At 38.9% G+C, this 261,972-nt stretch overlaps 12 protein-coding genes and 1 pseudogene across 17 annotated transcripts; 7 read left to right on the top strand and 6 right to left on the bottom strand.

The window, feature by feature from the left end:
* The first annotated feature begins 6,956 nt into the window (after positions 1-6,956).
* odc1 (ornithine decarboxylase 1) lies at positions 6,957-11,376 on the top strand. Its single transcript, XM_014992742.2, has 11 exons — positions 6,957-7,093; positions 7,742-7,890; positions 8,043-8,177; positions 8,393-8,566; positions 8,678-8,850; positions 8,930-9,146; positions 9,233-9,316; positions 9,407-9,569; positions 9,660-9,775; positions 9,878-10,092; positions 10,188-11,376. The coding sequence occupies exons 3-11, from the start codon at positions 8,076-8,078 to the stop codon at positions 10,324-10,326; spliced, it is 1,383 nt and encodes a 460-aa protein (XP_014848228.2). The 5' UTR covers positions 6,957-7,093; positions 7,742-7,890; positions 8,043-8,075; the 3' UTR covers positions 10,327-11,376.
* A 1,984-nt stretch (positions 11,377-13,360) lies between these two features.
* Positions 13,361-20,313, bottom strand: LOC148152811 (G protein-coupled receptor family C group 6 member A-like). Of its 2 annotated transcripts, XM_088002421.1 has the most exons (6): positions 20,066-20,313; positions 19,678-19,990; positions 17,624-18,385; positions 17,012-17,224; positions 16,820-16,937; positions 13,361-16,590 (listed from the first exon to the last, which is right to left on the bottom strand). In XM_088002421.1, the coding sequence occupies exons 1-6, from the start codon at positions 20,230-20,232 to the stop codon at positions 15,659-15,661; spliced, it is 2,505 nt and encodes an 834-aa protein (XP_087858547.1). In that variant the 5' UTR covers positions 20,233-20,313; the 3' UTR covers positions 13,361-15,658. The 2 variants fall into 2 exon arrangements, with proteins under 2 accessions (XP_087858547.1, XP_087858548.1); XM_088002422.1 differs by having other exon boundaries at positions 16,502-16,937.
* A 2,700-nt stretch (positions 20,314-23,013) lies between these two features.
* Positions 23,014-28,008, bottom strand: LOC106921220 (G protein-coupled receptor family C group 6 member A-like; annotated as a pseudogene). The gene is made up of 5 exons (XR_015761999.1): positions 27,730-28,008; positions 25,684-26,444; positions 25,145-25,357; positions 24,953-25,070; positions 23,014-24,358 (listed from the first exon to the last, which is right to left on the bottom strand). The product of XR_015761999.1 is annotated as a G protein-coupled receptor family C group 6 member A-like (transcript).
* A 1,469-nt stretch (positions 28,009-29,477) lies between these two features.
* LOC106929505 (uncharacterized) lies at positions 29,478-39,306 on the top strand. The gene is made up of 11 exons (XM_088002683.1): positions 29,478-29,867; positions 30,696-31,271; positions 32,510-32,629; positions 33,290-33,409; positions 34,658-34,777; positions 34,937-35,056; positions 35,138-35,257; positions 35,413-35,532; positions 36,471-36,590; positions 38,030-38,131; positions 38,290-39,306. Exons 1-11 carry the CDS (start codon positions 29,606-29,608, stop codon positions 38,340-38,342), a joined length of 1,833 nt encoding a protein of 610 aa, XP_087858809.1. The 5' UTR covers positions 29,478-29,605; the 3' UTR covers positions 38,343-39,306.
* A 1,607-nt stretch (positions 39,307-40,913) lies between these two features.
* wdr35 (WD repeat domain 35) lies at positions 40,914-53,593 on the top strand. The gene is made up of 28 exons (XM_014992763.2): positions 40,914-41,322; positions 41,397-41,514; positions 43,070-43,141; positions 43,600-43,692; positions 43,777-43,905; positions 44,072-44,205; positions 44,456-44,621; positions 44,709-44,854; positions 45,062-45,187; positions 45,458-45,643; positions 45,772-45,807; positions 45,897-45,957; positions 46,729-46,873; positions 47,256-47,325; positions 47,557-47,610; positions 47,841-47,950; positions 48,065-48,284; positions 48,375-48,455; positions 48,672-48,808; positions 49,358-49,561; positions 49,639-49,785; positions 50,079-50,211; positions 50,319-50,429; positions 50,767-50,931; positions 51,396-51,536; positions 51,684-51,840; positions 52,652-52,892; positions 53,156-53,593. The coding sequence occupies exons 1-28, from the start codon at positions 41,299-41,301 to the stop codon at positions 53,304-53,306; spliced, it is 3,558 nt and encodes a 1,185-aa protein (XP_014848249.2). The 5' UTR covers positions 40,914-41,298; the 3' UTR covers positions 53,307-53,593.
* Positions 53,594-54,321: 728 nt separating this feature from the next.
* On the top strand, positions 54,322-57,990 carry LOC106921223 (delayed-rectifier potassium channel regulatory subunit KCNS3-like). Its single transcript, XM_014992764.2, has one exon. It carries the CDS (start codon positions 54,363-54,365, stop codon positions 55,716-55,718), a length of 1,356 nt encoding a protein of 451 aa, XP_014848250.2. The 5' UTR covers positions 54,322-54,362; the 3' UTR covers positions 55,719-57,990.
* A 1,192-nt stretch (positions 57,991-59,182) lies between these two features.
* Positions 59,183-67,349, bottom strand: fosl2 (FOS like 2, AP-1 transcription factor subunit). 3 transcript variants are annotated; one of them, XM_088002893.1, is made up of 5 exons: positions 67,229-67,349; positions 66,705-66,932; positions 64,167-64,418; positions 63,966-64,073; positions 59,183-61,900 (listed from the first exon to the last, which is right to left on the bottom strand). In XM_088002893.1, the coding sequence occupies exons 2-5, from the start codon at positions 66,831-66,833 to the stop codon at positions 61,337-61,339; spliced, it is 1,053 nt and encodes a 350-aa protein (XP_087859019.1). In that variant the 5' UTR covers positions 66,834-66,932; positions 67,229-67,349; the 3' UTR covers positions 59,183-61,336. The 3 variants fall into 3 exon arrangements, with proteins under 3 accessions (XP_087859019.1, XP_087859020.1, XP_014861968.2); XM_088002894.1 differs by having other exon boundaries at positions 66,705-66,824; XM_015006482.2 differs by having other exon boundaries at positions 66,705-67,349.
* A 16,681-nt stretch (positions 67,350-84,030) lies between these two features.
* babam2 (BRISC and BRCA1 A complex member 2) lies at positions 84,031-163,756 on the bottom strand. The gene is made up of 12 exons (XM_015006488.2): positions 163,656-163,756; positions 162,131-162,286; positions 161,606-161,682; positions 156,288-156,382; positions 139,019-139,213; positions 136,817-136,891; positions 106,654-106,763; positions 90,978-91,077; positions 85,145-85,215; positions 84,986-85,068; positions 84,742-84,895; positions 84,031-84,644 (listed from the first exon to the last, which is right to left on the bottom strand). Exons 2-12 carry the CDS (start codon positions 162,265-162,267, stop codon positions 84,581-84,583), a joined length of 1,161 nt encoding a protein of 386 aa, XP_014861974.1. The 5' UTR covers positions 162,268-162,286; positions 163,656-163,756; the 3' UTR covers positions 84,031-84,580.
* Positions 163,757-163,928: 172 nt separating this feature from the next.
* On the top strand, positions 163,929-199,355 carry rbks (ribokinase). 2 transcript variants are annotated; one of them, XM_088002321.1, is made up of 10 exons: positions 163,961-164,016; positions 167,106-167,167; positions 170,821-170,893; positions 175,557-175,689; positions 176,705-176,768; positions 177,147-177,209; positions 179,060-179,224; positions 183,564-183,655; positions 187,998-188,186; positions 198,855-199,355. In XM_088002321.1, exons 4-10 carry the CDS (start codon positions 175,678-175,680, stop codon positions 199,026-199,028), a joined length of 759 nt encoding a protein of 252 aa, XP_087858447.1. In that variant the 5' UTR covers positions 163,961-164,016; positions 167,106-167,167; positions 170,821-170,893; positions 175,557-175,677; the 3' UTR covers positions 199,029-199,355. The 2 variants fall into 2 exon arrangements, with proteins under 2 accessions (XP_014861971.1, XP_087858447.1); XM_015006485.2 differs by lacking the exon at positions 170,821-170,893 and having other exon boundaries at positions 163,929-164,016.
* On the bottom strand, positions 199,110-201,538 carry mrpl33 (mitochondrial ribosomal protein L33). Its single transcript, XM_015006486.2, has 4 exons — positions 201,399-201,538; positions 201,086-201,104; positions 199,986-200,092; positions 199,110-199,419 (listed from the first exon to the last, which is right to left on the bottom strand). The coding sequence occupies exons 1-4, from the start codon at positions 201,418-201,420 to the stop codon at positions 199,370-199,372; spliced, it is 198 nt and encodes a 65-aa protein (XP_014861972.1). The 5' UTR covers positions 201,421-201,538; the 3' UTR covers positions 199,110-199,369.
* An 18,423-nt stretch (positions 201,539-219,961) lies between these two features.
* Positions 219,962-237,869, top strand: LOC106928088 (uncharacterized). The gene is made up of 5 exons (XM_015004139.2): positions 219,962-220,510; positions 227,888-227,969; positions 228,127-228,644; positions 232,408-232,461; positions 236,788-237,869. The coding sequence occupies exons 1-5, from the start codon at positions 220,442-220,444 to the stop codon at positions 236,911-236,913; spliced, it is 849 nt and encodes a 282-aa protein (XP_014859625.2). The 5' UTR covers positions 219,962-220,441; the 3' UTR covers positions 236,914-237,869.
* Positions 237,870-239,458: 1,589 nt separating this feature from the next.
* Positions 239,459-245,471, bottom strand: slc4a1ap (solute carrier family 4 member 1 adaptor protein). The gene is made up of 14 exons (XM_015004138.2): positions 244,723-245,471; positions 244,055-244,253; positions 243,846-243,974; positions 243,707-243,767; positions 243,491-243,630; positions 243,264-243,424; positions 242,488-242,557; positions 242,184-242,373; positions 242,010-242,106; positions 241,696-241,930; positions 241,168-241,239; positions 240,808-240,893; positions 240,660-240,729; positions 239,459-240,344 (listed from the first exon to the last, which is right to left on the bottom strand). The coding sequence occupies exons 1-14, from the start codon at positions 245,419-245,421 to the stop codon at positions 240,295-240,297; spliced, it is 2,259 nt and encodes a 752-aa protein (XP_014859624.2). The 5' UTR covers positions 245,422-245,471; the 3' UTR covers positions 239,459-240,294.
* Positions 245,472-246,544: 1,073 nt separating this feature from the next.
* On the top strand, positions 246,545-250,142 carry supt7l (SPT7 like, STAGA complex subunit gamma). The gene is made up of 5 exons (XM_015004140.2): positions 246,545-246,660; positions 247,799-248,259; positions 248,720-249,044; positions 249,141-249,378; positions 249,675-250,142. The coding sequence occupies exons 2-5, from the start codon at positions 247,823-247,825 to the stop codon at positions 249,965-249,967; spliced, it is 1,293 nt and encodes a 430-aa protein (XP_014859626.2). The 5' UTR covers positions 246,545-246,660; positions 247,799-247,822; the 3' UTR covers positions 249,968-250,142.
* The last annotated feature ends 11,830 nt before the right edge of the window (positions 250,143-261,972 follow it).

Below are 261,972 nucleotides of genomic sequence, written 5' to 3'. Positions count from 1 at the left end.
TTTAATTCATTGTAATTTGATGACCATGTCGATGGGGGATATTTTTTTCTAAATGTGACATTTCCTACCTTTAATCCTTCCCTTCCCTCTCTAGTTTAAGGACATGTCCATCCAATCACCTGCTTTGTAAATAGAGAAAGAGAGAGGTTACGTAAAAATCGTGTTGTCATCAGCACAGAGCGTAAATGAGGCTTGATGACTAACCTGCAGCCTCGTTTCCTCCTTTTTGTTGGCACATCAGTCACGTTGTTTCCCTGTGTAACACATCAACATCATTGTCCTTGCAAGCGTCTTGTCCCCTTTTTCTTCCACAAAGTTATGGCTTCACCGTGGCAACCAACAAAGAGGAGAGAAGAAGTAGGTCACTCAAAAGCTGAAATAAAACAGGATCTGAAGAAAATAACACAATGTACCATTTAGGGCCGCCGAGGCTGTGTCTCTTTCAAAAATATCACATCAACCTAAGGATGATGCGTCATAGGTCTTGTTTCAGGTCATTGCTGGATCTTTTTCCTATTTCTTATAAACATAGCTTCCAGATACTGTTATATATGATGTCTGTACCTGCTTATTGTGACTCAGAGACAGTTTTTTTTTTTTATTTCTAAAAATGTTTGCATGCAAATGAAATCCGCACTAAAAAACTGACAGGACAATTGTCAACAGATCCCCCCGCTTGCAATCAGCCTCCACAAATCTGCCCTTTTTGAATAAGTGGTCAGAAAAAAAAAAAAAAAACATCAACATCGGGAAAGATGTCCTGTATAGAGGTGGCTACTACCCATGTAGGAGACACTAAAAACTTATGGAAGAAGGTGGTCTGGTCAGAGACAAAAACTAAGTCCAGCATACAACATGCTATGTTTGGAGGAAAACTCACTCTGAAGATCATTCTCATGGCGAAGCACGGTGGTGGCAGCTGCATGTCGCAAGGTTCTTCTCTAAAGCAGGGAGACTGAAGCTGGTCAGAATTTAGTGGAAGACGGTTTGACAATGTTTTAAGAAAACCAGTTAAGAGGTTAAAAAGTCTTAAGTGTGGCACAGAGTTTCACCCCACAACAGCGATCCTAAACATACAGAACTACAAATGAACCAACATTTTCTATAGAAGTCAAAAAGGCTGGTGACATTTTGAAATAAATAAAAACAGCTTTGGCATGTAAAACATGCTCGCTTTTATGGCAAAACTTAAGAACCAAAATTTTAAAGCTATTTTCAGGTTTCAAAGCGTAGACAATACATCACACTTCTGGTTCAGCGTGAAAACTAATAATATTAGCTGGCAGCAGCGTCAGCTAGCGAACCAACGCAGCCTTGAAACAAGCATAAAGTGTCTGTTTGCTTGGCAGGGCTCACATTGTGTTCTCAAATATTTCAGTGTTTTACACGTCGACCCGCCGCAACTTTGTATGTGCGCAGCAGACCTCCGACACTTGAACACGTAAACCTGTGAGTTTGTCCTTCTGTCTGTGTCTTTTTTTTCCTGCACGGGGATCAAACGAGTAAAATATGCTGATGCAGCCTTTTCGCTGAGCTCCAGGCCAACACCCAGACTCACAAAAGATATTCCAGTGAAAATGTGGTCACTTTTGTCCTCATCTCCACACAGCCTGGAGCATAACGTGTTGGAACTCTGTGCTGAAAGAAGGATATGATGAGTCAGCAGAGAGTCAGATTAAACAATGGGGACAGAAATGAGCTGAAAGTTGCAGGAATGAACCTTGGGCTACATTCAACCTTCTCAACTGACTGTTGGTAAAATTTTTATTAGACACATGATACAGAACTTCTTTATCATCATAACATTTTGGTGTTTGGGATTCTTTCTACTTTGTATTCATGCACAAATTTGCGTTTGTCACAGAAATTCACAATATTATTTGTTGAAATTTCACAAGCTTTTGATGCGTTCCTTGAAAACAAATTTAAAAAAAACAAAATAGTTTTTGTTGTACCGTCAATATTCCACGGGTGAAAAATTGTAAACATTACATGTATAGCATCTGCAGGACAAACATATGAGTTTGTTCTGCAAATCGTGAGGACAGAAAATTGCATAAGTAATCAGTATCAGTCTGACGCCATCAGCCTGGTGAAGAAACCAGCCTTGGATGAGTCAACGACAAAAACGAACCTTTAAACTGAGTCTTTAATAAGAGTATTGTGGTAACATGCCTGACTTCACAGCCAAACCTAAATTGCAAGTGACTGCCTTCAGATTCAGTGAAAATGTGGAACATTGTGTTTCCCTGAAATATCTCATTGTTGCAGCTCACAATTTTTTTCTTTTTTTTTTTTTTCCCTGAAGCAAGGCGAGAAGAACAGAAACAATATGGTCTAATATGTTAATTTAGGTACAATGTTGTGAAAGAGTGTTTACGCCTTGCATAACTTTTTGTTTCTTTCGTCAGACGTAACAATCTGACTGAATATGATCATGCCATAGCATGTTTATCAGATTTAAGTCCAGATATTGAGTGCGCTACTCCAAAGACATTCATAAGTAGACTTGCTTTAGATCACTGTCCTGCTGCGCAACTCAAGCAAGCTTGATCTGAGCTTAATTAATAGTAGGGTTGAGTTTAAGAACTGATTACTTTCTCCCACAGAACTCAACTCACGCTTTTCATCAATTTCAGCAAGTCCTCAAAGTTGTCAAGCAGTTAAGCAGCACCGGACCATCACATTACCACCGCTATGTTAGTTTTAGGCCAGATAATACCAGGTTGACTTCAAAAAAAGTTCCACAAACAAAATATTCTTCTCAAATTTTCTTATGAATATATTGGGGAAATGTGAGACAGGGACTGTGGGTTCTCACACAGTCATCCATGGGAGTCCCAAACCAACCATGGTCTCAACATATATGACTCTGTAATACTGAAGTCAGTGACTTTATTTAATCTGTTCTTGATTTGAATGATTGATCTTATATGATGTGTTGTTGTCAATTTCTTTTGATGCGATTTTTTTTTTTTTGTGAAACATGTAAATGTGACAAAAAAAAACACAAGGAGAAGAACTCTGGAAGCAAGTAAAAACCTTTGTGCAAAGCTCTGCATAAAATTATTTCACAGTTTGAAGCCACATGTCTAACCGGTCAGAGTGATGGGTAATAGAGGTTTTACCTACATCCTACCAGACTGTTGATCTCCTGCACCATCTGTTCACTTGATAAGCCAAATGTAGAGACACCATCGTCAGCCTCTGTCTGGGTCAGCCAGAAATGTTAATCTAATGGAGGTCAAGCCCTCATGGATTTTGCTTGCTTACCTCCTAACACCTGTGATTCCCAATCTCTGACCTAACACCTACCTATTGGTTTCACAGAGTGAATCAGCTTAAATGAATGGATGAATCAGATCCTGATGCAGGGTTACCAATAGAAACCAGCTTGTTATGTGAGATGACTGCTGCTGGAAGACCGTTAGAGGATATTTTAAACTCTACTTCACCACCATTCAGCCTCTCACTTTACATGTAGATCACTATCCCCCACCATTGTCCTGTGTCCCACCAACCCCCTGCTTATCCACCTTGATTGAAACTACAGAGCTTTGCTGTTGTCTTTCTCATTTTCTTCTTCCAGTTCAATATCATTTTATCTAGTTTTAAATTTGTGAGATAACCTAAAAGTTGTAGGTATAAAAAAATAATAATGTAAGAATATTTGTTCTCCATCACTGTATCTAAGGCAGGTTAGATACATTAAAGAGAAACTCATTTTTATTTTAGGCAATATCAATGTCATGAATATCCTTAAAGTGCCGGATGCTCCAGAATGCATTGCTTAAACCCATTGATAAACTGTCAAAATATTAATATATAGGTGTGAGTATCAAACACCTTTTCATGCTGATGTATCGACAGTATATCTAATTGCTTTTTGAAGATTCTTTTCTATGTAGAGTCTAGAAAGGGCCACATAAAAAGCGATAGTGGGCCGGATTTGGCCCCCCCAACTCTTGAGCTTGACACATGTGCTACCTTATATTAAAAAAAACCACTACCTCTTTAACTTATTGTTATTAACTTGTTCTACACTCTTCAGTGTCAAACTTATTCATCAGCTCTTTCTTTCTGTTGTTGCCACATCTGTGAGCGTCACTCACATTGTTGAGAAATTGTGCCAGTGCATTTGTTCTGCATTTCGCAGATATCTTCTCCCTCTTGATAAAGGCACACGTGGACCAACCACTTCTCTCTCCACTCTTCATCCCCCTTCATGTCTCCCTTCGCCAATCCCTCATGCACTCTATTCTTTCATTCACTGAAGTCAGTTACTGGTTCGGAAAAGACCTCGGGTATTCTAAAAGCGGTTGAGGGAAATAACAGTGACATTCAGCACCGCAAGTCAAGGCCTCAAATCCTGTACTGTATCTTGTGGGCGCCCACTAACAATCATCATCCTTGTCTGATGGTGGGACCTTGCGACTGTGGGCGCTGGGCCACAATAGTCCACAGTTACGATAACAGACTCTGCACACAGAGACAGAGCTAGACATTACAAGAGGAAGAGAAGGAGAGGGGTGTAGGAGAGGATAGCATATTAGCTGCATAAAGGCAACAAGCAGAACAGAACAGAAAATAAAAGACTGGAATGATGTGGAACAGTTCATTGTGACATTTGTTTTAGTGTTTCCTGATCTTGTGATTTTTTAAATAAGTCAATATCTGTAGAAAATGAATTAGCCCTGAAGTATTTGTCTAGTTCCTGGATGCTTTACATAAGAAATGAGAGCTTCAAGGGTTTGTGCTTAAAATAACTGCAGATTATGTCAGTGTTAAAATTTCCCTGTCAACCTCATTTAAACTTTTACCAGCACAGAAACAGACAGTATCTTAGTTTTAAAGAATGACATCTCCTGGTAAAAATGACTTCACTTAAAAACCCTGCAGAATGGAAACCCTGAAGTGTGCTGAGGACAATCTAGATTGTGGTTTGAAGACCTGGAAAAAACATCAGGGCCACAGATATGTGGTCTGTGAGAAGCCCCAAAACTTCCTCCGATCTGATCCCTGTGCAGCATTTCCATATGTGCTGGGTCTCAATAACCAAAAACCTTAATTTTCCTCCATTTGGTAATGTCTGCGTGTAAACCAAATGGCTATGAAAACGATCTTCGTGCTGATCAGAGTGTGCTGTCAGGGTGAAATGTCTGCCTGGTTTGAAAATTATAGCACTTAGAAGAGGAGTCATGAAAACAACCTTGGTACAAACCAAGTTATTGTGTCATAAAATGTCCCACATCAAAGAAAAAAAAACATACATATATAAACATATGAAACAGTTATTATAGCTATGTATATATATAATTACTGACGACTTAAAAAATTGTTTTTAAATGCAAAATGTTTGATTTTTTTTTTTGGAGTCTGCAGAGTAAAATGAGGTGAAGCATCAAGAAAAAAAAAATTGCTGCAGCTGTATAAAACTTGCTATGGAAAACTAAATCAGCTTGTATTTTAGGGATCCAAATAATTGGTTGATGTAACACAGTAGTAATCTATAAACACACGTGACTTCGTAGGAGTGTTGTGATTCAGTGTGAGTCTGCCATGTCAGTTGTCCTTTAAACCTTCTCTAATCTCATCATGCAGATCACAAGCTCACATTGGAGACCAAACAGACTGCCGTCGAGCCAGGTGACATCACTGAGACTTTTCTGTCACTCAGAGCTGACAAATCATTGCAAGCAGCCAAGTATGATTGAGCTTCTCTGTTAGCCACACAAACATAATGCAGGTTTGTTAAAGAGCCGCCGGCTACATTTCATCATTCATACTGACAGGTTAGACTCTATTGACCTCCTGTAATCTTTAATTGGTTTTTAAAAAGTTAGGTTTATAAGTGTTTTAGTAAAGACTTATTTAAACATTGATTGTCTATTAAAAATAATATCCAAGAACCCAACTGTGTCTAATACATGTTGCCATAGTGTTTTCCTATTTAGGCACTTGGTGATTTAAATTATTTACTTACCGGTATTTATTAGTTTTCTTACAAGATTTTCTGACACCCTTTGCACAAACTGACAGATTTGCACATTGTCAGTTTGTGCGAAGGAGCAGAGACACACCTTATTTCTTCATAATTTCTTGCTACATAGGAAGTTCTCTTTATGATCATCCACCACCATTCCATTTTGTCCCTTTCTATCTTCACTTTGTTTGCGGAAACAAATCACTTGTACACAAACCATTGTGTTTTTGTGTATTTTTGTTGGTAGCCTATATTGTTAATAACAGAGATACAAAATGCCCCAACCCTACATATCATTTCATTGTATTCTTTAAAGATGAATAAATCATATTTCAAGTTATTATGGTTCTTATTTGGACTCTTTGACACTTTGACACATGGAGGATTATAAATCCGAACCAAGCTAAAAATAACTATTATTTATTACAGCAATATAACAATATTTTCTTTCAGTAGAAAGAACAACCTTAATTTTCCTTCAAAATGAATGTATTGAACGGAATGCTTTTCAAGCATTCAGTTTGTTATAAGTTCCTCATAAGTAGTTGATGTTAAACAAAAAATTTTTTAAGTAATAAAGGAAGTATGAGAGTAACCATTGTCATTCTCGCTACAGTTTGTCAACTTCTTCATAATGACAAAACTATCTTGAAAATGACAAACTAGTTTGTCTAAACATATCAGAAAAGTTACCAGAGACAAGTCTTGAATGGTAATAAACTAAAATATGTGAATGAGATGCGGTATTTTTTTTCTGTTATGTATTAATCTCAGTCTAGAGACAAAATTAGGCTCCTCGAAGAAATAAATTTGGTTTGAGGGTTCTGCTGCACCTCCATAAACCCGGTGTGTGGTCCCTTCAGCGGAGGTCCCTCTATCCACCATGTGGATGAGTTGACAAGCCTAAACCGGTTCCTACGTGGATGGGAGGCCGGTTTCAGCTGGCTGCGTTGCCCTGGAAACGGCCGCTCTATAAATACTCCAGTGCTCACTCGGCTCGGCTCAGTCAAGCTACACCTCAAGCAGTGCGCTTCACAGGAAGGGACCTGCTTTATTTTAAACCCCAGCTCTCTGGTCTAATGGACAAACTCTTTGTAAATGCTTTTTAAGGTAAGAATTTGTCATTTGGTGAGTCTCTGTAATTAATTGGTCGGTTTAGTTTAGTGTTATGTTGCTTTTGAAAGCTACGACGTGGCCGGTGTGACAGTCTGTTAAGCTAGCAAGCCGTTTTCTTTGTTACGGTTACAGCGAAGCCATGAAAGACTTATTCTCTATAACTGGTTTTGGTGTTATGACAAACGGGATGTTTTTGTCTTTTCTATTTTGTGATAAACTTTAACGATTAACGTTTTTTTAAAAAAATCTTTTGATGAATGAATTTCGTAATAAATTGAAAACGTAACATCGCCTCATGGCGTTCGGCGCTCCAGCGGAACCGGCATGTGAACGTCATTCTTCGCTGATTGGTTAGTTTTTACTCCATCGTTTGAAGTGGAAGAATGTTCTTCATCTCTGATTGGCTAAAGCGTTTGGCTGGGTGTGACTTAAAAGGATCTTGTCTTTCAACGATTTTTTTCAACTCTAGTGTCAAGTTATAAGTTATAAAATCAGAAAGCCACGTGAATGTATCGATCAGGGCGCTAGTTTTAGACTGAGTAACAAAACTTGAAGTTATTAATTCACGCTGCTGTATGAGTACATATGTATTGTTTGTGCTATAGATTCGCTAGAATGCTAAATAAAAGTTCCTCCTTTCAGAATCTTCACTCTAGGAAGGCACACTCCAGCTGCTCAACAGGCCCAGGCCTTGAGTTGTATCTTAAGGGGTTTAACTTCACTGGTGAACCACCTTGGCTTCTCTGCACCTGAGTAACAGCAGTTCTGTATTCCAACTCTTTCATATCCAAGTAAGTATCCTGTTTTACCCAAATGCTTTTGGAGTTCCTTACATTTTTCACAGTGATCATTCATGTCAGGTCCACAGAGTCTAATCAAGTGGAGTAATCAATAAGGGGAAAGGATGCTGTCTTCTGAGTATTCTTTGTTTTGATTCTTTCAGTTTACGTGTGACGAACTGAAAGTACTGATCAAGATGAACACCACCACACTCAACAAATTTGAATTTTCCTTTCTTGAAGAGGGCTTCTCTGCTCGGGACATTGTTGAGCAGAAAATCAATGAGTCATCCTTGACAGTAAGTATCCGGTTGGGCTTGTGTAATGGACGGATGGCCTGATTTGCTTTGTCAGCAGGGTATACTCTGAAAATCTACACCTTTGATTAAACCGGATAGCTTTGTCCAAGTGATTCGCTTTTAGAATTTTTTTTTGCCTGTAATAAGCAGGTCTAATTCACTATTCATGTTTGTTAAAGGTAATCTATAACATTATTTTTGCTTTTCTATTTCAGGATGACAGGGATGCATTCTATGTCTGTGACTTGGGAGATGTTTTACGAAAACACCTCCGTTGGGCAAGAGCTCTGCCTCGCATCACTCCTTTCTACGCCGTTAAGTGCAACGACAGCCAGGCTGTAGTTATGACTCTGGCATCGTTGGGAACTGGCTTCGACTGTGCAAGCAAGGTAGGCTTTGGGAGCTTTCCATCAATGCTGTTGGCACAATTTATTTATTAGCTGAAAGTGCACTGGTGCCTCCTGCGTTTTTTGCTGACTGTTGGAATTGTCCTCCCACAGACTGAGATCCAGCTTGTTCAGTCCCTGGGAGTGGACCCAAGCAGAATAATCTACGCTAACCCCTGCAAGCAGGTCTCACAAATAAAGTATGCATCTGCACACGGAGTCCAAATGATGACCTTTGATAGTGAAGTGGAACTTATGAAAGTGGCCCGTTGTCACGACAATGCCAAGTAAGAGTTTTGCTTTTTAAACGCAACGATTGACTTTGATTTTTGGCCTTTGTTAAAGCCGTTTCTGTTCTCCATTCAGGTTGGTGTTGCGCATCGCCACAGATGACTCGAAGGCCGTGTGTCGCCTCAGTGTGAAGTTTGGTGCTCCCCTCAAAGCTTGTCGCGGTCTCTTGGAGCGGGCGAAGGAACTGGGGCTGGATGTGATCGGTGTCAGTTTTCATGTTGGGAGCGGCTGCACTGATGCAGAGACCTACACCAAAGCTATTGCAGATGCTCGCTGTGTCTTTGATATGGGGGTGAGTTGCTCGTAAAGAGCGCAGTCAGCTGTAATTTATGTTTTCTGCTCTGCAAAGAAGCCTAAACTTAATGTCTGGACATGCAGGAAGAGCTTGGCTACAACATGGATCTCCTGGACATTGGAGGAGGTTTTCCTGGTTCGGATGACACTGAACTGAAGTTTGAAGAGGTAGATTGAAATGTTTTTGTTTAACCAGGATCTTCTGTTCTTTAAGTGAAATTTTACTTGACTTACGTGTGGACTCATTTCCGTTTCTAGATTACAGTAGTAATCAACACGGCCCTCGACAAGTACTTTCCTGTCGACTCTGGGGTCAGGGTCATCGCTGAGCCGGGACGCTTCTACGTGGCATCTGCTTACACGTTAGTGGTGAACATCATTGCTAAGAAGGTCATCATGGATGACGAATCATCTTCAGATGGTAAGGGCTTCATCTGAACAGACAACTTGAGATGTTGCACTTGCCAATTAATTATGACCATGAAACTAATTGCTCATCTTTTTCTTGCAGAGGAAGACGAAGGGACCAGTGACAGAACTCTGATGTACTATGTCAACGATGGGGTGTATGGCTCCTTTAACTGCATCCTTTATGACCACGCTCACTGTTTGCCAACATTGCATAAGGTCAGTCAGATTCAAAGTTTATCTCTGCGGTGGGATCAAAGGGTAAAAAAAAAAAAATGCTGGCCAGATTTTTATAAACTTTCTTCTGATTGTTTCTTATAGAAACCAAAACCAGATGAGGCGGTGTACCCCTGCAGCATATGGGGCCCTACATGTGATGGTCTAGATCGGATCGTGGAACTGTGTACCCTGCCTGACCTCCAGGTGGGGGACTGGCTGGTTTTTGAGAACATGGGTGCCTACACTGTAGCTGCTTCCTCCACCTTTAATGGCTTCCAAAGACCCGACATTTACTATGTCATGTCCCGTCCTGCCTGGTGAGTTTTTGTCTTAAAAATTAACTCATGAGGAAATTCTACAGTTTTTAAAGTTCCTTTTTTAAAATTATAACTTGTGCCCATTTCACCTTTAGGCAATATGTGCAGCAAGTCTGCTCCCAGGGCCTTCCAGCTCCGGTAGAGGAGGAGTCCTTGTTCGACCTTCCAGCATGCTGTGGCCGAGAGAGCAGCTTGGACATGTCCACTAAGCCTTGCCATGCCCATGTGGTTTAAGACCAGCTATAGAAACGAGCTGTTTTCCTTAGATTTATTCTTTTTAATTTTATTGTTTTATTATTATTATTATTATTATTTTTTTTTATTAAACTAAGCAGATAGTTCTCAAGCTAATTTTTGAGGCCAGTTACTTGACAGGAGAGAAGTGGGGATGTTGTTGCACATATTTCAGTGTTCTGTACAGAAGCTGGGAGTCAACCTTTGACTGAGGCTGAGTCACACCTTGGACCATCTCTGTGGGTATTAGATAAGGTGTAACAAGCAGCTCTGTGTTAACATAATTTGCTGCTGACCTCTAGTATTTGTATGAGGTACTTAATCATGTGCCTATTTTCAGAACTGGAAAAAAGTAAAACAAAACAACAAAGTTCTAAATTGAAGAACTGACATCACATGTCAGAAGGACTCAGCTATGAAAGTATTTAGAGATGGAGGTGGCTGTTGGTTTTTGGGAACATAAACAAAATTCCAGACCTTATTTATGCTAACTGACCTGCACCATGTTATTAGGTCAGGGTATTTCACCACTAGGAACTAGTCACATCTGATGCCCACAAAGCAATGGTCAGAGGTGGGATAAAGATCCTCAAATGGCTGCTATAATTATCTTTTCCATGAGCTTCTGAACAGAACCTTGCAAGTGTTAGTCTTCAAGATCTTAAGCATCTTATGTTTTTATTTCAATGTTTGTAACTGTAACTTAGGTCTAACAATTTTAAGTTTTTCAGAAAGTGTTTATATAAATTTTGTGTTAGTATTCAAAAATGGATTCTCAAAGTAGAATAAAATCTTGAAGATTAACACTTAAACACAGGGACTCAAACGGCAAATAACACCCTCCTCTCCTCTTTATTTTTGTCTTTATGTTGTGGTAACTCTTCGATAATATTAATATGTATCGCCATGATATTAACAAGACTCTGACAAAATTTGACCATGCATGTAAACTGGATATGAAAGAGATGGGATAGCACATTCATATCGCTTTCCTATGGAAACTTTTTGAAGTTTTGTATTTTTTTAATAAATATTAGGTGCAGAACCAAATCTTGGCTTTTTTTTAAGAGTGAATAAGTCAACATTTATTGTTACAGAATCACCAACTCTGGTGCCCTCTAGTGTTCACATTTTGAATCTTTTTAAGACTACATGTAGACAAATCATGATAAATGGTATGAGGCAGTAATAAGGTTAATGAACTGAAGGGACTATTTTTCTAGGATAAAACAATAATTTCAAAGAAAGTTACATTTTCACCTCAATATCTGCATAATACTGCCACTGACAAATTAATTATTTCAGTTTAAAGACCCTTCTCGTGGTGCCATGTAATTATTAACTATAATCATAAGGTGGAGTTCACAATTTGTGACGTTTTATTTTGTCAGTCTTGAGATTATCTTAATGTAATGTGTGTTCTTATGTGTGAAGGGAATCAAGGGAATTGAAGACACTGTTTTATATAATTAGGTGTAGTTTAAGTATTAATATGCTAATATAAATCAGTGATTCTTCAGAATAGGGACAAAACAGGTCCTATGGATAAAGCACAAAATTTGAATAAATTATACACAAAATATAATTTTTTGAAATATCTGACTAAACTAACCTGGGTCATGTGAGCACAACAATGTATATTTTCCTGGTGTTTGCTGAATATTTTTTTTATTTTAAACATTGTAGTTGGTGGATGATGCCTGTAAAAGCCCTTGTCCAGGAGCAGAACTCAATACATTATAATAGTTTAAAATAATTAAAGAAATACTAAAATGATATATTGTGACAATTAAGTATAAGTAGTCATATAAATAATTATAGAGGTATCAATAAATTGAATTAAAAGTCATTTTTATATATTTTCCAACTCCTTTGAAATTTGTCCCTAGTTTTTGTCAACACCGTCAGAAATGAAAATAATGTGAAAAAAAAAAAAAATCAGGCATTATTGGGGGGCACCAGAACTTCTGAGGACCCCATGACCTCTTCCTTTCTCTTCCTTTGCTTAGAGGGCTAGTTAGCTCTGGTTAGCTTAAGTTATTCTTTAGTTTCTTCTTCTGTTTTATTCCTAAGTTGCTTGTCACAACCATGATGTGTCAACTCCATAACTGACAATTTACAAAACTTTGATGAAATTTTGTGAAATAAAAGCTTAATTTTGGTATAATGTAAAGATTTCATGGACCTGATGAGCTACAATATGGCCCCTTCTGAATAACGTCATATAAATTGAGGTAGTTTGGCTTTTTTTCAACTCCATCAGAGTTTTTGTGACTCTTTCAGTGAAATTGTTGACAAATCTCACTTAAATGTGCAAATAATTCATTTTAATGTATTTTACATGAATTGCATTACTTCATATGTACCAAGTTTGTCATTTTATTCACTAGTTTGTCAGTTCTGTGTCAACTCCGTCATGCACTGTCAACTCCATCAGATGGCCTTTTTGTTGTTTTTGGTTTTAAATAATATTTCTTTTGTTTCTTGAGAAGCATTTGTCTGCAAAATGAGTAAAAATATCACTAATAGTGTCAATAAAAATTATTTTTTATTTATTTTTGTCAGATGGTGATGACAACGTTCTAGGTCAGGTCGATTAAAAATTTAATTTTTTTTAAAAAATGTTGCAACTGGAAGCCTGTACCTTAGCATCTTTACATTTCCTAAACATTATTGGTCATATTTGCATACATAAGGTGGAGAAATGACAAAAAAAGGGGAAAATTAAAACCCATTTTGTCCCTATTCTCAAGAATCACTGAAATGATATCTAATAATTTACACATTTAAAATTATTTTCAAATATTTTTCTATATTTAAGATTAAAATAATTTATCTTAAATTGTTTGGGAAGGAACATTCTTTTGCTATCTAAATTATTTTTTACTCTAGCATCCTCCTGCTGGTGCTTTAATTGTTGAGAAAATTAGACATGCAGCAAATGGTGTATTTTGGAGAGTCATTAGAGTCTGGTAATGTTGCAGATGAATGAATATGGAATAAAAAATAATTAAAAACCCAGCCTACTCACAAAAACAGTGTCATGTAAAAGCTTTAATTCATCCTTTTGAACAAGAAGCCTTCTTATTCCATACTTATTGACATGTTACAGAAAAAATAGGTATACCAATGCCCTTATTCCCAATAGCAAAAATATTTGAAAGCACAAGGAATAACAGTACAGATGAAAGTGTGAAATTAGTCCAACTTCATATTATTCAGGGTAAATATAACATTTATCTGTCATTTGCAGCAGAAGATATTTACAATACCTATGAAACAGATCCCTGAGATTCCCAACAGCAGCATAAATAAACACATTTTGACCTAAATCCTTTCAGGCATGAATACTTCCCAGGAGAGGAGAATGTTTTGGCTTTGTTTTTCGAGTGAAAATGTGAGCTAGATTTGATAGTCAAATACAAGCTTTCTGCACACGGTATTATATAGAAAGAGGAAGCATGCTTCCACAATTACATTTACTCTGCCCACGTGTTTTGCATTTTATATTTTTTCCCATGTAGTTAGCGTGCCATGAAATCACAAAAACAGTTTTGGAGAGTTTGTTTGCTCAACAAAATATATACAACTTTAAAGGTGCAAACATATTTTTTGCTTCTTCACCAGGCAAAGAATGCTCCATCTCCTTCAGTTTGGATTAGTTACTTAAGTTTTTAGTAAGTAAGAAAAGTTTATTTATAAAGTGCTTTTCATAGACATAAAATCACAAAACTCTGTACAAGAGAAATCTGTGTTAAAATATACAAAAAATAATAGGTTCTGCTAAGGAAAAGCAGTGTTTTAGCTTGGCCACCATTTGCTCTGATTAAGAATTTATTTCACTGGCCTTGGGCTTTTCCTTTACACATTTCATGCAAATTCTTGTAAATAATAGCTAAAAATGAAGTGTGATTAGATGAGTAAACTGTGATACAGCGTAATCACAGGTGGTCTAATTTTGTCAAAACCAGGTTATTTATGATTAAATTAAAATTAAACTAATCTATTTGTCAAAGTTAACTTTTTTTTTGTACATGTCTGTAAACTTTTAGGTTTTGCTTTCATTATTTGAGGTGCTAAATAGATTTTATAACACAACAGATTTAAATTTACACCATATGAGTGAAACTGTGTCATAATATCAAAAATTGACATTTGTCAGCAGTTTTAAACTAGATTTTAAAAACTGTGAGTTTCTCTCATTAGGATATTTTATTTGCTGATGGAAAGGAAAGATGACTGCAGTCACAGAGTTGGCAAATGAGAAGAAATAATGTAAATGGCATGAAATATTCTAAGCTATATTTATATGCATGTACATTGCATTTAAACCAAAGTGTACTCATTACATTTGTTGGTAATTTATCTGTTACCATTTGTTTGAAGGTTATTTTTGTGATTACTCAGTCTTCTGTTCAGGCTTTCAATTTCTCACTTAAAGTTGAAAAAAACTTATAGAACAATCAGCTATAAATGCATGGATCAAAATAAAATAGTCCTCTACAACATTTTCCACATATTTATGGCAACCAAGTTTTTTTTATATAATTTGTTCCTACTTTTCAAACTCAGTTCCTGTCTTCTGGCACCTGGAATTTTACCAAAGGCAACTGCCAAATTTAAATAGGGGTAAGAGAAGGACTTTCTTTTTTATTTCCAATTGATTATTTTAACAGTACAATAGCGTTCATGAAAATTTCCTATCCCAAAAGTTGTCACCTTTGTTTCTCACTGTCTGTTATGTCAGACTAAACTTCTGTCACTTTAGGTCAGTCAGGTTTACCGAATAACTTTCTGCAAACTATTTACAATGAACAACAATTTTCTTTGTACTTTCTTGACATCAAGAAGTTTACATACATATTTTCAGTATATGGGTCTTTAAGCCATTTTGTAACTAATTTAGTGGGAAGATTAGGTCATTTCTCCATTTGAATAATCAATTTATGTCACAATCTTAAACTTTCTGGCTACTTCTTTGAGATGTTGGTTCACTATTTCCACATAACTTTCATTCCTTGTGATTCCATCTATTTTGTGAAATGCACCAATTCTGCCTGCAATAGAACACCCAACAACATGATGTGATGGATTTTTACTCTTTGAATGGCATTTTAGTCCATATCGATAGAGTACCTCCTTCCATCTTTCACTTTAGATATTTAGTAAAGTTCTCTACTTAGCTTGCCTAACCTTTGGTCTGATTTAATGTCAAACAATGAGAAGAAAAGTCTGACTTTGTCTTTGCATACAGTGCATGTTTGGATTCAAATATATTATTTTGCAACTCATCTATAACAAAGGCAAGACCAAATTGGGAAAGCATGGATAATCAAGAGGATATCACGGACAAGTCCTTCCTCTCATAATGTTTCCTAATATATTCACTGATAGCATTCTGATTATTAATCTCTTTCCTGAACAACATAATGTAACACTTGGGGGCCAAGTGACAGCCAAGGATGCTGATGCAAGAGATCAGAATGGCTGCACTGCTTATAGCCGGTTTGTACTTTCCATCCAAAGTGAGATAAATTGGGAGGAAAACGATCCATATGATTAAAAACAGCACCATGCTCACTGTGATCAATGAGGCATTTTTGTAAATGTCGGGTAGCTGTCTACCTTTGAATGCAAAGACAAAACACACAAGGCCCCAGAAAGAGTTGTAGACTATTGTGGCAGCAAAGAACTTTTTGGACTCTTCGCACATGTTACATTGGTACAATATTGTGGACTCTTTCTGTTCTATTGAAGGAAGACGTGGGAGAACGATTAACCAAGCCAAGGATACACCCAACTGTACACCAGAGATGATGACAACCACAGCAACTGGATGATTAAGTTTCTTAATCTTAGAGCCAACCCTTGGGTCAAAGCTAAAACCTAACAGGATCTGAATTAAGTTGGCCAGAATGCAGGAGATACAGATAGAGAAACTTATACCAAAGATAGGAATGCCTACACAGGAATTTTGTGTGGGTTTTCCTATAAAGGTGAAGGTTGTGCAAAAGCCGAGGAGCAAGGAGGCCATCTCCACATAACACAGGCAGCCTCCAATTGCCTTAACAATGGGAGTCCCACAGTTGAGGCCAATGACGATAGCAATCACTGCAGTAGCAATTATTGCAAAAGCAGCTGTCGTGATCAGAATGATGGAGAAGGGGTCTGACCACTCGAGAAACTCATCAGTTTTATTCACACAAGTATTTCTATGGTCTGCTGGTGAGAACTGGTACTTTTCACATTGTCTGCAAAAAGTATCTGCAGAAGAAGACAAAGACAAAGAATATAAAAAGCAAAGAAAATTATTCGCTGTATTTTCCTGTGAGACTGGGAAAAAGAAGGGGTACTATTGTACGCTTTGGATCATTATCTTGATACAAACCAAGTGCTTCTGAGCGAATGGCCTCAAACTGATGGCAAATAAAGTAAGAGAGGATAAAATTGTATTTTAGGCAAAAACAAAACAGATAGCAAATATAACACTGACCATTTCCATTTGAATACTCTTGAGGTGAACAGTCAACACATCCATGGCAGCATTTTCCATTTTGTAATTCCATTCTTTGCCCTGGTTGACATGTTCTGGAGCAGTTAAAAACAGACACCTGTGAAAGAGACAATAGGATTAGCACAGGATGATGAGTTCTTTATTTCACTGACTAATATATCTTCATCTTACATTTCCAGTGGTTCTCCATTGTGACACATCTTTGTTAAATGAAATGTTTTTATTTGGCCAGTATTCTCCGATTTTTATTTTCTCAACGCCTTCTTTGGACTCAGATGTGTTCCAAAACAATATGTCGTATCCCAGACTGGGATCTCCGTTTTCATCGAAGTAGATATTTGTGTCATTCACAGTGATGTTGATATTCCTGATTACATAAAAAAGCTGTGGAGACAATTTTTAGGTTGATTTACTTGTTATGAAGTTGCAGTTTAAATATACTTACAGACAAAAACAGACCCCATAGACTGGTCCAATATCATTATTAATTTACTATAATACAGTTTAGTTATGGGTATCAAATTAATTCAAATTATGCAAGGACTTGGCAGCAGAGATTATACATAAAGGAACATTTATATACTCCGTGTCAGAACATTGCATAATTTGACTGTCTTGAGGACAAATGTGCAAAACTACCTGTACAGGCAATATAAGTAATAAAAAGATGTTTGCTGCAAAACAAAAGGTACGTTTTAAACTTTGTTCGGCTAATAATCACAACCAAACATATAAAAAGTAATTTGTAAAGAATGACTCAACACAGAAACTTGTTTACTTTACCTCAATAGCAGTAAACTTGGTCCGTTCGCAGCTTTGATTGTTACATTTTAGTAGGATTCTGAGGCCCTCAGCAATGACCTGGACAGCCATGTAGATGTTGTAGGATTCGTCATGGTCAATGTAGTCGTACAAACAGCTTGGGTCGGATGTCTTATTCTTGCAGTTACATTTCATGTCATCTTTGGAGCCGTTTGTGAAAACTTGATAATAACTCAAAATGTTGTTTGTAGTTCCATTAAACATTGAGGTGACGTAATCTTTAAAGCCCGGCACCTCCTTCTGTCTAAAAATAAAACCAAAAACTGGACCAATGCTTTTGATTCCTTTTTTCTCAGAGATTGTAGAAGAAGTGGACCAGGTGTCACTTGCTATCCAGGTTCTGTTGAGATTTTTTTCAATAACTGCTTCAAGGATTATTTGAACATTGATCTCTTTGGTGAACATGATGATGGCCTCAGCGGTAGAATTTTCTATTTTTTCCAGCAGATGTCTTGCCGTTGAACAGTTTTTGTCAAAGGTATCAGGGAGAATCTCCACAAAGTCAACACAGATATTATTGTCACTGAAGAGCTGCATGAGACTATCGGTTCCAAACTTCCCATATCCATCAATGCTTCCCACAATGGCCACTGATTGCCATGAAAAATTCTTCACCAGCTCATAAATGGCTTGCGTCTGATGTTTGTCACTGGAAACAGTCCGCAGGAAGGTGGGGAACTTATATTTTAAACTGAGCTGCTCACTGGTTGAAGCATAGCTAATCTGTGGAGAGCAGCAATGCAATGAAAAAAGATGTAAAAAGTCTGCACATCCATGTAAAAATTCATGCATTTCCCAAAAATGATTGACATTTTCTTTTCACCTTTAATATGACAGGTATCCTTTACAGTTCAACCAAAAAAAAACAAGGAAATCTGTCTGAGGGAAAAATGTAAAGAAGAAAAAAGCAATAATAACCTGGTTGTGTAAGTGTGCGCAGCCTTAATTTTTTTTTTTTTTTTTTTTTTTTTTTGCTGAATCACTGTTTGAGTTCTCATGGGTAAAACACCTGCCCTCGGCTACCTGAAGCCTGAAAGGTATGTTTGGCATGAAAACAACAAAGGACAGCAAAAAAGACTCTGAGGGTGATATAAAAAACAGTCACTTGTTCTACACTATTTGTTTTGTACAATATCTGGATGCCTGACCAACATGGATTGACCAATGTAACAATGTAGTCTGGAATTGATAAAACTACTGACAGACTACAATTCTAAAACAGCACAAAAAATTTACGCCATCGTTCACAACTTCTCCTTCTGTTCGCTGATTGTCCCAATAAAAAAATCTACCAGAGACAATCCGAGTCAAGAGGAGAACGCTCAGACTGAACAGAGTTACACAGGAAGGCAATGGCCAGGATGAAAGAATATCTTCCAAACTATGAAACACAATGGGGGCTTTATTTCATATAGCTGTTTTTATAAAGAGAATGAAATCATGAACAGCAAAGATTTGGAGGTAAAGTCAGTTTTACCCCCAAATCTTTAGATGAGTGCTAGAAAGCTGACCAATATTGTTTTTTCAGTACCACAAGCAGACATTCAACTAAAAATAATAATAATAATGAATTCACAAGAACAAACTTTATAGTCTTGGAATGACCAAGTCAGAGTTCAGAGGTAAATCTTACAGAAAATGTGTGGGGTCACAATAAAAACGTTTTTCCAAAATGTGAAATATTTTTGATAATATTCATAGGTCCAAATGTGGGATGCTGACAGACTCAAACCAAAGAAAACCTGGAGTCAAAACTGAATCATGTTTTGGCTTACAGGTATGCATACCTTTGCAACTACAATATTGCAAGTTGTTATAAGTCATATTTTTCTTTCAGATTTGTTTATTCATGTCTGACGAGATACGTGAAACATTAAAAGTGGAAACAGTTATTTGAAGAATTATCACAATCTTATTTGATTGAATTTCAGTGTCATGATCTGGTATGTATCAAATTGATATATTTACATTTAAATGGATGTTGTATAGCATATAAAACTTAGCAAGAGACAAACCTGTGTGACTGATGGTAGAGCAAGTACCCTTGCAACTGCTACGGATACCTCAGAGAATGCCTCTCCAATAACCACCTTCGTCTCAGGTTCGGGCAAGGAGGAATTGATGGATGCAGGTATGAGACACCTCTGAGGATCTGATTGGTCCTTCAGCAGCTGCAGAGTTGCTCTGATGGCGAGGCTGACATCTCCACAAGTATCATAAATGTCATATCCAAGGGTGAGGTTGGGCAGCAGTCTCGGCGTTCGTTGGTTTATTTCTTGGATAGAGTAGATCATCACTTGGGTACGTAGGAATGTTTGGATGTTAAACCTGCAAAAAGAGGCATGAAATAAACAGTACATTTTCTAGCTTTGCAATTGGATTCTTTGCCAAGGACATACTTACGCTGTACAGTTTATTGGACCAGGATCTGTTGTTCTGTTGGTTTTTGCGTGAACGGGAAAAAGGCCTCCAATAATAACGTCCCCATCAAGGTACGCATGCAGATCAGTATTTTCAGAGCTGAAGTGAAACACACTCATGAAAGTTACAAGTAGCTTCAACAGAAACATGGTTGAATCAGACGTGCAGGCTGTGCTTTCAACTCCTGCAGTGTGAGCTTTCTCCTGGAAAGCCCTTCACATATAGGGTTTGCCTACTGATCTGGGTCATTTGCATCGTCAGACACATTTCCACTGATATCATTAGAATAAGATACAGACACGAAAGTAGAGAGGTGATTTGAATCACTCACAAAGACGAATTCATTTGCAGATTATTCTTACTGCAAGTCATCATGACAGTTGTTTATCACATGAACAGTAAAGGCATTCATCTTTGCACTTTACATTGAAGGCCTCTGATACATCCCTGCTGTAGTTTGCACTAATCCCCATGAGAGGGCAGCATGCTTCATACAATGCTCTTTTGATTTAACAGGTCAATGTTTTTATTCTTCTGGAAAATAAATCCATCTCAAGCCTATCAAATCCTAAAACACATTTTGTCCAGGACTGCTTTGCATTTCCCTCCATCCATCTTACTATCAACTCCCAGTAGCCAGAGTAAAAAAGACATCCAGACAGCAGGATGCTGCCACCACCATTACACTGACTTGCAGTTGTTACTTTACTGCCACACATAGTTTTGTAACCAGTGCAACAGTACTACCAACTGCACAGTGTTGCAGTTGGTAGCACTGTTGTCTTGCAGCAAGAAGGGCTTCTGGGTTCGATTCCCGGGGTCTTTCTGCATGGAGTCTGCATGTTCTCCCAGAGCATGAGTGATTTCTCTCTGGGCACTCTGTCCTCTGTTGGATTGGTCTCGGTGGGTGAGTACATGCATGATTGTTTGTCCTGTCTGTCTCTGTGTTGCACAGTGATGGCCTGGCAACCTGTCCAGAATGTATCCCTTTTGACTTCCCCTTACAGCCACTAGCATTTGCCTAAATGTTTGCTTTCACAAAAGCACTGTCCATTTCCACAGCAGTCACCAAGCCGAGCTTCCTCCTCACAAACCATGCCTCCTAATCTTTTACACTCAGCTACACCAGACTAGTGACGGCAGCAATTTGCAAACACCTGGTGTAAACTGCACGTCTGCTGAGTCCATCAGAGGAACTGCTTCTCAGTCCAACAATTGTTAACAACATAAGAAGTATTGTTGTGACGACTTGCTGAAGGCAGAGTGCTGGAAAATGCACGCATCACGGATGCCAGGAATAAGATGCTAATTTCAACACATCAGGTTTTGAAATCAAATTTCTTTTAGGTTATGTTTGGTACAGCAATTATATAACAACAGGAGGTAACAAAGTTAGTTAATTGTGCTATAAAATGGCACCATCTGCTAGGAAAATACATAATACCGCCCCTTTCAAAAATAATAAAACTCAACTATTTTTGGATGCTACATAGGCCTGTTTCACTAGTTTATTTTTCCTTCAATAGGCTTCATATGGTGTACTCATACTCCCTGTTCTTCATTTGAAAAGCTGGTAGCAATACTTTCCTGTTTCATGGCTCTAAGCACAAAGCTACACAATCCAGCTCCTTGCAGCCTCCTGGAGATTCTACAACAACCATTAGAAGCATCGCAGGGACTGAACCTCTCTTAACATGAGTAAAACTAGGAAATGTGTTAGAATTGAATTTTGCACCTTATATTTAGATTATAATATAGATTATACAAATAAAATAGATCAGGGTTTGCAACCTTTACAATGCAAAGAGCCATTTCCCCCTCAGCCTAGCTAAATAAAACATGTTTTGAGCCACTAAGAGGTCATCAGCCGATTGCTCATGACCTCTGGTTCCATAAACCAGATTGTCAATACCAAATGAGCTACTTTACGGTGCTTGACTGTTTCATGTAAGATCTCTGCTGAGGAAGAAATCACACATCAGAGTTCATGCCAGCAAAATTTCTCATTTATTTACAGGAAGCACAGCACATTCATAGTGGCATTTATAATGGCACAAACATGATCTACTACAGCAAATTTCCCATCATTTTGAAAGAACCACCATTTTATTTTTATTTTCAGGTTTCAAAAATCAAGAAACATCACTGTTAGGATAATTGGTCTCTAAATTGTCTTTAGACATGAGTATGTGCAATGTTGTTTGTCCTGTGTGTCCATGTTGCCCTGCTTTGGACTGGTGACCTAGCCTGGATGGACCAATGACCACTGTCTATTTCATGACATTTGATCCTGATTTGGAACAACAAAAGCAACTTTTCAACCAAGGTGTTCTACAGCTTATGAAAGAAGATGGTAGCTTTTTATGTTATGATGATTTTATCAAAACATAGACATCAACATGTAGTGAAATTGAATTAAATGAAAATTGTCAAAATGTTAATCCTGCTATAATTCATCTGATTGAAGGCATGATAACATATCCAGCTGTTACTCCAAAAGAAACACCTTTGATTATAAATGGCTGTGATTTTATAGATAGAAATAGTAAATGCATAAGAATCTGTTTCCCATTACCCACAAGTTCAATGTTTATTTTTCAAAGTCAACCTTTATGTACATCTTTGCAAATGTTTAGGTCATTCGATATTTATTTCAGGTGCTAAGTAGGGTTTAAAACACAAAACATATTTTTCAAATGATATAGGTGACACTGTTATAACATTTTAACTTCTAATGAAAAAAAAACATTTATAAGCAGATTTAAAACAACCTCATTTTAAAAAGCGACTACTTCCTTAAAGCAAAGACTTTTCATTTGCCATTTCACTGCACTCAACTTTAGCAAATGAAATTAAATTATAGCAGTGGTATGAAATATTCTATGTTAAAATAAATGTTCATGTTAAAACAGCAGTTTTATGCATACAAATTACATTACAAACCAGCTGTTTATTGATTATGTTTGCCAATGTATTTACAATAAAACATACTTATTGCCATTTTGTTGGGGGTAATAACAAAATAGTATTACCCCATCTGGAACAGAATATGAAGTCTCTTCCAGATTTCAATTTGTCAATGTTTGAAAATCAACAATACAACAATAAGCTGTACATGTATGAATTGGTTAGTTTCAGTGCCTTAGAATCCAATATTTATGGCAACCAAAGGGTCCTGCTTCTTTTTTCTGCATTTACTAGATACAAATAATTAAATTTTTCCGCCCTAAAATTGGCATAAATTGGACTGATTTAATGTTGTTGTTTTTTTGCATACATAGTATCCCACTATCTGATTCCAATTGTATTATTTTGCAATTAATCTACAACCAAGCATGGATAATCATGACGATATCACGGACAAGTCCTTCCTCTCATAATGTTTCCTAATATATTCACTGATAGCATTCTGATTATTAATCTCTTTCCTGAACAACATAATGTAACACTTGGGGGCCAAGTGACAGCCAAGGATGCTGATGCAAGAGATCAGAATGGCTGCGCTTTTTATAGCTGGTTTGTACTTTCCCTCCAAAGTGAGATAAATTGGGAGGAAAACAATCCATATGATTAAAAACAGCACCATGCTCACTGTGATCAATGAGGCATTTTTGTAAATGTCGGGTAGCTGTCTACCTTTGAATGCAAAGACAAAACACACAAGGCCCCAGAAAGAGTTGTAGACTATTGTGGCTACAAAAAACTTTTTGGACTCTTCGGACATGTTACATTGGTACAATATTGTGAATTCTTTTGGCACTTCCACAGGACTATGTGGGAGAACGATTAACCAAGCCAGCGACACACCAAACTGCACACCAGAGATGATGACAACCACAGCAACTGGATGATTAAGTTTCTTAATTGTGGATGAAACTGTTGGGTCAAAGCTAAAACCCACTAAGATCTGAATTAAGTTGGCCAGGATGCAGGAGATACAGATAGAGAAACTTATACCAAAGACAGGAATTCCTACACAGGAATTTGGTGTGGGTTTTCCTATAAAGGTGAAGATTACGCAGAAGCCGAGGAGCAACGAGACCACCTCCAGGAAACACAAGCAGCCTCCAATTGCCTTAACAATGGGAGTCCCACGGTTGATCCTGATGATGACAGCAATAGCTACCGTAGCAATTATTGCAATGACAGCCACAGTGATCAGAATGACGGAGAAGGGGTCTGACCACTCAAGAAACTCATCATTTTTATTCACACAAGTATTTCTATGGTCTGCTGGTGAGAACTGGTGATTGGCACATGATTTGCAGGAAGTGTCTACAAAGGGAGACAAAGGCAGAAAGAAAATAAAAACAAAATATAAGTGAAAAAGAGACTGATCAAAACAGAAAACTTAAGCTCCAAGGTCAAACATCTAAGGATCACGACATCCTTGTATTTGACCATACATATTCACACTACACTACTAAACATCATTCAAAGAGTTATTTCATGTTTTATTCATTACAAACGTTTTGGTGTTGCTGTGTGAGGAACACACAACATATTTCAGTGTAAACTAATCTGAATTAGTGAAAACTAACATCCTCTAAATTCCTGTATGTGTTTGATTCTTCATTAAATAACTACGAATGTCAAATGACATGAAACTACTGAATGATTATTGCAACGTCGTTGTTCACAGAGGAGGCTGCCTGCAGAAAGGTGTGGTGCTCTTTCCGTGACCATGTTGTTAAAGCAAAATAGCGTCATTTTTAAGTGTATTTAGTCAAAGGACTACATACACTGATATAAAATAACACAGGAGCTTCTCACACAAGTAAAGTGGGTACAGAGGAAACTATATGTTGTTTCTGTTTCCTACCTTTAGGCAGAAATGGTAAGCATAGATAGTAAAAAGATAACACTGACCATTTCCATATGAATACTCTTGAGATGAACAGTTAACACATTTATAGCAGCATTTTCCATTTTGCGATTTCATTCTTTGCCCTGGTTGACATGTTCTGGAGCAGTTAAAAACAGACACCTGTAAAAGAGACAATAGGATTAGCATATGATCACAAGCTGTTTTTTTTACTAACTAATATATCTTCATCTTACATTTCCAGTGGTTCTCCATTGTGACACATCTTTGTTAAATGAAATGTTTTTATTTGGCCAGTATTCTCCGATTTTTATTTTCTCAACGCCTTCTTTGGACTCAGATGTGTTCCAAAACAATATGTCGTATCCCAGACTGGGATCTCCGTTTTCATCGAAGTAGATATTTGTGTCATTCACAGTAATGTTGATATTGCTGATTACATGAAAAAGCTGTGGAGACAATTTTTAGACCAATATTTATTTATGAAATAGGGGTTCAAATATATGCAATATTATAATTTATTTATTCTAATTCAGATCAGATATGGCTATCAAAATGACTCAGTTTGCAAGGACCTGGCACCAGATACATTCATACAGGGATATTTATATACTCCATGTCAGAAATTATGCAATTTGACTGTCTGTCTCGAGGATGAATGTGCAAAATGTGATTGTTGAAATTACAGTCCTCTGTGTCTATTCTAGGACACAAATGAAGTAATCCTGAAATCATATGTAAAGAATGACTCAACACAGAAACTTGTTTACTTTACCTCAACAGCAGAAAACTTGGTCCGTTCGCAGCTTTGATTGTTACATTTTAGTAGGATTCTGAGGCCCTCAGCAATGACCTGGACAGCCATGTAGATGTTATAGGATTCGTCATGGTCAATGTAGCAGTACAAACAGCTTGGGTCGGCGGTCTTATTCTTGCAGTTACATTTCATGTCATCTTTGGAGCCGTTTGTGAAAACTTGATAATAACTCAAAATGTTGTTTGTAGTTCCATTAAACATTGAGGTGACGTAATCTTTAAAGCCCGGCACCTCCTTCTGTCTAAAAATAAAACCAAAAACTGGACCAATGCTTTTGATTCCTTTTATCTCAGAGATTGTAGAAGAAGTGGACCAGGTGTCACTTGCTATCCAGGTTCTGTTGAGATTTTTTTCAATAACTGCTTCAAGGATGATTTGAACGTTGGTGTCTTTGGTGAACATGATGATGGCCTCAGCGGTAGAATTTTCTATTTTTTCCCTTGCCGTCTTGCCGTTGAACAGTTTTTGTCAAAGGTAGCAGGGAGAATCTCCTCAAAGTCAACACAGATATTACTGTCACTGAAGAGCTGATTGAGACAATCGGTTCCATACTTCCCATATTCATCAGTGCTTCCCACAATGGCCACTGATTGCCATGAAAAATTCTTCACCAGCTCATAAATGGCTTGCGTCTGATGTTTGTCACTGGAAACAGTCCGCAGGAAGGTGGGGAACTTAGATTTTAAACTGAGCTCCTCACTGGTTGAAGCATAGCTAATCTGTGGAGAGCAGCAATGCAATGAAAAAAGATTGAAAAGGTTCACACACACATGTAAAAATCCATACAATTTCATATCAATGATCGAACATTTTTTAAACATGTCCTGTAAAGTTGAACTAAAAAAAAAATGCAAATATGTCTGAGGGAAAAATTTAAAGAATAACATCTAAGTGTGTGTGCATCCTTAAAAGATAATTTGTTTAACCACCGTCTGAGTTTTCACTGGTAAAAAAAAAAAAAAAAACGTACTCATTTATCTCGGTCATCCTATAAAACAGTGTTTCCCAACCCTGGTCCTCAAGGAACACTGCCCTGCATGTTTTAGGTATTTCCTTGCTTCAGTCCAGCTGATTTCAATCGATGACTGATTAACAGGTGTTTGCTGAACTGCAATCAGCTGAAACAGGCACATTAAAGCAGGGAAACCTCTAAACCATGTAGGACAGTGTGCCTTGAGGACCAGGGTTGGGAAACACTGCTATAAAAGGTTAATTTTTACCTTATAAAATTTTTTATTCTTTGGCTACAAACATTGTTTGAGAAGAAGTTACTAAAAATATACAGCTTTGTATTTACCATCCAACACTGAGACAATCAAGCTTAAAGGATAAGTTCACAAAAGTATATTTGGGATAAAAAACAAACTCATCACCAAATGAATGCCATACCCACATGTGGTGTGGGCCTGGTTTTCTAACAGACACTGAAATTGTGAACAGCTTTATTTACCAATCTCTTCTACCCCAAAATCTTTAGGTGACTGTAAGAGAGCTGAAGATAAAAAAGGGTATTATTCTTCAGTTCTACAATGGGTCAATGCTTACTTACAAATCAACAAAGATAATTCACAAGCGCAAACTTATAATTTTGAAACAAACAAGCAAGAGTTCAGAGATAAACTGAACAGAAAGAATTGCAGGGTTGCCTAGGGAGGCATTTGAACATGACATAAATATCGTCACATAATTTTATAAATCTTTCTACTTTTCAGAACTTTTGCAAGGCATTGCAAATAATATTCATAGGTTAAAATCTGGGATGCTGATAGACTCCAACCAAAGATAACGAAGATAAGAAAAAGATAGGTTCATCAAAGTTCAGGGGTGTGCACAACTTTGCAACTAGAATGTTGCAGCTTTTTAAATTATGTTTTTCCTTCTGATAGACTTGTTGGTTTTTTAGTCTTACTTTACATAAATCCTAAATGAAATTCTAAGGACAGAAGAACTTATCTGAATAATTTTCATGGTCTAATTTTATTGCGTTGCAAGCAAGAGACAAACCTGTGTGACTGATGGTAGAGCAAGTACCCTTGCAACTGCTATGGATAGCTCAGAGTATCTCTCTCCAATAACCACCTTCGTCTCAGGTTCGGGCAAGGAGGAATTGATGGATGGAGGTATGAGACACCTCTGAGGATCTGATTGGTCCTTCAGCAGCTGCAGAGTCGCTCTAATGGCAAGGCTGACATCTCCACAAGTATCATAAATGTCATATCCAAGGGTGAGGTTGGGCAGCAGTCTGGGCGTTCGTTGGTTTATCTCTTGGATAGAGTGGATCATCACTTGGGTACGTAGGAATGTTTGGATGTTAAACCTGCAAAAGAAGGCATGAAATAAACAGTACATTTTCTAGCTATGTAAATTGAGTTTTTGTCGAGAGCATACTTACTTTTCACAAGATATTGGACCAGGAGCTTTTGTTCTGTTGGTATTGTCGTGAACGGGAAAAAGACCTCCAATAATAACGTCCCCATGAAGATACACATGCAGATCTGTGTTTTTAGTGCTAGAGTGAAACACACACATAAAAGTTACAAGTAGCTTCAACAGAAACATGGTGCTCACACAGTTTGATCAGATGTGTGTGCTGGGGTTTCGGTCCCCTTCCTTTTCAGCTGGTTCCTGGAAAATGTTTCTCTAATAAAGATCCAAAACAGCCTACTGCTGTTGTCGATCATTTGCATTCTCAGACTCTTTTCTGTTGATATTGTTAGTACAGGATACTGACATTAAAGTAGAAAGGTGATTCAAATCATCCGTCTATGGATTTATTACAGTTCACCCTCACTGCGTGTCATCATCACAGTGGTTCTGCACATAAACCAGTCTGAACAATAAATGTATCCCTGCTGCAGTTTACACTAATTTCCATGAGAGGGCATGCTTCATACAAATTCACGTTTTTGATCACTGTTCAAAATTGATTTTAACCTTAATTTAGGGCTAAAAACATCTTAATATTTAATCACTTTAAATATGAAAGCGCATTGAGTGTGTTGGGAGTCTTTTTGCAACATTACAGCACATTAGTATGATTTGATTTATACCATTTCATTTTAGTTTCAGTTCACTGGTTTTCTGAAAGGTGAACCTCCATCTGTCTCAAGGCCATTGAATCCTAAGACAACTTTTGTCCACTACTGGCGTGCATTTACCTCCCTGGCCTGCCACCCCCGTGCTTCAGTTTAGGTGGGGGGACAAGTCTTAGATTTCAATCTCACAGAGAGCTCTGTGAGATGTTGAAAGCTTGAGACATTGTTTCGAAACCTAATCCTGCATTAAACTTCTCCACAACTTCACAACTGGCCCATCTGGTATGCTTCACGTCTCTTTTTTCTCTATTTCTCTTACAGTCTGTTAACCATTGAGGTATTACATGAAGACCCTGGAAGTTTGCAGTGGATTTATTATGAAATTTACATTCACACAGAGCTTTTTATGTTAATTGGTTGCATTTGACTTAACTCTGGGGTATAAGAGTTTTTGCATAAATAATAGGCAAAAAACTGTTGGGTTTTTGCATATTATATATGCAAAAACCCAACAGTTTTTTGCATATAACCTGTTGCAGGTTATATGATATGTAGAATCACCTTTCTACATATCAGCTTCACTTTCTGAAGTTGATATGTTTTTGCATATTATTTATGCAAAAACATTTTTATAAAATCATCCCATATATCAACTTCAGAAAGTGAAAGTATTTAAGGAGCTTTAAACTCATAACGTCTTTAGTCTATGATAAATTGGATTGACCCTCATTTAACGACTTAAAGGGTCTGGATTGGATCCCCGACTCTCCACGCCTTATGGGTAGTGGTCGTGCAGGATATAAATAGGAGTGCACCCTGCTGTAAGCCAGTTGGACGAAGTCGAGATGGTTTCATTAGTGTGGAAGGTGGTGGTCGTTGGTATCCTGGCGGCGGGATCTCAGGGCTCTCTCCCACAGCCCCGGTCGCACCGTCGGGTGTCTACAGGGCGCTATGACCTATCAGCGGACTTAGAGTCTGTAGAGGCGCAGAGTGAGAAAGGCTTTCAGGAGGTCCGGCGGGGTGGCGAGAGAAGCGTCCAGCTGCAGCGGGGCGCGCGAAAAAATGCCGACATCTACCTGAGGCACGAGGGACTGAGAGATGACGCAGGTTGGGCGTTTTCTTTTTTTTTTTCCGTGATCATTTTAACTGCTAGCTAGACCATGCGGTTGTAGGGTTTATTTGACATCCCATTGCAGTAGAAATTGTTATTGGTTTATTAGCACTTAAAATAATAATACAACTCAAACTTGGATGCGGAAGAGAGCACTATTTAGCTCTCTTCCGACACACACACTTTTCTTAATTTGCTAAATTGATCGCAATAAGTCTTGGTTTCATGGGTCCAAGCCATCTCAGCGTAAAGCTGCACCATCTGGCTCCTTGCAGCCTGCTGGAGATTATCCAGCAACAATCAGTAGTAGTTTAAGTACTGAACATCTCAACATAAGAACTATGTACAGAAAAATGTGTGAAAAATATTTTTTTCCATATATATATATATATATATATATAATTTTATTTCTGTTTGTTCATTGTTTTGTGCTAAACTGAACATATTTTCAATATAATTTCTGGAAGAAAATTAACAAACCAGTAAAATCAAATATAATGTTAGAACGTTTGTCTTTTCTCTGTTATTGGGCTTATGCAATAAAACAAAAAAAAGAAAAATACATAAAAAAAGAAAAATACATGAATACATATGGATGCCAGTGATGGCAAATGCAGTGCATGTGTGCTGTCATGTTATAAAATAAGAAAATCAATCAAATAACGCATGAAACACATATATAGACATGATACACAAATGTCAAAATAAAAGTAGCTAATAAAACACCTAATTCACTTTTCCTTGTAAGAATATTTTTTCTCTCTGCTTACAAAAAAAAGAACATATAACGAATCTAATAAAACTGTGTTCTTTTTTCTTTACAGCAACAAGAACTAACTGCAAAAATCGCCCAATTGACCTGGTTTTCATCATAGACAGTTCCCGCAGTGTGCGCCCTGTTGAATTTAAAAAGGCCAAGGAGTTCCTGCAGGACATGGTGGACAGCCTGGTCATCGGCAGAGATGCCACTCGTGTCGGCCTCGTTAATTATGCGAGCACAGTCAAGATTGAGTTCCTCCTCAACACTTTTTTTGACAAATCATCTGTGAAGCAGGCACTCGGCCAAGTTGAGCCCTTAGCTTCAGGCACCATGACGGGAATGGCCATCAGGACCGCCATGGAAAAAGCCTTCACCAAGGAGGCCGGGGCCCGATCCGCTTCCATGAACATTGCTAAGGTGGCTATTATAGTGACCGATGGCAGACCTCAGGACAAGGTGGAGGAGGTGTCAGCCACAGCCAGAGCATCTGGGATTGAAATGTATGCAGTGGGAGTTGACAGAGCTGATATGGCTTCCCTGAAACTTATGGCCAGCCAGCCACACGATGACCATGTCTTCTATGTGGAGACCTATGGTGTGATCGAGAAGCTTACGTCTAAGTTTAGGGAAACTTTGTGTGGTAAGGATGATGATAATGGGAGTGCAGATATTGATGATAACGGACTAGGCCTAAATGACAGGAAAGACGATAATAAGCGTGTCAGTGAAGGGAACAACGGTATGTCAGATCGGTCCTCTTCTATTCACCTGTGAGCATATGGGCAGCACCATAGAGAGGATCTTCATTCTAAGGCTAGTGGTCCTCTTCTTTAATTTTAAGTGCAGCACAAAGACAACCACTAATTTATCACTAATTGGACATGCTACTGAAAAGACGTCCAGCAACTGAAAACACTGAGTGGTATTAATGCAGTAAGCATTAAGCATAAATAATAAGTTCCACACTAACCAACTTAAAGAAGAGATTATTCAGATTCTGACCACATTCTTTAAAATGTAGGAAACTTCATATGATGCTGTCTATTCTGTTCACAGAAATGTGCTGCTGCTGCTGTAATAAGTGCTGCAAGCCATTAAAAAGTTGTCTAAAGCAGGAACTCACTAAAGGCAACTGCTTTGCAATTAGAGCTTTAAAAAAAAGCATCAGAAAAGTCTTTTATTGGCATTATTTTTTAAGTAGGAAATTTCTTTTGTTCTCTTATATTTAGAAGAACTTGACTAAACACAGCCACTTTCCTAAAGAAGTTTTAAACCATACCTTGTGGTTTAAAACATTTCATTTGATTCTTTTTACAATATTTTAAAGAAAAATATGCTTTACACACATTTCTCAGCTAAGCAACCATACTCTATCAAAGCTAATGTACTTAGCTTGGACCTGTGCTGAAGACTAAATACTAAATACCTTTCTTATGATGACATTCACTAGCTCAAACATCGCAAATAACTGGTCCCTTGGAAAAAGCTTCCTGTTAAACATCCAGTTGAACCTAAAGAGTATTTGGGGGTTTTGGTGTGAACAACTTGTGTTTTACAGCAATGGTAAAATCCTTACTGAAGACAAGTTTTGTGATTGGATTCACTTTTTATTTAACTGCATGGTTCACATATGGATGGGGTGTAGTTGGAATTTATAGAAACTGAGCTACTTAAATACGTCTTACAAATACATAAAATTCAAATCACATAAGATAAATGTGACATCTCTTCAGCTGAATAACAAAGATCATACAACCTTACCTGCATGTGGCAGATTATCTCAATACTCACAGACTAACCAAATAATACAAGGAAAACTGATTTTATTGTGATTTTAGTAAGCATAAGCCAATCGGACAGTGAAGTGTTTCCTTTTAGGTTTGGATCCGTGTGATCAAGGACACAACTGTCAGCATATTTGTGTCAACAGTGGTGACTCGTACATCTGCAAGTGTCACCCTGGCTACATCCTGAATCCAGACAAGAAAACATGCTCACGTAAGAATAAAAATAAATCTTATTTCTCAGTATTCAGCATACCTTAAGATTAAATATTGTACAGACATGTCTTTTGTTAGTTAGCTATAAGATTATATCCAAATAATAAAAAAAAAAGTGCTCTATTAAATTACAGTTGCTGACAGCAATCTTGGTGTGCTTCAAGGTTCTATATTGAGTTCTCTTCTTTTAAGTTTGCATAACAATGACTTTCCTGATCTTTGTCCACCTCATGGTACTTGTCAGATATGTGCAGGGTGATATAGTTGTGAATTTGCATAAAGAAACAAACAGGCTACAGAAGACCTGCAACCTGTAATTACTAATATGTCTGACTGGTTGCATAAAGCTCAGTGTGAGTGTGCAGGTTCTCTTCAAGTTCTGTAAACAGAGCTCCAGATGCTGAAGCTCTAGTGACAGAGAAAAGACAGTCATTGGTACTTGGTTTAAAAATGTGACAGAGTTTAACAACTTACTTGACAACCATTTACATACTGGCTTACAAAACTAAGCAAGTCTCTGCTAGTTTGAGCCGTATTACTGCATATGAACGCCTAGCAGAGCACAGTTAAAACAGACTGTTAGGTGGTGGAACTTTATAAATCCGTATCATCATCTTCAACTATCTCACCCTGATGGGTGAATGACTTTTTTTTTCAGGTGCAGATGCTTGTACCCAGGGACATGACTGCCAGCACATTTGTGTCAACAGCCGTGACTCGTACGTGTGCCAGTGCAGAACTGGATACGTGTTGAACACAGACAAGAAAACATGTGCACGTAAGAACACTGGTTTCTTTCAATAGATCATAAGTTTTAGCTGTGGTGGTCAAAGGTCTCTTCACATTAGCCAGCTTGCAGATGCAAAACTGGAACTTGCTGTTGCAAATGCCTTAAAGTAATGGTTGACAATAGACGTTCATGTCTTTACTTTGTTGTGTTTGCACAGCAATATATCTAGTTATGTAGGTTAAATAGTACTGAGTACTTGACATTTTAATCAAATAAGAAAACATTGTTAGAGGTCACAAAAGACTTGAGATTATGGACTTTCACTTTGGTTTATGTTCATGACTATGAACATAAACCAAAGTTACTTTGGGCTTATGCTGTTTTACAAAGAAAAATCTAGAAATGTTTCTAGATGTGCAAAGCTGGTGTAAACGTCACAGTATATTCAACTACAGCAAAGCCTAGCTTTACAAAGTATTGACTCAGCACACCTTTTTTTTCTTGTTTAAATTTCTTTCCACTTACTTTGTCAGTCGTACAAAGTGACTCAGCAGTTTGGGCACGACATCACCTCTTTTCCGGTTTAGATAAATGACTGCCATTGTATGTGTTTCAGCAAAGGCGACTATCACGTATGCAAATGTTAAGAGGGATGTGTGTTAGATGCAGACTCAAAATATGTGTAAATTACACTTTTGTCTGTTTTCCTCCCTTTTCCTTCGAACTTAGGCAAAAGATTTCTAGGTATCATCGATTTACGTACAAAATTGTTTCTAAAACCGCATTCTAGCTTGGCTGTACAGAGGGGACTTTTGTTTGTGTGTCAATGTGGAAGTTTTTCTTTGCAGGTATGGATGCATGTTCTTCAGAACATAACAGCCAACATATTTGCATCAACCAACATATTTGCATCAACCAACATATTTGCATCAAAAGTGGAGATTCTTATGTTTGCATGTGTCGCAAAGGATATTTGTTGAATATAGACAACAAAACATCCTCGCGTAAGGAAACTCGCAGCCACGTTTAGTATGCTTTGCTGGTGGCCATGCTGAGGTTTCACAGGGATATAGAGAGAGAATTTTTGTGTGATAATGCTTAAAAAAAACAGAGTAAATCCCAAATATTGCAAAAAAAAAAAGTTATGCTCCTCTTATTAAATTGGAATACGCCTACTGTTCCTTTTGATTATTGTTGCATTAAAGCTTTGCATCGCTTGTTTTAATTTCTTTGTCTGTTAGGCTAGAATTAATTGCAGCACTAGATATTTTGTCATGCAAATTTGTGTCTTTCCAGGTTCTGATCCTTGTGCCCTTGGACACGATTGCCATCATATTTGTGAAAATAGTGATGCATCGTATGTCTGCAAGTGTCGGGCGGGATATGTGTTAAATACAGACCAGAAAACGTGCTCACGTAAGACAAAACTATGATATTTTTGTCTCAAAAAGTTATTTGTGAGATGGAATATTGATTCTTACATTTAGTGTCAGGTATATATCGAAAACTGTCCTCCCTCTCACTGCTTTTCTCACTGTGTTTGGAGATGTTGGATCACGTGTGATTTCTTTTCAGGTTCTGATCCATGTTCTCAAGGGCATGATTGTCAGCACATCTGTGTAAACAGTGACGCTTCATACATGTGCAAATGTGAAGTAGGATATGTGTTGAATCCAGATAAAAAAACATGCTCACGTAAGATTTTTCTTTTCTGGATAAGCAGTTGTTCAATGCATCTCATCTGAGGCACACAGATGTAATAGCTTCTCATTTCAGGTTCAGGTACATGTGCAGGAGAACATGGCTGCCAACACATTTGTGTCAAAGCCGATGACTCGTTTGTATGTAAATGTAAAACAGGATATGTTTTGAATCCCGACGGGAAAACGTGCATACGTAAGAATCCACATTCCACTCTGCATAAAAATATGAACAATTGAAAATCGTCACAGCAGGACTGCTTCATGTGCAGCTTTTTATGGCAACATAAAATGCTCTCCAAAAGAAAAGGATTTCTGATATCAGGCGTCTCTGATTCCTTTTCTTTTCAGGCTCAGACGCATGTTCTCAGGGACATGACTGCCAGCATATATGTGTCAACAGTGGAAGCTCATATGTCTGCAAGTGTCGGCTGGGATATTCGCTCAACATGGACAGAAAGACATGCTCACGTAAGCAAATTTATTTGTATTTTACTTAAAATCCAGCTTGATTTTTGTAGAACATTTCAGAAGTGTACATTTTCCAGGTTTCAAGGTGGAAAGGGATAAAAAAAAATGGTGGCACTTATATAGATAGTTAGGATGCATTAACCTCTTTTAATAAACATGTTGCTAAAATGTTTGCAAGGGCAGAGAAATTACACTGTTACTTTTTTGTAGTTACTGGCTCTGTTGCTTTTAACTTGGAAATTAAGACAACATGTATCCTACCACTAAAAGCAGACCTTGTGCCAGCAGATTCTTGTGTACCAGTTTGACAATCTGGGACCTAAATGACTTTGAAATTTGATTTCTTCTCTGTTTCCAAAATTTGTCTTTGAGGCAACTTGCGTCAACTCAATATTTACTCGTTTGCATGTTTAACGTATTATGAAACTCTTTCCGTGACTCTTTCACACAATGAGATGCCAGTGCGATTCTGTGAAATAATTTTCATGCTCCCAGCGTCATAACACAACAACAAAACTACCTTTCTGGAGGAGTAAAGTTACAAAGCAGTTGAGCACAAACCCTAAGCAGCAAAACATGCAGCGTGACCATGCCAGAATAAAAACTGGCATGGTCAACAGCTTCCTTAATTTATGGATCCTTATAAATGGGCTAAGAATAAGTAGAGCAGATGATTATTTTCCATCCACAGTTTAGATTTCCTGGCATTTATATCTATCTGCCTTTTTTCTACAATGGAAAAATGAATAAAACAACCACCAGAAAACAAAAAGTCTGAATGTCTGATGTTAAGAAATATGACATTCTGGGACTTTTCTTTCTTTTATCTCTTAAGTTACGTGATTCAAACATTCACAGGTTATGTCATAGACTAAACATTAATTTGATAAGCAAACCATGGAGGGGGCAGAGTAAACTCACTCAGTGTCTTCCTTCAGGTTTGGATGCATGTATTCAGGGACACGACTGCCAGCATATCTGCATCAACAATGGTGTTTCTTACAACTGCAAGTGTCGAGTAGGATACATACTAAATTCAGACCAGAAAACATGTTCACGTAAGTTTTTGTGTGTTCAAAGCACACCGTTCTCACACTTCAAGTTGTTTGGTTATAGATGATCTCTTGGAGTTACACTTTTCCTGAATAAACAGTCTGACTTGGTCTTCCCTACAACTGTTGGAGTGTCCATGGAAATTTACATGACTCTCAATATAGGGCTTTGTTAACACAATGCCAAGGCAGGAAAAAAAAATCTGCCCATTTATACAAGGAAGAGCTGCAAGGCCATGTCCAAACAATTTAATGACCATCATTCAACTGTGGGAAAGATTAACTCATTACAATCTACTAAGGAGTTTGTACCTTACTGAATTAACCCCTACTGTTGGTTTGCAATGTTCAAAGAAGTTACACAAAAGAGCTGAGCTTTATCTCAAATTCTATTTAGAATGATCATGTTAAAGGTGCAGTATGTAACTTTAAAAAAAAAGTAGTCAGTAGGCCCTTCCCTGAGGTCCGACTGACATCTGCAGAAATACACAACTGAGTCAGAAACGTATTGCTGTCAATTACTCACAGAAGCATTGTTGCAATGACCTGTTGAAGGTGGAATGTTGAAACGGGACAGAGGTCCAATATTAAGGTGTCAGATTACAAAGTCAAATTTAATGTTTGCATTTTTATAACCTCTGAAGGTAACATAGACACTTGATTGCACTATAAAATAGCAACATGTGCCCTTTTTAAGAGAGTTGTACTTAAACGAAGGTCTGCAAATCTAAAAAATCTGAAGAAATGTTGAAGAAAAGAAGAAATCCTTACTCAACAATCTAAGGGAAGTGATAAAACCTTACAGATAGTTACTGCTCAGGGTGGTTTTACAGAAAGACCTAACTTCAAACAGAAACTTTGCAGTTCATTGTAGTCTTAACATTTTTGCACCATGTACTTGATTTCAGTTATTATTAATCCATTAGTTGAAAATTTACTACTGGCTTTATTACAAAAAGGGTCAATAGCTGTGTTTTTTACCTGCAGGAATAGCTCCAAAACTATTTGTGTTTAACTCATTTCTGCACCTTTACATTAAAATGTGTGTTTTGTTTATAACTACATAAAGATCAGAAATTGATAAAACCATATGTTTAATTGTTCTGCACAGTTTATAGACAAGGGTTCTGTAGGAAAACGTTTAACTATTAAAATGTTTTTAGTAACATGTTGCTGGATGTCTTTTCATGTTGTGTGTTTTAAGGTGGACCTCATTAAGTAAGCATATTAAGGTTGTAATTGGTTACACTTTTTAACATTTTAGAAAAACTACTAATCTTTGTCTTAAACTACTGAGCCACCTTATATGAAATAACACTTTCAGTTTCATCTAACATTGATCTCTGATTCCAATATAACTTTTTTACCTGCTATGTCATATACCCAGCATACGACGATCAAAAATTTCTTCTGCCCCTGTCAGACATGTGTTTTTATTGTTTCAGAGGAAATGAGGAGTGAAATTTCAGAAGATGCCTGCATGTGCGAAGCTCAAATTGTATTCCAGAAAAAAGTGCAGTCAGCCATTCAGGAGCTCACCAGGAAAAATATCCTTTTCTGAGTCCATATATTTAGATTTCATTTTACAACTTAAATTGGTTTTAAAGACAACAATCTTTCAGATCAGTTTATATTATACAATATTTTACATTAAATTTGTACTTTTTTCCATGAAATATTTACATTTCCTTGACTGTTTGTTCACTTTCTGAACTTTCAGACAAAGTAAACGACATTGAAGGCGCATTCCAACATTGAGAACAAAGAGGAGCTAGAGGAAAAATCTCTGCACTTTTATTCCAGTGTTACAGAATATCATGTTCCGTAAAAATTTAAATTTCCTAATGTCTGAAAATCTGCAGTGTGTTTTTAATGTTACAACAAATTGCTCTGGTGCTGTGTTTTTGATAAACTTACATTGATGACAACTCTGGTGTAATTGCCCACATTTAAAAAAAGACAACTCAACAGGACTGTGTTTATGTCTTCTTGTATAAACCAATTAAACGTTATATAATTTGCTTTGATTCCTTAAAACAGGTCAAGTTTTTTTTTGTTTGTTTTAGCAAACAAAAAAATTGGTGAACTCCCTGGTGAAATAGTTCAGGGAGTTTAAATGTGACTCAGACTTGGCGCAGTTTTCTTGGCAACAATGCTTTTAATTAGAGATTATGTTAAGCTAACGGTTTTGAGAATGTATTTTCTATAAACAGTTATTTTATTTTCTGTCTTTGTGTGTCTACATTTGAATAATGCATTGTGGTGCTTTTTGAAATAGAAAACAGTTATTTGCATGTTTTCTGATGGGAACGGCTGCAGAAATGAATACATTTTATGAATCAATGTTTTCCACACAACTGTCTTGACTCTTTTAAAAGATAGTCTTTATATTACTGCTGATACTTATTGCTACTTTCCTATCTGATCAAAAGTGATGACATCATTAACAAAGTTAGGATATTTTTATGAATACATGTTTTATGTGACAGGTGTATTGTTATTTGAGAGCCACATTGCTTCAAATAAGCAATATTGTGCTGATTCAAACTATAAATTACATTGCATTTTATTGGGATTTTGTTTATTAGCCCAACACAAAACAGTGAAATGGAAAGATAGTAATACATGGCTTTTATTGTCTTACAGCTGGCAAGCTGAAAAGTGTAAAATGCACTGTGACCCTTTCCTCTGATAACCTAAAATAAAATCAGGTGCAATCAACTGCCTTTGGTTTTCACTTAACAGTAAATGGTGTGTAATTTCATATCAGAATAAATGTGTGAAGGCTCCAGAGGTTTGCTAGAGAAGTGATCAAACAGGATCAAGACAAAGTAACAGTGCAGTTTGACCAGAGATAATGAACTGTCATTGGAAGCATGATTGTTATAAAACAATATCTAAACATTTGAACATTGAAGGTTGTACTGTCCATCACCTGAAAACAGAGTATGATATGAGGGCAACCCTGACATGACATGATCACCTAGACTGACAAGGAAATAATCAGAAAAGCATCCAAGAACTCTGTGGTTGGTTTGGAGGAGCTCCAGAATTATAGGGCTCAAGTGGTGGAATCTGTTGATAGGACAAGAACTATCCATGCACTCTACAAATAACTATCATGGAGGAGTAGCAAGAAGAAATTCCTAATTATAAAAGAGCCCTAAAAATTATTATTTCCAGCTTTACGCGGCACAGAAGTTATGTGGCGCATGGAGCTCCAGACGGCCTTTGAGAAATGCAATGTTTGACAGACAACTCATGTGAAGACATGGTAGTGGCAGCCTCATACTACGGGAATGCCTTCATTAAGCAGCGACAAGCAAGCTGATCAGATCGGAAGGTACAGAGACACACAGGAAAATCCTAGAGAAAAAAAGTGTTGGAGCCTGAAGATGAGGCTTGGGTGAGGTTTATCTTCCAGCCGGAAAACAACTCCAAACATACAGCTTGAGAAATAATGAACTGGTTTCGACCAGTAAATTTTATGCGTTAGAATAACCTGGTCAAAGTCTAGACCTAAATGACAACTAAGTGAGAGACTGGTATGGTTTGAAAAGCGTTGTTCACAGACGTTCTCCATTAATTCTGAGTAAGCTTGAGCTATTTTTGCACAACATTTTAGATGCACAAAACTGGTAGAAGCATACAACAAAAGACTTGCACCTATTTCATAAAAAGGTGTTTAAAGAATTTCCATTTACTAAGAGGAACTTTGAAAAACATGTTTATTCTCCTCTTACTTATCTTATCAATGCACCACTTTGTGTTTGTGTAGCACATAAAATTCCCCAAAATTACATTGTAATTTGTAGTTGCACCTCACAAAGAAACAAAAAAAAATCAAAGTTGAGAATTTGGCTTTACAATGTAAATGAATGGAAATTTGGCACCACTTATTTTTTAGGATTTTTCTTACTCAGATAAAAACAACGAAGTAGTTTTATCAATAGGAAAAGTATGCTAAAGTTTGTGTAATGCCTTGTGCTCATGAAAAATTTAGGTTTGCTTAATTTATGTGCAACAGTGCGCTTTAGACAATTACAAACCTTGGCATGTTTAAATTCTTTCATGCAAAACTAGACGCAAAAAATAACTTGCAGCACAGTGATTTTACTGAATTTTAGTCAGACAAATTAACTTTAAAACAAGTCTTAATTATTTTGTTTTTCCTTTTTCGGGATGAATAGATGGAAATTTCATAATTAGTCAAGGTATTGCAAAGCCTAATCCCATTTAGAACAACAAGCAAACGAGCAAGACTTTTCGGCGATTAGGTCGAAAAGTTCCTACCGCAGCACTTTAAGGAGAAAAACTACACCTACCAGTAGCACGAAATTCTTGATGCTTCCGGTCTATGGTTACCATGGGAGACGTTTGGAATCTGAAGCCGCTGATGGTTCCAGTCTGTCAACATAAGCAGTAAAACTTCGTCTGTGAACCGTTTTGAAACGCTGTACCCATCGTTACTTCTTATAACAAAAGAGCGGCTTTACTATGTACAGTTAGAAAAAACAAAATGTGTTTCCTTTTGTTTTCGTAGGTATTTAAAGCTAACCTAGCTAAGCTAACGGTGTGGGCTACAGTAAAAACGACGCATTCAAACAGGCCACGCGACTAATTTTAGCTCGTTTTAAGAGTCACATTTCCTCACCGAGACATTTATTGTATATTCGTATGTTAAAGTCAGAGTTAATATTATCCAGCAACCACCATGTTCATTTACCTCAGCAAAAAGGTGAGCAGTTAAACCACTGACCAGTATGTGTCATATTGAAAACAACTTGCCTCTTACGTTCCTGTGTCCTGTAGATCGCTATTCCCAACAACATTCATCTGAAATGCCTGTCCTGGAACAAACACCAAGGGTTCATTGCATGTGGCGGAGAAGATGGTCTGCTCAGAGTGTTGAAGCTTGAAACACAGACAGGTAAGTTGAAAGTTTAAAACTGGAGTTCGGTTTCTTTACAGCTTTACTTGCTTTGTGCTGTGATAAAACAATAACAACAAAAACCTCCGTAATAAACAAAACATAGATACAAGCAAATCAGCTGTAAAACATTTCCTAGATGTTTTGGGGAGAGATTGAATAGCAATTCATCTCGGAAAATGTGAAGCAGTTATTAATAAAAAAAAAAGGGGATGGAAGTATTGCAGAAAATATGGGGAAAGTATCAGAAAAGAAGAACATTTCACAAAATATTAGAGGGTCAAGGAGTATAAGGAAAATATCAGAAGAGATGAAATTATTATAAAATACTATGAATTGATCATGTAGAACTTAAAGGTATGGTGACTGTTATGGGGAGAAAGAAGAACAACAACAACTGTAAATATCTTCTAATGCAATGCAACATGAAAGAGAAAGAATGACATGACATGGTACACAAGGCAATTAGAGAATAGTCATTGATGAAAACAGCTAAGGAGCAGTAAATACAACTAGAAACACTATTTTGTTATCAAGGGGGAAAATGGCTGTTATGGAGAATTTAGTTTGATGATAAGATAATGTTTCACACTGGTGTACTATACATGTTATGACACAAGACATGTCAGAGACACAGCAAACCCCTGAAAGGAGGTCCTTTGGTCTGATGAGAATAAAGATGTACCTTTTGGCCCAGAAGCAAAAAGCTGAAATCTACCTACTTGAACTCAACCTGATAGTACAAAATAAAATTATTTTTCTGCTTAAGAAAAATAGATGCTTTTCTTAAGCAGGGACAGGGAAGCTGGACAGGGAAAACATCTGGAGACCTTATAACAAAAACCTCACAAAAAACTGAAATATTTGGAAGTGTATAGTACATACAGAATTTCACTTTATACAAAAAGTAAAATAGTTGAAGAGGTATGAATATTTTTGAATATCACTTATAGAAAAAAATAAAGTAGAGCGAGTTTGTTTTATATCGACATCATTACCTAATAATGCACGAGTTTGTTTTGCTGAATCCGAAAACCTCAACCTTCAGTTAAATACCTGTTGTAATTGTAGTAAGGATTAATGTTCTGTATGTGTCAGGGTGTATTTATGAAATGTTACATAACATTTGTGTGACTGAGATTATGGGGGAAATAAAACAATAGCCATTACAGTTTAAAAGAAATCTGCTGAAACTTTAATAGGCTTACCACAGGTCTCCCAATGTTCAGTCACTATAAGCACAAGTGGTACCACTCTATCGGTGGGACAGGCCTTTGGTTGTTCTGTAAATGATAAACGTACTAGAAAATTGATCAAAACTGTTGCTTTTAAACATCCATAAAGCAAATAGCTAAATTGAGTGTACTTAATTGTAGGTAATTATATCCCCATTTTGTTCTGCATTCTCATAATAAATTGGGCAAGTATTAACTTCGCAGTCACATTAGATTTTTGAGTATTGTGATCACAAGAAGGCAGTAATAAATGTTTCCCTGATACTGTACAACTCACAATAAATAATAAATCATCTCATTAATGGTTTTACTGTTTTTAGACGACAATAGACTGAAAGGTCTTGCTGCCCCCAGCAACCTGTCCATGAATCAGACTTTGGAAGGACACGGTGGTGAGTATTGTGCTCAGCATTATATTGCATGATTGTTCCTGCATGAAGTGAAATTAATTTACACGCTAAAAGAAATGCTCCCTTACAATGTTTTTGTGGGGTGATATTTATACTTTTTGAGTACATCCAGCATCATAGTATAACAGAATAAGTTACGTCTGACTCAGTAGTAGCACATATTGCAAAGAAATATCGTTCTTCTTAAGATGTACGGCCAATAGGGTTTGATCCTTGCGTTTGTTTTAGTCCAGCACTCTATTCTAAAATATATTTTTGAAATGCATATGTAATTGCTTTATGTGTTTTCTTTTATATTTCTTTTCTTTTCTTTTTTTATTATTTGTTTTTATGTTGGTAGTTGGTATGTTTATGTTTTTATATTCATACCAATTGTAGTATCCAAGCAAAAATGAGTAAAATAAAAATGATCTCCCTTTTCATACTTGAAACACCTTCAGGTGCAGTGCAGGTAGTGACCTGGAATGAACGGAATGAAAAATTGACAACCAGTGACCAGAATGGACTCATTATTGTGTGGATGCTGTACAAAGGTGAGGACAGCAGCCAAAGTAAGATTTTGTTTGCTTTGTAGCGAATTTGTGTTGCTTAGTTGTCAGCCTTTGTTGTGTCCCAAGGTGCATGGTACGAGGAGATGATTAACAACAGGAACAAATCAGTAGTGAGGAGCATGAGCTGGAACGCTGACGGTCAGAAGATCTGCATTGTGTATGAAGACGGGGCTGTCATTGTTGGATCGGTGGATGGTACTGTTGCTTTAAGTGAAAACAATACGTAGCATTAAGGCAGTAAAAGTTCACATTTAGAAAGATGAAATTGTTTAATTTATTTTAACAAATTTATTCATTGCTTTATGAACACATGGATATAAACATCTTCAGTATGATTCTTGCATTTTGTATTCATTTGTAGGCAACCGGATCTGGGGAAAGGAGTTGAAAGGAAGTCAACTTGCTCATGTTGCTTGGTCTCCTGACAGTAAGATCCTGCTGTTCGGCATGGCCAACGGCGAAGTACATATTTATGACAATCAAGGAAACTTCATCGTGAGTGTGTGAACTTAAATGGAGTATATATTGTGAAACTCGGCCATGTTGAGCTGCACAACCTTCAGTCTTTCATGTTGTCATGGAAGAACATTATTAAGTTACACATTCTTTTGGTTATAAAAGATCTTGTGAGGATTGTGACAGTTCCACCTGAACCCACTGTTTTTCTGAATGCTTTCTCAATTTAAAAATGTATAACAGCTTCACAATCTACTTTTTGCTTACTCTGAATGTTGTTACTTTTCAGATGAAAATGAACATCAGCTGTCTCGCCGGGGCAACCGGAGCTGTCAGTTTAGCTGGAATCCACTGGTACGCAGGAGCTGGGGGTTACAGTGAGCCGGACAGTCCGTGCCTCGCCATCTGTTTCGACAATGGAAGGTGTCAGATCATGCGCTATGAGAATGATGAGAGTGAGCAACCGAAAACCTTTTCACTCCTTGATTTTGAATGTGAGAGAAATGTTTTCTAACAGCCACTTGACACTACTTTATTCTCAGACCCGGTATATATCGACGCTCTGATGAATGTTATCAGTATCCAGTGGAACCACTGTGGCAGTGTGCTGGCAGTGGCAGGTTCCCTCAGAGCCACAAACATGGACAAAGAATTTAATGTGGTGCAGTTCTACACACCGTTTGGAGAGGCAAGTCTGTATATCAAAAAAGTATAGTATAAAATATAATTTCTATACTTCACAAAGACTACGGTAGAATCAATAACGTTAGTAAATATGAAAAGTAATAGAACGATGATAACCACCAATATAGTAACAAGTGGGGGTTAAAAAATCTTATGAAATGGTTGAAAAATGTTTCTTTCAATGCTTTACCTGGTGATTGCTTGTGTGCAGCATCTGAGAACTCTGAAAGTATCCGGGAAGCACTTATCTGGGATCTCATGGGAGGGAGGAGGCCTGCGAATCGCCCTGGCTGTAGACTCTTACATCTACTTTGCCAACATAAGGCCAGATTACAAAGTAAATACTAACACTCTTTATTAATACTGGCAGATTGTTTGTGGTAGACACTGCTAAATTCAAGAGATCCTGATGGTCTCACTAATAAGCTTGTTTCAAGATTTCTAGGTAAGGTATACTTGGATTAATTGTTTCAGGGAAATACTTAACTTTAGGTCTGAATTACTCAGCAAGTCTTTGGTGTCAAGAGAAGTAAAGAGATTTGAGAACATAGAAATGACCGAGATGGTTTGGGTAATGCTTCTTACACTTTTCCTTGTGTTTCACCAGTGGGGCTACTGTTGCAGCACCGTGGTGTACGCCTACACAAAGCCAGAGCGCCAGGAGTACTGTGTAGTTTACTGGGACACCAAAAACAACGAGAAGTTTGTGAAATATGTCAAGAACTTAATTTCTATCACTACCTCGGGGGACTTCTGCATCCTGGCCAGCAAGGCCGATGAAAAACAACCTCAGGTAATAAAGAAACAAGACATTGGTTTTACTATGACTTTAAAAAGCTCCGTTTAGTCTCAGTGACTTGATTAATGTTAGAAAATAGAGATTGTTCTTTCATCTTGTTTTTCTAATTTGCTGATTTACAGGACGATGTTGGATCAGAAACCATGAATCTTGCGAGGGTAATGTTGGATTTTAAATCTCGCACTACAAAATAATGTGATCTGTCTTGGTATCTAGGTCATATAATAACCTTCTTTTTATTTTTCAGTACGTCCTGATCCTCTGCAATTCTATTGGTACTCCTCTGGACTCCAAATACATTGACATCGGTTAGTCTAATACTGATTTTTCAAATTATTATTGAGAGTATGGAATAAAGTGCTTTGTAAATGTTTTATTGCATTACAACCACAAGCTTCAAAAGTTCTTTTTGGGATTTTTTTTTCTTTTTTTTATTTATTTTTTATTTTTTTGCTCCACCGACACAAACTTGCTCATAATTATTAAGTGGAAGGAAAGGATCTCTGTTTTTTATTTATTTATTATTTATTTTTTTTATATTTTTCTTTTACAAGTTATCATATGTGTTCTGCCCTCCTGAGTGGACACAATTTCTTCTCTTTGGTTGCAGCTGCCTGTCTTTACCAGTTCAACAAATGTTTGGCCGCTCTTTTTTGTAAAGTAATTTTGGGTCACTCAGATTAGAGAACATCCTTCACAGACCAGCTGGGTCGATACAGAGATCAAATTTTGGAGGGAGTTGGTTGCAATTGTTTTCACTTGGGGTACCAGAGTAAAGGGAGCCTAATGCATATCCTTGGCATGCTTTCAAAAGGTTTATTTGTGAAGAGTTTGAAAACCCTGCCTCATTTTCTGTCTGTTTCACTGTTATGTGTTAACTGAATGCATAAAATCTCTGTTCAATATGTTGAATACAATTTGTGGTTCATGACAAAATATGGAAAAGGTCTGGAGGTATATGAGTGCTTTTCGCACATAATCTGTAAAATAACAGAGTAAAAGCTGGCACAAATTAATTTCATCCCAAGCTGCCAAAAGCTAAGCAGGTTGCATGTTGAATTTTTTCTCTTTCTGGTTAGAACCATTATTTGTTACCATGACGAGGACACATGTCATCACTGCTTCCAAAGAAGCTTTCTATCTGTGGCAATACAGAGTGGCAAAGAAACTGACCGCCTTGGAGATCAACCAAGTGACCAGAACCAAGAAAGGGGGCAGGGAGAGGTGAGTCCAGACATGTTTATTACATTTTCCCTTATTATCAGCTGTGAGAAGGTTTACACACATATTTAGGAAAGAAAACAACATGTTTTCATAAATCTCTGCGTTCTACACAACCCATCAGTCAACGCTTATAGTGGAGCACCACAGTGCTATTTTGTGCTTTACTGGCTCATCATTACAGTGCAAAGAGTTGGCCCTGAGAGCACAGTGAAAAGGATTCATTCATTCATGAAGTACCACTGAGGTTCCAGACAGTATGGTTGTGTTTTATTGCCCTGCCAAGACTAGCCTCGCACCCGGACCAAAGATCACACCCGAGGAACGGCAGCTCCTTGTCTGTGTGCTTTTTCTTGCTCATGCGCCCAGTTTCCGCTGTCTGCAGGTTCTATCACATCGACAGCAATCCATCTGGAGGCAACGATGATGATCCAGATATTTCAAATGCCTTTGCAGTAAGATATATTTGTTTTCCCTCTTTAGTATTTATGCATTCAAAAGTCCCAGTTTGGTAAAGTTTCCACTTTCGCTAAAAGCTTTTCAAAATAGCACCCTCCCTTCTATCTCAAGATAACAAAAGCACTTAAAGATGATTTTAATTATGTAATTAACATGGCTGTACGAGTTCACTATGAATCAAAAAGTATTACGTTTCTTATCAATTTGTTTTGCTTTATTTTCAACAGACAACTCGAGATCCCATCTGCTGCATTACAGCAACAGATAAAACCCTGATAGTGGTATGTACATTTCTGTTTAATAGAAGAAAGGAAGTCAATTCAGTGAGTCAAGGCAATAGTTCTGTACTGTCAGTCAGCTTGTTGTCTCGCTGATTTAAAGTTTTGAAATAAAAGTCACACGTGTGTAAAAACATATCTTTGTAAAATCAATCAATCAAATTTTATTTGTATAGCACATTTCAGCAGCAGGGCACTTCAAAGAAAAAAGAAATAAGTCTTTGTTGTTACAGGGGCGTGAGTCCGGTATCATCCAGAGATACACCCTTCCAAATGTAGCCCTCGTCCAGAAGTATTCCTCAAACAGCCGAGCTCATTATCTGTCTCTAAACTGCAACTCCAGGTAACCACTAACTGACATCTGCTGTGTTGCAGAATAAGCCAAGATAAGTTTTAACAATAATCTAAGAACATTATATTTCTGATTTTAAGTCTCATAATTTATCATCATCTTCAGTCGTCTGGCCATAATTGACATTTCGGGCTTGCTGACTTTGTTGGACTTGGAAGTTCGTCCTCCCGGAAGCGAAGGGACAGGAGACCAGGCCGCTGCAGGAGATCCGTCCAAGTTTGAGCGTAAAGATGTCTGGGACTTGAAGTGGGCAAATGACAATCCGGATTTGTTTGCGGTGATGGAGAAAACCAGGATGTATGTGTTCAGGAACCTTGACCCGGAAGTAAGCTTTTGAGTGTGATCAGAACAAGTGTACAGCTGTCTAATTTACAGTTAGAATATGTTAACACATCTCTAAATCTGTACTAAACAGGAGCCCATTCAAACCTCTGGATACATCTGCAACTTTGAGGATCTGGAAATCAAATCAGTTTTGCTTGATGAGATTATGAAGGTAAACTACAGTAATTAAGACAAGAAATAATCACAATGGTTATTAACTCAGTTTTTTAATTTTTTTATTTTAAACATTGTGAACTTAAAATTTGGTCACAAAATTATTTTAATGTAACATGTCAACATTTAACAGCTAAATGTACATTTCTTGAGATAACTACATAGTTTCAGTCCATGCACATTCATCAGATGATCATGGGTTGATTCTGTGCAGAATCCAGAGCGGCCAAACAAAGACAACCTCTTTAACTTTGAAATCCGCTCCCTGAGAGACAGCAGAGCACTGATTGAGAAAGTGGGCATTGAAGACGCTTCACAGTTCATTGAAGACAATCCTCACCCAAGACTCTGGTGAGTTTTTCTTAATGCGGTGCTGGAATTATTTTCCCAGATTTCTTTTGTTGATGTTTATAACTTACTCTTCTTTTTTGGAGCAGACATGTAGCTCGCACTGTAATGTTGACTTTTTGGAGTGAAAAGATTGTGAAAACCTTAAAGTAATAAAACAAATCCACTTTTAAAAGGTTCTTAATATTTGAACTTTTCTTTACCCTACCAACAGAAATGTCTAGCTCCCCTATGAGTACAAACAGCATTTTGTGTGAGTGTTTGCAATTGTGTGTTCTCTGGGTCAGGTGTCAGTTCTTGCAGGATCACTTAAAAACTGGCTGTAACAACAAAACCAGCCTTCCTTATGTATTAGTCATAATCTGTAATAGTAATCATATTTACCATCAACTCTAGGCTTTTCCACTGAAGAGTTATTTCATAAATCTTGAGATGTATGCATTTAAATAAACTGAACTGAACTGATTCTAAATGAATGCATGTCATGCTATGTAGCCCTAATATTTGTAACTTAACATAGTGTCTCTACATGTTTCATTGCTAACCTACCAGGCACCTCCTGGCCGAGGCAGCCCTACAAAAGCTGGATCTGAAGACAGCCGAGGAGGCGTTTGTCCGCTGCAAAGACTACCCGGGCATTCAGTTTGTCAAGCGCCTGGGCAACCTGCAGAGCGAGCCCATGAAACAAGCCGAAGTGGCTGCCTACTTCGGCAGATTTGAGGAAGCTGAGAGCATGTATCTGCATATGGATCGGAGGTAGATGGAGACACTTTATGCCAACTTCTCTTGAATTTCAATCCGTTATTTATATGTGACGGTGCCTGTCTCGGTAGGGATCTCGCCATCAACCTAAGGATCAAGCTGGGAGACTGGTTCAAGGTTCTGCAGCTTCTCGACACAGGCTCTGGATACTCAGATGACGCTCTGCTTGCCCAAGCCAATAATGGCATTGGAGATTACTTTGCTGACAGACAGAAGTGGTATTTAATTCTAGTTTTCATCTTCTAATTGTTGGGAGCATTTCTACATGTCAAGTAGAAACAATGACAACAACAAAAAAAGTTTTCTTTGTGGATTATTGTGTAATTATAGAATTATGACGTCTTAGTTTGGAGGAAAATGGGGAAAATTTTGATTCTGAAAAGAAACAATTGAAGAAGAGAGTAGCCAAAAAGATTGATCTCCACCACCCCGTTTTTCGTTCAATTCTTTTTCTTTAGGGTAAAAAAGGAGCTGAATCATTGTTCTCACTTTTAAACATCTTCCTTTAAAGGGTGAAGGCAGTCCCATACTACCTTAAGGGGCGTAACCAAGAGAGGCTGGCAGATTGTTACTACAAGTTGGAGGACTACAACGGCCTTGAGCAGCTAGCTGCAGACCTCCCTGAAAATCACAAACTATTACCGGTGCACCAAACTTAAATAAATTATGTTTTGTTCCCATGAGATTTGCGGGCATTTGGACAATTTGTAAATTTACATCCTATCCCATTTTATTGCCTATCTGTGTGTAGGAAATCGGAGAGATGTTTGCCACAGTGGGGATGTGTGAGCAGGCTGTGAAGGCCTACCTCAAGTCCAACCAGCCAAAAGCAGCGGTGGACACATGCGTCCATCTGAACCAGGTGAGAACCAGACGGATGAGCTGTGGCGCCGGAGTTTCCGAGTGACGCACGGATCCTCCAGGATCAGCCAACCTGGATCCTCCTGCCCACCCGCTCACAGATATTTGGCTCTTGAGTGTGAATCCTGCTCTAAAACTTTTATCTTTGCTGCAATAGCTCTTTGGTTTGACACAATGTAAAATGATGAACATTAGAGCTTTTGATTTTATTAAATTTTACATTTATAAGCGGCCCTTTATATATGGGCTGCTTATAAATAAATCACTGCAAAATGTTTTGCAGTGATTAATCAAAAAATGATTTGATGCTCTTTCTCTTTAAATTGCTTTTTCATCAGTGGAACAAAGCCGTGGAACTGGCAAGAGCTCACAACATGAAGGAGATCAAATCTCTCCTTTCCAAATATGCCTCTCATCTTCTGGAGGAAAATAAAACTCTGGAAGCAGTGGAACTTTATCGGAAAGCTCACCACTTTCTTGATGCAGCTAAACTCATGTTTAAGGTGGGCTTAAAGTTTTATTTTTATCATTACAAACAAGTTTTTTTTTGTTGTTGTTTTTTTTAAATGTTTTATTATATTCAGGTCAAAAAGTCTGTTCATGACTCCCTGGAATTAAACACCTTTCTTGGATAAAATCTCTCCTTGGCTGAGTGAGATTTGGCCAAAATTGACACTAACTTACTAAGCCACAAGTAAGATTTACGAGCTGCTGGAAGAACTCCAGGCTCAGGGTTTGCTGGGTGTTTTTGGCTGTTCAAGCAGGAAGTTTTTACATTTTGGATGGCATTCTTTTTTTTTATTTTAAAAGCAATGAATAAAACTAAGATTAACGTCTCTTACTGGTTCAGGCTCCTCCTCACAGCTCCAGTTTGTTAGTAGTAATCTACACTTACCAACCAAACAGTACTTTATTTGCAAATGTCGAACGGTGAATTGAGGAGTGTGATCGGGACTTCTGATTATAGGTAGCGGACAAGGAGGCAAAGAAAATGAGTCGACCTCTGCGGGTCAAGAAGCTTTACGTTCTGGCAGCTCAGCTTGTTGAGGACTACCATGAGCAGGTGAAGGCATCCCAGCAGATCAAAGCCAAAGGGAAGAAGTCAGAGGTAATTTAATGCACTTCATCTGTACCCTGTATTTAGTGTGTAGTTAGTTTCTTCAATAAAGCTTAACCACAAATATTGCTTTGGACCATTCACAAGCTTACTGAATCAACATTATGTACTGCTGTGTGTATCATTATTTGTCATTAGGCAACATTCGCACTTGCTGGCCTTCTGGAAGAAGATGCGACGTCGTCAGACAATCGCATCGTTGACAGCGCCTGGCGTGGAGCTGAAGCGTATCACTTCTTCCTGCTCGCTCAGAGGCAGCTCCATGCAGGCTACCCAGAGAACGCCACACGCACAGGTGCGGAATAATTCCCACTTACCTAAAATTATAAATATATCAATATAATTTTATATAAATGTGTATAAATGATTACGGTATTCCTTATGATGATTGATAAAAAACAGCTCATATTTGTGGAGTTTGAATAGATTCTGTTAATTACAAACCAGATTCATCAGATCGTTTTCTACAGTCTTTAAAAGATAAATACTACTAGATTATTATTTTTAGAAGTCTTCTGCCACCTGGTGTTCAAAAATTATCCTGAAATTATCCATTGAAATGTTTCATTGAGAAAATCTCCTCCCAAACCCCCACTGCGAATCATCTAGCTCCTCATGGTGTTACAGTAACAGTCAGAAACATGCAGATCAGATGTAAAACATGGACCTGTGCAAACATCAATATAATCAATAACTATATTTTCTAAAGTATCATATCTTTGTAAGTCTTAGGAATCACACTACAACAATCTGTGCTCATTCTTGCCTAAACCTAATGGGCGTATGAATTACTTATAATCACAATCACTCATAAATAAACTTTATAGACTCCATTAGGATTTCCAGAATAACTAAATGTCTCAGAAATCAGAATTGTAGTTTAAAGTCAAACCCATTTCTAAATCAGATGAGATGAAGATGATGTAACGATTGTTTTTACTCAACTGAGCTTTCTGTATGTACGACATGTTGTCTTGTGTTACTTCATTCGCCAGCTGTTGACAAAGCCAGTTAGTTTAAAGCTTAAATCTGCTGGGAAATCTTTCAGTGGAAATTTGTTGGTTTGTAGACCCACTAAACTTTGCCTCATGTTTTCCATCTTACAGCCCTTCATCTTCGTGAGTACGAGGACTTCATCCCCGCAGTTGAGATCTACTCCCTGTTGGCTCTGTGTTCTGCAGCGAACCGGTCCTTTGGCACCTGCTCAAAGGCCTTCATCAAGCTGGAATCTCTGGAGAGCCTCAGCTCTGAGCAGCGGCAGCTCTACGAGGATTTGGCCCTGCAGATTTTCACCAAATATCCCCCGAAGGACAGCCGCGTGGTGGAGGCCCAGCACTCTTCAGAGGGGTGAGAACGCCACAGTGTGAAGATCAAACCCTCATTATATCCATAGACATTTCCACTGTTAGAGTATTGACTCAAAACAATACACTATAAACAATAAGCCTTCTGCAAAGAACACCAAGACCATCCTTGGAAGTACGTATGATTATGTTAATGACATATCAGAGCATAGGGGGTCTTTATCTTCCTTGAAAAGTGAATTTTTAAAGTTGCCACAGCATTTCCTGGTATTCCTTCAACCTGTTCTGCTTTTCCTTTTTCATTAGAGCTGAGGGAAAACTGCCCACATGCATCGTGACCGGTCGTCCTATCCAGGAGTACCAGTTTTGGATGTGCAGTGTGTGTAAACACTGCGCATTGGAACAGGAGATCAGTAAATATAACTGTTGCCCGCTGTGCCACAGTGCACTAGTGTAAGGAACAAAAGTTGCCTGGCAGGACTCTGTTTCAGATAGAAAAGGGACGTTTTAAACATCTGCCTTTTATTTTGTGCTAAATGTTCAGATCTCCTAAAAAGGCAGACATGTGGTTATTAGAAACAAGCAGCTCAATGAATACATGCTGTTGACAGTTTCACAGCTTTGTTTCACTTTGTATATGTTTAAAAGTTAAATATATTTTGTCTTCAAATGTTTTAATTTCTTAAGCATAAGAAGTTTGTATCTGGTTTTACAATAAAGTCAAAAGTAAATACACTCACTAAATTCTCAGATTTTTTTTTTTTTTGAGAACTTAATTTGTTTAATAAATAATACAAGTTCTCAATTTTATATTAACAAGCAATTTTAATTTCATTTATTTTGTCTCTGTCTTTTGTTTCTCTGAGATTTGAAACAAGGGTTTTAGATCCAGGAGTGAAAACCCAGACTTTGCTCATGCCGATGACACCCTACAACACACAGTATTCTCAAAAATCCAGCTTTATCTGTGGTTTGTGAAATTTAGCTGGTATGGAAATTAACTCTAAACAATATTTCCTCAAAAAAAAAAAAAAAAAGACCAGAGCAGATTTGTTTATCCTTTTGCCGTTGCATAAATATCGTTTAAACATTTACGGTTCTGGAAGAATGTCAGTGCCCAGCATCAAAGCATATTAAAATCCTTGGAGATCTCACACGAGCTGCAGCGCCATGGCCTGTCCATGCATCACACATGAAAGTTTAAACATCTTAAGAGAGCTTGTCCCAGCCTGGGAGAAGCTGTGCAGAGTTTTCAGTCTGCTGTTCGCTCACATGCTCCTGCAGTCCGGACTGAGCAGAGCCACTCGACAACACAAGGTCAGGTAACTTTATGCTGCCTCTTTGTTACAGATGTTTGTTTATTCTTATAAGTGTTAGTGATACCACTAATCATTTTTTGTCTAGAATATCCTTTTAAAAAATGCTATCAGTCTCTGCCATTATTTCAGTAGAAATGACTGCTTTACCGGCTTTACATTTTGTCTTCTGTATTTTATTTAGACGTGGTGCATGAATGACGTTCAACATGACACCTGTGTTCTGGTCTGCAGGTGCTCTAAACAGGAAGGAGTCTGACAGCAGCAGGTGCTTCATCATGGTATACGGCAAAGTCCTTCACCAGGCTGATGGCTGCTTCATTAACATCAATGTCGGAGGATTCAGGCAGCGCATGGCTCACTCTGTCCTGAGGAGATTGCCACAGACCCGCCTCGCCCGCCTCCTGCGCTGCACCTCCAGAGCAGCCATTTTGGAGCTCTGTGACGACTTCAGCTCCTCTGAAAACGAGTTCTATTTCGACCGCAACCCAGTTTTTTTCTGCTCCCTCCATAACTTCTACCTCACAGGGAAGCTCCACTTGGTTGACGGGTTGTGTGTGGTCTCATTTTTCCAGGAGCTCGAGTACTGGGGAATCAAGGAGCACCACCTGGATTTGTGTTGCAGCAACAGATTTCAGGAGCTGATGCGGAAGATATGTTTGGATGAGAGGGATGATGATCAGCACCGCCAAAGCTCAGGCTCCTCAGCTGAGAATCTTTCCGCTTTAGAGGACGAGCTGGAAGAGTTTGAAGGCTCCTGGTGTGCAAATGTTCGCAGGAATATCTGGATTCGACTTGAGAATCCCAGCTACTCCACCTCAGCCAAAGTGTTGGCTGTGTTGTCTGTGAGTGCCGTGGTTGTTTCCATTGTTTCCATGTGCTTGAACAGCATGCCAGACTTTCATCAGGGGGACTCTGATGAAAAGCGCATAGAAAACCCACTGCTAGTCCTGCTGGAAAACATCTGCATCCTTCTGTTCTCGGCAGAGTTTATTCTTCGTTTGGTTGTTGCTCCTTCAGCCAAGAAGTTCTTGAGCAGCACTCTGAACATCATCGACTTTTTGTCCATCCTCCCTTTCTATGTTTCTTTAATCTGTGATAACACAAAGAAAGACGGGAGTAAAGAGCTGGAGAATGTTGGCAAAGTGGTGCAAATCTTGAGGCTGACCCGAGTGTTTCGTGTTTTGAAGTTGGCCCGTCACTCAGCTGGACTCCGCTCTCTCGGCTCCACACTGAGGCACAGCTCCAGGGAGATGGGGCAGCTGCTGCTCTTCTTATCTTTGGGGGTTTCTCTCTTTTCCGCTCTTATTTACTTTGTAGAGAGAGAGTCCAAAGAGTCACAGCTGCAGACCATCCCTGTCGGCTGGTGGTGGGCCACCATCAGCATGACCACTGTGGGCTACGGTGACACAATCCCAGTTACTGTAGCGGGGAGGCTGATAGGAACCCTGTGCATCGTTTGTGGGCTGCTTATTGTTGCTCTTCCTATTACTAACATCTTCAACAAGTTTTCCAAGCTTCATCAGAGGCAGAGACGGTATAGTTTGAGGTAGAACACCTTGAGTAAATGAATTCACATAAATATTTATTAGAATTTCAGAGCATTCGTTCACACAGTTCTTTCCCAACTTCACTGTTGGAGCGAGTGTACTGATCTGTATCCAAATCTGTTTCAGTGGCAGCTGAGAGCATTTAGTGCAGCTGTCAGTACTTAGTCTGAGGTTTCAGCTCAGATAAATATTTAAATCAGCACTTAGAGACATCTAGTTCATCCTCCTTTGACACGTCTTCACACTTTAAATCACACGGTGCCTCACTTTGATTTTATTTCACTGCTTTTCTGCATGAAAGTCACCGTCAGCAGGACAGCAGCCATCTCAGAATCGAGAAGGTCCTTACACAGACATTCTGCCTGTACAAAAACTGATTACATTCATCCTTTCTTGCTGAAGAATACATGCAGGGCAAATAAAAACAACAAAGAGCACATCCACCAATAGAGATGTGTGTAAAAATAGCTATAACAGGATCAAGTTTGCAAAATTGCAATTTTATTGCTGATTAAACCAGTTGAACATGTAAAAGGAATGGCATCCTCAAAGACACTGCCTTCCTTTTCACAGATGATACTCCACTTTCCTCCAGAGTCTAAGCCACGTATGGTAGGATTTTCTTTCATGACAAATAAACAAATGCAAATATATGTAATTATTCAGTTATGTGTGATGTGACGAACGCTCAATCTAAAAAGATGTTTTTGCCCTTCTTACATATTTAGAAGCATAAAACCTATGTACTGTGTAAATTATGTTTCAGTCTTAAATTAAAGAGCTACAAATTTATATCTAATCTTAGGTTTTAGAACAAACAAAAATGTCAAAATACTTTAAATTCACCTTATAATGGAGTAGGTAGTATGTGCATTTCATGATAGTTCAATGGAAGTTTTTGAAGGTTTTCTGTCCGTTCTTAGAACGTAAAGGAATCTGTAAGTTGTGGGAAAGAACCAAGTAAGTCCTGGAAATATTGTGAAGGTATAAGTAGTACAGTCAAATTCAAGAAACCACTTGTAAAAGTTTGAATTGACTATCTGACCCAACAGGACCACGCCTAAAAACTCAACTTTTTAAATTCCATCAGAATCGGGATACCTTAATTCTCGTGGTTAATCTGGGTTTCTGTTTACAAAGTAGCATTAAATCCCAGCTAACGTCATGAAACTCTGTCTGAAACAACCTTAATAGTCTCACTAATGTCATACCAAGCTCTCTTCAATTCTGTACAATAGAACATTTCTTTCGTGTTGCAGGTGAAAGATTTTCTGAATCATAGTGAAAACAAACATTATAAGCGTGCATGTCCGAGCAATGATGCAGCGCAGTGAACCTGTAGTTCAGGTTATTAAAGCCAAGCCTTCTTCTTTGTGTTGTAATTCCACAACAGTTCCACTTGAGGGCAGCAAACGCTAAAATGTTTGCCATTGCACCCAGAAGAAGAAGCCTCAGCCTTTTTACCAAAATTCTTATTAGCAGGAAACGGAATCAAAAACAAAGTTGAACCCTTTTGACAAAAGTCTTGTATGAAAAATGATCCTGCTCTCTCATGTGTGGTTACTTTTTATCCAAACGTTTAGTCTGAATAACCAGAAAATAATCAGAAATAGAAAGTTAGAAAGAATCCATGATCAGAAGAACATATCGTGGCTATTTTGTCTGAAAATCCAAACTTGCATGCCCTTGTAAAATTTAAAATATGCTTATTTGCCATCATTGACTTGATAAAAATACAAAAACTCGTCTTTATGCCAGAAATAACATGATAAAATGATCCATGATCAGAACTAGATAACCTATTGTTGCTATTTTACTAAAAATCCAAACTTAAATTCAATTCTAAAATGTAAAATGTGTGTCATCAGTAAATTTATGAAAAATACAAAAACTGATCTTTTCAGCCTAAATTGGTGTTGCATCCAAGGTCTTGAACTTCTAGTAATACACTCCACGCATAATAAACTTAGTTCTGCTGGTTAACATTTGTCGGCCCTGAAAAAAAAAAAACAGTTTGTGATCAACTTGACAACAGTGACTGAACTTTTTCTGATGCTCCTTTCATGTTTTTCTCCAAAACAGAATATCTTTAGTTGTGTCTAGTTGAACTAGATTTGCCACAGTTTAACAAAAAAGATCAAGGTTTTATGTGAAACGCTGTAGTTAGGCCTAACTAGTATTTTCATACTGAAACATTTTTGCATGGATATTTTTTATATTTCTTTGGAATAGTTTAAAGATATTCTTATCATTTTGAAAATTTGAAGATAATTTTGTCTTTATGTCAAAATCTGTATATGTCATTATTTCTTAGTCATGCTGATGCAATATAGTTCACAGCGAGATGTGGACAAATATTTCTCTTAATATGTACTCTCTTGGGGCAGATTTTCAGCTTTTTGTAGATACCTGATGTCTTCATCTAAGTCACACAACTGCAAGATAGATAATATATAAACATCTATGTTGATGATATTATGACATTGTATGTTATCTGTTTACTGAGAATCCTACAGCAGTTTGAGTCATGACTTAAAAATGTAATTTGAGTTCTTGAAAATGGTTTTCTGTGTTTTATCACACTTATGACAATATGAGTGTTTGAAAATGTCTGTATTTTAGAAATATAGAGGTGAAGTGGTGTGGGTTTTTTATTGTTCTTCAGGACATCATGACTTATTATCTTTCCTCACTCCTGGATTATTTTTGCATCATTTATTGCTGAGGCATCAGCCAAGTTACATCACCTTTTTCAGGAGAAATAGATATTCTTGGCTTAACACCGTTTAGCTCACAGCCACATGTGGACAAATGTTATTTCCAAATAAATTTACTGTATGAGCAAAATGACTGGGGCTTTTTTACTTTTTATTTTCATGCACATTTGTGCCAGCTGCTGTATCACGGTATATGCTGATGACATTCTGATATTTTCTGTTAAGTAGTTATTCATGAAAAAATGCTTTTTCTGTTCCCTTTTATTACTATAGACAATTTTATTACCTGAAGGTTTCTGTAATTTAAAAGGAGTAATGGAATTGCTAATGCTTATTCAGGATACAAGGACGTCTATTGTAACACTTCAGGATTATTTTGAGTCTTTTACCATGGAAAGCCTCTACACTGTTGTTTTGCACACATAAAACAAGTGCAAGCTGAAATATACCTTTTTCTACTACATGTAGAAAATAAGTTAATTCCTGTTTAATTGCAATTTTTTTATTGCATTTTATATTTTCGATTTCATGCATTTTATTTTTTGCTCAATATTAAAGTAAAAAATATATATAGTTTGTATTCCTCATAGATGGATAAAAAAGCAAAAATAGAAGTGCTGAGGAAAGCTTTGATTTTATTTTGTGCCTCATATGAAATGTATTTGTAATATTGCCATAATTAGCAAAAGTAATGGACCTAAATTAAAATCTCGACATTCGGCGACCCGAACGAAAGCATGAAAACAGACATTTTCCAAGATGAAAATTATTTTATTATTACTCTTTTAAATTAACAAACACTGCTATACATATTGCTGTTTTTATTCATTTTGAATCATTTTGAACAGTTAAAGCATTTGGGAAAACAAAAAAGAAGAAGAAGAAGAAGAAATTGTAGTTCAACAGGCGACAGACAGCAGATGACATGTACAGTAGAACATCTACAGTCGATGGCTTTCCTATGTGTGTGGAGAGGGGGGGGGGGCTCCAGAACGCTCCGACATAAAGACATTTAGACGGTTTTGGTTCTCAGATCTGTCCCTTTGTGCTGTCCAGCCAAATTAAAGATCCCCCCCCACCCCCCCGTTGATTGAAAACAGCCAGTCAAATTAAAATTACATCAAAAAACAGCTGACGAGTTCTTTCTAAACGAGTAGCAGCAGCTTGGATTGGCTTTAAAATGTAGTTTTCTGCATCCGGGAATCATCTCAAATTCTTGTCATTAGAAAAAGAAAAGGGCTGTTTGGGTTCAAACCCCGTCGCGTTAAATTCATATGGAATGTTTCAAGTAAACTAAATATATGGTAAATATCGCTGTTCTGTCAGTGCACGATAGCCCAAGCCCACTTCCCCTTTAACATATACAAATGATGAACAAGAAGTTCTTCAAAGTGTTAGCTCTTTCACATCAGGCCAGCTGTAGAGAGAGTCTTCTTCATCCTATTCCTCGTCATCTAAAAGTACCTCCTGCACCCAGAAACCAGCCCGTCTGAGTTGGGTTTAAACATCTTTGTTGTACTAAAAGTGACTGCTTTACAAACACCATATAGCCTATACATATTTATATATATAAACAGGGTTGACATCATTTGGCAGCTGGCGACAATCTGGACCACCGTGGCTTTTGTTCAAGTTTGACCAAAAAAATCCCTCCTTCAATTTTAGACGAGGACTGATGAAACACAGGATTTACACGTGCCAAGAAAAAGCGGATTTGGCTCTTTGAAACCCGAGCGGCCCCTGAGAAGGCAGCGGCGGAACAAAAGGATGTTTATTTAGAGAACGAAGCGGAGGAGGGTTTTGTTCAAACTTTGTTTTTTTTTTTAATGTCGGAGCAAAAGACGACTCACAACAATTAAATGAAACCATTTTTTTTTTATTTTTTTTTTTTTTGAAAGTACCACCTCTGCCACAGTCACTCGTCACGAACGACGGGGGTTCTACTAAAACACATGAGAGATATTCCCTGACATCAATGTAAATCACATACACATTGTCCAAAAAAAAAAAAAAAACAAACAAACAAACAAACAAAAAAAACAGGGTTCAGGTACAGAATCACCAAGGAAGAAAAAAAAGAAAAGCACACAATACTACTGCAAATTCAAGCCACTATGGCAAAAAAGAGAGAAAATATTGAGGAGCTGGATGGCTCAAATTCTCTGTAATGCTGAGGAGGTCACCCTCAGGTCACCTTGCAGATTTAAAGGAGAGGACAAGAAAATTCCACCAGCACAGGTCATAAATACACAGAGAGAGATGGAAATAACATGAGAAAGTGTGCACTCTGTCCTGAATTGAGTCATAAGAGTCTTAAAAAATAAAATAAAATGAGAGTCTTGGCCTCTCTGCAGAAATCCCAGCAGAAAGCTGACCTCGCTTGGTGATTTGTTACAGATTGATCGGCAGAGTGCAAGCGTCGACCGCATGGCTTTTTAGGTGTTTTCAGAAAAATATATTAACAAGTCGCTCTCTGGATGGTTGTGTTGTTTTCTTTTTTTTTTGTCGTAAATGTCAGTAAACAAATCAACACTCTGCAGTTGAAATGCTGAAGGGATGGCGGATGATTGCACACACGTTGATGGATACAAAAACGTTCAGGCTGAAGGAGAAAGAGAAGGAGAAGGAGAAGGAGAAGAAAAGAAGAAGAAGAAGAAGAAGAAGAAGAAGAAAAAGAAGAAGAAGAAACAACGCGGCGTAGCCCTTACGGATCTCTCCCTCCCCAACCTCCCTTGCCTCCCATCAGGAGGGGGAGCCGGCTCACACGGTCAGCTTGGTCTGGACTTTTTCAATGTGCTTTAGCGAGAGCCAGAGGGTCTCGGGATGGAGGGGCAGTCTGTCCTCGTTGTTTTCAACCACAGTGTTTGTTTCCCAGCTGGGCCTCGGCGCCCCGCCCCGGCTGACTCAGAGCGCCAGGAGCGTGGGTGAGTTGAGGGAGTCGGAGGATTGGTCGCCGCTGCTGCTGCTGCGCCGGTGGGCTTTGGAGCAGGACTCGGAAGAGGGCGAGGGGCTCTCGGGCTCCATCATGTTGGGATAGGTGAATATGAGGTTTTGGGCGTTTGGCGTGGCTGCCGGGGTGGACGCCACCACCACCGGCGTATTGAGGCTGTCTCCGTCCGGGCAGTACATCCCGCCGCTGATGCCGCCGCCTCCCAGGCAGATGGGCTTGATGACGGAGCGCTGGGGCTTGCCCACCTCCTCCTCTATGTCCTCGGGCTCCTGCTTCACCACCACCTGGTTCATCTGTGCACGCGGGTTCAGGCTGGGGCGCATGGTGAGCTGCAGCGGGTTGCACTGCTGCTGCTGCTGCTGCTGGTGGTGGCTGGACTGCTGATGGCGCTCGTCGACGGGCAGCTTGCACACGGGGTTGTGGGCGACCAGCATGAACTCTAGCTTGTCTTTCTCCTTCTGCAGGCTCTCGATCTCCTTCTGCAGGTCGGCCTTCTCCTCCTCCAGCTTCTCGGTCTCCTGTTCAGAGGAAGGACAACATCAGCTGGGATGTTAGGGCAGCGGCAAGAGCGCGACAGGTCTGAGAAACTATGGACAAACTTTGAAGGAAATACGAAATAAACGTCAGAAATAGATTTTTGGACAAACTGTTAACCTTTTAAATCCTTATGTGTTGAAAATCAAGTAATATCTCTTTACATCTTTATCATTATTACTAATATATGACATTACTATTATATTATAATATGCGAATATTACATTGTAATGATTTTAATAATAATATGTATAAATATATGATAATATATTCAAATAACATAACTACATTGGGGATTTTTATTGTGAAATTATTATTTTTCATTAAAAATTCCTAGTTGCAATTGTTTTCCATTGTAATATATTTTGTTCCTCTTCTGATCTATGTATTTGTTTTTTTTCCCATTATTTGTTTGTTATAATGTCGTTTATCTTTTTATTTAGTGATGTACATATTTTTAAAAAAAAATTGCTCTTTATATTTCTATGTGAATATATTTTGGTTTACATTTTCAAAATATTCCACCAAAATGATTTATTGTCATTTTCCAGTTTCCATTCTATTTATTTACTTATTTTTTCCTATATTTTTCCTAAATTGATATTTATTTATCAAATGATCAATTTAAATAATTATATTTTATGAAAACATAATTATTTATTGTTAATCAGTACATTTACTTCTGATTCTTCTCTTTGGTTAATATTTTTAATTTTTCTATATTATTTATTCTATTACTATGTTCTGTTTTTATTTTTAAAATATATTTTATTTGTGTGTTTTTTTCTTACATTTATTGTTCTTTCATTCAGCCATTTATTTATTAAGATACTAAAAACAATTAGTATTTGTTTCATTCTTTTAATTTACATTTTTATCACAAGACCTTTTTTATTTCGGTGGTATTCAGTTGTTTGACTTATCTATTTTCTCATATTTTTCTAGTGTTGTGTTTCTTTTGGGAATTTTATAGACCTGTCATATTTGTTCTCCCTTTTTTTTTATTTCATTTTTATTTTTGTATCTTCTTTTGCTTTGTTTCACTCGCTTCTTCAACGTGCCGCAGTCGATTTCTAAGCAGAATTCCTGCGGCTGTTTCTGTCTGAATCTGACAGTGATCATACAGAAATGCCTGAGAGCGAAGGGAGTAACACGCAGCACACGGCAGACTGTCTTTTGTTCAGAGATTTGGAAACAAAACGATCATTAATCTGTACCAAGTCTATTAATTCGTTCAGCAGAGCCTCCAGAAGGTTTCTGTCATTTCCTAAAACACCAAAAGAGGGCAGTGTTCATCCGCTTCTGTTTCTGTTGATTTATTGTCAGGAGACCTCGGGACCAACGCCATGCAACCTGTAAGCCGAGTGTCTGAATTTGAGCGTCGCCTAATGACTGTGTGTCGCTTGTGTCTCTAGGGGATGCCATCTCCTCTGGCCATTGTACACAGACGTGTCAAATCAAAAGAAAAAGAGAGGAGGAAATTACTGCAGGACGTCAGACCGGCAGCGATAAAGCCGACATGCTGTCTGAGAACTTTGACTCATGGGCAAAGGTATCAGGAAGTCATTCGTGAGGACTGACGTGAGTCTTCAAGTAAACATTGCGGTTTAATTTCACTGGAAAGTTTCTACTTATGGATCAGTAAAAAAAAAAAAAAAAAAAAAAAAAAAAGAAAAAATCCAGTGTGATGGTCTTTTTGATTTTTGGTGTGCGACGTTTAAAATTTTGCCTACGGCCAGATCCACTACTCCAGGTTGTCTTCCTCTTTAATGGTCTGACAAGCTCAGCCTCTCTTTAATTCCACTAATTAGTCCATTTAGATGCCGTTACTGTCTGCCTACGACACAGCCCAACCTCTGTCTGCAGCTGCCTGAGACAAAAAGCTTTTCAACGCCTGTCATTTCTTCAGTCAGAGCCAGCACTTAAAGAGTCAAACCAGTCCGGCGGGGTTGCAAAAGCAGGAGTGGAGTTCAGGCTCTCGCCAGAACGCCCGGATCGCACGTCTTCACAAATAAGCTGTGCACCGATCAGCTGGACGGTGATGCTCACCCCCTGCAGCATCTCCGTCAGCTCCCGCCTGCGGTTTCTACATTTGGCTGCGGCTAGCTTGTTCCTCTCCCGTCTCACCCTCCGCTTCTCCTCTTCCTCCGGGGTCAGCTGCGTGCAGAAGAGAAGAAGAAGACGCGTTAGACGAGCTGTTGGATCGATAGGCGGGGGTGACTGTGATGTAAAACTCTCAGACTAACACACCTGTTCCTCCCTCTTGCGCCGTCTGAGGTCGCCGGTGGAGCGGATGACCCCGGGCCGGGCCAGTGTGTTGTGCGGCAGCAGGCTCGGCCCGTTGGTCAGGTGATGTCCATACGGGTGGGAGCGGGAGTACGGGTTGGACATGGAGGTGATGACGGTCGGCTGCACCATCCACTGCAGGTCTTGGCTGGTTGTGATTGCATTGATTGTAGGGATGAAGGCACTGTTGGAGCCAGGCATGTCAACCCTGTACTTCTGGAAAAAAAAAACAACAAACAAAAGAGAAGAGAGAAAAAAAGAGCGATGAACGGGTTGAAAAACAGTCACCATGTTCGGCCAAAACTCGTCTTCGCCTCTTAATCCTCTGAGCATCTCAGTGCATAAATTTGCTGGAAGCACCAACACCGGGTGTTGCGTCCAACGCCTCCCACCATTATTAAATTCACACATCCCCCCCCCACCCCCCTGTTTAAAGGCTTATAGTAATGATTCAATCCACGTCGACTGTAACCCCCAGAGTGGAACGGTGACACATGCAGTGAATCATGTGGGGAAGCCCAAAAGTGTCCGGCACATCTCATTGTTCTACAAAAAGCAGAATGAGACCAACGGTGATGAAACATCTGCTCTGTGGAACGGGTCGGTTTGCTACCCATCTGGAAACTAAAGAAAGCATTAATTTGTGGAAAACTTTAAACCTAAAACAGGCGCCAGTTTCCGTTGGTTTTCTTTTATATATATATATATATATATCCACAGTTGCATCTCCAAGGGCATCCAGAGAAGGTAATGTCCACCCCAAACCAAACACTCCAAAGAATAGTTGTTTTTATGAACAGGAATTCAAGAAAGGAACAAGTCGTCTACTAGTTGAAAAGGTTTTCATTATTTGCTTATTTCTTTTTGACTTGTCATCGTCCTTTTAATATCCAACTTTTGAGCATCCTTCCAATATAGCATGGAACTGCAGCATACTAAAACCCACACTTTTTTTTCTTTCTGTGATGGTTCATTACACGAAGACAGTAATTTTAATCCTTTTTCAGAGTTTTCTGAGTTCGACCCTGTTTCACAATAAAAAAAAATCCAACTGGAGAAGCAGCAGGGGTTTCGTAGAGTGTCTGCATTGGATAAACACTTTTCTGAGCAGATCGCTGCTCCTCCACAGATGGAGGACCTGTCAGCTGCGCGTAATTTACGCACGTCCCGGGCTCCCCGCGCCTTCCCCCCTCCACTTATTCCCGACTTTCCGTCGGATATCCCGGCAGTCTATTGGAACTTTGTTTATCACAATGACTCACTGTGTATGGGATTTGTCCAGCACGTGTGAACCGAGCTCAGTTCCAGTAAGAAAGGGGGAAGCGGCCAGCTCGAACAAGCCGGGAATTCTTATCCAGAAATACGGCACGGAGAAAGAAAAAAAAAAATCCTGTTAAGTAATAAAACAAGCATGGATGGATAAACTCGCTGCAGCAGAGGCACGGACATTCCTTGGAGTCGTTATACGAAATGCTAGAGGCGTGATAAAATATTCTATTGCTCCAATAAACAGAGAAACAGGAGGTCATGTAATGGAAAACTGGCAGTGAGTGATTACAGGCTGATAGATGCGGGCCAAAAGTCATTTACTGTAAGGTTGCATGAGACTGACGCCACTTTTCCACAGAAGTGCAGCAGACGTAAGACCGGGGTGTGGGGAAATAACATGCCCGCTCCTGGATTTATTTTTATATTTATATAGATATATATTCCGAAGCATTCAAGCACGCTGCAGTCTGAGTTAATATTCAGATCCCGTTGTCTTTGTTTTCTAAACGGCTCAATGGATGGCATTTCCTCAGCAAGGAAGCGTTATGCAGGCGTTTGATCGCTCTATCCCTGCGAGCTGCTTCCCGCTGGAGGAAATGTGCCATGTGCGGCCGGAGAGCCCGTCGCGTCCAATCAGACGGTCCGGTACATAATAATAAAATATTTCCGCAATATTTGATGAGCCGCAATCACAATCAGCTGAAAAAAAGAGAAAAGAAAAGAAAAGAAAAGAAAAGAAAAGAAAAGAAAAGAAAAGAAGCGCTGCTTCTGAAGAGCGTGTTTGCGTGAATTTCACCTGGCTCCACACATGCCTGTTGCATCCAGAACACGCTTTATCTCCGATCAGCTCAGTCTGTCGGTTCTTCGGGGTTAAAATGCATAAAACAAAAAAATGTATCTCAAACCAGCTAGACGACACAAAGAAAGCCACAGATTTACAGATAGACAGGACTGCATGTCAGCTAGAAATCAGAGGCTTGAATCCATGGCAGTTTGAACTGAATAGTAATCGAATCATGTGAAACGCTCTGTGCTAAATAATAAATGCTTTGTCTGCGTGCGTAAAATCCAGATTTTTCGCTGGTAAACGTGCGCGTCGGTCACATTTTCCAACATTTTAAAAATCATATTCATTCGCTAATACGGCTATTTGTATTCTACAAACTCATAATGGGAGGGGGGGAAATGCATTCCTCGAGGTTTCTGCGCCTGCAGCTGGTCCGTGTGTCTCACCTGGTAGTTTGAGGTAGAGATCGGACTCCCGATCGTGCTGCTGCCGCTTGTGAAGGACTCTGGCTGGGCCGGAGAGGTGCTGCTGCCGCGGGACGAGGTGTCGTAGTTCCCGGAGTAGTCCTGGTACATGATCCGGGACAGAGGAAGATTTCAGGGGACTGTTAAAGCTCTGGAGCCTTTTTTTTCTTCTTATTTCTCCTCCCCTCTCTCACACACACAATTCCCCCGCTGTAAAAAAAAAAAGGCACCAGCAAGAAAAAAAAAATCCTCTTATTGGAGATGTTCAGGTATCCAAGAGCGAGTTATCAAAGTGCAGTTATGACACCTGATCTAAAACATCTTAAAGATATTTGCAGGTTGTGTCAGGTAGCCCTGTGAGGAAAGTATTTTCTATTGTGCTTTCAGGTAGACGAGGCTATCAGAGATCCTCTCAGGTGCGCAAACTTCAGCCTGAAGTCAACAGTCAGTGTGACTCAGGCAGGTTTTTAATCTTCTGAATATTTTCCGCCGCCTTGCCTACTTACTCTGCTCTGAGCTCTCTCTGTCGCTCACGGAACACCTCGAACTTTTTTTCTTTCTTTCCCTTTTCACCCCACTTCCTAGAGATGACTCACTTCAATGGCACTAAGAAGAAGCGCGACGGCTTTTCAACACCAACGAAACGTCCGACGTCACGGCGGGGCGTTGCAAACATCCAGCAGGGGGAGGGGTTCGCTCCTCTTGTCTTGTGGATCACAGCAAAGAGAGAGCAGAGCTCGTTTCTTCCCCGGTGGACACCAGAGACTAAAGATCCAAAACGTGGTTTACAGTTAAAGCGGGTTTTTTTTATTTTTTATATTATTTTATTTTTGGTATCGGCGGACGTCAGCGATCCGCTGTGGACTTCACCGGTTTTGTCTCACTTTCTTCGGCCCATTGACGCATGTTTCCTAAAATGGGCAGTTGCGTCAGCGAGAGCGTGTGGGTTTCCTTGGTAAAAAAGAAAGCGTCAGACACTGGAGGGATTCCCTCCCCTTCATCTGCAGCCCGCCGGACCCACAGCTCTGAGAAAGCGCTCCGGCCGCCGGGGGTCCGGTTTCGGTTACTAATCAGGGAAAACATTCAAACTGTGGGAAGTTTATAGAGGCACTCTGAGGTCCCAACAGTCTGGATGATCCGACACTGACAGGGGCGTCTCCAGAACGATTTGTGAGGGGCGAATCTTGGAGTCCATAAACATTAAATGCGATCATCTTGGATTGGTGTCGAGATATCTATGTTACAGTGTAAATACACCAAATATGTGCTTTATAAAGATTTTAAAAACTGATATTAGTTTGAATGTATGCTGTTTTACTCCACTCCAACTTGTAAAGTCATTGCTTGTTTCATATTTTCTATTTGTTAATCTTCTGAAGACTGTTTTGTGTGTGGGCGTGTACTGGTATAAACTGCATATAGAGGACCACTTTCACATAATTTATCCAACAAAGGGAGGTCATTTGTGGAAACAAGGACATTTTCCTTGTTCTCACTTTTTTTGCAGTTCTACTAGTTCTGCTAGTTAGGTTTAGAAGTGTGGAGTGAATTAAGTTTTTATTTAAGGGTACGGTTAGGAATAGACTAGTAATGGTTAGGTTTAGATAAAATGTCTGGGTTAGACATAAATGCACTTATTAAAATGAATGGATGTCAGTGCAAAGTCCTCAGTTTGCATTCAAGTACGTGTGTGTGTGTGTGTGTGAAGGTAATACCAAGTTCAGCCAGTTGGAAAAACAAATGTTATTAAACACAGATAGATCAGTAGAAAGATCAATAGAGTTTGAACCTTTCCAAAGAAATTAAACATTTACATTCAATATTGTAGGTTTATTTTTACCAGAGATAGAAGATCTGTACAAAATCCCCTCCAAATAAATGTTAAAATACTTTAACTAAGATTTCTAACTAGCTGATCCCCCTTCCAAACTATCCAAGCGCTCTGACCTGCACAGAGTGGTGGTGTACCCACAGGGCACAGAAATAAGATGTATCCCTTTAAGAGAGTACTCAGCTCATTATGTGTGAGAAAGGCACTTGTTACAGAATCAGCCTGTTTCATTCGAACCACTCCATTTCGTCACCTCAGGCAAGTCCGAAGACCTGTCAAAGGTTGCCAGGGATCCTTGTAAGACTAGACCATCATCATGAATCTTGGTGAGAGAAGAAAACACTTCTGGGGTGATATTTTTGAAGTAGAAGTAAAAGATAATGGTCACTCTTACTATGGAGTGCATGCAGAATCTCACCTCATGGAATAAAGGTGATTCTGAGAAAGTCAAACTAGAATTAAATGGAAGAAGATTATTAATGATATGAAGGGAGCTGTGGCCACTGCCACAGGAAAACCATTGGTAAAGCTTCTCAGAACAATTGAGAAGGAAGAAGCAGGTTTAATTGGCTGTTACTGTTTCAAGAGCTTTCTTGCTTCACTTTGGGCTGGCTCTGACTGAACGTACAATTTTACAGTCACAATTGTGTTTTTTGCCCAATGTCTCTAAGTCCCATTGTGTGTAATTAGGAGAGAGCGGTCAGATTCAACACGGCAGCACTGATTAGGTCAACACAACAAATGCTGGAGCTGAATCTCTGTGAAATGTGGGCTAATTGTAATTCGGACGCACCTCATGAACAAGGGCATGGCGCCCAGAATGTGACACGTTCCGCAATATAAAATGTCCTATTAAGTGTAATCCAATCTGCTACGGTTCCTATTTTAATCTGCATCACCACAGCTGGGTGTTCTGAGCTCCTAAAGCTCCTTCCAGCATGAATGTTTGCCAGAAACACTCGTCCTGGTGAATAAAAGTTTATTTACTTACTAATTTATTTTAAAACTAGTGGAGAGAGGGAGGGGCAGAGTGATGGTTGTGGCAAAGCTGACCAATGTTTAAATAACGGCCAGATTTTTATTTTTTTTGGTCCCTTTCTTACATGTACTGCTTGGTCATTGTTGAATTCAACACATCTGGTAACACAAAATGAAGTGAATTGACCGAAACAGTGCATTAGAACACTGACAAGTTGATTTATATCAATGCTTCAAATCATAAAGCTAATTTCATACAATTTGATAAATGTAATTTATTTTGTACATATGTACATTTAGCTTTGGTAATTATAATTTGTATTTGAAGAAAACTACTTCAAAATTCATCATCTCAGAAAGTTGGTGTGTTGCATAAGTCTGACAAATGATTTGATAACAAAATATGGCCAAAAGAATCACGAGAAAAAGACTGAAAATATCAGTCATTGTCCAGGAAATAGTCTCACGTAATGTCATTTTCTCAGAAACTGAATCTTGGGATTTTATAAGCTGCAACGCAGAAATGCAACACAAACTGTTACCTGTTGGATCCATTTTAGTTACACATTTGTGTTCAGAATCAATTAAATAGATGTACTTTTTCATCATATTGCAATTTACTGAGTTGCCTCTGAACCTCTGCTCAGAGTCAAATGACTAACTGTTCATGTTCTGAAATGTTCATGTTGAAAATATGAACATTTCAGCTGTAACACTGCAGTCCTGCAACATGTGAACCCTTGGCAGACTCACTGGAAGTCTTTTTTTTTTTTTTTTTGCTGCATTAGCTTTTGAGTTGCGCTGCCTGGATGTGCTGCTGTTCCCAGGAGCAGAAAGCGTGCAGATGTTTCATACATCTCTATTTGAGTGATATTAATTTATGATGAATGCTTAGCCTGTAATATGCCAGCGGCGCAGCTTTTTGAACGGGAGCAGTGTTGCTAAGCGACACAGTTTCTGCTAAATTGCTCGAGGGGAATCTAATCAGCCATAGTCCTATAATAATTAATGCCTTAAATATCATCTGAGCTGCTGCTGGCGGCAAAACACGGTCTGATGTGTTGACAGGTCCCGATAAGAGTCCAAATCTTTGGTTTAAGTGAACATAAAAAAGAAGCGAAAAGACATCAGACTCTAAAGGCCCTATCTAAGGGGTCACGGTCAGGTGAGAGTGAAGACGTGGGTCAGCGCGCGCGCATTGAGGTCAGCCGATGCGCAGTTTGCGCGCCACTGACGCGTCTATGTCCAGCCATCACACATCAGAAGGAATCAGGTGCGTAGAACATCTCCTCTAGGAACTATAACCAGCTGTAAGACTGCAGCACAAGAAGCTTACCTGGCCGCGCGACGGAGGCTCGTGACGCAAGATGGCTCGTGCCTAATGCTCCCTTCAGGGTATCACGTGATAAATCTGAACCTGAAAAGTAAAGGCTAGTCTGTGTCTTAGAAGCTAAAAGGCAGTAAAATCGGGCCATAAGTAACGAAAAATAAAGTTTTAAGAAGTTTTGGTCTGGATTGACAAGATGGAGCCAATTCCTTGTAGCTTATCTGGATGTGAAGAAAATATCTAGGACTATTCTCTCCAGACGATTAAAGGCTCTCAAAGAAGGTCAGTTACAGTAGGAAAAAAAGAGCTATTGTACGATTATGCAGTTGAAAAGAGCAAATAGTTAGTTTTGCTATTTCAAATTCCAATGAAATGCATACAATTTTGTGGTTGTAATGTAACAAAAAGCAAAACAGGTCAAGTTCAATACATTTCAAGGTGTTACGTCAGCAAGTCTTTTTTTTGTTTTAAAGAAAAATGTCTTTCATTTGTTCCAGGAGCTCATGTTTTTGTCTCATATGACATTTAAATTGATAAAAATCAGTTTTCTTCCACATTCTTTTCTAGCAGAAGCCAAATGCCTCACGGGAAGTGAGAGCAGCGGGTTCCTAGAAAACAAGAGTTGCTGCTGAATATTTAGTCCCATTTTCTTTACATTACAAACACTAATGTCACACTGATGCTCTGAAATAACGGCTATGCAGATTTTGACAATACATTGATTTGAATGCAGATGTAACTGAGATGAGCTTTCTGTGTTTGAGGAAGAATCCAAGCTGCTTCTGCAAAATTAGATGCATCCAGGATGGATTTCCGACCCCTGATTCTCTTTATTGCTAAACGTTATTGAAACAGGTGTTTACCTGAGATCAGTGTTTTAGTTTTTTTTTTTTTTTTTTTTTTTTGCCCTTGCATTCTTTTGGTCGCTTTCGCCTGTAGCGTCATTCACCTGTCATGCAGTAAAACCTTAGCCTGGATAATACTCAGCGCGATCAGCATGGCTTATCTCTCGGCTTAGGTGCTGTCAGTGGGACATATGTAGGCACCAAAGTGCTGACTCAGACTGAGGAGACTGGGTTAAAGAGCAATCAGCATGACTGACAGCTGGGTTTATTATCGTGTGAGTGGCCTGTTTACACACTCACTGCGCCGTTTTGTTATGCAATGCCACAAAGAAACGGTGAAACATGTCTGCAGCAAAAAGAGGGGTGAATCTAGAATCGAACAACAGATTTTGTTTTGTTTGTTTGTTTGCGTTAAACTCACATGTTCCATCTCATCTCGGTATTTTGTGCAGTTCTGACTTTAAAACAGAAATCCAATAACAGACCACCCGCTGTGCAGGAGCGTGGCTTTAAGAAGTGGCTGCTGTGAATTAAAGCAACCCTCCATCCGTGGTTTCATTTACCCGTTGCCTTGGTGACAGATGCAGTTCAGTCTACTTTAGCAAATCAAAAGGGATAATGTGAATGTCCATGACCTCCAGAGAGCACGACTGTAGAAAGAGGAATATGGATTTGTCGAATCTACTGCCCTGCAGTTTGGTCAGTCGCAGGAAAAAAAAAAAAAAAAAAAAAATTGGATCTTTGTGTACTGTAAGACTAATCAAGTTTTTCTAAATGTTGTACACTTCACCTACGATGTTGTTTGAGAACTTCCAGCTTTGATTGGATATTTACATTAGATATGCAAGTGCCCAGTAAAATGGAACAATCTGCTGTTTGTGGTATGCATATATTCAGAGCTATAGATTATGTAAGAGATTCCATTTCCATTAATATTAGTCAGGGTTAAAAGAAGGAGAAAGTCTTTCCTGTAGGGCTGAGATGTGTTGCGACCTGAAACCTGCCTACGCATCGCTCCATCTGGATGTAGAGATGACGCTCCCTTTACTGTAAACAAATGGTTAACTTCTTTTCATGAAACAAGTCATTGTCCCCTTTACCTGAATAATAAGAGCAGATCCGCAACCAGAAGGAGGATTTTTGGTTTTGCCTCTCCGCTGTCTGACTTCAGCTTTGTCTTCAAAGATTTAGTCTGTTATTTTAACCTACAGCCCTGTTTAATCAGGTGAACCACCTGCCCTGATGCCCAAAAGCTTCCAATCAGCACACTTGAGTGACTCTTGACAGTAATTTCAGCAGCTTTAAGGTATCAGTTCCTGATACAATGGAAGGAAGTGCGTCACAGCTCGAGACAAAGAAGAACGGAACACGACTCGGGGCACAAACAGCTCCGGGTAAGAAGGGGAAGTGTTGTTGAAGCATGTAGTGGAAGAAGTGAACGAATGGCAGGGTCTGAGAGAAGAAAGCGCATGAGTGGTCGGGGGACTTCAGCCACCTGCAGCTCGCAAACAAGCAGGACCCTGACGTTTCTTCCACCTTTACTGGGCGGCTTGTTTTTGACGGAGGAAAACAAATTTTCCCTCTCCGCTTCCACCTCGATGCAAGAAACAGAAGAGAGGAAAGTGTTGGCTGCCTGACAAAAGTGGGCTTATTATTATGTTTTGGTCCTCCTGCGAGTTGTTTTCCTCGTCGCTGGCCCAAAACAGTCAAATCAAATAACACTGGAGTGGCGCTCGGTGAGAGCAGCAACAGTTCTCTCACAATGGGCCAGTTTATCTCCGTCTGTCAACAAGGTTGTCAGTAATTTATGAGCTCACTGGTCTGAGAGCAGACTCTGGGTTGCGCAGTCTGGAATGTTAATGGATTTTTTTGTTGAGAAGTCCTGCTGTTGTTGACCTTAGCCAACAAATATACAGCTGAAAGCCAATTTATACATACAGTGGATAAAATACTGCCTGATAACCTTTTTTCTCACTGCCTGACATTGAATCTGACCAAACTGTACCTTTTTCAGCTCAGCTTTAGATCATCAAAATTGCTTGTACCTGCAACAAGCCAAAATTTTGGAACAGCCGAGATGATGAACAATGTCATGACTTTCTAAGCTCCTGATAGGTTTATTTACAACATTTGAGTGAAATGAAGGCACACCTGTGGACACATCGTAAGGAAACGCCTCAAAAGCAATCCTTCCTTGTATGACATAATGGAAAACAAAACAAAACAAAAATCAGCCAAGATATCAGGAAGAGAATTGTGAACTTCAACACTGTGTAGCCTCCATACATTATACAGTTATACAGGTGTGGACTGTATGAATGATCCCTCCACAGAGACCTTCATTTTTGGAAACTTGTCCTATCGGGGGACAAGTTTCCAAGGTTACAAGGTGGATGAAGTGTCTTACCCAAGGACACAACCACAGAAGTGAATGAAGTGGGGATTGAACCAGCAACCCGCCGATTGCAGTGCGAACTCCTACCACCATCGCCCATTTTAAAATTAAAAACACGGTTACAAAATGAGAAAAACAACTTAAGGGATATGAATACTTGTTTAGCTCCATTGAACAGGATGGGAAATAAGAAGGAAGAGAGAAGGGGGAAGACATGCAGCAAATAGCTCGGGAATTGAACCCAGGACAAAATCGTCGATGACAACAGCCTCTGCACATGGCGCATGCACTATACCAACCAAGCCGCCCGGCACGCCAAACATGAATAGTTTTGCTGGTTGCTGTACTTTTTGCTTCTCTAAAAACAGCTGTTTGTGATACAGCTGCGGCCCATTTTTGTAACTCACTACAATAAAGTATAGCCACTTACATCATAATTGTCATGCAATCTAAAATGGCTGTAATGATGATAGTGCTACTCCAGCTATTTTTCAGCTAAAACAACCTCAATCTCCTCAGATTTAGGTGCAGCTCCCTGTGCATCCTGCTGGTGTTTATTTATACAACACATAATTCAGAACATTCAGCACAATTATGAAGTGCTGTTGCTCTCAAGTCATGATTAAAATGCAAGACCAGCTTGCTGCCCCCATCTCCATCTGAGTCCTTCATACAGGACGCATTACGGTGAACACAACAGTCTATGTTTCGGTCTGAAGCTTTACATCTGAAATGGTTCAACTGTGCAGCTGCTCAGTCTTTGTTTATGATGCTATTTTGTTGTCTGTGAAAATACTTCCCAGAAGTCTCCTGTTGAACTAAAACTGTGGGTGGTAAAGAGACTGTTTGCTTTGGATTTTCACCTGAGGATGACTTAGTTTCAGAGCTTTTGATCCATTCTGCTAACTGTCTGCACATTTCTTCCTAAAGCCAGGAAATACTTACAAATCACTTCCTCTGCCTCTGAAAATTGTCCCAGGAAGTGGTAGCAGTGTTTGGAAACCTTTCCTGATCTGGTGCTGCTTACAGGAAGATTACTTGTGGCACGTTTTTACATGCAATCGTGCATGTAGTTACGGAAACATAAAAAGATGTTGTGTGCGAGCTCTAAGTGCATTCGTGTCACTTCCTGACACTTCTCTTCACTGCAGAATAGTCTTCATTGTTTTAACTGTTGAGTTGAGTAATTGTTCTGGAAGACTGGTAGTTTCTTTAATGTGCTCTTAAATCCTCTCACTGCTCGTTCTTGGAAATGTGCTCTTCCAAAACCAGAAACACGCAGCAGATACTTAGTATTTCACTGTTGTTATGCTCCTCCATAACACACCTTTAAAATCTGCTCATAAACACTAATTTTACTTAAAAAAAAAATAATTGGACTTGAATAAAAGTGTAAAGAGAATGAACAAAAACTACTTGATCTCTTCAGTACAACTCTTCAAACATTTCTCTATCATGATATCCTGAACAATTTTAACCATTTTTAATTAGCGATTTAATTTAATTTAATTTAATTTATAACCTTTGATATTTCCAGTCCTAATCTTTCTTTGGTGACTCTTCCTCATATGCTAGATAACTATTTTTGTCTTTTGCTACCTACTTAGTGTTTGAAGTTGACCAGGGTTTGGTTTCAGTTTGTTTATCCACCTGTTCTGCTGGTTCAAGGTCAGATTATGATCATGCTGGAAAACACAAGAACATGTGACTAGATTGTTGGAAGAAGTTGCTCTTGGAGGGAGTTTGCCCCTTCTCTCTCTTCATGGCAATGCTTTAAGGCAGAAACTGGTGGAAGCCAACATTGATGGGAAACAGCCACACACATGGATCATGTTTGAACCACTCTGGATGACTCTTACCATTTCTTCCTTTGCACATTTCTCTCCATTCATGAACATCCCGCAGATTTTCAGTCACAGTGTTGTCTTCTTGCTGCCCGTCTCATCCACAAGTCCATTGACCAAAAAAAAATCATTGCCTCACTGTGTTGCTAATGTTGAACAAGCTCTGTACTTGTGGCAACACATTTCTGCAGTCAGAATCTCACCCCAGAGCAGGAGCCTAACTGGGTGCTTTCTGGACTCGGTTCTTTCTGCAGCTGAACATCACTTGTTGAAGTTCTTTGTGATGCAGAAAACTATTATTTTAGCTGCAATTCTCACAGAAGACACTTCCTGCATCTGAGGCTTTTTGATAAAAAGCAATGGTGTCTGCAAACAGGTAACCAATGGTAACATAAGACAATAATGGTAATGAATACTCCTGCCCTTCCTTTATAACAACAGGGCTATTGAAACAGTAATTTCAGCTGGGCTTTCACCTGTACTAATGATACCGAAGACTAATTTGTGCAAAAATACAGTGACAATTGCTTTCCTATGTAGTTATTTTTAAAGATAACAAATCTCTTTAATTCTGCACAGTAATCGAAAATTAATGTGAGCGGGCAGCGGATGTTTTTCTTCAGCAGGGAAAAAGAAGCAGGTCCGAACGGACTGGGAGATCGACGGAGCTAAAACCAGAAATCCTGGGAGAAAAGATGGAATCATCAAGGTTGGGCCCAACTGCAAACCACTTTTCAGATTTTTATCTGTAAAATAATTTAAAACAATGTTTCGTTCCAACTTAAAATTATGCATTACTTTGTGTTGATGTGGGGCAAAGTCCCAATGAAATACACTGAAGTTTGAGGCTGTAAAATGTCGGAACCTGGAAATGTTTAGTTGTTATTTAACAGTACCGTAAAACATGGTGAATATGAACTTGTATAAGTGAACTTTGCTCATGTTTAACCTCTTAAACAAACAGCAGTCCAGGAACTGCTGGACCAGGAACTACTGGACTGAAGTCTCAGTTTTTTGGGGTTTTTATTGTGCTTCTTAAATTCTCCATGATTTTCTGAATGTGTTTGAAAATGCGGCGCAACCCTAACGCATGATTGTTTTGACAATATGACATGAAAAAAATGAATCCGTCTCATCATCATCACCAACAGCGAACTAAACCGTATAATGTGAACCAAGCATTAACGTTTTCTTACTGTTTGAGGTGAAGCTCAATGATCAGACCAAACCTAGAAAAGGAGCACAGTGGCTGATCTTCTTTCGGGGGGAGAGGGTTCTTCCTCCTCCGGTGCGTCCATTCCTTCCAGCTCAATGGAGGCTTAATGTGAGTGTTGAAAAGTGGAAAATTTAATTAGGCTGCCAAAGGGGGTTTATGTCACTTGGCACGAGCTGTCTCCATCGCCTCCCCTCCTCCCCCCGTTATCACTCCCCCTCCTCGGCTCTCGCCCTTTGCTCTTCCTCGTCAGCTGCAGCAACCTTCTTGTTTGCACTTCTTCTTGTACTTTTAGCCGATCCTCCGGGACATGACCCACCAGGCCAAAGAGGCAGACGGAGGTCAACAGTTTAGTGCAGAACAGAGTGGGTGTGAACTGATGTGTGGATACACTGAAGCAGCAAGGTTGCTTCTCGTGACATAATTACTGCCAAACTGTCACCCATTTAGGCGTAGATTGGTCCTTAGATCTGGCGTTGAACCTTGAAGCTAAACTAAGACGTGACGACGTTCTTCAAGACGCTGTCACGTGGTTGCAGCAGACTGTGGAGAAGTTTCACAGGTACTCTCATGGTTTTGGATTATAAAGAAGCATTTTTGACTTAAATACCTTTTTTTGTGTCTATGTTTACATCAGGTGTGGCTGGATCAGCGTCCCAGGAGCAAATACCTGCTCTCAGGCCTGTTTTTGTCCCCACCCATAACGCATGCACACGCAAACACACACACCAACTTTTGTCCACACTACTACACACTTCTCTGTTCTGAACATTGTGTTAAATCCTTAACACAAACCTGCCTCCTTCAGAGACGCTAGTTGTCTGAGGATAGTGCTGCCACTTATCAGAAAGTACCCGTGCTTCATTATAATAGAGTATTTCAATCCATCTGCTGCATAAACACATGGATATACATGGATGCCAAAATGGAGGGGATGACGACTTGCTCTGCTGTTTTTAGTTATAGAAGAGCACAGGCTGCACCTGTAACAATCTGATGGAAATTCATTCTGATTTAAAGTTTTAATTAAAAGTAGCCATGTTCAAAAAAAAAAAAAAAATAGTTGGATTCAAACAGAATGTTCCCAGTTAAATAATGTTTCTTTATTACATGCAGTTAAAACCAGATACTTGCACCACATACCGAGGCACACGATCGTTTTTACAGTCTCACATTAAAATTAGACTAAAATCTTGAAGTTATTCTTTTTAAAACCAAAACTTAATTCAAACATTTTGCTATCCTTCCACTAGGTTCGCATAATGATTGACAAAATATTTCCTTTGCATGTCAACCAGTAAAACACTCACCGTTGGGACGGTGGACTTAGGCTTGCAAGCTTCTTTTATTCTTCAAATGTACCAATGGTCCATGTGGCCAAATTGTTCATCTTTACTGTAGTTTCATCGTGACACAGCTCTGAGTGTATTTGCAATCTGTGGCATTTTATTTTGCTTCACATGTAACGCTGTCTTCCTCTCTGGCTGACCTTGCAGCTCATATCTGTAGACTCATTTCACTGTGGTTAATGACGCTCTCCATCCAGTCGTCTGCTTTTCTTCTTGGGCAGAAATCGCTTGAGAAAGGATATGACAAATGGGGTAATTTGTAGGCAAACACACAAAAAAATATATTTGAAAGAAAAAAGCCAACCATTATCAGCTGCCTAAGAGGTCAGTGCAACCTCTTGCCCACGTTTCGTCTCCAAGGTAACCAAAGGTTGTACTCACAGATAGTCTCCCTACATTACTACATAAGGTTTAAAACTGGAAGTGGCGACAGATAGATCCTTTCCTTTGTCATTTAGATGGAAGGATGGTCAGAAGGCAGCACTCCAGTACGTCCAGCTGGAATCGGAGGTGTTGCTATGGAGATAGTCATAAGACGAGACGGCAGTCTCTCACTTGCGGCTTTATGTGCTGCATAGTTGCAACTGTAAATAATCCATCCTGTTATACAAGGGATAAACATTAGAGGGACGAAGTGGTGGTTGTTTCCTGCAGGTCAGCTCAAAGCTGTGCTCTGTAAACGGCTCAGCTGCCCACCCTCCACCTTCAGGGACTCTGCATTTCATGCATCTTTTTTTATTTATTTTTTTATGTTTTTGACTAACATGGCTGCCTTCCAGTCACCCTCTTTCTTAACAAACTGTCCATCAACCGCCATGCGCAATGGAGGTCATCTTTATCCTCTGAAGAAAATCTCCATTCTAGGAATTTCCTGAAGCTTGAGAACATGCAACACCATTCTTGGAATAGATGAAAACAAGGTTTTTGCATGATTGCCTGAATCCTATCTGCACTAACTCAGAAGGTAATGCTGGGAACTTTGTTTGGAATCATCCCATCGAAACATGTAAAGATCACCCTCAGAAGTAAACAAGAATATTTCCACTTCAAATGGTAAAGGAGAGAAGCAGAGGGCAGTGCTGGAAAATTAAATAATAATAATTAAAAAAAACTAAATGTAAAGTCTGATGATGAAATATTTCTTCTTGGTGACACAATCTATCCGCTGAGTAAAGAGCAATAGCCCTCCAATAACTGAACTTGCTAACGACTCATTTTCGGATACTCACTTTGTGCAAATCAGCGATTCGTCACGTGGCGGCATCACATTTTGTCAGTCTCAAACTAAAAAAAAAACAACTTTCCCTTAACTCGTCAGGAAACATCCTCATCCTTTCTGCACTCTCCCAACTTATGGGTATTTATTTTTCCAAGGGAGGAGGTGGCTGGGGAGGAGGAAGGGAAGCGGGGAGTCTTGTCACATTACATGTACCTGTCTGCGCGCGTCTTCACTTGCAGCTGTCATCCCACCTGACAGGTCTATCAGTGTCCACGGCTGATCGGAACGCGTCCCTCAGCCTGACAGGCTGAACCGACAGCGCCGAGATCCAGACTGACAGCTCCCCAGGTAGGCGGGGGGGCTGAGGAAGGGAGAGATGGGAGAAGGAGGCCACAGAGTAGGGGGAGTAAAATGGTAAATGGCCTGAATTTGTACGCCGCTTTTCCAAGTCCGAGGACTCCAAAGCACGATACGCCACGGAAAGTGATTCACCCATCCATACACACATCCACATGATGTACAGTACCACCAGAATGCATCTATAAACACCTTTACTTGTTCCACTATTTGTAATGTTAAAGACCTTTTTGGAAACAGACTTGAGATCTATAAATATTATCTATAAATAAATGACAAAGAAAAAAGTGGTTCTTAGAAAAAGGTGCACTAAATGTTTTCACACCTTTGACGGAATTATCTTAAATCACCGTTTGTTGCTGTCAGTCTCAAGTCAAGTCTTGCTGACATTTTTACACGCTTGGAATATTTGTTTTGGAGTATTTTCTTCTTTTGCAGATCCTCAGAAAAAGCTCTGTCAAACTGGGCAGAGCCAGGATCGTTTAGGTCTGTTCAGAGAACGTCACATGGAAACCACATGCGCCTGAGAAACATTTGTGTGATAATAAAGGATGTGAATTCTCATGTATTATTTCATTTGCCTTTGTGCTCGATTTCGTTTAGATCTTCTTAAACAAAATAGTGCTCAAATTTGGATTCGCCATTACTCAAAATGTGGAACACGTCGATTGTTTCTGGCCCTGCAAATTAGAGCGTATAAATGCTTCAAGCTCATCAAAGATCTTAAACCTAATTTCACAAAATCATCTGCTTAGATGTGCATATCCAATCCAAATCTTCTAGCAAAGAAGTGTGTCTTGAGTAAGAGTCTGCAGAGGAAACACACTGTGCCGGTTTCCGTATTTTTCACTAAAATTGTCTTCTTCTGTGACACTTAAGCGAAGCCAAGCAGCTCGCTTGAGGAGCCGTATTCCAGAGAAAATCAAACACCTGCGGGAAGTGCTTTAGTTAAGGTTTAAACCAAGTGTCAATGATCGCACCCACAGGGGGTGGAATAAAGAGAGTCCCCTCCCCAGTTTGAAGAAAATCTCTCTTTATCTTGTCAGGGGCCATCGAAAACAAGCTCCTTCCAGTAAAACGAGACAAAACGGGAAAACCTAAAAGCTCCTGGGCGAAGACTCATCTGATCAGCTTAGCTATGCTCTCCTGGCGTCTGGTGTATGAGGAGTAATTAGCAATTAACAAGCAGGGTTTAACTGGATCCAGTTATTAACCAAAGGTTTGAGCAGGGAGAGGTGTTTGACACGGGACTGCAGCATTTCCTCAAGTTTGGTAAAAATAAATAAATAAATAAAAAAGTAGAGTGAGGAAGGAGTAATTCTTTTTTCTTTTTTTCCCCCTGAATTCCTAGATCAAACAGGCTGCAACAAAGGCCTCAAAATCCTCCCTCCACTCTCCTCCTCCTGCTCTCTTTCCAAAATTAGTTAAGCCTTTCAGCTCCATCATCCCCAACACGGCTTGCATCAACAACCCTACGCTGCTCTCTGCAAATGCCGCACACGGCTCCTGAAATCCACCCTTCCCTTTTCGAAACATGCTGGAGATCAGGAGCGAGCCGCGAGAAACGGGGGAAACTTTCAGCGCGCTGCTCTGAATTTGGAGATGCAAGGCACTCAGCAGTCTGTCTTTTCTACGGGTGGAAAGGTTGCAGAAAGGAAGAAAGACGCTGGGGAAGAACGACAGATCGACAAGAGTCGGCGCGCAGTGACACGAGAGGGGAAGTAAACTCCATTCGGGGGCACGTCCACCTTCGCTGACACATTCGGGGCCTTTTGGACGTTTCTCGTCTCCCTCAGATTAGCTCACTCTCGCGGCCGTTTGTCATCTCGCAGGGGGATGATTCAGGATTTTCAGTCACTTTCACAGTCACTCATGTTGTATGTTTGTGTTTCTCAAAAGTTTCCCGTGACTCCGCTGACTTGCTCGGATGAAGTGGGAAGGGTGAAGCTGAGAGTTGCTGGGCTTTTGAGTGATCCTGTTTTGCACACTTGTCATTCCCTTAAGGCTGGCAGGTCCTTAGCGCCTGCGAGCGTCATGCTTAGGGGTTTGTCACCACTTAGCCAACCTAATGTAAATATTCATGCTTCCAGGACACCTTTTTCTGAACAAAGGTGAAACTCCTTAAGGAAAATATGACAACTGAATTTACGTTTGGGAGTCCAGTCAGTTTCATGCAACAACAACAACAAAAAAACACCATCTCATCAGTTGGATCACCATGTGTCCGAAGATTCCCCACTAAAATTTCCAGTCTAATTATTCCATCTGACTGCAGCTGAAGACGGTCGGATTAGCGGATTTGGAGAATTAGCTGCGAGGGTTGGCAGACCTCTGAACTGTGATTCAGAGGGCTGAGAAATACATCTTCAAAAGGTACCTTCACAGGATCATTAACGCTGGATAAATCCACGTTAAGATGTCTAAAAGCGTGTTAAGGTGAGCCGCGTTTAGGTGCAGACGTGTCTTTAGGCGGGAGGCTAACTAGATGTGACTGTGCAACGCAGTTGAGGCCACTTTGGAGGGAATTGTTTGAGTTATTTAAAGGGCTTATGTCAGCTTGGGTCAACGTCAGCAACTGAAGGAAAACTTCAGGAGGGAATGCTTTCCCTAATTGACACTCTCGGGTTGGTGAACTTTACCTTCTGTGGTGTTGTAATCTCCATTTAAGCTCGTGAATCAGTGACTGCGCTTTTAAACACTCGGTCAAACTCTTAGCGGGAGAAAAAGGGAAAATAAAAAAATAAAAATCAATCGTTACCTTTTTTTTTTGAGCTGAGGGTCGTGACGCCTGGAGCCCGCTGTCATCTCCAACTATACTTTTCTTGAGCTTGTTAAATAAACTGACCCCCACCGCCCCTCCTCGCTCCCCTCAAAATGAAAGCATCTTATCCTGCGGCTGACAGACGAGATGTTTCGAAAGCAGGTCGGGAAAGGTTAGAGCGACAAATGCGGAGTGGGGTATTGAAAAATATTATTTGCTTTTTTTTTTTTTTTTAAATTACTTTATTTAGAGGGTTGATGCTATTAAATGCCCCAGATACATTCAGCCTATAGTTCTCAATTAGACCTGACAGTTGCTGCTTTACAGACAATAAATATAGCGACGGGCTGCGCCTCTGGCCAGGAAGGACCCCGAATATTTAATGATGCAAACAAGTGAGCATGCACACACACACCCCCACACACACATTCTTACCTTCCTGTCTCCAGATTACAGGAACGCTGTCGTCCTGATGCAGGCAAACTGCTTTCTGAGGTTATAGATTTTTTTTTTTGTTTCAAATACATTAGTTGGAAAAGTGTTTGCAAGAAAGGCGGATTATGATGAAACATCGCTTAGGTAATTTGTGCACATAACTCTTGTGTTACTGTGGCATTGTTTTTAACTCATTTGCATGAACTCCTTTTTCACTGCAGCTTTAACCAGAAGACATTCGCTAGCTATTTTTTTTCAGCTGACGTACAGCATCTACTTGTTCAATGTTTATGTATTTTTTTATTTTTTTTGCACAGTAAACGAGCTCAGAATTACAGCCGGGTTTAAGCTTTACACCTTGGTGTTAGGTTACATTTCTGTTGGCGTGTTTTCAGTGTGAGCCACCATGTGGAAACTATTTCTATCCGCATGTCCTTTACAATCATGCATCAGTTTATTCCTCCTGGTAAATGCGGTGCTATTTGACAAATTAACCAGATAATAAATCATATTTTAATTGTGCATGCTACATTTCATGTCATTCTGATTTCTGATTGGCCCACTTAATTCTCAGAACGGAAATATGATCAAACCAAAATAACTCTAGGCAGCATCCTGCTGACATATATTTATGGGAGCCACATTACTACATTAGCTTCTAGCAGATGATGAGCAGGTTCTAAAAAAATACTTTACACACACACACACAGACACAGACACACACACACACACACACACGAATAAACAATAGCAGTCAGGAGAAAAGTACTTTACTGAAAGAAAATTTTGGAGTAACATTTTTGGAAATAACTCAGTATTGTCGACATGTCAGTAAAAGTCTTCACCGATCATTTAAGACAGGAAACATTCAAGTGAATAAGAAAAGCTTTAAAGTATTTTAACATCAGCAGCTGTGCACAACTTGACAACAATATGATGAAAGCGAGTAAACAAAGCTTGTTCTTTCAGCTCCTTTTAAAGCAAATTTGTGCACGGAGTTTCCGGACGTCATACATAAAACAATATTCATTGTAAGAAATAGCGCAACACAAGCTGTCAAGTTAATTTTCTGTCAGAGCTTCAAGAATGATGGCGTTTTTACTCTGCTGTCAACCCTTATGATGAATCTTCATGACGCCTAGAAAACAAAGTTCTACAAAAAAAAAAAAGTGGCTTCTCCCATCAGCTTCAGTGAAAAATAAAAATGCAGGATTCAAAGTCTTTGCAGACAAAAAAAAAAAAAAAAAAGTACACCAGAGCACAAACAGTGACACACTCCAGCAAATGTCAAAGCGAGACGAGAGCTACAGTTTGCCATTGGCGAAGGCTCCCTCCTGGAACTGAGGGATGAAGCTCTTGAAGTAGGCTCTGAAAGAAAGATCAAGGTTGAAGTTTTAGGCTTGTTCTTTCAAATCACAATAAGTAGCACTTACAGTAGGACCTATACGCAGCAGGTGTTTCATACTTTGCCCTTTTGGCCATCTCGTTGCCATCCCAACGTGGGCTGTAGGGATACGACGTCTGCACCTGAGAATAGAGCTGACCGCTGTTGGTGAAGTGGTACACAGACTGGAAGGTGAGGGTGGGCTGATCCCTGGGGAAGTACAGCGGGAGATCCACTACAAGGTGCAGAGAAAAAAAAAAAATAGAGGAATCTTAGGGAAAATCTAGCAGAACACAATCATTCAGTTTGTGCTCGAGCCTCCTACCGTGAACTAGGAAGCAGAAGTCTTTCCACATGAGGAGTAGAGTGAGTTTAGTGAATCCCTCTGCGTCGTACTCCACCACCCCCCTGAAACACGCCACACTGTTTACATGGTTTTGTATTCATTACTGAGTTCTGATGCAGATGTGGAAAACCGACTCACATTCCGAAGTGGCTGAGAAAAGCAGCGATGTACTCCCTCCGTTTGTGGTAACCTTGTATGACATACTGTACCTGGACAGAACGAAGCAAAAGTATGAGCAGAAAAAAAACCCCCACAAGCACAGGCACTTCAACACGTAGGCTCCCACATTTTTAAAGACGAGGGAGGAAAACCTACATTTTTCATCAAAAAAGTTGACAAAATATGAACATAAATTAATCTCTTGGTAAATACAGTTAAGCCCGAAATTATTCAAACCCCAGACAGATTTAGCTTTAATGATCCTTTTAATTTAACTTTTTTTTTTTTTTTTTTTTGACTTGAAGTAAATGTGGATATTATACCGCAAATAGATCACCATTGTAATATCAGTGTGCACAACATTCTTCTCGCAAAGGACTGTTTGGTGTGCAATACTTTTTGGCTAATATATTCCAATGAACTTGTAGAATAAACTAAAATTTTAATCAAGGAGATCTTTAAATCTCAAAGGCTGCAGTTCATCACCAAGATAAATAATCAAAATAAAGTGGAAACAAGCAAAAAGCTGGTCAGCACTTACAAGGGTTCACAGGCTGTAAAGTAATATTATTTTTCCATAGATTATGGAGAACGTAATAAATAGTTTTCGGACTTTAAAAAGACAAACCATACTGCTTTCCCCCTTTATTTTTATAAACAGGACAGGACGTCTCTTAAAAAAACACACACAATTATTTTATGAAAACTTTATATCTGCTAGAGGTATAAATGATTTTGGACTGGTTACAACTATAAGATGTTTATTTCTAATGCTTTAAAACAAAATACTTATCTCAGTTTATTAGTCATGTATGTATATATCCACAATTATCCCCTCAATCTTAAAAGAAAACTTAAGCTGACAACGCACAATGCTTTTTTTTTTTAAATAACTTGATTGACATTTACACAGTGTGTATCGCATACTAGCCAAGACATTTCATCATTTTATGCAGAGTAAGCTGCATATTTTTGGGTTAGTCACCCTTCATGTATGAATGATACCGTTTTGTAATAGTAGTAATATGTGGCACATACACACCCAGACGCTTGCAGTTGTGTGTTTGATCGGTCTCATCTCTTGGAGAACTCTCAAACAAAGACGCCCATTGTGACTCAGGCTTTGGTTCAATTGTGATTACTCGAAACGGTGGAGGCGGCTGTGCAGCCTTCTGAAAAGCTGCAAGGCCACATAGTCAACGTGTGTTTATTTAATTACACTTTGAGCCTGTGTGTGCATCTTAAAGGAAGTGTGGATCACTGAACTTTTACACATAGTCTGAGAATGAACTTCCTGCTCTTCACCCTCCCCCTCCACCCCCAGCTCCAGTCAGTGTGCTGCCACCTCCTATTGGCTGCCTGGAGCTCCGGGTGATGCAACATAGTTGAGCTTGCTCGGCAGGTATTCAGACCTGCCCGCGCCCATGGCTGCTCGCCCGTGCATCCATTTATTGTGTTTGCTTGTGGCTGCAGGGAAGATGATGCAATAATCCAGGTAGTGTTTTACTGCTTTCAGTTACATTGTCACCCATTCCTGGCCCAATCTTTTATATGGTTTTATAAAGACGAAGGCTCTTTGGTTGTCTAAGTGTCCACTATGTACAGTATAGAGTGGGCAGAAAAAAAAAATATCCAAAAGAAAATATTTGATAGCATCATTTTCATGTGTGGAAGAGGTTATGTTACATGGAAATTGTACCTTCAAATCATGCTTGATTTAGTGCTTCGAAAGGTTGCATGTGCCGCCCAACAAGAGATAAATATGGGTTGAAAAAGCTCTCCATGTTGTGTGTAATCCAGCTCATCCAGGCTGTAATTTTATAATTTTCCAGAATCATTGGTTGAATTCTCTGTCTACTTTTAAATGGAATCACCATTTGATGATTCCAAACGTGAACATTTACTGCCGATACATCTATATGCAGAAACTAGGAAGAGGAAAAAGGAAGAAATTGAGGTTGGAAAAATGAAGATGGGAAAATGAATGAAGGAATAAAAGGTGGTAAATAAGGAAAGAAAGATGGAAGAAGGAAGAGTGGAGGTGAAGAAAGAAGGAAAAAAAACGGAAAGGACAAATCAAGCAAGGAAGACGTGGCCGAAGGGAAAAAGGAAAGAAAAAAGGCATGAAGGTCAGAAAGATAAGAACATAAATCAAAGAAGGAAACAAAAGAAGAAGCAAATATTTTCATAATTGTACCAGCAACATGCAGAAGATTGCTAGGTAGATTGGCGCTGCGTCTGCAGTGGTGAACAGAGACTTGAGCCAAAATGTGAGGCTCTCGATTTACCGGTCTGTCTACGTTCCTACCCTCATCTATGGTCATGAGCTTTGGGCAGTGATCAACAGAACAAAACTGTGGTTACATGACAAAGGAGCCTGTTCTCTCCCTCAGAGAAAGGGTGAGAAGCTCAGTCATCTAGGAGGGACTCAGAGTAGAGCCGCTGCTTCTCCAAATGGAGAAGAGCCGGTCGAGGTGGCTCGGACTTCTGGTTAGGACGCCATCCTAGTGAAATGTCCTGAGCATGTCCCACAGGAAGGAGACCCAGAGGAAGACCCTGCACAAGTTGGAGCGGACTATGTTGCTCAATTGGTCTGGAAACACCTTGGAATTCCCCTGGAGGAGCTGAGATGTGGCTGGGGAGAGGGAAGTCTGGGTCTCCCTGTTTAGGCTGCTGCCCCGGCAACCGCAGCTCGGATAAGCAGAAGAAAATGGACGGACTCTGTCTTTTTTCATAATTATCCAGACCAGAAATCCAAGAGCAACTCTGAGTGGCAACCCTGTGCAATATCAACATTCTCATTGTCGATTTTTAAGACCAGTAATAATAATAATAATAATAATAATAATAATAATAATAATAATAATAATAATAATAAAAAACGTGCTCATGTGAAGTTTAAGACTCACAGAAGTTAGCTGAGTCATAACAAACTAGATTGGTATCAGATTACTCTGTTTGTGTCAGCAGTGTGGTGGATGTCGAGAGTTAAAACATCCACCACTGGGACCAAACTGTCCCAGAGAAAAATGTGACACCTAGACACGAGGGAACTCTGACCTCAGTTTTCTGTCTGTATTCTTCCACCAAACACTCAGGAGTCTTTTCCAAATTAACAGAAGTTGCTTCTGCGCTTCTAAAGCAGCAACCAAAACTCAATTGAAGACATGAAATGATTTGTGCTGCAGATAAGATGCAAACAAAGGAGCATCTTTTGTCAGCAGGCTACGATAGCGTAACTCTGCATAGATTTGTTAACTTAAAAGAAAAAAAGGAATACTATTTTATCTTTACGGGTAAAACTTACCAACAGTCGTTCTGTGACAAGATGATTCATTTCAAGGATAAGATTCAAATATTAGAAATATTATGAGTCACAAATGAGTCATAATATTCGAAGATGAGTGCCAGCAATGCTTGTTGCTCTTTTCTTTGTGTACGGTTAGGAAGTGGCTATATGGATTAATCATCCTGACGATCCATATGTTGTGCCATGTTGCAGCACCGCCATTAACTTGGAGGGCAGAGATGACAGTCGGTCAAACCAAACATTTACTCAGCTTAATTCTGCTTCTGGTTCATTTTTAACAAGCAAATTGGAAGTTATTATAACTTTGAGTCACATCTCTTATTTTGGAAGTATCTCTGAGAAGTTGACACATTCCAGACATGCAAAGAAAACAATACAAATTGGTCCACAAATTAATTTGTGTAAAAGCAATGAAATAACACAATAAGTATTGAACAAATTTATGGAGTTGTTTTTCATGAGCTACGCATAATTTCATTTGCAAAGTAAATTGTTTAGATTTTTTTGTGGGAGGATTAAATTGACAGTTGCTCCAGTTAAATATAGTTAGCAAAGAAAAACGTTGATGTGTCCAATACTTATTTTTCCTCTGTACATGAATCTATTATTTTGTTTACAGAATGTAAGTGCGGTGGAGTAGTATGAACATTGTAAGTTTTTTTTTATTTTTTTTTATGAAAAATGGAATTTGTTTTTTCTTCAGGTTTTTTTTTAATTAAAACAACAAATAAATAAATATTTGTTTACAAACATGAAGATTATAATACTAATCTTGTGAAAATAATTGTGCAGGTCTTTCCACAGATCCTAAATTGAATTAAGGTCTAGACTTTGATTAGACCATTGAACATAATTTGATAGAAACCATTCCATTTTATCTCTGGCTGAATTCATCATTGGTCATTGTCCCGAAGAAGGTTAAAAAGTTAAACACTTTTTAAGCCTCTGACATATTTTATCCAAGTATTTCTAGTATTTACATTCAGGTTTTTTTTTAAATCAAATCTAAAGTGAGGTAAGATCAATTTTATTGTCCAGTGTTAATTTTTCAGGCCAACATGTTCAACTCAAGGTGCTCTGACCAAAGCACCTTCTTCCATACGTTTGCTGTGTCTCCTACAAGGCTTGCAGCAAACTCCAAACACGATTCATTGCATCAAACGACAGCTTTCTACCCGCTCCTTCTTAAAGGCTAGATTCGAGGAGTTCACCTCTGATAATTGCCTTTGCAGCTCCTCCAGAGTTACCATGGACTGATACATGTTACTGACATTATAGTACACACATCTGGTCACTATTTGGTAATTGGGTGAGTTTTTCTGGGTACACTGGATTCTAATTAGAGGTATCAAAGGAGCTGAATACACATGCATGCCACACTTTGAAGATTTTTATTTGTAAAAGATGTTGAAACCTTTGCATCAGTTGCTTTCCTTTTCACAATTAGGGAGTACTTTGAGTCAAGTTCATGGGAAATTGGAGTCTTGCATGATGCTTTACAGTCTTCTGAAATCCACATAAAAAAAAAAGAACATATTAATATTGTCAACTCGAAATGGTTTGAGCTACCCATCAGGACTACAGAGGCCTCGCTGAAGCAGAAACGGCACATATGTAGTTAACAAAACGCGAAGACGATAAACTTTGGCTGAATACCAGAAGAGGTGAAATCTGAAGTGTGTCGGATGACATACACGGTGCACATTTGAGAAGAAGCAAAACAGAAAACTGAGCCTGAAAACCTGCAATCAGAAATTCTTAAAAATGTTTGGTTTCTCAAAAAAAAAAGAAAAAAAAAAAGAGACAAATTGAATTTCCCATTCAAGCTTCATTATTTATTTTCCTGCTTTGTTTGGATGTTGTTAAATTTTCAGCGGTCTGGGAATTAAGATGTTCTCTGCTGAACTGTTCATTTGTAGGTTCAGAATGATCCAGCTAAACCACTTCAAGACAGCAGATCTGAAACCAATTGAGTCATGTCGTTAAGGTGTTTTGAACTGAACATTTTGTGCTTGTTCTTTTTAAATAGAGGCCGAGACGTTCTGAACAGAACTCGTCTTTTTTTTTTTTTCTTTAAAGGGAGCGGCTCTGACTTGAAAAACCAGAAGGCAGTCAGATGCATCTTTTTCCTCTTGCTCCTGCTGGTCAGACTGTAACATGAACAGGAAGAGATGGAGAATATGTGTGTGAGAGGGTTGGAGGGAGGGGGGGATGGGCATTTTGCCTCGAAGGAAATGGCATTACACCGCGTTCATGCTGCATATCTGCTTGTCAACCTGTGGAGGCCAAAGAGCACTCAGACAGCCTATGGAGGCTGGCCAGTACGCCCACGTTGCATCGGCCCGGCACACATGCATGAACGAACACACTCACACATGCACGCACACACCTTTCAGTAGATGTTGCACCACATATGCAATTACTGATTTATACACCTGAAAGCAGTCACATCAAGGGTCCCCGTGCCCGTGCAAAGGACATCAGCAGCAGCACATATTTTACCTTGTTGGTAAGTAACTGGCACACTTGAGGGACGTAATCAATTAGGCATCCTCCGCTGGGGAACGCTGGGATGTGAAGTGCCGAGGAGCCTCCCAGAGCACTGATGAAGGAGGAAACAGAAGCAACAGTTAGCAGTCGCTCTCATTTTTGCTTTATGTTAAATATCATGTATAATGCCGGGTCTATTTTTAGAGGTATTTGTGGCTCTAGGAGCAATTCGAGACCATGCGTGACTGTGCCTGACTTTATGCGAGTGAGCGTTCACTGCGCAGCACAACAAATCCCAAAATGAAGCACGTTAACATTTTCTGCAGTCTACCTGAAACTGAGGAATTACAATTTAAAAAAGAGCAAGTCAAGCCTGTGGCATTCTCTTCATTCTCCTTCAGTTATTATTTTGACGTCCCTCTGATTTAATCCTGGAGCACAGCTCCATTAGTGATTAGCGCATGCTTATTTAATCTGGAAATCTGCTGCTGCAGCTCTCCGGTGACTAACCCAGTGCCTAAGCGACTCCCTCGTTTCTTTCTGATCTGGGGCAAAAACTGAGGGAATACCCCGAGGACGAGTTAAAGGTCTCAGGAAACTGCTTTAAATGCTCATTTAAAGACAAATAGAGAGCGGTGGGAGGGGTTCTTCCACAGATTTCTATTTTTATTTCAGTCTTCATGACAGCAGGGAAGTCACAGAAGGATTAGAAATAGTTTCATCTGTTGAAACCATAGGGTGAAGCCTCTATTTATGTATAGACATATGCGGTGTAAGAGTTTTTTTGTCAGTTTATTAAAGTTTTTCTTTGGAATTTTGCTGCTTTTCCATAGGACTCTGGAGCATAAATATATAAACGTTACTGTAATTCATGAATAATGGAGGCAAAAAAATACACACAACATTACAGATTAATGGATGATATGGATGGATGAATTATTTATACAACGGAATATGAAATGAAGTTTGAATATACAACTCAACAGAATGTAATCTGCATTCTTTTCCATATCTTTCTAGACATGGAAAGCACTTCATATCTTATACTTTTCCAGCGTGTACAGAAACCTTGCTAACCCGAGGAGACGGGGAGACGTCTCAGGTTCAGCGTCTGGTCTCTTTGCAGTTTGAACTCTTTTTTTAAAGGCAAGATTGTAGATACTGCTCATCTGCTAGAAGCAGCTTTTAAAGCCAGAGGTTTCTTCTTTGGTCCTTCAGTTGTCCATTTAACATTTTCTATGCTGTCATACTTTAGAAACTGGCCTGAAAAGGATCTAAAAGTCAATATTAAAATAAAAATATTACAAGAAAGTCTGGTGGTTTAGAGAAATATGTTATACATAAAAATTTTTTCCTAAAGTTTATCATCGATCTCAAACTATTTATTTCAATTATCTACCATGCCATCTCCGTCTTACAAACTAATACTGCAAAAAAAAACAACTAATTTCAGTGTTAGCTATACACTACAGGAGAAACGGACCAAGAATGAAACAACCCATGTTTCTGAATGTCGTATCTATCTAGTATGTCATTTAAAAAGACAAATCCAACATAAACAATTCTGGGTTGTCATTCACCCTTCATTTCTGGCCATCTTCTGAGTTGATAAAAGGGAATAAAATCTGCATGAATTATGCAATATTCTTGCCAAAGTTTAGAGATGGCAAATGCAGAAGCACATAAAATGGTGACTGTAAAAAAAAAAAAAAGTTGCAACAGCCTGCTAATGCAATCACAGGACTAACCATGGTCATAAAATTCTTCCCAACATGTAGGAAAAAGTTTCTCGCTTCTACGGTGACAAATATACAAAAGTAGTTGCATAAGACGATTCCAAAGAAATGCAAGGGGAGTTATGAGAAAGGTGTTGCTCCTCCCACGTGCTCCACCTTGCTGCCATGAGTCAAATCCACGGCTGTTTACATGGAAAGGGGAAAAAAAAATGCCTTATTGATGTCAAACAAGGTCAACAGGAAGAAACTCAGCCCATCAGGTGGAATCAGAACAAAGAAATTAGTTTCAAGCGAAAGTCTGCAAATGGAAATAACAGCAACATAAAATAGTGCGCAGCTGAATATTAACAAGGCTCTCTATTCAAAGACAAGCAGGCCATGTCATGAAGATGTTTTCATTGTCAAAATCCTTTTCTCAAGAACTCCAAAGCTACCATTTACAGTAGGCTTTGTGCACATAATTAGCATTAGCCTGTGCACCAACAAATGGTCGATTGAAAATAGCTCAGAGCCACTAGGAGAAAAGCTTTTGAAAATGAAAACCTAAATGATGCCCATCTATCCTCCCACAGATCTAAGAATAGCTGCACATCATTCAGATGGAAATGCGGACAGAGCTACAGAATAGTTGGCTGTGCGTTCGTCATTCATTTGTGTCATTGGAAACTATCAGATCAAATGTGATGCACGCTGAAATTCATTGCTTTAACATTAGCAAATATGTGAAGGCGGAAGATTAGACGTTGGGTTTAACCTTCACTTCTCCAAAACTTCTGTATTTGTGTAGACCATTTCCATCCGATTAGTCAGACCCTTCATATTTAGCTTTAGTTCTAACTAACAAAAATAAAAAACAGATGGATAAATGGGGCTCAGATGCAAACCCGATCACTACTTCACACCATTTAACAAAAACAAAATCTGGAATCAGAAATTGTAACTTTTCAAGCCCAACTCAAGCTGAATTCCTTTTACCATGAGGTTTTGATTTAGTCTTTAACAGGTTTCATGTTTCTTAAAGTTTTATTAGTTGTTTTCAATGTGGTTTTCAGAATTAGGGTAAAATGCTGAGAGATTTATTGGTTTATAACAGACTTTTACAACAAGAGGGCCTTTTAGTCCATTAAATGTTCCAGACTGGCCCGCAGCCGTCACTAGCAAACCCAAATACATTTTATGGTGAAAATTCGACTTTTATTTTGAGAGTGACTGCACTTTCAAAATAAAAGTCCAATCACTTTTATTTTGACTGCATGAGCTTTTCTTTGTCAACTCATGGTAAAAAGTGACAAATATAGATTTTTTTTTTTTTTACACCACATAGACTTTTGAGTAAAAACTGCACAAATATATAATCTTTTTATCATCTATTTAAAACAGGTTTGTATGGGAAATAAGGCCTTGTGTTTCAGGGAGTTACTTGTGATACAAGATTAGACTCAAAACATAATCAATAGGTTTGATAACTTTTAAAATGACCAACATTTGAATTTTTCTCAGACATTTTTTTTTTACCTTATTTTGAATTCTTTTTTTCTATTTTTATTTTGTAAAAAAAGTTAAATATTTCTTGCGTTTGTTCTATGGATGCAGAAGTTGAGCATCAAGAAATGCACTCAATATTTTACATTTTTATCAAGAAAATATATAAACATTTCACCATATATGATTGAAAAAAAAACCATAAACCTGATAAGAACAGAATTGAATGATGTTTTTTGCCCATCTGTCCGTCAATCCATGCATCCATCCATCCTTTTTACCCGCTTGTGCTTGGTGGGGTCTCTGGTTCCTATCTCCAGAGGTCATTGGTCAAAATGTGGGGTTTCCCAGGCAAACAACCATGAACACACACACACACACGAACAATTTAGAGAAACCAATTAAACTAACAGTCGTCTCTTCAAGACTGTTGGAGGAAGCTGGGGTACCCAGTGAGAACCAACGCATGCATGGGAAGAACATGCTGCATGCAAAACAAGCCTTTTTGCTGCAAGCGACCATCAGAGCCACCACACAGCCAAAGCTCTTTGTCAGTTCTGTTTATTTCTTATTATTTTATTTCTCAATGTCACTTTGTAAGGTAAGGTAAGGTAATTTTATTTATATAGCACATTTTCAGCAACAAGGCAATTCAAAGTGTACCTGTCCACATGTCTCTGCTTTCATCCTCATTAATTCCTCTCAGTGTTTACAACATTTCTACAGCATAAAACAGTAGTACACATTCATCATTAGTCACAGATGCTGTACCTGGGCCTAATCACCGGAGCCAGCGCTTTGCAGGGGCTGTTCGGGTATGCATACCGTGGCACTCTGTCCATGCCACGTGGACATTGACCTTTTAGGTGCATCCTGGAAATAGGCAACATTTGGCCAAAAACACTTAAACCAATAGGCGTTACCTACCAAGTAAAACTAACTAGAGCAATCCCTGTATTTCCTTCCTGGTAGCAATTGCTGTCAGGTTTTACAAGCTTTCAGGGCACAGGCTAGTCCTTGTTAAACAATGAGTGTAATACATCAGGGTAAAGACCTGACAAACACCCGATTATCCCTGGTTTAGTTACCAAAACATGGGCAACAATGAGCATGCCGGTCATGAGAAAGCACTGTATTACTTACAAAGAGGTGTTCTCAGACTCAGTAAATGTTTTAAACTGAACCTCCTGTGGGTGGACTCAGAATCAAGACATAATGGTGTTTAACTCTCCCAAGTGGCACCCTGAAGTGTCTCCGCTGCCGTCTCCACTGGTGACACCACTCTCAGCACTACCCACACATGTTGGAGTCATCGTGCAGACATGCTGCCTGAGTCGAACCCTCTGAGCGATCCAACCCACTGCATGACATATTTACAGGAGACTGTGTACACGTAAACACGCAGAGTCTCATGCAGTACAGTGATGGGGCTGCCTGTGACTTCATCAAATGGAGAGATTATCCTGTGTGACTCAGGTGAATGGTGACGAAGCTCGGTTTGTTTGTTTATGTGTGTGTTTTGTGCGTGTTGTGAGCGAGAATTGGAGGAGTGTGTGTAGCAGCGTGGGAAAAAGATAAAGGCTCCAAAGGAAGGAGGGCAGCTGTGATTCATGATGAAAGTGAAAGATGAGGCCAAGATGAACTGTTTGGCGATTCAAATGTAGCTTCAAAAGCAGAACATTTCCATTTTGATTGCCTTCATTATTTCCAAAAGCCTGGAAGGCAAGACGAGTCTCGATGAAGACTCTCTGGACAAAATAGCATTGTGCGGTTCGTCTGAGAAGGGATGAAGAGACCTTTGGCCTTTGGCAACAGAACTCGGTGACCTCTCCTCTGACAGTAATGAAATTATGCAAATCTCCCTATATCAACCATTGGGACAGAATCAGATTATGAAATGCTTGAAGCACCACTTTTAGAGTGGAAGTAGAACCTTCTGAGACCTGGAGAAAGACAGAAGAACTCTAAACATGTAGTCTTTTTAGAAGTTTTATAATTGTAAGCAAATGTGAATGTGTAATTCTAAATATGTACATCCACCTATCGTATATCCATGCAGGGTTGCAGAAGGGCAGGTGCCTATCGCCATCGGTCATTGGACAAGAGGCAGAGTACACCCCGGAGTTATGTCTGATATATGTCTGATCTTGGAAAATTTCAAATCTAGACAAAGTTTTTTCATATTAACTTGAGAAAGCCATTCTAAGTATTAAACTAAAAGTTTATTTGATCAAAACCAATCTAAATTTGGAAGGATAGAAAAAAGTTTTTGATACAGAAAGATCAGTTTTACAATTGCTTCATAACGTATCCAAACTAATCTCTACAGACACCAAGTTCGTGCAAGATCTATGAGAAAGTACAAGAGCTTGGATCTTTTTTCACAATCAGCTGTGTGGCGCAAACATTTTACTTTCTCAAAGCAGGAAAAAACTCTGTCCATATTTAACGACTTAGGAAAGGTTCTGAGATGAAGAAACTCTGCTTTTCATAACAAAGCAACATCTGAAAGTTTCCTTCAGAGAAACATGCAAAGTAGGAATCTTCAAGGAGACAGGAAGGAGGCAGCAGCCTGTGCTGGAGTGGGGGAGAGCCAGCCGTCTGCACTGACATCTCAGACTGTCAAGAGTGCTTCCCCAGCTGGTGGAGAATTTATTTTATCAGACTGACAATTTCTGACTGTGACAAGATGTTCATAAAACCTTGAAAAAAAATAATCTGATTGAAATTCAGAGACTTTCAAAGTCAATAACACACCTCTACCAACCCTGGAGAGAGGACACGCGCAAACAAAGTGTACACCCACACAAGCCGACGTGCACGTACGCACGCTCAGGGTAAAGCATGTGTGGACACACAGAAACTGACACACACAGAAACACCTACAGGCAAATGCAGATACACAAACATTAGTCCACTGCAGCCTAAAACTGTCTCTCTGTGTTGATTTTTCTGGGCTCCTAAATCTGGTTTGGGGGCAGAGACGGTGCCCACTCGATTCTTTTATGCAATGCAGCAGGTTTTCTGGGGGAAGGAGAGATGTATCTGACTCGTCTCATGGGCTTGGGAAAATCAGGTAAACGAGATGTGAGTGTAAAACAAAAAATAATAAAAAATTAAATGAAAAGAGGTTCAAGTCCGGCCAAATAAAACAAAAACAAACAAAAAAAATGCTCAGAGAGGGAGGCTAAAAATTAGCCAGAAATCAATGTCTTAGAAGATAAGTGCTTCTTTATGAGGAGTCCAGAGCTGAAAATAACCAATGGGATTCTGATGGCAAGCTGTAGCGACACTAACTCATTACTTCCTCTAATCTTGCATTATCACAGGTGCAGCCTCAATGAGCCGTGCTAATGAGGACTTTTATTGCTGCAGGTATCTGCTCCAGGGGACATTCCCTTCACACAGATACATCACGAGTGGAACCAATTGTTGGAGAAATTTCTCAAAGCGGTTGCATTTATTTTTTTCATTAATTCTCTTGCCTTCACCAGAAATAGTTACCAAAGCTTAGTTTTGCTGTTTCTGTTGAACACTGTCCCAAAGTGAAGTTTAAAGTTTCCAAATTGAAAACTGGGCATTTTTATTCAAGATTTCATGGTTCCATCAACTACAGCACACTGTCCAACTCCTGACCGTCACACTAGTTAGTTCTGCACACAAAAAGATCCACTTTTGTACATAATTTCGAAGACTTCTTTAGATTGAGGTATGAAGTGTTGCTTTTCAACATCGTTTAACATAATTCAAGTTGTCAGACAGATTCTATTTAAGTCAGGCGTATCCAAAGTGTGTGACAGACTGGCGACCTGTCCAGGGTGTACCCCGCCTCTTGCCCAAAACATTCGCTGGAGACAGGCACCAGGACCCCTCCCAACCCCACTAGGGACAAGTGTGTACAGAAAACAAATGGATGGTGTCGAAAGTGTGGGTCAGGGGCCATTTGTGGCCCTCGAGATGATTTCTGCAAAACCCCTGACTGTAGTACAAAGATGATAAATATTTGATCAGCACAGGTAGTTCAAACGTTGCAGCGAAGATGTTTGAACTCAACTCTTGTTCTTGTTTCTGTAAATAGCCTAAAATAATTGAATCTAAAATTTCAGAAATTATATACCTGTTTGTTTTAACAAGGCAGAAGTATGAGAGCCTTTTTATTTTGATAAGCGTTGAGCATGTAAAAGTAAAAAAAAGAAAAGAAAAGAAATCACAGAGAAATAAATGAGTACATTTTCATGAATACCCTCACTTTTGTGCCCCACAAGTACATCTAACTTTGCGATGTTGGTCGGCGTGGCAAAAAGTTTGACGCCATTCATTTAAGTGATTTAACATGTCTTCGGATCAAAAAGTAATCAGTGTGTGGAAAATAAAATTGAACTCTACTTTCTGAAAAAAAAAAGGTTAATTGTTATTAACGGATAATTTAACATGGAGCGTAGGGTTACTTTTCCACATTAGGACAGTATGTTAACAGCAAATTAACCGAGAATGTCAAAGACTGTTTATGTTTTACACAAACTGCACAAAGATCCACTTTGGTGTGAAATACCTCGAATTATGTTAGCAGGTGTGATCTTCAAGAATTAAAAAAAATATATATTATGGGTTATCTGGCATTGGTAGCTAGGTGAAGATGGCTGGAGCCTGTTTAAAAATATGCAAGCAGTCAACTCAGTTTTTTTTTTTAATATTCTAAACATCATTCTTTTATATCATCATCAATAAACATGTAGTAAAAACAGAGGAAAACCAAGGCACGTCAATCTGCCCTGTCGCTTCATGTATGATGACTTACTTGCGTGTAAGTTTGATTCAGGACACTGGATCTGCTTATTGTTCGCATAAGAGACTCTTTAGACTGTGAATGTTAAAAAAATAAAATAAGTGCACATAACTACTCTACTAAATATACTTGGTTGTGTGAAACAGCAGTAAATAAAGCTTCGCTTAAAAAAATGTATATCACTGAAAATGTAAGACAAACGTGAAATGAAACAGGTGAACCTTGCTGGTACCGGCCTTTGATGTCTGTACCAAGATGGTTTGGTCCACGTGACACTTCATAGTCACTTTGTGAAACCAGAAAAGAAAGAATACCTTCATTTAAGCAAACAGTTGTTTCTCAGAAATAAAACTGAGCTTGCTTGCTGTTGCATATTTATATTGCAGTCATATCTACTGAAATATTGGCAAAAAATGATGAATACATATTTATGGAACTTTTTTTTTTGTCTGCAGTATTTGTTTAGCAGTGCATTTGAGATTGTTGACCAGACTGGTAAAAATGCAACACACTCCCACATGACCCGGCTGATCCTTTTGACAGCACTATTGCCCTTTCTGATTACTTTTTCATCCCACTGGGACGCATGAAGCCCATATTTTATACCACAACCTCCATCCCAACAAAATCTATTAAAGACCTGATTTAACCTGGCAACAACTTTGCATCAAAGCTTAAATTATTTATGCTCTCTAAATGTCTACATGAATTTAACAGCTACTTTAAATGAGTGTAACACCATCCGTTTCACAGTACATTTTCTTCCAGACGTCGCGTAAAATATTATATAACCAATGAACACTGAATCTTAAGCAGGTGCATTTTTTTAAACCCGTAAAATGACAGGTTGGGAGGTGTTGCACTTCAAATAATCAATGATTTCTACAGAAGGAGAAGCAAATAAATCAGAGGGCTGTGCAATGGTGCTCGTATGCTCAATGTTATCGGTGAAAACGTGGGTGTTTGTTGGGGTACTTCAACGTGTTTTTTTCCCCCTTGTCGCTCTGAAGGGGCTGAAAACATTAGAGTGATGTTGCGTTTGAAGACAGACGGAGGAAAAACAGCAGAAAAAACAGGAAAAAGAGAGGAAGAGGGAATAGGAAAGGAGGTATAACACTGTAGCTCAGGGGGCTTACTAGTGTGCGTTCAGCGCGCTTAGATCCAAGCCCCTGCTGAAAGACAGAAAAAGTGAGATATCAAACAACTCAGGAGTGATGGAAGGGAAAAAAAAAGTAGAGAGGTGTAAGTGAAGAGAAAATGAATGCTGTTTTTTTTTTCTCCGCGCTGCGTTTCAGTCGAGCGAGGGACGACCTTGCTGGTGAGAGCACAGCGCTTTCCTCTCTTTTAAGTCCCACTCACTCGCTCAGTTTCCCTTTGAGGATCAGCCAGAGGGATCAGCAGAGGAGAGAGAGAGAGAGAGAATGATGGAGGCATAGAGGAAGACGGAGGGAGAGGAGACGAGCGGCAATGCATGTGGAAAACAAGAGGGGCGCGGACGGGGGTGGAGAGACATACGACCGAGGAGACAGGAGTTAAAAACTTAAAAAGATCAAGCTAAGTGATGGATAACCATACAAGACTCGGACTGGATAGTATTTTATAGATCCTTAAAGAAAAATAATGTTGGAATATTTTCCATATATGTATATATATATATATATATATATATATATATATATATATATATATATAAGCTGTTTAATTCTCAAGTTTGAAGAATGAAAAAAGAAAACTTTTTAGAAAGAGAAACTTAAATACATTGGTAAAGACTGTCATCTATATTACACTTCACTTTCAGTCTCAAGTATTTTTATAAAGTAGATATTTCTGATCACACTTTGTTTTTTTGCATCATTGGTCTTCTTGATCAGCAAGTACATACAATGTTAGTCCAAATGCATTTCCTTGTGCATGCATAGCATGCTTGATTCTGTTTTAACAATCTCAGATAAAGTTTTAGTCTTTTGCAAAGGGAACAAAAGCTTGACCTGTTAAGAGCCACAAACGAGCATGATGTATGTAATGGATGTTTCCTTGAGTTTAGTTCAATAGCCAGACGCACTGAAATTATGGCTGGGTTGCCCAAAATGATATGGCTGAGGATCGGATCAGGCTTTCTGTGGCGTGTTTTTAACGTGTCTACAATACATACAGTACAGAGGGTAGGTGTGTTAACCTACTTATTCAAGTCTAAGTAAAGGAGTAGGTAGTAAAGCCCAACTTCAACAATACAACCATACAAACTATAGACTCGGGCAGGACTATATAGGAAAGCATGAGACACATTAGAATTTTTTTAATTCATAAAAAACATTTGTAAATCATGCACTATTATTAAGTGTTTGTCTATTCCCAAAAAAATACAACGCAGTTTGTGGTTGTAATGTCGCAAAATGTGGAAAGGTTCAAGGGACAAACACATCTGGGAGACTCTGTACACAAATACAGACTGACAGAAAAATTGCAAAAACGAAGCAGCTCCGAACATTTTAATGCCGAGTAGATGTAGCTGATATGACACCCTGCACAAACACCAAAGCTGAGACAGTCTGTGAATCTGTCACTTGTTACAGTCACAACTTGATGGAAATGCGGATTGATTTAAACATTTTCCAAATCTGTTTTGATGCAATTTTTTTTTCTTCCCTCTTGGCTTCATGAGATACTGCGAACATTTGTGATAACTGGAATCGACGCCGAGCCTCTTGAACGTCGATCAAATGCTTTGCTAGAAAAACACAGACGTGTGCAGGCGCGCTGCAGCAAATGAGTTTTCCTCTTCAGTGGAGCCAATGCAGAGATAATGGGCAGCTACACAGGAGCAAAGACTAACAAGGGTCAGCGGGGACGCGGAGGGAAGCTAACAGGGTTACACATCTGCATAAATACAAATATCTGTATGCTAAATAAAGAAGCGCCCTCAATGGATGCAACACTGATACCAAGACTCACAAATACGTTGCGGTCTTCAAACAACGGTGAATACGACTTCATATTTTTTATTTTTTTGCCCTGGGTCATGAATTAACACACTCCCACACAGCTGACAAAAAAGGTGCACAAAAACATGTAGCAGAGCATATTCATGGATGGCCTTGATATGCATATGTGCAAATATCACGAGACAAAGAGGCAACATTAAGCAGGAGGAGAGGGTTGGGAAAATGGGAGCTTGGCTCAATGAAGCGCTCTTAAGCCCCTGCATTTTGTGATGTTTCTGAGAGGGTTCGTTTCCTCTCCTCCTTTATCCAACCCCCCGCTGCTCCGCCGGCAACCACCCCTTATAGCTCCCCACTCTCTGCCGCCTTCAGCCTCCCTCGGTCTGCTCTCTGCATGATGCTGGCAGAGTACAGACTCCAACGCCGCTGAAACGGCGTCGGTCTGGTCACTAATGCCCATATGCATACGTTTTCTGTCATTTTAATACGGCTCTTCACGATAGCCTCATCAATCGACATGTCCATTCAACCTGTGTTACGCCTCTTAAAAGCAAGCAAATCAATTGGTCAAAAGATGGAGAAAAGGCAGACAGATATGTCTAAGACATCATAATGTGGCTTGGCTTTATTCCTGCATGTGCGCGACCTGAAATAATTGAGGATTATGTGGGACAGTCAGTAGGTAGGTGACCTTTTGTGCCGTGTAATTAGCTACTGCATGCGGATAAGGTCCTGTTCATGTCATCATAATGAAGAGGAGAATCAGCTTTGTGTGTGTGTGTGTGTGTGTGCGTGTGTGTGATTGGGAGTCATTTATGTTTTTCTCTTGTATTAAAGTGTAAATGTTACATTACCAAAAAAAAAAAAAAAAAAAAAAACACGCACACACATACTACATATTTTTAAGTTTAAGCACATGAGAAGATTTTGTAAAACCTTTTAAATTAAATTTATGAAGCAGGAATAGTGTCGAGATAACAAAGGTGATTTAGAAAAGCTGTACACCTAAACTACTGAATGCAGTTACGTTTTGGAAATGAAACACCTAAGTAATAACACTGGAAATGCAGGTGATTACTCTATTAAATAATAGAGTAACCAATGATACCACATCAGTGCCATGCATGAAATGTTACATAATGGGTCTTAATTAAAAGACCCATTACCTTTAAAAGGACATTTATTTAAATTTTGAAAATAAACTCAAAGATAAAGCACCGCCTGTTGACATCTTCTATAGTTATACATGCTGTAAGGTGAATATAAGGCTAGATTTAGTTTTTCATTGCCACTGTATTTTGCCAAGGACATTCATGTATCTAAAAACATGAATGGGTGAATGAGCTATTACAAGATTTGTTATTTAGACAATAGGTCAGATAGCTTTGTTTCCACTTCAATAATTCATTGTGCTCAGGTGGGTCAATCTTCATCAGTGCAGACAAAACATCTGCATAACATAGCATGGAAATAATATTATTAGTTTCACTGCAAAATAAATTCTGAATGCTACTGTATCAAATGTATATGGAGGTGATGCTGGACTATAATTTATTTAAACCTATTTTTAATGAGATCAGAACAAATGTCTCTTTTTAAGGTTAGTTAAAATTACCAAAAGTATTTTTGTTTGTTAAATGTCACAATAGATTATTCATTCATGTCTTCAAAATCAGAAGTTTTACATACAGAATGATTACTAGCTCTACAAAATATGAAGGCGAGCCTAGATGATGATGTCTTGGGTATAGAAACTTCTGATTGGTCAACTGACACATTTAGGTTAATTGAAAGCACACCTGTGTATGTGTCTTGGGTTCACACACTATCTTGTTAGACATGATTGGAAAGTCAAAAGAAACCAGCCAAGATATCAGGAAGAGAATTTATAGAGCTGCACAAGTCTGGTTCATCCTTGGGAAGAATTTCTAGATGCTTCAAGGAGCTGCATTCCTCTGTTCAAACAATTATACGCAAGTACAGACATGATGGGAATGTCCAATTATCGTACTGCTCAGGAAGGAGACACGTTTTCTGTCTCAGAGATGAATATATATTTTGGTCGAACATGTGTAAATTTACCCAGAGCAAAAGCCAAAGATCATTGAAGATGCTGGATGAAGTTGCTAAGATACTGACATCATCCACAGTGAAACGTCTCTCAGTGAGGAGGAAGCCATTACTTCAGAAGAAACAGGACAAAGATCTTCATCCTAAGGTCTGATGAAACCAAACTGGAACTTTTTGGCCATTCTACTGACTGTTACATTTAGAGGAAAAAGGGGGAAACTTGGAATAACTGGAGTAAGGGAGTGGCAGCTTCCTGATGGGAGGTTGTTTGTTATGGGTCTTCCAAATTAATAATGACCTTAGCAAACAGCCAAAGTGGTTACAAGGTGGTTTAAAGTTATGTACAGTGTACCATGATCTTATGTATATGTTACAGCATGACTGAAGTCAGTTTAGAAACTCTTCACTGGAATAAATACTTTATAAAAGAAAGAAAATTACTAATTCTTGGTATTTAAGAGAGTAAATATTTCACACAAACTGTTTGTTGCAAGTAATGTTGGTCTTTGAGAGTCAGATACTTTCTTCCCTCAGATTCATAAGTCTTTACTGGATTATGGACCGATTCTCCTCTACATGTTTGCAAAATACATAATTTAAAAGTGGGAAAGCTGTGTCAGTACAGTAAGAGATGATTTCACTCATGAATCAACCTGTCATCCTGGTTCTGCAGCCATTGATGTTGAGTCTGTGAACCCAAATTAATGAGTTTAATTCTGGCTTCTCTAGTTGTTGCTCTTCCCTCTGCACTTGAGCCCTTAACACTGTAAAGCCACTTCTTCTGTGTACTCTGCCTCCATTAAAAATAAAGAGCTGTTCAATTTTACAAGTGGAATATTAGCTAAATATCCAGTTCAGACTGCTGAATATTGAGCAAAAGAAAAAAAAAACAACACTTTTGGTCTTGATCAAAGCTTTAGAATCGTTGAATTTTTGAAAAATGGACAATGCCTGCTTTTTCTCTGTCATAACGTTTGCAAAGAAGACACATTTTTAAACATTCTTCCTGCAGAAACTTGTTGGTGAAACAGCATCTTGAAGATGCTATAATGATTATACCCACGTTTACATGGACCCATTTACTTGCATATAAATGTTCTTGTGGTGACAGTTAATGGGTAAAAAATTTCCACAAGAAATGAAAGTTTTGGCCTTTGTGCAAAAATACTATGCGAGGTCGAAACCAACCTCTGAACACACACACAATCACCATGGTGACACTTTCTAGTGGTAATATCATGCTGGGAGGATGCTTTTGTTCAGCAATGAAAATAAATTTGATCAGAGTTGATGGAAAGATGGATGGAGCAAAATATAGGACAAACCTGGAGAAAACCTTTAGAAACCTGGCAGGAAATGGCTCTAAATACAGATAGAATGACAGGGGAAGTCCATATGTCTATCATATAACACTCCAATAAATCCATTTAAGTTTGGGGTTTTAACTTGACAAAATATGAAAATGCTCAAGGAGTGTGAATAGTTTTGATAGAATTTGGATTACCCAAAAAATAGAAGACAACTTGGGCTGTTTGTGAAAAATGTAGATTAATCTTGCTCCAGACCAATTTGAACCTTTTTCATGCCTGTGTGTTGCACCTGTAGACTTAAGGCTGCAGAATGTAACTTTCATACAAAAAAAAAAATAAATAAAAAATAAAATTTTATTTTTACATATTTGGAAAGGTTCGACAATGTAAAAAAGATAAAAAAAGATCAAACAAGTGTGGAGAAATAAAAAGGAAGATTAGATGGAAAAGGGAAACTGTGGAGACAAGGATGTAGAAAAGAATGAAAGACAGGGTCAGACAGAGAGTAAGAAAAAGCAGTGGTGGTGGGAGAAGAAGCATCTTAACCTGGTGTGACGGGGCGTGTGCTTGTAAATAAACATCAGTCTGAGATTATTCCGAGCATGGACGGCCAGACCGCGAGGCCCTGAGGTAAGAGTGGGCCCATACCTGGCTCTCTCTATCAAACACACAAAACACATCTACCCATACAAGGACACTGTGCTGAGAGCAAAGCCAAACTGGAATACTGCTGCAAGCATGCAAACATGATAAAACCAGAAAATGGAGGCATATCCCTCATTTGGGACATTAAAACACTTGTTCATGCACGTATAGAAACGCAAATCTGTCTCGACTACCACACAAAAGCAATAAAACGAGAACAGACAAATGCATACACAACATGTAGCAAGAGAAAAAAAAATACTTTGGATACACCTGCAGCAGGCAAACAGCTTTTATAAAAGTATTAAACCACCACCTGCAAACACAGACATGTTTTACAACCCAGATGTGTGCAGACATCTAGTCATCCCTGGTTGACACAGACTCTGTGTCATCCATCCACTTTTTCCATTTTCACTTATAGTCTTTAGGAAAAGTGACTAATGAGTTCAGACGGGAGATTATCCTCAGCGACATAATATGATGCAAGATGTTCAACTTGCTCACCGTAGCTTTGATTCTAAAAACCAGAGGGACTGACGAGTGAGAAGCACAGAATGACTTCCTCTCTCTTTACCAGCTTTTGAAGTGAAGAAAACATGTAGCATGATAATCTTAAACCAACTAGATCAGATAGACAACTAAACTGTGATCACAGTTAACAGATAATTCTCGATAGAACTGTATGAAAATAAATGACGGATGGATGAATTTACTTACTGCTCGATGCTTGGCGAGAGGTAGAGTTTTGGGAAGACCTGGGTAGCTTCAGCATCCTCGAAGCTCACTGAGAGAAGAGCCACATCCTCTCCTGGGTCCAGTGCTGTGTCCTTAGGAAAACAAAGAGAGGTCAGTAATGTTATTTGGAGAATTGGAACCAGAACATTATATTTTGGGTTATGAAAACGAGGCCTGGTGAACACTAGTGCTGGGCAGCGTTTGACAACGTTGCAAATCAAATCATATCTATTTTGGATTTTGTCTGATTCAAAACGGTTGCACAGATTCATATATAGACATGCAACCCCACTAATTGGTTCAATGTCGAACCTAACCACATACTTTTCATAATCATCAACGAGCTTTTGGTCTAATTCTGCCCAGACATTTGAGAACCTGTCTTGGCAGGATTGGGGAAGCTCGTCCAAACTGGTTGGTTTATTGCCTTGACCGAGTTTTTAAGCACCACCTAGAAAATGTTTGGTTTGGGATGGTATTCCAGCAGTTTGGTCTGGTTTATCAGGCTAGATGTTGATTTGAGGTTAAGGTGAAGAATTTGAATGTAGTCGTTCTACTTCATTATCTCCCATCTACTTTCTGAACTGCACCAGGAACACAGGCAGAATAACAGCCCCACAGCAGGACACTATCATCACCATGCTGTAAAAATAGTACATTGTTATATTCTAAAGCCACAGTGGCCAAATAGCACAGCCTACATGAGGTCAAAAATTCAACCAGAGCAATAACAACGTATCAAAGAAATATGTCCATTGCTAAAGTGCAAAGTATCACCTGGATTTCGTAATTATTGTGTCAACAATAAGCGCATCACATTAGAATCATTACGTTTCCACCAATACTTCTATAAAAGCATGAAAGTATTACAGAACATCTGTATTCTCTCAGATGTGGAGCAAACAAGACTGAAAACGGCCCATTTCATTCCTTTATTAGGTGCCAAGAGTCCTGAGATCTGACAGCAGCTAAAATGCAGGTGACCTATACTTACAGCACCTGAATACATAATTTGCAGAAGCAAGGGGAGGACTGAGGCTGCCACTGTTGCTATGCTGCTTTTCAGCACCGTCACCACTTAGCCCAAAAGAAAGATACAGTAAACTGGATCCAGCAGTAAAAAACAGGAATACGATGACAAGTGTGCATAGAGTGTGTTCATATGGCCAAAACAAAAAAATGAACAGGAAAGACACCAGTGGAAACATCTGTTTTGCTTCATGCAGCATTAGCTTCAACAGCTGCACCATAAGCCTGAGTTTATGACTGCGAGTACCAATCAAATCGGCTGTAAGATGGATGCAGAAGCCACCCGGAGCTGCTCCCTGTGAACATCATCTGTCTCTCTGAGGTTGTAATTTCTACTTCTGTGATGTTTTTTTCCTGGAGCATGGCTACTGCTATTAGGGCAATTCCACATCAAGTACTATTCTGGCCTCCCTCTGCCATCAGAGGCTCTGCAGCGTTAATCAAATGTCTTACAGATGGTTTGAACTCATCCATTTGTTATAATCGTTGCTTGCCTTGGTGAGAGGAAATCTAACCACCATACACGATGGACGGAGCCACAATGCAACCAGTTTGCTGTGAAGACTATTAACTAATCACACGCTTTGGTCTGCTGATCCCAACATCTCCTCCTGAACTAGACTGGAAGTAATTTCGTAACAGTTAATTTGATGATTGTTTAATCAAAGAAAAGGATAATTAACCAGATGGGGATAAAATCAATAAGAATAGTTGGAGCCCCAAGTGAAAGAGATGTGGAATGAAAAAATGCATTAATTAGCAGAATGATTATTTGTAGAGGGAAAAAAATGGAGAAATATCCAGATATTTAAGCTCTGCTGAGTGCCATGCAGCCTGCCCCATCACAGCTGATACATTAGCGTCTACAGACAGAAGACGAGGGAGGCCGAGGAAGACGGCATCCAAAAGTGTTGCCTGATGAAATCAGCTCACATCAGTGCAGTGTGCATCAGTAAACAAGAACTGCTCTCTGCCTCACAGCAGCGCTGGGGGCTTCTCTCGCTGACAATATGGGACAGATAGGAACAGGCATGGTAAAGTGTGGCCGGGGTAGGGAGTGGGCTTTGGGAGAACATTGGTTTGCTCCAGTTTGTAGCTGTCATGTCCAGTTTCATCTTCAGAGGTGATTTAATGGATGCTTTCTTTGGACTTAAAGAAAGTAAACAGATGGATAAGAACCAACAGGAAGGTGAGAGGGCCAGGAAACGGGCACAGGACAACTCTGGACGGGAAGCGGCGGGGCTGCCCCTCGATTTGGTCAGACCGAAGGCGCTGATGAAGGGCGAGCCTCTTTGTGGAGTGATTCAGACTTATCTTGTTCCAGAAGACAGCGAAAAGCTGTCACAAGTCACATTGAATCAGCGAAACAAACAAACCAAATCCAAAGGCAGACCCTTAAACTTTAAGCTGATGCCATTCTAAATTAATGTGCTGTCCAGAAAGCTGAACTAAGCAGACAAAAATAGTTGTTCTTGTTCAGTGGAGTCTGACAATACAGAATAAGCTACTTTTACAACTTTTGCTTGTAGGTTTCTTTTTTTTTTGTACAGCACATACCTAAACAGAAAATGAGAAACAACAGCTGAATTTCAGTGGTATATTTTGTGTTTTTATTTAATATTCTGCATTTTTTTAAGCGTAAATACAAACTTTGGGCAAAAGATATGCCCTGTTGAATCCTTATCGACAGGTAAACATTACATGTCAATGTTAGTGATGAGGTCCCAAAGGGTTCTGGTTTTGGGACGGAACATTTCATCCAGAATAAAATCTCCATTGATAAGCAGATCACAGTCAATTATATGTCTCTATGAGCGTCAGTCATGTCAGACTCTGGTTTCTAATGGCGGAATAAAAACAGTTCAGTTCTTGTTTAGTGAAGTCCTAACAATGCAGGACACTTTATGTGACCCTTCAACTTTTGCTTGGAAATGCTGGGAAAGAGCCAGGGTTTATAAAAAACAAAAACCTTTTAGGATACATTTAATCCAGTTAAAATTAAAATTTATAATTAGATTGAAAAATAAATTGAAAAAGTGAGACATTTTGTTGTATAGAGTGGCTAATCTTTGTCAGCTTGTCTACCCGTTTCTTCAATATGTACTTCTGAATAAAGCTCCACTGATAAGCAAACGATTCTCAGCTACATTTATCTAAGAGAGATAAAAACAATCAGCTATCACAAACACGTCTAAGATCTAAAGATGGAATGGAGTGCCAGTTGTGACACTGCATTCAATCCAAATAAGAGACTTATCAAAAAGTAAGTCTCTTATCAGTATATTTCAGAAATTATGAAATCTTCTGGGCACTTGTCTCTCACAGGCCAGATAAATGAAATCCACATCCTCTAGGTAGCAACTGGTGACCTAAAAATCTGACTGAGAGTTTTACCTGGAACTTTATGAAGGAAGTCCATCTATTTTGTGCAATTCAACACAACTGCTGGTAGAGAAACAAACCCACAGCAAGATGTGGCCACTACCATACTTTATAGTTGGCACAGTGCTACACAGTGACACTTGGCCAAAAATCATCACCTTCACTGCTCCATACATGCTACTCACCTTGGTGACCCAACATTTAAATTTTTTAGGTGCCTTTGACATCTAGCATATGACAGAACCAATCAAGGACCCAACGGTACCTAAAAACCTTCTTGTATCACCAGTGCAGTCTTATTTGTTCATAAGTTTTTTGTTTTTTTTATCAGCCACTTTCTATGTAATATTTTGTTCATCTGATTTTTGAACTTGCAAGTTGTATGAGGAGATGTCAACTGCTTCCAATTGCTACAATCAGACAAGACAGTGCAGCTGTTCAGATGGTAATGCAGGAAACTGGATCCACATGTGTCTTAAAAGATTTTAAAAATCTGACATTACATGCTGTTTCAGGAATCGCTGAAGAATCACAAATAAAAATCACTGAAATATACAAGTTATTGTAGAAACTCAAATGTTTGTTTCTTGGGTTCTTTCTCTACACGTAATGACCCAAGACAGAAAGACTTAAATACCACTTTTAAAGTAAATTAAAGTGTAGGGAAGCAATTCAAATGATTTACTTGACAGTTGGTTTTGGTTACGGAATATACAAAGTGCTGAAAGGATGCTGTTAAATTTTGGTGGTTATTTAGATGTGTTTTAAAACTCTGATGCTTTTCTTCTCTCAAAGCTTAACGGACCCATATGAGAGACGTGTGGAAAAGTAATCCGGATGCTAATGTTGACCTTTCAACCTCCTTGCCTTGAAACCGCTACTCGAACTTGGAAAGAAAAACAGACTCTAATGAAAGGAAAGGACCCCAAATGCCCATTAACGTTTCTCCCCTCATAACAAATTCACTTGAGGATGATCGAGTCAAAAGGGGATGTTAAAAAAAGATTCTGCTGCAAAAGCTACAGGCTGGACTTTAATGAAGAGACTTTATTATTGGTAAGTAATGAGCACTGAAATGGAGGAGTGCATCCTGTACTGCTAATGTTTCGATGTCGAGGCAGTATTTACTACGTACCCTCAAGAAGATGACTCAAGTCTTCAAGGACCGTCTTCAAGGGAGGAATTGAGAAGGACGTACATGGACGCAGAAGACAGAGGAAGCCTCCCAGTCAACCCTCTTCACGTGTCCACCACCCAACATCCTCCTTTAATCTTTAAGCACATGAATGCGCGCACGCGCACGCACACACACAGACACACACACACACACACAGACACACACAGGCTCCCTTCCCTCTGCCTGTCCTTGTGCCTTCGATGTCCCGGCCTCTGGCATCTCCTCAGTGTCGTTGGTGACAGGTTGGAAATGTGACAGCTGTCCTTATGCCGGACCAAGTCTGGCCAAAGTCACAACAAACACACACATACAAACACGCTCATCAGCGATCGCTACACACGCAAGGCCTCCTTCTCCAGGGCTCAAACGGAGGAGGTGAGGGCACTTTGTCCGCCTTCTTCGCCCAACTTTAAATGTCATGCCTAGCGTAATGGGGCAGCTTGACTGACAGCAGGGCTGTTGTGTGAGGACATGTCCAGCTTCAAGGCGAGCAGCTTTGAGTGCTGCTGTACATATGCTGGACACTCTTATCCCCGCACAGCTGTCTCATGGCCACAAGAGAATTGTGAAATTACAATAACAGATCATCAACGATGACAAGGTAGAGATAACTACCTAAACAGATCTCTTGCCTTATCAAACAGGAGTAATCAATAAATTTGAAAGAATATTTATATTTTCTTTCTGCTGTTCAAACCTATCTTGTTTTATTGACAATGACAATTATTCTAATCTTAATAATTGTGGTTTAATGACAAATATTACTACAGTAGGCAATAGTAGATTTCACAGAAAGACGAGTTAGGAAATAATTTTACAATTCCTACTCCCACAGTGTCAAAATCAGAAAAAAACAATAAGTGAAGAAGAAAAACCGGTGAGGACAATTGTTCTGACGGGAGAAAAAAAAAAAAAAAACTTGGATATTCAACCACAACTTGAATGGAGAGCACGCATGTAGAGCCATGAATCAAATTTAATTTAATTACAAACCAAGCGCCTAGGACTGGTTCTACACAAAAAGTTTCATGTCAGTGAGAAACTAAAGGAGACAAGGTTGGTCATTAGTATTTTACTGACAGACACACTACATACTGATGGTATAAACTAATTGAGAAACATATTTATTACAGTTGTGGGTCCTTTGTTTGCAGGGAGGTGTACTCCGTGAATCCCATTAATCCTACTTTCTCCACCTCACTGTAGAGAGCTTGCATAAACATGTAAATGTGGCCTCAGTGTCTGAGGGAAACTAACGCCTTTGTCTGTCTCCAGCAGCCTATCAGCTCATAAACTCATGCTGGTAGATAATTAACCAGGGATCTCTGTGTTGCTGCATAGTTGAAGCCCGTGCCAGGGATACATTTTGACATGGGGACAAAAGACCAGAGATTAAGGAGCTCCACCTGGAATCAAATTGGTGGACCAGCACCCAAACACACCTTAACATTACCCAGTCGCTGCTGTCACGAAAGCTTAGTGAAAAGGGTGTGCAGAAAGCCTGAACAAGGTGCATGCGTGCTACTCTCTCTTTCTGGACAACATACGGTATTATACTACGTGATGTGGAGGCAGGATTGAGCTAATTCTGCAGGCTATGGCCACATTTAATGTGTTGATGAAGATGTAAAGATTTTTCTCCCTTTAAAAGCAAAATTAGAGTTACTAGACATGTTTTAGAGGTCAGTCTGAGCCTGAGCCTGGCCCTGCCCCTCCCCACACACTATGCTCCCCATGTCCCACTAGGTTGGCGCTGCCCCTTTCTCTTAGCATGTCAACTAAGTTAAAAATTTACAGGACAGTGTTTATTCCTTAAAGGTGTTGCCATTAATATGCATTTACCCTATGGGCAGTACAACTCATGCCCACTTCTCCCTGTATCCTGTTAGTTTGCCGTCACAGGTCCCTCCACGTGGTAACTGAGAGCTGGGACTCCTTTAAGTTACTTCTTACAGAGCATCTTTCAGGTCAAACACATTTTGAACTCTTTGTATTGTAACATATCTGAAATAGACATTTTGCAACAAAAATGGCTCAGCTTTTAAAATAAAAGGTGCTAATACTGCCCTGCTTACTGCTTTTCCTAAAAATACCTCCCCTAGCAGAACAGTCGGAAGTGACCAGAAGTGACATAACTGGAGTGGACCGTTCCGGACTGTGCAGATAAAAACATTGAACCAGGAGGAGGTGACAGATCGTGAATATCAAATCAACTACAGATTTATAATAGGATGAAATTAACAGAATCCTTATTGGCATTACAGCCATCAAATCATTGTAATTAAGAAACAGCTTTTTCCACGTTTCTTCTGATTTATCTTTGGTTATGAGCTCCAAACCTTTGAGGTTCTTGTCATCACCCTACTCTTTATTTCCCTTCACAGATTCAAGTCAGGACTGTATGGGACATTCCAGATTGTTAATATAACTTTCAATCTTAACTTCCATTTGTATTAAGTTATTTAATTATGGGCTTTTATTGTACTGTAAAATATGACAACATTTCAAATATTGTTAGCAGTAAAATCTTGGTTTGTACAGCCAAATAACACCAATAGTTCAACTTTAAAAACATAAAAAAACAAAAAACAACACACACAAAAAACAAACAAGCTCTCCAGTCCTTAGTATGTAAATTCAAAAAACAGGTATGAGGTATGAATAAACTATTTAAATAATGATCACAATCCTTATATTTTAAAGACACAATTTTACGTAATTTTCAACATAATTTCAGACCTGTGGTCATTTACATTCACTTTTTAAGTGTAAATAAGTGCCGATGCATGTCTTTCTGCAAATGCTCGTACTTATTATGACCTTTTTGGTGAGTCATTCTAATCTAATTTCAAAATTTTAGAAACCTGTAGTAGCAGGGAAGAGGTTAAAAGTGCATTCTGTTGCAAAAGCATTAACCAATGAGTTCTCCACCCTAAACGCTCACGAGTTTTGCATTCACTTCATGGAGATATGACTGACCTCTGTCACGAAGTCACAAGCACTCTCCTCCCTGTTGATTTCAAGCCATCTAATACATTAGGATCAAAATGGTATAGCTCATATCTGAGTAGAAATACTGTGTAATGTGATAACTGAACTGGAGGTCAGTCATGCAAAGAGTGCACGTAGGAAAATATGCTCCACTGTGCCATGTTTCTCATGTTTCACAGTCAAAATCGGCTTCATTTAAACTCCGGTACCGACACAATTAGGCGAGCTGGTGAAATTTTCCTGTAACACGCGTCATAAGTGTGACTGGGGCCAAGTGTAAATGATAGCGTGTCACTGCAATGATCTGGCCTGCGCTGCACAGCTTGTGCTAAGAGTGTGATAGTGGGGCTCAAAGCCACAAGGGTGACTCAAAGTATGTGACATTGCATGTGTAAAATTAACGAATGCATATGGTATGTTCATGCTGATGACATAATACAGAGTGAGCCATCAGTCGACTGCCTCCTGATTTATACATCATGGTTCCAAGATGATGCCAAACATCTTAAAATGTATTTTTCATACATTTGCTGTACTGTGGAGCAAATGATTCAACTATCACACTTGTTTCTTTGCTGCAGTATTTCTGAGGCTGATGTTAGAGACTACATTAGGTTCAAAAGTGCATGTTCAAAGCTGTTTTCATCCATCCCACTTACTAGTAATGAACTAATCCAAGCCTAACTGGGATGCAGTGTTGGTTTTAAACAACCAGGGTTTGAGCTACTGCAAAAATTGGAGCATTCAAAGTACAGTAGTTAGAGACAGATTATGACTCCATGGGTTAGGCTTTGGCTGGGCTCCTAGGATTTAGGTTACTTTTCCCCCACAGTTGGGTTCAAAATGGACTCACAAAAGGAGCCTTATGATGCAAGATTGTTTTTGCTCTCTGGGTGATGCATCTTATTAGTGCTTTGTAAAAACGTTTCCTCGACGTGAAAAAAAGCTGAGCAATCCCTCAAAACCGAAGGTGAATCTTGGTCTCAAGCAGTAGAGTTTGGGTTTTGAGTTGACGTCCTGTGTCAATTCTCATTTCGCTCTAATAAATGTGACTGACAGCAGACAAAATATGAAAAAATATAGTTACAGTAGAAAATTAAAACATAAGTCACAGTGGCATCTTTTTCTATTTTTTTTTTTGCATCCACATAGCCAGGAACTGTACATGTGTTGCTATTTTTTAATAAAAAAAGCTATCTATGTTGGGGATTGGAAATTCATGATTTATTTTCTTTTTTTTAATCATTAAAGAGAGGAAATAATGTATAAATCCATGAAGAATAAGAGTCCATTTATAGCCAGGCTAACATTAACTGAATTAAACACCATGTGTTTGCTGTTCTAGTGGGAGCAAAGATGTATAGAAAAATAACCTGACGTGTGCACACTGCAATCTTCATGCCCGTGTATTTATAAGTGTTATCGTGTTTATCATTTGCAAGTTAAGTCAACTTCTCCAGAGCAAGACCAGTGAGGCTAAAGGTATATATACTTTTTAAGTGCCTGGTTTGCCAGTAACCACTCAAGCCCAAAATCAGCCACCTGTTGGGTAATCGGTACATTCCCACTTCTGCAAAAAACATCATAACTGCTGTATTTTGCCTGAAAGACCTATTTTAAAATGGACTGCAATTATATTACCCAGAAACAATTTGATGTGCAGTCTGGATGACATACCATCTGCTGAAGCAGACACATTCAAAGGGTGTCTTCAAAAATGTCTCCTTTCAGGTGAAATTATGTAAACAACGACTCCATATAGTAAGCTTTCAGACAACATGAAGGTTGATCCAAAATCAGTTAACTGTTCAGTGCAATAAATCCATGTCAAAGTTGCTTGTAGCTTGAGTTTGGTCCACATGCAAAGATACTCATGCCGATATTTGACTTGATTTTCTTTCATATTGTTTTTTTATCCCATTGAAGACATCTCAATGACCACAAACTATTGCCATTGCTTCTTCTTCGTCAGCCACGTTATCTTACTCTGAGCTCATGTTTAATCTTGAGGTTTTGCGAGGTTTCCAATCTGACATCTAAATGTTTGTGAGTGAAATCTGTCCGTGCATGGTGTGTTGTCTTTGCCATGCAGCTGGATATTACAGGTTACAGTACCAGTATTTGTATTGTTTATTGTTATTTTATTGAACTACTAAATCTAAATTAGCAAGTTTTTTTTTTTTTGCATGAGACGACTGAAAGTATCACATGAAAAAAAAAAATTAGTACAATATGAAAATTCAAACCTGCATGGCCTGCACAACTAAGATTAAAACAGTCATTATCCACATATAGAAAATACATAAAACTGCCTCCCATAATTATTTCAAGAGTAGTTGGTACCTTTATCTGTGAAAATCAGTAGAATATCTTGTTGAGGCAGGACTTAAAAATTCTACAGATGCTCTCCCTACAATCGAACTGAGCTCGAGCTATTTTGCAAAAATATAAATGTCATAAATGGCATAAATGTCAGGGTCTTAATGAACTGAACTTAAAGAAAATGCTTTAATACTGTAAAGTCATTTTTGCAATATATTTAAACAGATTTGCAGATACAGGCCTTAGATGATCAAATAATACTGGTAAAGTTGCCAATTGTTAAATAAGCTCTTCAGTTTATGAAAAGGATTACCACAATTATGAGTCACTTCAGAAATTATGTTGATTTCTAGACATTTCTGCAAAGGGGCAAATACATGCATATTGCATCTAAACAACAACAACAACAACGATAACAACAACAACAACACCTTAATAGCTTAATGACTTTATCCCTGATTTTATTTTCCACTCATTGTAAACTGGTCAAACAATCAGAAGATAAACTGTAGAGGATCAGAAGGAATAAAACATACACTTATTAAAGGAAAAAAGAAACATATAGATAGCACACAACTTGTTCGAGAGCGCGGGCGGAAAGTAGGCCATATGGAAGTAATTCCACGGAGAAGTGTGCGGGGGGTGTGGGGTGGGCTGAGGTTTGGAGAAGGAGGTGGGGGTGTGCTTGGGCTATACTCCTGAGATGGTAAAGCAGGAAAGTTCTGATGCTCGGCTGGGGGTACAGGCAGGTGGGTGGGAATCTTCGTTTAGAGATGCAGTGTGGGTGGTTATGGGAAGCGGGGGTGGGCGTTGGGGTTGTGGGTTGAAGATATGCAGAGGGAGACGGGAGACGAACATGACCTTTGGTTTGCAGGAGTCAAACTGGGGTCACTGGAGCATCGGGGAATGGATTTGAGTTTGGTGATCTCTAATAACCCCTCCTAAGGCGGCGGTTTCTCTCTAACAGCCTCGCTCATATGAGGATGCTGAGGTGCTCTCCATCATCTCCCTAAAGGAGATTGTTCTCCCCTTTACTCAAAAAAAGAGGTAATGGAAGCTTTTAATGCTGCACATGTTGAAAGGCATGAGCGTTTGATCATTTCCTGATATAGAAAACAGGCACTTTATTTTTATCTGCGAACAGGGAGGTAAAGAACATCGATAATACGGTGGGTTTTTAACAAGCACACACTGAACTCTATAAAACACTTTCAAATTAAAACAGCCTCTTTATTGTGAGTCCTCAAAACCACCAAAAAAAAAAAAAAAAGAAAAAGAAAGGGAGAAAAAAAAGCTACGCAATCCAACCAACGTATCGCCTGCGGTGTCATCATCATCAAGGTGAGAGCAACTGAGAAAACATGTGCCCCGAATGCATGACATCATTGTGCAACATATGACTCAGATACAGTGAGGAAACTGTTCATCATGTGCAAACAATTATCAATTCATCACCGTCAGAGCTGTTCTGTGGTATTAGTCACCGCATATGCTCCCACACCTAGCTACGATATGATAGAGCAAGACTTCATAGGCCAAACGTGTCATCGGCGGGATGAGAGTGTGCCGAGGTAGTGAATGATGAATTCTCACTTCTGATGAGAAATCCGTAGTCAGGTTCAGGGATGCATAGCAAAAGGAAATTGGTAGCGCGCAATGGGGAAAGCAAAGCAAAAACGTTTCTGTTCTATTGAAGTACCTAATTTTTTGCTCAATGATTTTGCACATTATAAGGAAAACAAAACGCAGTCATTCACTATAAAACATCGCAATTGATGTACCTGCTCTGGCTTGAATTTTTGGGGGAATAAACTTCCCTAATGAAAAACATTCTTTTCAACATATCAGTTTTATATGGAGAAGCAATACTGTTAAAAAATAAGGTTAGAATCAGAAATAAATCTGTTAAGAATATATTTATTCTGTTGCACCATTAGGAGCAAAAATAAACGTCTGATCAAAATATGAAACATAAATTATTAACATTTTTTAGATGTTATAGTTTATCTCTGCCCCATTATTTTTTTCTTTATGAAGACCTCTCTGTTTTTACAAAAGTAAATTTATTATTTTCTGCAGCCCTTTTATTTTCATATTTTTCCCTCACTAATACATATATATTTACACATTTTTTACTAAACATATTTTTCTAGATACGTTTTCTTGTCCTTTTAGTCTAGATATTTTCCCCACCAGCAGAGTTCCTTGAGCCCATTTATTCCTATCTTTTCGTATCTTTACATCGATTTCTAAGACTATTCCTATATAGAGTGGCCGCTCTACATTTAGACTACACACCGCCCCTCATCTTTCTTTTTTTTACTTTCTAAATATATGCAGCTATATATTTGTAAAAAACAAAGTCTAAATAAATATGTCTAATAATATTCACCATAATAATATTTTTTAAAAAGTAAACTGTTATTCAAGGAAGGTTTTTGTCCTGATTAAGAATTAAGTCTCTATAACTGTCAGCCCGATATGTTGCTTTAATATTTCTCATAGCATTTTAAAATTAAATTAATTAATTTAAAATTAAAGCCCCATAAACAGGAAAGTTATCTAAATCAAAGGCTTATTTGATTTAGGTATGACCCTAAATAAAAAATAATCCTAAATCAAATAAACCTAGGAAAAATTTTCTTTTTTTTCAAGATGATTGTTGCATAAATTAAGAATAAACAATTCACACATATCACTTACATGTACTGTTGACATATTTGGTAAATATTTTAGACCCATCTTACCGGGCTCATCCTGCAATACTTGAGACACTTAATATTCCTGTGTCATATTTGTTTCAGATATGTAAATAACAGTTAATTTCATATTTCTCATCAGTAGAGTGAGACTCTATCTAATAATCTGAGTGGCCTGTAAAGCATAGATATAAGTCAGACAATTTTAGCCACTGACAGTGACAGAAGTTTGTCAATAGGCTCAAATATCAGACTGAAAAACTTTCCAGGGTTCAATCAGACTTGGGTAGGCCTTGGCCAACCTTTCAGCTCCACTGAAAAACAAAATCACTTAACTCTGAATGTGCTTTTGGTTTCTTTAGGCCTGTTTTTACAGGTCACCCTTGTTTTGACTTGACACAGCAAATCCCCTTTCTAGTCCCCAACCAACAGTTTTTGTTTTGACAAAAGAAACTGCTGGTAACAACCCTGCAGCCCTTTTATTTCCATATTTCTTCACTCGCTAACCTATTACACATTTATATGTCCCACTTCCTACTGATAAGGTTTTCTAAAAAAAAAAAAAAAAAAAATAAATAAATAAAACTGAAACTTTAGAAAGTTTAAGTTCAGTTGAAAAATAAAACCAAATATTTCTCTACTTGTAAGTTGTTTAGTGTTTTTCCTTTTTAAGTGGGAGATGACAACAGGTCTTCTTTCAAACAGTTCCAGCCCAGAGCTGCATTTCTGGGTAATGAGGCATCCTTTACGATTTTAAGGAAATCCAGACATGGTTTGTTTAGAGGAAACATAAGCTCAGGCAGTTTATGAACATAACCTTGCAGGAATATTTCATGTTGGACCTGATTTTCCTGCTTTTGCCCAACAGAACGCTGAAGGAGATGCATATCAAACCACATAACTTCACACCTCCCACTTCCTACTGATAAGGTTTTGTGAAAAAAGAAAACTGAAACCTTAGAAAGTTTAAGTTCAGCTGCAGAGAAACAAAACTAAATATTTCTCTACTTGTAGGTCGCTTAGTGTTTTTCCTGCATGTGGAAGTTGACAACTATCCATCCATTGAAAATCTAAAACTAAAACAGAGTGCTTAAGGAGTTTACCAGTAATAAATCTGTCATAACTTCAAATATTTACATTGGGCTCTGTGGGTGTTTCAGGGCGTGGGCACCATCAGCCACAAACTGATATTTACAGGAATGCGGATCATAAGCTTTCTGCTTTTCATTCACGGCTGTTTTTTTATTTTTTTATTTTTAAATTTTAGGTGCTGGTTGCAGCCCATTCAGCTGTCCTCATGCACAGTCACATCTATTCCAGGTAATACACAGTAATTCATGATGACCTCACTCTCCTCATGACCTCAGTACCCTGCTCTATTTATATAGCAATGAAGAATTATGAGAGTGTAAAAACGGTTTACTTATAGTGACTTATCTGAAATCTCAACCTGAAATCTCTTGTCAGTGTTACCAGCAGAGGACCGGAGGTTCTACACAAAGTTGCTCTCACTTTACGTTTTTGTCTTGGGTGCAGGTCCAGTGCTGCCAGTAATCACTAAACCCACACAGCCACGCTAAGTTTTAAACACCTACAAGTGGCAAAAACATGTTTGGAAGATTCAGGGGGAAAAAAAAAAAATCCTCTTTCCATCAAGAAAGCTGAATGAAAACAATGCACTGCAAATAAATCTCGCTCTGCAATTTGATGAGAATTATGAGTCAACGTTTCTCCACCAGTCTTAAAACACTTAAGATAGAAAAATGGAGAACACAAAAACCTGAATCAAACCATAATGTGTTCTTAAAATTGGAGGAAACACAAAATAACTGCGACTGACTTAAGACCTGTGAGACAGGATACCAGTGGATAATGGTTTTCAAAGCTGAAATCTAAAAAGTGCGGAGTGCACTTGAATTTAGCCCCATTACTCTGATACACCTAAACAACATTCAAAATTGAGTCCAATGAAACAAAATTTTCATTTTTGTTTTATTACTTATGAAACAAAAATTAGGTGACTAATTACTAATTAGTCACCCTGTTAGCAAATAGAAAACAAATACCATAAACAAACTTTTCCCAACTATGAGAAATGGATAAATAGTAGATAAGCACAAAGGGAAATCCTGGAAAAAAAACCTAGATGCCATGTACGATTTGAGACCAGAATGGAATTCCATCTTTCTGTAAGGCGGTGAACCTAACCGTGCCATCAGAGTTACAATTGGTTTAGATTAAAACATAATTCAGGTGTTCAAATGACCTTGACCTATATGTACTTGAAAATATGACTTTAAAATTGTTGTATATTCAAGAAAGAAAGGGTAGAAAATTAAGGCTCTAAAAGCTTAAAGACGGTGTAGACATATCCAAAAAATAAAAAAAATGCAGGCAGTGGGTTGAATATATATGCACATCCCACATTTTTCATACTTTTATTTCTAAAGGATTTTGAAAACTATCAATAATTTTCCTTCCACTTCACATTGATGAACTACTTTGTGTTGTTCTATCACTGAAAATCCCAATAAAATATGTTAAAGCTTGTGATTGTTAGGTTCCAAGTACGTTTGCAACGGGCTATTTATAAAAAGTGCTGTCTTCCAGAGCAACAGGTGCTTTTTCAAAGATGCCACAGTGTTTGCTCGCACGCACAAATGATTAAAAACATAATTCTGCCCTTGATGCTGAGCTGAAAACATCACTTTCTTACACGTGACTACACAGGTGCCCTTTGATTTCAGCTCTTTGGACACTGCATGGCTGCACTCTACTTTTCCTTTGTCACAGCCTGAAACAAAAGTAAGATGAAAGGATTTTATCATTAACAGAAGCAGTTTAATCCAGACTCCCTTTAGCGTTTTCATTGTGAGACAATTTCTCAAAGCAGAACAAAGCCAGATGTTACCGCACCTGGCAGTGATCACAGCAGGCTCCCCAGGTCTGCAGGGCTCGTGAAGGAGACAAGTCAGATGCAGAACTGGACCTCCAACAACGCTGGTTGGCAGATCAGTCAATTAAAAATAATAAACAATGACTTTAAGTAGTTTCAGTGTCCTTCTCTGTGATCATGGCATACAAACTTCAACATGTGTTCAGGTTTTATGATCCAAAAGTGGAGAGAATTCCTTAAAACAAAGAGTTTTAAAGCTTAAACACAGGACTTTCATGCAACTAGAAATATTCTCTACTTTTCTTTAAGTGACACGTAGAATGGATTTCTCTCTATTTACTTATTAGCTGAAGTTCATCTCTTAGTGGTGGGTTCTCTAAATAGCCTAACCGATACTGCACATGGATTTACACAAAGAAGCGATTCTTTCAGAATACCACTGCGGAGATCATAACACCGAGAATCTGCAGCAATTATTTCAAGCAAAATTGTTAAAAACCAACAAGGGAAGGTTAAAACATTCTGCAACAGAGCTGGAGCTGAGACAGCTGATGTGCAGAACTGCTGCATCACCTGCCAAGAATGTCTGCCAGAAAGAGACTTATGATCTACCAGTTAGCATCAATGTGCCTGCAGCTGTCTTCCAGCATAAACCATCACCATCATACCACTCAATTTAAGTCTCAAGAGGCAAATATATCCCTTCACCCTTTACCCACAAAGAGAGAAGCTGTCCGATTTACTGTTTCTATACATACATTAAAATAAAATATGCATGCACAACTACCATATAAGTCATATAATGCTAAAATTTAAAGCAATTATGTTGTCAGCTAAAACCGTGTAGATAGTGATTAAAGACCACAGCTAAACTTATTGTTGCATCATGTAACTGCTGCTTCATTATTTCCTGTACTGTCCTTTGGTTTTGTGGGTGTTTAAAGTGCTCCATAAATAAACTTGGTATAGTATAGCTGGATTTGCCATGTTGGCAAAAATCTTAAACTTACAGCAGATCCTGTGTGCTTGCAGTGCTGCTGTGTGAAAAGGTTTGCCCACTTTTTGAGATAAAAGATTAAAGCAACTCAGTTTGTAATGATGAGGGTATTTTTTTAGCATTACCATTAATGCAGCCCTAATAGCTACTTCTACTATGACTATAGAAGACATGTATTGGAGTTATTTTAAATAAACACAGACCGACATAGTATTATTTCTTAAACCTCAAAGAGTCAGAGGAACAACACTTTCCAAAAGGGGAAGTAAACGTTTAATGTGTTTCATGGTCCTCTAACGATGATGAATTTTAATAATGAAGAAAATTAAATAAATTGGAATTTATTAAAGCCAACCAGTTCTTGTGAGTACCGTCTTTCTTGGGAGTGTAGGTGTTCGTCATATAAATATGTTACACATATGATACACATATGGGTGACAGAAAGCAATAAGGTGTGTATTGCAGATAACTTGGTGTAAGGGTTTAGAAAGACAAACCAGCATAAAATGGGAAAATGTATAGGTAAATATTAGTAACTGTTACTTCTGACTGCCACTTTGATTTTGATTTTTTTAATGACAGTAGGACTCTAAAGTTTCAAGTGTTTAGGGGGTAGGAGTTTATAAGTTCTCACTTCTTCCTACCCCATTTTGAGCATGATATGTTAACTGAAACAAAAAAATCTGTATTTTCTCTTCTTTCTTATGCACTTCTTGTTACTGTGCACTATTTTATTTTTATATTTGTATCATGTTCGAATATCATGTTGCCAAGCGTTTCAGCCCAACCTGTTAACAGATCTGTGGCAAATATCAGAGTTTGGGAGGAATTTTGCAGGCTGGGATGTGAAGGTATACAAATTCATCTGGACAAATATTTTTAATTTGGATTTGAAACACCAAGAGAAGTCCTTCCTCTTCTCACTGACATCAGGGTGAGGAATGATGATCCTCCTGTTTTGCAACTGCACAAAGTCTCTTGCAACAGAGACTTTTCTGTTTGCTGTGTCAGCAATCTGCAGAGAGTAATGTGCATTTCCTGCCATCAGTTTGGACAAAAAGCTGCTAACCATATTTGGCGATATTTTGTAATAATTCCAATTGGAAACCAGCTATTTGACATTATCTCCAGGCAAAATTGTTAATCACAAATCTGCAATAAAGAAGTAATTTCTTGAGAAAAAAAAAAAAAAATATATATATATATATATCCATTTGACTTCTTCTGCACTTTCACATACGATTTGAGTTTCAGACCTTTTATGCCTGACATTTAAATTCATCTTCAAGAGCACACCAAGCTATAATACATCCACCGTTTAAAAGCCACATAATTGTTTATCTGCATGGAAGCATTGGCTGGCCTTTTCAGATTTCATTCGCACACTACATTAGTGAAGCCCAAACTGGCAATTACTTGCCGATGTCTTTTGGGCAACTTGCTTTCTGAATAAATGCCACATTCTCAGTGTTGCGCGGATATCCCATCAATCAACAACCTCTTTCCAAAAAAGTCCAAATGAGGATGTGGCTTGTTTAAAGAAAAACATTTCCAATATGAAAAATTGGAAATAGATTTGTATTTGGAGTTGATATCAGAAGTAGTCCAGAGGAAGCACAGCTCCAGTTTCTGGAAAAAGTGACATGCAAATTGACAAATTAAATGGCTTCTATGAGGTATAATAGTGCATCCCAATACAAAGAATCACTGTGTAAAAGTTAATCCCAGTAGTTCAATTCAAAACATTAGAAAAGAAATGGAATATTGTACACGACTAATTTAATGTAGATGTGCTGTATAGTATGCACACTCAATCCTAGGTTGGGGCTCCTTTTGGAGGCAATCCAGAAGGAGGTTCTGGTGACGCGTAATAGCAGATGAGTCTTCAGCAAAATCTAAATAATCATCTCTCTGAAGCTCGTCAGCAGAAGGATACATGAAATGTTCCAAAATGTCCTAGTTTACAACACTGCTGACTTTGCACTTGATGAAACACGAAGGACCAACACCAGCAGATGGCACGGCTTCCCAGATTTATGTATTAAAAATAATTATTTTTAATACCTTTTCCGCCCCCAGTTATTGATCTTTCATAATTTTCTTATTTTCAGAGGAACTGAACTTTAAGTTTTCTTCAGCTGTGAGCTATAATAATCAAAATTAACATAAATAAATGTTTGAAATCCATAATTATTTTGTATTAAATTTGTACTCTCTAAAATGTGTTAGTGAAATAACTAAACTTTTACTGATATTCTTAAACATTGTGATGCACCTGTACATAAGAAAAATTTAAAGCTTAAACAAGAGCTGACATCTACTTGGTCTCTGGAAAAAAAAATAGTCCTGTGAATTTTAGGTCCATTACAGACATAAACATAAACAATACTGACTCAAAAGGAGTTGAATTTCTAATCTCTTGCTTAAGGGAATCTTAAAAAAAAAAAAAAAATCTGAATTCAGATTTATTGTTAATTCTGCAAAACATAAGAGAATTAAAATTACATTTCTTCCTAACCCATGATCAGTGCTACATCATGAAAGACAATCACAACAACAACAAATACTAAAAATACGTTAGTAGTGAAAAAGTCTGAAGAGTCTAAAGCAGCATACTTATAAAGTGTGTAATGCTCTCTTTTTGAGAACATTCAGCATTCGCACTGCCTGGGGAATAAAGCTGTTTCTTAGTCTGGTTGTGCTGGTATGGATACTTTGAGTCGGTCCATGTGTGCATGATATGTTCACTTGTCCTTTAAAAAATGGATTTCTTAGCAGTAACATCTGTTCCTTCTGACTGGTCACAGCTGGTCAAGCTTAAAATTAGCTGATGCTCAATCCATCAATGTGCCCCTAAGCCTTTTGTCATTTGTTTTATTGCTCATAACAAAAACGTTATAATTTCAAATTATAATATTCTACGCTAACACTTTATTTGAAGGGGGGTGAATAAGACTGTCATGACACTTTCATAAACATGACATAACGCCTGTCAGGAACATGAATAAGTCTTCGTGAATATTTATGACTGTTGTCATAAATCGTCATTCGGTAAATTATGACTCTTTTAATACAAAGTTGACATTATTCAAAATGTCTGTTATGACAACTTGACATTAACCAATAAATCATTACTGTTTAAACTTTACCTTTAATAACATAAAGTTACCTAATTTTTAAAGTGAAATCAGTAATTATTTTTTAACAAATTTATATCAGTAATGATTTCTTGGTTAATGTCAAGTTGTCATAACAAAGACATTTTGAATAATGTCAACTTTGTATTAAAAGTGTCATAATTTACCGAATGACGCTTTATGACAACAGTCATAAATATTCATGACGGCTTATTCATGTCATGTCAGTCTTATTCACCCCCTTCAAATAAAGTGTTACCTATTCTACTCACCATTCTACATTTAATATTTTTTTTTTTTGAATTGTCTATAAAAATTGGAAAATTGTGCTGCTTTTATTCAGGCCCCATCAAATTTCTGCTGCCTGCGGCCAGCGTACCAGGACTAATGACTGTGTTTTATGTAGGGTAGCCATTATTGCGCCACCCCTTCCACCAGCATAATTGTAAGTTTTAAGGGCAATACTTTTACAGAAAAAATATATATTTGCTTAAAATTTTAATTTTCAGGCATGACAGAAAATGCGTCTTTTGTTATCAATTGTTTTCCCCATTACAATTTCATAACTCCAACTTTGTTGATAATAAAAAAAGAAACACATTTCCAGCTTATACGCTTTATTACAATTTATTTCCATCATTCATGCAAAGATTGACTAAAACATTTGTCTGCAGGTGTGTCACAAAACAGAAAGGGACAAAATTACAATGCAAAGGTGCAAAGTGGGGTTGTAAACTGACTTTGAGCCTTTATGGGTTTTGCTTCATTTTTGCTGTATGAGTCATTTTGTAATTTTGTACTATTGGGATCCTGTTAAGTTTAACCTTCTTTAGTGGTTCTTTGCTTTTGTTTTGCATCAGTACTAATTATCTTCTCAGCTAGTTACTCATTACCTCCCTCGTTGTATTTATAGATCCGGGTTTATAAATGTCTTTTGTTAGATCCTCCTCTCAGCCACCACTGTGTTGAAGTGTTTCTCATGCTATGTTTGTCCTGTGTTTTTATATTTAGATGTTGTGCCGTTTGGATTTCGTGACTTTTGGTGTTTTCTAAATAAAGGGGATTTAAAAATTCTTCTGCATGAGGTTTTTATCTACACTGGGTCTTTACCTGACTCTTTTGCATGTCACAGAGAGACAGGCATAAGCAAACTAAGCTGTCGCTTGGGGTCCCCAAACAAACAGGGGCCTCCCATAAATGAGTGCGTATGAACACACACCACTGGTCAAAGATTTTTATATTTGCTTTTTTATATTTGCTGGTTCACAATTTTAATTTAGGATTTAACTGAATTAGGAACTTTATTTTATAAAAGTGCTACAAATTACTTTGTTAGGTTAAAAGAGCTACAATCTGATGCTTTGAGAATAATCTGAGCGTTTGAGCTCAGTTTGTTCATAAATAGATCTCAGCAAATAATAATCAATTTTCCATAATTACTTTTAAGCTCAGCCAAGCAAACTCTGTCCACTCTCTCTGATTTCACTAGATCTATTTATTTCAAGGATTATCCAGTACCATCTCATTTTCAAGGGGATCCTTACAAAACGTAAATATAATCAACGATAATTCAAATTGTTGGTGAGGGTGATGTTCTTAACACATAGAGGGGCTTCAAATCTTATTCTGCTTAAGGCTCCATACAACCTTGGGCCGGCCCTGGTGACAAAAACAGCCCTCGAATAACATTTAATGAAATAATTTGTTTCTATTATGAGTAATAAAAGTAATGAGCAAACAGCAGCTGGCATTCAAATGGTAAATAATGGATATAGTGGCACCAAGAAAGGCTGAACAAAAAACAGAGAGGAGACAGAGCTGAGCCAGAGGAGCAGCACACATCATGGGAGTAACCTGCAATTATTTTATAGCTCTTAAGATTCCTGAGCTCTTAGTCAGTGTTTACCGTGCAGGGGCAAGGCAAGGCCACAAATTACAACCGCTGCTTTGGCACCAAATGCTCATAAGTCACGCACATGCATGGGCCGTCTTTCAAAGTGGCACACGGGCTGAAATAAAAAAAAAAAAATGCTAACGTGTAATGAAGTCAGGTCAACCCTTCTGTAATGTTCATCCTAATATTTGTCTCACATGACGTTCAAAATCTGTAGTCAATTTAAACTGCATCAGGCACACTATGCGATACAACGATTCTTCAGCAGAGCTCTGCTTTGTCACATTCACCTGCTTGCAAAGTGACAGTTATAAGCGAGTGGGTGTTCATGGATCTGCATGTGTCTGTAAAGCATCCACAGGGTTGTTTTTCCAGGTCTGTGGAGAGAATTGTGAAAGACCCGTCATGTGACGAAGTGGGCTATCTTCAGCCACGACTTCTCCAAAAGCTCAACTGCCACATGGAGAGGGACAGCAAACCGCAACAACGACAGCCTCATGGGAGGTTGAGAAAGGAGTAGCAATTATGTGGCAACCGCAGAGGTAAAGTGACCACGGCTGCTGCAGGCTGATGAGCCTTCTGGCTTATCTCTTAGGAAGCTGAAGTAGCCACCTAGCCCACATGGAGAGAAAATTGGGGATAAGATCAGGTGAGAATTTGGACAAATACGAAAATAAACACCAATGGCATTCGGGCATTCCCGTGTGAGGATACAGTGATGTTGGCTTCCACATATGTGACTTTGTGTCACTTAATCCAGGTTCCTGAAGGGGAGGTGTGAAGCTATTCCTTACAGAAATACTCAGCTGCTCAAACTAAAAAGTCCTGGTACTGTGGCATCACAAATCCAGCCCTGAAAGGCTCTAACAAGCTTACTTCTGCAGTTTTTAACGCTTAGTCAAGAAGACTTTATGTTAACGTGATAGAGCCAATCGAATGGTGGTACTTAGCAGCTTTAAGCAGTACACAGATCAAATTTTCCGTTAAAGTCAAAACTTAGATCTAAGAATGTAATCAAACCCAACTTCCTGTAAGTATCATTCACTTTCAGGTTTGGAAACTAATGGGGTTTGCTTATCTGCATCCTTTGTGACGAACCTAACTAGAAACATAAAATCTTGGAATCTTTACAATAAAGGATTCTGTATGCTACAGTTCATGTGGAAGACTTTACCAAGAGTGCATGACAGAAATCTGTTTTTACTGCAATTATCACTAGGACAGTCTCATCAGATTTTGAGGTGCGTGTTGTTGAAAAGTCAGACTTTCCTACATGAACTTCTAACTTCTGGGTCCCTATTGTACATTTTAATAACAAGCAACTTCCAGCTTTCCCCTTCTGAGTAAGATTAAATCAAATTACATTCTATAAAAGCAACATAAACATATAAAAGTAAACTTTTAAAATAATAAAAAAAACATACTGTCCCTATAAATCCAGTATGTAATGTTTTGAAACAATAATTTTGTTCTGTATTTTCCCAGCAAAGCCTGGAAAGTCAGAAGGAAAAAATGATGCATGACGTTCTCGGTAAGAGCCCTGACTCATGTTTTTGGTTTAACATTTCCCTTCCACGCAGTCAGACAGATAATCCTGGAAAGACAGAATTTTCCCTCAAATCAATCAAACTCCCATCAGATCTTGTCACGAATAAATAGCATCTTATGGTCAGCCGTTCAGTTGGTTTATCCGTTTTGCTGGTAATCATTTTGAAATTGAGATAAAATCAATCCATCTAAAAGCAAACTTTTCTGCTTTCACCACATAAGGTTACTGAACAGAGTTCCACTGAGTCTCTCCATTTATTGGTCCATATCTGTACGCTGTTTAAACTTCCCAATCAAAAAGTGTTTACTTGTGCTCTATATGGATGCACCAGAGTTGTATATGTGAACACCGCTTGAATGGGGGAGTAAACGGAGTCAAGCACATACGGTTGCACCATTTCCAACAGAAATGCTTCAACATCTGTCTCAAATTCTGTTTAAAGTCACTTGTCCACCACAATGTTTGGCTAATGTCGACTGATCAGCTTCATTCTTGTGGCTTGTGTGATGTCATGGACCCACGGAGCAGATTTAACTGTTGTTATTTTTCGGTGGGCTTTGGAAAATGTCAGTATGTTGTGAAATCCTGTGCAGGAAATCCACACTTTATTACTAAATTGTGTTCATTTTGTGAATGTGCATTTAGTTAGGAAGGAAAAAAAAATATTTATAGTATCTTAAAAATACCTTAATCAATAGTTTGGGCTTTAACCTTAATTTCATTAGCAGCAATAAAGTGGCTGTTTTTTGTTGTTGTTTTTTTTTATCGTAATGACAAAGTAAAAATGTCACAGTTAATCAAAGCTGTGACGGAGCACCATTAGACTGTCTTCATCTTGACTGTGGCTCTGGGTTGAGGGGAGGTCCCAACACAGTGCCACAGAGGTGGGAGGCTGTGTTAAACACGGCCCTGATGAACACCAGGAACATGTTCTGAGACGATTCCTGAAGCAAAATGTAATGCTCCTTTCCCAGTCTCACTTCATCTCATAAAAAAGCTTAATCTCATAAAAAAGCTTACCTTAAAAAGCATTCAGCATTAAAAAAAAAAAAATATATATATATATATATATATATATATTAAAATAAAAAATCAGGCACTTGGTTCTCACTTTGCTATAAATGGTGTGAAAAGGTCAAGATGGTAAATGGACTAATTAGTACAATTTTAAAAGTTTGGGGGTATAACGTTTGTTGAAGACTGATTTAAGTCTTGATTACATGGATTATATATATATATATATATATATATATATATATATATATATATATATATATATATATATATATATATATATATATTTATTTATTTATTTTTTAAATAGAGAGGAAATTAAAAGAGTTCAGTGATGGTGGCACAACCGATAAAAAGAAAGAATGAGAGCCCAAGGCTCTATTTCACCCGACCCTCCCCTTCGGCTCCTGCCTGCGGATCTCCGAAGGTTAAAGCGAGCACGTGCGGCGGGGGGAAGGGGTAACGAGGGTGTGCAACCGAAAATAATTAGAGTACAAATAATTAGATACAAGAGCTCTTGGTGAAGCATGCATAGCTTGTACAGACAAAAACAACCATGCAGGGATGCCAAGGGCTTGGTGCTACCATCCCGTGGGTCGTTTTTTTACCAGAGGGACAAATGGGGGGAAGTAATGCTTAGCAGGAGGGACAGAGAAAGGGTCCAAACTGAGCAGAAGCAAAATAAGTAGTGGGGAAACATGTTGAGGAACAGTCGCAGTTGGATAATTAAAACAACTCACTCTGGATAAAAATGAGAAGGTTAAAAAAAAAAAAAAAAACATTTTTGAGTAAAACATGAACTGAAGTCTAAAAATCTAATATAGGAGGCAGCCATTTTCACGGGAGGTCTGTAACATTTTTTTTTAAATGAAGTTTTAAGTTGCTCTATGAGCAAAACAACATGACTGTAACAAATAAATTCCATCATATCATGAATTTCAGACCAATCCCTTTTGGAAGAAGAAAGTAAAAGAAATAAAGAAAAACACTAAGTCATTGCACCTTTTACATTTAGCAGTTACATGTATTCTCAGTTCTATTTAGCCCAAGGAGAACAAATTCACAATGTCCTTGGGCATGTATATAAAAAAAAGAGACAGGACTGAAACCAGTGTTAACAAGTGGCACCATTGCATGAGTTGTTTTGGCAGCAATTTCAGTCACTGGATGTGCAGAGCTGGTACAGACATGCCCTAAAAGACTTGCAGCTGTAATTGCAGCTAAAGGTGGTTCCACGAAGTATTGCATCGGGGGGCTGTACTTTACATTTGAATGTCACCAAGTGACTGTGAAGCACTGAACAGATGCTTAAAACAATTCAATGCATGGATGTGCCATGACTTCAAGAGGAACGATGAAGAGTCAGCAGCATCAGATAAACTGCAAAGCTGCTGAAACACTGAGTTACTACGGCTAAGAACCTGATTGTGTAGCACTTCTTTTGATTCAAAAGTTCACATAAATTAATTCTAGTCTGTATTTCAACTTTTTATAATTTTAATTTATTTTGCCTCTGCAATATAATGTGTCTTTTTTTCTTTGTGTTATAGTTTTACCATTTTGCCCTGCCTTGTTGCTACACAAATAAACATCTACTAAAACAACAGCGACAAAGTTTATTGTAACACAAATTTTTCCTTCTAAATACAGTATCTTTCCAGTAATTTGTTCAGCCCCTGATATGTAGGGTAGAAACATGAAGGGTCAGATCCCCAGATAAAAGTTTCAGCAGCCAGGGAAACCTAAAACCAGTCATCCTGCATTCACATCCCAATGCAAACAAAAAGATAAGCAACAGCAAGTGCCCGGACAACCAACGACAGAGGCTCGAGGACCCGAGCGCATCAATCTTTCTCTGTCGCACACATAAACACACAAAATCTGCAGTCATTTCATAGCTGGTGACACGGGTCACTGCTTGTGGGGGAAACAAAGCTCAAGTGAAGCGAGAGCGGAGAGCTCAGTCACGAATGTGGCGTCGGCCCGCGCTCATGAGAGTGGACAAGAGACAAGCTGCAGCTGCTCTTGTACTTTACTGAGTACAAAACCAAGCATAGATATAGTGGTGATGGGGGCAGTCAAGGGGGAGGTAATTTATTTATTGTTATCATTTCATTTACCGTATTTTCCGCACTATAAGGCGCACCGGATTATAAGGCGCACCTTCAATGAATGGCCTATTTTAGGACTTTTTTCATACATTAGGCGCACCGCATTATAAGGCGCATAGACGCTTCATACTCTATTATTACACATCCACATTAATAAAGAAATGGTCCCCGAGTACTTTATATAGTAGGCTGGCCCAGTCGTTGTTTCACTCACGGTGTTGGTGTTGCGATATTATGCCCAACTGCTTTCTGGGTAACACAGACCAACCGACACGCTGCCGCTGCAGTCTCTGTCTCGCTTCCCCTGCCCCTCCCCCCCTTTAAATGTATTATCAAACTTTATTAACAAACCAGTGTTCTGACAACTATCCCAGCATGCACCGCGCACTACTTCTTCTACGGGGAAAAAGAAGTTGGCGGCTGCTTACCGTAGTGGACCAACTACATAAGCAGCCTACTGCATGTCTGTGTAAACATGACGTCTTTCATTTCGATCTGAGTTAATTAGCGTAGCATTTCTGCCGGATTTTCACAACATATCAGCCACGACAATGGACAGGGGAACCAACAAGTTCATGTCATCTTTTTTGGACGACATCAAGGTGTTTGAGCCACTGGATGCCTCCAACATTGTGCGCGTCACAGCTAAAAGCTACCGATAGATGAGGAAAACAGCAGATCCTCACACCCTCAGCATAAATATAGCTGTGGACAAGATCACTGATGCCTATTGTTCTTGCAAGGCTGAGTAAGTCGGCATTCATGGTTTTGATGGTCCACAATGTACATTAGCATATGTTTACTACTGTAGCTTGTGTTTGTGAGACGGTCACGCACGTGGTAGCTGCACTGTGACCTAAAATGGGCATTAGCCAATGAAACGCGGCCCCTGTGGTAAGGTCCGTTGCTGGACCTGTTGTGGCTCAATATTGGTCCATATATAAGGCGCACCGGATTATAAGGCGCACTGTCGGCTTTTGAGGAAATTGAAGGTTTTTAGGTGCGTCTTATAGTGCGGAAAATACGGTATTTGTTTTTGTTTTTATTTGTTCTTAAATTCATTTTTGTTTTATTAGATTTTGCCTCATATTTTTCCGTGTCTTTTTATTAGATTCTTCATAGTTATTTAAATTTACTAATACATTGTTTAACTTAGATTTTTTATGTTTATGTATTTTTCACCTGCGGTTACAGATTTAGTTTTTGTTTGCCTTTTGATGGGCACAGGTGATAGTTTTAGTTGTACTGACGTTGCTATAGGAAAAAAAAAAAAGAAAAATCTGAATTGTGAGAGGGGAAATGCCAAAGCTAATTGAAAAGGTGCAAGCTACTGCGAATCCAAAGGGATGACAAGCAAGAGATGAAGGTTCAACCAAAGCCTGAGACACTAAAATAGTGCTCAAGAGAACTGCATGGACTTTAAAGAAGAAGAAACTGCCAACATCCATCTGTGTGCATCTCACTTTCCTTCATGTCTGCTCTCTCTCAGCGTCCTTCCTTCTCTTTCACTCTGACCCACTCCCTCCCCTCCTACACCCTCCACCACCTTTGAAAATAACTAAATAAATAAACTAGCTCTCCTCCCTCCACCCCGAGGCCAGATGGTCCGTGCAGGAAGGTAAACATGTCCACTGTCGTGAGCTCAGACCATGCGGATGCTTCGCTTCAGGTAACGGTCGTCCTCCACGGCTCTGTGCCCACCAGCAACATCTCGGCGTTCGCTAGCGGAGCACGGTAGCTTGTGTCTAAACAGATTTCTGCTTCACTGCCAAACCGGCGTTCCTCAAGCAAGGACATCCATGGATTTGTTAGAAGGTTGATTAAAATCAGGGTCAACAGTCCAACCTCCATCTGAAGCACCTGGTTTATAGTTGATATTCTTGCTCCAAAGATACCTGGTTGCTTAAAAAGTAAAAATCTTACATTTAAATGGTGATGAACTACTATTTAAGGACAAAAATATATGAGCATATTAACAATCTGTGTGGAGCTGCAGTGTTTGCATAGACATTAGGCGGTTCACAGACAGTTTTATCATTTTTGATAATTCAATTTGAGCAACAGATCATTAAATGTTCAGCGGGATATACCAGTGTCTAATGATGCTCTGGGGCATAGAAGAGTAACAACAATTGGTTTAATTGTCAGATGTATTCATGTATTCAACTGAAGAAGCCAAGTTTTTAATTGGCCAACACAGAGATTATTTTGCAGGAAAAACTAAGCTGGATTCAGCTCTTCGTTCTGGTAATTATTAAACCAATGGAGGCAGATAAGATCATTGGATAAGATTGGTTTTGCAAGCAAGTATCAGCCAATCGCTGACCACCCAAAATGAAAGAACTTCTTGATATATATATATATATATATATATATATATATATATATATATATAATATATATTTCAGACATGTTCTTGCAGCCACTTGACACATCTTTTCAGTTTCTGCGCATATGGAAAAGAAAAAACAATTATGGTCATCACTAGAATCTTGCATGTTTCAGCATTGACCTAATAGAAGGCTTTAAGTTGAGTGGCTAAGAACATGCACATATTTCATACAAATGATGTGCACGAGGTATAACCCACTGAGTATTAAACTCGTAGTTCCACCGCTTCTTTGTGTGGGATTATATAGAGTTTTTTCATCTGCTCTGTCAGAAGCGATTGCAGGAATAAATTAATTACACTTCAGCTGCCCTGCAACACCACGAAGTTGCATGCAGAGCAGAAATGTGCAATGCATGGAAACAATTGACTCAAGAACACACACACACTGGCAGAAGCAATCGCATGACAACTGTCAAAATGAAAATTCAGGTCATCGGTTTTGGGATGCGGTCCAGTACTGCCTATATGCAGCACGGGCCCGTTCCCTTGGAATGCGTAGGTGGACAAGGTGTAGGCTGATGATGTTCATTACTTTTCTTTCTTCAAGTCTTCAAGCACTCCTTTACTGATACTATGTATACCCCCGGCTGCCAAATACGGCACAATACAGAGAGCATATATGAAAAAGATATGATAAGGGTGACAGGAATATTAATATATGTTCAAGATTTGGATTAGCACTCAAAAAAAGCTAAATATTTCAGTTACTTGACAATATTGTTTCACAGCTTTTAGGGCCACCACCACCCACTGGCCAAAGGTCAGCGAGTGTGTGCATCCTTTCTGCAAGTGACAGCCAGCGTGTCACCAATAAAGCTTCCCTCGGGGCTCGGCTTAAACCTTTTTCTTGGCTAAAATCTCACAGGGACAAAAATAAATGAAATCAAGTTCCCAGAATGAGGGGAAATGTGGCTGTGAAATGTGACTGACTTGATGAGTCCATTCACAGCCTGCTTAAAGAGAGAGACGAGTCTCGGGGCCTCAGGTCTGACGAGATAAAGCTGATGATGGTTGCTGTTTCCCGTATGTTCACCATCACGGGCACAGGCCAGGCTGGAAGAGGCCGGAGGATGGAAGCCTCCGGCCTCTAAAGATCATCAGCGAGGGAAGAGAAAGAGGGAGCAGAGACAGACATGGAAATATTTATAGATATATCCAGTGTGTGCGTGTGTGTGTGTGCGTACTGTATTCAAGCTAGGCTGCCTGCAGACACCACGCGGCTCAGAGCAGATTCACAGTGACAGTTGCTGATTAGTCAACTTACAGCCCCTCAACACTGAGGCCTGCACACACACACATACACACGCATGCACACGCACAACACACACACATACACAGCTGCACTGCAGTTCATTTGAATAAATCCCTCTGTTATCGACACAAACATTCAAAACACACTGACACATGTAAACAAATGCAGACTTGTAATAACCAAGAACAGCTCATGTAATGACTGATCCTGGAGTCTGCAGCCGCGCCTGCAGAGCATACAGGAAGTGTGTGATTTGACAGATGCTCATGGTTGATGTGGTTTCCAGGTTGGTGTGGTAACTACCTTGAGAAGATAAACTGGGATGTTGCTGAAGTCCACTGGGAGTTTAAGGAGGAAACGGGCTGAAAACTCTCCTGTCTGGAAACACACAAAACAGAAGTGGAGGCGCAATCAGAAAAATGAAATAAATTTCATTCTTACCGTATATAAACAAGTTTTATTTAAGTTTCTCATAAAGTGTCCCGCTGCTCCCAGAGTGTTGCTAAACATTTTCCAAATCAAAATCCCCCTACTGAACCGTACCACAATAAAAACACAACAATGCTTTTAATTTTCACGAATCAGGATTTACAGGAAGATCAGAGTTTTAACATAGTAGAAGCCTGGTTTAACCTTGGCATCCATCTTGGACTAAACTTCAGCAAGTAGTTTAGTCCAAGATGGAATAACAAATCTGGATTTATACAAGCTATAAACTATGCGAGTTATAAAAGGAGAGTACTGTTTTTAACAGACCTTGAAATTCTTAAAAATTCTTGAACTGTTTTAGTTTCCGATATAAAGAAACAAAGCATGATTGAACATTAAGAAATTAAAATTTATCATGGTCTGACCTCCTAACAGATTACCTTTAAGTAGATGGTGTTATATATTTTATGTTATAGCACAATCAAGTACTCATGTTACCTTCAGTTGTTATAAAATTTCTATATATATATCAGACATAACTTAAAAGAAATTTGACTTTGCAGTTTGACACATTGGAATTGGCTGCCAAGGAAGATTAAAGTATTTCTCAAACATCCATCAAAGGATCAAAGCTCCATGTAGGTTTGTGATGAAGGAATAATACAGTAACATGATATCAAGCTCAAAAAAGTGGATTTTACATAATCACCCTCTCTTAAAATTTTCTCAGAAGATTTTTTTTTTCCCATAAACGGGCCAGGCTATGGCCTCTTTCACCCAAACTGTATGGAAGTCATGCGGACACGAGAATCTGCCTGCTATCAATGCATTTCTTTTTTGCAACCAGTCCTCAAGTGTTGCAACCAGTACTTCTTTCCATTTGATTTGCCATTTCCAATAACGGATCAACATTACCATGGTGACACGGCAGCACACATCAAGGTCCAAGACCACCTGTCAACAGACACTGTGGCGGCCAAGCTCAGTTAGCAGACTCAGACGTCTGTCCATCCCACTCCGTAAGGGCCACTGCTATTTAACAAGCAGCACAGAAGGAGTTTAAGTCTTCAGCACCGTTAGAGGGAACAGGTTTTTCCTGATGTGAAAAGGAACAGGATATGTCTACCTAGCAATGAAAAATCAGCCTCAGAAAGGAATGAAGCACAAACTCAAACTTAATAAGAGAAATATAGAGTTTGCTAATGCAGGAAAAAATATTTCTACCAAAACACTGCATTAGTCTGGTGTTTAGAAGTTAAGTTTTTATCAAAAAACGTTTGTCAGAGTAAATGCTAAATAGTTCTTATTGATTTCTTTTGTCACGGAAATTAATTGTAGGTTAATTAAAAGATGACACATATTGTTTAGTTGATTTTTTTAAAATAAGTAAATGTCAATAAAGCAGCGTATGTTCATTCTTACTTGATTTCATATTTATTAAAATATAAGAAAAGATGAAAATAAAACTACAGGACACATATTTGACAGAGAAAGAAAAAAAAGTTAAAGAAATTCAGGAAATACAAATTAATATTAATCTGCTCTTTTTCTTTAACTCAAATTAAATGTGACCAATTCTTTCCAGTCTTCTTGGCTGGAAATTTCTGTCCCTATACAGCAAGACTCTTCTGAAAAACGCTGATAATCGTCATCTAATATCCTTAAACATATGTTCTCTGAAGCTTTTCCAACACAGAGCTTCACCAGTTGTCTTTTGTGGCTTCCTTTTCTCAGAGTTTTTTTTTGTTGTTGTTTTTTACAAATTTACACATAACGACACACAAGGCCGATGTCAGATAGCAGCGACTTAAAGCAGGAAACAAGAAGTCTTATGACTCAATTGTTCCTGTTGATTGTATCAGTTATTTCTTTTAGATTGCAATCATACAATATTACAAAACAAGAGTCATATGACGATTGCGACATTTTATTGTTCGAACACATTACCTTAGTTTAATTACATGTGGCTCATCTTTCTTTTATTTCAGCATCTTTTTTTCCATATATATATATATATATATATCTATATATCTATATCTATATCTATATATATATATATATAAAAAAGGTTCCTACCCAGCTGTTTTTCCGTCCAGCATAAATCTCCAGGTTCCGTCCGTAACTGGGATCTTCCAGCAGGCTGTCGTACTCAAACAGGAGCCGGGAGCTCTCACGCAGACGCTGGCACTGGTACTGATGGTACTGCTGGATGAGCTCCTTCACCAGCTGAAGCAAACTCTCTGGGTTTCCAGCATCCCAGTGGACCAAGTGCTGGAGAAGACATCAAAGATGGGAAAAACAACAGCAAAAAAAGGAATTGAAATTGGATTATAGCGTATAGTAAATGAACAGAGAGCACTGCCTGGGCCTTTTCATGATCGATTAGAGCAAAGCAGGCAAGAGATTTTTTTTTAAAACTGCATGTAGTGCAAATTAAACTCAACTGTGTGCACTTAAAATTCATTTTTATGCTGAACTACTTGTTTCAGATATTTCAACTCGTGGAAAAGGAACTTTAGTGTGTTATAACTATAAGGAGCAGAAAATAGTCTTGTTGTAGCATCCGGGAAAAATATGGTAACTAAAAACAAATGTGTCCCAGAAGGAGGAAGAAAAGTCTTATTCCTATTAAAAGAGCATAAAGGAAGCAGGCTGTGCTGAAGGATGTCCTGATTTAGGTTCATATGGAAAAGTACTGAACCATCTGACTACAGCTGTAAACAGCAGTGATATTTATACAGTGGAGAATTTAAAAAACTTACAAATTTATCTAGTTTTATTTATTTTTCCTAAAGATGAACAATCTATTCATGAATGACAGATTTAAAAAGTTTATTATATGTAAACAATAACACTGTGACAAAAAATATTGAATGACTTCGCTCTTGTGCCTGCAATATATAGGAATTATTTACAAATCAGGAGTAAAAACACACTGCTCATTTTTATATGTATATAACCCAGTTTGAGTCTTAACTCAATTTTAAACAAGAAAAACAAATCTAATTTTGTCATACACCAAAAATTTTTGAGGTTATTGTTGCATTTCTGCTGTGCTGGATTTTAAAAATCATAGACCTTTCTCTTCTTTCGGCTCCAAACATGTCCACAGTCCTGAGACAATGTCAAGTACTTGGGATGTAAAATTATAAAACAATGATAAAAAATTTAAAAAAAGAAACAAAAACATTTGTAATGAAAAGGGGGAAAACAAATAGCTTAATTTGGGAGGAACCTTTAAAAATAAGACATGTAAAATTAATTAAAAAAAGATTATGATTAACATAAGTAAAGTCATGTTGTCCTGGGCACATTTTCCTGATATTTGATTTGCATCCTTCAGCTAAAGCTACAATTAGCAGTGATGTTACGTTGGATTGAATGGACCACATTGTTCAAATGTATCAGTCAGAAGAAGTAGGATATACAATAAAAAGACAAGGGCACAAAGTATATCAACCGGCAAAAGAACCATAAAATAATCTCCAATAGTTTATGGTAAGTACTGGTTGTCATAAAGAAGTGTTCCAAGATAAAAGCCTCCTCTTTCAAAGAAAGCATCCAGACTTGTCGAAATTCTCCCAAAGCTTTGTGGATCTGATCTGATTAAACTAAATTTGAACCTCTGGTTATGCTATCAGGTCTATAAGGTTTGACCAATTCCAAAATGTTTGTTGGGCTCAACACAAAATGACACATTGTCAAAAGAACAGAGTTTGCAAAGAGGTCATTAAAGTTTTAGGTTTTCCAAGACAGAGTTCAGAACAAAATCTGTTAGAAAACATATAACCTTAGAAGAAGAGAGCAGATGTCAGAGTGGCAATCTATAATGAAAGTTAAAGATTGCTTCAGGATGTGTACGCTTATTGATAAAATGTATAGGTTAAGTGCCTCATTAAACTTTAGAAAAGTTTTGAAACTCTTTATTACAGACAACTAACATTTTACCAGAGGTGATCCAGATTCACTCTGTGTCGACAAATGACAGAAAGGAGAAACTGAATAAAATTTCTTGGAATTACAGATTTGCAATGAGACCTAAAAATGAAAGTGTCTCCTTCCCTCAATTCATTCTGAAAGTAAAGGAGTGCTTTCTCACTAAACAAGCCTTGTAAACCTGATAGCATAAGCATCTTGGCAAGGTAAATGTGTAACTTGACTGCACACAAGCATAAAACATGAAAACCGGTCTAAGCAAAAACCAGGAAATTTAAATACACATCCGTTAAGTGGGAGGATTATTTGGGGCTGGAATTAACTATTAATACCAGCTACATTTAGATGACAAAAGCAGGATGTTTCTGACTTGCAATAGCTTGTCTCCACAACTGTCTATCTGCAAGCCTGTATCAGCCCAAAGGAGAAAGCTCCTATTGTTTCAGGAGGGATTGGTGGCAGTGGCAAGGGCAGGCCAAAGAGAGTCGGTGACCTCATCATCCTGGTCCACCAGTGGTTACCAGCAATGCCTGGATTCCCGAAACGAAGGGGGAGAGACGCAAACAAAGATGGGCATTGTCCAAAAGAAGCAGTCAGAGCCCCCGGGCAGGAGCGAGCCGAGACCGAGGAAGTGCTGTGTCAGGATTGTGACAGAGAATATCAGTGAAACTCCTCTGAGGAGGACGAGAGCGAGGAGGGAGGGATCCGAGGAGGTAGAGGGAGCAGAAACAACACTGCAGAGTTCAGGCAAGTAGGCCAAGGCCAGACGGAAAGTGGGCCGAGTCTCTGCACGTTTGCTGTCTCTGACGGGTAAATTATGAAACCGTAGTTGAAAAGAAGTGGAAAATAATGTTTCAAGCTATAGCTGTGATGCACAGGGCTGATATGTTCCCAACTGGACAAGTGCTGTTGAGAAAAAAGAAGAGGAGCATGATTTGTGGGTGTGAGGACAGCACAGCAGTATAAACACTTCATGGGTAATTACAGCTAAAGTCTCCACACGGTTAGTGGTTAAAGTGAGCTGCTCCAGTGGCCAATGACAGAGAGCCTGGGCTTGTGTTGTGCTGCTCCCACATCAAGCAGATTGTTTTCCAGGAATAAATGAAGGCCACTAAAAATATGTTTCAAGCAAACTGAAACAGCAATTTATGGTGCCGATGGAGTAAGGACGAATCTGATGAAAAGTCCTCTCATAGCAACAGCAAAGGATGGAAGATCATTAATGATTAGTTTCCTTGTAAACGCATGACTGTATGATTCGCCTATTCATTTTCTTTGAAAGGAAAACTCCAAGGGCAAAAAGTAGAGATCATGTTCACTCCATGCATTTAAGTGATTTGCACAATAGATCAGGGGCTGCCCAAGGCCAGTCCTTGATAGCTACCACCTGCTAACATTTAGAGCCATACCTTCTCCAACACACCTGGATATAGTAGCTGAATTCCCTCAACAGCAGCAGTCATCTAACTCAGCAGAGGCCTGGTAACAAGCAGTCCGTTTGTTTCAGGTGTGTTGGAGCAGGGATGCATCGAAAAGTTGCAGGAAGGCAGCTGTCAAGGACTGGACTTGGACTTGGACACACCTATAATGCAAAGGTATAGTAAACCAGCTTCAATGTGGGTTATTCTCAGATGTAACCCAGCGAGGTAACATGTAATACTTTACCAAGTACCTGAGAAGAAATAAACAAGGGACTCCGAAAGCACACACAAACTGTCTGTTGAAATTGTTTTCACCTGGAAAGATATTTATTGTTCGGCAAATGATCCAAAGAGGGCATCACAAACTGCGGATGTGTCTCGAGGTCACAGAGATGAGGCGAGTTTGGAGTAAAGAGACATGTAAATCCTAGTTTTCTGTGTTGCTCCATTTCGTAGCAAACTAAGCTGAGTGTTACCAATATATCAAGGAGTGGCTATGACTTTAAAAGCTACTTACAGCTTTTACTCACATGACTAATTATTGTTGTTTGAGACATTAAAAAAACTCCTGAAAATTAGCTTACTTTCCCTTTCGTTGATGTGTTTATATGCTGAAAGTAGAGGACGTTATTTTATGAATACTATAGTAATTACAAATAAAAACCTTTTTTTTTGTATTAAACCTTATAATCACCAACTGGAGTTGATTGAAGGTAAAATGGCTCTTTTACTTTGATGCTACATGCAACAGTTGACAGTGGCTGAATCAAATGTTGGGACCAGAAAGATGTACATAGCTCCAAAAGCTATCTGTGCAAATTCAATCCTAACAAATTTTGCTGCATAAACCCAAACATTCAATGGGACTTTTCCTTCAGTGTAGCTTTGGAGGGAATCAAACTGACAAAACCCTACAGCTGTGACAAAAAGGGCACTGGAAAGGCCAACAACAGGAGAACGTTAACAGTTGTTTCTTTCATGCTGCTCTGAATGTTTGGATTTTCTGTTAACAAGGTAGAGCCTGAATGCCGAAGAAAACATTGGTCAAACATAAGAGGTAAAGAAAATAAGGAGCAGTGAGGAAAGAGAAGCAGCACTCATGCAGTGCGAGCGTGGCTGTTTGCAGACATGTGAGTCTGTACAGACTCTTCACTGAATTGATTTTGCACGCTCTGCTGAAGGCTGTGTATGCCAAAACAAATCTATGTGTTATTTTATCTTTTTTTTCCCTACATAAATAAAATAAGCCCTGCAGAAAATGTACAGATTTGATACATGAATATACACAAAAAGATGCTATAGTCACAATCTGAGCAGTTTGAAAGCTGAGATTTAACGTTTGATGAAAGGAAGTGAAAAGGAAAATCCATCTACATGGCCTTCGGATCCGTCAGTTTGGAAGAAACCGCTGTCTTAGGGCTTTAACCACAGGGGGTAAGTATCACAGGCCCCAACAATAGTCCCCAGTTCAATCTGGACCTTGTAATCCAATTATTTTGTCACAACGCACTAGCTAAACCTGTGTCAGATGTTTTAAGCACTACCTTGGCTGATGATAAAACACGTCACTTGAAAAAAATAAACCACTGATACCTTCTATTTCTTTGAAAAAGAGTGCACATCTTTAAGAGCAATTTCTAATCGTATTACCAGAAGATATTAGGATTTGATTCATTATCAATGTTAAAAACTGCATATTATAAATATAGTGGATTAGCATTAGCGGGATTTTGCATCTTGGGTATTCATAGAGCAGTGAGTCGAAGTTGTTGATAAACAACAGTCGCGAAGCCAACGTCGACATAAATATTACAAAACATCGTTCCTTTTGAAAAGGAAAATGCTCTTGTTGCCTATTGATTTATTCAGTTAAATTACAATCCTCCAGATTAGACAGACTTAATGTTTTGGGTCTTATGCTAATAAACAAAAAATACAAACGAACCATTTATGATGTATTTTCAAGCACTCAACGTTTATCTTTTTCTAACTTCACCCTGGGATTTTGATAAATAATTTGCATGGTTGGCATCTTGGCAAAAATTATTTGTAAAAAGTGGAAATGAACATTAGCCAGGATTTTTTTGAAAGAAAAAAAAATTGTTGCAAAATTAAGAACATCCACTTATAACTAGTCATATAACTATATATGACAGTTTTGTTTAAGACTGTAGAACTAAATGTACACTCTCTCAATGATATGGTCAAAACTGTAAGAATATAAAAAGCTATTCTAGAACATATAAACAGGAAATAACATTAAGCATGCTTTCCCAGGCCTTAGAATATACGATGTGCTGATATTTTGGTCATTTCTCTTAGCATCAGAGTGAATTTACTACATCATTTACTACAGCATTCAGTGGCAGCTGTCTTTATTAACATACATTATGGTTAGGGCTATTTATTTTTATTTTATTAACTTTTTTGGTAAATAAATACTAACATGGATAACATTTACTCTCACCTAAAGGTAAATAAATCATTTTTTTCCCAAATCAGTGCAATCTTTTCAGTGATTACTTATGGAAAATAGATGCTGATTGAATAATTTAATAAGAGCAGCGTCTTCCTTTAAGAACAAAATGTACTCCTAATTTGGGCACTGAATAGACCTAAGTTGACAGAATTATGTCTTCCTCTGCCATGTGTCTGTATCATCTTCGATCCAATATTTATCTTAGGCCAATGAGAGAGAGACTGGCATCTAAAATTGCCAGAAAATTATATAGGCCAAAAGAAGATATTTGTTTTTAACGTCTTTAATGTGATTTTTATAGATGCTGGCAACCTGATCCAATAAACCGCTGTAGACTTGAAAGTGCAAGGCATTAAAAACTCCCAAGTATTAAATTAATCTCTGTTAGTCTCTAATTCAAGTGTGGGCTCACACCCTGTTTTGCCCCCAGAGAGTGCCAAGTGTAAGATCACGCTAAATTGCTCTTGTCATGTGTTTAAGACACTTGGCATTCTCAGCCCAGCATTTTTCGCTGCGATCTGAGCGGCTTGTGTCCAACGCAGCAGAACTTGGTGACAGAAATAGCACTTTTCTGACTACTTTTACTCAGGTTCTGACACCTCCTCAGCCTGAGATCAATCCACTGTGAGGGGTTGACAGGAGGGTCCCATCTTTTTCCTGGCACTTGCATCCCTTATTTTTCCCTGTCCATCAGCTGGTGTTTCAGAATTACAAGACCCCCTTTCCATCACCCTTCTCTCGTGGCTAACAATACCCTGCCCATTAAAAGCATTCCCAGACCTGTCAGGGAGCCCTTCCAATAATAAACTCCAATAAAAGCTGGAACGCATTATTCCCTGAAGCAGGAAGGAAGCAGGAGCAACAGTTGGCACACTATGCCCACTATGACAATAATCTAGCTTTATGGGCCATCTGAGGCCCTTTGTTAGAACGGTAACAGGGGACGAGCCGGAGTTGTAGATAGGAAGCACTCACCAATGTTTGGCATTTAGAATCGCCAGGGGTAACGTGAAGCCGGGACAGTTTCCTTTTTCAATATGGAAGAGCGATTAAAATGCCTTAGTCTCCTTGTTCATTGTGGGAGTTATCCTGAAAGCTTGATTACAATGTCTCAATGTGCAAAAACACTTCTCCCACAAGTCTTTGCCAAGGTTTGCTGATTAGGTCTTAAATACTTGCAGGTTTTCCTGGTTAAATTTCGGTAACACAAGGTAGTGACCAATCACCAAAAATAATGGGCTTGAAACATGGGAGGTGATATCACGCCCTCTCCATTCATTTCATATGGATCTTGTACAAGGAGGTGACAATCGTTTGCCCTACTCCAGCCAAGAATTTCCAAGGTGAAATTCGTGCATGTGAAATTTGGAGTTTGTACACCTAAACATGCACACGTGGTCTAGCTACATGGCAAAAGGAAGTTGAAAAATCATTAAACTTTGATAGATGTCCCGTGTGCTGGGTTCATCATGAGTGGTGGAAAATTTTTGCCTTTCCCATTAATAATAGAAAACCAAATTTCACCTTTGGCTAGAAATGTCATGATTGAGCTGTCACTTAGAGACAGGTTGAAGCCTTTTTCATAACTTCAATGCACTATGGGAAGCTGCTGGAACAGTATTGTCTCTACTGTTTGCCAGAGACTTGAATAAGATTAGTGTAAAGCAGAGCTCTGCTTTATGGCAAGCCGACACAAGCACCATAGAGCTGTGCACCAAATCAGGAGGGTTAATTCCACAACTTTATACAATTGAACTCTCGTCATTAATCCACACGTAGACATGACATACTGCAGTGCACTGAAACCCAACAGATCAGTGGAGAGAAGGATTGCAAGGAACTAAGTCTGGATAGATTGTCTGCTGCTGGACCCCCTTGGATAATGGTTGTTATACTTTAGTGGAGCCATATTCTTTGACAGAAGTCACACACTACAGATGTGCTTTTTCTTTTTTTTTTTTTTTTACTTTTACCAAACTAAGACAGTGCGTCATGTTCACAACTTTTCCAAGGTTATTGTTACTGTTTGTACAGTAATGTTTATAAAAGTCTAAACAAGACCTGAAGAATGATGGATGCTAAGTAAATATCTTTTCAGTTAGGAATGCTAACGCATTAGGAGCGATAGTACACCAGTGAAAATGACAAACATGAAAGTTGCCATTGGGTTTTAGTACACAAGTATTCTAAAGAGCTATGTCACTGTTTTAACATCTGTGGATAACATTTGCTCAGCTTTAGTTGACCGTTTTAAATACCCAGACCAGTCAAACCTGCAATAAACGAAATAAGTTGTAAGTGATCTTCTAAAACTGTCTAAATCACAGTTTTTGATTTGTGAAATCATGGAGTATATGTACAAAGTGGAATTAACTAGTTTAACCTTAATCATTTGCATTTTTCAGGGTTGACCTGATCTGAGGTATAGCATCCAGTTCAAGTTTTTCTTCAAAACAAGCTCAGACCAAGTCTGAAATAAAAGTATCTTAAACTTTGTATAGTAACATGGTAAAGTTGAGGTGTAAAAATATAAAATGTGAAGACAAAATAAAAAAAAACAACCTCACAAAGTGTTAAAAATCTTGACAGATCAGTCAACTACCAAAATAATAATACCTTTCTGCGTCTACCCAAAATGGAAATACATTTTCAAACTCATCTGACATCTGCAAAATCTATAATATATTTTTCAGCCTCTGTCATCAGGTGATGATGTTCTAACTGCCTTAATAACTACTCCGATAATAAGCCTGCATCCTGCATGAAATCTACATGACATCCCATCACTCTCAAATCATGAACAAACAGCAAAATAGCTACACAAGGAAAGTGCAGCAACAAAGACATGGGTGGTGTTTCGTGTTTGTTTTCTTAAACCAAAAAAAGGAAAAATTAATGTACATAAAAAGTAAAAATAAAAATTTGACAAAATTAAGCAAGCTTGTGTATACGCAATCTCCAGACTGTTTCTCATCTCCCTAGTTCAGAATTGCAGGATGGATAAGTGGGAACACGTTTGTAGTCATGTAGTGAGGCCATCAGGGTTAATCTCGAGTATCAGGCGCAAGCTTATGCAGCCTGAGAGGCATGCTAAACGCTGGGAAACTCCCAAAACGTTAACTGCCTGCATGCATCGCTGGGCAAGTCTAGACCAGAGCAATGATATGCTGCACACAAAGAAAAGGGACAGACGAGCAGACAAATGGTAGGATTGGGCGAGTGGAATCTAAAAAAGAAAGGTGCAGTTAGAAATAACAGCTCTTATGTGCTGCACACTTAACTCCTTACTGATGATAGAAGAAAAATATTTTGAGGTGAGAATTGCAGTTTATTTGGTTTAATTTAGTCTCATTAACAAAACTAACAGAAAACTAGAGGAATACAATCCTTTAAAGACTGACGAGTAAAAATCTTAACACAGCTACGCCTTTAGACATTTTGCTCCACAGGCGGTCCGATGTTTGATATTTCTGTGGCTGACCAGAGTCCTACACATGCTTCCTACACATTTTCTATATTGAAATTCCATACTTTGCCATTTTCAGATGATTGACACAAATGTTTATAATAAGCTTCTACAAAGTAAACTTTATTCCTATGCTTCCAAAAGCCATGCATAGCCATGTAAAGAAGGTAAAATGTCAGGATTTTACAGATTGCAAATGCAAAATGTTGCATACTTGCTTTCATCTTTTTTTTACCTCATCAGTTCCTTACGTCACAAATACTTATACATTGAATTTCTCATCACTATGGTTCTGTTTCTAAAATTAGCATTTAATATTTCAACAAATGTAGTACAGACCAGAATGTAGAAACATCAGAAACACCAGGGTTCCAACCCATTTTTCATGTTACGCTTTGTAGTTTGAAATGTTCAGTTTTAATTGACTTTTTAGCCTTTTTTAAAGTACAAAAAGAAAAGTGTTTATTTCACAATGGCTAAAATTTAGATATGAAACATGCACAAACTGGTTAGTAGGTTGGAAAAATTCCCTTATATGTCACTGATCCACCTGGGAGGCATAGCACAGGTCTAAGAATTTCCTTTTGAGTGGTATGTGATGCATATCAATGTGTTTAAACTTATATTTAGACTGAGTAGGAATATAAGTGCGACATTGCTTTGCATTTACTATATAATTTACTGTTATAAAAATCTTCCTTCAACACCACTAAAGTACCACCAGTAACACTTGTATCGCAGTTTGAGCATCTTTGGGAATAAAGGGTGGAAATTCAAATATTTTTCCATATCCAAAATATCTATGTCCCATTCCATTTTTTCCCAGACTGTTTTGTATGCAAGAGCCCTGTTTTTACATGAATAGCTGTCAGAAAGCAACGACTCAATTAATTTACATGTACCGTGTAAAACCACAGAACGCCTGCGATAACCTTTTATGGCTTCATATGCATCCTGTGTTGTTATTGCATCACCTCTAACTCATCGAACACGTGGGTGTGTTTGGGAAGCTTGCAGCAAATTAAGTAAGGGAATGGGTGGTGAGAAGTCATGATTACATACCAGTGTATTACAATCACAAACTGGTTTTTGTTAATTAAAAGAAAATGAAGAGAAGCTCCATAATTACCATACCAAGACATGCTGTAGCATGTGTCCAAAGCGCAAAACTTCAACAACAAAACTGTTTTCCAGTCAGATTTGATCAAATGAGTTGCACTTTATGCAAATTCTTATACAGAACATTGCATCAGTGCTGTCATCATTTACTGACAATGGACTGCATGATGCAACATTATCTGCGTAGTAGATTAAAAGTAGCATTGCTCTCCACCTTTCCTCCCTTCCTGCCTCAAATGTCACTTCCTTCTTCTCTCTCTGGTCATTTTTTCCCTGTAACCCGTGGGCAGAGCCGTTCTTGTTCTTTCCTGTCATCGCTTTGGTTAACATATGTTGTTAAACCAACTCCTCTGCGTTGTGAGAGAAAGTTGGCTTGGGCCAATAGCTGATATATGGTGTGATGTGACTGACAACCAGAAGAGGAGAAACTGTTCTTAGGAAATATCTGACGAGAAAAAAAAATAAATAAAAGCTGAAGCAGGTCAAAAGAAATCTGTGTTGTAACACTGAGTCATTGGATTTTTATCCAAGTTTCTCACCAAAACCACATCTACTGAAGATGTAAAAAGCACAGATGCTCACCAGCTTTTAAAGTGCAGCCTCACACATATAAATGGGAACATTACATCAGGATAATCATTTAGTTTAAAGGCAAAATCCACAGCACAAAACCTTAGTCATTAAAGCATGTGCATCAACGACAGGAACAGTTTTAGAGTGTATCCCCAGCGTTTTCCCCTAACCTGTTGAATGTCTGCAGCAAACGTCCGGGACAAGCAAGGTGATGCTCTAAAAATAATTTCTTTCTTTACACAGTTTAAGATTAACAGCTGCTTTTCATTAAACTACGAGTTACCCACGGAGCTCTTTCAGCTTATAAACTCGCCCTTCTCTAACGACTCAATCAAAATTAATTTATTGCTGTTTTATTGTATACTAAGTAGTACGGGTGCAGCTAACGCCGTTTTCTGGCTGATGACTGATCTTTAAAAAGTCTGACCCACCAACTATGATTTTGGCCAATACCGATATGTTTGTGTTAAATATAGTGACAAATTTGTTAAGTTGGCAACAGACTGGTGTGCATTATTAACGGCACGCGTGCAGACATGACCTGGTGGGCAGCTGTGTCAGTCTTACTCTCTCACAGCAGAGCAAAATGGGGCAGTATTTCTGTGAAGGTAAATACAATCAGTGGATAGGATCTTCCACAAAAATATATTTGGAAGAAAAGATAGCAGAAAGATATGTCTAAGTTCACAGAGTGCATTCACTCTGTGTATAAAATATATATATATATATATATATATATATATATATATATATATATATATATATATATATATATATTGTGTTGTGTTTGTTCAATAGCCCCTGGGTATCGTCTCTTCAGACTCTAATGTGTAGCACTTGTGCCACTGTGTTGACAACAAACCTTTACAGACTTCAAACCTCCATTTATTCTTGCTTAATCTAAGTACTACTATACTTTAGATCACGTTTGCTTTTTAAAAAAGAACACTAATGTCTTTGCATAATTATTTTGAAAGTTTCAGACATTATTGACAATTTATAGCAGACCTCAAGAAATTAAGTGTGAACCAAGCAAAGCATGAAACAGATGAAACAGATTGTAAGTTTTATCTATTTTGAATCTTTTTTTTCACCACAAAGGCTGACTTTATCATATGATGTATTGATTACTTACATTTCCAGGGTAGATATGCTTTTTTCATTACTTTTTTAAAGAACATCTAGTAACTTTGCAAATCTGGGCTTCAGATTAAAAATACACAGAGGGCACTTGATAAATCAGTTTAATCCTGACATATGGGAGCCGTACAGCCTTAAGCAGGATGCTAACATGAAGAATAATGCTGGTAAAGTGGCATATGACTTTCACCAGGGACAACATATAATCAAAGCCATGCAGCGTGTGAGGCCTGACGTGAGTGACCATCTATAAACAAAAGAAACTCAGAGGTGGGCAGCGATGGTGGCCAATTACCCATAGTCCAATCTGCTGCTTCCAGTCAGCCTCTGCAGTGCAACAACTAACAGTCAACCTCTATAAATGTCTTACTCCTTTGCTCATGGAACCATTCTGCAGTAAACGGTTTATTTGTGGGACATGTGGCCTCTCATCATGCAGCTGGTGTATTTAGGTCTCTTTTATCCCACAATGCATTAAAGTTTGAGCCTTAAAAGGACTATTTTGACCCATAATTGTTATTTGCTGTCTAAGTAGTTTAAGTTAGAACAATGTGATGGTTGAAAACCGGAAAAGGAAAGATATTGGTCTGATAGCAGATTTAATCGCATCTGATATTGTTCTGCTGTATTAAAATGCTTTCATTATTTAATCATCGACATCAAAAGAAAGCTGCACAACAAAGCTTTAAACATCCAGATTGAAAATGTTGGAAGACACTTTTTTTTTTTGGACCATTTTTATTAATGATCTTAACAGGAACAGTGTGTAATAATTACTGGCAACTAAGCAGGACATAACAGCTGTCTGAAATGCTGTTTACCTTCTATCAAGCAAGAAGTTAGCTCATATGAGTTGGCTCAATATCACACTAAAGAAAAACAAGTAATGTTGACAAGAGCATATTCCGAACCTTGGTTCTTTATTCACAATTAAGATCCAAATTATTCGTATTTCTGTCAAAGTCAGATTTAAAATTGGTTTCTCGCAGTAGATGAGATCTCTTAAAAGAAAAAAAAAAAAAAAAAGAAAAACAACAACAACATAAAAAGGAATATCTATTTGGAATAAAAACCAAATGTTTTTAAATAAATGACTGATAATCTTTAAAGCAATCAAACCCTTCTTATAATTGCTGCCCAGCTTTTTGCATGTTTCCACTGGTATTTTGATGGATTTATTTTTGGTTATAAGCTCCAGAGCCTCCATGCCCTCAGCTAAATCTTTAGCTCCGCCCACAGATTCCCTATCAGATTTAAGTCAAGACTGGCTGGGGTGCTCAGACATGTTAATATCACTTCCAGTCAGATCAAAAACATGTTGTTAACAGATTAAAATATTGCTTTAAACTTAAATCTTCCCCACTTTCATAAATGTTGATAAACTGAATCAATTTAAATAGTCTGCTCAGTGTAAAAAATAAAAAATAAATAAATAAAATAATAATAAAGGCAGAAATTACTACAAGCCCCACTGTTATAATGAGTGGAATGATGGTCAGCTAGCACTTGGCAAAACAAAACTACAAACCTTAAAAGCACTGACTGGATTCCACCATCTTTTTGAAAAATAAAAAATAAGAAAATAGATATATACATATACTGTATACCCTTTCAGAGTGTCATGTGTTATATCCTGCCCCTCTCATGTACCAACAACTCATTTCTCTGTCCAAACAGAAACATGGATAACAAACCTAGTCGAGTCCTGGTGACAGCAGGGAAAAACACAGGCCTAAACAGAGGAGCTAATGATACCCTTGGCTGGCTGTAAACAAGAGCAATGTTCTCGCTGAGACATCAAGAATTCCAGCAGCCAGTGACAGAGGACCTAAAATTAGCCTAATGTTTACCCCCACTGGATGACAAAGGCCACAAACACACTCCCTGTGAGTCCTTCTTCATGTAGATTACTCTTCAGTCAATAGAAGACTGTATCTTTAAGTGCCGGTGCTTTAATTTTGATATAAACCACAAAGATCTGGAGTTTATCTGGTTTTAAAGTAAAACAGTCAGGGCTGGTGGTTAAAAAATTCCCAGTAGATAAGGAATTGCTTGGAATCCACAGGTTTTTATGCTGAAAAGGGGATGTCCTTACTGAAAATCTGCAGGAAAAAAAAGAGGGGGAGGAGTGAGGGAGGATGATTTCAGGCAGAAAAAGCCAGGAGAAGAAAGATTATGAAAGCGTGAAGTGCGAAACACAGCGAGAGTATAAGTGAGAAAATAAACAAGTGATGGGCTGCCAAGCACTGGCTCAGCAGAGGTACTTCCCCTTATGTGCACAGCTGGATTTATGAGACGGTGAGCAATTCTGCCCTAGTCTTCTCCCAGACTCTGACACAAGCTGGGGAATTTAGCTTCACCAAGTTTGTCTGCTGCAAAAATAGCTCCGGACAGCATGGCAGCAGCCTCCAAAGAAAACACAAGTCAAATTTCCTCTGAATACATACATAATTGTCTTCCTGCTAATATACTGGGTCTATAAAAGGTGAAAAGCATTAACAGCTAAAGCTACATATCCCACTTCTTTCTGAAGAAAAGCCAAACACTTATTAAAACAAACAAATTAAAGAAATTCTGTTTTGGTTGCAGTTAAAATTAAGTGAAAAGTTCAATAATAATGTGTAGTACCTACTGGCTCCTACAGAAACAACAGTGAAGACTCACTTCAGCTGAACCTTTTGCAATCAGTGAATGTACCAAACATAAGCTGAAGAAGATACCAACACTCTTCTAGTGAAAGTTGTTACTGAGTGAACAAGACTCAAATTTGACCGTGTTTAGCATAATGGACGTGCTTAAAAATGAGAAACCAGAAGGTTCTGGAAAGGAAAGAGTTTTTCTACAGAAGCATTCTAGAAGTTCATTGAGCCACAGAAGTTAGATGTCAGCAGATAACAGGAAGCTGAACATATAACAACGTACCGGACTGGGAACTTAGCCAGCACTTTTGAAATCTCAGTTAAATTACAGATATGCTAAACGCTGCCAGGAACACAGAGGGGCTGTTTCGAATTTCACTCATTGTCCTAATCACCTTAAATGCAAAGATAAGATGCAAAACACAGAATGAATCATAACTCGTTTTGTGCATTTCGAAGCATTATTAAAATCCTGCGTATCTGCAGAGCGTTGCAACAAAGATTGGGTTTTATCACAGAAAAGCATGATGTCGCCTGTTCTCCCAAACCAACAGATATATTTTTCCATCTCTAGAAACTCTTCTTAAAATCACAACATGTTTTCCAAGCATTACACCAGAACAAACCAAACACTCCTTAAGATAGAATTAAGATATGACTGAGAGGCCAATTGCAGCCAACACTCAGTGTGCAGATGCTTCTATAAAACAGAAGCAATTTTATTCTCAAATCCAGCACTTCCTGAACGCCCATAATTTTTCTCCACTTATAAAGTAAGGCAGCATTCACAAAACTGCTTGAATTTGGCTAGTTGTTAAAATTTAAAAGCCATGCATACACCCTGTCCATGCAAAATATATATATTTGGTCAACTGATGACTGCCATTGCTGGCCTCAAACAGTGTAATATAGATTTTAGTAAGCAAGATGCTAAAGAGAGAGAGTCATGGGATTGAGGAAAATTAGGGTTACTCATAGGATTTAACGGCAATATCACAATCCCATGTTTTCCCTACCATCGAACCCTAATCCAAGCTTAATCTTTACTTCACCAAGACGACCGGAACTTCTGCAAAAACATGATGATACATGCTCTCATTGTTGGCACTGTGAACCCTACAGTCATTCCTTATCTTATGATCATAGCCAGGTAAAAAAACCCAACAAAAAACAAAATAAAGAAAAACAACTAATTTTTGCCACTATGCAAATCTCTCCAAAATTGTCAAGACATGTTTTCGAGTATTACAATCCTATGTGCAATGTTGTGACATCTGATAGGCCTGTGAGATCACAGACCTTTTATTACAATCATTCAGATTCAGATTTTACGGCTGATCTGAAGCAGCACAAGTTAAAATGCAGCAGCTTTTATAATTAAATGCAGGCATGTTTTCCAGTCTATGTTTGGCGGATAAAACCAGAGTGTTGTTTGGAGATGTAATTGACACACTAAGAGTTATTTGGTAGATTCAAGCTGAACATTTTAACCCTATAAACATGTTTTGGATACAGCAGAATCAAACATCACAGTGGGAAAATATACCGACACTTATATGGGATTTTATACAAACAATAAACCAACACAAAGGATTTGTAGACACAATTCCAAGTGGTAAAGTTAAAAGTTTCTTTTCAACCATGAATTAGCAATTTAATATGCTTCCCAGACATATAAAACTTGTGATACTGGCAGTAAAAATATCTTTTGGGGTTTTAGGAAATCTTTCACAAACACACACCACTAAACACATTGCTTCAGCTAACATGTTGTTACCACTAAAAGCAGTCCCAGTACGACCAGTGGTATGTGAACCATAATTTGTGAACCATGGATGTAAACCTTTCCATTGCCGCTCTGAATCCCCACCACCGTATCAAGTCTGTTGCAGCCTCTAACCAGCACTTGGAAGATTATCCTGTACTTAGCTCCATCTATCAATTCTGACCAACTTTTCAAGCTCCGATTTAGCATGATGCTACCATCATGTGTCACAATGGATATGGTGTGTTCACGGTGATGTGATGCGTTAGATTCCCTCCAAACTTACCGTTTTGCTAGCAGCTCACCTATACCAAGATTAAATACAGAGGTGTGCTGTATGTAATAATTATATGGTCTTAAAAGCGAACTTTAATAAATATTGACACAGTCAGTCTCTGTTAATTCCTGCATGTGCACAAATTGCTCAAGGTGACATTTTCTGATTTAAAAAGCAAAAGGTTCTTGGAGACAAATTTCAGAAAACAGATAAGAAAAATAAAGACGATACAAATACCAACAACTTCAAGCATGTTTCCTGGAAGGCGTCCATTAACATCAGCATGAAAAGTGATTAAGACGCAAATTAGAGTTGAGCCTGTATTAGTAATCTGTGCTCTCTTTCTAGCAACAAATATCACAGTGAATCACAGCTTTGCAGAAAACAAACTTAAAGGAAGACCGGAAATCAAAACAAAGTTTATTGCGTTAAAAAAGAAAGAGAGTTTGTAGAAGCTGAAGGAAGCAAAAGCCAAATTGAGGAGCTAAAGGTGGACATTTTGTCAGCAAATAGTTGAAGATTTTACTCACTGGTAGCTCGGAGGGTTCAGGTAGAAACTCTGCATCTTCACCAAAAATGAAATCTGGAGGTAACTCGGGATACTGAGCGTTGAAAATGATATCCCCTGGAACAACAGAGAAAATATTAAACAATAACTACTTTCTGTTACATTTCATCTCCTTTAAGGACATTTTCAGTTAAAATAGTTACTGTATTTTTTTAGAGGAAGAATCTTATGAAATATGACACAGTGTTTGCAACATTTTGGCATTAGTTGAACAATGTTTACTTTGCCCTAATCTTCGCAATTTGTTATTCATTTATTTATGCCAATTTTAGTTTTGAATTACGGGCTGATATTTATTCGAGTCATAAATAAAGAAGGTATAATGCAAACAACTGGACTAATCGTTACTTTATTCAGCAAACCAGGTAACAGAGTCAGGCAAGACAAGGAATGTGAGCGTCTGTGTTAATGACTGTGCAAACAGAGTCATGTAGTCTACAGGTGAGGAGGAATAATTGTGGGTGTATGTGGGGGAGGGGAGATATTCTACTAGTGCCGCTCCTTAAAAGGTAAATAAAGGTTAAGCAAAACTGTAAACTGCAGAAAAACTCTTTTTTGTTCCTTGAAAAAAAAAAGTTATTGCAAAACATCTCTCTCTCTCTCTCTCTTAAAAACTTTGACAGGACTCTAAGGCCATTGTTTAATCTCCACGTAGGATAAAGGCAACAAAAAGTGGAGAGAAGTCAGGATGTCTGATCAGAGAGGGAGTCCTGCAAGATCCGTCAACAAGGAAGGAAAACTATGAGCAATCTGAAATATGGCTTACTGTAGAAATGGCATGATGAGCAAATATGTGTCCGAGTTGATATAACAATGCAACAAAAACGTTCAGATCACGTTACCAAAAAAAGTAAAAAGGAAACGATGAGTAAACAGCAAATCATCTAAAATTACATCCGAGAAACAGAACAATATTCAAGTGTTTATTTCTGTTAATTAAACAGGGTTAGCCATAAGAGTGTTGGATCTGTGCATATTATAGGAAAGCTAAGTCCAAGGAAAAAGTGTGATAGAGAAAGGTGCACAAGCAACATAGTCTTGAGAGGATTGTGAAGCCAAGCCCACCCAAGAATTGGGGTACAATTCAAAAGGTGTGGAACAAACAAGCAGATTTATCCAAGACATGGGCAACTAATGGTGCATTCACTCTCTTAAGCCAATCCTAGTTGAAAACTTTAAAGAAGTTTGTCAGCAAACTAGCAAAACATGAATCTAAGGAAATATTCAGTGATGCAACAGATCTAAAACAACAAAATAGTTGTCTGTTCCGAAGCCATCCACTGATTTCTGTTCATTACCGCTCAGGATGAGGAGGTAAACAGGGGAACCTAGTTGTTTTGCAGGAAGGCGTTCTGCTGCGCGGGTCTGCAGCTTCCCTCCAAGCTGCCCCTGACCATGGAGCTCTTCATCTCATGAACAACAGAACCCCAAGGCTTACAGAGGAATCTCATTATAGCTGATTGTGTTTGACCATGGACCACATTTCATGACTACTGGTGAGAGTTAGAATAAATATGAAACCTGAAGAAAAAAAAATGTTTAATTCTCTGACTGAGACTATGCACTTATTATGCAGACCAACCACAATCTGCTCCATTGTGTCAACACACGAGAACAAGAGCCTGTTTGTACCCCCTCTGGCATGAGGCAGGTAATTCACTCATATCAGAATATGGTAGAAATGTCAATAGGTTCAAGGGTCCCTTTACTTTTGCCAAGCTCCATAATAACTGATTCATCAGTGTACTCAATAAAAACCCAAAAATTACAACTGTTCTTGACAATGTGTTTCTGACAATGACGTCAACATGGATTAAGGTTAGACCACATCTTCTAATTATTCCCTTTTGAATGTCTGTTTTTTTGGACTTCTACAATCAATCTGAACATCAATCTAACAATAAAACCACAGTCTGAAGACAGCTGTTGCTCTGGAAAGAAAACCACCACATAACCACGAGTGCACTCTCCTTGGGCTGGTTCGCAGTGTTCTAACATTATGTTACACAATTCTATTTACGTGCTGCAAGACACTCCTCTTCTGCTTTTTTGTTCTTCCAGCAAACGCCTGATAAGCGTCAACATGTGGAAGCGTTTTTTTCCAGTGGGCAGAGTCAAACAAGGAAACAAGGGGATGTGTTTAAAATCTGTAACAAACTCCTGGCAGCCTTTGAGAAAACTCCTGGCTCAGCTCCAGAGGGGAAATGGAGGTCTTTAAGTGCAAACTTTACAGGTTATAACTCAGGCCTTTATATGCTGCTTTGTTTAAACAGACTACAATGAAGATGTCTGAGTGAGAAGCACTTCTTTTTTTTTTCTTTTTCTGTCAGAGATTTAAACACACTTTGTTTTAGACCAAAGTAACAAACAATAGTGAAGATGCGTTCAACGGCAGAATGGAAAAGATGATATTCTTGTAATTTTTTTCTCAAATTTAGGAATTTTGACAAGTCATGGGCTTGTATGAGCTTTCAACATTATGGTGACCTTGAGCAAAGTGCAGCATTTCCACAAAAAAAAAACTTCAAAATAAACAATAATAATAATAATAATAATAATAATAATAATAATAATAATAATCTAAGTGTTTTCCATTTGAAACAATATATCAAAAGTTGCTTAAAAAATGCTATTCTTATCCTAGCTACCGTTAAAGTGAATAAGTATTATACTGACATGTTTACAGCTGGGTTGTCTTCCTCCCTAAACGCTGCCCAATGTCAGCATTTCTGTTCATTTATTTTAATTCAAAGCCTGTACACTAGCTGCTAAGCTAGTACCAAGATTTCATACATAGGTAAAAATAAAAAATAAAAAAACACTGAAAAGACATGCAAAATTACAAGACAAGACCTTTGATCTCACACAGATCCTGAGCAAAGAGTAACAGTGCTCTATAAATTTGAAACAAGCAGACAATGTCAAACAGATCAGAGATATAGTAATACACAAAGTTTTTCTTAGTATCATAATTTTCAGGGGGTTTTGTACGTCATGTACAGATTCCTCAAGCGTAGCCACAACTTCCTGCCACAGGTCGGAGTCATTTCAGTCTAGGCCACATTTTGTGAAATTTAAGCAAAACCTTCCGCCTTCATTTCTGACACAATTTTCCTTTCTTCCTTTGCATATAAATGGATCTACAATGAAACACTCCTCTCATGAACCTGTGCAACTTAGATGCTTCTGTTTTCATTCTGAAAGAAACGGAAAGGTGTGGGCATCTGTTTACAGAGGTTATCTATATCAGATCAGCCACAAAAACCTGCCATACCGCTCTGACTCACAGTTCTGTCTTATAGTATGTAATGATTATACGGAGTATGTGAAGTAATGGGTTAGAGGCCCCGTTAAAGATGAGATCAAACACTAATATTGATGGCGTAAACATGCGTTGGTACAAGCTAAACTGAAACTTTATTCTGCGAAATGTTCTCATTCAAAAAGCAAAAGGCTAATCGCCAACGATGTTAGATGTGTGAGAACAAAGATCTGGCATCCTGTGAGTCATTATAATTCCAGTGACAGCAGGTCGAAATTGATTTAATTTGACTTATTTTCTCCATGAGGCTTGCTCACAGAGGAAAGTCTCAGATATGGACACTTGATGGAGAAGTCAGCGACCCTTCCAGTAAAAGCAACGAGGCACAAACAACTGGAAACTTACTGCTATTGTTCCATTCATTAAGATGCTAATTATTTGTCAAATTTTACTTGATTTCAGGAAGGATTTTATGCTGTTTAGTCTTCAATCTGCAGTTCTTTAAGCCGGCCAGCTGAGACATCCCTTCAGACTAATCAAAACCAGACTGACGCAACCAAAATTATTTCAGTCATTACATCCTTTTCTCAGGCAGCAGACCTGTTGCTTTACACAATAAATCAATTAACCTAAACTCCAGTGGAAATCACCAGACAAGCGTTCAGATTTCAGAGTAAAAAGAGCTGACAAATCAAAGTAAAAAGTGGAATCAAAATGCGCCACGCTGTGCAATCAGCATGATTAGACTGCAAGCGATTACCCTTAAATTTATGTTGCTCTGCTGGTGTTTAATTTAGGAATATATAGCTACATGCCGAATAACAAAGAAGCCTGATTTGAAGCCCTTAAAGAGGCTCAGCTGACCCCAACTTCCTGCCACTTTGAGACTTGATGCAGAAGAATTAAGTTCATGAAAGAAATGGCATGTCAGTATTTATATCCCTTTAATAGTTTCACATCGTGTCACATGACTACCATAAACTTGAAAATGTTTTTTTTAGATATATATATTTTATGTGATATATCAACATAACTGCATGTAAAGTGGAACAAAAAAGACAAATGACTCTTTATTTTGTGTCATGGAAACATTCATGAAAAGTAGTGCAGATTTTTATTCAGCCCCCTTCACTGTAGAACCCCAAAATAAAACCCAATGCAAATGAATGATTCCTTTTGGTAGTCAGTTTAAAAATGTTCATCTAGCATCCTCTCAGGTATGACCAGCTTTCTTGTCCCTGCTGAAAAAAAAAGTCCCCACACAATGATGCTGCCACCACCATGTAGCACAAATTGTTTGCATATTGGCCAAACATTTTAATGTGGTCTTATCTGACCAGAGTTCCTGCTGTATATACAGGATCTCATTAGCATTTCTACTAACAAATACTTTTTTTTTTTCTTCATCCATGAAAGTAACATTGTAGCAGTGTCTGATTAAAAATTACCTTCCAACCTGAGCTGTAGATCAGTACAGCTCCTCCAGAGTTTACATGGGCCTCTCGGCTGCTCCGCTTATATATGTCCCCGTATATGGCCATCTGATTTGTGTTTTATGTTCACAATGTCTTCTAACAAACCTCTGAGAGGACGGCTTTGTTCTTGTAGAGATTCATTTAAATTCAGCTTGAACTATTTAATGATATCTATTTATTGATTAGTATTTAAGTTGCTATATTGCGGGAGATTTTATTTGTTATACATCCTAATTAAGTTTAATTTTCCTTCCATTTCACAATTTTGCAACTACTGTTTCCAGCAGCCTATTGTTCAAATCCTGACAAAATACATTTCAGTTAGTTAAAGTAATGCGAAGTTCGGGTAATTTCAATGATTTATTTATCCAGCTATGTAACAAAATACAGAGACAATAAGGTTCGAAGCTAAACTCAAAGAGAGGTAAGACTAGAATGTTATGTTACAAAAAAAACTTTACAATTCATAAAGTGTTTTGGAAATCTAAGCTGAGACAAAAACAAAATAACAAAAAAACAAATTGAGTAAAGTTGCCAACTTACATTTAAGGGTTTCTCCAGCATAGGGGATGTGAAGTTTGAAGCGATCACAGCATGGACCAGGAGTTAGAGATGTGCATCTGGATGTTAGAATTAAATAAAACGACGCAGAAAAGTTCAGTGAAACACCACCACGGTACACACAAAAATCAATACAATTGACATTTACTAAAAATTATGAAAATGTGAAGGGAAAAACATTAAATGTTGCCAAGTCTTAATATTTATCCTTCCTATATGTAACATTAAACTGGTAAATGTTATTTTTAATATCCTTAGTTTAAACTCTTATTTTATAAATTTCATAAATCACTTCTTTTCTGAATATTAAGCATAAAAAACTAAAGGTCACAATATTTAAAGTGAAAAAATAAGGGAAAAAAAACTTCTGGTTTTCCAAATTCATGTCACAATCAAAATGCAATTCCCCTGTTAAGTTGAGGTTTTTATTTCTTGAAGAATTTAAGACAAAACTGTCAGATGCTGGGTCTTAGATCCTAAAGCTGTGACTGACAGACTCAGTCTTACCCTGTTTTGAGGTCCGTGACCCGGAGGCAGTTAGTGGAGTCCAGCCCCACACGGCCGTTCCTCACCACACTGCACAGCAAAGGCCGCAGCTCAGGTGAGATCCGGTGCAGTGCAACCTCAGGCGACATGTTGTTCATTGTATCAATGATCAGGAGTCTGCAGAAAAAAAAAACGCAGCAATCATCAATTTACCACCTTTACAGATTTACTTCAACAAAGAGCCACAGAGCTGCCACTGGTGAGGTTTTTAAAATAATGAACAAAAATACATTGTATTGTGTTTTTTGTTTTCTATTTGACATTTTAAGAACTGAAATGAATTATAGTTGTCTGTTTTGAAGTTAACTTGAGAGATCTTTGAAAAAAATGTAAGTACCCTAATCCTTTCATATTTTTCCACAATTTGTAATCTTGTTGCCAGAGGCAACAAGGTGGTTTAATTCATTAGGTTATGAAACAATATCTCAAGCTTTGGGTTTGGAAAATGCCATTGCAAACTGAGCAGTCATGGCATAACAGTAAGGCAAGTTATGGACACTTGCCTTACAGGCCTATAGCAGTAATCAGAGAAGCAACTAAGAAGTCCAGAGTAATTCTTTAGTCAGAGCTCCAGATATCCACAGCTCAAGTGGTATTATAGCAACAAGATAAAAAAAAAAAGCGCTCCATAAAGTTGGCTTTTATTGAAAAGATGAATGACAATAGTTGTTAAAAGTACCAAGAAGAGTCAGTAAATGTTGTTTTCAGTCCACATGCCAAACGTGTGGCGAAAAACTGACTTCCTGAACACGCTCTCCCGAAAAGAACAATGACAATAGAAGCATCATGCCATTGTAAGCATTTCTTAAGCACAAAGCTGGTTATGAGAAGACCGAATGATCTAAATGTATGAGAGTCCTGGAGAAAAGCTGTAGCACTCAACAATAATGTGAATGTTCAACTTCAATCAAAAGAAGTCCAAGTGTTGTAAAGCTGCAACACTTGCATTGAAAGTTTCAATGTAAAACGCTGTTTGTGGTGACACATTGTGATAACCTTCAAGCAAAAGCACAAGGATGAATAACAGAGGTTAAATGAACACCAGGAAAATATATTTTAACGAAAGATAATGTTTGAAACTTGGGATTTTATCTGCCATTTGTTAAACAACAGAAATATGGGAAACTATAACCAAGTCATTAACATCTTCAACGTTCTAATGAATTTAGATTTAATAAATTTAACGTCAAGTTTTTGCATTTGGGACTTTTCCTCACCCCTGCTTTCAGTTTAAATTTTTACTGAAATTATTTGTAAACATTTTCTTTACAAACATATTTAGCTTAGCAGAAGAGAACGCAATAACCCTCGTAGCTTTAGATTAGAATCAAAACATTTACAAGTGTTTAGAATGAACAACTTTAGCTTACATGGCTAACCGCTTCACCTCGCTATATTAACACAAAACTAAGCGTTCAGCAGACTTGAAGTGCTCCTTACTTTTCACTACCTATTTAAAAATATATAACGATGAGTGTTAAAGTACCTCAAAGAAACGAAGGTCTATATTTTGAGCGTTAACTCCAATGTTTACTTCATGCTTTGAAACTTTCCGGTATGCAATGTTTGGGTCCTGGTTATGGTCCCATGTTAGCTGTCTGTTGCTATGCCTGTCATAATAAAAATATTGTTTTTAAAATTAGAAAAAAAATATTTACATATTATATATGATTGTGTTGTATATTTCACTATAAATTCATATAAATGAGTAAAACAAAAATAAAAACATTCATGTTTGTGGATGCAATGACCAGAATTGAAACGGCAGTAGCTTCACCACACAGCTGTCATAGCGTACTTTGCCCGTCTTCAGATGTTCCCTCTACAGGAGCAAATTACAGTAGAAGGTAAATTTTATATCGAATTTCGTATAAAGAGTTGTGACCCTGTACATTGTAGTTTATGTTAGAAGCCCTCTAATTAAGAAGGGTTGTCTAACCTTTCAAATTTTGGTGTAGTTCTTTTTAAAACGCTCCAGACATGCAGAGTTCAGTCACTGTCCAGTTGATTTAACCTGAACAGGCTTGTGGATTCTAAATATTTATACAGAACTTTTTATCACTGCAACCTCTGGTTATTTCGTTCAAAAATACCGTAAACTCTATCATGTGCAACAAGATACATTCATACGCTCTTTTGTAGCTTTTAGTGCAAGACGGTTGTAAGATCAAATGCATGAGGTCACATGCACATGCCATGAGAGGAGTCAGAAAAAATTATTTATTGTCAACTGATGTCATCGCAATTAGGACTGTATGATAATTGCATAATTACTCTTATTATAATAAAGAACTACTTGGACAGCAATAAATATTAGTTAGTTGTGTACATCAGTTGCTCTCATGCCATGTAGGCAATTATTTGCTGCTGTTTTTGAATGGGCATTAGGATTTTATGGAAAAGTTATTAAAAAGTTCATTGGCATAAAATCAATTCTTATACATCACCTGAAAGCAGATCCAAATTATTAAATAAAATTATTTAATTGGAAAAGAAATATAGGTCTTTCTACTGTCTGGATAACTTACTCATTGTATGGGGTCTATATTTGTAATAAACCAAAAATAAAGAAACAAACAAACACAAAAAAAGGTATCTGTTTACAGTTATGTATTGGATTTATTCCTGATATTGTGTGTCACTGATCACAATATTTAACTAAACTTGCATCTGTACAAGATTCTTTTATGTTGACCTGTCCTAAACTGCAGCCTTTAATTTATTCTTCATTATTTGAAGTTTTCCAGTGTCTTTGAACTTTTACTAATTTGGAATCCACTACTCCCTGATTCCCTGGGCTTCCAATTTCTCCTATCCACTCTTCAAAACAGGAAAGGCAAAAGAACATGTCATTGAAGTAATTTAGATGTCACTTTGTCTTCATTAATTAGAGCATGACTGCTCATCTATTGCCTATATCTACATCAGGAGTGATAATAAAAAGCTGATAATAAATAAAGCCAAAAATAATAAAGACGTGAAAAAGTGGCAGACAAGGATGGCCTGGCACCGAGCTTATTTGTCCTCCACATATTTATGAACAGTATGGTAAGAAAGGTATGTAAATTAATTAAACCTAACATTAAAGCTCTCTTATGCAGAACTGCAACAAAGAGTGGCATTTTATGCTCATCAAGTCTCCAAAACAGCCATTAGATCCATCTAATGGCTAGATGTCAATTGCTTTCCAGAAAGCACTACAAGAAAAAGTTGTTGTTCTACCATTACAAATGTAAATTTTGTGAGAAATGTAATCTAATTGTGAGCATTGGTCAAATGAGGTTAGAATTTAACTTTCAAGCATTTCAAACATTCAAGGTGAGCAGCTCTTGGCCACCTTTAAACATAGCAGAGGATGTGTGATCATGTTAGATCTGCAATCCATGTTGCAGTGCATGATTTAGAGAGATTGTGTAGGGGAATGGTCAAAGTTCCCGCACTCTTTATGATACAAATCTAAAAGGTATCTTCCTAGCAAAAATTACTTTCATGAAACATTAGCATTAGTGCTAATGTATCTTCCATGAAGATCGTTTATTGTTGAAAAAAACATTTAATATTATTATTTTTTTATATATTAAACACTGAATAAATATGCTCCAATTCAAAGCTGTGTTGTGTAGCCAGATCTGAAACAAAGATTGCAAACAGGGGCTTAACTTGTGCCGTGAGAGCCCGACATGACTCATACGCCTGCAGCCAGACCCGACTAGTGTCATGGCACGTGTTGTACAGACCAGGTGTGGCCCAAAGGTCAACAGTGGTTTCACTTGAAGCCAGAAGAGGAAAAGAGTTTTTGTGGATCAAACATTCTTTGCTGTCTGGGTTTACAGCTTATCAAAACATATCCACATCCTAAATACTTATTTTGTTATGAATAAAAAATTATCTGAAATGTCAACCTGCAGCGTGGGTGGATATTTAGTCTTTGCTTTTTGATTATTTTTATACCAGCTGGAACAAGTGTGTAAGGAATTTTTGACCTATACAGGCAAAATCAAAGGAACTTTTGAAATAATATAAAAAAATTGAACACAGATGCTGGCGCACACAGTATTATCAGTTATGTCTGTGCATGGATATTATGGCTGATTCATGGCTGGGAAAGTCCGCCTTCACACTAGTGATTCAGGCTCAATCTGAAAGTATTCACCAAAAGAAAAACAAAAAAGCCCCCATGCAGGGCAATCGAGACTGGTTATCATGCACATATTACTGGTGGGATTCCTTTAGAGGCACAGGGAATTTCTCATTATACAGTCAGATTTTATCTTGCAAAGGATTTTAAGTGAAATTACTCAATTTGAGTAAGCATGAGAGAGTTGTGCAGAGTGCTGTCGTTCTTCATAAGGTCAGACTATATGGCTCTCATCATAATCACGGTTTTCATTGAGGGAGTTCTAAGTTTACTTCCTGCGGAGGGAAGACAATGCGCTGTGAGATGTGGGAGACAGAATCGAGCCATCCTACAGCCAGCGGCCAAGCTTTCCAAGTCTCCCACTGCCTATAGGAAGAGATTTAAGGAGATTAACACGCCGGCATTAGCTCCAATACAAGCAGGGGATTGAATTAATTACAGACTTTGCTTGGGCTGTGGTGCATTCACGGGACATAGCATCAAAATGCCCCCCCCCCCCCACCCCCACCTCCAATACCTCCGGTAAGGCTGGGATATGTCCAACTCAGCTCTGTGATGAATGCTCTATTTTTACCTTCTTCCTTGTTTCAGTCAAGCTCATGCTAATGTGGGAGATAAATGGGGCGAGTTTTGTGGCCCCGGAGAAACTAGTTTACATATTTTGCCTGAGATGCTCCCACTGCTTTTTAGTCTAATGGTGTCTTTTATGTTGCCCAAGCAATCAATAATCTCCAGTGTGATGAACATGTGATCAGATCTTTGAAATATAACTGATGTAATGTTGCTTCTGTTCTTCAGATCATGAGCGACAGGGCTTTTGATGTTGTTGTGGTCGGCTCCTGCATGACTGACTTGGTCAGGTGAGTCCATTTACATACTTACTTTTCTGTTGCCTGATATCACTTTAAAAAGCATAATTTTTTTATTGACAAATCTCAAATACGGTATAAAATCTCAGAAAACTCAATAACTTCCTCTGGTTGGCCCAGGAGGAAACAGGCCAGATTCTATTTACCATATAAGGAAATGAATTTGAAAAATGTAAAACTGAGCTCTCAGCATTTTCATCTGGATCCTGTGTGATGCTTCTCGGTTTGTGAATAAAATCTGACTATGCAATTTATCATCATGTTTGGGATTCTTTTATGCCAGTAAAGTTGAGAAGAAATCCTCACATGCAATGTTATATCAACAGCATAATCTCAAACTGAAAAAAATTCAAAAATCCAAATTAAATTGAGTACATTTTATTCAGTGGCAACAAAAAATCATATATATATATATATATATATATATATATATATATATATATATATATATATATATATATATATATATATATATATATATATATATATATATATATTTATAGGAATGAGCAATCCATGACTTCCTGTTCTGCTGGGGTGTAAAAATTACATGACACAAATCAATAATATTAGTGTTTTATAGTGTGTGCTGTCAACTTCTGCGTTGTGCGATTATTAATTATACAAATAATAATATAGGCCCAGTTATGCGTGCATTATTGAAAGACTTTTTGCTCTAAATGTGTTGTCACTTTGTTGAGGGCTTCCCCTTTAGCACATTTTGGTATACCTCTGCCTTATTCCAAATTTTATTAATGTAATTTCCGAACTAAATATTGTACTCACACTCAATATGACAGTGTCGAAAACATTTTTGAGTCCTTTGCGAATTTTATTAAAAATGGGAAGTCAAGAAATCACATTTATATAAATATCTGGCTTTGCTGGTCCACCATTGGCAGTGGTTACAGCCTCACGTCTTTTTAATATGATACCACAACCTTAACTCATCTATCTTTAGGCAGTTTGGCTCAATCTTTGCAATTCTTCTCAATCTCCACCTGGTTGGATGGGAGACGTCTGATGAGTCAGATCAACTCTGGACTCTAGCTTGGCCATTGCAGAACATTCACAGAGTGGTGCTGGCCATGTGCTCTGGGTTGTGGTGAGCAGGACGATGACCCAGGCTAAGGTCAAGAACGCTCTGGACTTGTCTGACAGTTCCTGCTACTGCACAACATTCCCATAGCATGAACCTGCCACCACCAGCTGTGCCTGATTTCCTCCAAACTGGACTACTGGTGACAATACTTTTTGGTATTGTCACCAGAGAGTTCAGTCTTTGTCTCATCAGACCAGAGAATTTTGTTTCTCATGAGCTGCCTTATCAGAAGCAGTTTTCATCTGGCCAATTCTACCTTAAAGGCCTGATCAGAAGATTGTTGCAGGGATGGCTGTGCTTCTGGAAGTTTACCCTCTATCCACAGAGGAATGCTGGATCTATGACCATTGGGTCTTTGGTCATCTCTCCAACTAAGGTCCTTCTCCTCAAATCACTCAGTTTAGATGGCCGACCAGCTCCTGGATGAGTCCTAGTGGTTCCAAACTTCTTACATTAATGACTGATGGAGGCCAGTGTACTCAGTGGGACTTCCAAAGCAGCAGAAATATTTCAGTATCCTTCCCCATTATCAGTATCCTTCAAGACAACCCTGCTTTGGAGGTCTCCAAACAATTCCTTTGATTTCATATTTGATGTCTGCGCTCTGACATCAATCAATCAATCAAATGTTATTTGTATAGCACATTTCAGCAGCAAGGCATTTCAAAGTGCTTTACATAATTAAAATAAAAACAGCATGTGACATTGAATAAACAGTGAGAAAGAGAAAGACATTTTGAAAAGGATTAAAACAACATTTGACAGAGAAATAAAAAGAAGTTAATAACTAGATGAAAAGTAAAGATAAAAACATTAAAAACATCAAAACCCGCAATTTAGCCATACGCGACTCTAAACAGGTGGGTTTTTAGTTGAGATTTAAAGGCACCCAGTGTTTCAGCTGTTTTACAGTTTTCTGGAAGTTTGTTCCAAATTTGACATGGCCTGAAGACAGGCGTGTGCCTTTCGAAATCAAGTTCATTCAACTGAATTTACCACAGGTGGATCCCACTGTGAGCTGTGAACAGCTTAATGTTAAATCACATGACTGTGAATTCTTACATAAATGTGATTTTTTTTTCTGTTTTATTTTTAACATTTGACTAACACTCGATTGTCACAATGGGATACTTGTGTGTAGAATTTTGAGGAAAGAAATTGATGTAATACAATTTAGAGTACGATTTTAACATGACCCGGAAATTGCCGGATGCACAGTCTTTTCCATCTGTCAAAGTGGGACTTTCTTGTATTGTCTTAATGTGGATCTTTAGGCCCTTTTTTGTTGCAACATATTGTTGAAGTTTGACCTGGATTGTTACTGGGGTGTAGATGATATGTCCTGCGGTTTGTGTCCCAGTAAAATGGGCCTGTTATTGTTTGCAAAGTTAGCTGGAGACAAGATTTTCAAGCAATTAATGGTGTGGATGTTGCTGGCCTGTAGCATTAGTTCTGGATTGTAAATGTGTTCTTTGAAAGAAGGACTCCGAAGCTATAAGTTTGCTACTAGCATTGGGAACGGAAATAGAGCTGCAGATCTCTAATTTTTATTAACACCCACCACAACCCCCTTTTTCCCTACAGGGATTATATTTTGACATGCACGCCTGTGGAAAATATGGCATGGAGACCGAAAGGGGTTTTCCATCACAGTTTGTTAAAGTGGACTCTGTCGGAGAAATAGAGGAAGTGGTCTAAAGTTAGACTGCTTTGCTGTTTTTCTGTGTTTTTCCTAAAGATGTTACAGAAAACCTGAGCAGCTTGACAGTGTATGTGTGACAATCTTTAGAGCAAGCTTACTCGAAATCTTAAAGGTTTTTTTCTAAATTGCGATCTCTCCCACATCTAAAGCAAATTCGCTGATCTAAGATGATGTGGATGTTAACTGTAAATCAGCTTGCAAAGATTTAAAGAGTGCAGATAGTCTTGTATAACTGCTGCTATTGAAAATGTCAGCGTTGCATCATCCTGATATGTGGTGAGATTTGTTGAGCCAAGTCGGATCCATTCCCACAACTGGTTAGTCATCGCCTGCACCACAGTGTGTTAGTTAAAAACAAATTCTCAGCCTCTTTGTGAGCAATGACACCTAAAGCAGCTTTAATGTCAGAGCTGAAGCCAACCGAACGTGGAAGAGTTTTGATTTATTTTTTAAAGGTGTTTATGTCATGTTTTAGTGAGTTCCTTAGTCATGAAAAACACATGCCCTCTCCTACTGAGGGGAGACGCTTTAATTTTGGCTCTCATTAGAAACTCAACCAGCGACTTTCTGCTTTGAAGGGCAGGAGTTGTCAATTAGAGCCTTAATAAGCTTACGGAAAACGGTCTGGTTCTGGGTGGGAAAGGCGGGGGGATTTTTGGATGGAGGTCAGAATCCGGATAGTGGAGTACAATTTCAGCTCTTCAAAGTGATGCATCTGGCTTTGAAGGTGGAAATCCAGTCAGGGTTTTTGGCACTGTGTTAGTCAAATACGGCCCACAGTCTTAATTATCTCTTTTCTCCTTTAGATGCTCAGCTGTTTCTCACTCTGTCTTTTTCCAGTTGTGACTTCTTCAAACCCTCGAGCAGCCAGGAGTTATTTCTACCCTCCGCAGCACACTGAAAGGAGGCGCAGGTCTGCTTCTCATACTTTTAAAGCTTCGTCAAAGAAATAACAGCGCCCCCTGCTGCCATAGCTTTCTGACCATTTAGAATAAACTTTTCCTTGAAATTGGGAGCAATAAAACAGGTGTTCTCATAAAATAATGACAATGTTATTACTACTTACATAAATTAACAATTGTAAAATAAATTTTAAAAAATTTGTATATAGTTTGTAGAATGCAGCATCGCAAAACGTTAACGCTGGAGGGAAGGATTAGTTTTTATGTATTGGAATGATTGCGGTATTGCCCACCTTTCTGGTAGATACCTTAATTTGGCACTCTATTTTTCTCTTTTACTTTCTCAGAAAAGGTTTTCATATAACGTCAACTAGATAACTAGATTTTGGTCAAACCTGTTTCATTCCCAGGTCTTAGAAAGTTATTTTCCTATTTTCAAAATTCCCATGAATTCATACTTTTTACTATTTTATTATTATTGTTTTTGTTAATAAGACAGGAAATTTAATAACTAGATCAGTTAATTTGAATATAATCAGAATATCAATCAAAAACAAAAAGATGATGTTTTAGTAGAAAGATGTTTATACTTAAATAATTATTTATACCACACATTTATAGGCTCTATAAACTGGTACAACTGGTCAAATTAAGTATTTTGTTCTTTCTGTTGATTTACTGTAAGGAATAACTACATTTGTTGGTTTCACTTTATAATAGGATTACACCTTAGAAATCATTAATTGATAATAAACAATTTATAGATTATTAATAAGCACATAATTATAAAGTTTCAAGAATTAAGATGTTTTCTGGAGAGTGGTAGGAAGTCACTTATTAGCAAGGTGTTGGTTGCTTTTACATCTTCTCTCTCCCTTTACGTATTACAGCAACGTATTGCTGTGTGACTTATAATTACTGATTTATGTACAGTCATTTTTTATTTAAAAGGTAGTTTATTAAATGTTTATAAATCAGTTATAAAAATCTTTATGTAAATAATCTTATGTATTTATGATAGAGTAAGATGTTTTAGAGGTCTGCCCGGAAATCCTTATTATTGTCTATAATTGATAGAATTAAATAAATTAAAGCAGTAATGCATCCATGGCTGTTCCAGACAATGAGAATACTGATAAGTGGCTTGTTATATGGCACTATAGGCTGCCTCTGGTCACTAACTGCATAATGGCAGCTTGCACGTGGCTCAGATAAATGGTGTGAACAGAGAATTAAACGCCCACATATGTGCCTATTGTTAGCAAAGCAGTTCACCAGTTGTCAATGTAAGGTGGCTTGAGCCCGTCCCCCTTTTCACCTTTTTCTGATTTCCTGGAACCTTAGCAACAGGATTCTTTTATGGACAAGGACGATTACACAACAAGGATCTAAACAGCCTCCTGGACTCAGAAAAATCACTTCTGTGACTCATAATTTGATCTAAAGGTCATTGCACTTGAATTAAATTAGTTATTATGCAATAATGTAGTATGCATCCTGTTCTAGAAAACTTCTTCTCAGGTAAAACCTTGATGTCCGTCTGGGTCTTATTTTTAAAGTTTCCGGTCCACATTAGAGCCTCTGAAAGAAAGTTCAGATTGTGGAAAAAATCTTTTGGGTTTCTTTTTGTCCTCGTTTACTTCCCTGTGATTCTTGCCAGCAGCTGAGGCGCAGACACAGGAGAGGGAAATGAGAGTCAGCCTCAAAGCAAACAATCCGCGTCATAGAACACCTGCTTTGGCCTCTTGGTTCCCTGGGAGAAAACACACTGAGGTCGCACTTTAGCACATAACTGTGCTGTTTGCCCGATGCACTCACCACAAACAACAATAGCCGAGTGTGTTTCTGCATTTTATGAGATGTGGGTGGTTTGAGTCAAGAATTTGGAAATCTGTTTGTCTTTACTGACACTTATATGTCTTCAGGTGGAAACAAGCCAAAGGTTTATTCATTATTTTAAAGCTCGAATGTCAGTCCTTTTAAGAGCTATAAATTTATGTAATAGTGCTGGGAAAACCTCATAAAAATTCAAATAGCCATGGAAAAAAATGTGAAGACCTGATTTTTATTTTTAACCTCATAATACTCAGTTTATCATTGCTTCAATTCAGACTTTTCAAGATTTTTCTAAAACTTGAAAGGCATTACTGACCTTCATTTAGAAGTAGCAATACAGATAGAAACACTGAGTGCTATTAATTAATTCTCTTAAACAATGTTCACTTCCTTCATGCCAACATCCCATCAAGAAAAAAACATCATGTTTTATTTAGTTGTTTCATTTTATCTTTATTCTTTTGTAATTTTCTGGAAAACCAATAGAAACTTTTTGATTTGATTCTCAGAAATATATGGGATGATATATAGCTTGAAGAAGAAAAAAACCCCTCCAACTAGCACTTTTTTATATTTTGTTGAATTACAGCTTCGGAAGAAATAAATCAGTTTTTTTTTTTTTTTGTTTTGTTTTGTCCAAAAAAGTATGCTATGTTGTTACTCTAAAATATGTCTTAAAAATGGAAAACAGAAGAGTAATTCATATTTTATTTCACCTAGATACACTTAACTCAGTGTATCTTAGCCTATCTTGTATTAGCTTAGCATAGCTTAACTTCGTTCAGCTTATTTTAGCAAAGTTTGTTCTGGCTGTGATTAGCTTAGCTGATCACAGCTAGTTGTCTTCAACTAGCTTAATGTAGCTTACCCTAGCTTTTTTGTTGTTTTATGTCACTGAGTTTAGCCTTGTTTACCTTTAACTAGTTTTCTTTGTTTAGCCTATTAGCTTTTTTATTTTAGCTAGTTTGGCATAGTTCAGTTTAGACTAAATGACTTTTTCCCTTGAAGAAACCAAACATAAAAGTCACAGGTTACTGACCTGGAACATTGTAGAATGACTATGATTCACATATTTTTTAAAGAGTTTTCCTGCTTAATTTAGTTTCTGTTCCAACAACTAAGCTATCTAATTTCTAACCATAGATCTTCACCCAGATATATAAAAAAAACTTTTTTCCCCTCTACATACACGTATACATGGTTGCTATTCTGTTTTAGAGATATGAAGAGTGTATTTTAGTCAGATATTGCAAAAATATGTTTCCAAGACTTAAGACGTTTGCTTGGGTTGGATTTTTGTGTCTTGTTTGGTCCATTCTTTATTATATTCAGTCCCCTTTTGAGAAAGTTTTATATAAAAGACTATTCAAAATAGTGTGATCTGGCAAGACAAAACTTCCTGAGGAAAATAAATATAAAAAAGTTGCAAAAAAGTAAAATTATTTGTAGCATTCAAATTATACAAAGGTAACAATGCGTTCAAAGGACAAGTTTGCTTTGAACACCTACGTGGGTGTTCACCTACCTTTACAATCTTTGTTCTTTTTTTCCTAGCAGATGAATTTCTGCCTCACTAGCCTAATATTCTGTTATCTTGAGATTTGTTTTCTTTTCCCTGTGTTTTAATACTCAGATGCAAAAACACCAGGATTAAAAAAGGGGGGGGAAAGCTGCTCAATTACTGGAAATCCTGTGTTTGAGTAAACTTACAGTAACAGCGCACCTGTCACAAATATGCTCACACACACGCTTAGAGAAATGAATCAGTGCTGTCAAAAACAAGTTTATGATACCAGTTTGCTACCCACAATCCTAGTGGCATCAAGCCAGTAGTGCCCAGGGCCAGACCACAAAGCCCTCAAATGTAGCCATAAGGCTCTATGTTATCTCACCCCTTCGTTACTCACCACCTATTCTGAATCTTTCAGAGGATTCAGGGGATATACATCTCCTTCCATATGCACCTGTGCAAGGTTGAACTTTACCAACCAATGAGTCAGGCATCAGGCAAGTTGAGACATCTTTGTTATTTGCTTGTTGCATCATTTTCCAATTTTGAAATGGTTGCACTGGATTATTCAGGTTTAAGTAGAATGGTGCTTTTTTGAGCGATGAAGCAATTTCCAAATCCACATGCTTACATTTTTTCCCCTGTGGTTTAGCCTGCCCATTGCATTCCTGTGCTATTCTGCTCGATTCTAATGTTGTTTACAGCACAGTCTGGGCTTTCTCCCATTCACTAGAATTCCCTCCATTTAGATTCTCTACCAGGCCAATCAGCGAACAGAAGAAGATGGGCACAATGACAATGATTTTCTGTGCTGTTTTAGATTTGTAGTTTGCCTGTGTAGTTTTAGCAATGGTAGCATAGAATGTGAACAAAGCCTTTCAGTCTGTGTTGGCCAAATATTGAATTCACAGTAACACCCATCTGGTTCTGCTCAGCACTTCACTCTTTGCGGTGGGAGATGGTTGTTTACAGTGTAGGCATTTTCATGTTTTATAACGTTGAACTGGTGATTACATACATCAAATACAAACGTTAGCGATTGGGTACATTTAAAACTACAACAGTCCTCGCCTTCAAGAAGCAATTGTTTCTTGACAGCCGAGAGCCCAGACCCTCTGTCCGAAATAAAGTGTTGGACAAGAGGCTGGTTTTTACCAGGATACATGTGGTTGTGTCATGTCCCATTTTTTCATCCATTAAAACATTCTTTACATCGTGTTGAATCTTGACTTGCAAGACCTTCAATCAATCAACAGATTCTACTGGAAATGTTTCTTACACATTTTTGTGATAATTGAATGCTGGAATGTTTTTTTTTTTCACCCCAGCCAGGCACCAAGGCTACCGAAAGCAGGAGAAACAATCCATGGTCACAAGTTCTTCATTGGCTTTGGAGGGAAAGGAGCCAACCAGTGCATTCAGGCAGCTAGACTGGGGGTGAAAACTGCCATGATCTGCAAGGTATGGAAGGGACATGAAGTTTTCAGCCAAAGCCAGGTGCTGGTAATTTGGTTGAATATGGGTTGAAGTTTGAATTTCTTGGGCATAATTCATCATCTCAATTGAAAGAAAAGTATTTTTACTCGTCTTGTCTCACTCACTGCAAATACCCAACCATCAGATACCATGGTCCGCCAACTTAACAACTCCAACAAATCTTTTAGCTTCGTTCCCACTTCACTATATCAACTGTCCATGTCTCATTTTTTCATGATCAATACCATAGCGCATGCATTTGCCCACCCACGCCTGCGCGCCTTCAAACAAGCGTATTCCCAAACCATACAACCTCGAGTCTCCAATCAGCAAGCTCAGCGCGGCCTTTCAACCTGCGCACTAAAGCGCCAAAGCCCCACCTCAGTCAGAACAAAGAGGCCCAATCGATATCAAACTAGTGCGGGAGGAGCTCTCCGGGCATGGGGAGAACCCAAAAATAGACACCCAGGCTTGTCAAAAAAACATCCAAGACGAAAGGCCGCTCTTCAAAGAGAACGGGGCCAAGCAGCCAATACCATTCCAACCCACTATCACAGGCAGCTAGATATGCTCGGATTGAAGCACGTTTTTTTAGAAAGCGTGGGTTCGAATTGGAAGCCTCAGGGCAAGGTGGGGACCCCTTTCACAACCCGAAGTAGCTACAGATGTGGACATCCCAAAGCGGATAAAGGAAAGAGGGGAAGGAGGGAATGGAAACGATAGCGAGGTGGGCATGAAGAGGCGTTAAGGCGGGGTTATCGTGTCTTCAAGGCTTGGCGCAGCTGGTCGTGTGTTTGCGGGTGTGTGCTTGTCTTGGCTTTTGTTTGTTCGTTTTTGCACAATTTCGGCAACGGCACCATGCCAGTATGCTGGCAGGGCGCACCAAAATCCAGCCCAACAGAGATTTGAGTATTTCACTTTTCAAAAGTTGCCGCTAACCAAGTCTGACCCTACTTGACACTCTCTTTGTTGGAATCGTTTTGCTCTCAATCTCCTCTAGGTTGGGAAAGACTTCTTTGGAGACAATTATATCCAGAATTTCAAGGACAATGATGTACACACAGGTAATATTTTTGCAGTATTTTTCTCCACACTCAAGCAAATTTGGTTGCCATTGTCATAGTGCACTACATAAGAGTCCCATTCAGATCCACATATTTCTGGCATTTTGGATTAATCATTTTGTTACATCAGCAACTTTAGCTCTATTGCTTTAGCTAAAAAATTTAAACAATTTCTAACTAAGCTGCTTTTCAAATATTGTCCAAAACCCCTTGTAACATGTTTCCAGCCAAATGCACACAAAGCAAGTGGTAGGTACTGCAATTCTGGCATTGTCTTCCATAAGTGTATAAAAAACATCTAGCACTGGAACAGATTTGCTTTGCCGCAAAGACAAACATTAAATGCGTTTAAACATTTTTTCTCCTTTTCTGTCTTAGACTTTGTTTGGCAGACTTCAGATGCAGCCACAGGAGCTGCTTCAATCACCGTCAACGATGCAGGTAAATGGTTGTGCCGCTAACCTGTACTGCCCTGCTGAGATCCAAAAAGCTCTTTGAGATGGAGAAATGATTTCATGCATGCACAGCCAAGAATACCTGTAGGCTATCAGCACTCTTTTTTTTCTTCTATAACACACGCATACACACAATACACCGGTGTATATCTCTACATTTAAGTAGTTCCAGGAGATTTACTGTGAGTTACTGAACAAAAGAGCTTATCTTTGGATCTCAGTCTTCAATCTTTATCGCCTTTTTTGTAAATGGGAGTTGAACTAAAGCAGAATCAGTTAAATATTGTTTTTTTTTCTATCCTTAACCCATAGAAATACTGAATTGTATTTTAACATGTCTCAGAAGGCTCCTGCAAATTAAAAGCTGCTTAAACACAGTTGCCTAAATTATTTGTGCTCATTGTCATATTTACATCTCAGCATGATTCAATTTTGAAATAAATAGATGAATTTCTATTTTATATGTTGGGCTTTGCTATCATGGTTCTGGGTTTTCTTTAAAGGAACCATTGGTGATGGATCTTTGAAACCAATTAGAAATTGCTCATTGCTCAAGATTGAAAAGGAAAAGAATGTCAAGCACTCAAAAAAGCAAAAAAAACACCAAAAAGAAAGATTTTTATTGGCTACAATTAGATAAGATGAGCATTTTAATTTACATCTGTATTCATGGCCATTGACATAAGGGATGATTAACATTAATTACTTCATTTCTCCACTTATTAATGGGTGAAATATATTAAACAGAATATTTTGACTTTAGAGTTGATGCATAAGGAGCATGACTAGAGTGAGTTTGACAAAGGCCAAGTTGTGGTGGCAGAGCATATTAAAAAGGAACTATGGTGAACTAGTGATGGGATCACGGATGGGCCAGTGCCCATTGATGCTGGCTTGTGTGATCCAATCCAAAAGATGAGCTGCTGTAGCTCAAGCTGCTGAGGATGTTAAAGTTTCTTACTGGCCACTGATGATTATGATCTCTTATGTGGATGGATTGGGCAGGTTCATGTGGATCTCTTAAGTGAGCAACGATTGGCACTACTAATGAAAAGGTGAGTTAGTGAAAGCAGGATGTTGGATTGGGAAATGATTTGAAAACCTTGCAATTCATGTTGATGTGAAAGTGACACGTAACGCTTCCCTAAGCACTGCTGAAGTTCATGTTAACACTTTAACAGGAACTGCATACCCTCTGGCTTCTCTCGGTAGCATAGTGCATCCTGCTACAAAATAAAAAGTAATAAAAAATTGTTTGAGTGGCACAAAAAATGTTTTGAGATGTTTACCTGGCTTCCAAATGATGCAGAGCTCCATCAATTTGAACATTTATGGAATGTTTTGTACAAACAATGGACTCACCAATTTACAAGACCTACAGGATTGGCTGCTAACATTCTGGTTCCAGATACCACGACACACCTTCAGGAGTCCAGCGGAGTCCATGACTTCACAGGTCTGGGCTTTAGCAAAAGATGAACCAACAAACTATCTGGCTGGTGCTCATGGTGTAATGCCTGGGTGGTGACAGAATACTGTCAAAACTAGGCTTTTATTGAGGTGGCTAAATTTGGCTAGCAGCACCTAGCTTATATTTTCTCTCTGAAATGCAACAAAAACACTAAGAGTGTGCTTATTTTTTTTATTCCATTTTGGAATAAGCGTTGTTGTGTAAATGACAATGTCTTAGAACCTGGCATATCTCCGGATACCTAAAATCTAAAGATGGTGTAATTCCTTTTTACCATGCATGTATGTATGGGTTTGAGAGTTTGCATTCAGTTTAAAATATGTCTGCTGCTATCCTTACACATGTTTTTGCATTTCCATGGGAAGGTGAAAATGCCATTGTAATTGTGGCCGGTGCCAACATGCGTTTGGGCGAAGAGGAGCTGCAGAAAGCTCTTACTGCAATCAGAAAAGCTAAAGTCTTGGTGTGTCAGCTGGAGATCAGTTCGCAGACTTCCCTCCGGGCTCTGCAAATGGCTCATGACAATAAAGGTCAGTGTAACTACTATCACATGCACTTGCAATGTGATAGTGATGCTTTTGCTAATAAAAATGTGCTTTTAAGTAACGAAACTGAAACTGCATGATATAACCACCAGATTTGATCAACTAGTCAGATCTTTACTGTATATTGTGTGATGTTGGCTGGGAGTGAGTGAGGACAAAGCTTTGGGTCATCAAGGATTCATGTTGGGACAGTGAAAAGAAATGTGTCCAGAACTCTTAGCCAAAAGGTCTGAAGGCACTTGCAATATAATCCACTTGTCTAGAAGGCCATCTGGGTTTTCAGATGTATGTGTAAACACTACTTTTGTCCAAATCTTCAGTGACGACCCGACTGAGCCATCTTCTCTGGCCCAAGAACAATTTTTTGAATTACGAAGAACCAAACTTGGACAAGAGGGTATAATGTTGAGCTTTCTATTTCCCAGTCTGTCCTTTGAGAAGATGTCATATTCATAAAGAGCTTCTTGCTTTCTTGCTGGTGGCCTGAAAACCCTTTCCACCTTTGTAGAGCCAACATTTTGTTTGGTCTTCGCAGATCTTTAATCTTAGTGACAGTGGTGGAGTCGTTGGGATGAAAAAAATGGATCCTAAGGACTTTAGTATTCATTATACCAAAGTTAGAGATACCTGGTTTATCTCTTTGTATGTTAGAGTCAGAGTACTTGTTTATTTGTACTTGTTTGTTTGTAGGAAATCAAACTTAAGCCATTTAGACCTGGCCAGGCTCCATTGCAATGTAGCAAAAAACTGGTGGAAAACGAGATTTGTATACTTGACATTTTCTATTTGAGTGACTTTGAACAGAATGAAAGTAACATGTAAAACTAAGAGTCATCCCAGAGTTACAGCTTTCTAATGTTATTTCACCGTAATAATTTATACCAAACGTAAAAGAAAGCAGCAAATAACACTGTCCGTAAGTCCATTTCTGGATGAGGATTCTTGACCGTCTTCACCTGAGAAGCTTCATTTTTCGTCCCCACCCTCTGTCTTGTCAAACTCAACCCTCCACTTTTCTTTTGTCACAAGGTTACTGAGTTAATAATCTATTATTAGCAGCCTTCCGCGTCACAGAAACGTCTCGGGAGACTGTCACCCCTGTCATCAGAGACTGTCGTCCATAATCGCTCGCTGCAGGCTGCCAGTAGCAAAGAGTCGCAGCCGTAACCGTGTTGCAGATGGGATACCCAGATGGCCTCTCCAAGTGCCCCTCCCCCCCCACCCACCCTCCGCTCCATGTCAGCTTGGCATGAAGCACCAGAAGAGATGCAAGGCGAGCGCAGACGTTTGGCAAAGATGCCACCTCGACGTTGCTGCACCAGAGCGTTGCGTAAATGGAGTTCTCTGGAGGGAACGGGTGTTAATGGGTTTAATAACGCGGGGGTGAAGCGACGCTCAATTTACGCAAATGTCACCAGCGAGCAACACTCGCTGCGGATGCCAGTTCCTAGAAAGTCTGGATAACCTGTGAAGAAAAAAAAGTTTGATTTATGCCATTATTTGAAAGGAAAATATGCAGAATTATTGCCACCAACCATTTAGTATAGAGAAGTTAATGGAAAAAACTCAGTTCTGCTTGTTCGTCTTCCGTTTTCACTCCTTTTTGTCTCTTCCACTTCCTTAACAAGATGCTGCTATTATATTTCTCACCAGATGCAATTAGAGCCTCTTTAAGCCCTTTCACATACTCACTGATGACTCATCCCTTTTCTGTGTGTATGCGTGTTCCTGTGTGTCTCACTGCTTTCTCGCTGGCCTTGTTTTCCATCCACCTTTCGTCCTAAACCAACCACGTCAACAATTTTTCTTTTTTTTTTTTTTTTCTTTTTGTGCTCCCTTAAAACTCCTCTGGCAGCTCTCTCAGCTCATGTGCAACCAGACTTTGAACCAGCCAACACTAAAAAGCCCAGAGTCATGAAACACAAACACACATGTGCCCGGCTGCCAGACGTGACTCAGTACCCACACATCCCAGAATTGCCACATCTGTCCCAGCAGCTGTGAGAGTCCGTGCGCTTGTGCTGGTTTGTGTGGTTTTATTAACACCTGGCTAGAAAACAAAGCAGTCTGAGACAGACAGACACGTCAGTCTGTGTAACGTGAAGACACTCCATGCATAAGTGCATGAGGAACTACATTCAAGCTGCTCTCGTGTGGAATATTGATCAGATTCCTTCCGTGGATGTTTTGCATATGTTCATCTTATGCATGCTCAACACCTGCACAATAAAGTGACTCACCCTTGTGCATAACAGCTGTTTTGTCTGCAGGAACAAAACATAATCTGATTATTGATGATAGCTTGAGTAACACAAGAACGTCAGGGTGTATCTTAACAACAGCGAGGTCAATTCAGACAGAGTATTAAAAGTGCACACCAAAATACAATGTTCTCAGAAGAAATTAAAGATAGATAACCCTAATAATAGTAAGCAATTTACTTATTCTAGTTTGTACTGTAGGAATCTTACAAAGAAAATAATTTATTGCCTTTTAATAAAACAACTCATTTAATACTTTCCCACCAAATTAATATTCAGATGTTTAAAATAATGTTTCATACTCTCTTGTAATCTATTAAAGAAGTTGTTCTCCAGAAGTTCTGAAGTTCTCTTAATAATTTCCTATGGACTTTGGTTGCTGTATCACAAAGTTTTTGGCACCAAAAATATTTAAATAACCTACGTAGAAAAATGTATTTATATTATATTTACGCCCTTTGTCAAATGGAATGTAGTGGGTCTCAAATGTGTGAGCTGCATGACAAGGTTGCTGTCTGATCACCTGCAAATGCCTTGGAGGTGGGAGGGGCTCAAGGCAGCACTCTCTGCTCACTGTAGCTGCGGTACTATTGGGGCTTTATGTGCTGTTGCCAAAGTCTCCAATAACAGAAAAAAATTACTCGATTTGTCTCTGTTTCTTTTATTATTTTTTAAAAAATTGCTAGAAGGGTCTCAAAAGATGGTAAATATAGCCACAAAGTTACTAAGTTGGCAACAATGCTGATGCTTAGACCTGCATGATAAGCAATTTCCAGTTTGCCAACATATATAGCAAGATGGGAAACAGTATTACTGCAGCTTTACACCATTATAAAGTTGGGGCTAAAGTTATTACCAAAACAAATGTTTTAATCTTTAATGTCAAGGCCTGTTGTCTTCATCAAAACTGCAGAATCCATGTTAATTTAACATCATAATGCAACTGAATAGCAACGTTAAGAAGGATAGACAGAGTAATGAACTGACCATTTCTAACAGCATTTGCTTCGGCAGACAGATTCACAAAGATCTTTTTGTTTTACATACTCAGAGGAATCACTTTCTCTGTGTTTCTTGTGTGCTTGTCTTGAAAACTAGTCAGTCCGAAGTTGAGATAGGAAGACTGAAAAGAGTTGGGTCTCCTTAGATCATGAGTGCAAATACAGTAGAAGTATTTCATGTCCGCTGAAACAGACATTATTTCCACTTTTACTCCCCATCAGCCGAGCATCCACCTCAAAGTGCCAGGTGGCCAAAGCCCTGTGCAAACCCACGCATCTGCTCTCTTCTGGGCCCACGCAAACACGCATGCACACACACTTCTGCACAACAGACTTTGATGTCACCAGCGTTGATATGTATATTTCCCTCCAACTCTCAGACTCGCGCAAGGCTTTATTTTGTACACAGAGATATCGGAATTAATCGCCTCGTCAGGCTGGGCTTATCCTCGCACATACACAGAAATCGTGGTATTAGACGCATTAATGCTCTCATGAATATGCATTAGACAGTGATTTGCAACACATACAGAGGATTACTTGTGACACACAAATTCACTCTCATATACATGCGGAGAGGGTCACAACTCGCGTAACACCCACACACAGACATACACACGCACATACACATGGTCATATGCACACCTCATGTTGAAGTTTGTCTCCTCACGCAAACCTGCTAAATGTTGCTAGATGCGAGATCTTTTCACCGTTTATTCTCTTTTTCTCACAGAGTGCTAATTTAATTGTTTAAAGGGTTTCTTTTTATAGCAGCTCTTCCACTTGAGCTTTGCTTTCCAGAGCAATCCCCAGCGGTCGCCTGCAAGCCTTTGTTCCAAGTGAAGGTTTAATTAAGATGTCTTGGCAGCGAGACTCAGAAAAGGAGAAGACAAAAGATCTCACCAAGTGAAACTGTTAAAATCCTTTCAAAAACAAGCTGACAGCTGTATAACCGGCTGGATTATTTTGAACATTTGCATTTTTCGAGCTCTGCTCAAGCTATCAGTTCTGACGTTTGATGCAGTAATCAATGAAACGGACCGTTTTTGTTTCTTATTGCAGTAAGGACGATCTTCAACCCAGCGCCAGCCATTCCTGACTTGGATTTCGGTTTCTACAGGGTCTCTGATGTGTTTTGCTGTAATGAGTCCGAGGTGAAGAATCACAAATAACACTCATGGATCATGCTACTGTTTACTTCCATGCACCATCACTCCATCTTTCTCAGACATGCATGCACAAAAATCTGAAATTGTCATACACAGCAATTCTGTTTAACTCTGCCTGGTCACCCCTTTGAACAATAGCAACACATAAACTGGCTGGGTGAACCCCGGGGATGGCTGTGTGTGAAAATCACAATAAATCAGCAAATTCAGAAGCACTCAGACCATATTTAGAATCAAGGACCATGTTAAAATCACTTTAATCCCCTTTTTTACTCATTCAGGATCGGTGACATGGGGCACTCTCGGTGGAGTCCAAACATAAACTTTGTGACAGCTCTTACTTTGGCAGCAATGGAAAATGAATTTGAAAAAGTCTGTAAATTTGGCAGAAAATTAAATTAGGACAGCTGATTCTGAATTATTTCTGGCTGGAAAATGGTGGGTTTTAAATGTCCACCTGATCGATGCACAAAAAAGCTCCAGCGCACAGTGATAATTTAAGAAATTAAACTCTTTTTTTCATTTATATTGCTTGAAATATTGCCTCTTACATTCCAAACAACATATATTTGAAGATCTCCAAATGGCAACATCAGACGTAAACTGAGATGTGAGTTGAAAATGAACCTCTGAACACAGATGCATATGTGCTTCCTGCTTCATGAACTCCTGTCAGCCCATCTATAAATCATCTATTGAGCCAAATAAACTCACAGCTTTCAGAAAGACAACAAGCACGTCTCCAGAAAACGTACGCCAAGACGCCCTGAACGCTAACTGTCAGGCGATAACAGACGAGCTGCAGGGGGCAGGGACTGATGGGAATGGTAGTAAAAACAACAGGGCAGATGTGCTCTTTGGCGGAGTTAGTCACCCCCCTCTGGGGATGAGGTGGATGTCAGTTTAACTGGGTTTCTTTATTTGATGTGGTGATGCGGGGCGTCGAGGTGCTGTCGCCAGGTGTGGGAACATGAAAGGGAGAGTTGACGAAAACGAAACATGTCTCCTCTCTTCCCCCCCCTCCGATTGTCAGGTCATGGAGGTACTGTCATATTATTTACTGTGTGGGGGGAAGAGGTTGAAAGAGCACTAAAACATCCCACCCGGGAGTAGGTGTTTGTCATGCAGTCAGATGATTTCAGATCATTTTTGATCTAGCTAGACAAGCTGCAATATATTCCAAGATAAAGATTTGATGCTTTACATAGAATTCCAAAGATTTATTATTTTTTGGTATAAAGTTAAATGGATAATTTCATAATTTGTTTAGTCTTTTATTGAATATGAGCCACATTTTTTGGTAACACTTTATTTGAAGGGGGTTGAATAAGACTGTCATGACACCGTCATAAACATGACATAACACCTGTCATGAACATGAATAAGCCTTCATGAATATTTATGACTGTTGTCATAAAGCGTCATTCGGTAAATTATGACACTTTTAATACAAAGTTGACATTATTCAAAATGTCTTTGTTATGACAACTTGACATTAACCAAGAAATCATTACTGACATAAATTTGTTATAAAAGAATTACTGATTGCACTTTAAAAATGAGGTATCTTTATGTTATTAAAGGTAAAGTTTAAACTAAATCTAATGAAGATTTTTAAAAGTTGTCTGATTCCAGAAATACTGCGAATGTTGCTGAGATTTAAGCTGGATATTATTTCTGGCATCCATGACCGCCATTTGCATCTCACCTGGATCAAGACCCAAAAGCTCAGCCATTGATCCTTCCAGATATTTTCCATCCAAGCTGACTATTTTGCAGAGGAATGGGGAAAAGTATCAATTACATGTGCAAAGAGATTTGAGTGGAAGAGATTTTAACACAAATGGCCATCACATGCAGTCTGAGAAAAAGTTCTGAAGTTCTTGTGGCATTTTCATTCCTCTTCACAACTACTTTATGTTTGTTCATCAAATTATGTAGAGCTAGTTGAGGTTTATGGCTGTGATGTATCAAATTCTGAAAATGAGCAAGGAATATGAATATCTTCTCAAGGCACTAGATTCAGTTTCGTTCTCGTGCGCTACTGTTTCTGGTCTTTACAAACTGATATGTCACCAGGCGCTCTAAATTATGGAGCTTGTCACTTGAAAGGTCTGAGTTTCCTTTTAGATCTATTAGCTTCAGAAGGATAATTTAATTAGGAAGTGATTTTAAAAATTGCCCTCATGAAATGTATTAAAGTGTACAACCCTTTCATGAAGGCACACTGATTTAAATCCCAACTAAATAGTCATTTTAGCATTTTTCTTTTACATTTGCAGTTTTTTAAGTGATTAAAAAACACACAAAAAATAATGGTATAAAAACCTGTAACAACAGCCTTGTTTTGTTTTTTTAATGCATAAACATGTACCTTCCTTTAAATACACCCACACTGTTAGCAGATTTTTAGTGCATATGCTTTAAAGAGAACAGGTCCTCTTGTGTTTGTGTGTGCACGCAAACACATGCACTAACACAAACACACACACACACACGCACACACACACACACACACACCGGTATGCCTGAACAGTGAGAGAGCTGTAATTCTGCTCATATTTCTGAACACAGAGGGAGGTAGATTGATTCCCTGCCCTGGTGTGAAGCCGATGACTAACAAAACGGTTCTTTTTCTCCTTTGGCATTCGAGTTGGCTGCGGGCTCTGAAAGCACCGGTTTATTTTTGAGCTGTCCCAGATCACCGCTTACTCTGACTCTCTGACAGATCTCAGTTTGGGTGAATCTAAGCGGGCAGATCCCCACGCGTGTCAGCCGCTGGTTGACCCTCCCGTCCGGACGCCGTAGCCGACACGCACCGTGCACAGACAGGCGCGTCTCACGGCGACGTGCCCCCTGCTCGGGGTACCGAGGAGAGAAAGAAAGGCTTTGGGATGACAAAGTGCAAGGCGCCCTTTGATCCTCAGCCAACATACCATGCTGACGGGTTTAATAGTCAGGGAAACCACCTTTGATCTCTACCTGAGGACCATCAGGTCTGACACAGATTCTCTCGCACACGCTTTAATACATAATAGTAAAGTGGTCACAAGCAGCACTTCACCAATCTTCACCTGCAACTCAGTGTCAAATTTATGTTGAATATTGATGCCATTTTTATAACATATTTTACTAGCTTAGCGATACGAAGTCTCTATCTTTGCTTTTAAAATTAAGATTGCTCAATAGCGCCTTTAAAAATATGAAAAATGTGCATTTGCTTCCAGCCTCCACTGAGCTAATTCTTTGTAAAGCCACTGCAGCTTCATTTTTCTCTGTGAAATAGTTTAAGTTCAGTCAGACTGGGTCCGATTTTCATTCGTCGAACCGCACTGCGCATTCTGTTTCTTCCACTTCACAGATATAATGTACTTTTTGTTGGTTTATTCCAGTAAATCACATTCAGATTTGTGGTTGAACTGTGGCAAAAATGAGAAAAGTAAATTCTGTGTTTGTCCTTCAGTGTAGCTTCAAAGAACCAAAACTGTCTGTAATTGCATTCCTCTGGCATCTTTTGATCTTTTTTTTTAAACCCAAAGAAGTTTTATCTTGATTCATAGTGTCGAAGTGATACAACTACAACTGAATTATGATTTAGCTTTCTTCTGTTTGATATCCAGTACCGTGGTAGAAATAATGAGTAATTATGTTGCAGTGCTGCTCCACTCACCAGGGAAATAATAGCAAACACATGCTGAACTCAGCATATGAGACTGTGCATGTCATTTAGCATCTTTTTTTTTTTTTCCACAAACACCAGTTTGTTGGGGAAACATAACAAACAGGAGCTCTGTCTGTGCAGAAATCAATACTAAAGATGGCTGCCGTGGTTCCAGCCTTCTTTGATTCCCATCAGGTCCTGCTTTATCACTGTTTTATCATTCTGGAGCTGGGTGACATCACAGGATCTTCTTCCCTGGGAGAATTTGAGGCACGCAGACTGTTGTCCAGCTCTGAAAGCCTTCCACAGAGGGTTTTATGGGTCTTTCTGACCACGACCACTGTGTAATTAAAAGGCTGACTCATAACAGTGAGCTGCTACTAATTAGAGACATGTTGACATAAATTACTGTAATATATTTTACTGTGTTTATTAAATGACAAAAGGCAGAAAACAAAGCTTTGCTAACTTGCACACTAAACACCACGCGCTGCTGCCTTGCTGTTTTATCTCGGGGAATTTCCCTAACCAAGGGTTTTACTCGTCCTCCCAGTATCCCCCACCAGTATGGGTTTTTTCTGACCTTTCATTTTAATTCCTAACGTGTGACTAACTTCTCTCCTTGACCTAAAAGCTGTCCAATTTCTCCCGGTTGCGTCCTTGCAGGCAGAGCTGCTGACCGGCTACTCGGTGAATAATGTGGAGGATGCTCATCACGCCGCTCAGGAGCTCCTGAGGCGAGGCTGCACGGCAGTCATCATCACTTTGGGACCCCAAGGCTGTGTGGTGCTTAAGGCACAGGATAAAACTTCGACACATGTGCCATCTACTGCGGTCAAAGCAGTGGACACAACAGTAAGGAAAAGACACATAGTTATATGACTTGTCATGTGAATGGATTTATACCTCTTGAAGTTTTTTTTTCTTTTATGTCATAATCTCATGGATATTTTATCGTTTTGCCACTTTGAAGGAAACTATACATCGATAAATACAGTTTTTGGTTTATATTTCTTTCTTATTATTCTCTAAAGATAAAATAAGATTATTTATCTTTAGAGAACTATTATTTACGCTCTTCTTGATAATCATAACTTCAAATGGGACATTTTCACTGCATTTCTTAAAATAACTTATTTAATTATTCAAAACTACAAACTAAGCCTTTTACAGTCAGTTTCAAAAAATGTGATCAGAAAAAAGAATCATATTAATGTTGAATAAATATTGAAGAGAACCTTTCCGAGTCAAACATCTCGTATAATAAACGTGATCCGAACACAACAGCTTCGCTGTTCAAATGGTTTTATAGGAAAATTATAGAAGTATTATTCAGAAATAGGACAAAATTAACCCTTTGACACAGCTCCTCTGTTTCTATTGGGGCAGTTTTAAGGTGTTATATTCAATCTGTAGAAATATCAGATTCCTGTATCAGTTGATAGATCAGTTTTAAAAGAATGTAGTCGTATTTAGTTTATTCTTTTAGTTTACATAACTGGCCTAGTCAGAATGGGGTCTATAGTATTCACTGTTCATGCCACTGAGTTGGAAATAAGAAGTTCAAAACTTTTTGCTCGGTGGAGAGAAACAGTATGAATCTGTAAATGATGGACCATCATACAAACCCAGTTGTCCAAGATGAAATGAGAAAATCTCCACCTTTACATTTCCCTATGAGATAAGGACTGCCATCTGAGCGGACAGCTCTGATGTCTCCTGTCAATCAGCTGCAGCAGCTCGTTGAGGTCTGCCAGGTCTCTTTAATTGCAAGCTTGTTCATGTAGAGTTGTGCAGGTGTATAGTTTAGAAATGCAAATTACAAAGTGAGTCTACTAAGTGTTTTTCCCACTAAAAAAGCTGTCTTTTGTAGTGTCAAATAAACAACCTGAAAAAAGTTTCTCCTTTGAGGTTAAGATCTTGTGGATCATCCATAATTGATTTTTCTTTGGGTTCCCAACTTCAAAGTTTGATGTGTTTTGTTGAGATTTTATGTGATTGACCAACACAAAATTATGTCAAAAATTATACATGACTTTGAAGATTTTTTATCCATTAAAAATCTGAAAAGATTTTCAGCCCCCATCAAAAAGTACTTTTTAGAAATGAATGCAACATGTTTTTCTCATGTGGAGACTGATTTTTTTTTCTTTGCAAGACAGCTCAACTTTGTCAGATAAGACACTGTCTTTGAACATCTATTTCCAACTTTTGCCACATATTCTCAATTGGATTTATGTCTGGACTTTGACTGGGCCGCTCTGGCTGGATGCTTGGGGTTGTCCTCAAATCTTTGTAGCCACAAACTTCACATTTCTCAGTTGCTCCATCCATCTTCCAATCAGCTCTGTTCATGGTCTCTGAACCTGCTGAAGAAAAGCATCTTCCCTGCATAATGCTGCCAACACCATATGTTGCATCACGGACTGCAATATTATAACCTAATCCTAACAATTTGTCACAACAAGTTATGACAACTTGACATTAACCAGGAAATCATTACTGTTTAAACTTTACCTTTAATAACATAAAGTTACCTATTTTTTAAAGTGCAATCAGTAATACTTTTATAACAAATTTATATTAGTAATGATTTCTTGGTTAATGTCAAGTGGTCATAACAAAGACATTTTGAATAATGTCAACTTTGTATTAAAAGTGTCATAATTTACCGAATGACGCTTTATGATAACAGTCATAAATATTCATGAAGGCTTATTCATGTTCTTGACAGGCGTTATGTCATGTTTATGAAAGTGTCATGTCAGTCTTATTCACCCCCCTTCAAATAAAGTGTTACCGAAATTTGTTCAATCAGTTTCGATGACACCCTCAGCAATAACTAAGAGCACATGAAAATTAAATAATCATTTTAGATGGCAACTTCCTTTTTAAATTACTTTAAGTATTGTCAGCTCTGAGCTCAGCTGTTTTTAATATTACCACAAGTATGTCAGCACCAGAGAGTACTGATGCTTTCCACCTAACTAAGAAAACTAAACAATTAAATGGAAGACTTTGTAGTTAAGTTTTGCGACTGTCATATGAAATCTGACAGGTTAGTTTATCCTCCTAAACAGGACATCTTCAGATTCACACTTGCTTTTTCTGCCTCTTCACCTCAGACGAACACTAATCCGTTGCTCTGGTAGATTTATGTGTGGATGTGGTGACCACCATCAGCTTCCTCTAATCTTTAAAAGAGTCGTTGAGTCATTTCACACCGGCCTCTGTGGCTTGTTTTCGTCACACAAGCCTGGGCTCGATGTTTCCTGCCACTGAGGGTTTTGTGAGGTCTGCGTTGCACAAGCCAAGCACGTCATCGCACAGCGGTGTTAATCACATCTTCAATCAGACCTGAGAGAAAGGGGATTATTGTTTGTGCAATGGTTCAGTGCATAATACTTTCCTTTGGGACTTTTACTTTGCAGTCATTTTCTTAAACTGGAGCTAAACTTTTTTTTTTTACAGCGTACCGAGATGTACACTTAAACCGCAGCAGATATTGTGACAGAGAGGAAAAAGCAGCAAATAAAAAGTGACAAGGCTTGCGTGTTCGCATCTGAAGTGTACAGCAGCATCTACTCGTCACTTTCCAAGAATTAACCCCCCCGATTTCGCTCAGTCTGTTACCACCACTAACCCTCATAATGGCCCTCGAACCCCCCTCAGCCTCTCTTCCATGACTCACCTCTCAGGCCTGCACCAGTCAGCAGAAAGCTGCGGTCGGGCCTGCTTGCATGCCCCCATTACCCATTTCTTCTGTTCTTTGATAGGCCCATAAATCTCATTGTGTTTAAGTCTTTTTGGACATCATAATCCCTCTTCCAGTAAGTCCTCTTTTGTTTTTGTTTTTGTTTTGCCTTTTTTCACCGAGGCAAAAAATTTAACAGGTTATCACTCACTTGTCCCGATGATGCAATCCGCTTGCTGATGATTATCTCTTGCAAGACTAAGACTTTTTAAAGAACTATTGTGAAGTATAAATTCAACTACGAACAACAACTCGCTGACTCAGCTGCGGTTTCTCGCAACTTTTAGCCAGGCTACTGTTCTGCTTTGCACCGGAGGTGGCACAACAAACTCTAATCAAAGGGAAAATTTGGTTATTTTAAAGAGTAAAAAAACATGGGGTAGGTTATGAACTGTCAGTATCTTCAGGGTAAGGGGAGTCAGAGCCGTCTCTGTTTGGAGAATTAGAGAAAACTCCTCATGAAAGAGTCGAGATAACAGCATAAGAGTGCCAAATCAAGCGTTATTTTCAACCATCCAAGCAGCTGTAGAAAACCACAGTATTATTGTTGCATTAGTTGTTAAAACACTTTTCCCCCCCAATCAAACAACTTCATTCTGTCGTGCTAAGTGGCTGGGTTATGGACAGATTGTAGGGTTCTGGGTTGTTTTATTGCAGAACTACTACATAATTGAAACACAGAATTATCCTTTCCTAAATCAGTCTGGAAGGGATTTTGATCCATGTTTTCAAGAGTCGGTGCAAATCCAGTTACAGATGAAAAACAGTACAGTTGAAAGAAGATTCACTCTGGCTGCTATCTACAGGAAATGCTGACTGCCTTTAAATACAACTCATAAACACACTTCATGACAAATCTTTGAGCCTAGCGATCTTATTTGGAGCACTTGAGTCCTTCCTGTCACTTTACTTTTCCAAGCATCTCTGGCTCTGTCTTTTTAAGTGCTTGATTAGAAAGTGTCTAGACTTCCTATGTCAATACTTGAAGTTGCTTTACCTCTTATTTTCGTGTTTTCAACGTTCCATTGTGGGTAATCGAGTATGAATGCATTTGCCGCCCTTCTCACACACACTGTTTCATCATCTTCCCCTTCTGCATCTGTCTGAATAACACTTTACACAGGAGGAGCAATTATGGTCTGAGTCAGGGCCATGAATCTGGATGAATAACAAAGCAAACCATCCAACTCTGGGGCTCCCCCGTCGCTTTTGTCTCAAATTGGGTTCAGGTTTCCCTCGCTGAGATCAGAGTCTGGCCAGTTTCGTGTGGATGGAGCACAAACACTCACACAGAGCTACTTTGCTCCTGCAGGACTTGGGTGGGCCTGGTTTCCACTGTCCTGGGAGGTCCAAAAGGTAGACAGTCCTGTCTAAGCCAGACATTACAGTAGTCCGGTGGGTCCGGTGAAGCCAATTGTTCCCAGTCTTCTCCAAGGAGAGCAGGATTGAAAGTACAGATTCCTTCCTGGAAGACTGAAGCAAGGGAATACCTCCTGGTTATGGTATTTTGCCACATCATCATGCATGGTGGGCTTTACGTGACCCACCATCTGCTGCTCAGTAATACAGATGTCAGACCATACCTCTGCCACTTCATAGCCACGTCAGTCATTCTGGGTTGTTCATGGAAGAGGGCTTAGATAAAGCACAAAGGGGGGATCAAACATGTGAGGGGCCTAATTGGTCTAATTAAATGTGTGTTTGATCTCTGAGTCCTCCTCCCTCGTTACTTCAGAGTCCTCGGCCAAGTGCCACAGGAAGCTTCCGGGCGCGAAAGCCGATGTGAGTCACTGCTGCCCCTCAGTTGGTCTCCGTTCTCCCCGGGGAGCCCTCCATTGACAGAGGCAGTAAGCTAGGAGTTAACTGAACACAGCTCCATCTGTCACCCAGGAACGGCAGGCAGAATCTCAGAGGGGAGCTGTGGAGGCTGGAAAGGTTCAGTTTTTTTTTTTTTTTCAAATCTGCATTTTCTATAAGTCCTCACTGGCGACTGCTGTGGCATCCAAGTGCTTCGTTTCTGCAAAGATCTCATGTCAGTCAAAACATGTGGGCGCATCCAGTTCTCTTCTGATTATAAAACTTCTCTCTCTGTGCTCGCCTTTGTCTGCAGCCAGAACAACAACTGCTGCTTGTGTGACATGTTCTGCTGTACTTCTTTATTGCAAGCACACTCTGTTGTGCTTCTGTAAGACGCTACAGACTTTTCGAACATCTCTGGGGATTTTCAGTAGCTGCATCTGCATCCCATTGTTGAGTAAATTGTACAGAAGCTTCTGGACCTAGAAATCCATATACATGTAAAAATGTTTGCACAACACTGTTAAAGAGACTTATAGATTTTTGCGACGTGGAAGTTAGACCATAATGTATGATTTCAAACTTTTCCACCTTTATTGTGACATTATGTTGTGCAGAGCTCAAGAGAAAATCAGTTAGTGGGGAATTGCATATACCTGCGTATTTTAAGAACCCGCTGATTTACTGTCAGCATTAATTTCTCTTTTGTTTTCCAGTGATGTGGTTGTATTAACTGTCATATAGTCCTGGAGTCCAGATAAAGGCAATCTGGAAACCTTTCAACTTTAACTACTCTCTAGAGAAGTTGTGATAAAAATCTGTAAGTCACCTGGAAGGTTTTGGTCAAAAACTGCTCTGAGTTTATAACAGTTTAGAATTTCATCTACCTTTTTTTGAAAACCTCACTTTCAAATCACAATGCTACCCACCACCATGTTTTGACATTAAAAAAAAAAAAACATTGATTAATGAATGACTCCCAGTATGTATGAATGCGACAACTTGGCTGGGATTCAGCTCCATGGGAAGTATTGAGAATTAACTGTGCTGCAGAAAAGTTCTCGAAGCACACTTTGTTAATCTCGTAAGCCTGCCATCATACATTTCTACTTCAGAGCAGAGAAGAGGCAGAGGAAAGGCAGCGGAGGTCAAGACACGACGGACGGGGCCGACCAATAAAAGCATCACGGCTCGTCCGCAGAAAGTGTTTGTGTCATTTGACTGACAGGACTCCAGATCTAACCTTCGCCAAAGTGTGTCGAGGGCATTGGTGGGGAGCTGAAGGGGGTAGCGCTTGTCATCCTCGTTGAGCTTCATTCAGCTGATCCAGGAGCGTCAGATGCCAGTCTCAGTGAAGGAAACTTCATTTTTAAGACAGAGGAAGGTTTAATGGTTCTCCTCAGTCATTTAGGCTGGATTCTGATTCTGACAAAGTCACTCTTCTTATTATTATTTTTTTTTCCAGTTCCTTAAAGTGGTGAATCAGTTTGTTTCAGTTTAGTCAGCAGCATTAATTCTGGTAATATATAACAGGCCTGTTTTTTTTTTTTTTTTCTTTCTTACAATGAGATATTCAGTCCACTCCAATCTCAGTTTGAATCTCTCTAATTTATTCCAGTACACTTCAGCAATCAGTCAGGAAATGTGCTAAGACAGAAGACATGCTCGAACCCCAGGCTGCACCACCTTGGACCAATAGCCAATAAATGTGCTGCCTGCTCTACCGCTATTGGGATTTAACAGTCGTGGTTTATCCATTTTATTCTCTGACTATTAAGTTGTACTAAACTGGCTAATGGCCTACTTCCTTCCAGCCTCTGTAAAGTGGCACTTAACAGCTTTAAAGGTTTTGAAACATACAAATACAGTCGTTTTTAAGTTCCCAATATATCGACGTCGACGAGTTTCACAAAACCTCCTTATTCCATTATTCTGTCCAACTCTTGTTATCTAGTGCTGTGCAAAAGTTTTAAACTAAGCCTTTAAGAATACCTGAAGAACTTTTGAACAAAACCACTTTAAAAGGTTACAAGAAAGTGTTACTTCCTTGACGGAAAGTGAAGGGATCACACTCAGATGGAATCTGTGGTGCAGCACTTTGTTATTATTCTAGTTTCCTGATCAAAATTTCCACTATAACGTAAGACAGCATGCACTGCCAATACGCCTCTGATAAGTATGTATCAATAGCACTATTTATTCGAGTTGGGTACTCCTGCCAGCTCTTTATCTTGAACTCAGTTACTGTGCTAATGTGATAATACTTTGTGTGTTTTCCTGTAATATCTTTACAAGGTTTATAGATATAGAGAGAACCCTTTGCACCATTGCCATGACCCAGAGTCCTGGTATCATGCTTAACAGTAGGTGGAAGGTGCAGTTTATTTAGCATATTCAAGCATTTTCATTACACTGAACACAACCTGTGATGTTTATTGCCTAAAAGTTCAGTCTTAGTCTCATACAGCCAAAGCACAAAGTCCCAGAGTTCAACAAACTCCATGTTTTTGCTTGCTGAAGTAGGACAGGACAGGCTTTTTATTGCATGCCTACTAAACATGATATATGGTATATAGATGGTGTCCAATAGTTGCTATGGAAACTTGGTAACTTCTTTGCTGCAGTTCTCTGACAGTGAGATTTTACCTCCCTCACCGTCCTGCTCACTGGGTGGTAAAGGAGGTGAGACAAACGTCGATCCTGTCCAGTTTCTAAAAAAAAAAAGGCCTCCAGTGGTGCCGTATTTATAACCCGGGGCAAACGTAAGCTAAAAATAAAAATGAAAATAATAATAATGTTTTAACATTAGACGTTAAAACTAAACCAATTTTATTTAACTTTTCAGCGTGGGATTAAGCGTCTGCAACAAATGGCGAATTTAGTTCACAGTGTTTTACACAACCTTGCCAAATATTTGTCCAAATCTCTATAATTAGTTGTCATACTTGTCCTAATAAATGTTAGTATAGTATTAAAATATAGATTCCTTTTTAAATACCAGAGATTTGTCTTTTAGCTAACAGAAACCTGTTCCAGCCCCACCTTGTCACAGTGTTAATAGACAAAGTCAGTTGTTTTAAAAGGGATTCGAAGGCAGATTACTGACACGACAACAGGTGTATTAGACTGTGAATCATAAACAGGGCTGAGGTTAAATAAATAACTCTGTCACGACGACAGAGATTAAGATCTTCGTGTTTCTGTGGTCGCATCGCCCAACCTGTCCTTTCCAATATGCTTTACAACAGAGAATTGCCCAATTCCACTCAAGTAGCATCCCAGTGTCAGCCATGACACATTTGCCTGGGAGAGGGTCCAGATCCGAAACACGGGGGCCGTCTCCTGCAGAGTCCAGCCTCCAAACACTGGCTGCAGAATGGCCTGGTTCCAGCTGAAAGACAGACATAAACACTCCGTGGGTTTAAACGTGGAAATCCAACGGGCCTGTGAAATGTTTCGTCTCTGATCTCACTCTTTCCAGCATCCCTGCACTCCACGCAGAGGGGGATGGGGGGCGGGGGGGAGCAGTAATAACGGCCTTTTAAATGTCAAATCAGCACCATTTGTGAATGCTGGGAACACAGGAGCTTGTCAGAACCTTCCTCCTCTCTGACCGGGTCACGATTGGTGGTTTTTACCCTGCCTCCTTGACTTATCCCCAGACAAAAGAGTTACTCTGAAGATTGAAGACGGAGTGCAGTGAACTCCTCAGAGCTGTGGTGATGAGTAATGGCATGGGCTTGTGAGAACCAGCGTCGGGGGGCCGTTTGCGGTTAAACATGAGCGTGTCCCTACATACCACTGCTCCTTTTCCCATCAGCGCACCCCCACCTCCCTTACACCAGACAACCCCCTCCAGGGCGTAGACAGCACATTCCATCTTTATCAATAGAGCAAGATGGAAAAAGGGACGATTTATGAGGTAATACCAAAACTGCTGCCTGTTACAGTGAAGCCACATGTTTCTGTAAACAGTTAATAAAGCACCCTTTTTATTTTTCAACTTTAAATTCATTCTTTTTACAAAGTTGTGCTGCCATATTTATTTTAATAATATATTATTATGAAATATTTCTGATATAATAACTTGACCATTTTTAGCAAAGTTGTCAGTAAAAAACAATCCATTATTAAACTAAATCAAAACTCATTTTTCAGTTTAATATTTAAAAATAAAGCATTAAATGACAAAGTTCTCAATGATTTTTAGTGCAGAAAAAGCTGACTGAGACATTCTCTCCCCTCCTTTTATTTATTTATTTTTTTTTATAACTGGTTGTAGGTTTATGGAGTGCAAACGAAGAAGCAGATAAATGCCACAGCACCCCCTACTGTTCAAGCCTCTCCGTTTTGTTTTCATGCTGTTAAATTTCAGCTTTTTCCATTTTCTCTCCTCTGAAAATAGCTGGTCTAAAACCGTTAAGTTGTTTTCTACTGCTGATAAAATGTTTACACCACAGGTTTGTGCAAATGTGATGACTGTTGAACAGACGCTCAAAGGCCATAGAGAGAAAAAAAAAATCCTGAAGGCATCCTTTGTGTGATTTTTAATGTAGAAACATTACATTTTTATGGGGGAAGTGGTGTGAAAAAGAGATTTTACAAAGTGTAGAAATCAAATTAATCAATTTTCCAATTTAAAATACACAATTAATCACTTTAGATGTGAAAAGCCCACATCGCCTCTTAGTAATTTACAGTTACTGTTGTGCAATGTCTTACTATATGTAAAGAATTAACCAAACTGAATCCTATATTGTTATTCACACCAGCTTCTCAACAGGTATCCTTTTTCTGATCTGTTATTCTGAAATTTTGAGGAGCCTGTGTGAATTGTAGCCTCTGTTTCCTGTTCTTAGCTGACTGGAGTTGTAACTGGTCTGGTTTTCTGCAACTGGGACCCATCAGCTTCAATGTTACGCGTTCAGAGATGGTGTTTTGCATCTCCTGGTTGTGAGGCTTGATTAATCGAGTTTGAGTTATTTTCATCTTACATATGATATCAGCAAGGCTGTTTTTTTTTGTGTTTTTTTTCACACAACTGCAGCTCAGTCTTTTGACACACTTAAGCAAACCTAAACCTTCTTTCTTCTCCATTCTGATGCTCATTTCCAACTTCAGCAAGTTGTCTTTATGAACTCTAGATGACTAAATACACTGAATTACTGCCATGCGATTGGCTGAGTTGCAATCTGTGACAACTAGCGATAAAACAGGTGTATCTAATAAAGTGGCTGCTGAGCATAGCTCTGCTAGTGATTTCTGGATCCGGAGCAGAGTTTCTTCCAATTGAATTTTTCCTGAAAAATCTGCAACGGAAAGCATCCAGAAAGCTTCCTGAAAGACACGTGTTGTTGTTGTTGTTGTTGTTGAAAGCTGCCTGCTTAAGAAAGCAGAGAAAACATCTACGGAGATTGTAGAGACTACTGAAATTAGGCTGAGAACTGTCCAGCGTATTATTTAAATATTAGAAAATATTCCAAGAAATCACTGCATTTCATACAATTTTTAAGGAATATGTTGGAACCCTTGTTTTCTGGTGCATTTGGTAAAATGGCATAATGGGAAACTTTTTGCAGAGAATTGGAGGCAAAAACAAATTATCTTTGAGGATTTCCCAAAAATGATTAGAAGTTGGAGGATAATGTGATGTTTACAATTTTGCTAATTGGATAGACTTTCAGCTGCTCCTTTCATTAAATAAAAATCAAATTAAAGCTAATTTGAAGGATATTAAATATCTGGAAAAAAAACTGAAGCAGTCTTATCCCTTAAACTGCACAATAAATATTAGTTTGGACCTTTTAGCCTTTATCACAATTATAAAAACAAATAGTACATATTAAACCATCACCTCTGATCACCAGTAAAACATTTAAGCATCACCAGTAGCTTGGCTCCACTTCATTTTGCACCCAGTGAAATAATTCTCACTGGTTTGATTGTTCATTTGTGTTTTTGTTCCTCTTCAGGGAGCTGGCGACAGTTTCATCGGAGCGCTGGCGTTTTACCTGGCTCACCACCCTGACATGCCTCTGGAGGAGATGGCACGCAGAGCCAATCAGGTGGCAGCGGTGAGCGTGCAGGCCGTCGGCACCCAGACGTCATTCCCGTTCAAACGGGACCTGCCGGCCGATCTGTTCTGAGACATTTCTCTAACTGAACCGTGTCTTAATTGACTGAAGCGTCTGAACTCACAGCTGCACTAAGAAACTCAAAACAATGTATTTAGTGGACATAATTTATTGAATTAACCCAAACTGACAAAATTTCACACGTATTCGAAAATAACAATTTGACATATTTGATACAACAGGAAGCTTGTTGCTGGTCCTTTCTTCTTCATGTTGAACTCTTCTGCAGATGTTTTGATCAATTCTTGAGCTCTTCCATTAAACAGCAGCCAATCAGAATCCTCTTCCAGCTAATGCTCTGTATAATCCGTGTAAATAAAACTGTTCATAACATGTCCATATTCATTGTTGCATTAAATCGATCTGATTTTCTTCTTCTCAAAGAATAAGACGTGCTTCTTCACTGCAGTGACAGAGAAACAGAATGAAACAGGATGAGAAATCAGGACTCAGCACTGGAAGTAAAAATAACACAAGCTCAGTAAATTAAGTTCTTCTGCTGGAATTTCGTGGTTGAAATGGAATCGCAGATTCACCAATCAATGTATTCTCTTTGATCAGCTGGTCCTTTTTTTATTCTTTGTATTCCTTAAATCCATCAAATGTAGTAACTCCCACAGTTTGAATCAATAAAAAATAAAATCAACCAACGGTATGTACTATGATGCTCTCTTATCAAGTTTATTAAATAAAATCCATAGGTACAGCGACAATAATGCAGACAAATCCAGCACAGACTCAGTGCGACGCATGCTGCATTTAGGACATTAATGTACTTTTTTGCGAGGAAAATTGGGAAACCACATTCTCTGCATAATCCAGTGGTACGGTTAAGGGAGAGGAGAATATGGATATTGGACTTCCTAAAGGTGCTTTTGAAGGAAGAACTCTTCCTCACCTTTGGTATTACACATGGAATTGTTTGTGAACCAAACCAGCAACCTAGTTCCAGGTTAGGTCTCAGCTTACCAAACGGGTCATGTTTTCGCAGCACCAGTTTCTCTCTGAGCCGATTCCTCTTCGTGTTAAAGAAGTATCCTGTCCCAGCAGCGCTTACCATCTGCACCAAGATGGTCCTGAGGGAAAAAGAAACGGGTGGATTCATTACCAATGTCTTTGAACACTGCAGATTTAACCCATATGTAACTTTGGTCAGAAGTTTACACACTCATCGTGGACATGAAGGACATTAATTTTCATCTTTTATTAATTAACTGAACTGTTCCTTTTTCCAAATTATTATACCAAAGGCAACAGCAAAAACAACCAGATGCGGTCATAAATCTGAATTATTTGTGATTTTATTATAACCTAGTTGAAAACTTCCTAAGCAGGGTCAACAAAATAAACATAATCAACAACATATTTTTTTTATTTGCTTTAATTTGACAAAATCACAAACAAGAGGCTTGACAACCACCAGTTGGTGATCATGATTGACCGAATTTGCTTGTTTCTCTTTCCTAGCATGAAAAAAAAACATTTCCTTGGCAAACCCAGGACAATGAATGTCTAAATTAATTAAATAATGATTTAACAAGAAGTTTAGCTAGATTTGTACACGTTGGGAAAGTAGCAACTGCCAAGCATGGTGGTGGCACCATCAACATGTGGGGTAGTGGTTCAGGGGTGCTGAAACATATCAACAAAAATAATTTGATGACTTGGAAGAAGGGATGCTTCTAAATGTTTCAACTTCGTCTCAAATTAGCAGCTTGAGAGCTAAAACGTGGACATATTTGTGTTTTCCAACAGAATAAAGAAACCACACATCCAATCTGGTGTTGATATTTGGCCAAGTCAGTGATCAAGAATGATCTGACCTGACAAAAATTGATGGGCTATGCTTAAAAAACAGTCGGTCTCAGGAAATCATGTCAGATGTTTAGTGGTGGCAACAAAAATGTGCGTTCGGAGTGCAGCCTGTAAATGTTAATAATTGCATGCATCATTTTTACCCTTCGTAGATCCGAAAAAAATAATTTACTCGTTACAAAATGGCATTCGTATCTATGATGAGTATGTGTCAACATCTCAACGCTTTAAATATAAACAATCGTTTCACTTACTTGGATTTTGCTTTAGCCACTGAAAAAAAGAACAGAACATGTTGACTTTAATAAGCTTTACTCAAGAAAAACAACGTGTTTATCCTATTTTTCAGTCTCCTTAGCTGTGAATAAATAGTTAGACCAGCCTATATATTTGTAGTGTAAGTAAAAGCTGCATTTAAAGAATCAGTGTGAATATCCATCAAGCTATATCTCAGAGATTATGCTAACTTTAACGCGTAAATGTGGTGTAAATGTTGCCGTAAACAATAAGTAAATTTCAGAGCTTAGACTAAAACCAGAAACTCTATATTATGTCTTTCATACTCACAGTTCACGCTGGTAAGAAACATTTTTCTTTTTAATTTACGAAGATAATGTGAACAAATAAGTTAGCATCAACAGGGGTCACATTGAAGTGTTGTACATCCAGTGCAAGAAAGGCACTTCCGGTATCTCTTAAAGGCGCAGTACAGCAGAGCATCATTGAGGGAGTACAGCAAGCATACTCGTCTTAAACGAGGATATATTCAGTGAGCTTAATGTTATGTGCGAGAACTTAACATTTGTAAAAATGTTTTACAACTCCATCACCATTAAGAGAAAACAGATCTAAAAACTAATGGAAATATTTCACCAACTGCTAAGAAGGGGATAAGAAAAAATAGCTGCAGGAAATCAAGTGCATGTTTTATAGGACAAGAAAATTTAAGAACTTTAGGAAAACAAACAAAAAAGACACTGGAATGTCCCAGACCTTCAGTAAAATCATGTCACTCCAGTGAAAATGAATGGGCCTGAAACTAATAATGTCACCATGGAAATCCCCTTGCTGTGTTGTAACTGAATATTGTCACCACAGTGAAACAGTGGTGCAACAAGTGTTTCAACCTACCCTCAAGGTTGATTGTATAACTCATAAGACCACTGTGGTGATATTTTAACAGGGTTCACTCATGCATTTTTACTTCTTTGTGAACTCATTGATCAACGCATCTACAAAAAACCTGAATATTTTAATACATGTTCTTGAAAAGCAATCAGAACATCAGTGTTTATGGAGGGCCATAGTATAAATTGTTGCTTAGGAAGACATTTTCAGGGAACTAAAACATACAGTTTTTATTGTTGTTGTTTTTATTTATTCGTTAATTTATTGCTTAAAGGTATGTTTGAGTAAATTTACTTCCCTATTGTACTTATTTATTTATTATTTATGTCAATTTTAAGTTCAAGACAGCAGTGGAAAAGTTCAACCAGATGCATGTGGAGGTTAAAAAAAAACTTCAGAAGGACAACATTCATCACAGCAGCTGGACAAAGGGTTCAAAACCATGAGAAAAATCTCAGCAATTCTAAACATATTTTTCACAAATTACTTTGAGAACATCTCCATTTAAAAAAAAAAAAGAAAACCTTTAGCATGTAATAAAAAGAGAGATTAACTGTATTATGGAAACCAAGAATTTGGGCTATTTTCAGAGAACATAGGAGCAGGTCAGCAAATTTCCAGGAACTGAACCAAAAATTACCTTGTACATTCCTTGTACACTCATTTGCGCTTACAGCAACATTGATAAGTGGTTGTACTTATTCTTTAAGACCCATGAAACCAAATGTAGTTTTTGTGATTTTCTTCAATGGTTCGCTAATTCACCCTCCGAGTACGTCATTCAGCTCTTTATATTTCAAATTGGTGTGTTCCTGGAAAGGGAATAATGTCTTTACTTTATTGGAAAAGCTTTAATGTTTAAGAACCCTTATAAAAATAGGGGTAAGTATGTCTGTTCAATCACAAAGGGCCCTTCAGCTACAATTCAAGTATTAATTTTATTACGTTCTCAGGATAAAAAAAAACAAAACCTTGCACTAATTGGCTATGTTCTCCAACGCTCGTGCTTATTAAAACGGAAGCTCCAGTGTGTGTGGTGTGTGTGACATTGTGGTCTCACAGGTACTGAGATTAGATAGAAACAAGAAGTACTAAGTAAACAGGTACAAATGAGGCAAAATGCAGCTGTAATAGTGAACCCAGGAGGGGGAGAAGCCAGGCATTAAAGCGGAAATGAACATGAATGTTATTGGACGGGGCCGAGCGGCGCTGTAACCAGGCAGGGAGCAGCTGTCAGGATGTGTGTGGAGGAGCCTGCGTCACTAAAGGATAATTCTGAGAAGGAGGCTGAGACCACAAGCTTCGTCTCTCCTTCTCATCCTCCTCTTCCTCTATCAACACCCCACCCACTCTGCACTCTCCACTCCGGACGTTCGCTCCTCTTTCCGTCTCCCACTTCAGCACATGGACGGATGCTCATCACTCTGTCTCACATGCTCTTCCTTTTCATTCATAACCCAGTTATGTCACAGTTTCCCTCTGCTTTATTTATTTATTTTTTTAAGTAACTCTAATCTAGAAGGGGCACAGCATGACAACAGGTAATTGGCTATTCATTTTCAAACCAGTTCTGGGAAATCAAAGTCTAAGTTTTAGTTGGTGAATAATTACCAAAAATGAAAAGTTTAATAAAAGGCTTTTGGTTTGAAAACTACAAATCTCATTGAAAGTATTCCTCGCTTTAAGTGAGTCTCAGTTTACTTCATAAAGCTGTCAGCTAAATGTGTTCACCTTACAATCCTAACCTTTTACGCACCTGTTGTAGCTGTAAATGCTAACAGCAGGTGACTAAGTGTGCCAATAAATTCTTACCATGATGTTTATTAATTACCAGTAATAAATCAATGTCCTGTCAAAACAAATATCAAATACTCACATAGAGGTGAGTATTTGAGCTTGAGCCTGAGCTTGACTGATAAGAAAAACAAATCTGAACGGTTTGAACTAAATGTTGCCGTGACGCCTCCATCCAAGTCATTGGATGTTTGGATTGTTTAACAGCATGCGTCACCCCAAGAGCTGAATTGGAAATGGACAAAAGTGTTGATGATCATGTCAGAAATGTGAAGAAAAAAAAACTAAGTTTGTATGACTTTTACACAGAAATCTGACAAAAGCAACATCTATGGTGTAAACACTTCTTTTTTAAGGAAGGTGATCCAGTTCTGATTCGGGATTCAGAATCTTGCTGATTCTGCTTTATATTTTCTCTCAGTGTTTGTAAGGTCCCCCTGCATTGGAAGCTGTCAGTTTCTGGGGGAATGAGTCGTCATGGGCACCTAATTAGCCAATCCAAAACGTGAGGCTGCTCTAGTCAATGAATAAAGAAATCGATTATTCTGTTATCACACATCAAATTAGAGAAAAGGACAGAATTTAACTACAGTAATGTACTGTAAAAAGTGATTGGTTTAAAACAATGCAATAAAGTTTCGACTAGATGGGAATGTTTACTCTAATAGGTCAATTTGTTGCATGATTTGTTGTATTTATCAGGGAAATTAAAAACCTAAAAGTTGTTCATCTCTCCCTCTCTCTCTTAAGATTATGTGCCACTAGAGCCGTTTGGTCAGAGTTATTAAACAGGAAATGGGATAAAAACTGAAAGCTGGACAAGGACAAACTCTCATACTGTGAAGCCTTTCCACTATTACACCACACACCACATCAGTAGTCATCTAATAACCATTTCCTAATGAAAAGCGATCCCTGTTTATTAAAAAAAAAGTTGTAATCCACAGTGTGATGTGATAAGAAGCCAGAGGTTGGGGCTGTAAGTGTACTTTATATATATATATATATATATATATATATATATATATTATTTGAGCTTTGCCTATTTTAGATGTTTCGATGGCCCTGCTCAGAGCATCACTTTGCTGTGGCAACTTACTGCTTCTCAATTCTTCATATCAACTCACCTGAAATAACCCCAGAATATCGCTCTGAAGCCCCCATGCCAGCTCGGACTACCTATCAGGTATTTGTACTGTCAGGTATTTGAACTCCTGCTTTGTCCTTACATGAAACTCTTCTTCTACAGTATTCTACGTGTGGGAAGCAGTTTCTGAATTAAATGCTGTCTGATTTGATTAAATACGAGGTGATAAGTGTTTACTTCCACTACAGGCTGCCAATTATTAACAATTTCAGCCACACAGCTTCAGAAACACCAACAAGTCCCCCACTTACTGTCAAAACAACTGTTTGCTGTTCTTTTGACCCACCAACCTGATCACAGCAGGTGACACGGTGAGTCATGCACAGACTCTGAGGCACCAACACTTTGCACTGGTTCACAACTCCCTGGCATGCGTCAGCACAATGTCCTATTAACTATTATATAAAGGAAGGGATGAATAACAAGAGCTGATCTCATGGAGCGATTTTTTTCATCTTTATTTCCAGATCACATCTGAATCTCACATTTGAATTTGCACTGAAGCAAGGAATCTGCAGCTACGGAAGCATAAAAGCAGAATGCCGTTCGGTGCATGTATGAAGCATCAGGGTGCATCTACTGAGTAATTATGAAAGGAGAGGAACAAAAGCAGAGGACATTTTTGACAAACTGATCTCAAGACTTGTTGCAATAACATTAAATAACCATTGTGTTGCAAAAGTTAATCTTTGCCCCATTAAAACTCAAATTAAAAGCACCTGTTGCCTTTAGGGTTTCGCATGTCAAGATATAATGAAATAATCTGATCTTTTGAAAGCTATCTTAATCAGTCTGTGATTCTGAACAAAATCCTATATGATCACTGGAGTGGACATGGTTTTATAAGCTATTTTGTATTTGTATGTGTGTTGGTACTGATGGGACACTTGCGTGGAATCCAGAGTGTCGATCCAAACACTGCAGTCTCTGGGCAAGCACTGCAAACAATGTCCTTCAACCAACATGGCTAGAAATGTCGAGCACCTCAGGAGTATTTTGCCAGTTCTTCTGTAGCATTATAAGTAAAAACCCTAATAACACCGATTAATGACGAAAGATTAAAATGACTAGAAAAACATTAAAGTTTTGTTTTTATGCTGGGTGTAGATTGCAATAACTCAGCTGTCCAATAACATGGACATCATGTGTCACTGGCAATATTTTATCTGAAATATTGAACATTAGTGTGACTATGTTGTTCTTAAAAACCATTAAATAGATGTAAAGTCTGCTGCTGTAAAGCATATTTTTGTTGTTAGATTGTGACACAGTGGTTTTCTACCAAATCAGCCATTTTGCAAACTGGTTTGAATCTGTGGGTTACAGTTAGAGGGTTTTAATTGATGAGGCTTACAAGTGCAGTACTTGACCTATAGGATAGCTGGCCTATATATGTTAAATAAGGGTGATGTTAGTGACAGGGCCTATGATTGTCTCTCAGACATTCACTAGGTATGATTGACATTGTCTTTTATTTAAAAGATTTAGTTGGTAGAGCTGAGGAGCAGAAATCTGATGAAGAAGAGAATGAATTGCCACCTGACAGAGCTCCAGAACAAAAGTAAAACATGATGTATCAGGAGGTAAAAACTGAACTAATTTAAATGTATGAAAAAACTAATCAAGACTAATAATTCACACAAGAGAAATAAAAAAATCTCGTGTGAGATTTTCTAAAGTAGAAAATCTCACACGATACGATTTTATGATTTTTAGATCTTTTTTAATCAGTGTGTTAAAAATGTATAAACATGTTTCCACTGAGGCTCTTTGAAAGTATTAGCAATTTTTAATTGACATTTGTCATCGCTGTGCCTTCATACAAAAATAGAGCAGGGTGGATTTAATTCATTGCAAGGAAATGAACATGTCAATGGAGGTCTTTGTGAGTTATAGCCCTTGGGTTCATATCCACCTTGGGATATGAACCCAAGGTTCATATCCCAAGGTATGAACCTTCCATTTTCTGGAAGTTTGCTCCTTGGATGATTAGCTTAAATATGTTCCTTTAGAAAATAAGGGTGCCCCCCACAAGAAGCTGCCCTGGGCGGTTACCCATGTCACCCAGGAACTGCCACTGCTCCTTATTTGTCATTCTTGTTAAAAAAAAGAAAAAAAAGGCAAACTTTATGTGAATAAAATGAAACTTATGTAGATTTTCTCTGCTCATCTCTGGAAGTTCAAAGGAGCAGGCAATACAGATCCTCTGGGCTAAAGTTATTTCAGTCCAGAGTAAATCACCAATTTTACTACACACAGGTTTGATAATTACAACACCACAGTACAACTCCAGTGGAGCAAAGGTTTATAGGTAACAAACCTGCGAGGAGTAGTAGCCTAGACAGCGTTGTCATCCCTGGTGGTCCCCAGATTCAGCACCATCCAGGGTGGTGATGACACGCTGAAGAGCACAATGTTGTACCTGATTTAACTCTTTGGTTCCGCTTGCCTCGCTGTGACTCACAAGCCTGCAGAAACATGCAGAAAGTGAAATGAGTCACAATCATTTGAGTTCCCTGCTGGGAAATAAAATCTCAGGAGTCAAATGCTGACTCATCAAGGAAAACAAAAGGATTTGCACAGATTAACGAGAGCTGGAACCTTACCAGCAATGGTGGCGCATCTGTGTGGCAGGCCTCTGTAATGCAGAGGACAGTAAGAATAAGGGCAAAACACAGTGAGGTGTTAGAAAACAGGTCAGATTCTTAACATGGGTCTTTTCATAAACTGAAACACAGTGAAAAATTGGGAACAGAGAGGTTGTTCATCTCTGTTCCCAATAAGTTATGGGAACAGAGATGAAAAAGTTATGTTGAAGTGTCATGTTTTTATTGTGTTGTTTCTCTAAGCAGGATTCAATCATTAAACATCATTATAAATGTTCTTGTTGTGGAACGGGCATGTTTCAGTCATGACAAAACATGAAACCGTTGCAGTCTGTGGTAAAGCTCCACCTACTTTATGAAAATAAAATGTCACATTTTTCCTTGTTTTGACTGGGAAAACAACTTTTACTGCTGACGAAGGGAGCATGATTTATTGCAGAAGCTATCAGGCTATATTTTATTTCTTAAACCAGAATAAATTGCATAATTTGTTTATTTTTATGCTAGTTTGTGGTCCATACGCTTAATCCGTTGGTGGCGGTAATGCTTCGCATAGTTGTTTACCAACCACCATGAAAACAAAGAAGAAGAAAAAACATAAGGAAGAAGCCATTTTGGATACGATGCATCAATATTTAAGAGGTGGGTCGGGCTTTTTCTTTCAAAGTTTATGGGCTCTCTCTCTCTCTCTATCTCTCTGTGTGTGTGTATATATATATATATATATATATATATATATATATATATATATATATATATATATATATATATATATATATATATATATATATATATATATATATATATAATTTTTTGTCTATTTTTTCTTCATTTTGATTTTGATTTTTTTAAACCAGAGAAATAAAAAAAATAACATTTTTGATTGCAACTTCTGACCAATCTCTAGTTATATTACTCTTAATAAAATTTTCTTCCATCCCCCAGGATTTTCTGCACAAATTAGTTATTTTAAAATTTACACAACCCAGTGGAGCTTTCTGTATCCAGCTTCTTTTATGAAACGTCACTTGGTATTTATATTATCAGAGGGAAAAGCAGAAGCTCCGAATAATTACACATTTAATGTTGAAAATCCTAATTAAAACAGCAGCTCTCATAATGTTGGTTGTTTTTTTTTTGGTTTTGGTTTTTGGACTTTGAGGACACTTTTACACCCACATCTTTACTTGCATTGGAGTGCTGAACCAAAACACATTCTCTCTGGTGATTCTGTCAGCTTGTCCTCACTTTCTGTCTTCAATTCATTACCAGTGAGGTTGTTCCAGAAAATGCTGCATGATCACATCACACCCTGCCCTTGCCTTGGCTGTCAGTGGGGCTTTTGAAGAAACTCATCTGCGTCTGAACATCTTTATTCAGCTGTCCACTCTCATTGGGAAAAGCACAAGAAAAATCTCTCTCAGGGTGGATGTTTTTGCTTTAAGGATGACCCAGATTTGACTGTTCATGTTCTGCCTCGCTGTGAGAAGATCTAATCTCATGTGTACACTATGCTGGAAGTCTCATTTCTTCTTTGTTTTTGTGTAAATCCTGTGAGCAACATTTGCATTTGAACATGCTGTATTAATAGTATCCTGTGTGGCATTTAGAAACCAGCACAGCTCATTTATTTATTGCCATCATTTTTTAGCTGGCATCCTATCCAACGCCTGTTTAAAGTCATCAACAAGAGCTGGTGAAGGCAAAAACAAACAGCAGAAGGGCCTGAATTGTCTCCCCACTTGCGTAAATGGGAGCAATTGAGTCATTTATGATGTCACACACCGATGTGCATCTGATTGCTATGGTTACACCAATCTCTGGATAATGAAGTTCTCATATTGGATTTCCACAACACCAGCAGGTCTGTAGAGATAGGCGTACTGTCTGTCTAAGACGATAATTTAAAGAGTTTACTGTAACAAAAACACAATGCTTAATAGTAGACCTAGTGTTTGTCAGATTTCAGCTGATGTGAGCAGCTTTGAAATGGTGTTCACAACATGATGAGTTTCATTTGTTTTTTTAAGTTTAAGTCTCACAAATGGCCAAAAAATATATTTTGACTAAAAGTTTGAGTTCTGCCTTGTGAGGACTTCAGCCTCTACGCTTAAAATGAAGAAGAGGAGATTTTATTCTGGGGTGGGAGGAAGATTATTAGTATTTTTTGAAAGAATCGACATGAAAATTTCAGTAAAGATAAAAGAAGAGAAAACATGTAACACTAATAAATTATCCCCTCATTGCTTACAAACTATATGAACAGGAAGTGACAGACCTGATCTGCATCTCTTTAATAGAAACATATGTTTCTACGATTAAAACGTAAACATTACAAACAGCCTGACTCTGATTGGACCATTAAAATAATTTTAATGGTCCAATCTGAACTTTACCAAAGTCTCTTAAATAAACTTTTGTGGCAGTAATGGCCTTTATGCACAGTGACCAGACAGAAAGTGGATGTAAAATATTAATAATGGGAAAAAAATGGTAAAACAACAGTTTCGAAGTTTGCAAAACAATGTAAAAATTTGGGAAACCAGTAAATCAATTTGAGAAAGCTGCTCTAAAGGTGGGAGGAGTAAAACAACGAGTTTGAGGTATTTATTTGACCTCTAATTTTCCCAGATTCTAGGCAAAAAAAGCCAATGGATGAAGTGCCATAATTCCCAGTTTGCAGGATTTTAACTAACTGTTGCTGACATCTTAGTGCTAAATAACATGGCACACCTTAAGATGTCAATGTGCCTCAGAGCCTGGATTGTACTTTGGACAGCAGTGGGTCAGGGGGTAAATGAAACCTTCAATTAGCTGGTCATATTTCCCAATTCTGCCTTACAAACATATTTCATATCCTTCATGGATTCGTTTAATGACCTTGGGATGATTTTGTATCACTTTTACATTACATGTTGATTACTACTACTGTCAAATAAACGTAAGTACTTAAACTGTGCACATGGCTTTGAAGTGATTTGTAGAACCCAAAGAAGGTCAAAAGGTTTTCTATATTTAGCCCATAGATCCGCCTGACGAGTCCATAATCGGCTGCTGCCTTACAGAGTGATGACCACCGTGTTTTCAGGAGTAATGTTATAAAACAGGCATCCAGTGTGTCCTCCTCCCATCTGTTCTCGCTCCTCGGTCTCTATTTCTCCGTGTTCCATGACGCAAAGCAAGAGTGGGAGTGGACAAACCTTCTGCTCCCCGAGAGGACTGAGTGGGCTGCCGCCATCCGCTTCGTACGCAGCGGCGATGCAGCCAGAGATGGAGGTTTATGGCAGAGAGGAGAGTGAGGGCGGAGGGAGGTAGAGAGGAAGGGGAGGAAAGGCTTTTGAACAAAAGTGAGTGAAAGCCTAAGAGAAAGACATGGTGGTGGAGACAGAGAGGCAAATAATGGCACTGAATGGGGAGGCAGGAGAGGAGAGAGAGTAAATGATAGCTCAGACTGAAGGATGTTTTTAAAGGGGAAGAAGGACGGCATGAGGGAGACATGGATGGGTGAGGAAGGAGCCTGTTAATGAGGAGATTAGGACATGAAGCAAGAAGAGAAGACTGATCTTAAAAAACAAGCCAGAATCAATATGATAGTGCCTGAACATCTAAAACGTAGCTAACACACAGTATTAATATAGCAAATCCGTAACACATCAGAACCATGAAGCCAAGAACATAAGAGCTTCTCTTAAGCTTCTTTTTTATGTCCGTTACCTTTTCATAAGTATAGAATCAACTTAATACTTTTATTGTAACTAATCACTGATACCAAATAAACCAATCGTTCATTAATTTTCCATACCTTGATTTGTGAAATGAACAAGTCACTCTTTAAGAAACCCCCAACCACGAACCCGAAATTTAAATAAACTGGCTTGCTTAAATTAATATAAAGAAAGTAATAAGTGGTTAATGGAAAGAAGTGATACAACCATGGCTTATCCTGCTGCCAAAAGAACAGTTCTTTGTAGCTTTGTGTTAGTTTAACTTTCAACTGTGTTTATTTCACTTCAAAAGTTAATTACAGCACAAGCAACACACACATAATCATTTGTAGATCAAATTACATGACAGTTTTCACAGAAATATCTTTTTTTTTTTTTATTCTGCAAAGATCTAAAGTTTGGTTGTAAAGTTTACGATTGCATTAAAAAATATCTCAACATGTGAAAATGTTAAAGAATTCTATGATTCTGATGTCATTAAGTATTCCTTTGTAGTATAAAAATGTAGATATATTTATTGTTTTAGGCTAAAGGAAATTCCCTAATCCAGACTCATTTTTGTTGGTGGCCCATACTTTATGACCATCCTACCCTTCACAGGCTATTTTCAATTTATGCATAAAACTCACTTCTTTCGCAAGTTTTTAGTTTCCGTTTCGGGATTCTATGTTAAGCGATGGAGTTAATGACAGTAACCATCACAAATGCACACAAGGTTTTAACAGATTTTAACTGAACCAGGATGTTTGCTTTGTAGATCTCAACAAGCATTTACCAGATATTCCTGCAATTCCTCTCATCAGCCTCTTGGATCAGTTTCTGTCTTGTCTTTTTTTATCAGCTATAGAAAAAAATCAGTTATAGTAATGTCTCTGGTGTCCTAAATTGTCTCTAATTATGGATGGCTTTCTTTAGCTGTTTTTTTTGTGTGTATCCTTGTCTTGAATAACATTTTTGCACAATGAGATTGTTTTAATCTTTTATAACCTCTCTGCAAAGTATGGCTTTAGCTAAATGATCCAAATGATCAAGTGTTACGAAAACCTTAGGCAGCAGTCAGATTAACTATACTTGAGAGACGGGTGAACACAAAAAGACTGAATGCGCAACTAAAAAATGATTCACCAAAGAATTAGTCTGATGAATTGTACGCATGTAACCCGACTGTAATAACTTTTTACTTTTAAACGTTCTAATGTTTGTTTTCAGTTGAATTACACAGGATATGTCACATTTAAGTTGGACAAAGTGGGTGTGTATACTTGGCATCCCTGCTATAATTACCTTGGCCATTCTTCTTGAGCAATTTGTCTGAAGGTTGTTTTTTTTTTTTTGTCTATTCTTGTGTTTTGTATTCTTAGCAGCTTGATGTTTGTTAATGGTTTGTTCAGTCAATGCTATTTCTGATCCCAGTTTTCCCCTGTATTTACCTGGTTTTATTCATTCCCAACAGTCATCCTCTTTCAGTTGCTGTAACCACTCACCCGTTTCAACTCCAGCAGTCCCCAGTAGGTGTACTGGTGTGCTTTGCCCATTTTATCTTCTGCTGATTTCTCACTGAGTTGCCTCCAGTATTATTCAGAAAATGTGATATTTCATTTGGATTATCTAACTATCTTTAAATGGCAGTGACTGCCTGCACTTGGGTTCTACAACATTACAAAATATGCCATACCTGTTGATTCTCATGTAATTTTCTTGGTTTTATGACTGGATTTGTTGTGGTGCATTAAGCGAATTAACTCATGAAACCTTTTTTCCTCAATGCAATGAAAACATTCAGTTATGCTGATCCAATTTAATTGCGTCTGGACAATGATCCGAGACACCCAGCAAATCCCTCTCAGACTGACCAAAACAAAAGAAAGGGCGGGATTTCCAAGTGGCCTAGTTAAACTCTGGGTATAAATTCCATTGAGATTATGTGGCGTAACATCAAGCAGACTGTTTGTGTTAAAAACTCCCCAGTTTGGATTTTCTAAAACCCTTCTGCAAAGAAAGTGGGCTTGATGGCAGCCCTTTCAAATGTTGCATGGCTGGCTGTTAGATTTAGGAGACAATTACTTTTTTCACACATGTCAATGTTGGTTCAGAAAATTTTGTCTTTAATAAATACACTATTTACTTGAAAATTGTATATATTTAATTTATTTATTCAAGTTAACTTTGTTTGAAATTAAAATTTGTTGAAAAATATGAAATGGGATTTCAGTGAAAGACAAACTGTGGAAAAATGTAAATGGGCAAATCCATAGAGTGCTACAAACTCCTTTTATTTTAAGACTGCTCCTACCTGTAGTTTTGTGTTTTTCACTAATCTAGCTCTTCCCAGTTAAGAATAAATGGTCCTCGCGTTGACCTCTGTCTATTTTCTGATCCCCCCCCCCCAGTCCTCCTGCCTTCTGCTGCTTATCTTTAGTAACCAAACCCCCTCATGGCCCATTGATGGCTATTTTACAATTTGGCTAAAAGCAGCTCTGATGTAACAAGCGACACCTTCTGTTTCCAGGCAACCTCAGCAATTATGCCACTGCCAGGAGAGAGGGAACGGGAGGAAGTAGCACCCCTAGGCCCCCCGCCTTTGTTCATCTTGGCTGGCCCTGGCTCCATCCGTCATCTAAGCGCAGTGCTTCCATGCAAGGCCAGTGATGAGGGCCATAGCAGCATGCTGCCCTTCCTGCCGCTCTCATTAAATCGTCTCTGTTTCCTGTACTGCAGTGGTCTGGTGAGGACGTCTATGAGAACTTGACTGGCTGCACAGAAACTCTCTGCTGCCCTCTTTTGTTCAGCAATGCTCAGAATGACTTCCACAATCTGATAGCCTGTAAATTACTAAAAGGAGTATAAAAAAACAAACTTAGGAACACTGATTAGAAAGTGCTTCACACCATGATGTAAATTGTAACCATTGATTAGAAGTGAAAGTGATTTTAGCATTTGAAGTGGATTTTATTTCCTGTTCAAAAATAAGTTTTTTAGATTTATGCTCTATGGCTTAAATCTGATAGATATAACTTCCAAAGCTGTCATTTTCTACTATTTTCTACTATTATCAAACAAAAGAGCCTGGAGCAAATGTTTGGGCATCTTGCATCAGTGGAGTTGCTTGCAAAATTGCCAACTCCCAGAATTTTTTTTTCAGCAGGATAAAACATACCTGGACTAATACTCACTTTAAAAGAAAAAAATGTTTTCAAAGATCAACATATTGTGGCTAATAGAAATAATTGCACATGTGCATTGCAATTTTAATCCATGAAGTTTCGCCTTTAAGGAGTGGCATGGCACACAAAAAGTTTGCTTAATTTTATCCATTTTCTCCGTGAGAAGGGAGGAGTGTCTCATTGTTTGTCATGTGGTGTCATTTGATAAAGATAATTATGGTTTAAGGAACAAGACTGACCAGTGGTCAACGCAGCTATTTTTGGTGGCAGTGTCAGCATCAGCTGTTTAACCTAAAACTTAGATCCGTAGTCTCTGTTTTCCTCAGCCTTCATCACAATTCTGAATGACATAGTGCTTAAAATGATAACTTCACCCTTCATATGATAGCACATTTTAGTCACACTTGGATCCCTCTTCACTGCAACAAGAAGAGAAGTGTAAAAAAAGAAAAGCATGTGTAGGTTTTATTTCCTCCAACAAGACTTATGACATTTTTTAGAGGTCAAACGTCTTAAAAGCAGAGTTATAAAAAAGCAATGTGCGCCATTTGTTTTTGAATAAATATAAATATGAACACTTACATGTAGTTCTTCCATAAATTATGAAAATCCATTCTTCAACCAGTTATCAAAAGTCAATAAATGTTATTTGTATGCGTCAGAAAGCTTTTAGTTTTAGTTTATTACTTGTTCAATGTAAGACTTAAATATTTCAGGAAAATATTTAGCACAGTTAAATTTTTTAGTGCCAAATCACAACAGAATGGCATCTTAGGGTATTTTTTTAAATAAAATGACTGGAAACAAAACTTTAGTACATTTTTCTTCATTCTTCATGTGATAATGTGCTGCCGTTGCTCAAGTGCACTATAGTGTAAACAGAATCTGTGAAGCAACATAAAAGAGCCAGAGACTGAGACACGTATTGCGTAAGCAGGCCGGTACTTTGTGATTTTAAAAAAAGACTGAAGAGAAAATAGCGGCCTGGAAGACTAAAAGTAGCCTCTCCACCACAGATGGCCCCCACGCTTTCCGCCAGTGGGTCAGTGGGTGAGCGAAGAATGGAGGCGAGAGGAGAGGAGAGGCTGTGGCTGTGTGCCGCCATCCAAGGGAGAGCGTGGGCGAAGTGGGCAGCAGGAAAAGAGAAACACAAGGACTTCTAAGGCCAAGTGGGCCGAGGTATATTGTGAACAGTGCTAAAAAGAGACATGGTGACGCGCAGAGGTCAGTCAGATGATTCGTCATGAGCTATTTCAGCAATGATGGAAGGAAAAATGTTGACATCACAGTGCTCACATCACTTTTTCACCCACATTCTTTCTGATTATGCAATTGTTAAAGCAGATACATTTGATACGGTGTGCTGGATGTGATAATGTGGAAAATTAGTGGACCTGCAAGGTCAAAGGAGCTGAAAACTGATCTTGTTTGATCACCTTTTGGTGGGTTTTGTTGTCAATATGAGGAGCTTTTAACCTTTCGTCTGCCTGAAAATATTAAGATCTAATTATTTGAAGCAAAAAAAATATATATATATTTTAATGGTTTTTAAATTATCTTGTTGAATTTATTTAGTGCAAATACACAATAAAATTCTTCTTATGGCACTTTACAGAAAAAACAAACAAACAAAAAAACAAAAAACAAATCATTCCCAATGATTGTTTTTTTTATGGTCCTGTCCAAGCAGACATAGTCAAACACAGAGAGATAAAGTGACAATTAATTCGAAATTATTTTTGCACAACTAAATATCTTAGAGTTGTAAGATTGTTTTGTGTCTCACTGAAATAAACAAATAACCTCACACAATTACGATAAAGCAGGAAGAGACTGCCAAGTCCGAATGAAATATGTAGTAACAGCCAAAGGCCACCAGAGGGAGAAAGAGGGCCCTACTCATTCTGATTGCGTTTACTGCCACAATACCTCGTAAGCAATAAAATACGTACACAAAGTTTGTAGAAAGTTTTTTTTTACTTCTAGCCATTTTAGAGATTTGCATTGGCTTTATTTTAGTTACTCCAATCATGCCTAACTTTACCAGACCTGATGAGCAGCAGATTTAAAATGTTTCAGTCATTTGATCTTAGAAATAAACTTGACTTTCTTGTAAATCAATGGGTTTCCTCCCTAACTTAATAAAACAAGTCAAATGACACCATTTTGTTAACTTCTTTGTTTAAAAGCTCAGAATTAAATCCTTTCATTGCTTCACTGTTAGATAAAAATTTCCACTGCTTTTGAATCTGTAACTGTTGCAAATGTGACTTCCTCTGAAGTAGTCATCCAAATCTGCTTTGTAACTTTACGATAGTAGCATTAGATGAGCCGAAGTAAACTCATTCCTTACGCTTAAGATAGATCAAGTCCTAACAGCATTCCTGTCTTAACAGCTGTCTTACAGGGCCTTGTTACTGATGAATCCTATTGTGAGATTAGTGACAGCAACAGAAGGGTACATATAAGGAGATCTACAGCAGGAAGAAAAAAAAAAAGCCAAAATGTGTCTCAAATCAAGAATGGACCCTAATGAAGGAAAAATTCAGGATTGGAACTGAATGGGTGGAAACAAAGCACCTCAACTTCGTCCTACGAGACATCCTCCATGTTTAATTGTGCAGGAGGACTAATTCTTCTGGAAGTTAATAAGGTCAAACACACCCTGTGTGTTTGACCTTACAAGAGCAGAGCAGAGCGTGTCTTGAAGATTCATCCTTTCCGAGAATGACTCTTCTTAACACCTCTAACACTTGAATAACTCACACTTACTCTGTTCTTCTTTACCGGGTTAATGTGAACTTTGTCCCTTTTAACTGATTTAGCTCTTAATGCTCAACACAGGGTTTGAGCTTACTTCAAGTTCCCTGCTGTAAATTGTTAAGTGCTGCTAGACTGAACGTCTCAAAAAAGCACATAAACTTTTCCAAACTCTCACCTGATTTCAACCCAAAGTGGACATTTATGAGAATTATGGTAGTTATTAAATTAAAAAAAAAAAGTTGTGCAGTTCAACTAGAAGGGCAAAAATATAAAGACGTGACTCGAGATGCAAAGGAGACCTGATCTAACACGTATGTACACATTTGAACCTGTGTGTATAGATTGTAGACTTGAGAAAATCCTGAATCTTCATCACTGAATCTTAGACATTTTTTTTACATATTTCTCAAAACTTGGTATCAGCCAGAAGGGAAATGCTGCCCTCATGTGGTATGTTGTGATTATATTTTAGAAATATTCCAGCTTGCTTTACTGTACTAATGACTTTATTCAGCATGCATTTGCATGCTGTGTGCGTATTTCCTCTCTCAGCATTACGTCAGATAGTTTCTGCTCGCTAGGAAAAGCAATGCTTACGCTGGTCCTGAGTGTAGCTGACCTGCTGGCTATATTCAGAAGCAAATTGGATTTGCATTGAGCTTGACCTGGAACCAAGCCACAGGTTGCTTGGAAAGTTTACCAGGTCATTGACCGGAGGAGTTAAGGGAGAAAGCCTCTCTTGTTCACACACAAACACACATGACGAAGCTGTTGTGAAGGCAAACCGGTAAAACATGTTAATAGATTCTCTGACAGAATGACAAGGAAGCTTCCGTAAAGCATAATGCAGCAATCTCCCTAACTATGGCAGAAAGGTGAATAACCTTCAAAAACCAACAAATATTTAGCAATACAAATCAATATTTGCAGTGCATTGCAAAAAAAACAGAGTTTCTTTTTACAAAATGCTGTTGTGAAGACCAAGTTTGCCACATGTGCTCACAAGCATCGACATCTAAAGTGAAGAATATGCTTTCTAGGATGACATCACTGAAACTGAATACCTCACTTACACCAATCACACTCGGCAATTTCCTCCTCTTCACATCCCTGTCTCTTTGGCAAGAAAGGTCTGTGTGTTTGCAAGTTCTGACGTATGTTTAAAAGATGTTGTCACACTCTGTATCAGCAGTGAGCTGATTTTTACAATTACTTCCAGAGTAATCAGTGTCGGTATTTCTCCAGGATAAAATTAAATATTTATTTGTGTTGTTTAAAGATCTAATAAAAAACCTGTAGGATTGCAGGTGTGGTGGAGAAGTGGGGGCCGGTGCCTATCATTGACTGATGAGAGGTGGGGAACAACCTATACATGCCACTAGTCCGTCACAGGGACACATAGAGACGCAAAGGACATTCAATGATGCATTCCAACAATCAGAACTTAGGGCAGTGATTCCCAACCCTGGTTTTAGGTGTTTCCTTGCTTCAGCGCAAGTGATTTCGATTGACGGTCACAGGTGTTTGCTGAACTGCTATCATGTGAATAAACCAGGGAAAGCTCTAGAACATGCAGGGTATTGTGTTTTGAGGACTAGGGTTGGGAAACACTGCCTTATGGCAAATTAAGTATTTAGTTGAACTAATAGTCATTCTTTTGGACTATGGGAGGAAGCCAGAGTACCCGGAGAGAACAGGGAACAAGCACATGCATGGGGAAAACATGCAAACTCCATACTGGGAGTTTGCGTGTTCTCCCAACCCCAGGTTATTGACGTAATTTGTTTTATGAACAATGTCTAAGAAAACTGAAATTTTGTTTCTAGTTAGGGGGAGTATAATGGCATTCTGTTAACCTGGAATGTTGACGGGAAATCTATTAACATTTCCCATATCAGTCTATCATAGAAAAGTATTTTCTATGACAACTGAATTTAAGGCATCAATAAGATTAACATAAAAGACTGCCTGAGGAAATTAATCCTTCCTGAAACGAATAAACGTGATCAGAAAAAACAGGGGTATAGGAGGGGGGGAAGCAGATAGAGGCACATACGAATGAGTTGTAAAATCAAGCCATGTTTTAAATGTATCTATGTATTTGTTTAAATGTAAGCAAATAAATGCATTCGTTTACTTATATGATAACCTAATCTTATTAGGTTCATATACAACTACATACTGAAATGTAGATGTGAATAGGATTAATGGTGTTCTGGTTGTTCTAGCTCATTGGTTTGAGGCAATAATAAAATTGCACCTGCTACTGAGTTCTCTCATATGAAATTTGAAAATGTAGGTTGCTGACCTATTTTGTTATAATAAAAAAATATAGGAACATCTTAATTTTTATTGGGAAAAATGTTTCTGTTTATCTGAAACTTTCTAGTGAAGTACGGTAAATAACAGTTTGTCGCATGGCAAAGGAGCGCAACTGTGCTCCTGCTATTAAGACTTCAAAAATAAAAAGAGGCTCTTCAAAGTTAAGATTAGGTTACCTAAGAAAAATAAATGTGGGCTTGAACACACTGTGAAAGTCTTTGAGGAGAAAAATATTTTTTCTTTATTTATTATCGACTTATATTAATTATAGATCGTTTTTTATTTAACTACCATTTTTAAATGTATTTATTAATTTATGTCATTTCTATGATCATAAACTAAAAATGTCAACAGGGATCTCACCGCAGTGTGGCTTTAACTCTTAGCTCCGCCCATTGGCTCAATATGGGCCAATCACAACACACTACGAGCCCGTAGAAAAACACTTAGCCAATCAGTGTGCACTACGGCTAGAGCCGGAGCAGGATTTCTGTGTTTGTGTGTCCGATGATCAGTCAGGCTGTGTGTATGTGTGTGAGTGTGAGAGTGAGTGTGTGTGCGTGTCTGAATGCGAGCGAGTTTGGTGTTATTTTATTATTTTTAAAGGAACATCTTTGAGTTAAAACTGTGTTAGAGTAAAAGAAGGCTTCCGGAGGAGAACATGTTAACCTACCTGGAGCATACGAACTCAGATGAAGTGGTAAAGAAGTAGTTTGCTGCGTACAGCTCATGAACACAAGACGCATCTACGCAGTTTAACTAAATTCGGTTTAACATCTTTATCGACATCGGCTAACCTGAAGTTCAGATTGATTTTTTAAAATTTTGTCGTAACTAGTAGGTTTTCAAGTAAAAATGCCTTCTGTAGGTCGCTCAGGTTAGCTAATGAACTTGTAATCGTCATTTAAAAGACATCAAAGTAGCTTATTATTGGTGATAACCATAAGCTACTTTACATAAAATGCTAAAGACACTGACGAAAAAGCTGAGAAGACATTCACTCAATGAAATCCATCCTTTCCAGCTGAAGGTAAGTTGGAATCAGTTTCTGTTAGAAAACATGGTTGTCATTGCAGGGAAAACATCTGAGAAAGACATTAGCCTGAGTGGGTGCAGCTTGGCTTTACTTTAGTCAGATTGAAGTCCTTGTAATGACTCCTGCAAGGGGTAATAATGAGTTAATTACCATTCTTTCCTTTTCAGTTCTCCATTTTGCCTCGGTAATTTTATTTATTTTTTTTTTTACTTTTGTGTGTTCTCAAATCTGTAGTTTTCTCTGCCTTTGAGCTCATTACGACTCATTCAGTACCATGTTTGAAGGCATTTTCAACTCTTTTCCAGATGTGGATAATATAGCTTTTACTCATGCTTTGCTGTGTGTGTGTGTGTGTGAGTGTGTATGAGTGAGTGAAGGAGAGAGAAGGAGAGTAACACATTTGCACTCATTTTCTTCAGGCTCTATAATTGCTCTACGTGTCAAGACAAACATTGAACAACAATTTGGATCTATAGACAGACTAGAAAAAAAACAAACATAGTACTTTTAAAAACTGCTCTGAGCCATAATTATCCCAACAACTACAATTTTCCACAGCTGAACCCACGTACGTGCTCTCCTTTGTCACTGCTTGCTCAGTTTGCACAATGCCCCTTTTTTACTTAGGAGACGAGTGAATAGTGTCCTCCATGGGTCACTAACTTGCTCCATCTATACTATTGTGCATCAGCCGACTGTATGTCGGTCGCATGGCTGCCATTTTGTGCCAAATTGCTTCCGTTCAAAAGGCCCAGCCGAGGATACTGACACTGAAAATGTGCAACCTCTATTGTCCACATTTGTTTATGTTTATGTGTTCCCACTCAGTGATATAATCCTTTCCTCTGGATGATGGGAAATATGAAGTTCTCCAGTGCAGATCATTATGAAAACAACCTCCTCAAACCCAGCAAACCACATTAAACTATTTGACCTTTACCAGAGACAAGATCCATACAACGATTGGGACAGTCTTACTGAGCACTACACAGAAATGTATCAAAGAGAGTAAATTACCACTTCTTTGTAGTACCCAAATGACAGTGGATATTTGAGACTTTTAAAAATCACTCAGCCAGTTTTTCCATGACAGGCTCTGATTAGAGAATACTTTTTCTAATCTTTGGTGTGTTAATTGCATCAAAACTGTTGAACGTTCTATTTTTCAGTGTATAACTGCATCACCCATGGCATGGAAGTTGATGGACTTTTTTCAAGTTGAATAAAAAAAAACAGAAAAAGGTTACGGACATTACTCTGATGTGAGTAGTGAATGGAGATAATCTTGTTAATCCCTTTATTTTCTGTTAGATTCAAAACTGCAGCCACTATCTAAGAGGCTGTAGTAGATTTTATCATGTTTGGCCTTTGTAAAACTGATTTAGTACATCAGACCTCAAGGAGAACAGAAACTTTGCATCGACCAGGACAAGCCAGACTACTAAGCATTGCTAAGAAAGTGTAGGTGCTTGTCCATGCAGGTTCATTGGGATGCTCTTGGCTCACGTGGCAATAGATGGAGTACAATGTGGAAACCACCACTTCATCACAGGGCTCACATTGTTCTTAGGTGTGGTCACCAATTTACCTAACAGTCATAGTTTGAGACTGCGGGACAAAATCAGAGTACCCAGAAAGAACAGGCAATCTCCATGCAAAAAGACTCCAAGCTTGGGATTCGATCCCAGGACCTTCTCGCTGCACGGTGGCCACTGTGCTACCATGCAACCTACTTTATGTTTATTAATTTGAGAATTACAGGGTAGATGAGGATGGACTTCTGATGTTTACAAAATCCTGAAATATAGTTTCATTGGGCCATTTGACTCTGGCATTTTTAGTATTTGAAGCTATGATTTTCATGCAGCCATTTTTTTGTGCCCTGGAGATTTGACGCCTTAAAAATTAGGCATTTGCTCATACAGTTTTCATCTCTGATTGTTATTTAAAGATGATAATATTCACTTATGCGCTTAAAAAAAACTCATAGATTTTCAGAGCAGTAAAGTTGTCTTCCATTAGTATTACAATTATTCACCAATGAGCTTCATCATGTTTTACCAGACATGATGCATATAGCTATAGTAGTGATCATGTTTTGATCCAGTTAACAATTTTATTCACTTTGCTAAAGTGCTAAGCTAACATTAGCAAGCTTACTTTGCTGTGACTGATGGATTGACTTCTAATACAGTTCAGAGCCGGTCAAATGGGGCCGATTGCATTACAGTGGGTTAAAAACATGTAGATTATTAGGGAAACTCTAGATTTGCTACATCGTGTACACAGGCAATAATGTGATTTGCAAGCTATGCACAGAAAAATAGTAATGATTGTTGAAGATTCGGCTGCAAGTGTAAACAAAAAAAAAAAAAAAAATCCATGGCCAGATTGTTTGCTTCTTGTACAACTGATATAAAATCAGTCAGCAGATCAAGAATGGATAGTGAGATTTGAGTTTACTCTTAATACTAATAAATTATAAATACTTGAACCTCAACATCTTGAGGTTTAAGTCATTCCTAAAACTTTATAAGCATGGAACAAAGAAGCATTTTACAGGTTTGCTAAAATATAAAACAAAACAATCCGATATGCAAACGTGAATGCTACAGCTGCCGTCATTATTTATTAGCCGGTTTCCAGGACATGTCGGAGATTAATTTATATTGAATTGCAGTGGTCATTGTAATATCAGCATGTGAAGCACTAAAATTGTCAAGGACTGTATAGATGCAATATTTAGTGGACCATTGCATTTCAAATCCAATATATCCATGCTCTGCTTCCTCGTAATATAGTTGGCCAATTGTTGCCAATATAGTTAGTAATAGTTAACCAATGTAATATAGTTGGCCAACCCTTACTGCCCATAACCTCCACACTGGGTAATGATTTCAGTGAAGTTTATAGAAAGTAAACTTTTCATAAAAAGAAAGGAGAAAAGAGTGAGGAAAATACTTTTGTCTCAACAGATGTTGCCAATGTGACGGTCGGTACAATTATTTCAATTGCATGTTTTCATACTCAGACATTAATGAATAGACCCAATCGATTGCATGGTGTAGTCAACTCGAGTCTCTCTAAAGTGTGGACTGCAAGTATACAGGTTATACAGTAGCAAACCTAAACTTTGCTGTGAGAATTCTAGAAGGTCCAGCCACTTTCCTTTGTATAAATTCAACCAAAATCTCCAGTTCAGTAGACAGCATGAACAGGAGCCAGTTTGTTAACAATTAATTAACCTCAATTGTTAATGTTTAAACAGCAAAACTTGGCCCATTTATTCCCATGTACATTTATAAACCCTGATCTGGGGTTAGCATCTTAATGAAAACTATTTATCTGCACTTTGACTCAGGAGCCACATATTCAAGCTTTGCATCACAACTTTGCGCATGCTTGTGCCATGTTCTTTCTTTGCTGCTTCTGGTGCACATGTGCAGCAGTTTCTTGGAGGCTGATTTGCATGGAAGAACATCTGAAGCAGCATTAGATCCTTGTGATTTGTGCTGTATCTCAGTTTGTAAGGTTGCTCTGCCCATGCAGAGCCCACTAAAGCTGGCCTTTTATCTGGTACTTTATAAAATTACTTCCAGCAGAGAAAGCGAGCCCATTTTTCAAATATTTTCACTGATTGGGTTTTACTCCTTAAGTGAGCCCATAGTTTGTTTTTTTTAAATCGGCATAGCTTACAGCAGGTTCTCTTTGATGTCGTTCCATCTTGTTCGTTAAAAGTAGCTGCTTATTGCTAAAAATGGCAAACCAAAGTCAGACTTCTCTGAATTCTAGACTTCTTCTCCTGTTTCCGAGGGCTGGTTTGCACACAGATTTTAAATTGGAGTTTGGTCTTCGTGCAGCGATCCAGGCGCTCGAGGTGATCAAAACTCGGCCTAACTTGAGTTAAAAATCCACATGTGTGCAAGAGAAAAGAAATCGACCATCTCTGATCTTGTACCGGTGTGTTTTGTGAGGCAGTGTCCGTGTCAGTTTGGAAGGACGGAGCAACGCTGATGTGTGTGTGAACTGGGTGGTGTGAGTACGCTTTGACATTGCCATTGATCCAGCTTAGCAAGCTGCTCAGTGATGCAGGGGGCTGACAAGGATTTCATTCAACTGTTCTTGACACACAAGCACACAACTCTTTGTCCGGGTTAGTGTGCATTAATAAAAAGTAGTTTTTTTTAATGCTTAAATATAAAGATCAGAGAAGTCTGTTTAAAGCTTAAACAAGGATGGGCAAAGAAAGCAATTGTTATGGGCCAAGAAACGCCGTCTCAGTTATTATATTTGACAGTGTCATTTTGTCTCCGCGTTTTGTTGCATCTGCAGAACCCAAAAGGAAGCTGAACTAAAAGTGAGTGCTAACTTTGTAAAGATTATTGTCGTATTCATCTGAGAAGGATGTCTTGACCCCGGTTTCTATTCCTCTGGGCCTTAAACATTTAATTGGTGATATAGATATTAGGAAAATAGCATTTCATGTTTTTTTTTCCCTCAAAATTGGATTCTCTAAGAAAAAATTTAAAGTCTTGCATACTTAGCTATTGAAATCATTATTAAATACTATCTATATTCTTTTTGGGTTGCCATGTGGCTCAGTGATGTAATAAGATAAATACGAAATGGTTCTTATGGTTTATTAACCCATAAGAAGTCAAAACTTGTACAGAACATCCCTCTGACTGCTACGAACTAAAGTTCTGAGAACTTTGGGTCACAATACAGCTTTCGCATGCTTAGTCATGTAGAACGTTGTGCTTTTGACTATGAAAAAATAAAAAATACTTTTTCCAATGTTATTGCTTTATTATCCAGTAACACATGTACATAAATAATTTAAAGCAAAGACGGCTGACTTGACTCCCTCCACAGAGAATGTAAGTTACAAAGAATTATTGCTAAAGAAGCTGGCTGTATTCAAGCTTGTGAATAGAAAGTTGAGTGGAAGGAAAAAATGTGAAATAAAATGTGAATGTATGAGCCTATATAACACAAGAGCTCCTTTTTGTAGTGAATTAGTAAACATAGATGCATAGTACCCTAATGGAGTTACTAGGCATCTCTTCAGCGACTGAAAGTTTACCTTTTAATTTTGAATATATAAATATTTTGTGTGCTAAAATGCTTTAGCACTACAGTGGAGTTTGAACAAGATACTTCCTTCTCACCTGTTTTTCATATCTACCATCAGACGACCTGTCTAACCATAAGCTGATTGTCAGTTAGGCAGGATCTTGTTTTTTGTTGCAGCAAACTGTGAAACCATGCCAGAGCAGAAACATTATCAGATGTGGGTCACAGAAAAACACATGCAAAGTTTTCAGGTTCCCTCTTCCACAGTAACAATCCCTCCTGTCAGATGCTGCAAATATACAACAGACACTAAGGAATGAGTCCAAAACGGCACATTGTCAAGAAACCAACTTTAAATATGCAGGAGCGAAGCTCACTGGCTGTTCGTGTAGTTGCAGTACGTCTGTGTACCGACTTAGACTCCCGTTTATGTTGATTTAGTGTTGTGTTTTGGTCCATCAGTGTGTTTTTCACTATGGCTACATGTGAGTTGGTCCAGTTTAGAGTCAGAGATGCAGTATTACTATGACATACGCCCGTATCCTACACAAGGGTCCTCTGATCCATGAGCCTTTGAGGTGACTCCCGGGGCGAAGGAAATGCCAAATCATTACTGTCAGCTTAACTTGCTGTCAGAGGGACAGTGATCGCTCTGTGGAGAAGTTTCCAGACAGAAGCTCCAAAAGCTAAATATGGTAGAAGAAAAATGAACTCATTTCAGGGAATACACATGGCTCTCTTGAGGACATCTATAAGTACTTGAGGGATGATTATAGTTTTATTGCTACTTTCCTGCGCTTTTGTTTCTTAGAAAAGAAGAGTTTGAGCAGTTTCATTGACGATGGCTGACAATAGTTAATAGCACTTAGCAAAGACATTCCCTGCATGAAGTTGTTGCTCAGAGTAATTTTTTTTATTTATTTATTTTGTATCGAAACCCCTTGAACCGTGTGGCTCAGGAAAGCCTGACGGTTGTAGAAATACCGTCCAGTTGAGAAATCTGGACATTCCAGCATATTAATGTATATAATTAGGACATTATTATTTAAGTATATTTTGATCCAAACTGATGATTAATTAACTGTGATCTGTTGTTTGGCTTACTCTGCCATGACTCACTACATAGTAAGTCTTCCATCATCTCTTGTGACAACATACAAAATATATTAAATCTGATTTCAGACATGAAAACGGGGAAGTTTTGGCTTCGTGATGCAGCAGGACTGTCGAAACAGAGCTCTGCTGAAGAGGCTGCTAAACCAAACAGTGGAATTTCCTTTTAATATCATTTGAATACAGCCTTTGGTTTGTTGGGATTTGGAGCTTTGGCTCCTGTTCCCCCTTTTCACACGTTCTGAGAAGCTTCAGAGCGAAGAGTGTGTGTGTTTTACACACTGTAAGCATATACACCCACACACACATACACACATGCACAGATGGCAGCTGGTCAGCGAAGCCTCTGAGTGGTAATTACTGAGTGTGAGGCGCATTACTTAACTCTCAGCGTTGCATACTGCAGGCTATCTGTATTGTTTCTGCTGCTATAAAGGAGGAACTGATTTTATTTATATATATTTTTAAGCCATGCCTCTTTAGGTCGTGGGAAACAAAGTCTGCAGTTTGTCAACCGGATGACTCAACTTCATGTGTCTATTTTTATTGTGCAATAAAATCAGCTTTTGTTCTCAATGCAACATGAACTGTTGTAGATTTATTGCTGTAAAACAAACACAAAAAAAAAACCATTAAAAACAGTTAAAGAACGGTCATTGTTTCACGTGTCTAAAATGCAGCTTGTATGTATGTAAACATTTTCTGCAAATTAAGGTGCACTCTGTACACTTTAAATTTTTTCCAGTTGCTCTGTGTATTAGTCTGGGACAGTATCTTAACAGATACTAAGTCTGCATTAAGTTTGTCTTGATAGGTTTTTGATCTGGGAATGACGTTACAGCTAATGGCGGACAAATAAAACTGAGATAATCGCCGCCGATTTTGTTGCTTTTTGTAATTAAAGCTGTTAGACACAGCCTCCTTTGGTGACCATGTTGCTACAGTGTGTAAAAGTACCAAAATGTAGAGAAATTTACTGGAAATTTACTAGTCATTATGAGATTATGAGTAGAGTGAATTGTTTTGATTGGTCCAGTTATATATAGACCTCCAGCAGAAGAAATGCAACTTGATTTTTTAATAATGTAATACAGTAGTAGTCGCCTGCCTTACTTAACTGTAATATGTGACAAGCTGAATGTTTTTTTTGTTTGTTTGTTTTTTTGCTGTTTTTTCTTTTAGATTTCCTATCATGGCAGTGGAGAGGGAGGGGAGAGTGATGACTCAGAAGGCGAGAACCAGGAGCTCGCACAGATTGACAGAGGTACATGAGCCATCTAAATCATTTTTCTTGTAAATAATGATTCACATAATTCAGGTTTGATTTTACTAAATGCAAGTAGATAGTTGCATTTGGATCTTTTTTTTTTTTTTTTTTTGACTGGGATTCTTCCTGCTCATTCCTGCTTTAACATCTTCAGAAAGACGGAGAAATTGTGCCCTCACCCCTTTGGCCACCAGCCAGCAGCACAACCAGGGTCCCGTGTCTCCGGCCCGGTTACGACGCCTCCGCCTCCTACTAGATGCCAATCTAGACCGTCACTCATCAGAGGAAGAGCTGGAGCGGATCAGCCGCGGCGACAACAGGAAGTGGGTGTCCAGCTTCCCCCAGCGCCACGGCGACCATCACAGTAGCCCCTCCAGCGATGAAGAAGTGCGGGACCTGTGTGGCTGCCGGTCGCCCCCGGCCTCGGTCAGACCTCTGGTTGAGCCCGGTGCCGCTTGCCTGGCGGCCTCTCCCAGCCCCGTCCTGTTCAGCTCCAGTCCGCCGCGTAACTTGAAACCACCCCCAATGAGGTTTCAGCTCCAGGTGGCTCAGCCACTCGCACGGCCCATCATCCTGACCCACTTCGACCAATCAGCACCTTATAGAAAGTATCGGCACAGCTACAGCGGAGAACCGGGGAGACCCAGTCTGGACCTGGAAAAAATGCAACAGGTTAGTTTCCCAATTTGTCCTCCAAAGTCTACTAACTCTGCAGAATTACAAAGTGCAGAAGAGAAACGGTTTGCTTGTTTCTTTTCACAAATTACTCACCAAGTGGGGAAGCTACTTTGGAACTTTGCAGGTTTTAGTTGTGGTTCAGCGTAGCTTTTATTTCCTTTTATAGGTGTTTAGAACCTGTCTAACCTGTTCCGTATTTCAGAAGAGAGATGTTAAGTTGTGTTATTAGTTCTGCTTTAATTCAAATTCAGACTTTTAAATTGGACTGCAGAGGCGAAGCGTTCAGTTTGACAGAAAATGAACAATAATAATTATTATTGCTTTCATATTTTTAAAACTCTGTTTATTTCAGCTAAATAAACTTTTAATGTAAAGTAAAACTTAAAAATGATCTTTTTCATCAGTTAGTGGCAGAATTGGTACATTTCTCAGATATTATTTGCTCCGTTTTATGTCCGATTTTATATATTGTCATTCCAAGTGAAGCTGAGAAAGCTTCATATCTGTGAAATCGCTCTGATAATCGAGGTAGCAGACTGACGGTGATCTAAAAAACAAAGGAGCACACTGTTTTAGCAAGAGTTGGAGTTGCAGCCATTATCTCTTTGCATTAAAATGGCCTCCCGTGGAGGAAACAGCTGCAAAGAGTATAACCGATAACTAATAACAGTTTTCTGGCTCCTTAATGATTTCAAGGGGAAAGCTTCAGCCAGCAGTGATGGAGACTTCTGGAGGTTCAAGGTCATCTCCTCCTGAGAATAACGCTGGAGAACTGTGTTGCCACCAGTGCAGAGGTTGCTACACGTTGGCAGCAAATAAGTCACACATGTCTAAGAAAAGAAAATATGACAGACTTGAAGGAAGAGAAAAGGATGGCCAGCAGAACAGTAGTCCGAACATATTTAAACTGGAAAATCCTCATTTGATCGGAAGATGATTTGCCTGTTAGAGAAAACAATGACTCAACCAATGTGTCGGGTTGTTCTTCTTTGAAATAATAAAAATAAAAACCACTCCGTCAGTGGGAATTATAGAAGTTATACGAAGAACCGGGATCAATGCTGGCATTTGATGTTTAAAATACTCTATCTGTTCTTAAGCATGCCGCAGAAACGTGTTGTGACACAAAGGGAAACTTTTAAAGGAATAATATTAACACTAAGAAGCATGCAGGACAGCACAAAATGCAAAGAAAGCCTTCCATTTCCTTAGCTGGACACTCTCCACCTCGGTGGTCCTGCTGGAGAGGGATGAAGGAGAGGGAGGGACGGACGGCAGATGTCCGCCCTCATTTCTCACAAAGGCTGGTGAGCGAGGGGAAACGACGAAGGGGTGGGAGGCAGAAGGAGAGGATTAAATAAACAAGAGAAAAACGACAGCCGCTAATGAGTCATGGAGAAGCTGGTCCGCTAATCATTAAAATCCAATAGACCTGTTGGCCCACACAGTGGACAGGACAGTATGCGTGCAGGGAGGGGTGGAGGGGAGGAAGATGCAGGTTTCAGGGCTCCATATGTCCATGCGTTGTGTTTTTTTTTTTTTTTTTTTGAGGGAAAGAAAAGATGATGGGAGACAGTGGGCAGTGCTGATCGAACAGTGTGTGTGCATCCATCATCCAGCCAGCATGTGCACATCCTCCTGCTCCTTTTGCAAGTATCCGTGTGTGTCTGTGAGCGTGTGCACGCTCAGTCAAGTGGAATGGGAGGTGCTGCTGGGTATACAAAAGGGGGCCTGCAGAGGTAGCAAGCAGACTCAGCCGGAGTTTCCCCCGATTAACCCGTTACATGAACGGTCCTGCAGGAGAAACTGGAGAACAGAGTTTAAAAAAATACGGTTAAGGGTTGGCAAATTTCAAGAATTTGGTGCAAGAAAGCAAAAAGTTTCATATGATAATTGTTCTAGGTAAATAGAAAAATATGCAAAGCTTAAAAACATTTTTTTTTGGTAATTTTCTTACACATGTCCCCAAAGAGTTTGGCCACAGCAAGAACAAAATGCTGCATTTATGCGTGCCATAATTTCATTGAAAAGGAAGGTTAAAAGGTCAGCGAGTTGCTTTCTTTAAGTCCCCCACTAATCCCTCGATAATCCACGTCACAGATGAGGTTGAACCATTTGTTAGTGTAATAATCCATGGAAGAGCAACAGTTTGCGTGCCAGATGCAGGTCATATAGAGTGTACACTTGATGCTCACGTTTAATGTAAAAAAACGTGTTTTAGGAGACAAAGCAAGGCTTGAAATTTGACCCACAACTGGAGAACCCGCTGGAAGAGGCGAGCAGATTTCTGGACCAAACTGACCGTTCTTGCCTCTTTCTTGTAAACAAACATTTGAACATGTGCGATTTAGTTTGGAAGAGGGGGTGTTCATACTTTCTCAGCAGCAGCTGGGCCATAGTCACAGACACACTGAAGACTACATCACTTGGATTTTAACTTAAGGTTGGCTGAAATTTGGACCGTGTAACTCCTGCACGAAGATCAATCTCTGACCTAAACTCTCTGGTTTCGGAAGGGTTGTTTCTTGTTACATTGCAGCCATGAACTTCAATGTTTTTGTTGGGATTTTATTTGACAGATGATGACCAACACAAAGCAGCATAACTGTTTTACCAGTGAAAATCTGAAAAATGTGTCTTGCATTTGTATTTAGCCTCATTACTCAGATACCCCTAAATGACATTTCTTAAATAGTCATCTCACCTTAGTCGTGTTTTTGCACAACTACATTTTGTTGCTTCTAGTATTTCTCCATTCATCAGCCCATCTACTCTAACCAGCTTTAGTCCTTGTGAGAGCGTTACCTCAGCATGATGCCGCCACCACCATGTTTCACAATGGGGACATGTCTGTGGTTGTAACGTGACAGAATGTGAAACATTTTGCAGGGTAGGATAATTCTACTGTTTTGGCATAGAAGACGATGATGTGATGATGTAAAAGGTGATGTGGTTGATGGTGTAAAAAAAATAAATAAAAATAAAAACCGTGTCCTGATAAGTGGGCAAAGTTTAGGTTTATATGAATGGACAATATGGGATCCCAGATGAAACCAGGTGCTGATCTGAACTAAAGTAAATTGTGACTCTTAATCTGGCAGATTGTTGTGACAAACCAGCAACTTCTTATTTCACAGCCGCACATCACATCTGGGTGAAATCCACATAGAAACGTACAAGAGTGTATTTTGAAACCAAGCCTCGGCAGGGAGCCTAATTTCTGTTTTCACGTTCACGTTTAGGTGGTCTGCTCTCCCAGTTGTGCCACTGACACAGAATAGATCAGGGTTGGCATGAGGTGAGGACGGGGGCAAGTGGACGGCAGTTCTCTGTCCCACATCACAACAGCAGGAGTCTTGTGTTTCCATTCTTTCCCGAGGTCCTTGGAAGCTGCCTCCCCAAACTTCAGACAATTTGATGATTGTGTGGTCCCTCCGCCCCCACTGTGTGTCTTTCTTTTTCTTTTCTTTTTTTTCTGAGAATGGCGAAGCTGCGCGGACATGGAGGGAAGAGGGAGACAGGATATTGCATAAGCTCCGAGTGTTTAGTTTTAGTCAGACAGCTGGATTTACATCCTGATTCACCCTTTTGTCATGCTAAGATATCACATTTCACGACTGAAATGTTCTGAAATCTTCTGTATTCGGTAGTGTTCTGTGGTTCACTCTATGTCAAGTTCACTCCACCTATGCATGTATGTATAAATAACATTTTTCAGAAAGCTGTTCGTGCTGCTGAACATGTCTGTTCTCCACAGAAAATGCTGCTTAAGAAGAACTGTGGAGGGAAAACACGGACAATGAAGATTCGGGTGAGTTTCTTGCGACGACGTTTTCATAAACTAGGCATTTCCAGATAAATGACTTGTTAAAATCACTTGGAATTTCAATTTTAAGAAACATATCTTCTTTCTAAATAAAATTGTAGAAACAGACATGGGATCTATGCGGGGTGTTTGGCAGGAGGTTCACTACACGTAGCACACTTTCCTGGAAAAGCAAAGTAGTGATTTACACACAGTTCTACTGTCGTTTTGAGTTAGTAGTGATGAAAAGTGATCGCTTGTCAATATTGTATATTTATGAGGTTGCGTTGACATTTTACCAAAGTTTAATGTTGCTCTCAAGAGGGGCTGCAGCTCTGTGTAAACGATTATCTGTGGGATTTTCAAAATGCTCTAAATCCCAGCTCCGCTTTTCATAGCAGCTTGATCAGAGACTAGTGCGGTGCTGCCTCTCCCCCACCTGTTGCTGCTCACTGCCAGAGACTGCTGAAAGGATGCACCTGCATTTTTCTAGCTCTCACCAAAAAATGACAAACATTGGGATTTGGTATTTTTTCTGCCCACCAAAAAACTTAAAGTCATTGTGTGGAAGCTAAAAGCAGGCCAAAATATTATTAACAGAACTATAATTAAGTGTTACAATGTTTAATTTGTGATTCATTTAGCAGCAGGTTAATGTGCTTTTATACACAGCACAACCAGCTTATCAAGTTATTTCTTCCTCCGCTTTACACTGATAATGCAGCTCTTTTTTTTTTTTTTCTCTACAAGAAAACATACACTCTGCTCTCTTTGTTTAATTTTTGAAAGCAAATTAATTGGTGAATGTAAACGCAGGCACAGGTTGAGCAGGAAGGACTCTTTGTCGAGCGGGATGTAAAGGATGGTGGTTCTCATTACGGCTAAGGTTGCTCCGTTGCCCTGTGAACAGCCGAGCCGGTCCTGTGGCCGGCTCCTTGATCGCCATCCAACTCCACACTGGGACGGCATCTGGCCTTGCCGTTCGTTCCCATGCCCTCCTAGCTGCAGAAAATCTGATGGCGCCATCAGCTCCGCACCGCATCGATGCTTTCAAGCTTCCTTCGTCAGGTTTATCACACCCAGCGACCTTTGTTGCCCCCAGCTTAGTTGCTTTAAGAGGGCGCTGAAAGCTTTGCGAAAGTGTCCTGATGGATCTGAAGAACATCTTCACTAAACTGTGTAAAAAAAAAAAAAAAATGTTTTTTTTTTTTGTGTGTGTGTTGTTGTTGCTGTTTGAGGGGAAGCTCGACTGGAACGAGCCTCGGCTTCTTGGCGCGGAGCAGCCCACTCCAGAAGGACGCGCAGTGTGCTGAGAGAAGTGACGTTATTATCACGTTGTGTGGGATAGTGTCAGTGGAGCCTTATCACACTCTTGTTTATGTATACACACCAACTGTGGCTGCAGCTCGTGTGCTTCGCGCGCCCCAGCTTTGTGTGTGGAGATGGAAAGCGAGGATGATCTTTGAGTGAGTGGCGGTGAGAGGTAGAGGAGGAGGAAGAGGAGGTGGAGTGCGTGCGGCTCCCTTGTGGTGTTTTTCCAGGGATGGAGTCATTTTCCATTTATAGCCTGGGCCGGCTGCGATCTGTTTAGCTCCACTGAAACACACAAGTATTACTCATTATCCTTCATTCTCTCTCACTGGTTGTGTTGTCCATGTCGGTGACGTCTGCAGGCACTGGGTCCTTTCCAGCTTGTAGATTTTTCCTTTTTATTTTTTTCTTTCCTTGTAGCTGCACACAGCAAGTCTTTGAGCTGCTTGGAAACAGTTTTTTTTTTTTGTTTGCGCCACTCATCTGTTTCCCCGCCTTTTATCTGCAAACGCTCGATTTCCTGGCTGCGGACCAGAAGAGACACTGGAGCTGATGGGGCCCTACGTTTCAAGCAACTCAAGCATGAGAGTAGTCGCAGGGGTCAGGGAGGTCGGCAGTGGTGTGTATGAAGAGGAGGGGTCAGTTGGTAAAACAGATTTGGCTGCTTCTGACTGTTCTTTTTGTGTGTGTGTGTGTGTGTGTGAGAACGGGACACCATGTTGGAAGCAGAACTGATGGCGTCTGGAGTCAGCCGCCATGAGAAGTTTTTAGCTGAGCCGAGTGACGACTGATGGAAGTGAAGGAAATGGTGCAGTTATGGTTGCAGTGGATAAAAAAACGTGCTGCACAGCATTACTTCAGTTTGGGCTGAGGTTAATTACAAGGATATGATGCAGGTCTTCAGAAAAATATATAGTTTGTTGTAATAAAAAAACAAAAATAAAAAACAACAAAAGAAAACTTTCTGCCAACAAGAGAAGTAAAAAGTGCCACATTACACACAGGCATACTTTAATGGGACCTTATGTCCAAACAAAGTAGCAAATACTTTTGAAGAGTGAGGAAAAGGTTATAAGACATTCTGAGTATTTCTAAGTAAAAATCTGAAAAGTGTGGCATGCTTTTGTTTCTTAAAATCAGTAGTTGGTAGAATCACATTTTCCTGCAATTACAATTTCAAATCTTTTGAAATGGATTCCTATCAGCTTTCTACATCGAGAGCCTTGGTTTCGTTAACCGAATATTAAAACTTTTTGACTGTTGTTTTTTTTTGTTTGTTTTTCTTTTAACAATGACTGAATAGTTTGAAGACCATCCGTCATTTTACAATTCACACTCCTGACAACTTGCTGCAGAAGCGCAGTTGTTCAGAGCATCATGTCAGACCTGGATGCTACAGTGGATCTCATGATCTGGGAGCTGACACCGCATTGAAGGGTTATGGAGGTTATGAAGCGAGTCTGTGACCAATGCAGCTGAACCACTTTAAATTTAAATACACGAATACTTGCGCAAGCACTGTATGACCTGAAGATTTTACAGCTACTTTGTTCAACTACGGGGTGAGTAAGGCAAAGAGAGCAGTATCAATATCTAAAACCAGATAAGGATCACATCCTGGAAGCTGTTTTATAATCAGAATAGGTTTATATTTAGAGCAAGAAGTAAACTCTCGGTATAGCCAGGCTACTAAGAGTCAAAGTAATAGCACTGTTTCCTCTTATGGTATTTAACCATGAGCACAGCAGGGAAATATTCAGGGACCTTCCTGAAGTTAGAATGTCAGTCCTCTCTTTTCAATCTTGCAAAGGCAGCAAACGAGCATTTGTTTCAAACTCTTATAATTTCTACAGATGCATTTTTTTTTACAAACTTTGGTTAATTATAATTTCTCTTTATGAACAAATAATATAAGACCTAAGAACAACATTTAAATGATTTCTTGTCTTTCCGTTTTGAGTATTTATTTGCTATTTACTTTAGAAGCAGAGTTCACATTTCAAGCTAGCATTACCGTGTTTTGTTAGCGAGGCTAGCGTTTTGAAAACTGCAGTCTCCAAACTCTCGTAAATGTTGAGTCCTTCACTTAAATCTGAAATCTCTGAAATGTGAACACCTGAACTGATGGTAAAATAGTTCAGTTTAAAGGGTCTTCACTCGGTAACAGCCTGCACGCCGAAGAGTGTTGCTGCGAGGGCGACACAGAGTGTTGCGGCGTAAACATACCCGTGTGGTATGTTTAGTGATCTGGGTTTTTGGGTTTCCCTTCTTACAGTTCTGATTTATTTGAATGTTCAATCAGAAAATGTTTGCAGTGTGTTTAGAAGTTTTAACCAGACTTCGCCTCCGCTGAGTTTTGTCAAAATTGTTCGGACTTTCAGAAATGTCCTGATTACCTCATTGTAGTGTGGCCGACTTGTTGCAGCCACCATATGGAGAAGATCTTTTTAGTATTCGCTTTTATGTTCTCAGTTTCCCACATCTCACTTTCTCCTTTTTGTTTTTTCTTTTCCCATTTTTTTTTTTTTTTTTTTTTTTTTTACCGTTTAAATCAACACCACGATTCAACTCTCCTGTGGTTGTGGGAATTGTTGCTGAGTTACGGCAGCTGGATCCCTGAAGCCGTTGGCTGAAGTTATAAAGCTACACCTGTGGCCTCACTACGAAGGATTTATCTGAGAGACACCAGTCGGCCACAGCGATACATCCATCTCAGTTTTCAGTTTCTGTGAGGAATTGGCTCGCCGCAGCCCTGGAGAAAGTGCAGCCTCACTGCCAAATCCAACAAAGTAATTTCCTGCCGTTTCCTGTGGGGAGGAAAATGACTCTGGCTAATTTTAGAAAGGAGGGATGGTGGAGGTGAGGGGAGAGAGGGTGCTTTCTGCAAGTGGGGAAAGTATTATTGTCCCGAAATCCCCTCCAAGATTGAAACAAAATCAGTAGAAGTGTTTTTCCAGAGGAGTCAGAGACATTTAATCCTGTTGTTTATGAACGAATCATTTATTTTTTTTCTGTCTTTAGAATCTTACCGGCAGTCGTCCTCCGCCCAGGTACACCTACGACCCTGCCATCTTCGCTTTCCGCTCCCTGAGCACAGCGCCCCCCTGTAGATCCTTGACTCCGTCCGAGGACCCTCCTTGCTCCTAAGCAGACGTCGTCACAACGTCCACCAGACTCCGACCTGGACCGCTTCACCATCTTCTTCTTCTTCTTCTTTTTTTGTTTTCTAAACTCTGTGGCACGTGAAGGACCGAGCTTCGGAAAGGTGTTCATCTAAAGGTGGAACTGTTGCACTCTCAGGTAATCCCTCCCTGCCCCTGGGGATCTCTGCCGGAGCCAGGACACGACTCGGCAGAAATCACTTTGTATAGTTGTAATTCAGGATCATTCGTTACACAAACACGGACCAAGAAGGGGGTTAACCTTGCTGAAGACTGTTTGGATCACACACAGAAGGGAATGATGCATGTTAGACAATCAAGTGGTTCCAGGGTTTCTTCCTATCTAAACAACAAAAAAAAAAAAAAAGACTCCTCTATCCTGTTACTGTTAGACTGAGATGGCGGTCGCATTTATCTGTCTGACACTACTTCTCTGGATGTGTTGCTGCAAACACCGTACTGTAAGGTCGCGCTATAACAAACATGTATGACCGTAGTTGAATAGTCGACTCTCGATGACGACGACTCGTCACTCGTCGGGAGTTCCCCGTATTCTCTTTTCTTGCATGTATCCCAGACCTCTGCAGAAACCGAGATCTGGTGGAAACATTTATGACTGTAGGGTTGCTGCACATTTGGCTAATCTGTTGTTCTGGATAGCCTACTCGTAGTGTGCCATTTCAGTTTAATTTTTTATTTCCAGTAATGTACCTCGGTTACATTCTAGGTAGAAGAGGACCACTGGTCTATCTAAAGATTACTTAATGCCTTGAAATGACATTCCTGCTATATTAAGGTCTGAGGTACTTCCCACGCCCTGAAACGAGCTCAAACGCGTCACCGCTGTAACTAAGACTTCGCTGAAATGAATGTAACATTGTGACATGTTTTCGTCCATTGTTGCACTAAAACACAATCCAATAAATGCTCTGTGGCCTCTTCTTTGTGAGGTGATGTCATTTTATTTCATAATGTGCTGAAAGCAGTGCAACACCTTTCAAAATTATTCACACGGTTTAGTCTTCTGTTTAGCAGAAGAGACGGATGGAAGAAGGGCGGAGGTGTGTTGCAGAAAATGAACACGGGGACATCACCCTGAACGTACCAGCCCTGTTATGAAACACGGTGGTGGCTGCATCATGCCATGAGTATGCTGTCTTCAGCAGAGCTGGTTAGAGTCTGTGGTAGGGCTTTGCAGGCTCTTAATAGCTTTGGCTAAAATGAAAAATGTAATGTTTTGAAATGTAAATATTACAAAAAATGCAAATTTAAGCACATTTTCGCTTGTTTTTGTGGAAAGATGTCATCGAATTTTAACGAGAGTAACCCTAAAATTACCAGTAATATATTTTTTAAGATGTTTTCTGACTTTTTGCACAAATAGGAAAAAATGTGTACATCATCTTTGTGCTGAAGTTGTTTTTCTCTACTTTATAGACAAAGAATTACTTACTGGTGGTCATATAAAAATACATTTCCTGTAGAAGATATTTATTGAAAATTTTAAATTTGTTTTTTCCTTTTTTTGTCAAAAGATCATTTATGGTTCTGAAGTTATCTTTAGCTGGACTGATGGTAAAAAAACAAACAAAAAAAAAAAACGGCTCTTTGGATTGTAAAGGCTGTAGACTCCTGGTTTTTAGGAACATTTCTAGAGCTTCAGTTCATACAGGAAGAAAACCAGTTAGAAGCTGCAAAGACTTGAGATTGGAGCTTCACTTTCTAACCCTAAACATACAGCCAGAGCTAGAATGGAAAAAGTTTAGATCAAAGCATATTTATGTGATGGAATCTGTGGCATGACTTAAAAACTCCTGTTAAGACGCTTTCCACTCGGTCTGACTGAGCTTCAGCTATTTTGTAAAGAATGTGCAAAAGCTTTAATCTCCACATGTGGAAAATCTAAGACGTGCAGCTGCAGTTGAGGAGTAGTCCATCCGTCCTCTACACCTGCTTGCAGGGTCGCTGGACAGGTCGCACAGGTTAAACGATCATGCACGCACTCGTACCGAAGGGCAATTTAAAGAACCCAATTAACCTCAGTCATGTTGTTGGGAGTCTGGAGGAAAGCCGGAGTACCCAGAGATGCAAACGCCTTGAAGAATAGCTCCAGGCTGCGATTCAAAGCCATAACTGTTCAACTGGTTCACCTCGTCGTCCCTTCATGCCTTGATGCAGGTATGTAAGAAAGGATGAGGGGATGGAATGATAGATGGAGGGGAAAACTGATTAGTTGGATAAGACGAAAGGAGAGAATGGACTGATTAAAGAATATATAAATGTATAGAAAAAAACTGAAAAAATAGATGGATGAATACCAAACAAGCTGATGATTAGTTAGCTGAGAAACTAGATTAACATATGGAGGAATAGACTGGATGAGTAGAGGGATAAACAAACAGATCCATTAAACCTTTAGAGGATAGGAAAAGAGAAAATCCAATATTTCTCAACATTCAAAGAATACCTAGTCCTGAGAGATAATTAAATTATATTCCATACCACAGAGCAACCATGCATATGAAACAGTCTTTGATTCTCCAGAAGCCCACTTTTAATATGAAATATCCCTTTACTAACACCTGGTGGTTAAACAGAACATTGCAACCAACTAAAATAAAATCCAAATTTATGCAAAACAAAAACAGAACCGCTCAAAAAATGTTCTCGACTGTCTTGCACTACGGCTTATATGAGCAGATTGTTTTCGCCACCAGCTGACAGAATTAAAAACTTTTGCTCTTTGTAGTTATGTACTACTTTATTATTTTACAAAATAGAGTTTCCATTCATTATTGTTGTGTTTCAAAGACAGTTGCAGAGAGGGTGGGACGTGTGGCTGAAGTTTAAGAAAACAACACTGAGTGGGATTTCACAGAGAAAGGAATCACCGAGCTCTCACAGAGACAATCTTGTTAAAAAGAGAACTTCGAGAGGGTTGGGTTTGGACTGTGTGTGTGTGTGGGTACGCTCACGGAAACACACACTCCACTTAGCTTGAGTCATTATCAGCTTACGTTTCATCTAGTACGCCATCCAAGTGTCCAGATGGTCAGAAAAGCTGCTGCTATGCTCTCCCTCTCTTCCTGATACACACATACACACACTCCCTCCCTTTTGCAGGGGAGAAGCGGTTAAAGGTTACGCCAGCGATCGACTGAAGCCGAACGGGAGCGGGGCGCACACCGGGTGTCAGGTTGGTTCGTCTTGCAGGAAGAGCAGCTAAAGAATAAAAAGCCGGATGATTCGGATGCTGCTTTGTCTCCTCTGATCCAAACAAAAACTGGTAAATTCAACCGCTTCCCTTCCAGCACCGAGGCTGACGACGAGCCGCTTCCTTGCTCGTTGACGTCTGTGTCGGTCCTCCTCAGTAGCCGTACTTGTCGTTGAGGTGAGTTCGACCGTCTCCTGTCTGACCTGTGAGAAAAGAGGAGGCTGTGAATCACTTCCTCGTCCAATCAGACGTGTCTCTGTATCAAAGCTCCCGCCTGGCAGCTGTTTCAACACTCCTTTTATTCATGTTTATCTTGATGCGTGAGAAACTCTGATGTGCATTCCTCGGCGGCACAAATAAACCGTAAAGGCCAGTTTATGACATGCAGCCCACATATTTCTTCCTCACCTTCCTCGAAAGAGATTTAAAGGAAGGTTTTAGAGAAATGTTTAAGGAAACAACTTTTTCACAGGGCTGGGTGGGGTGATTTAAGGTCAGCTGACCGGCCGGTTGTTCACCTGCAGGCGGCAGCCACACGGAGTAGTCAGGGTCATCCTGTGGATACTGTCCTGACAGCTGCACTGGAGGCTGTGGAGACACATCAAGGACTGGAGTCAGTTCATACTGAGCGCCCAGCTAACACATTGGGAGGTGTGAGGGGCCTACCCTGCTGGGGCCCATCACTCTCTTCTTCTTCCTGGAATTGGGCCCTGCTGCTGCTGCTGGCTCTGCTTCGCCCCCTGCCTTCGACTCTGTGAACAACACGAGTGACACTGCAGCCTTACGGTTGCCTCCAGCTTTACAGACAAGAAACAAATTCACACAACGGTGAACTCTGAGCTGCTGGAGGTCATTGTTACAAGTTTCCCCTTTGGTGCTCGGTAATGTTCTGTCAAATTAAGGTTAAGAAAGACTGAAGGTTTGGTTTAGTCTGAGTCAGTTTCTAAGAGTTAAGCCACACCCTGGTTCCCTGGGAACCAACAAAGCAGTAGCTCCTAATGCAGGATGGCAGACCGACAGACTCACCTGGGCTCACGGTGGCTGACGGCTTCAGAGGAACCTGCGGCTCTGCTTTATCGCTCTTCTTCAGCTTTTGCTCTGATATGATACGCAACGTAAAATGATCAGATTATAGAAGAAAAGACAGGAAGATTAAAAAAAAGAAAAAAAGCAGAAGGGAGGAGGAAAGGAAAGACAACTTCTATACAGAGAAATACAGAACAAAGTCTAGAAATATAAATATTTTTCCATGTCTGTTTTACTTATAGACATGGAAAACGCCTGGATAAAATTTGCTACTGAACTCGGTTCATCACCGGTTCACCATCTTTATTTTGGGTTTTAAATTCTTCTTTTACAACATTTTTATTCTGATGTCCAAAAAGTGTCTGAAAAACCTAGAAATTACCTTTGAGGAAAATCCGAAGTAGTGAAAGAAAAAGGTCGGAGGAACCATGAAAATTTTTATAAGGAGGCTGGTAGATAATGCTGCCACCTAGTGGCATGAAAAGGTCATAACCAGTCTGAAAAGCAGGAGCAAACGGCTGTTTTTACCTTTGACCTCCTCTGAGTCTTTCAGCTGACCCAGAGGAATGCTGGATTTTTCACAGTCAGTTTTAGTTTGGGCGGCGCTGCATTCATCTCCATCATCTTTACTCCTATCTGCCGCCTCCTCCTCTTTTTCCTCTTCGTTCTCCTCCTCTTCCTCCTCCTCTTCCTCGCCTGCGGGTGGAAGCTCTTTCATGTTGAAGAGCTCAGCGGGCAGGTTGGGCCTCTTGGGAGGCAGCTTCTACAGCAGAGAGGAGAGGCTGAGCGGCAGAAACCGGAGGACAAAGACGAGATTTATCTGAGGGATCCGGAACGCTCACCCCTATGGTTCCCGTCTTCAGTTTGAATTTGCTTCCTCCCTTCATGGCTCCAAACAGCGGTAAGCTCTTCTTGGGCTTCTCCGCCTCAGAGCTTCCACTATGATCACAGCAACCTCAGCTTTAGAAACAGATCTGAATCAAACAGTTGAGCTTTTGACGGGGAAAACATCTCACCCGGGGAGCAGCGAGGGCATCTGTGCCGGTCGAGTCAGGTCCACCAGCTTACGGAGCCGCTGGGCCTCTTTGCGCAGGTCGGCCACGTGTACGTGGAGCTTCCGGCGCTCCACGCCGTCCATCGCAGCCTCGCTCCGCACCGCCGTCATGAAGGCGTCCAGCGAGTCCTCCGTGCAGGAGGCCGAAGAGCCTGCAAGGAGGAAACATGGGGGGAAAAATAAACAAAAAAAACACCATGGCTTTTCAAAGAGGAATCTAAAAACAAATGTAGAGTTGTTTTTCCTGCAGGTGGAGATAGACGCACCTGGTTTACCGCTACTTAGCTTTTTCTGAGCGTCTGCCAGCTCCTTCTCCACAGAGGACAGCTTGGCCACCTGAGCAACAGCAAATGTGAAATGTTTAATATCTTCATATTGAATTTTAAAGGAATGACAGTAAAATGGTTTTTGTCTACATTCACATTCAAAAAAACATTTATTTTCCAGCTCGTAATGGAAGAAATCTGGCAATGTTGAGCTTTGGGACTTTTGTTACATTTTTCTTTATTTTGCAGGAAAAATTTTATTGTTCACATGATTTTATTAATTAATTTATTTTTTTTTTTTACAGAAAGTAGAGAAAAAGCAATTTGCTGGTAAATTGTTGTTCAGAATTGGCAAGTTGAAAGTTTGACAACTCTAACCTCTACCCAATATAAAACTCGGTCAAAGCTTCATGATTTTACTAATAAATATATAACAGGAACAGAGAGCCAGAAAAATGGCACTCAAATAATTAAGTCCCGGCAGTTATTCACGACATGGATTTTGTGTAAAGTGACACTGTGATAAAAAATAATGTGCATGTTGTGCAGCCTGATCAATGATGAAAGCTGACATAAACAATCGTCTGTAAGAAAAATCATTTTGTTGCCCTCTACGTATGCATCTCATTTTTTTATTAATCTAATTTTAATGTGCATGATGAAAACATTTAAAAGTCATCCAAAGTTACTTGTACACCTGTCTGTAGTTACACACCAAGTTTTTTTTCTCTCCATTATTGTTCCACATTGCGTGTAAAACCATGTGTCGTGCTTACCAAAGACTCATAGGTCTCGGTCCGCTCCTCGATCTTCCCGGCCTTCTTCATTCGCTCCTGCCTCTTCCTCTCCACTGTGCCGGTCCGATCCAGGAAAGTGTCGTCGTCGCTGTCGTAGTAGTCCTCGTCCTCCCAGTTTTTCTTCTTTCGTTTGCGCGAGACTGAAACCAAAGGTCAGCTGTAGCAGCGGACTCCAGCGGACGTTTCCCTCTGGGCTGAGCTCTCACCTGCTTCCTGCCTCAGCAGCCCTCGGGCCTCCAGCATCCGGCAGGCCTCCAGGCAGCACTGGACGGCTGCCTCCTTCTTCTTCCCCGTGTGCGTCACTTCGGCAACCAGCTGTCGGCCCAGGGCGTCGTCCACTGGCAGCCTGATGGGACGGAGGTGAGTAAAGCTTAAAGGTGTTTTTAGGGAAACTCGTGACATTGGTGCGTCAGATCACTAACTTTATCCTGCAGAGCCACGTGCCGTGATTTTTGTCTTCGTATTCAAACTCCAGCTCCTCGCCTGCAGGCAGAAACCCCAGGTTAGATACTCGGATTAAACACAATGACAGAGTGCCGGCTGGGTTCTGCGGAAAGTCACCCTCTCTGTCGTAGAATCCCTGCAGAGCCTTCTTCGGGTCTTTCAGGTAAGCTGCCTCCTGGTCTTCGTGAAACTCGGTTGAGAAGGGGTTTTCCTCGTTCTCGTCTTCCTCCGGAGCTGCATCCTCTTCTGCGGGATGGATTTATAGACATAGAGGCATCAAACGAAGAGAACGGGGCGTTTGACTCAAAGAAAGCACATTCACTCACCCATTCCCCACGTGCATCCAGAGTCTTCCTTTGACGTTTCCCTCTGGCTCTCTTTGCCTTCACCATTTTCCTCATCCTCTTCGCCGTCAGAGAGGTCTCCCATCATTCTCTTCTCCAGCTCTGCTCTCTGTTTGTGGGCTCGCTCCCTCAGCTCCGTCACCGTCAGCTCGGACTCCTCTTCCTCATCAGACTCCGGACCCTGTGGAGGAAAAGCGAAGGATCTCGAGTTGGGGACAACCTCGGATATAGTTTCTGCTGGATAATCGACTCCTGAAGGATGGTCCAGAGTTTAATTTTAATTTACTATAGAGAATTCAAACAGCTTTAAAGATGAGGAGGTTATGTCAGTTATCTGTCTGGGCAGGTTTCAGGTTTTTTAATAACTGTAAATTAAATCATGATAGGAAAACTATAGCCCTACACCCCTACAGGTTTAATTGGATTCAAGAGGGGACAGTGGCAGTGAGGTGCTGTATATCTTAAATGGACAATAATCCCAAACACAGATCAACTAACAGTTACTGTTGTTATTGAACCCATGGGCTGCACTTAGTTATTCTTTATTTCAACATCATAAAACGGCTGAATGAAGACTTTCTGGTATCGCGTTGCACATAAATTACATGATTTTTTTTTCTGGAATCACTTATCTGTAGAAGAGGACCCACCTGCAGGATAAACAGCCGGGTGCTTCCTCCAAACTTCAACACGTGTCCCACCTTCAGTCTGATGTAGGTCTTCGGGGGGATCCTGTTCTTGTTGACCACCGTGCCGTGTGTGCTCCCCAGGTCGTGGACATAGAAGCCCCTCTCCTCACCCACGCAGCCCTCCTCCCCGGTGTGGCCTCGGTACTGGATCACCGCATGGTACCTGGAGATGGACGGGTGCTCCAGGGAGACGTCACACACAGGTAGCCTCCCGACCACAAAGTAGCTCCGGTGGGTGAGGGTAACAGTGTCCACTATGGTGCCGTTTTTAAGGATTTCCAATGCGTAGGGGGATTCTGGTGGAGGACCCCCCCAGGGGGGCTCTGTGTACGGGAGAGGGGGGAAGTTCTCAGCTTTGACAGGAGCTGCCTTCGCTTTAACTTCTTGTTTCTTAGTCTTGTCGACACCTCTGTCATCTTTTCGCTCATTTTCTCCAGCAGCAGCATCGGTGGCAGCTTCACACACATTGTCCACCTTGTTTTCTGCTACGTTGTTTATGCGTTTGCTAGCAAGCGAAGGCGCCGCAAAAATAGCCGGTTTTTTAAAGGTATCCCCTATCTTTGTATCGGATTTGGTTTCTTCTTCCCCTGTGGGCTTGTTCCCCTCTTCAGTGTCTAAATTCTCCTTCTTTTCTACTTCTGACTGTGTTTCTTCCTCCATATTTACCTCACGTCTGTTAGCACGGAGGAAGCGTCAAGGTTTATTTGGTGCAACTGAGAAATTAGTCCGGGTATTAAGTGCCTAAAATGCAAACAAAAACACTATCAAAGCAAAAACACAAGACAAAACATGTTATTAACTTACATTAGATTTGTTATTTTAAAGCGCTAAAAATATAATTTTAATTCTATCAAAGACTGAGTTTAAAAGGTAACGGAACTAATCTGCAAGTCCGCTTTAAAGCCCGGACAAACGGAAATGAAACAACACTGAAGTTACCATTTGATCTGTATCATATTAAAGGACCATCCCACCAGTTGTAAGGAGTCAACTCTATTTCACAATTTAGGACAAAGTTTGATTTTGCCGAAAATAAATCCAGATTCTTTTAAACATGGTTGTTTGATCCCTGAGACCTTGGTATGAAAACTCTCAAATGACTATTTATTAATTTAGATTACGCTATATTGTCATTGAACAAGCAGCAGTACAATGAGTACAGCTCTTCTTAGGGCATTTATAAACAGTTAAAACACATAAGACTATTGTGACCTGGACAAAAAATATTTACGCATTTATTCAGTACTGTAAGTAGAAATAACAGACCATTAAATAAAGAAATAATGTGAATCATATAGATAAATAATAAAAGAAACATTTATCATAATCCAAGCTAAATAAATAATATTAATCTGTAAATGCGCTTCTCACAAGTCATTGGATGGTCTTTTTTCAATGCCTGACTTTAGAGATGTTCTTTTTTTAAATGAAATTACTTTTAAAATTTGTTAAAAATAATGTTCTTATTTAATTTTTTTCTTGAGTTTTTCCATTTTCACAAAAAGAAGAGGTCTAAGCAAACAATAAGTTGTATTTTAAATAATTTGACTTCAATGTAGACTGATGAACATTCAGTGTATTGGAGTTCTAATTTGGTACATGGTCAAAACAGCATTGAAAATGTTCTTTATTAATACATTGTAGGCTTAAAAAATAAGATGCTTTGTAACGTTTTAGACCTTGTCAAATAATCCACTTTAGATTTGACCGTGTACACAATTTTTAAATTGAAAATTTGAAAAATTGGTTTCTTAAAAGCTGCGGAATGGCCCTTTAACAAAGAACTCGCTCGGTTGTACGAATCAGATACGAACTTCAGCGTCGTTCAAAGATGCTAGCCTAGCTGCTATCCAGCTTCCGATCGAAACTGAAGACTTTTTGGCTTTAAGTTATCCAACGGTAACTTTTAAGCTTTATTTTATGTAATTATTATCTATATAACGAAATACTAACAAAAAGTGCCTCAATGTTAGCTTAGCTCCTTGTTGTATTATACGGATTTGTCCTGTATTTTTTTTGCACAAAACTCCAAACAAAAATGTGCTAATTTTTCTTTTATTCAACATCTCCAGATGTAAAAGGTTTCATTAATTATGTATTTTAGTTCGTATGAATTAACGAGAGGAACTCCATATTTCGGCTTTGCTGAATCCAAAAGTAATAAATAATTTTGTTTTAATTTTGATATATTGTGTGACTGCCATCCGTCTCGACTTTCATGTTAAGGATCCAGTCACTGACACTTTATGAAAATTTGGACTAAACTATCTGAAAGAGTTTACTAGTTAACAGAAACATGCGCATTTTGAAATAGAAATGCAGAATGTGTAGTTCATTTAAATATTTAGCTAATTTGCTTACAGAAAGCAGTTTGTCTGGAAAGTTAGTTACAGTATCTTGCAAAAATATCCAGTGCAATCCGGATACTTTTTACATTTAAATGTGAAGTACAAACTTCAATGTAAAATTTAGTGAATTTGAATGCGATCTTTTTAGACAGATCAACACAAAGTAGGAAATAATGACTGAGTGGAAGGATGCATGGATTTAGTATATTTTACAAACAGAAAAAGTAAAAGTTTTAATTTCTTGCATTTACGTGGCTTTTGGCAAATTGTTGTAAGCCCAGTTTAAACTTCTGTTGCTTCATCTTCATGATGATGTTTGTTCACTGAAGTTCTCCAACAAATTTCCCAGGCCTTCACAGAATACTTGCAGTTAAACTTGAACTCTTTAGTAATTAGCGGACATTGGATGGTAATTAGCTGCAATACATTTTAATTTGAGGTACCAACGTAGAGAGTGCTGGATACAAATAGAAACTAGACTTACAATACTTTTTCACATAAAATCCAAATACATTGTATTGAAGTTTGTGATTGCAATGTGACCAAATGTTAAGAGGCCTAGAAGTGTTAATATTTTGACCAGACAATGCATGTCAGTTATTTTGGTCAGATTTATTTTTTTTCTTAATCAACCTGAAAATACTTTATCTGATAAGGAATATATTTCTTCTCCTTTCTTTCATGTATAGTCTCGACTCAGGTCTGAATCAATCATGATGCGTTACTGGGGTGAGATCCCTGGACCCTCCGGGGCTCCCCCCAGTCGCAGCTCCTTCGACCTGCTCCAGCGCGAGTTTCGGTCCGTGGAGATGCAGGACCCACCCCTGCACCAGCCGTCGGCCCAGCGCCCCCGGCCCACCACGATGCTGGATATCCCCTCAGAGCCGTGCAGCCTCACCATTCACACGGTGCAGCTGTGCCAGCACGCCCGCCGCCTGCGAGCTCTCCTGGCGGCGGCCCAGGGCCAGGCTCAGGGTCAGAGCTCGGCAACCTCAGAGGGCGGCAGCCGACCAGAGGAGACTGAAGCCAACCTGCCGCTGCGTCCTCCCACTCCACCAGCCGTGCCTGACGATCTGCTGCCCGTAGACAGCAAAGACCCCCACCAGCCCTTTCAGCTTCGCCATAGTGACCCTGAGAGTGAATTCTACAAGTAAGTTTGAGATGTTGCCTCTTTAACATTCAACATTGTGCCAATGATAGATAAGGATACCTTGCAAAAAGTATTCATACTCAAACCTTTTCAGATTTCAAACTTTACTTTACTTTACTGTGCTTTCTAGGGCTTCTATGTAATTGACCAACACAGAGTAGTGAATAACTTGCATGTCAAAGAAAAATGTTGCATAGTCTTCAATATTTTTAACAAATAAATCTGAAAAGTGTGGCATGCATTTGCATTAAGCTTCTACTGCTGTGGCACCCCTGTCAGACAGGCTGAATATTCCATTGGTAGGCGAAGTGGGAGCTCATGACTCTTGAAATATAACAGCAACAATAATTACCAACCATTTATTTTCTTTTATTTATTCTGTATACTTTCACAAGACCCTTTGACACTAGACTTGTGGTTCTGTGCTGAAGAATCCCTTTGTGTTTCTCCGCCCTTTCAGAGGGAAAGGTGAACCAGTCACAGAGCTGAGTTGGCCCTCCTGCAGGCAGCTCCTCTATCAGTCGGTAGCCACGGTGCTGGCTCATGCTGGCTTTGAGTCCGCCCAGGAAAGCGTCCTGGAGACCCTGACCGACCTTGTCCATGAACACTACCTGCGCCTCACCCATCTCCTGCGAGTAGCGGTGGACCGCGAGGCCAGGCTGGGAGCCACGCCCTTCCCGGACGTGGTGGAGCAGGTGTTCCACGAGGTGGGCATTGGCAGCATGCTGGCCCTCCAGCGCTTCTGGCAAGTCAGGATCAAGGACTATCACAGCTACATGCTGCAGGTGAGATGATTTCAAGCTTATTTAGCTCTTTATTTTTATTTATTTATTTATTTATTTTACAGCAGAAAACAGAAACAACAGTTTTTTGTCTCCTAGGTTACCAAAGAGCTGTCAGAAGAATATGAGCGGCTGGTGAATCCAGAGAAAGCTATGGAGGACTCCAAACCGCTAAAGATCAAGGACGAGCCTCTGAGTGACATTCCCTTCCCTGTGAGTGAGGAGCTGGAGGCCGACCTGGCCTCTGGGGACCAGGCTTTACCCATGGGGGTCCTCGGGGCCCACGCAGAGAGGCTGGCAGCAGGCTTGGATTCTGACCACTCCCCTCACACTTCAGGTGAGACCACCGCTTGTTGCATCTCAAAGTGGGGTGTTTCTAGCATTTGTAATCACAATGTGTTATTTAAAGACTTCGCTTAATGTGACATATATGCTAAAGATTCAACTGAAAAACAAACATGAACACAATAACTGCAATAATCTGGCTGCATAGGTGTGCACACTCTTCAACTAGTGATATGTTAGCAGCAACAGTTTGATTTGCTCATTTACATCATTTGATTAAAATCATATTACATAAATGTTTTTTTGTTCAGAACAATAACTACAGTTTTAAGTTTATTTCTTCACAAGGTGGTGGCGCGGCCAACAACTCCCCTCTTTGGCCCCAAGTAAAGATGGAACCCCAGGACGGTGACGAAGGTCAGGGTGCTGGTCATCATCATCATCACCACGGCGTCCTGAGTGGCGACGTGTTCGAAGAGGGGGATCCCATGTCCACCATGAGCGAGTCTGGAGGAGCCATGGCGCCTTCACCAGGAGGGGCGGCGTCTGAAGGCAGCTACGCTTCACATTCGCCCGACTCGCTGATGGGAACGTCGCCAGTCTTTAACCAGAGACCCAAGAAACGGATGAAGAAGATGTGAATATTTAAAACTCACAGAATCTGTCTTTGTGTCTGTCTTTATCGTTCTGCAGTGAAGACAGGATAGTGGGGGGAATTTAGTACTTTTTTTTTTTTTTTAGAAGTGTTTTATAATTTCTCAGAAATAATTGTGAAATGTAATTATTGTACTTTGTCAATAAATGAAAAAAAACAAACATTTTCTTTACTATCTTGTTTGAGTTTTCTCATCAGGATTTTTTTCATTAAACTGTACAAGAATTCTCACAGTTGGTATCATGGGAAACCAGATAATTTATGCACGGTTAAAAAATAATAATGATTACGGGATATTTACAGAGCATCTCATTCCAGAATATTTACCAGGGTTCTGTGGCTGCACAACAAACCCGAGTCATTAAACCTCCACCACCATGCTCGACAGTTGTTCAGCCATTCAGGATGCAGGAAAGAAAATATCTCTAAATGCAAAATATAAGAAATGTTTAGTTATCCCCTACATTTGAAAACTGGCAGTTTGTGACCTGAAACTATTTGATGAAATGTTCAAAGCCAATAAATGAAGACCAGAGAGAGAGAGAGAGAGAGAAAATGGAAGTGTGGTTGACTCAGATGCAACTCTTGTGATCTTTTGCTTCTCTGGTTGCTTTTATTAAATTATATGACGGGGTAAAGATGAGCTGATTTTCTTATAACTTAATATGAAAGAACTACATAGGCATCTGAACACATGATTTTGTTTTTTGTTATCCTGAAATACCGTATATTACCATTAAAAGCACAGTAATTTAAAACTGCACCATCTTCCTTCCCCGTTCCTTTGCTTAATATGGAGCATTCCTGGATTCTCGCCCCCTCCCTCTGCAGCACTCTTTACAAGTATTTGAACACAGTGAAACGATCAACATTCCTGTCAACCTGAAGCTGCCTCACCACATTAGCGTCTGTTTCAGTAATGAGGCAAAGCTGCGGATGCAACACCAGAAGCAATTATGGCCTGGTTGTTTGCATCGTGCAGGCATCATCAATCCAGGCTTAATGGCAAATTAATTATGCAATGCATAACTTTGCATCCAGAATGAGCAGGGCCTTGCTTGAATGCAAGTGATTTTCTTTTGTGTGGACCTCTTTCATTTTCACAATTGGACAGGTAATGGTCTGTTCCCCCCGGAAAGTGCTGATGGGGGTCGTATATGTATTGATAATCAGTTTGAGGTATTGATTCACGCTTTTTGCAAAGCTGTGAGAGCCAGGTGGTGGTTTGACGCAGCTGGAAATCTATGTGAGCAATCCAGAATATTGCTGGAAAAACTCAATATTATAAGCAGCCAACACTGGCTAGAAAATGTGCCAGGTGTGATGATTGATGTCCACCATTATGCTTCAGGAAGCTGCCACCAATAACCCATGTGAGGCCGTACTTTTTTATTTGCCAGATTTTTCCCCTCCTCAAACCATGGTAGGAAAAAAGAAAAAAGAAAAAGAATCTCTTATTCATTTTAGGGTTAATAACAATACATAATAAACATGATCTGGTCTGTACTAAGTTTGAATTGAGGTGCTCCCCTACTAGTACCTTATGATTTAAGAATGACGATGAAATGATGCTGATTAAAGGACTAATTTTCCTCCTCCTCATCATCATCATCATCATCATCATCAGTGTGACTACCTCTTTGTTAGCTTGCTGTTCTGGAGCACACAGGTGTGCTTCAGGTGTGTCTGCGAACCGAACATAATTGAACCAGTTGTTCAATTCAAATCAATCCACAATCACCTCAAAGTGTTTTCCCCAATTGCTTTATTTTTTATTGTTTTTGAGGTCTTTCATGATATTCAACCCTTTCAGGGCGATCTTAGGGAGTTTAATAATTAATAATTGCGTGGAACCTGTTGCTTGTTTTTGTATTGTTGTGATTAAGTTTAACTAATGTTAGATATTATTTTTTAATGTTAAAAAAAAAAAAACATTTTACAGGCTCTGACACGTAAAACCCTGAAAAGACTTTTGATGAAAAACTTAACAGCTAACGAGTTTTGTTTTGAAACAGTAACCCAAGCTATTTTCTCCGTAAAAATAAGCTTAAAATGACACATTTGGATTCTAAACCCTTGAACGTACTTGTGATTTTAATCAACTACATTTTTCAGCCCCTGTGAAAGCGCATGTAGCCGCCCGCCCCCTCGGTTTGTCAACAGCTCGCGAGTTGCTTTGAGCTGCAGAGAAAAAGGTGTAATTATAAAAATGTCAAGATGTTGCTTTTTTGAAGCAGGGGTCTCAGAGTGGGGCCAGATCGTGCTGAGAGCCAAAGAAAGGACCCAGCAAATGATTAATTACCAGGCTAGGTGCAAACCCATTCATTTGCCATGAAATTTAATCTCTCCAGCTGAGATGTTTGCGAGCAGAATGAGGGATAATACCTCCGCAGCGAGCCTGGAGAGACCTGCAGGGCGGTTAAGGTCTTTAAAGTTTCTCTGTAATGCTGATCCTAAAGTACTATCTCTGATTCACTCTAATCACATTAAACAGCCTCTACACATGCATTTGAGGCAAATAAAAATGATGGGATGATGACTTTTAAGAAACAGATGAATGGCCAGACATGTGGGATGTGACAGGAATGAAGCAACAGCCGTTTGACTGCAGTTTTGAGACAAGAAAACTGATTAGAGCGGCGTCAGCAGTCTGAGTCAATCAATGGATATTTACTTTCAGGTGATGTGGCAAAAAGATTTTTAAAATAAAGCAGCAGACGAGTCTGAACATGGTGATCATTAATCTCTTCATCTATTGGTTGAGCTTAATACCTGGGAAATATCAAAGATATAGTCAACAATCAATAACGTCGTGGTTGATGTAAAGTCGTGTACCTCACAACAATGTGTGTGTGTGTGAAATAACTTTGAAATAGGAAGACTACAAAGCTAAAAGTCAGTTGTATTGATTTAGATGTGCAAACTCTGAACTGTAGATGTAGCCCTGATATACAGAGTGGAAAATAAGTAATTGATCATTTTATGAGTCATCAAAATGCTTTTTAAACACAGACAGCTATTTACTTCTCTTCCTGTGCCTTTTTGCACATCATTTGGCTCTTTTCACATTAAACCTTATTACGTATATTTTCTCTTAGGGACGGCTTTACGTCTTTGTGGATTGCTTGAATTTTTTATTTATTTTTTTATTTTTTTACTAAAACCTGATGTGAATTCTGATGTGAATTCAGGTAACCAACCTGGTTACCAGGCTTGTCCACTTAATAAGGCTTTTGGTTCACTCCTCTGTTCAGAAGATCATCATATTCTCTTGGCTTGTTGGCTGTTGCTTAACAAGTCAAACATTTAGTTGCCTTCACATATTCCCTGTACCACATGATTCTTCTTTAATCCCACTATTTTTGGTGTGTTTTGGGTCATTCTTCTGCTAGAAGACCCATCCATGATCCAGCATCTGCTGAGGGCAGAAGGTTCTCATCCAATATTTTCATGTACACCTTCCATGGCATTCCTTTTTATTAAAAAATATTTTTTTTTTTACATATACTTTTTGTTACATATTTGTTAAAGCTAACACAATATTGTTATATAACTGGTGAAAAAAAAAAAAAAAAAAAAATATATATATATATATATATATATATATATATATACATATATATATATATATATATATATATATATATATATATATATATATATATGTATATATATATATATATATATATATATATATATTATGATTCATGTCCTGTCCATGCTGTGTTAAGCACTCATTCAGTTCACCTGCCAAGCCTGATTGCTAACCTGTTCCACCTGGGCCTTGCCCTACTTAAACACCCCTCAGCCTCTGCTTCCTTGCCAGATTATTGACAGCCATGAGCCAGTAGAGATCCAGCATTTCCTTCCAAGCCTTCAGTGTTTCCTCGACCCCCTCCCCCCCCCTTCTGACCACGGATTAACCCCTCCTGCTAAGCCCTTCCCGGATCCCTTCTATTCTGGATTTCTGGACCCTGACCCAAGCTCTGCCTCACGACCACCGATTACCGCCTGCCCCTCAAAGCTAAGTTTGCTCTTTGTCCTCCTGTGTATGACCTCAGCCTGATTATCGACAAAGTCCCTGGGTGTTGCAGTTTGGATCTCCCCGTGGAGATCTTCATTGCCTCCACAGAACCCTGTTCCATTGGTTTCCTGCATCTCCCTGTCATCAGACCCTCTGTTCCTCTGCTCCACCCGTCCACTGCTCTACAGGTCAGTTAAGCTTAACATTTCTAAGATACCCCTCCTTTATCCGTGCATCACTAGTCTTCTCCCCTCTCTCCTCAGTGCTGTGTTTGATGACCTCTCCCTGAGCAGAAACCAATATCTGAAAAAATAAACTTTTTCCCCTTTTTGTATACTCCTGTGTGTGGTTGAATTTTCAGGTCCCCTCTGAGTTTCCTTACACACACACACGCATATTATATATATAACTCAAAGCCTTTAAACAAGCACAGGGTTTCAGTATTTTTGTAATTTTCTGGAAGTTCATTGTAGACTTGAACCAGTACACATGAGTGGTCTGGAAGTTTGATACAACGGACCTTTAATGTATTTTAGTGTCAAGCTATTCAGGGACAAGAGCATTAAAAACGAACCTTGAAATAAAAATGCTTCACAGTTTTCCATGCCATGTCTCCTTTCTCAGCACTGACTAAATAACGCCTCCCAGTCGGCCACTGGAGGGCAGTGTTGCTCCTTAACCGCAGCTGCACTTTTCTCTTCAGCTCCTTATTCCACCCCCACCACCCCTCTTTTCTTTTTGCATTCATCCTGTTACCACAGAGACCGGGGCACTCCCAAAGCCTTCTGAGCGAGAAACACTTCATGGCATCACAGTGCTGCTGAGATGCTACCAAATGAATACATTCCCCCAACTCAAGGCAATAATTAGCTTGCTGCTGTTGTGTCCATGTCTGTGCATGTCTGGGCAGGAATGCACCGTAACATCAAAGAAGGAATTGACACAAAGAGCACAATCACAAGGATTTGTGCCTTGTAATGTGAAACACTTCTGCAGGCTTGCTTTGTTTTCCCAATCTCACCCTCTTCTGATTGATCCGCCTCATAATTCTGCCTTTTATTTGACTAATTACCTGTCAATCATTGCAAGCAGTTGTTCGGGGCTTTGCATTTGTAGAGAGAAGGATTAAAATTAGGGGATTGGTGATTTTTGCATTTCATTGCACCAAGTCATAACATAAGGCTCTCAAAGCACTGAAGGTACAGATATTGGTAACACTTTATTTGAAGGGGGTTGAATAAGACTGACATGACACTGTCATAAACATGACATAACACCTGTCATGAACATGAAAAAGCCTTCATGAATATTTATGACTGTTGTCATAAAGCGTCATTCGGTAAATTATGACACTTTTAATACAAAGTTGACATTATTCAAAATGTCTTTGTTATGACAACTTGACATTAACCAAGAAATCATTACTGATATAAATTTGTTATAAAAGTATTACTGATTGCACTTTAAAAATTAGGTAACTTTATGTTATTAAAGGTAAAGTTTAAACGGTAATGATTTATTGGTTAATGTCAAGTTGTCATAACAAAGACATTTTGAATAATGTCAACTTTGTATTAAAAGTGTCATAATTTACCGAATGACGCTTTATGACAACAGTCATAAATATTCACGAAGGCTTATTCATGTTCATGACAGGTGTTATGTCATGTTTATGAAAGTGTCATGTCAGTCTTATTCAACCCCCTTCAAATAAAGTGTTACCCAGATATTATGAAGAATCCCTTACAACAGCATGAGTTGTACATTATGAGCTCATAGTCTTCAAATTCATTAAATTGACACAAATTTTTGCATGCCAGACACAGAAAATTGCTTGTAGATGAGTCAGAATGCTAAAATATCTTGGTGATATAATTTGTCCTCGGAATAAATGTTTTTGTTCCATATGTTAGGCACAAGTTACCTCCAAAACCAACAAGGAATCAAAACAAATAGTCACTTAGTGGGCAGAGAACATAATAAATCAGACCTCCTTAGATGCTTTTCTCATTCAAGTATTAAAGTCACGGTACTCCAACCTACCTTACTCTCTATAAAGCAAAACTTTCAAGGAAAACCTGTGGATATTTTTTAGAATGTCTATTACATCAACACTGCCATTTTTACCATCTCTTGCTGTCTGTCATGGTACATGTAGGAAATAAGCCATAAAAGTTCTGGTTTGATTACTAAGAGTGAACAACAATGAAGATACAACTCAATGAATCACTGTTTATAAGAAATGCGTGTTGTTTTTAGTCAGTGCAGCACATGTTTACGTTTCAAATCACACAGCATTTCAAACATGTTAAAGTATCTTTGCATGTTTTGGTCTTATCTTATGGATATATTTGTATAAGTTTATATGTATATTTTATGTTCTTCCAATTGAGAATGCACTCATCTCTGTTGCTCTGTCACAAAGCATTCACAAATGAATTGGTGATTGTAATTTGACAAGGGATATTATTAGTTTTTACTAAGCTCTGTATTGATGTGCAACCGACACATGATGGACCGTCACGTTTCTGTTGATTTTCAAGAAATCAGTACAAAAATAATCTCTTTGTTCCACGTTATACCAAATTCAGCTGTCATACTTAAAGAGAAGTCTCAATTGAGATTAATATGAGCTTAAATATGAGTGTTAAAAAAAGATTTACCTGACATCTGAAGTAGCTAAAGCAGCTGTGAAGTCTGTTGTTAGGCAGGTTTATTCATTGCTGCTTCAGTCTGTTCTTCCTCTGTCTCATAGTTTGAAATCCTCTATGCCAGACATGGCAGAACAAATGTCTGCATTCTCAGTTTTAGCAAGGCTTTAAAACCACTCAGTCCATCTTGTGTGATTTTTAAAAAAACTTTCTGTTCTTGTCTTGCAATATGAATGTTTTACACGTAAAAACTAAAGCCGGACCGTTATTCTATGCGTCGCTTCATACAGAAGGTCTGAACCCTCAGCTGCGGAGAAACAATTGCACCTCGTTTGAGGTGTGAACTTTCAAACGATTGGATTTGACTTTACCAAATCCCTAACATTTGGCAATGATGTATGTCATGAACAAGCTCTTAAACGTTTACCAGAAATATAGTGTATAACCCAATGGGGAGTATGACATCATTGCCAGCTATAAAAAAGTCTTAAACATTTAATTGTTGACTTTAATTGCTCAATCTTTGGAAGCGTGGCCAACACAGACTGAATTCTTCATTCACTTCCCCTGCTGCCATTGCCAAACTATAACCCTATGTAAGCAGAGTACAATTTTAAAACGGCACAAAAATCAACATCATCATCCAGAATTTCTTCAGTTTGCCGAAATTCAACTGGAGAAATAGAGATCAATAAGAGAAATCTCAAAAGGAGCACTGAAGGGAGATTAGAATCAAATGGCATTGCAGAGGAAGACAATAGTGAGTCTACCAATCCCCCTTCAAAATGATAATAACTCAATCCATGCAACTGAGTTTATAATTTTTATGAAGTCTTAGGGATTCAGCTACTAGACCACATAAACGTTAGAGATGGATTACTACAGCATTAAATCTCCAAATATCTTTCCCTTTACTTGACAGTTTTTACATCCTAGGCAAAATGTCGAAAAAAAAATGCTGACATTACTTTACTGGATAATAGGACAATATTATAATATAGTCCTAATACTCTCTGAAAAGTCAGTCTTCCAATGGAAGGCTGGATCGCTAATCATCATAGAAGCAACATTTTCAGCAACAGTAAAACTGAAAAGCAAACCATTTTACCGCAGTATTCCCAATCCCCATCTTCTACCACCGTCATCAGCTTCAAATGAAAAATCCTCAAATTATGTATGCCTGATGCTAATGTGGCACTTATGCAAAGTAACATTGAAATACCGCCTTTTTCTGTTTTTCCAAATAGCATACAAGAATAATTTATTTTTGTGTTTCAAATAATTTCTTTGAAATAGAGATTTTTTTAAAATTTAACCCAAACTCACCAAAAACAATGAAATAGCCTGTTTGTTTGTCACCAACAGGAAAGTCTGGCTTCAGTGTTGTCAGTAGCAAATGGTCACACAGCTGCTGCTTTCTGCAAGTGCTTGCAAATGATTTGCGACTTGTTTCCTCACTCTGTTACTTTCTTTTTCTTCAGAATAAGAGCTGAGAAATTTAGGGCAACATAGAAACACACAGGAGAGGAAATAATACACAAACAAACTCAACATTACAAACAAACCCAACGTGTTTTTTTTGATTGTGGCTACAGAACCTGCAGTGATGCACATGCTGGAAAGAATAAGGTTGAGTATTGAAAAAAAAATTGGTCTCAAGCATTACTTCAGCATATTTTTTCTCTATAGTAAAATGTAAGAAGTATCTATCTAAGAAATTACTCAAGTAGGAGTAAAGAAGTTCTTGGTAAGAAAAGACAACTTTAGTCCTGAGTAACTTAGAACATCTTATTTAATATTTAAAAGTTATATCAGACAGATAAAAATCAAAGGATTATTAAACAATATCTATCTGTATCTGGTGCATTTTGGTTAAGTCATGTTTGTTCTTCATTTAGTGAAGTTACTCACAGTGAGTAAGGCATGCAGAAACTTTACTCAAATACGTCATGATAATATTATTTAAAAAAATGGTGTAGTAAAACGACACCTAAAAATAACTTTCTTTTTCAAAAAGTTAATTGAGTAAATGTGAAAGTAATTAGTTACTACCCAGTTCTGGAAAGAATATGCAAATTTCCCCCAGAACTGAGATCGAAACATGGGACTTTATTCCAACAACTGTGCTTTTGTGCCTGTTAACCAAGAGAAAGTGATTCAAGTTTTATGGCTGAACTCGAGTCATAAATAAGCCACAAAAACAAAGGCTGAGGACTTGACTTAGAATTGCTGTCTCAAGGCTTTAGACTTATCTTAGAGTCATGGGGTTAGACTTACGTCTCACTCTGTAGCCCATATAATAAAGGATGAAAGCGCAGAGCCATGATAGGCGATGCACTGCAAAGTTGATGTGCTGCATCATATTTCATAGGTCCTTTCATATCTCCTTGCTTTGTCCATATTGTCCCAAGAAAGGGTGTGATGATACCGTAGCCTTTAAAAATTGCAGGTCACTAGAAACTTGACCAAGCTTTGTTACTCAGAAGCTTGACATTGGACATCTGAACTTGGGACCAGACTCGAACATGTCCTTGAAACATCTGAGACTTGCTTTGGACTTAACTCTCAAAAACAAGATATTTAACCTTACTTTAGACCAGAGGGTAACCTTCCCCTGAAAGACTTGAGATCTGATGTGGACTCATCACTCTAAGACTTTGCACTTGACTTACACTTTCCCAAAAAAGACTGCTAAACTTTGCTAATCAAATACTCAAGACTTGACTCTTGACTTGTGCGTGCTCTTCAAGGTTTTGATACTTACAGTAGACAGTACACATACCCTACAGCTTAAGAGTTAGAGTTAGCTTTATTCTTCATGCTGAACATAACTGAAGCTTGCCATTCAAAGAGTTGAGGCCTAACTTGCACTTGCCTTGACTTGTGACTTAACTTGAACGTTTGTTTTGTAGAACTGAGATTTGACTTGACTGCGACAGACTGTCCAGGATGTACCCCGCCTCTTGCCCGAAACGTTCGCTGGAGATAGGCACCAGCACCCCTCCTGACCCCGCTAGGGACAAGAGTGTACATAAAATGGATGGATGGATGGATGGATGGATGGATGGATGGATGGATGGATGGATGGATGGATGGATGGATGGATGGATGGATGGATGGGAGATTTGACATGAGACGGGCTCTCAAAGACTTGATACTTAACTTGGACCAGGTAATAAAAACTCGTGAACCTCTCTGTAAGACTCTAATCTAGTTACACTTTTCCCCTAGGGGTAGTAACTCAGTCCTAACATAAAAATTAAGGCCACAGACTTTGAGGTTATCCATTTCATTAAAATTAAGAATTAAACCTGAAGCCCACTGAATTAGGGATCCTACACTTTGTGGCTACATTTATACACAGTGTCCATAGAAGAGATAGAGCCACTGACAAACTGCATGGAGTTCAACATTCATTAGCAAAAGAGTTTGACTTATCAAGAGTAAATATACCAAGCTATTTCTAAGGCTGTTAAGAGATGAAATGATTCCTAGTACAAATGCAATACTCCTGAGCATGTGAACGTCAACTCCAGACAAAACAGAAAAAAGCTTTGTGAAAGGTTTATATTAGCGTTGTCAGGGCCGAGGAGTCAAATCGGGATTAAAAAGACCTGTACAGCGACAGTTCCAGGAAAAAAAGAGACAGGCTACTGGGTTGATCCACCTTTGTTTTTGGAGTCTGGCTGTGTGGAATCTGACACAGGAGCTTTTATCAATGTGTCACGCTGTGGTTGTGAAGCTGTGACACTCGATAGCAAAAATACTACTCCATCCCGTCCTGTTCTTCTGGGCTTCAACACATTCTCCAGGCCTGTCAAACACTTTTTAGACTGTGCAAATCTTTGGATCTGACAGAGTCTGACGTTCACTTTTTGTTTTGATATGCAACAGATGATAGGCATTAGTTGACTTTCCCTCCATGTGGGTGTACATGTGCAGCAGAGTGGCTGGATGAGGTTTTTTAGTGCTTGAAGTGATAAAAAACTTGACCAAATCTTCCTGTGAAATTGCCTCTGACCACACTTCAAGGGGAAAGTCAGGTTCTCTCCAGACACATAAGCATGAAAGCAACACGTCTCCTTCTCTACCTTCTGCTCCTCCTCCTCCTCCTCCTCCTCCTCCTCCTCCTCCTCCACCATCATCATCATCATAATCCTCTGACAGTTGATTGTTCGACTCCCACTCTAACTTAGTCATGACTTTGTTCAAAGCCAGGAAACTAACTTCAGTTTGCAGAAATGTGTTGTCTTCTGGACCTTTCATGCCTTCCTTTGCTAATTATTGTGTCACAGATGATCCCATGCTGGGAGCTCAGTGCTTCTCCTTGTTCACTTTGTCAGGTGTAAAAAAGTACATTGTAGCTCATCAGCGTCTGGATGCAACTTTCCTTTTCCATCCCTGCTGTGTGTCCTCTTTGTTTCCTATTCCTGAACTTTCAGAGCTCTCTTTTTCGGTTGAGTCTGCGGTAATAAGTCTCAACAAAGGGTCCGCCGTTTGTCAAGTTAACCTTATTGATTCGTCGTCTCCTCTCTGGTGCATCTCACACTGCTGCCTCGGAGAAAACTTTCTACACGGTGTCTAACGAGAATCCCTCGGAAATAGAACTGCAGCTGCTGCTTTTTGCTGCCTCTTATTAAACAAAACAAAACAAAAAAAATCGACTGAGTAAAATTCACCCTCCTGGCAAAATGAAAACCCTCCTGAAATGAAAATTGAATAGAAAATATATCCTGGTCTGTCTGCTTGCTGAAAAATGGTCAAGGAATGAAACAGACTCCAAGAGTTGGACACTGAACAGCTGAGAGATTGGGTTGACGTTTCAGGTGGTGATCTTCTTCAGTCTACAGAGAGAGACACGCAGAGTTGCTCCCGCTCATGTTAAAACATGATCAATAATTTCCAAATGCTTTTCAATAATAACAAACATTTGTCATTGAGCAAAAGTTTAGTAACCCACTTCTGTAAGTGTGCACATACTTACACCAGCACTTTGTTGAAGCCCCTTTTTATTCAGTCTTCTTTGACTGGACAATGTTTGGCATGCACCTTCTTGCTCGGATTTGTACCTGGTCTCTTGCTTTTCTATTCCAAACCTTATAGCCTCTCAATAAGTTCTTATCTAAACCTTATAGCAGGCACGTGCAGCCAACACCATAATGCACTGTGTTTGCAAGACATATCCAGAGATTCACAAATAACAGGCTCCCAAAGCTTCAGTAAAACTATATATATATAGTAATTTCTAAATAATTGTCATTGCAGAAACAGAGCCATATGGTCACAATATCTTAGTCCCAAGCAGCGGAGTCATTG

The sequence above is a fragment of the Poecilia mexicana genome, unplaced genomic scaffold (genome assembly GCF_051168715.1).
Source record: "Poecilia mexicana isolate PSO_F unplaced genomic scaffold, ASM5116871v1 scaffold_22, whole genome shotgun sequence".
Classification (NCBI taxonomy): Eukaryota; Metazoa; Chordata; class Actinopteri; order Cyprinodontiformes; family Poeciliidae; genus Poecilia; species Poecilia mexicana.
This window is presented reverse-complemented; position numbering and strand designations above follow the sequence as displayed.

What these genes read in the sequence shown, in the direction of transcription:
- babam2 (XM_015006488.2), bottom strand. Translation starts at nt 162,267, where the DNA reads ATGAACAACATGTCGCCTGAGGTTGCACTGCACCGGATCTCACCTGAG. An exon ending in CTGGACGGAAAAACAGCTGG is followed by an intron (nt 136,892 to 139,018) that starts GTAGGAACCTTT and finishes GTGTGTTTCCAG; the next exon opens with ACAGGAGAGTTTTCAGCCCG. An exon ending in CTTCTGCTTCCTAGTTCACG is followed by an intron (nt 84,896 to 84,985) that starts GTAGGAGGCTCG and finishes TGCACCTTGTAG; the next exon opens with TGGATCTCCCGCTGTACTTC.
- wdr35 (XM_014992763.2), top strand. Translation starts at nt 41,299, where the DNA reads ATGTTCATTTACCTCAGCAAAAAG. An exon ending in AAAATCACAAACTATTACCG is followed by an intron (nt 50,212 to 50,318) that starts GTGCACCAAACT and finishes ATCTGTGTGTAG; the next exon opens with GAAATCGGAGAGATGTTTGC. An exon ending in CATGCGTCCATCTGAACCAG is followed by an intron (nt 50,430 to 50,766) that starts GTGAGAACCAGA and finishes CTTTTTCATCAG; the next exon opens with TGGAACAAAGCCGTGGAACT.
- slc4a1ap (XM_015004138.2), bottom strand. Translation starts at nt 245,421, where the DNA reads ATGGAGGAAGAAACACAGTCAGAAGTAGAAAAGAAGGAGAATTTAGAC. An exon ending in CCGAGACCTATGAGTCTTTG is followed by an intron (nt 242,558 to 243,263) that starts GTAAGCACGACA and finishes GCTGTTGCTCAG; the next exon opens with GTGGCCAAGCTGTCCTCTGT. An exon ending in ATGCCCTCGCTGCTCCCCGG is followed by an intron (nt 242,107 to 242,183) that starts GTGAGATGTTTT and finishes CTGTGATCATAG; the next exon opens with TGGAAGCTCTGAGGCGGAGA.
- LOC106921223 (XM_014992764.2), top strand. Translation starts at nt 54,363, where the DNA reads ATGACGTTCAACATGACACCTGTGTTCTGGTCTGCAGGTGCTCTAAAC.
- odc1 (XM_014992742.2), top strand. Translation starts at nt 8,076, where the DNA reads ATGAACACCACCACACTCAACAAATTTGAATTTTCCTTTCTTGAAGAG. An exon ending in CGTTGTCACGACAATGCCAA is followed by an intron (nt 8,851 to 8,929) that starts GTAAGAGTTTTG and finishes TTCTCCATTCAG; the next exon opens with GTTGGTGTTGCGCATCGCCA. An exon ending in GCTGTGTCTTTGATATGGGG is followed by an intron (nt 9,147 to 9,232) that starts GTGAGTTGCTCG and finishes CTGGACATGCAG; the next exon opens with GAAGAGCTTGGCTACAACAT.
- LOC148152811 (XM_088002421.1), bottom strand. Translation starts at nt 20,232, where the DNA reads ATGTTTCTGTTGAAGCTACTTGTAACTTTCATGAGTGTGTTTCACTTC. An exon ending in GGTCCAATAAACTGTACAGC is followed by an intron (nt 19,991 to 20,065) that starts GTAAGTATGTCC and finishes CTCTTTTTGCAG; the next exon opens with GTTTAACATCCAAACATTCC. An exon ending in CTCTACCATCAGTCACACAG is followed by an intron (nt 18,386 to 19,677) that starts GTTTGTCTCTTG and finishes TGCTCTCCACAG; the next exon opens with ATTAGCTATGCTTCAACCAG.
- mrpl33 (XM_015006486.2), bottom strand. Translation starts at nt 201,420, where the DNA reads ATGTTTCTTACCAGCGTGAACT. An exon ending in GCGAAAACATGACCCGTTTG is followed by an intron (nt 199,420 to 199,985) that starts GTAAGCTGAGAC and finishes CTGTCACTGCAG; the next exon opens with TGAAGAAGCACGTCTTATTC.
- fosl2 (XM_015006482.2), bottom strand. Translation starts at nt 66,833, where the DNA reads ATGTACCAGGACTACTCCGGGAACTACGACACCTCGTCCCGCGGCAGC. An exon ending in TCTCTACCTCAAACTACCAG is followed by an intron (nt 64,419 to 66,704) that starts GTGAGACACACG and finishes TTTTTTTTCCAG; the next exon opens with AAGTACAGGGTTGACATGCC. An exon ending in TGACGGAGATGCTGCAGGGG is followed by an intron (nt 61,901 to 63,965) that starts GTGAGCATCACC and finishes TCCTCTGAACAG; the next exon opens with GAGACCGAGAAGCTGGAGGA.
- supt7l (XM_015004140.2), top strand. Translation starts at nt 247,823, where the DNA reads ATGATGCGTTACTGGGGTGAGATCCCTGGACCCTCCGGGGCTCCCCCC. An exon ending in CCTGAGAGTGAATTCTACAA is followed by an intron (nt 248,260 to 248,719) that starts GTAAGTTTGAGA and finishes CCGCCCTTTCAG; the next exon opens with AGGGAAAGGTGAACCAGTCA. An exon ending in ATCACAGCTACATGCTGCAG is followed by an intron (nt 249,045 to 249,140) that starts GTGAGATGATTT and finishes TTTGTCTCCTAG; the next exon opens with GTTACCAAAGAGCTGTCAGA.
- LOC106929505 (XM_088002683.1), top strand. Translation starts at nt 29,606, where the DNA reads ATGGTTTCATTAGTGTGGAAGGTGGTGGTCGTTGGTATCCTGGCGGCG. An exon ending in AGACAAGAAAACATGCTCAC is followed by an intron (nt 32,630 to 33,289) that starts GTAAGAATAAAA and finishes TTTTTTTTTCAG; the next exon opens with GTGCAGATGCTTGTACCCAG. An exon ending in AGACCAGAAAACATGTTCAC is followed by an intron (nt 36,591 to 38,029) that starts GTAAGTTTTTGT and finishes TTATTGTTTCAG; the next exon opens with AGGAAATGAGGAGTGAAATT.
- rbks (XM_015006485.2), top strand. Translation starts at nt 167,109, where the DNA reads ATGAGCGACAGGGCTTTTGATGTTGTTGTGGTCGGCTCCTGCATGACT. An exon ending in AAACTGCCATGATCTGCAAG is followed by an intron (nt 175,690 to 176,704) that starts GTATGGAAGGGA and finishes AATCTCCTCTAG; the next exon opens with GTTGGGAAAGACTTCTTTGG. An exon ending in AATGGCTCATGACAATAAAG is followed by an intron (nt 179,225 to 183,563) that starts GTCAGTGTAACT and finishes TTCTTATTGCAG; the next exon opens with TAAGGACGATCTTCAACCCA.
- LOC106928088 (XM_015004139.2), top strand. Translation starts at nt 220,442, where the DNA reads ATGCTAAAGACACTGACGAAAAAGCTGAGAAGACATTCACTCAATGAA. An exon ending in GCTCGCACAGATTGACAGAG is followed by an intron (nt 227,970 to 228,126) that starts GTACATGAGCCA and finishes TAACATCTTCAG; the next exon opens with AAAGACGGAGAAATTGTGCC. An exon ending in ACCTGGAAAAAATGCAACAG is followed by an intron (nt 228,645 to 232,407) that starts GTTAGTTTCCCA and finishes TGTTCTCCACAG; the next exon opens with AAAATGCTGCTTAAGAAGAA.